The 280,289-nt window shown below is 34.5% G+C and overlaps 6 protein-coding genes across 35 annotated transcripts; 3 read left to right on the plus strand and 3 right to left on the minus strand.

Moving 5' to 3' along the window:
• The first annotated feature begins 2,562 nt into the window (after positions 1 to 2,562).
• On the plus strand, positions 2,563 to 152,390 carry LOC123706868 (voltage-dependent L-type calcium channel subunit beta-2). 21 transcript variants are annotated; one of them, XR_006753440.1, is made up of 15 exons: positions 2,652 to 2,705; positions 9,005 to 9,107; positions 35,859 to 35,981; positions 98,727 to 98,762; positions 135,941 to 136,057; positions 138,863 to 138,982; positions 139,997 to 140,192; positions 142,667 to 142,892; positions 143,353 to 143,476; positions 144,110 to 144,250; positions 145,693 to 145,860; positions 146,120 to 146,213; positions 147,003 to 147,044; positions 150,178 to 150,259; positions 150,783 to 150,914. XR_006753440.1 is itself a non-coding variant. In XM_045656420.1 (14 exons), exons 2-14 carry the CDS (start codon positions 9,039 to 9,041, stop codon positions 151,064 to 151,066), a joined length of 1,764 nt encoding a protein of 587 aa, XP_045512376.1. In that variant the 5' UTR covers positions 2,563 to 2,670; positions 9,005 to 9,038; the 3' UTR covers positions 151,067 to 152,390. The 21 variants fall into 21 exon arrangements, 18 of the variants coding, with proteins under 18 accessions (XP_045512376.1, XP_045512384.1, XP_045512391.1 ...); XR_006753441.1 differs by lacking the exon at positions 150,783 to 150,914 and adding an exon at positions 150,501 to 150,519; XM_045656420.1 differs by lacking the exons at positions 147,003 to 147,044; positions 150,178 to 150,259 and adding an exon at positions 149,631 to 149,696 and having other exon boundaries at positions 2,563 to 2,670; positions 150,783 to 152,390.
• Positions 152,391 to 152,725: 335 nt separating this feature from the next.
• On the minus strand, positions 152,726 to 210,781 carry LOC123707541. Of its 2 annotated transcripts, XM_045657662.1 has the most exons (5): positions 210,640 to 210,781; positions 185,684 to 185,826; positions 159,014 to 159,270; positions 154,171 to 154,348; positions 152,726 to 153,938 (listed from the first exon to the last, which is right to left on the minus strand). In XM_045657662.1, exons 2-5 carry the CDS (start codon positions 185,816 to 185,818, stop codon positions 153,648 to 153,650), a joined length of 861 nt encoding a protein of 286 aa, XP_045513618.1. In that variant the 5' UTR covers positions 185,819 to 185,826; positions 210,640 to 210,781; the 3' UTR covers positions 152,726 to 153,647. The 2 variants fall into 2 exon arrangements, with proteins under 2 accessions (XP_045513618.1, XP_045513619.1); XM_045657663.1 differs by lacking the exons at positions 185,684 to 185,826; positions 210,640 to 210,781 and adding an exon at positions 160,333 to 160,416.
• LOC123707542 lies at positions 169,066 to 171,827 on the plus strand. Its single transcript, XM_045657664.1, has 4 exons — positions 169,066 to 169,180; positions 169,487 to 169,688; positions 170,738 to 170,850; positions 171,337 to 171,827. The coding sequence occupies exons 1-4, from the start codon at positions 169,135 to 169,137 to the stop codon at positions 171,510 to 171,512; spliced, it is 537 nt and encodes a 178-aa protein (XP_045513620.1). The 5' UTR covers positions 169,066 to 169,134; the 3' UTR covers positions 171,513 to 171,827.
• Positions 210,782 to 250,636: 39,855 nt separating the features above from the next.
• On the minus strand, positions 250,637 to 252,201 carry LOC123707098 (dTTP/UTP pyrophosphatase). Of its 2 annotated transcripts, none has more exons than XM_045656889.1 (4): positions 251,915 to 252,201; positions 251,529 to 251,770; positions 251,223 to 251,369; positions 250,637 to 250,916 (listed from the first exon to the last, which is right to left on the minus strand). In XM_045656889.1, exons 1-4 carry the CDS (start codon positions 252,002 to 252,004, stop codon positions 250,775 to 250,777), a joined length of 621 nt encoding a protein of 206 aa, XP_045512845.1. In that variant the 5' UTR covers positions 252,005 to 252,201; the 3' UTR covers positions 250,637 to 250,774. The 2 variants fall into 2 exon arrangements, with proteins under 2 accessions (XP_045512845.1, XP_045512846.1); XM_045656890.1 differs by having other exon boundaries at positions 252,110 to 252,200.
• Positions 252,202 to 252,682: 481 nt separating this feature from the next.
• LOC123707650 (zinc finger protein 62 homolog) lies at positions 252,683 to 272,314 on the minus strand. 7 transcript variants are annotated; one of them, XM_045657905.1, is made up of 28 exons: positions 272,251 to 272,314; positions 271,210 to 271,324; positions 269,704 to 270,924; positions 269,462 to 269,571; positions 268,425 to 268,508; positions 267,171 to 267,254; positions 266,344 to 266,393; positions 265,794 to 265,925; positions 265,264 to 265,328; positions 264,704 to 264,821; positions 264,473 to 264,517; positions 263,876 to 263,976; positions 263,282 to 263,458; positions 262,738 to 262,858; positions 261,817 to 261,972; positions 260,830 to 260,947; positions 260,223 to 260,364; positions 258,901 to 259,008; positions 258,442 to 258,574; positions 256,904 to 257,019; positions 256,133 to 256,225; positions 255,203 to 255,303; positions 254,692 to 254,770; positions 254,516 to 254,584; positions 254,169 to 254,283; positions 253,158 to 253,262; positions 252,892 to 252,988; positions 252,683 to 252,801 (listed from the first exon to the last, which is right to left on the minus strand). In XM_045657905.1, exons 2-28 carry the CDS (start codon positions 271,317 to 271,319, stop codon positions 252,788 to 252,790), a joined length of 3,864 nt encoding a protein of 1,287 aa, XP_045513861.1. In that variant the 5' UTR covers positions 271,320 to 271,324; positions 272,251 to 272,314; the 3' UTR covers positions 252,683 to 252,787. The 7 variants fall into 7 exon arrangements, 6 of the variants coding, with proteins under 6 accessions (XP_045513861.1, XP_045513860.1, XP_045513862.1 ...); XM_045657904.1 differs by lacking the exon at positions 272,251 to 272,314 and adding an exon at positions 271,678 to 271,888; XM_045657906.1 differs by lacking the exon at positions 272,251 to 272,314 and adding an exon at positions 271,833 to 271,843.
• A 557-nt stretch (positions 272,315 to 272,871) lies between these two features.
• Positions 272,872 to 278,667, plus strand: LOC123707064 (sentrin-specific protease 1-like). Of its 2 annotated transcripts, none has more exons than XM_045656839.1 (7): positions 272,872 to 273,090; positions 273,324 to 273,415; positions 273,486 to 273,730; positions 273,989 to 275,037; positions 275,706 to 275,892; positions 276,562 to 276,786; positions 277,980 to 278,667. In XM_045656839.1, exons 1-7 carry the CDS (start codon positions 273,005 to 273,007, stop codon positions 278,139 to 278,141), a joined length of 2,046 nt encoding a protein of 681 aa, XP_045512795.1. In that variant the 5' UTR covers positions 272,872 to 273,004; the 3' UTR covers positions 278,142 to 278,667. The 2 variants fall into 2 exon arrangements, with proteins under 2 accessions (XP_045512795.1, XP_045512796.1); XM_045656840.1 differs by lacking the exon at positions 272,872 to 273,090 and adding an exon at positions 273,111 to 273,255.
• The last annotated feature ends 1,622 nt before the right edge of the window (positions 278,668 to 280,289 follow it).

Here is a 280,289-nt window from a genome sequence, read left to right on the forward strand (position 1 = left end):
TGAGGAAACCGGCTTGCCTTAAACCCAAAAAAGTCGACGGCGTGTCAAGCACAAAAGGCTGATCACCTATTAGAAATGATCATGAAACAGATACAGAAATCTGAGGCCCAGACCTAAAAGGTTGTAGCGCCACTAGATTTTTCTTGTTCTGTTTATATTATGATAGAAATATATGACTTTTTTGTGTACTACACATTATCGATCAGTATTGAAAGACAGAGTATGCGTTCCTACTCCGACTTTGCACGAAAGGTAGTGCTATTACACGATGACGATACGATGAACATTGAAGGAAGACCTTCGGGCCATAAACAGAACCGTACAGATGAACTTATCTGCCTTCAAGTTTAATTTTTTTTTTTTTTTTGGAAATCACGCAATCACAATATCCTTGCTTGAAGATTCGGATGTGATTTTTGCGTAACGCCGATTTGATGGACGCCCGCCCGCCCTAGGGAGTCGTACAGACATGTATACTTTATTTAAAAGTATGTGATGTTTTTTTATTTATTAAAGTATACCATACAAATATCTATTGTTCTAAAGTATATGATATTTATTGTGAACTGTGACCCCAGAGCTAGTGCTGTCCTCGCTCAACGAATAAGTATTGTAATACAGCGAGCAAATACTGTTAGCGTTAAAGGTACGCTGCCACAGGGACCAAACTGTTTAATTTTTTTAATTTTATATATATTCATTTTTATTTATTATTATTACTATGTAGGATACGAAAATTGTAAATACTGTATATTTTATTGTTAAAATATTTAAGAGAGATTTACAAATCATTATAAATCCTAAATTCTTTACAACAATTAAAAACAACTCTCAGCCACACTCTCAAATACACAGTGTATTTCACGCATCCCTTTACACACATTCACATACATAAGGTCTTATATGAATCTTGTTTGTAATAAGGGACACTTATTTCTTCTTATAAATAATTTTTCTTACATACATTTGCGTTTATACGAAATTATTATACACATTAAGTATTAAAATTAGTGGCAAACTAAGCACACGTACTTCAGCCCTCGTCGGACCCTTCGTCCGAATGAAAAATGGCACAATTAGCCGCGCAGACAGTGAAAAACAAGTGCACTCTATCTACCCTGGCGTAGTGACGTAGCCACTCATCAATAACACGCCACAGATAACATCATGCCTTTTCTAATCACAGTTTATTTACGCGTATTTAATCTGTAGGATTATGTATAGATAGGCCAATTGCTAGACCCTGAACTGGGACTGGTGTTTACATGTCTCATTCATATTTTTAAGAATTTTTTTGGCCGAGCATCGAATCTCTAAAACGAATGACTGTAACAAGTAAAATCATCAAATAAAGTGTTTTATCTACATTAAATAATCGAATTTAGAAACATACATGAAAATCTAAATGAAATTCCACAACTTAACCCAAATAATAGGTTAAATCAGCTAATAAATAAAAATAAAAAAGCCTTGCAGCTTATAAAACAAGAAGTTATATTAAGTTAGTTTACTTACATACAATTATTAGTTTTGTTAGTAATTAAGTGTCCTAGTTTGTGTCCTAAATTTACTTGTGTTAGTTTTTCCTATACAATTAAACTATTATTCTTCATTCAGTTAGAACTCTTCTGTATGTGAAGGCGAAAAATTCTCCAAAGATAGCCAATCCACTCTAGATTGGGCTACTTGAATTCACTTGGAACCAGCTGTTTTTAACATTGTATGTAACCTATATAAAATAATTCTTAGCTATGTTAAAATGTATATTTTTTATAAAACAGGCGACAAACGGGCAGGAGGCTCACCTGATGTTAAGGGACACTCTCAATACCAGAGGGCTCGCGAGTGCGTTGCCGGCCTTTTAAGAAATTGTAAGCTTTTTTCTTGAAGGACCCTAAGTCGAATTGGTCATTGGGCCTGCAATCTTTTTAGGTTTGGGCCTTAGATTTCCGTATCTGTTTCATTCTAATAGTACACGCCGTCAACTTTTTAAGTCTAAGGCAAGCCGGTTTCCTCACGATGTTTTCATTCACCGTTCGAGCGAATGTTAAATGCGCATATAGAAAGAAAGTCCATTGGTTCCGCCAGGGTTCGTACCTACGACCTCAAGGATAAGATCGAGCGGCGGTATCACTCAACATCAGATGAGCCTCCTGACCGTTTGCCACCTATTTTACAAAAAAAAAAGTATTTTATTGCTTAATATTGAAAATTATTTGTAACCATATTATCGTCATCCTGCAGAGCTGATTGATATGCATCGCGATAATTCGTGGAAATTATCTCGGAAACGGAACGCAAGCACATAAAAAATTCCAAAAAGGAAAAACTCTAATCAATCATTAAGTCTCTCGCTATAAATCAATAAAATGTCCATTAATTTTGCGAAGACTTGGCTAAATAATAGACTCCGTAGACTCTTATTAACACCGCTAGGGGGCGCCATGGGTGACCGGCGTCACGGCGCCGACCTCTACAATCAATACATTCGCGAGTGGAAACGGAAGCTCCCGAAGCTTTACGAAAATGGCCGATTGGCAGCACATGACAACTGTCAAATGGAGCCTGAAACTGCAGGTCCGGATGGAATTTAGTAAAAAAAGTGCATATATTGCAGTGTACTGCGGTGTCGTGAGTTATTTTTGTTTGTGACAACATTGTGTGTTTTGTGTGAGTATTTTCTGTTTAATGTATAACTCAGAGACGTAAGTAATCGTTCACCTTGATAAGCATGAAAGTGGGTTTAAAATGTTTTCGTTTAATAATGAGACAAATCGTTGTCTTTGGTGCAATGCAACATTTCTCTGGAGTTTAGTTTAATTAGGTCAAACATGTCATATTGTTAAAATCTTTGTTGTTGTTCACGCTTAACACAAAATTATATTTAATAATATTATTATTTTATTTAGTTATGTATCTAGTGCGCATGTCAATTTTTTTGTACATCAGGTTTATTGATATTTATAAAAGAATTGTTTATATATTTTTTTAAAGTTTTCACGATTATTAATAATGTTATAGATAAATTGTAAACAGGCAGCAGGCTCATCTGATATTTATTGATACCGCCGCCGATGGACAATCAATTCCATATCGCAAGTGCGTTGACGGCCTTTAAAATAAAATTTCTTCAGCTATTTCTAAAAACATGTTCTGTCGATTACATAGTATCTAAATATATAATAATGAATTTTGTTATTTTTTAATGAATACTTTAGTATTTTTTAATGAGAAGCTTGACCTTGACCTATATACAAGCACAGATGCAGCAAACCAATCCATTCTTACAAGACCCCTGCATCATGTAAAAAGCTGTAGAGTTTCAACTGAATAAACGGCGCGGTAGGGTTCACGTAACATTGGTCCAATGCGTACGGAGATCTCGAATATAATAGAAAAAATATGTATATAGTTATTTTATTTATTATATAAGCCAAGAGATTGGCTTGCCTCTGAAACCACAGAACACACGGGAACTTTTGCGACTTTGCTTTAGTATAGGACTTGACACCTTGGTCCCTGTGATTACGCGAATACCAGATGTGGATGGTCATAAACCCTCTTTTTTGGACTTTCTGCCAAGACTCATTTGCATTGCGTCGCTGACTCTGGCCGAGGTGGCCCTGTGGGGTATGGAACTTTTTGTTCCATTCTCTGCGGCGCCGGTCGGTGGCAATTCCCAGCCTTTAGGCGTTCATGCAAGGCGGCTTTACGCCGTAAGCGTCAATGCTTGAAAGCCTGGGCAGTAGTGGGGACATTATGTGATGTGACTATCGGCAAACTTAGCCTCCAGGTCAATCAAACGGGAAATTGCTAAGGAAAAGTCAACTCGTTCAACTCGACTCTGGATGACCAAGGTATGTCTCAACACCGACCATTTCGTGGTGTGATTCATTGATGCCGGAAATTATATTCTGGCAATCAAATTATATTTCAATTATAATACGTGCGGTCCGCAAGGTACTATCTTCCTTGAACATTCGTGAGCCTGATGGCATTCCCACAATTGTGCTGCGTACTTCTGCTCCTAAGTTGGCTCTCTCCAAAATAATTGATAGCTAGCTCCTGAGGTATCTAGAGGGTCACCAGCTGATTAGCGATTATCAGTACTGCTTTCTCTGTGGCCTCTCTGCTGGTAACCTCCTTGTATACCTTATACATAGGTAAGTGGTGGGTGGGTAGAAGCAATTAAGTCCAAAGGGGAGGCGCTGGCGGTAAGTTGTGGTGGTGGCTGGACATAGCGAAAGCCTTCGATCGAGTGGCAGTAGCACAGAGCACTGCTCTCGAAGCTTCCAGCCTCGGGTCTCAGGTCCCCGAGAAATTATGCGTCTGGATCTCCAGATGTCTGTCCAATCGAAATATCAAGGTCGTCATCAACGGAGCATGTTCATACCTTAACCCCATGAACGCTGGACAAGTCTGTATCATATCCCCGACCCTGTTTCTGCTGCATAATAATTATTTGTAGCAACACTGTTGTGCCCTTCGAAGCACAAATTTCCACGTGATCCCGGAAATTCAGATGGGATTCTACTCTTAGTCCTCTGTCAGTTATTGACGTTCCTTGTTTCAATATCATCACGTTGTATTTCATTCTTGGTTCAATAAAACATTTGTATTTTTATCTCCTAAATGTAATTTTAAAAAAGCTCTCCTCTGTGACTGTTGGAATTTTGCTATGGAATTAACTATTAAGCTTATTATAGAAGAGCTTGGAAGGCATTTTTTTCTTAAAAGAGTTCCCAAATCTTACACGATTGAATACATTGTTATAATGAATAAACATATTTATATTTATTTCTGGAGGTTTATAATTTTAAAATCACTTCATTATCAGTCCAGAAGTGTTGGCCTAGTGGCTTCAGCATGCGACTCTTCTCCCTGAGGTCGAAGGTTCGATCCCCGTATGTGCACCAGTAGATTTTCTTTTAACGTTTGCATCTAACATTTACTCGAACGGTGAAAACCTCGTGACGAAACCGGCTTGTTTCAGACCCATAAAAGTCGATGGCGTGTGAGGATCTCCTACTTGACTATTAGACAGCCAAATGATCATGAAAGAGATACAAAAACCTGAGGGACAGACCTAAAAAAGGTTATAGCGCCACTGATTTATTTTAACATTTCAGAAGCTCGCATTATGTGTTAAGCAGTTTAAAAAAATCTTACAATTTAATCCAACGTTTATAAAGTATCGATAATTAATAAAAATTGAATATTAATATTCCAAACACCTCGTTATTAAAGTTATTCATGTTATGGTAACTTGTGTAGCTGTCAATAATTTAATTGTTTGAATTAATAAAATTCTTGTAAATAATATGACCTGGCGTAAGTTGCCGTTGACTCGAACATCGATAAGCAACTTTCAAATATTGTGTTACAGTTACATTGGTTAATTCGTTGTTTAACTTAACACATGAGTAAGTTTATTTTAAAAGTCTACAATTTTTTTTGCCTTAGATGTATTGATATTAAGTTGATTAGGGCTACAACTAATATACCCTTATGAAATTCTCGCAATGGACATAGGATATAAACATAAATATAAGCACTTATAAGAAAAATGTGTATAATAAAGATTAATACATTCGTCGACTCGATCTTCAAAGTATTCCTGAGCAGTTTGATTATCTTTCTCTACACGGAGACAATGCGTCTCTATACGTATTCTACAAAGTGTTATATGGAGAGTGTTCTGCAGAGTTCTTTGGGTTGACCTCTGCCTCATTTTAACACCGCACGAGCCGTAATAATTTACAGTTTCCTCAGCATCACCTTGATGACTAGAAGTCTTTAACTTTCGCTTGAAAAGACACGTTCTTTTGCGAACTAGCGAACTGTGGAATCGACTGTTTTCCCTGGGACATACGACTTCCAATTGTTTAGAGACAGTATATTCCACCCTCAATAGCCGGCAACGAACCCACTCTGTATCCATTGGCAGCGGAGACTACCCTTTTTGGGCGTCCCGTAGGCTCATTTACCTATAAGAATAGTGATACAACTGCCATTACCATCACAAGCACTTCAAGTGCAGTAGTGGGTAGTCCACCAATGTCAAAACTAGACATTTCAAAAATACCCATTTCTCGCATATAATTTGAAATTAACCTCTGCTCTATGTCTAATCATTTTGTGAAATATTTATAAATTATTTTTAATGCCATAGAGTGGCTATCGTTGCGTGAAAGTTGGTATTAGCCTCTATGGTTAACGTGAAAGTGATATGTGACTAAATGTCACATTTGCACATTGCCTTTATCTATACAACATATATATGTAAATTCCGATCAACGAAGTCTTATCGGAAAGTAGCTATATTTAAATTATATGTTAAAATATTGAGAATAAGTTACGCATCTTAAATTAGTTTAATCTGTAGGCCGCAGAGTAGGTGGAAAATAATAAACAGCTTTTGAGTCTTCCCTCCTTGGTTATGTTCCCTTTGGTGTACTCTTGCCGTTGGGTTCAAGTGCACAGGCGCCAAAAGATTTAAGATGGCGCCTGGTAGATAGTACCGGTGAACGTAGAGCTGGTGCTTTACTCACTTAACACAATCGCAATAATAATATGATAAGCAATTTTTTTTTATAAAATAGGGGGGCAAACGGGCAGGAGGCTCACCTGATGTTAAGTGATACCGCCGCCCATGGACACTCTCAATGCCAGAGGGCTCGCGAGTGCGTTGCCGGCCTTTTAAGAATTTGTACGCTCTTTTCTTGAAGGACCCTAAGTCGAATTGGTTCGGAAATACCTCAGTGTGTGGCTGGTTCCACATAGCGGTGGTGCGCGGCAAAAATTGCCTTGAAAAACGCTCAGTCGTGGAACGGCGGACGTCGAGGTGATACAGGTGGTATTTTTGTATTCTGCCTCGACGTCCGATGATGAAACTCAGCTGCAGGTATTAATCCGAACAACTCCTCTGAACACTCTCCATGGTAAATGCGGTAGAAGATGCAGAGTGACCCCACATCTCTACGCAACGCCAAAGGATCGAGCCGCTCGGAGAGGGATTGGTCATCGACGATTCGAACCGCTGTTCGTTGGATACGGTCAAGTGGAAGGAGCTGGTACTGGGGAGCCCCCGCACAGAGGTGAGAACAGTATTCCATGTGGGGCCGTATTTGCGCTTTATAGAGTAGCAAGCGGTGGCCCGGAGTGAAGTACCGTCTCGCCTTGCTGAGCACACCAAGCTTTTTGGAGGCTAATTTAGCCTTTCCCTCCAAATGACCGCGAAACTGAACGTCGTTCGATATGTCAATGCCAAGTATTCCGATGCTGGCTGTGGCTTCAAGAAGAGTGTTTTCGAAAAGAGGAGTAGCGACAAAGGGTATTTTTTTCGCGGAAAACGCGCAAACTTGTGTCTTCTTGGGGTTAAATTGGACTAGGTTTAGTCTACCCCAGTCCGAGACTCCACGTAGTAGAGTTTCGACTTCAGACACATGTTTGTTCCGGTACTCATCGACAACTGCCCGAGAAATACCTGCCCGGCCAGTGTAAAGAGTATCCCCAGTGCTGTCATCCACATAGCAATGAATGTTGTTAAGTTGCAACATGTCATTGATATGCAAAAGAAACAGGGTCGGGGATAGAACACAGCCTTGTGGGACCCCAGCATTCACGGGTTTAAGGTCGGAACATGCTCCGTCGACGATGACCTTGATGCTCCGATCGGCCAGAAAGCTGGAGATCCAGTCGCATAATTTCTCGGGAAGCCCGTACGCTGGAAGCTTCGAGAGCAGTGCTTTGTGCCACACCCGATCGAAGGCTTTCGCTGTGTCCAAACTAACCGCTAGCGCCTCCCCCTTGGACTTAATTGCCTCTGCCCATCTATGTGTAAGGTATACTAGAAGGTCACCAGCCGAACGACCACGACGAAAGCCGTACTGATAATCGCTAATCAGCTGGTGGCCCTCTAGATACCTCAAGAGCTGGCCATTAATAATGGATTCCATTATTTTGGAGAACAAGGAGGTTATAGCTATTGGACGATAGTTGGACGGATCAGAGCGATCGCCTTTTTTAGGGATCGGATGTATCGAAGCGGTCTTCCAGCACTTCGGGACAGTGCCGAGCGAGTACAGGTACCGGAATAGGCGCGTCAGGACCGGAGCCAACTCAGGATCACAAGTACGCAGCACAATTGGAGGGATACCATCTGGCCCGCTCGACATATGAATGTCTAAGGAAGATAGTGCATTGCGAACAGCACGTTGCCGGAATGAAATTTTATTTCCTGTTTTACAATAGTTGGTAGTTGCTATATTACAGTAACCAAAAATATTGATTTTTGTTAGTAGGTTAGCTTAGATTATGTTAGTAATAAATATAAAAATAAATCAATGGCGCTACAACCTTTTAGGTCTGGGCCTCAGATTTCTGTATTTGTTTCATGATCGTTTGTGAATTGATTAGGCATCACCTAGATCACCTAGATCAGTCTTCTGTGCCTGACACACACCGTCGACTTTTAGGGTCTAAGGCAAGCCGATTCCCTCGCGATGTTTTCCTTCACCGTTCAGCCAGGGATCGAACCTACGACCTCAGGGATGAGAGTCGCACGCTGAATCCACTAGGCCAACACTGCTCTATATAATATATATATTATTTATTTATGAATTAACAGAAACCCCGGTTTCCGCTTCTTGCCTGGAGGTCCTTTACATTGGGTAACTCGTTGGCCACAACATGGCCAGCCCAATGCGATTTCAGTATTTGGGCAAACTGAATCTCAACCGTTAAGTCTTGACCATCACCGTTAAGATGCATACCTTTCAGTCTCCTATAGATTGCCCTCCGGAGGATGTTCCTTGGAACTACACAGCCCAATTCTTTCTTCCTCTTTCAAACAACTTCGTTGTTGACATACCTAGGTGCGGCCCTGCACGATATGGGCTTTAGATTTGGAACTCCTTGACCCCTTCCATCTTCCCTAGATATAAATATTTGCTTTCCTTAATATATTATTAATAATTATAGTAAAGAGGATATAAATTTTCAGCGCGTAATCGCGGCTCGGGCATGCGTCGCGTAGCATGAGCGGTGCGCGCGCGCACGAGCCTCGCGACGCGCCGCGCCTACACCGCTCGCATCCTCACCCACAGGTAACTTATAGATTTATATTATATTTATATGATTATATACTAAAAAGTTATTAAATAGGATTGTTTAACAGTTGTTTGGTTATTTAAGAGTTGTATTATAAGTAGAGACTCTTGGTTAAATTTGTAGAAAGAGTGTTTAGAGAACTTTAAAGATTTTACTTTTTTTCAAATTGTCGTTATACAAATACATAATTTAACATAACTAGCCGAACACTAATACGTAATTAAAAACTAACCTAATTTACTAAAAACTATATTCAATATAAAATCAAATCTGCAGAAACCAACTTCAGGCACTTTCACTTTCACTTAGATTAAATAGTACTTATCCGGAGCTGGATATATTCGGTAGTGGGCTGATCAATGTTAAAGAAAATATTGTTAAGTGCCTATCTCGTACCTAATTCGCTGTTTTGCTGGTAATTTTAATTGTTTTTTTGTAACCTTTATGTTTACCTAAATTGTTATATATTTTAGATAAAAGAGTTACTGATACGCCGCTGATATTGTATTTTCTATGATGTGGAAAAGTTGAATAAATAAATAAAGTGTCCAATAACACTATTCTATTAAGGAGTAGACACTCTGTTCGTTTGTACTATTTTCCACTACTTACTTATTTACAGTTACATTAGCACTTAAGACTAACGCGCTAACTAATTTACAAATATGAATAATTTACTAAGCTCGTGGTGTCAAGAAGTTGATTTGTAAAATTTTTAGTATGTTTACTTTTATTTACATAATTCTAAATCCTTTTATCTTGTCACGTGTTATTTATTGTACGCTAAGACGTACGTAGCTTTGACCATCTAAACATCATTGCGTCCACGCACTTGGATATCCTTTTGCCAGCTCCAAGTTGAATAGCCTCAACATTCACGTATTGATGGAGCATATGAATGACAAGATAACTGTACTAAGTATGTCTTGACCTGGGTAAAAATACTAAAATCAATTCAAACGTTTCGGCGGGTATTTTCGTCTGTAAAATATTTTGATTATACTTTTTAATAGATACGTTTAGAAAGCAGAATAAAAATCTTTATCTAAACTTTGCAATTTTATGATTTTTTTATTGTTTTATGTAAATATCATGCAATTTGCGTTAAATTAAATAAAATAAAGCAATCTATGTTTGCAACAATTAGAGATATCGCACAAATAACTTGATGGTAGTTTTGTGCCACCCACACTGTATTTAAGGCGAAGTTTAACTAAGTAACCATAACTTTAAATAAGAGTTACTTTTAATATACTTGTTACATAATCTATCTATATAATGTAACCTATCTAGATAAAGATTAATACGAATATCCAATCCAAAACACAGACGCCGCTGGTGCAGCAACCAGAAGTCCAGATAGCGCGCTAGACCCTGCCTATAGGAAATGTGGAGCTTGTGTCCTGCTTCGATATTTTTTTGAGAACACTGAGTTGCTTTGGTTTGGAAATACATATGTTGGCAGCTGGTTCCACATAGAGGTAGTGCTGCAACAACTGCGCTATTTATATCGATGTGTAACGCACACTTAACATGGAGTAGAGAGAGGTGAAAGCGTCTTGCTATACGGCTGCGGTTTATTTAAACCCGTGTGTTAGAGTGAGATAGGACAGCTGCCGTATGCGTGAGAGAAAGGGAAGCTAGACATACTGGCGCCGTAATGCGTTACGTAACGAAGCGGCTTACCCTCCCATAAAAAGTTATAAGTTAAAACAGCGGATAAGTTATCGGATAGGCACGTAACGATGATTTTTTTAAAGTTTATCAGCCCAATGATTACAACTATAAACAAAATGAATAAAGATTAATGTTCGCCTTAATAGTGGCGTTACTTACTTTGGCCAGCAATTAAAATGTTCTTCTCCATTTGCGAATTTTGCGCAATTACCACAAATTATAACGTAGGTAATCGACCTTTACATATTTGGCCATAGACAACTTCCATAGAGGTTTTGCACTACTCAACAAATATGTATGATGTCATCAATTTTTTCTTAAGTCAAAGCAATTAAACAGAAAACATTATATTATGATGCTGGCAATAAAATCGTTGAAAATAATATATACAATTATATTTATTGATTAAACAAATACATACGTATACATTATCCTTACATGCTTAGTACTGTACGATACGATATACGGTACAGTACGATACTGACGAAAGAAAAATATTTTAAAATACATATTTAAGGAAGAAAGTTCATTGCATAGCCTGGGATTGAAACTACGACCTCAGAGATGAGAGTCGCACGCTGAAGCCATTACCAACACTGCTCTGTTTATTTTTTTTACTTAGCCTGCCTTTTTAGTACATACTAACATATGAAAAAAAAAACCTGTTATGTAGGATAACATAGAGACTGTTTGGTAATCTGGAATAAAAACCTAAGTACCTAATAAATTTTTTTTAAATATTCCAATTTTTCTCTCCATCAAAAGCTTATATCAAGAATAAAAATTGCTCGAAATGGTCCAGACGTTTTGCGGTTAACATATATTGCGATTAATTTTTAATTACAGAGATACATATTTATAAATTATGATCAAAGTATTATTAATGGACACATTTTGCTGCAAAGTTAGAATTTCTTTAATTTTTACAAAAATTACTAATTTCACCCACTTTCAGTAGGTTATAGACGTATTGAATTATTCCAAGTAGATTCAAGGAGTCTAACAAAGATCGTAACTTAACTCGTAAAATATAGAATATTTAATAAAATCGCTTGTTACATCAAACCGAGTCTGTATAATACTCGCCATGATTAAACAACAATTAGAGGTGACATTGTGATTTTATTTTATAGAGGAATGCATATTATATTGTGTTTTTAATTAGAGTCAATAATTGCAAATATAGTAGATTATCAACACATATTTACTCTTTTTACCTACAAACACATATGTAATAAAATTGATTAGATTTATGCCCGCTGAAAACCTATTGCAATTGCTTTCTGTGTTTGCTTCATAAACAACGCTCATCCAGAAACACGCTCCAGCGTTATTATGTATGGGGTTAAACTCCAGTTTAACCCCATCCTTGTCGACATCCCCAGGTGCCACACTGTACGATTTGGTTCGTCACTCCTTATAAAAACGGCAAAGGAGTGATACTCCTTCCCCTTGCATTATTTTCTAGACAATAGGTTCATTTAAGCGACGGTTGAACACAGTTTAATATGGATTATTTAAGCTGGTGCTAAATGGACATCTCCTGGACAGACGTGCCCTCCAAAACGCTACAGGTGGAATTGTGGCCAAATATCTGTCCAGATCTGTATAAAAGAACTTGAAAAAAAATCAAAATACATTTAAATTAAGTAAAAACAAATGCATTTATCCTATTCACCATTCGGACTTGCAATCTTCATAGCACTGGGCGGAGATTTTGTGAAAAGTGTAACATCAATATTTACGTACTACGTTCAATGGGTACGTAGCGTGAATGTTTACGTGTCCCGCCCGGTGGGCGTGGTTTTCCGCGAAGCAGCCAAGGTCGCCTGCGCGTGCGCAGTGCTGTAAAGAACTGCGCAGTGACTTTCTTTATGGCTTTTTTTATGAAATGAGGAAAACAGTTAGAAATTTATTTTGTTAGTTTCTATTGAGGACTGTTACAGTAATGTCAGTGGAGTGCTAAAACTGGTAATGGTTCACAGCCGTACAGAACAAGTGGGCATAAGCTTGAACAATAAAATAAGTTACTCGAAGCATTTAACATATATAGGCTGGATCCAGAAGGTCTAACTCTCTCAATCAAGTTGGAATGTCGACAAACCATCTATTAAAACCACAAACCTCATCCAGACCATCAAGCAAGGAATGTTGCGTACCTGGGCTACGTGTTGCGCCATGACCACTACCACTCCTTCAAACTTATAATGGGTAAACCCAGGGTAAGCGGCGTGTCGGTAGAAGTAAAAATGACTTCGTAATGTTAGGGCGGAACGGGTATTGCGATTGCGGAATAGTAGCTTCACCTGGCACAGGACAGGACACACTACAAGAGATGGTGAAGTTCTAGTATTGGAGAGCTACCAAAAGAAAGAAAATTTAGTATTATTTACACTACAACTACAATCTACCTTGAGCCTGGGCCTCAGATTTCTGTAGGTGATCAGCCACCTGTGACTGACGCCGTTGACTTTTTGGGTCTAAGGCAAGCCGGTTTGCTCACGATGTTTTCCTTCACCGTTCGAGCAAATATTAAATGTGCACATAGAAAGAAGGTCCCAGTGCACAGCCGGACCGAACCTACGGCCTCAGGGCCAACACCAATCATTCTAGGTAGGTAGGGTGGATTCAATTTCCGCGCTTAGACTCGTAATTTGTCCGTTGTGCGTTAAGTCCTGGCTAATTTAGCCAGCCTTAGTCCTTCCAGAAGCACAGAAGTCTCCCAGGCACTTCACAGGCTTCCTGGAGCGATTTCACTGTTCCGAGGATTTTTGTACGTTGATTAGCCACACCAATCAGTCTTATACTAAATCCATATTTTAAATGAAAGTCAAATTATTGATAACGAAACAAATAATCAATTTACATTCATCAATTTCGCTAAACGGCTAGTTCGCATATATACCTCTTATATAACTCACATTAAAATAAGACCAGATTCGGCTTCGAATGAGTCCAAACATCCGTAAACAAACATTAAAAATCTAAATGATGTTTTAATTCGAATTTCTGTGAATACAAAAATAAAATCACTCCCGTTACCGATACAAAGTGGTTTTTGTACGTCTCTTACGTAAGAATAGCAAACATAACTGTGCATCACACGGGAACCAAACCCGCATACCGTCGGCGGATTATTCAGTAGTTTCCCAGAAAGATTTCGGGTGTATAATAAATTTGGAGGCTCATTATGCTATACAGCCTACATTCCACGTTTTCGTGGATACGAAACGAGCGGTGAATTCGATTTGCTGAAGCGAGAGCGTGGTAAAACACATCGAAAATAAATCAGCGTTTTGACTGCGTTACGCCAGTGTTCACGCGTATGTATATACATATATATGAGATTTTGTAAAAATATTACATTGGGAAACGTATTTTTCTTCACCGTTTAATATTAGAGAAATCTCATACTAGTTTTATCAAGCAACTTTTGAAGACTGCTGCCTTGCTGAGAAACCCCAATTAGTCAGTAGATCAAGTGACGCAAGTGGAAATGGATAGGCTACTCCGAAGAGTTTCTAATTTTATTCAAGGAAAGCGCAAGCGTCTCAAGCAAACCTGGCGTCGTACAGTTGCAGATGAGGCAAAGAGAGCCAAAAGGCTTGGAGGTGAAATATGCGGCTCAAGACGAAACGTGATGTAACACACTGAGAACCCCCTCTGCCCCATCTGGGGGTTATAGGACATTAAGTCAAGTTAAGTCCAGTCCTGGTAGTTTTCTGTTTTCAATTATAATTTACTGTATTAGTTTACAGTACTTTATGTATTTTACTATCAAAGTCCCGCTCACTCGCGCAGATACCGATCTCGTGGTAGTGAAAAGTCTACTAAGTCGGACTATATATATTACTGTTTACATTACAGTTTTAAAATACTTAGTTTCCTTAGTTTTTAATTACTTCCTTTCAGATTGTTAGATACACACTTTGATTCATAATTTTTACTTTACAACGATTTGTTTTAAAAAATTAAAAATGCAAAACTTTCTTCTATAATATTAGAGAAGAGATTTATTAGTAGAGCTTTGGTGTCTTATAAACTCTGTTCTGGAGTTCCAACTCGGGATAGGCGCTATGGGCAATTCATTATTTTTGTACATATTGATTCTAATGGTGGAATAATGTTTGAAAATCTTGTCAGTTTTTTAGTGTAAAAGATTACAAACATACAAACACAAACACAAATGATTCCTCTTTATAATATAAGTACAGATTTATTAACACTTAGCATATAGAAATGTAATGCAATTGAAATAAAGAAAAGGTGGGCTGGCAGCCTTAGCGGCTTCGAGCGATCCTTAGGCAACTTGTGGCATCCACTCTGGGAAAAAAATTATAATCTAAGCAAGAAATGCAAATATACATAAGACATTTAGTTATTTAGACAAAACAAATAAAACAAAACAATAAATTAAGGAAAAAAGAAAAAGTGCACATAAGTCACGATAATTTTAGATCAGTTTGACATTTAGTACGAAAGTTAGTAGATACGATGTGGACAGGTGATGTTTGTACAGTAGAGATAGAGAAGGCGCGTATTGAATAGGGACGGGAATTTATTTACTAATAACCCTGCAGTGATATAGTTTTCGTGGCCACCACTTGCAATTTAACAGAATAAAAAGCATTTGGTTTCGCTATTGTTTTAAAATTGAAGGAGTAAAGATATAGATGGCGTTTTTGTCGATTTTAAATTGAGGGTATCATTAATTTGTGAAGGAGTGGAATTTGTCATTAATGGCTGCGAAAAAATCTAATTTGATTTATACGAAGGACACTGTTCACGCTAAATCACAGCCGAACCAGGGCACATTATTTCACCGAGGGAAGGGAGCATCCTGGATATAGCTTCCGGTCACCCAGGTCCACACAGAGACATTGATATTTAAGGAGAGATTTTTATTACTTTTTAATCTAGTAAGTTTAAGATTAAAAATATCTAATAAAACGTGCGCGTCCTCCTGAACATTCTATTTGCATCTGTTCTTTGCATCCATCCATTTTTCCCCAGAAACTTTTATGATATCATCAGCCCATAGCGTTTGTGGTCTTTCCACGTTTCTTGTTCCTCGAGGACCCCTCCAGAATTTCATAACACCGTCCCGGCAAAAAAGGCTTGTGTGTATTTTAAGGTTTAGCCTAAATAACGAATAGCCGAGGTGAAAATAGACTTGCGCATGATTTGTGACACACGCCTCACACCAGAATCTCTGATATTCAGAGGTTGGGTCAGCAATAGGTACTAAAGTCACCTCGGGTTAGTTCACCTAAGGCCGTTTTAGAGAGGCTCCAGGGTAGCTCTCGAATTCTACTTTGTCATAAATACTATTGGCGGACCCATCAGACTTCTTTAATATTAGGTCTTTACATATGAAATTGGCGTTTTGTATGGGAGGAACAAAAAGTCGAATATTTTTATATATAATATATTTAATTAATCAAAGTATGAACCTGAAACTGTGTTTTCTTTTGCAACATGACCGCCATACACACCATTCACCCTTCGAGTCGTTTCCGCAGCACTAGTGCCACGGCGGAACTCGTACTCGTAAATAATGCGATACTTTAAGTTTTCCATTTTATAAAATGAGTGACGCAAACAGAAGAAAAAACAAATGAATGACGGTCATCGAAGCACAAATACATGAGTAAATAGCTGTACAAATTTGATTTTGAAATTCCTAACCAAAGAGGAGGTATTTGAGGTCAAAGTGGCCAGTACGACAAAACGCCAATTTCATATGTAAGGACCTAATATAAAGTATCAATGAGTTGTTTGCTGCGAGGAAGCTGCGAGGAAGCTGCGAGGAAGCTGCAAGGATCTGGTTTGAGCTGCGTCTTGTTAAGTTCTCTTGTCATTTTCACACGTCTATATCCTTCTTATAACATATTTTCATATCTGATTGTTCTAATTTTAACATGTATGACATAATGGCAAAAATGTAATTTGCGATTTTGTCAGTGAAAGAAATTAAATATGTACTTGTAAGTAGTGTACGAGTCAAGGCTATAGTTTTTGCTCTTTTAAGCTTTCTTAGTTTTATAAGCGTGCCAATTTCCTAAATCGTAGTAATTACGTAGATGTAGGACTCTCTACAACGGTTACATTGCGATCATTATTTACATAGCAATGAACAATTCAGTATTTCGCATTTATTCTATAGTTGTACGCGAATATTTTTTTTTCTATACATACATGTGTCTTTACTAAGCCATCATGGAACATTACAATCTAGCCTAACATAACATAAACCTAATTTACAATCTTGCCTAGTAACACTACTTACATCTCTATCAAAAGGAAGACACTCTGTTCTTGTGGTGTTTTTTTCACTCACTTTATACTAACATCCATTATCACTAATTCACTAGTTCAAATAGTTTTGTCATTTTAATGTAGAGTTAAAATAAAATCCTCTATTATTTAAAGCACTAGGAAGAAAGTACAATGACACAGGAACCTTGCAAGTAGTAGTATCTTTAAAATCTAAGTCTAAAATTCATTCAAAACTCCAACCGTATAAAATATTCAAGATGCGGATATGAATGGACTCTTTGTGAAAGCTATTGGGAACAAATGTAGGTAAACCATAAAGGTGCCCACACAAGGTAATGAAGCAACAAGATTTATTGACTATAAATGTCGCTTATTAGATGGGCAACACATATGACGAATTTTGGACAGAGTACCATTGAAATCTGTACAAAAAGGTTCTATATTCTGTTCACGACTCTTGTTAAAGAATTTATTTAGTAAACTAGATTCTGTGATTCTTTTTAAATGATTTTTTAATAGTGAAATTTAAAATATTTACCCACATAGTAAGATGATAAATAGTTTGCTTTAAATTAATCTTAAAAACGAAATCAGTGTAAATACACTCTTTTCTCTCTTTCTGTTAAATTGTGTTTCCACTATGATAAAAAGGGATAGATTAGAGCTATAGAGCCTTGTAAAACACCGATTTTATTAAAAAATCCATTGTTAATGTAGGTACTAGTACATATATATTAACCGACTAATTTACTTAGGACTGTCTATTAAAACTTTTGTATAGCAAAACTCCTCTTTTTCCAAATATAGCGAAACAACGGCTCAAATAGAAGAGTCTTTTCTCCAACTTCTATTCTTTCCCTTTAGAGTAGAGACTCTTGGGCCGTAAGGTTCAAGTGCACGGGGGCTAATGAAAGATTTTAGTTGGAACCTGGTAGATAGTACCAGTGACCCCAGAGCTGGTGCTTTCCTCGCTCAACGAATAAGTATTGCAATGCAGCGAGGAAATACTGCCAGAGTGAAATCACTGCCACAACGACCAAACTTTTTAAATTTGTTTGTTTTGATACTGTAGTTCATTGTTATGCTTTATTTAATCAATACAAAATAAATTCTTCAGTGAAACAATTATGTGGAAGCAATTAATTTGCGACTTAGCTTCTACTCGTATCAATTCATATACTAGTTATACGTCGCAAAATTTCCATGAAATGTCATTGACACTATTCCGTGCCGTATTCGTTCTAAAAGCTATTCACAAACGAATATATTATTGTGTAATGGATAAAATACGTGTCAGTGATCACACGGCTTCTATCAGTATAAGTTTTATTATATAAACAATTAGAGGTTTGATAAGTTTATTGTAATTATAAGCATCGTCAACCTTGGCGATTTAAAAGGGTGATTGAGAGTGCCAGTTCTTCTCGACCGTTCTACTCACTTGATTTGAGAACTGGATGTAAATTTAAATATAACCATTAATTGTTTTTACCAGTGTTCATACATGTATCTATACCTATATCATTAAATGATGTTTTGATGTCCAGAATATATGACATACTCTAAGGCCGGTTTTTTAGAATATTGGAGATTGACTTGAAATAATTATGCTTAGTATTGTCACTCTCTTTCTTGAAGTCATGTCTGAGCGTCGTGGTCAGCAAGGAAACATCTGGAGAAGACTATCTGTTTCTTTCCAATGCCACTCTTATTACATTATACAGTTTTGAGGTTAATGTCTATCCAGTTTCTGAATAGTCATGTGATCTTCTGCCTTCTGTGTTATCAGGCACGATCAGTTCCTCCAGGTTCTTATCCCCTCTGCACATTGTATTCTACGCCTTTTTATCTCGGGGATAGTGCTGCCATCGTAAGATACTTTGGATCTGAGATATACATAGCGTTCAACTAAATTGATACTAGGAATGTTGCAAATGGGAGCAATATTCACTGCTTAGTACAAATACTGGGTAATATCTAAATGAAAAGTAATCATAAAGTGTACAGTGTTTGGGTACAGTTGCATTCTTACCAAGAAAGAGGTGATGAGGTCGCGTGCAGCTCATAGGCTGATAGTTTTTAATAAAATGATAACTTATAAATACAATTTTCATGGTAATTAATTCTATTCGTATTTATTAACAACAAAACATTTTCTATCATTATAGATGCTGTTCATTAAGTTTATTTAAGTGCACTAGTAATGAACATCAAAGCGAGGGTTAATGTGTCGTGAGGGAGCATTTCCTTTTATAAATAGACAATCCTTTTATATGCGACATGACATATTATGTCTGGACTGAATGTGTTCTGTTAAATGAAGTTTTTAGCGTGTTGTGTGTTGCGGTAAGAGAATTTAGAAGATATCGTGAGGAAACCGACATGTATCAGACCAAAAATTCTATGGTATGTTTCAGGTACAATAGGCGGACCTATTTGTTTATATGCTAAACAAATTGTCAACAAATAGCTTCAGAAATCTGATATTATAACCAAGCTTTGTCTCTGGATTATTTCATACTTCTCTGTGTGATGCAGAGCAGTGTTGGCCTATTGGCTTGGGCGTGATGCTCTCATACTTGAGGTCGTAGGAGTGAACTCCAACTCTGTACCAATTTCTACAATGTGCGCATTTAACACTTACGGTAAATCGAAAAAGTCAATGTGTCAAGCACTGAAGGCTAATTACCTACATGCATGTAAAAACGTTACGAATGAGATTGAGAAAACTGGGGCCCAAAGGTCTGCCAGATTCCTGGTTATCGACTCCAGTTTTGTTTTTATAGTATAACCAGTGCCACTGCGTATTTTATTCTTAAATTTACCATGACTATATATAGATAAACATTAAAAACAAATTAGAATAGTTTTATACGCTCGTTAATTTTACGCAAAAGGAAATAGACATGATCATACTTGTAGCACATAATTTACCTTTCACCGCCTCCAGAACTAACTGGCTTCACAATTGCTTACATCTGTACAGCTGTCACGAAATTGGAATACGTGGTGCAATAAGACAAAATTGAAATGCTCTCGACAGTGTTAGCCTTCTGCCAAATTAGCAACTGGTTTCTATTTTTAGACAAGGGTTATAATCATAATGATTTATTTATTAAAAACAGTCAACAGTCCCTAATACCCGCAGCTGAGTTTCATTATCGGACGTCAAGGCAAAATACAAAATACCATCCGTATCACCTCGACGTCCGTCGTTCCACAACTGAGCGTTTCTTAAGGCAGTTTTTGCCGTGCAACACTACTACGTGGAACCAGCTGCCCACTGAAGTATTTCCGAAACAATTCGACAGGGTCGTTCAAGTAAACAGCATACCAATTATTAAAAGGGCCGGCCACGCACTTGCGAGCCATCTGGCAATGTAAGTGTCCATGGGTGGCGTAATCACTTAACATCAGATGAGCCTTCTGCCCGTTTGCTTTCAATTATATTAAAAAAAAGTCAATCTGTTCGTCACAACATTGACCTACATGCATTAGACGTGCACTCCATTGGAATAACTCATGAAATTCACACATTCACTTGCGCATCGTCATACCACACTTGCACATCCAACGATTGTAGACGCACTGCAATAACCCCAGCAAGATCCTGAACGCTTTATACAAAGTTCGGTAATAAAGCTGAATAGAGCTTCTTACAATTAAATCCAATAATAAGAGTAAAATAAATATAATTATATATGTATTACTAGTAAATATATTTACTTGGTTTTTGTTTAGTTTTTCAAAATCTAATTAATACACAGATTTTAAAAATGTATTAGATATATATCTGATACATTATTACTTTTAAATTCGTAACATCTTTTACGTAGAACGGCCGACATTAGTAAATTTGAAAATACTCTACAGGAATTGAAAAAATCTTTTGTTTTGTGGCAGCCAAATAATTAGATGTTCTTGAGTACAATTGCCCATGGGTAAAACATTTTTGTAGATATACTACGTTAAATTTTTTGTTCCAACATTTATAATTTCCACAGCGCATACGATGACAGATTTGTGGATAATTATTTAAAACACGTTAGGTTACCTTATTGAATTTTTATAAGTGACTTTTTTTAATATTAAGTAGCCTATGTCAATGTGTGAATCAATGGTGAAAGAATTTTTGAATAGTAGTTTTTGTATGAAAACATTACAAATATACATACAATAGTGTTTGGCATAGATACCAAATTGCGATATGCGTGATACACTTTACATATAATTTACAAATGGCATTGGCTCTCGCGACCAATTTCATTCTAAATCTTTTATTTACTTGTGTACTATAAGTCCTCACTGACGAACCTTCACGCAATGAGAATGTCCACACACTTAATATCAGCCTCCTGCCCGTTTGCCCCCTTTTCTGTAAAAAATAGATATATGAATTTAAGTACAGAATTTTTATCTCAGTGTATATGAAATGTGTATGTACTAACAATATTTAATATCGCAATACAGTTACCAAATTATTGAAGTGAAACTTTTTTATTGGCGTTGGAAAAAAAATTACCGTCACATTTTCCGGTTACGCGTCCTATTTTCCCGTTCTGTGCCATCTTTTTCTTGTCCCTACCATGGTTGATTCGAAGCTATTAATAACAAAAATATATTGTACCGATAACAATGATAGTAATAATTCTATTACAATTAATGAAATTCTGTAATAATCTTAGTAGTAATAAGGTAAAATTAAATAATTGTATTATTTGTATTCATGTCTATGATAAAAAAGCCTTTTGTTAATCTTTATCTAATTTCATTACATTTACTCATTTCTGTAAAGTTGCATATAGTACATCATTTTTCGAAAAATAAGGTCTTAAGGAAGTTTTACTTCTTACGTGTGGACACTAATACACGCACACATTGTTTTTTAAATCTATTTAAATTTTCTATGTATTCATTTTTAAATAAAAACCATTTTGATTTTTATTAGGCTATGTAAGACTATTTAATATGTATATTTGTGTGTTGAAAATAAATCTAATATCTCGCCATCTTTTATGTTTATGTACATCTAGGCGCGGCGTTACATAAATCCGTACGGAAATAAAATAAAAATAAATTCAACCGGGTGTCGTGTTGCTTTGTATGAATTATTCATGAACACTATTGAAATCGCTCGCCGATAATCAATTGTTTTTACAAACATTTCGGTTGATTCGTTGTTAAAAGCGGCATTATTTTTGGGTGCGTATAAAAAAGTTAGGCTTTGGGTATAATGTGTCGGTTTATTTGATGAATATAGTTATTTATTATTAATGTTACTAACACATATCTATATTATAAAAGGAACCACTGAGACAATACATAAATCCAAAACAGATTACGTTGATTAAGAAAATATATGCAACGGAAAACGAACGACAAAAAGGAAAATAAATTGTAATTAAAACTTAAGAAACGAAAACACATATTATAAAAAAAAACTAAAGCATTACTGATAAACAAAGTCAAAGTATTCTCGCCTCTTCAAATATTTCCTCACATCCAACATAATGTGGAAAATATCAACATTGTAATTAGTGTCATAGGCTAAATCCCGAATGGTTTAAACACGCAGATAAATTGTGTTTGAGACATGGAACAATTGCGAAAATCTTGTGCATACTCTGGAAGGATTCTTAGAGCATGTCGGCAATTAGTAGCTATCAATACGTCCATTAAGAATAATTTATTTCCCACATAATTATATTTTAATAAAAAAAACAATCAATAGCGTAAAACCTTTTTTTAGGTCTGAGCCTCAGATTTCTGTATCCGTTTCATGATCATTTTTTAATTGAATAGGCAAGTATCACCAGCCTTCTGTGCCTGACGCAAGCCGTAGACTTTATGGGTCTAAGGCAATCCGGTTTCCTCACGATGTTTTCCTTCACCGTTCCAGCTAATGTTAAATGCGCACATAAAAAGAAAACCCATTGGTGAACAGCCGGGGATCGAACCTACGACCTCAGGGATGAGAATCGCACGCTGAAGCCACTATGCAAACGCTGCTCAATTATATTTTAATAGTTCTGCTAATACCATAGAACTACACAATAACACTGATAACACTACAATTTAAAAAATATAGATATATACCTAGATCTTAAAACTAACATAACAAGCAGCTATTGTGAACCAATGTACAAACAAATGGGCCTACTAGGAAATTAAAGTTATGTTGTTCAGCGATGGATATGAAACTTATGTTATTCAGCCTGCAGCGCGATTTTTTAGTCAAAGGCACGACACTGTATGCGCGAGTCGACCAAATTCTCCATAAGTGCCACAGGATTCGAACGTTTGACAACTGGGTTGCGAATGGCTCGCCTAAGAGTCTAGTCTTATACATTATCTTCCTGTACAGGAATTTATACTATATTTTCGAAGCCCCATAATCACGATACGAGCCATCTCACTCACTTTTTAATTGATATTAATTATATCGCCGAGAATCGAATAAAAACATGCATGTTAAACGTAAACGTAAATAGTGAAGAGGCCGGCAACGCACTCGCGCGGCCTCTTGCATGGAGAGTGTCCTTGGGCGGCGGTTTCGTTTAAATCAAGGAAACCTTCTACCTGTTTGGCATCTGTTTAAAAAAAAAGTTAGCTGAATGCTATAATTTGATATTATAAAAAAACTAAATGACACGAAAACTATTTATTAGTAGAACTTATTAGAGAAATCGGTGTTACTAGTTTCGAAAAGAATTCCGAGCGGATGTAGTTCTATAGTACAATGGATAATTCTACATCTAGAGGTATCTAATATCTCTCAATAAGGATTAGACACGTTTTAATTTACAACGGTATTTTATTGGTATCATATATGTTATTTTTGGTTTACTCGAGTCGACCACTACCTTTAAGTAATTGAAATGTAAATTTGCGTATATCAAAATCGAATATCATTTATTCGTTTATTGTTAGGAAACCGGCTTGTCTTAGACCCAAAAATTCGAGCACCGAGAGCCGTGTGTCAAGCACAGGAGGCTGATCACCAACTTGCTTATTAGATTGACAAATGATCATGAAACAGATGCAGAAATCTGAGGCCCAGACCTACCAGACCTGATAACTAATTAACGAGAAAACATACGTTTAAAAAAGGCTCTTTAATCACAGATGTGATTAATTATTACACAAATTACGCGTGTTAGTTGATAACATGCTGTCAAGTCGCTGAGTAATAAATTATATGTATTGATTAGTCATCAAGGAAAGTGGAATCCCGTGGCACGTGTTGACTCGTCGAAGGCTCGTCGGGAAGTGACCCAGATCCGCGCTCGCGCATGCCCTTGGCATTGGAACTGTCTGCTAACCTTGGACTCGAATGTTGCAAAGCTCGTTATGTTGCCCTTTCCCTTTGAGCTTTAGGTATTTCTCATTGTAATGGCTTTTTGTTCGTTTAGATATTCGGGAGTCTTTCCTGCAAAATTAAAAAAAAATATATTTAGGGACTAAAATAAGGATAATAGGACTGTCTGGACGTATACGACGCTTTATAATAATTTTGAAGCTTAGAGAGCAGAATTTTATGCCACACCGGATCAAAGGCTTTACCAATGTCCAAACTAACTGCTAACGCCTCCCCATTAATCAAACACGGATCTAGTATTAATAATAAACAAACGTTGTTAAGATTAATATAGTTACGAAAAGTTGAAAGAAATGTATCTCGATTTATCTATAGGTTCGAGACAAGAAAGGCTCTGTCACATATAGACTTCATTTAAATAATAAAATAAACAAATTATGTGTATTGAACGTTTCTTAAAAAGTTTTTGCCGTGGACACCACCAATTCGACGTAGGGTCCTTCGAGAGAAGAGCGTACCAATTCTTAAGTGAAATTGAATTCCTCGTTAACACACTTAAACTAAACCTAGAGATTTAGGGCTTTCCGATCCCCTAGCTCGTAATATATATTGAAATCAAATGTACTAAAATAAGACATTAAGTTGAATCCTAGCAACATTAACGAAAGGTCACCTTCAAAGGCTGCGCAGGCGGCTATGATTGTTATTTTTATTAATGCCGACAAAGGCAGGTGCAGCGTTGCAATTTATTACAAAGTGTGACGTAAATATATGAATTTTATATAATAATCTGCCGCCTAATTTGCATCTGTTCTAATTGGGAGTGTTAGTAGTAGCAAGCATTAAACTCGTGGTTATCCGTTAGAATGACGGTTTGCATCAATTACAAGTATCTGGACAAGTAAGTGCTTGTACGATGGAAATAAAAATCACCAAATCAGCATTAGATCCAAAAAATGGTATGTTTAAACGATAATCTTTTGAAAATATATGTTAATTAGGGCTACGACCCTTTTATTTCTGGGCCTCAGATTTCTGTATTTGTTTCATGATTGTTGCTCAATTTGAAGCAAGTAGGTGATCAGCCTCCTGTGCTTGACACATGCCGTTGACTTCATGGGCATAAGGCAAGCCGGTTTCCTCACGATGTTTTCTTTCACTGTTCGAGCGAATGTTAAATGCGCACATAGAAAGAAAGTTAATTGGTGCACGGCCAGGATCGAACCTACGACCTCAGGGATGAGAGTCGCACGGTGAAAAAATAATAAAATATGGCCAATTAAGTGTATTGTTTATTCAGACTCGGGTTATGGGAACAGTTTAAAAACAGATTATAACGTGCAAATGTTTTGCGTGTTTTTAAGTATGCTTTAGTTATATAACGGATACTTTAACGTGACGCAAGCGTAAATAATTTTTAAGGCTTCTCGGCTTTCATAAATTTAAAATGCGTCATATAAGATAACTAATCAGAATCATTTTTGTATTAAAACAAAAAAATGGATGAGCTTCAATAAGTTAATTCAGCTCTAATGAAATATCACGCAGCGACAGCGCCGGTTTTGGAATTATTGTTTAGAAAGATGGCGCGATAAAATGTACCTGAGATTTGAGTAATATTTAGGGTTGCCAACAATAATAAAATATATTTATTTTATTCCATATTACACATTTACCACACAAGACAGTATTCGAATTTATGTTAACGGGTAAAAGCCTTTTCCAAAGAATACTAAAGATTTTTCTTTCTCCACCCATCTTTCGCCCGTCCAACTGGTCGAGCACACGGTTTTGTGTCTCATGGCTATGTCATTATTTTTTGTCTTGTCAACATTGTACCTGGACACGTGTCCAGCCCATTTTCTTTACAGGGAGAAAGTTCTGTGATGTGTATTCTTGTTTGGGATGCCTATTGATAAAGAGTTTAAACAAAATTTTGTCCAAAAACAAGAAAGATATATATATTATATATATGAATATACTTTTCATTAGTTTTTCCTGTTTATCAGTTCGTCGTTTTTATTTATACACATTATTGAATTATTAAAACATTAAACTATACCGTATCATATATATAATGGATTTTCTACAGTATATGTTATAATCTATGTGTTCTAAAATACATGACAATTGATGGACATATATTTGACAAATATATTACACTTCCAATTTTGAGTTTTTATTTAAATATATAAATTTATAAAATTTTATATTTTTTATAAGTGTCAACCCTAACCTAATGCAAAAAACCGAGGGTCGCAGTATTAACATTCTGTGCACTCGCGGCGACCCCACAGGAGTAGTTAATGTTTTCATTTACAGCATATTGTGTCTGTGTACCTTTTATGCTAATAAGGAATACGGATTTATTGACGTTTTCAAATATAGAACACTGTAGCAAGTAGTTTGAAGATCGTGTTTATCTATTTTAGATAATATTATTTTACTTCAAATAAAATATTGCTTATGAGAGACGTTTTTGTGTGTTCGAAGTTATTTCATGTTCATGCAAACCGCATTTACTGCATTTCGGATCAATGAGCCTGCAGCTGAGTTTCACCATCGGACGTCAAGGCATAATACCAAATTCCACCCGTTTCACGAATTGGACAGATCTCAAGAAAAGAGCGTACCAATTCTTAAAAGGCCGGCAACGCACTCGCAAGCCCTCTGGCATTGAGTGTCCATGGGTAGCGGTATCACTTAACATCAGACGAGTCACCAGCCGTTTGTTAATTAAAAAAAATCAAACACTACAAAAGATATCACATGTCGTAATTTTTCCTCGTGCTTTAAACCATTAAATGAATGCTTAGAGAAATTACTAAGAAATTTATAATTACTGAGTTTAATATACTGCATAATTATTTATTAGCAATGTTAATAATAGGCTTTTTAATTTTTATTAAGGGGAAAGAATTGTATTTTTAAAATCAACTCAAAAAGTACTGGACCAATTTGAAAAATTACATTACCATTACAATACTACATATAATATTACCTACTACATGCAAAATTATTATTACTGAGTTTACAATACTGGATAATTTCTAATTAGAAATAATAATAATGAATACGTTTTTATAATAATACGAATACTCTACCACCAAATGAGAAAATATTGTATTTTTATAATGAATAAACTAAAAACTCATGTCAACTCACTCACCGTCAGAATGCTACTGCATGAAAAATTATTATTGCTGAATCTACAATATTGGATAATTTTTTATTAGCAATATTAGTAATAAATAAGTTTTTTAAAGTTGTATAATGAAATGGTTAGGTATAATGAAAGATTTAAGATTTAACCATCCCCAAAAAGTTCTAGAATAATTTTATCATTTTTTTACAATGTATTATTCCTTAAAAATTATTTCAGGATTAAATCATTTCTTACCAAATTATTGAATAAAATTTTGTAATAAATATAAAGGTGGCTAAAATTGGCCATTATTGAGGCCTTGAAAAAAAGTAACAGAAACAAGAGAAATCGATGTTTTTAAGCGTTTATAATTCAACTTTAATCTTATGTGTGATTGATTGGTGACTTTAACTAATACATTTCAGTCACAAATCTTAATTTTAACATTTTATGATCAATAAATGATCGGTAAATTTATCGAATCACGGCTCCCCCTTACAACAGCTCCAATTTTTTTTCGACATATTTTCATCGCTAAGCAATGGTGTACTAACACCATAATCTGTGAAATTAATCAAGAACATTTTGGCTTTAACCTTTTCTAACTTAACCTGATCACAACCGCCACTTGAGAGCTAAATAAAAAAAACCATTATGAGAAACAAAGGGTATTTTTGTTCCCAAAATATTAAAAATAAAACCCCGTACGAAGAAGAAAACCGCTACTAATATTGCCTAAATAAGACCTTCAAACCAGACCATATTTTTTATTGGTTCCGCGTCTACGTAACATGACACTTGCACAACAAATTAACAATTATGAATACTATCTTCAAACTTGTTTTTTGCGGAATTACTTTATATAACATTTATAATATATTAACGACTCTACGCGCAAATTTCTCACGTTCAAGTGATAAATTATATTCATTTGCTGGGATTATGAAATTTGTGTTATTGAATTAAGGGTCGATTTCCTGGGCACCTGACTATACCTCGCGTTATTTTCAACAAAAAATAATATCATATCTCGCAAGTGCATCTTTTGTTATGGTTCTGTGTACAGAAAGTAGGATGTGGTATTTTTATTTGATGATAGATATGTTGGTAAATTTGTAGATTTACGGCTCCACCGAAACGGCTTGACTTTTTTTTATCGTTCTTTACGACTTGTAGTACCCCAAGTAATATTCAGGAGGCGCATGGCTTTGGACCCCTTAAAAAAATTAAAAAAAAAACTGATAATATTACAGATACCGGCAAACATCTTGAACAAAATGTCCTTGCTTGCGCAGAAGCGAAGCGGGAGGGGGGCGGCGGTGGGAGAGTGACGTGTCGATCGCGTGATTGGTAAATCAGTTGACGTTTGTGTCCCGCGCTGTGTATGATGCGCAAACATTCGGCCACTCCCTTGTTTAATGTTAAAGAAGTTTGCCGGTATCTGTACATGAATGATGTAAATGTCTCAGTACCCAGTGAATTACATAGGTTAGGTTTTTTTTTATTTAGCTCTCAAGTGGCGGTTGTGATCAGGTTAGGTTAGATAAGGTTAAAACCAAAATGTTCTTTCATTAATTTCACAGATTATGGTGTTAGTACACTATTGCTTAGCGATGAAAATATGTCGAAAAAAAATTGGAGCTGTTGTAAGGGGGAGCCGTGATTCGATAAATTTACCGATCATTTATTGATCATAAAATGTTAAAATTAAGATTTGTGACTGAAATGTATTAATTAAAGTCACCAATCAATCACACATAAGATTAAAGTTGAATTATAAACGCTTAAAGACATCGATTTCTCTTGTTTTTGTTGCTTTTTATCAAGGCCTCAATAATGGCCAATTTTAGCCACCTTTATCTTTATTACAAAATTTTATTCAATAATTTGATAAGAAATGTTTTAATGCATTATATACATCTACTATTATGCACAGCTCTAATCGTTCAGTATTTTATTTAACACCAATTTAAATCAACCGTAATAATAATAAAATAAAATCCTTTATTAACTAACCAAATACATACACACATTTACATAATTTTACCTAAGTGATAACATACATTTTACAAACGTACAGTTGTCTGCCAAAAACTGCATGTTGTTTCCACTCGTTTCCTTCACGAGTTCTCCATCCTTCCAGCAGATCGTCTTAGAACCGTAATTCATGCAAAAATACCTCATCCAAACCTTCAAACATACACGATAGTCCCAATGCACTTTCGTTTTTATGCGCCCGAGTCACAGATCGGCCAAGCGATCCTTTTTTATTCAATTTATCCGACGGTCAATGTTGGCATTGTGCACAAAAACATAAAAGGGATAACATCATTTTATTGTGCATTGTCTGGGATACCTTTTATGAGCACTAGGACGATTTTATGATTGTAAATATGTTTCATGTACATGTAATATTTATTTTGTTACCAGTTTTGACGAATTTCGTGACAATGTAAGACTTGTTAAGCAATAATCTAGTGGGCTGTAGCTGGGCGTGTTCTGTCATTGTTTACCAATGGAAATTTATGTGCGTATTTAACAATTGCACGATGGAGGAAGGAAGACATCGTAAGAAGACCACAATAAACCCCAAAAGCAACGCTGTTTATCCAATTTAACAAAAATGAAACCGTCGACAATTCACTCGTTGAATCTTAACTATTAAGTCTGGACTAAGATAGAATAGTAATACGACATGTTGACGTCTGTCGTTCCAAAACTGAGCGTTTCTTGAGGCAGTCTCTACGCACCACCACTATGTGGAACCGACTGCCTACTGAAATATTTCTGAAGCAATTCAACTTAGGATCCTTCAAGAAAAATGCGTACCAATTCTTAAACGGTAACGAGACTTCTAGCAATGTAAGTGTCCACGTTTGCCTCCTATTACATAAAAAAATCAAGGGAAATAAATACTTGCAACAACCTTCCCAGAAAAGATAATAAATTCAAGTGGTCAATCAAAAACCAACACGTCCTTCGTTATTCTATGGTATCTGAAAGAGTATCTAGTCTATGGTATCGTCGCAGTGATAAATCAACAACTATAAAATCCTAATTAACCTTTTAAAATTTCTAACAGATGAAATTGAGCACTAATAGACAAATAGGCCTATTAAAATGCAAAATTACGCATAATAAATTCCAAAAAGTTTATTAAGGTTTATTAGTGAAACGGAGTTAAGGCACTTTCTTTTTAAATGACGTGATGATCTTGATCGTTATAAATAATTAAAAAACTAGACACAATACAAGTAGACTATATGTAATATTATATAGAAAATAAATATAATATGATTGATATGGTGAGTTTCCGTGGGTATCATTTAACATCAGGTGAGCTAAAACTGGTAATGGTTCACAGCCGTACAGAACAAGTGGGCATAAGCTTGAACAATAAAATAAGTTACTCGAAGCATTTAACATATATAGGCTGGATCCAGAAGGTCTAACTCTCTCAATCAAGTTGGAATGTCGACAAACCATCTATTAAAACCACAAACCTCATCCAGACCATCAAGCAAGGAATGTTGCGTACCTGGGCTACGTGTTGCGCCATGACCACTACCACTCCTTCAAACTTATAATGGGTAAACCCAGGGTAAGCGGCGTGTCGGTAGAAGTAAAAATGACTTCGTAATGTTAGGGCGGAACGGGTATTGCGATTGCGGAATAGTAGCTTCACCTGGCACAGGACAGGACACGCTACAAGAGATGGTGAAGTTCTAGTATTGGAGAGCTACCAAAAGAAAGAAAATTTAGTATTATTTACTCTACAACTACAATCTACCTTGAGCCTGGGCCTCAGATTTCTGTAGGTGATCAGCCACCTGTGACTGATGCCGTTGACTTTTTGGGTCTAAGGCAAGCCGGTTTCCTCACTATGTTTTCCTTCAGCGTTCGAGCGAATGTTAAATGCGCACATAGAAGGTCCTTTGGTGAATGACGGTGATCAAACCTACGACCTCAGGGATGATAGTCGCACGCTGAAGCCACTATCCCAACACGGCTCACCTTAATAATATATAGTCCTAATTATTGTTATGACCTCGTTTGTAATGTATTCTCGATTATTCGGTATTTTGTTCAACAAGATGGAGTTACGATATCAATCTACTTGGTGACTCACAAGTAAGCTTCGAAAGCTGTGTTCATATTATAAAACACTATTACCAATAATTGAATCAGTCTTTTGTTCATTGGTGTACTCTGGATTATTGATGTAAAACTAAACGTGATAAGTGTTATTTTTATCGGGGTTGGAAAAAAATTACCGTCACATTTTTCGGTTACGGGTCACAGTTTCGGTTAGGCGTCACATTTTTCCGTAACGTGCCATCTTTTTCTTGTACCTACGACGGTTAATTCGAAGGGATTCGAAACAATTAATAACAAACATATATAATAACGATAACCATGATAGTAATAATTCTATTACAATTAATGAAATTCTGTAATAATCTTAGTAGTAATAAGGTAAAATGAAATAATTGTATTATTTGTATTCATGTCTATGATAATAAAAGTTTTTGTTAAACTTTATCTAATTTAACTTTATTTAACCAATTTCTGTGAAGTTGCATATGGATCATTTTTCGAACAATAAGGTCATAAAGAAATTTCACTTCTTACGTGTGTACACTAGTGATCGCACACATTTTTGTGTTAAAATTAATAAAGATATGTGTCGTTAGTCAAACACTGTCGTTTATTCTGTGTCTGTAGATTACTTCTGTGTATTGTAGATTTCTTTTAATATGCAGCATCACAACCAAAGATAAAGCCGACATTTTTAGCACACTTTATTACTTATAAATTAAATGTGTTTTAAGTTCCTTTAGTTAAGTCACCGATAAACTATTCTGACAAATTAATTTAGCAGATGATGATATTAATTTATCCCTAATGGGAAAGGCAAAAAGCTTTAGTCCATACAGCCAGGTCTTGTTCTTGGCTGCAATATGACATATGTCACAGATATGCCATTGTGACAATTAGCAGCCTGAAACCTCCCAGACTACGTAGTCGATACAAATAAGATAGAAGAATCCGGAAAAATTTACGAAATAAATTTAAAGCTATAAAAATCTAACTCATAATGTTCAAATACACACGCAGACGTTAATGTATGCGAACATTAACACAGATACAGTACAAAGATGATACCAGTATGTCGCACCATAAATTACAGATATTCAAATCGTTTCGATACCTATCCGTACCGCAATTAACGACGACTGGTTTGGGAATAGTGATGACCAATGTAATATCGATGAGTTTTAAGATATAATTGCGATAACTAGATTTTATTTGTAAGACACTTTTTATGAAGTTAAAAAAGAGATGTTGATGAAACTTTGTTAACAATTATAGTAGTAACATTTGTAGTAATTTAATAATTACACACAACATCATTATCATTTTAATGCCTTGGATTTATTATTTGATTTATTTGGACTTATTAATAATATCTTCCGCTATATAATTACGCTGTAAAATTCAAAATTATAAACCGCTTTTAAATCAATTTAGTACAAACACGTTTGTATTAAATCCAATTAATAATAAAAAAAACACCATATCACCTCGATGTCGGTCGTTCCAGCTGCCCACTGAAGTATTTTCGACTCGATTTGACTTAGATCCTTCAAGAAAAAAGCGTACCAATGCTTAAACGGTCAGCTAAGCTTCTCACGCGCCCTCTGGCATTGAGAGTGCATAATGTATATGTATCACATAACATCAGGTGTGCCTCCTGTTTGTTTTCTATATATATATATATATATATATATATTGCGTATGTATATATATATATATATATATATATATATATATATATATACATACGCAAACCATACTAAGCGCTACGCCTCGAACCTAATGTAATGACTAAACATAACATAACGGAATTTATCGACACCCATACATCACTAGTAGCAAACAAATATGGTTTTATTGGATATCTAGCCAATAATGTGTAATGAATCTCGTGAGTACCTATGGAATGAGATAACTGATTTGCTTAAGTGTGGGTATGGTCCGCTTTTTATTTTATATTACCGGTTTTGTTTCGTGTCACCGCACTCTTATACGATTGTTACAACTAATCTATACTTGTTTATGGAAATTTGTACAATATCGTTTATATTTAAGTCTCCTAGTAGCATATTTTAATTAAATATTTATCTATGGTACAAACATCGTGAACAAAATCTTTTCCGGGTCTGATTCTATGCAGCGTTATTATTGTCGTTTCGGAATCTAGATATTTTTAATATTTCGCTTATGTCTAAGTCAGGTTTCAATGCCTGCGACACTCAGCTTTGAGGTCGTAGGTTCCAACCCCCGCTGTGCACTGACCAATATAATATTAACAGTAACAAATTGAAATTCAAAACTAAAATTTTGCCCCTACATGGGATTAACCCTAAACTTTAAACCAGATACAAATCCAGCTTTAAAAGCATTTTTGTAATCGTCATTAAGTACATGTCTAGATTTTTGCCTTAAGTGAATATTATGTTAATTAATGATCAAAACAAAATTATTCGGTAATTTATTTTAATGAGAAACGTTTGTCTTAATGCGTCGTCATTATTTATATTTTGGTTGATTATTAGAACTGTACATATTTTTAATTTAATTAATCTTACTTACATTAAATGTTATTAATAATAGCGTCTGTAGACGGAAACTTGGGTGACACGTAATTCTGGGAAAACTTCATCCGACCTGTATATGGTAGAACCGGAAAGATAATAACTATGACAGATTTTGCCACTTTTTGACCGTTGATAATATATTTTAAAACTGTATATTTTTCACAACGGGTTTTTATGAAAGGGGCTGTAAAACAAAGACTTTTACGACTTACGTTTGTTTCTGATTGGACAGTATCTCAATAACAGATACGCGTTAAGTCAAAAGTAACAACAACAGTACAATATAAGTAAAACTGAGCAGTATTGACCAAATGGCTTCAGCATGGGAACACAACCTTGAGGTCGTAGGTTCGATCTCAAAAATTTTAACATTCGCTCGAACAGTAAAGGAAAACTTCGTGAAGAAACCGGCTGGTCATAGACCCAAAAGCTTAACAGTGTGTGTCAGCATACTGCATACATACCTATTATAATGAAACAGATATATAAATCTGAGGCCCAGGCCTAAAAAGATTGTAGCACCACAGATTTATTTTAAATAAAACTTATGAAAACAGAAAATAATTCAGACAGCCTCGGACGTTTGATTAATTTCCGCACTCCCATTTGGTCCGTTGTGCGTAAACGTAGGCTAATTGGTTCAGCCAAGCTCCTTCCAGAAGCTAAGCAGTTTCCTGGGCACTTCGCTAGCTCCACGGAGCCACTTCACTGCTGCTAGGAGGCTCAGTGGCTCGGGCGCTCATATGAATACTAATTAATAATCACTGCAAAGGTCGTGGCATTACTTAAACATAATTTATATTCGAATTATAGGTAATACAATATATCACTAACTGTAATAATCCAGTTATATTTTTGATTGCCACACCTAAAACCGGAAACAGTTGTGATCATTTGGCAATTTTGTGTAGATAAAATGGTCTAGTTTTTATGTGGATGCGACCTACGCAAATATATGTTTATTGAAATGTATTTAAGAATCATATGTTTCTAAGTTATGTAAAAAGTGTAAAATTCTGGAATGCTTCGGACCAGGCTTTTTAATAGAATAGGACAGCGAGCCTACGGGACTGATAGGATATAATGGACACCCATTATCGTGGGTTCCTTTCCTTGGAGGAGGAAGTATACTCTTACTTTAATTGGAGGTCGTATCTTCCAGGGAAGAGTTGTATGGAATAAAAAATAGCTTAATTATTTTTATTTCTAATTGATACAACATTTTAATTATTTGAGATTTAAATGTCATTAAATAGCGCTAAGTTTCGTGTAAATCATAACATTTACAAATGCTTTTAAGATATATTAGTGAAACATGCTCAAGCCTGTATGCAAGCTAGAATGTGTGTAACAGTACTTAGGCGAGCTACACACTTAAGCTTTATAGGCATGAAGTTAGCGGTTGATGATAGCAGCACTTACGTTACTGAATTTTGACATTTGTATGTGCGACTTTATTTGGTCTGTCTGGGATAGTATTTCCCTAGTACATGAAGACCTAATAAGTAACATTTAGTAATGATTTGTTAGTATTAGATCTTTTCATTTACGTATAAATTTAATTTAAAAGCACAGTTTTCACTGCACATAGTAAAGCCAAGTTTATAAGTAAAGTGCCTGCTATCACACCATTAACTTCGTCACCCTAGCAGTAGTGTATATACAGGGTGGCGAGAGGCGCGGGCGCAGCAAGCGGCCTTCCGGTAGTTCGGCGTCGTCGCTCGGGCGTGGCGCGCTCTCAGACCCCGACTTGCAGAGCAGATTGCAGCCTAACCTCACCGCATTCTGGGTTCGTAGCACTCTTATACCCTTAAACCAGGCACTTACCAAAATCCTCAATTTGTGTATTTTAAAATTATACAACGAATACGAAAATAAAAATGAGGCTTTTAGTAAACACCTGAAAGAACAACAAATTTGAATAAGGTTTTCTTCGAAACCATAAAAACAGGCTTAAGTATCAGCAATTCGTTTAGGACACATTCACTTAAAGAAACAATTCGTTTGCTTGTCATTGGTCAATATGTAGACCAATTACAGAGATAGGACGAACTATCAAATGATATATTCAAAGTGTTGTAGAAATCTTTAGTTAATTATAAAAGCAATTATTCTGGTCTAGAAGATGAATCGCTGATGCTGTAGGATGAAACATAGTTACACATCATTTTATACAAAACTGAAATGACTTTTTAGACATCTAAGAATGCTTTTATTTTACATTTATTCATTATCATGATTTGTCAGCTTTTTAGATTACTTATGTAGAAACTATAAATATACACTGAGCTCCCAAACTTAACATACATTATTGCGTACAAATAAATTTCAGTATATAGATAAAAAAAATATTTTGGAACACCTGTATATACCGAACGTAATTAGACTAATAAATTAATAGAAGCAAGTCAAGGATTCAAATAAAAAGGATGATTCTAAATATCATTGCATTAAAACGCGAAAACCTTCAAATGTTAAATTGGAACATAAATATAAATTATAACATCCAATTTAAGCAACATTGAACATTTATACACTTGACCTGTTTGATATGTAATTAACACTACATTTTTGCATCGCTTGTATATCTCTATTATTAATATTTATATTAAATGTGTATATATATATATATATGTTTGAGGAATGCCACTATCCACTATGAATCAGTTCAGTCTGCATCTGTTTTAAGGCGAGTCAGGAATCATCCAAAATAATCATAAATCGTTTAATTGTAAAGAATATTCAGATTAATTAATAAAGATCCATTCAATCAGCCATATATATTAGGCATGCAAATGTCATATTATCATGCTGTCATAATAATAAGAACAGTTAAGTTATTTGTAATTGTTGTACTATTATGATAATACTCTTCCATGCTATAAAGGCGAATGCATGCCTTGCATATAAAAGTTAAATCATCTTCCCCTTGATTACGGCAGCGATATATAACTTCTAGGAAGATGATTAAATAGTTTTATGGCGTAACAATTTTTTTATATACATCGTGGTGCAACGTATACGTAATACAGCCGTGTTAGATCCCTCGGTAGATATAGACAAGTTTCTTTCAATGTTTTGAATAATTTTGGATGCTTACACCTTCTGTGCCTATTAGAAGGAATTGTTATTTCGTAGAATTATCCCAAGACCTTTGTAGATCTAGTCTAGTAGTCTAGGCTAGTAGTCCACGCGTTGGAAATGGTAATATACAAATACTAATTAAAGTCTGTACAAAAAAGCTTTCTTGTGGTCTATCACTGAACGACGCCATTTAGCTATAAATAATAATTTGATAACTAAGTTATGTTTGCTAGAGGCCTAGGAAGACGACTTTCTCTTTCGTCGCATTTTTTTTGCTATTTGTAGACCGTTCATACGTTCAAAGCTTGAGCTTATTAATTATTTAGTTACCACGTGCTATATCTACAGTATATGTTACATGCTATGTTTTCTAAAATTTAAATATTACACTTTAAGTATAAAATTTTGGTAATACTCGTACAACAGCGAATTATGTATCAGATAGACATTTCACAATGCTTTTTTTAAATTGATCAGCCCAGTACCGATTATCGTCAAGCTCTGGTTTGGTAGTGTTTAGTCTGTTAAAATCGCGAAGAATCCGTGTCAGTTTCTGAGAAAAATGGTTTCAATGAAACATTCAAAAGTCAATATAATTTGAAACCAAAATGAAATTGGTACAGTCTAGTATTCCCTATCTTCCTGTATAGAGCATGAACGTGGATTCCTGGTTCGAGAAAGACAAAGGATTAGTGCCATTCAGATGTGGTGCTGGAGGTTAACGTTAAGAATAGTGTGAAGCGCACGCCATACTCAAACTGATCGTGGTTGGTTACACAGGGCAAAATATCACGTGGCCATTCACCAACCACATGGACCGATTCATTTATGGCCCTCAAAACTTTACACGGTAATAAGAGAGGCGCTGGACACAAACCAGTAGAAAGAGTCCGCACCAAATGTTTCCTTGCTGACCACGAGGCTCAGACATGAGTTACCAACTAAAAAGATAATAGAAGATTAATGCTTTCAAGTTCAAAAGAGGCTACGCCTAAAAACGGCAGTCATCGCAGCCCATGGGCACCCATTTTAGTGTAAGAGTTGAGTGAGGAGCACTTCTTCTTATCCGATACACTCTTGACAGAGCGGTCGTGATCGCTATGTAGTGGTGGTATTAGAAAGGGCTGATGTGATGCGCTTCACGTTTCGCCATCGTTGCCTATTAGAGGTCATCCTGCTGCACTCATTGAGGGAACCTTCTACGGCAGACTTGATCTGGTCAATCCGTAGGTGACCTTACGCGTGGTCTAGTGCCTTCCACCTTCCCCTGGACGGTGGTGAAGGTGTTCTATGGACTGAACACCTCTCTGAGATGCGAGATTGTACAGTTGAAAACAGACCCTGCTTAATACCGAGTTATTGAAGTATCGAGACATTTGTACGAAATTCGGTCAACGAAACCCCAAGCATTCTCCGTCAGCACCACATTTCTAAAACGTTTTAAAGCCTTTCCACATCTCCCAAGGTCGACGTATCAGCCGCGTACAGAAACAGAACAGTCTTTCTTTAAACAATTGGAGGTCGTATCTTCTAGGGAAGACGCCTACCGGGAGCCGATTCCCCAGTTTGCTAGTTCACAAAAGAATGTGTCTTGTGAAGCGGTACGTGGAAGACGTCAAGGTGGTTCATTTGAAATTTCGAATAAATACAGCTCTATACCCAAAAACCTTCTCAGAACGCTTTCCATAGTATACTTTGGTACGCATAGTGACGCAATCTGCGTAGAGAGAGACGCAATAGTTAAATATATATTACCAAAGCTTTAAAGCGTTGATAACTGGCCAATGTCATCTAACTAGTAAATGTCCTTAAACTTTAAACAAAGGCTTACATCAAAATAATATTTTTATTACGAATACTTACCAAATAGTTATGATAGGCTAAAATGACCTTAACGGCAATATAAATAAGAACGTAAAGCTCATTACCGTCCGCCCGATGTAATTTATTGCACATTGCGTAGAAACCGTTCCCAGACGATATTCTAATATTCGTATATCGAAATGCCGAATGGTTTTAATAGAAATCACTGACATTGTTTATGTCAGTGTACCGTCTTCGTGACGCTTCTCAAAGTTCTTTTAATTCCAACACACAAATATAAAGTATTTACAATATTCTTATCTGAATGTTACATAAGGCAGTTTTTGCTGCCACCACTTTGAAACCCTACCCACTAACCCACTAAAGCTGTGTGGGTGCTACCCACTAAAGTATTTTCGAACCAATTTGACTTAAGGTCCTTAATAAAAGAGCGTACCAATTATTAAAAGGCTTGCAAGCCTTCTGGCAATGTGAGTTTCCATGGGCGGTGGTATCGCTTAACCTCAGGTGAGCCTCCTGCCCGTTTGCCTCCTATTACTTTAAAAAAGAACCTAGTAATAATAATAATGACGGATAAATAGAAAACCTATATGAATAAAGTTATTTTGAGTTTATACAAATAACAGTCGCATTCTCTGTCTCAGATGTTGAAGCGTCTGTGATTCTATTAAAGTTCACAGTTTAAAGTTTTTTAAACCTTTTTACCTATGGTTATTCCATTAAGACCAATAATAGCAACCTTTCGGAGAGCCTATCTACGAAAGCGCGTAGGCGTGCTACGCCATTCATTAGCGATGCTACGTTTAACAACATTCACTTTGAGAAGCGCTGGCGTCACTCCAAGACCCGTGTTTTATGGCGTATTATGCTATAATAATATTTTTTACTTAGCACATTTGTTTATACCTGTGCTCGTGTGTGTGCGCCGTCTCGGTGTGTGATGCGCGGGCGCAGATTCTCGTAAAATATAAAATGTCGTTTGTTACAAACGGATCTAATAACCAAGTTGTTTTTATTCTGCTTCGTGGTATGGTTAGGTGAGCCATACATTATTATGATTTTAGAATATTTAAGATAAATAAAAAGTATTTTTAGATTTTAGATTAACAATAACTAATATTGATTAATTATTATGTGTGTCTAGATATAGATATTTAATAAATCTAAAGTGGCGATACAACCATTTTTAGGTCACGGCCTCAGATTTCGGTATCTATTTTATGACCATTAGTCAATCTAATAGGCAAGTAGGTGATCAGCCTCCTGTGCCTGACACAAGCCGTCGACTTTTTGGGTTTAGCAAGCCCGTTTCCTCGCGATGTTATCCTTTACCGTTCGAGCGAGTTAAAACCATCGGTGCACAGCCGGAAATTGAGCCTATAACCTCAAAGATGAGAGTCGCACGCTAAAGCCACTAGGCTGACACCGCTCTACAAATATTTATAAACAATAACTAATTTCTTTCCTGTGTGTCCAATATCTGATTGTATTTTGTACTTCCCAATGTCTTAAAGCTTAAAGTTTACGTACCCGTATTCCCAGTCCGTCAAGGTAAAAGCTTAGTCCTTCAATGGTACTTAATCAAGCTTTTAAATCCGAATTCTCACTCTTACGAAGTTATTATACAAATGTATGACCTCATGTTTTCCATAAGTTACAAAAAGCCGTGTCTAAACTACGAAAATAAAACAAATATGTCTTTATTTAAATTTTATATTACTCCTAGGAAAAGTATACTGTTACACGGCCGTTCGCCGAAATTGGATTCTGTATGGCGCTGTCCACATATAAAACTGTAGTTGGGTTTTGTAAATAATATATTTCGGTCAGTCAGCTTTATTTTCAGTGCGTTTGGACTTACATCTGGGTAAATAATTATTATAATAATAGATAACTATAGCGCTTGTTGGGGTACCACAAAAAATCCACCACGGGGACGATCAGCATTCGGTAGTTGACGCCTAAGCCGCCCTCCGTATACTACAGAGGCCAACACTCTATAACCACCAACTCGTAAGGTCCTTTAGGAAAAGAGCGTACCAGTTCTTCAAAAACCGGCAAAGCACTTGCGAACCCTCTGGCAATGTAAGTGTGTATGGGCGGCGGTATCACTTAATATTAGGTGCACCTCCTGCCCCTTTGTCCCATATATCATTAAAAAACACACGTTAGAAACATAGGAATTCGTTTTATATAAGGCTGATTTTAGATTGAAATGAGAAGGAGGTGTACAAATAGAAAGAGTTTCGGCTTCTGTAGAACCTTCAGGAAATTGATTTAAATAATGTTTCTTTATTAATTCATTTAACGTTTCTAAATCGTGTTTGTTGCCATGGCAAAGAGTTCTTCGTATATAAAATATATTCTTATAAAACTATAAAGTCATGAGGGTTTTGATTTGATGTTTTATTCATGTATAACTCGTTGTCATGGCAACAAACACAATTTAAGGTTCTACTGACAGACCCAAAATCTTCTCTTTTTCTCATTGTTATTCCACTTCTAACTCCTGTAATTAATTTTTATCATACTCACACAAATACATAAATTTAAATCATACTCATAATCAATATGCCTTAAAATATATGTACCACATGTCACAAACATAGTTTCTTATATATCTTAAATACGATACCGTATAACTTGTGTCATTGAACTCATTAACAATTATACCCTAATAATAACTATAAGGTTAAATTAACTGTACATAACTCTAAATCTAAGATATCAATTAAAACTGAACACTACCCATATAAATTAAGCGAGACCACACGCGTTGCTTCTTAAATTTACCAATACAGAGATTAAACTCATTAATTTAACTTTCTCTCAAAGTATTTTCACAACGGTGTCTACGTTATGTTATTCGCAGTTTATTGATTTTGGTAACACTATGTGATTAGTCGCTGGGATAAGGCATAAAGTAAAGGAAATAGGTTAGGCTATAGGGCTAGCTGAAGGCCGGCAACGCACTTGCGAACTCTCTGGCAAACTGAGTGTCTACAGGCGTCGGAATAACTTAACATCAAGAGAGCCTTCTTGCCCAATGTTATATAAAAGAAACAAAATTGAAATAAGACTTAGAAAGTCGTAAAGTAATGTTCTGACTCATTTGACCACGGTGAGTGAGAGACGCAACCGAAGAGTGCGTTGTCGTCCTTTGTAAGACAAAGTTGAAAGACGTTTGATATTTCATCAATTGCTGGCATGAAATAAGACTGATAAAGTTGTATGGTAATGATCTAGCTCATTCGCCCACGGCGGGAGAAACACAACAGAAAAATGCGTTTGTAAAACAAAGTTGATAGACAGTATTATATAATAAGGCATTTATTACGTCTTATTATATAATATGTAAGTCGTAAGTCTGCGTTTTGGACTTGAGCCGATGTCTGTTAAACAGTGAAATGGAACGCCCCGTTCATTCTTAAATAAAAAAAAAAACAAGTCTTCGTATTTCGTACCATAAAGTATAACGAACACAGGTAACATAAAAACTTTTCCAAATAAAATACACATAACTAGAAAAGTTTTTACTCGACTTGTAACGATTCGTTAATATTTAGTACCCGATTTATTTTACGGCTCCTTACCAGTTTTATAGAACAGTTAACGATGAATTTTACTATCAAAGGTTTATATCGTAGGTTAATTAGTCGGTAGATTAAATGCTTGTCTATCGGCTTGATATCTTGAATGAGATTTATAGTTAGGGTAGTAACTATATAATTCTTAATAGTATATTAAACAATACATACACTAAAATATAGACATATTACTCATCTTTGAAACTAAATAAATAATTTGTTATTATAATAATTGAATGTAACTTCAAATCCAACCCCTTTTCAAGGTTAGATTTCAAAAGCTTTTTCCTCCAAATCTAATAGAAAATGATGACTTTGTTTTAATGTAATAATTTATTTCAACATTGACAAAATCCCATAATTTTTGTATACAATTTATATGTTTATGACATAAATCTAATGATAATGATTAGAATTGTAGGTTCACTGTCTAACCCACTTAGAACTACGTAAGAAGCTAGGTGAAAAACCCTAGTTTTTGAATACATATATCTCCGCCTGATGATAGTGTGTTGTATAATCACTACAATATTATTATTGTAGTGATTTTTGAATTGAAACTTCTTAATCGACGCTGGAAAAAAAATGTGTACACGCACACATTCTTTGTTTTAAAATAATGCTTATTTACAAAGCTATTAATAGTAATCTTTACTCAAACAAGCAAATGATAACAAAACTGCTCAACATCATTTAAAATACTGTTATGCATGTATAGATTTAATATAATTTCCCTAAAAAATATTATCAAACGCGTACGAATTTCTGATTATGATAGTCAATTTTTTACGCGGGACACTAAAAAATAAGTAAATGCGTAACTGTTTGCGGAAGAGATTGACCAGCCCTAGACATTATTAGAAGCATTCGGTAAACAAATTTTATTTGAGAGTTACTATTATCTGATTGTCTTGTGGGATCTCGTAAACAGATGCCGATGTTTATTGCTATATAATAACATGGAGTGCGTTATTTGCCTCCTCAGACGAGCTATTAAATCAACAAATTTGTAAGATTTTAATGGTCCAACAGATAAAAAATATAATCTAATTTTACGATAGAAAAATTCACTAATAACATTTTATTCCTGAATGCATTTAATTAAGCAAATTGTATTTCATTGAATACAGGTTTCCATTTAATCGCTTCCGTGGTTTATTGTTGATTAGATTCGAGGTTGAAATTGTCTTAAAAATATATATTATGCTATATAGTTAAATATATCATTAATTAAATAATAAATGGCTGAAATATCCTCCTCAAACTTTGATTTTGTTCCCTTTGGAGTAGTGACTCTTAGTCGGTGGGGCTCCAGTGTACATGCGCTAATTAAAGATTTATGTTGGTGTCTGGTAGATGGTACATGTGACCTCAGAGCTGATGCTTTCCTCCTAAACAAATAAGTATCGCAATACAGCGAGGAAATGCTTCCAACGACAGTGTACCTTTAATACAAAGCCACAGGGACAACACTTTTAAATTTGTTTTAATTTACTATTAAATTTTTTTATTATCAAATAAGTTAAGATTGTTGTAAATACCGTATATTTGTGTGTTGATAATTGAAAATAAATAATGTATTTATTTATTCCATTGAGAATGGCAGTTGCTGTGATTTCGTCTAGGTTCGCCTTAAGTGTTATGTTTATCTTTTGATCGGGAATAGTTTTTATATCGCTATGAACTGAATTGTCTGTAATGTTATTTTTATTGTTGGCCTGTTTATAGGTGATTGCAATGATGTAATTTTGTTACCAATAAACGGCATACTTATCCCGACTAATTTCTTTTACACAATTTTCAATGTTTAACAAATAAACAAATATTCTTTATTTATAACTATTTTTATTTCATTATGCAAATAAAGATCTATTATCGATACACAGTATTTACAATATTCGTAACCTACATAGTAATAATAATTATTATAAATTAATAAATAGAAAATAAAAACAAAAGTAAAAATTGAGTGTGGCGGTGTACCTTAGACGCTTGCAGCATTTCCTCGATATTTTCTTTTTTTATTGCATTCCATATCCCATTACGAAGTTAAGAGTTCATACTAAGGCTAATAGAATTTCCTTCGAAAATATCCAATCATTATTCAACATTAAAATACTAAAGAAATATTCTCAGACGCTATAGAATTCCGTGAACACCACCAAAGTAGCGACAATAATCTAAAAATCTATTAAAAGAACGAAGCGACAATATCAATGACCCGACAATGTTTTGTAAAGTTTCGTTAGAACGTGTTCTATGTGCCTTATACGAAGATTCTCGTTTTAGTCTCAATCTCATTATTTCTGTTTTATTGTATGAATACATAATGTAATGGCCGAGATGGCATGTTGCGACATAGCCAATTGCCGAACGCTCTGTACGGTAAATTGTCAAAGATTAAACACCAGATACATTGGTTCCACGATTTTGGTTCCGGGTTGGCTCTTACTCCGACCTAGACGGAGGAACTTTTTTAACCACTGAGTACCCGATCTGATCCTTAGCGAAAGCCCAAATGCATTTGGAACAACTTTGTTACAGTTTTGGGTATGACGTCAAGGCAGTGATTGTAGCTGTACATTGTAGGTGTCGCTGCAAAAACCCACTCAAGTTCACCACGTTTTAACTACAACTGTAAAATTGGGGCTAAATCTTTATTATATACTAGCTGCGCTCGTGTACTTTGTTTCACCTTAATATGAAAAGTCATATTAAGGTGAAACAAACTTAGCCTACCTTTTTAGTACATATTGGGACATTTTGCTATGCTACCCTGTAGAGGTTGTTTTCTTTTCCAGAATAAAAACTATCCAGATATTTTTTAGGTTTTTCCAATTTTTCTCTCTCTTCTTAGAGTTCAAAGATTAAATTAAGATAACATACACGAATCGGTCCAGCCGTTTTCCAGATATTCGCTTAGGAACATATTTAGCGATTCATTTTTATTTCAAAATATCATCTATATACTTTATATATAACATCATCTATATATATATTTGCCGATTTTTTAAATGATCTTAATCCTTGGGATTGGATTGTATGAATCAACTTAGCGATCAAAAAGAGTGGCGGAGTGCGCTCTGTGCCCTTGGCTTGCGAGATGGTAGTAAATATAATTTAGAATCTTATAGTAATCTAGAAATTTAACATCTTTTCTGTTGACGTTCATAAGTGTACTATATGCATAAAGTTATTTTGAGTTTGAATTATGTATTACCTCGAAACTCGAATTTATACAAAAAGCAGTTTTTTATTGAGATGGTAAACAGTTTTCTAGGTTATAAAATATTGTCATCTTGTCTTTATCGTTAATATCATTTCAGGCCTTTAAATAAGGTGTGAAAATTGAATAATGCATAGTTGCACTTTGGGGCTTCAAAATATTTTCATTATACTTTCATAAGTCATTAAGCTCGCTAACAACACTAGAACTGAGGTCGGCTGTCAAGTGTGCATAGGTGCATATTAAATAGCGTATGCATTTTAGAAAATTTGCACTGTTTTTTCACTTGATTTCACACATGATGTAGGGATGGGATCGCTTTTCATATTTTTTACGTCAATTTCTTTGTTTGTATCACGTGTTTTTCCTGAATACATTTAATTAGGAAATATATAAAAATATTAAAAAGCTCGTAAAGCTTTGCACATAGAGCCGTTCTTATTAAAATAATCGGTTATGTTTCCTCACCTCTGGGCGGGAGCTCCACATTATTTCCACTTGACCGGAACAGAGATTCGAATCGTCGACGACCAGTCGTCGTCGACTTTCCGAGCGGCTTGATCCATTGCCGTTGCGTAGAGATGTGGGATCACTCTGCATCCTCTTCGGCATTTACCATGGCCAGCGTTCAGAGAAGTTGTTCTACTAATAGACTCAAACTGTAGTTGAGTTTCATTATTGCCTTAAGGCAGAATAAAAAATACCATTCGTATCACCTCGAGGTCCATCGTTCCATCACTGTGCGTTTCTTAAGACGTTTTTTTCTCCGCACCGCCACTATGTGAAACCAGCTGCCTACTGAAGTATTTCTGAACTAATTTGACTTAAGGTCCTTTAATTCTTAAAATGCCGGCAGCGCGCTTGCGAGCCTTCTGGCAGTGTGAGCGGTATCACTTAACATCAGGTGAGCCTAATTTAAAAAAAACGTAATGTTTCATGCTTGCGTATCGTAAATCAGAGATTTTTTTCACAGCCATATCTGTGTGTAAATAATCTTTGACGCCATTAGAGTTAAATTCGATAAGTAGGTGGCATATGCTTCTTGATTAGTTCATATCTATATTATTCAAATATCTTGGCTGACCGGTTGTAATTATGTTGGCTTACACACACGATTATGTTTACTATATGCTAGGTATTAATGTTTATAATTCCCACGTTAATTAGTTGTTAACAGCTCGCGTTGAGAAATTAAAGTTGTATTCATTTGTATAGGCCCAATTTTCTGTTTTTTGAAAATTGAATTTAGAATTAACACTAGTTCCGTGACAAAATCGTGATGATAGTCTTAGATCCGTTTATGGATGGCGTGTCAGTCATAGAATATTGAATATAATGTTGAAGTATTATACCTAAGTTTTCAGTACGAATACTGTTTTGAGCAGTGTTGGCCTAGTGGTTTCAGTCCGATTACCGGAGTCAACAATCGACTTTCTCTCTGGGTGCACATTTAAGATTCCAATAGTCGACGGCGTGTCAGGCATAGGTGGCTGATCGCCTACTGGCCTATTAGATTGACAAATGATCATGAAACCGATACAAAAATCTGGTGCCTAAAAAGGTAGCGCCACTGATTTATTATTATTGTTTTTTGGGTACAGAAATATATTCTTGTTTATATCTCAATGAAATAAAAATTATTTCTCAAGTTCATTATGTTTATTTAAGTTTATATCTCACGTTGATAAAGTTTATTTCTCAAGTTAATAAAGTTTATTTCTTAATTTAATGAATTTTATATCTCAATTTAATAAAGTTTATATCTCAAGTTGATAAAGTTTATTGCTCAAGTTGATAAAGTTTATTCCTCAAGTTGATAAAGTTTATTGCTCAAGTTGATATCTCAATTTAATAAAGTTTATTGCTCAAGTTGATAAAATTTATTGCTCAAGTTGATAAAGTTTATTGCTCAATTTAATAAAGTTTATTGCTCATGTTGAGGAAGTTTATGGCTCAAATTTAATAAAGTTTATTGCTCAAGTTGATAAAATGTATATCTCAATTTAATTGAGTTTATAGCTCAGGTTAATAAAGGTTATTGCTCACTTTAATAAAGTTTATTGCTCAGGTTTATAAAGTTTATATCTCAAGTTAGTAAAATTTATATCGCAAGTTAGTAAAGTTTATATCTGAATATAACAAAATTTATATCGCAAGTTAATAAAGTTTATATCTCAAATTAATAAAGTTTGTTTCTCAAGTTAACAAGCTAGGAATTGTATTGAATTAATACCAATTTTAACTGCAATTCAAATAAAAATAAATGTTGTAACTAATCTAATTACTATATGTTACCGCACCGTACAAAAACAAGAGGGCAATTATTTATTACGAGGTTTAGATCGTGCGAAATTAAACACATCTACTTCCTTCAACATAGATGGACAAAAACATACTTATTCGTGTCTAAATTGTAACGATTCTGTGAAATGTCGCTATTTTTAAAACATTTAATAGTTACCTATTAGCCGTACAGAAATCCTCGGAGCAGTGAGGTCGCGCCGTGATTCATATGAAGTGCCCAGGAGACTTCTGAGCTTTTGGAAGGAGCTAGGCTGGCTAAGTCAGCCAGAACCTAGTAAGTGTCTAAGTGTGGAAACTGAGTCCACCAACCTTCCAATGATATGGTATAAAGAGCGTACCGATTCTCAAAAGTCCTGCGACGCACTTGCGAGCCTTTTATTCTACTGTTATTCTTTCTCTGACACATTGTTACCTTGTTAACGTCGGGATTAGCCCTCCCCTATCTACGACCGTTTGAGTTTTCTTACCTACACAAAATGGATGCAACTCTCCATTTTCTCTATTCCTATATATTCATACAAAAATACGTGAATAAAACATGGTAGGAACTTCTCAGTACAGAATGATGAATATGGAAAATAAATAATCAGTGACGCTACAACCCTAATGGGGTCTGGCTGTCCATTGGTTGTGCCAGAGATCGAACCTACGATCTTTGGAATGAGACTCGCACGATGAAGCCACTAGGCCAATCTACAGTGTAGATTAAATCACTTTAGCCAATTGTAACCTACTGAGCTTTGAAGTCGTGTAACCCTGAGTTTTGCGTGAATAAGTAGATCTCCTTGAATTCTGTTCCGCAATTGTGATTAATAGTTTTGGTGCATCAAAAAATAATTTGCTATTCCGCGACTGTTTAAAACTGTTGAATTGATTTCTGAAAACAGTTTAGTAACTGCAATGCAATCCTTGATGCAGGAGTTAAATATGTTCAGGAAGTGCCTATTTATCCTTCCTTCCTGGCTTCCCTAGGCACTCATATATTTGGAAACGTGTCCCTATACGTGAAAATGGAGTCTTTAAATACTATTATGAATAATACTTAACAATTCATTGCTGCTATAAGCAATGAAGTCACCGCACCGAACGTCTACGGACGGTACGAAATGGTAACATTATCCGTTGTTATGTTTTAAACAAATTCTTTGAAACTAAAGTTATTTATTAGTTCATTTATTGCTTTACAATTTGCTTTTTTACAATAATTAGGAGGGCAAAGCAGCCTTTTTAAGCAGTCATTTTTCAAGGTAATCTCAGTAAACAAACAAATACTTTAAAGTTATCAGACAATTATTGCTTTTGGGCTGCTCGCATATCCCAAAAACTTATACAGGGTGTTTTTTCATTCCTGTTGTTACAAATATTTACTTTTTGCCAATTTTTTTTCTCTTACGTCATCCCGAATAGCGTTTTATATAACCTATGATCCTAAACTCTGTGCTGATCACTCCAACTTTTAGGAAAATGTCATTTTATACCGTACCAAATTTTCAAAATTAATTTTCGCACTACTTCAACTGATCGTCCTGAAAAAACAATGTACTACTCCAGTTTGGCAAGCTTTAAAAGTTAGCGCATTTAATAAGGATTCTACAGTGGTATAACACTGAGTCCATTATTTCTTAGATCGGCCATAAAAAAATTTTTTGTTAAACAAAGTCTGTTTTTAAAAATTTCTCTGGAATTACAAAACACGATTCTAGTGTACCCAAAGCATTCCTAATAACCACAGCGTGGTTTAAATAAGATGGCGTAAAGTGTGAGCGAGACAGATAGTGACGCTACTTATTGACACACGCACTACAGGTCAGTACGCAACGCTCCTTCGTTTACTACGCATCTTTTCGTATTCGCTGGTGTTATTTTGTGTTCTAACTACTTTGGCTTCGTTTACGGACTTGTTTGCTTGTGATTTGGATTTTACATTTGTGATCTACGACGACCTTTACTTTTCCCTGGACTTACGTGTTATTGTGTATTTACATTTACCTACAAGTTGGAGTGATCGGCACAGGGTTTAGGATCATAGGTTACATAAAGCACTATTCGGGATGACGTAAGAGAAAAAAAATTGGCAAAAAGTAAATATTTGTAACAACAGGAATGAAAAAACTGTCACATGGTGTACATTTTCTGGAACAAAAGGAAAATTTCCATAACTTCAAAAATACATGACTTAATTTTTTTTTTTAATTTTTCTGATAACTGGTGTGGCATTACCTATGAGAAAATTTCAACTTGACGTCGACTTTTGGGACACCCTGTATAGGTTAACCAGAAATAGACATATTTTTCTAATATACATTATCGTTAGTTGAAGGAAAAATTCATGGTTTTGTAACGTAAGTGGACAAGTATGGCGACCGTGGAAGAGTTCCTGCAACTGGTACAGGAGTAGCTGCTCCACGAGACTGACGGACAGGAAACCTCCTGGAGGCACCAAATAAAGAAGAAAAATAGGACTTAAATACTGCTAGTAATTTGGAAAATTAGAAGCGTAGATGGACAAATGGAAGAACTCGTGTAATAATATTTAATATAATAACATAAAGTAAATCTGATAATGTGGTACTCGAGTACATGCTATTTTTATTTTATTTTGTACTACATTTTGGTGATATGTTAAATGATATGGTAGAATCAAATTTATACCTTTCTTATAAATTCGTAATTAGAAGTTATTTTAATTATTGAACAGCTCGTAAACACTAAGTAATGTTTTTAGTTTACACACATTAACTTGAGTGACTTATTGGTACGAGTTTGATAATGTTTTAGAGTATTTTATTACTGTAATCAATCAGCTAAACGAATTTCCTAGTTATACCGCCTCAGTAGTTCAGGCAATATACAACACACTTAATTTAATTAACAAAAGAAACAATTAATAGTTTACATTCATAATCGCAAACTCTCATATCGAAAGAGACGATATTCCAGCTCTAAACCCGCTAGTAACACAGGGACTTAACTACTCTAAGCCTCAACAGAATTAATCTCAAAATACTAACGGGGACGAGCAGCGTTGGCCTGGCTACAGCGTGTGAGTCTGATCCCTAAGGTCGTAGGTTCGATCCCCGGCTGTGCACCAATGGATTTTCTTTCTATATGCGCATTTAAGATTAGCTCGAACGGTGAAGGGAAACATCGAGAGGAAACCGGCTTGTCTTAGACCCAAAAAGTCGACTTGCCTATTTCATTAACAAATGATCATGAAACAGATACAGAAATCTGAGGCCCAGACTTAAAAAAAGAAACCTTGTAGCGACATTGTTTTTTTTTTTTAATAATGGGGACAATTTCTTTTAGTCTCCTTAACATCACTTGGTACTTGGCCAGTGCACAGTGCCTTATGCAGGCTCAGGGCTGAGGAAACAGTCACTGATGTAGTAATGTAACGCGTGGCTGTGGCTTACTAACGAACGGAAATCCTCTGGAGGTTGCTCTTTGAAGCCAAGGAAACTTCTGAGCATCTGAGGCTGGCTTAACGGGCGTCTAAGTGTCGTAACTAGGTTCCCATATTACACGATACCAGCTCTATTATGTGTATTTTGTATTCTGTACTGCCTTGGTAGAATATATATAAATATTCAGTACACATACACATAACCGTGGGTTGATCCTACTGGGAAGTATTTGTCATATTTAGTTACGAAACATTTTTACTATGCATCAAATTAGATTGCCTTCTACTTCTACATAATCTAGATATAAATTAACAGATGTTTTTAATTGTCCGTTGTGTGAGTGAACTATACCACAGTGAACTATATCCTATACTGTAAAAGATTTTTGTAAATATTTTAATCAATTACTGGGTGTGATGTTTTTTATATGTGTATGTATTGTTTTGTGTGTTATATAAAAGTAAATAGTTATCGTATTGGAATAATATGTAATGGTAGTAAATTTGTACGAGATATATTAGAGTAAATGAAATCTGTATGTACATGATAAACAATGACTAAACAAATTTATACGGTTTTCACCAATTGCTCGTTGGCTAATAACTTATATTTTCTCGTTATTTGTTAAATCTCAAATAATGCCAACTTCACGAAAATGACGCCTGCGAAGCTCGGACGGAAAAGTTATTAAAGCAAGAAATTTTAATTTTATAAATCTTTATAGATATTTGGATATAGTGCTGTCTGCTGTCATGATTATTATTCATATGGCATTCATATTCAATTATTCTTTAAATAATGAAATTACTAAACTGATATCGCAATCCATATTATATATAAAAATTAATCCCTAGTTCCCTTGGTCACGGCATCACGCGTGAACGGCTGGACCGATTTGGCTAATTCTTTATTTGTTATTGTCAGGAGAAGGATCTTAAGAAAAGTGCGCGGAAAATTGGAAAATATAAGAATACTTAACCACCATATTAAGTAATCCTGGCTTTTGTTACGATAGCAAATTTGTTTTCAGTGCATAGCGCTTTTACTATTCAATTTTTTTTTGATGTAACCTTATTTCACTTAACATTGCCACAAGGTGGGCAGCAAACATCTGTGATGAGGACGTATGAAAAATGAATATAGTTTAAAAGAAGTTATTATATTGGTAACCAAATATCTCAAAGGCCTCCGGTAAATAAGGATAGCCAAACAAACTTCTACTTTTTTCAACTTTGCTGTCATGTCGTGGAGGAGTCGGATCGTCTGTATGGGTTCAATCCATGCAATCAATAGAAAAGCTAAAAAAAGCTGTATTAACCTTACTTTTGTGTCTGGTATTTTCCTATGTTAATTATGAGAATTGCCAAAAATAGCCATAGTATTTGGCATTTAAGATAAAATATATCAATTCAAGTCGGAACATGCTTTATAACTTTCTTTAATCGCACTTAAAGCTTTAATGGTGGTAGCACGATTTTACTATTTATGTAAATATAAACACGAACATTTATCATTGACGAATGGTTAATGCATTGTGATTGCAAGTGCCTCTAAAGTTATTCCACCGAGATCCGAACTCAGGGCTGCGTTTCTTGGTGCTTGAGAACAGCAGGCGTGTTCTATAAACGATATTTATATAAGGTGCATCGTTCTACTTGATAAAAAACTAATGAAAGCCTTCGTAAAAGAAGTTCTTCTTATTTGATAGAATCGCGTTCAAACATTCAACCATCAAAATATACATACACAAATGGACAGCTTATATACAGGTTAAGTTGTAGTTATAGTACAGAGTCTGTTACCACAGTTACGACGTTAACGAGGCGAGATTTATCCTGAAAATGGATTATTGGATTTTGACATACAGTCGTAATCAAATGGTGCTAAATCAGTCACTGTTGTAGGGCCGTGCATGTTATTGTAAAAAAATATAATAACCTGTACAATATAGTATCTTTTTCCCGAGATGAGTATGATGAGTAACGCATTATGTGGTCTGTACATGGAGACAACGCTGAGGTATTTGCTGCCGGGGCCACTAAATGGACTAAACAATCAGTTATTAGATAATCTAACGTTAACGAACATGAATAGTAATTTAAAAACTGTATTTATATACATTTGTCGTGCTCTTAAAGAAGACTTAACATTAATACAAACCACAGTTCGATGTACATATATACATATACATGTACATATATCATCATTAAATAATCTTCTAATACTTTTTGATATATCTCTTGACACTTTAACATAGCAAACGTTAAGAAATATCATTGATATTTCCCAATTATTTTCACGATGCAATAAACACTTAAGTGGAATTAAGCAAATTCGTGTAATAACTGTTTGAATGGTAGAATATTTAGAACTATTACTTATAATGGACAAATTGGAGGATTTGAGAATTGTAATGTCGATTAGGATATTTTATTGGCCATTTGATAATTGTTAAAGCATATTGTAAATTACATTTAAACACATTTTACAATACAAAATTTAGGTAATAATGTAGATATATACACTATCCCCAATCTATATAGTAATAATAATAATTAGAAATGGATACATTTAAACAAATTTAAAAAGCTTGGTCCCAGGGCAGTGTATCTTTAACGCTGGCAGCATTTCCTCGCTGTATTGCGATACTTATTCGTTGAGCGAGGAAAGCACCAGCTCTGGGGCACCGGTACTATCTATCTGTCTATATTTATTTGCCAACTTAAATCTTTTATTGACGCCTGTACGCTTGAACCCCATTGCCTAAGAGTCACTAAACCAAGGGCGGCTGAAAGAGGTAAAATGGGGCAAACGTGTCACAAGTAGCATCCCATACCAGGGAATCAAAGTCTTGCTTGCTTAATGATTGACAGAAGTAAGAGAGCGGCGTATGACGTTAAACTTAATAAATAGGTACCACCCGGCGTGGCGAGAAAAACGCAAACTTAACTTAAAAACGCAATAGAAGCCACGATGGTAACAACGCCTACTTATTGCACTGCCCTAGGGACACTTATGTCTACTGTACTCCTAAGCGAAGGTTGGGTAAAGGTAATTCGAAATGTTTCAGCATCCAAAAGGGTGCCAGTGTTAGACATAAGTTAAGGTAAGCGTTAGGCCAATGATCAGCTTCCTTAGTCACTACAGCTACTAACCTTGTGCCGTAGCAAGTTCTTAATTATCGAAATATTGTGATGATATTAATATAAATTAAAAAAAAGGGTTAATTAAAATTAGGGTGTTATGGCCCCTGGGGCCTTGATTAACTGTTAAATCAATGGATAATTAGCTAAGTCAACTTTTCTTTACCGTTAGAGCTGGGGATCGAATTAACGACGTCAGGGATGAAAATCGCACTAGGTCATAGAGAGCAGTCTCTATAATAATGTAAGTACACTAAAAAAGAATTCAAATACATGCCGAAGTAAGCTGCAATTGCCATTATGCGTCACAGAGCTCGCAAATTTATATATAGGTTATTTCAAACTCAAACTCAAAATATCTTTATTCATACAACAACATATAGTCATAAACAAGCACACTTATGAGTCAAAAAGAATTGTCTTTGGTTAACATAGCTTTGACACATTGAAAGAATACAATTTTTTAAGCGGATTAAAGCTATTATTATAAACTTATAATTGTTTGTTAATTGTTTTCATTCAGTCAAAAAGAAGTTAAATTAATTTTAAATTTACGTTTACTATCAGTTCAAAAGTCAAGGGCGTAGAGCGGGTAAGAAGAACTGGTAAGAAACTTTCCGCCATTCATTTTAATCGCTAAATTTTGAGTCACACAAATTGCTTGAACTGGAGCAAATCAATCCCAAGGATTATGATCATTTCAGTATTTGTCAAATCTATAAAAAGCTTTATTGATTTATTTACTTTGAATTTATTTAGTGATCATTCTCTAATTTCCCTTGGGAGTTTGTTGGAAAAACGTAGGATTTGCAGGTCTTGTCAATATACAGGCGTTTTTTCTGGTTCATTTTGTTCATTTGCGCTTCTCCGTAAAGGATTTGTCAATAGTCACTTTCTGTCTAACCTTTCACTCTGTGATACATAATAAATAAAAGTTCAACATTATTCTTGTGTTATTACACGAAATGTCGGGAAAAGTCAAGCATATTATTAAAGAGTCGGCAAAAACCTTAAATTTATTCGTTTGTTCACAAATATACTTTTAATTTTGTCATATTAAGTATCACGTCGAACCCTAGTCCCCATCAGTGTTGTCATCAAACAAGAGAATAAATTCCTTTAAAAATGTTACAATAATCTTCTTTTGTAATCTTTTAAAATAGAAGAATACGTATACTAGTTGTTGGAATCATAAGTGAGAATTGATAGCAAAACGTGTGGTCATTTTGACGGATTCTTTCCGCACAGACTTGTTCATGAACTCATGAACACAGCGAAGGTATAAAAATCAAAGTTCTCACATTCCATAAAACGAATTTTATTAATTTAGAATCTTAAACGATTGATGTACCGCGTATTTCGGTAGTACCGCCGCCATACTGTACTTTCCAATTTTATTACTAATCCTAAACTTACGTATTCATAACCATTGATGTATTATGACCTTTCGTTAAACGTAATAAGAACGAAAATAGCATACATAAGAAGAAATAGGAATTATGTTGAATAGTATACGTTTAATTTTAAAATTCTGATTTGGGCGATATCATTTCTCTTAGCGGAAACACTTGGTGATTATGAAAATATACGGGCTTTAAAGCGGTATGAAAACGTTGGATTCTTACTCGAATTTTGAATTGGTTTAGTTAGACAAATAATTATCAACGATATTTAAATATGTGTGTGAATGCAACTGCTGCAAATGCTGAAAAAAAATCGTGACGCGCAAATATCAACTCTGGAGTGGACTGTAATCCTTGGTAGCCAGATGTTGAACCGCTTAAAACAAGCGAAACAACAAAATGGATTAAGAAATCCATTTTAAGAAGGAAAACAACAGCGGGAGGTACTGACATCCCAAGGTCATGTGTTTAATACCTTTGGTAGTAAAAAATATTGGTACGCTCGCCTGTTAACGTAAATATCGAGATGACATCGCTATGATCTTTTTTTCAATACATGTGTCTTTGAGACATCAGGAAACATTACGTTCTAGCCTAACTTAGACTAATAAGTAATTTAAGCCCAATTTACTAAAATAGATATTTAACATAAGAGAGAAGGAAGTGTCCTGTAACACTACTTACAGTCTCTATTTAGGGGAAGACACTCTGTTCTCGTGTACTTAAAGACACTTACCAATGATTAACACTCAAGACTAACGTGCACTTACACCGAATCACTCATTCCGATGGTTATTACATCATAAGTCACGTTTGCAAAACCATGAATGAAAACTTTACGTTGCGATACGAAATTAAAATCCGTATGTTTTGATGAGCGTGGTTTATTGGCTTCGATAATGTATTCAGATTGCAGATCAAATGATTTTAATTAAGCAACTCTTATTTTACATAACATGTGACCTCTTGTAACGGGACTGTTTTTAATTTTGTTTTAAAGTGTTTCCTAGTATCTTTATAAGCAACGAATACAATCACGCTCATGGAGATGGCATATGTAAATGTATGTCAATAAGATGTGTTTCACAAAGGCTTATTATTATTAGGCTAACACACTCGTACGGGAAAGGAAACCATTGTGAGGAATAGGCATTAGACACAGTGTGTCAGGAGGTATATTGTTAGTGTGCCTTGTGAATAGATAAATACATTATTATTTTGCAAAGGACATACCCTCATATTAGCCGAAGTTATCTGGTACTAATATTTTTTTTAAATATGCACCATGTATACAATAATTGTAATCTTACCTACAACACAGAGACTTTAGATAGATTTTGTCAATCATATATATGACATGAATAATGTTTTATTATTTGTATTTGGTTTACGCGAGATATACACATTTAAATCAACCTCTAAAACGGATGTAAACGCAAATGTATTATATAATACGACGAAACTCGACACGAGCTATGTAAATAATGTCCTATAAATTATAATATTTAACACATTAATCTTAACCTGCATAGTAATAATAATTAAAAATTGATACATCGAAAACTAAAATCAAAAGTTTGTTCCCTTAAAGCTGGCAGCATTTCCTCGCTGTATTGCGATACTTATTCGTTTATCAATGAAAGTACCAGCTCTGGAGTCACCTGTACTATCTAAATAAAGATTTAAGTCAGCATTTGAACCTCACCAAGAGCCTCTACTCCAAAGGTGACAAAATGAAAGTTGGAGGAAAGACTCTTTCATTTTTGTTGTTCATTATTTTCCACAATATCCCCTTTTGGGTAAAAACCTCCTCTGAACTTTCCATTTGAATCTCTTGTTAGGTTCCTCTATCTATTTCGCCCCAGAGACCTTAACTATGTTGCTAGTACATCTTATGTGGTCCTCTTGTATTTGTTTCTCTTTGAGGTATTTACCCAAAAGGGGTCTATACTGCAGAACGTGACTATAATTTAAGTAACAATAACTTAGACTAAGGGTATAATAACAATCATTTTTTGAACAGTATGGAATAAAGCTTTATTATTATTGCTCTGTGGACGCGCAAGCTTTTGTTATATTCTGTTGAGGTGAGAATAATATTATTATTATTATATTTATGATGGTTAGATAACATTTTCAACGTTACCTTACGTTAACTTTTTTACAATAAACAAACTAACATCAAACGACCTGATTGTGAAATGCTTTGTTAATAACCAAATGTTAAATCGTATACCTTTAACGTTTAAAAAATATATTTTTATTTAATGAAATGCACATTATATTATATAATAGATTAAATAATGTTATAACGATAAATGATCTATATTGATTTAACTTTGAGTAAACTTTTTGCTGTAACAGATGTATGTCCGCGCCGGATGCAATGCCAAATGTCAACCACGTGCGCACTACAAGTGCACTTTGTATTATTTATAAAGTATTTAGGGTTCTGTCATTATACTATAATCAAATTATACATATTTAGTTTGTCTTGGAAGGGCTGGGAACCTTGACACAGGTGTTTTTCTATTTAAAAAGGTTCCCAAATCTTACACATTCTAATTAATTGTTGTCAAATAAATGAACACATTTTTATTTTCATTTATTTACTTTGGCTGTCGAAACGCTCGTTTGACCTTCAAACTAATAAAAAATACCTTGAATCCTTCAGGCGAAAATACTCTCGAGTCAACCGATGAATTGTTTAATAATACAGCTCTGTATGTCGGTCCAGCGAGTAGGATCAGCCTCGGGGTCTCGCGCCTTCCACTCTACCAGACAAGTTTCTCCATGTTATCGGCTCCCCTGAGTGCTATATGTTCAAAGACAAATTGTCACTTGTAGTTGTCTGAGAAGCTACAAATTCGTCCTTTTCGCCAACTAAACTTTCAGCGCCGTATAAGAGAATGGGAAACTAGTATCTCGACCAATTTTTTTTTTTTTGTTTTAACCGAAATATTGTAATAAGCTGGGTAGGATTTATTAAATTAGAAATATAACTTTACTTTTACGCTATTTCGCGTTAATATGATGCGGAACCAATGTGCCTCTAAGCAGTGGTATATGTTAAGGAATTAAGAACATAATGAGTATAATTTTTTGCGTCACTTTTCGGAAGTAGGATTGTACCATCTGGGCGTATTGGGTTACTTATGAATTCATACCACTGTCCCTCAGTTCACGATTACACTAACCCGGTTTTAATTTCCAGGTTATGATCGTAGGTATTTTTTATTATTATTATAATCTTTATTTCTGTCTTTTGTTAACATAGCTTTTACACATTAAGAAAACCACTTTTTGAACGGATTGAAGCTATGTATTATTATTAAAAAAATTATAATTTTTTACATAATTTTAAATTTAATTTTTTTTTTCAATAATTTTTTTTTTTAATTTTTAAAAAATTATGTAATTAATTGTAAGTTTTTAATAATAATACATAGCTTCAAAACGTTCAAAAAGTGTTTTTCTTAATCTTTATTTCTGTTTAATAAACTGAAAAATATTTTTGACAGATTATTGACAGTTATACAACACAAAAATACCAAATAATATATTACAACAATAAAATGCCATTTATTTTTAACTGGGCGTTTGGCCACAATCCCACCCGACTAGGAGATGCCTATTTCGCCGGTTAAATAAACCATTATTATACAGTTCAGGGAAGATGAAAAGGGACAAAAAGTTCCAGTCCGTTGCTGTTTTATAAGAAAAACCGATACAAATCGTGGAGACACCTGGGGATGTCAACAACGAAGGCGTCAAACTTCGGCGTGCTTCTAGTGCGTTTTTACGCGTGCTTCTAGTGCGTTTTTACGCGTGCTTCTAGTGCGTTTTTACGCGTGCTTCTAGTGCGTTTTTACGCGTGCTTCTCGTGCTATAGTGTAAGGGGATGACGGAATCAATCTGTATAGTTCCATGGAGCATTCTAATTCTAACTCTAGGTGCTGTTTTATCTTAGTCTTGCCTGTCTTGCAAAGCGCTAACAGATCTTGCTGCCTCCACATCCATTCTATCAGCTTGTCACGGTCATGTCTTAATTTGGTCAAACCCACGGGTAGGCGATCGATCTCCATTTCTCCTGACATCACTCCTCCCTACCATTATCAGTATGTCGCGACTCTTCAGTTCTCTCCTGGGAATATGGCCAAAGTAGCTAAGCACCAAATGTAAACGATAGCTGACAGTCTTGTGGTAATCTTTAGTTGACTGAGAATGGACTTGATTCTTTTAGCAGTCCATGGTATTCGCAAACTTCTCCTACATCCCCACATACGTATACCTCCATTTCGGCATGCAGTGCGAATTGACCAAGACTCTGATCTGTACAAACCAAAGTTCTGACTTTGTTTGAAGTTTCTGGCTCACCAAATGTTAAGTGATATGTCCATGGACACTCTCAATGCCAGAGGGCTCGCGAGTACGTTGCCGGCAAAGGCGCTGTTTACTAGTTATTAAGGAAAATCCTTTAATTAAGCATGATCAATAAATTATTATTACAAATTATACTACTACCAACTGGTGTCGTAAAAATTTACAATTCGTCTATTCGATTGTAAAATTTAACGCCAAGTATTATAATTAACATGTGTTCGTTATAAACGTACTTCGATATTTAATAGTGCTTTTTTAACATCGCGTTTATTACCTTTTTTGTAATTAGGCTGGTTAAATGCTAGCGACTAGGAACAGTTACCGCGTTATCAAATAGATGTCTTACTCTTCACTGACACGGCCATTACGATCCAGCCTAACTTAAGACTGATAAGTAATTTAAGTCTGATTTACTTTAAAGGACAGTTTCCAATAGATTATGGTCTCTATTAAGAGGATGACACTCTTCTGTGTGCTATTTCTTCATTTACCACTGTTTATCAATTAATGATAAGGAGAAATAACATTGATGGCCGTTACTTTTAAAAGAATCATATGTTTTATCAATAATAAGATATTTATTTATACTTTTAAATGACTTAGTTTTTACTAGTATTATAAATCTTAATGATAAGCAGTGTTGGCCTAGAAGCTTCAGCGTAGATTATGCCCTGAGTTTTGATCCCCGACTGTGCACCAATGGTCTTTATTTCTATGTGTGCTAAAATTCACTCGAACTGCAAAGGAAAACAAACTTGTAAAAGACATAAATTACAATTGAAAAGATCTAAAAGCTGGCCACGCACTTTCAAGATCTCTGGCAGTGTGTGTCCATAATCGGTATCAAGTCATCCTTCTGTTCTATAAAAAAACTATCTTTTTGAAAGAAAAAGATCAGCCCTTCTGACATTAACTAATATCTCATATAACCATTTCATTAACAAAATAAAAACTGGGGAGAAAACATGTTTTAAATTAAAAATCTGCAGACCAATCGCACATGTCCCACCAGCCTAAATCAGTATCGACAATTGTCGATATCCGTGATTGTATTCGTGTCTAATTGCGCTGAGCATATTGTTATTTTTTTAGCATTGTATACCAAACTAATTGATTTAACATCATAAAGAATTCTTCAAATATGAAATAATAATCTTAAGTTGAATCCCGGCTTCTAGAAGAACATTTATTTATTTCGTAACAAAATCAATGATTCTAAACATATTGCCAAATAATAATATATACAATTACAAAACTCAGAAGAAAATAAAGGCATTGTCCGATCAATTATCAAATTATAACAAATTGAAAATTTAAGGAGACCTTCAGGTACCTTGTACATCTGTGTGGGCTGCTATATCTTTGGATACCTGGTATATAAAATAAAAAATGTAAGGATAGCCATGGTCGAACCGCGAGAAATCAAAATAATTGAATAATATTTTTATCAGATGAATTCCCACGACAACAAAGATGTCGTATTAACAAAATGGAATGTTTTTAAAAAATCGCCACTTTGCCATGTACCTGGGCGAGGTTTGATTTGAACCTCCATTAATCATATTTTTTGTCGATCAGGTACTAGCAATGTTTTTAACTTGGCCAAATGGGTCGAAAAAACATAGGTTAAGTGAACAATGTTGAATTTAATTTTCACCTTAAATACAGGCTGTATAATTTTTTTTGAAGGACTTCAGAATAGTTTAATAAATCGATGTAAAATACAAAGTCCGTGAACCGAAATTGATGGTGTCTATAGATTCTGCTATATAATCCAATAGAAATCAGATATTAATTACAATTACTGTACATAGTAATAAAAATACGAAATAATATGGACAATTACGACTGTCAGTTTAGTGACAACATCTATTTGCCCTTGGCCATTGCCATTTCCTTGTGCAAACGCTGTTTCAGCGCAGAGGATCACTCACGTAGTCCTGGAATGCGTGGCTGTGGCTTCCCAACGAACAGAAATCCTTGGAGCAGTGAGGTGAAGCCTGTGAAATGCGTAGGAAACTTCTGAGCTTCTGGAAAGAACTAGGCTGGCTTAACTAGCCAGGACTTTACGCACACCGGACTATATCAGCGTCTAAACGCGGAAACCGAGTCCACTATACATACATAATTAAAAATAAATAAATACAACACTAAAATACTAAACTGTAGCAAATATTAAATGTAGAATTTCCTTGCTGTAATGCTTTATTGTAAGTTTTGTTGGGAGTGTTAATAAATCAATTACAAACTTTTTTCCTAACACGTTATTAGCTATGCGATTATTAGATTAATATTGTCTCTAGATAGAGTGGTTTTCAAAAGTCAGATTAAAGTCGGGAAGTAAATGTATGTAGGGACTTATTGAATTTAAGATAAATATAAGTTATTTGTTAAAGCTTGTATCATCAGTTAGGATTTGATAATGATTAAAATTATTTATTAATGATTAAAAATAATATTAACAGTAAATTTAAATGGCGCAGCAGCTTGGCTTGCGGTGGCTAAACAGTGAAAAAGAGTTCTGAAGATGTGCAAGTGTGAATCGTTATAAAACAAATAATAATAATTAACGTAATAACTTCCGACCTATTCGTCTTTCAATAACCTACCAATTCTTAAAAGGCCAGCAACGCTCTCGGAGTAGAAACTCTTGGGCAGGTTCAAATGCACAGACGCTAATTAAAGGTTTAAGTTGACGCCTGGTAGTTAGTACCAGTGACCCCAGAGCTGATGCTTTCATCATTTATCTAGGATCGCAATACAACGAGGAAGTGTGGGACCAGCTGCCCATTGAAGTATTTCTGATCCACTTAGGGGCCTTTAGCAAAAGAGCGTATTTATTCTTAAAAGGCCGGCAAAGCCCTCTGGCAATGAGAGTATCACTTATCATCAGTTAAGCCTCCTGCTAGTTTGTCCCCTGGTCTATAAAGATCTTTTAACTAAAACTGATACCTACATGACATCTCCACATCATATACATTCTTAATTCTAAATATAACATTGAAACCGATCCTCTCAATACTTTTAACCGTTAATATAAAAACAGGCAGGTATTATCTAACAGTTTTTTTATGGTGACGTGCGTACAATATCACATTACGAATACCTGTATCGTTTAGGTTTTTTTTGAGAAATGTAGGGATGCATTTTGATATAGAATTGTGTTAAAGATTCCTTCGACAATGTCATGATAATTGGCATTGGCAAGTGTTTTTTTTTTCATTAATTTATAAGTATTATGGCGTAATCCTGATTCCGTGAATTCCCCTTTCGAACGACACTCATCTAGAAGTACGCTGGAGTTTCACTCCTACGTTGTTGACTACTCCAGGTGCCGTACTGCACGATTTGGATGGTCGTTTCCCTACAGAGTTTAATATTCATTTAAACTGTTAAATAGGCATCTCCTGTACAAGCATGCCCAGATAGGCCGCATCTAACTTAACATCAGATGGGATTGAAGAATTAAATCCTTTTTAACTTTTGTTAAATATATACCTACTTCATAATATATAGAGTAATTAGTTAGTTTAATTTTATAATAACACAATTGAAACAGGCATTTACCCAAAATTTATTATGAGCTTGGCAAATCATCGAATCGCTTTATTGATGATTACTGTACTTTGAACGTTGATGTAAAGTGGAATGTGTATGAGAGCAACTACCAAATCAAGGAAGCGTGAAGACCTGGCAAAGAAATTCTTTTTTTTGTTTACAAGTTAATTGTAACACTACAACCATTGACAAAACAAAATATCATATACTAGCTTACTAGACATCTTGTGACAAAATACCAATCCTAGTTTTTAAAACGGTTTTTCTTTATAATTTTTTCAAAAACGTATTACACCTGTCATCACGGTGTGATACTTTAACACTCGCCATTAATGTATGTAAATTCCTTTTAAGACAAATTGCACGGTTTATGTGGCAGAGTATGCGATGTTTCGATTGTACCAACATGCAAATAAATTATTATTATTATTATAAAAATAACAGAGACGAACAATATATAATTGTGGATTTCCGTGTGTTTTTGCTGCCAAAATTGTTAAATTCGTGACTACAAAACATTGCACGGTAAAATTATACAAAATGCATTGAAATCGATTCTTTGAACTCACTTGTGAATTGTAATTTCAAACGTTGACGTACGTATAAAATGTTAATACTTTAACATTATGATAACATGATTTTTTCGTTGAAACAATTTACAATTTTACATTTTGTTTGTCGTATATATTGTTCTCTTAGCAGCTAAACGAGTATCACAAGTTAAATGATAAATAAACGTAACGTAAACCAAGGATTATATCATGAATAACATAACTTAGACCAATTTTTTTTATAGGTGGTAAACGGGCTTGTGGCTCATATGATGTTAAGTGACACACATTGCTAGAAGGCTCGCAAATGCGTTGCCGGCCTTTTAAGAATTGGTACGGTTCTTCAAGGACTGAGAGCTTATCCATGTCTATAAAAGAAAAAAGCTTTTGTTTGTTTGAGATCCAAGCCCACTGCTTTTAGAAGTAGGCAAACTTAGATAATTTGTCTTTTTTTCATTTTTATAGTTATCAATCAGAATGTAGGTACAATTGCAAATAAACAATTTAGGTATATTAAAATACTCCTACAACGCGATTTCCTAAAACGCGTTATAAGTGGGTTTAATGTATATAGTTACCAAGAATAATATTTTGATTTGAAGGTAACATGAACACATTAAAAAAAATCAGCTGTCCCACAACTTCCCGTGTGAAGAACTGACCTCCACGTTTTTACATCTTTTACAATTGTAGAAAAAAGTGCAAATGTTCCGCTAAATATTCTTAAGCTACGTAAATCTTTACCCAAAGTTTCATCCAATGAAATCGGGGATTTATATTCTATGTATTAAAGTCCAAAGTTCCGTGGAGTGGAAACCGTGAAGTCAATCGTGTAAAATGGATTACAATTGTATTGCTTTAAAAGAAAAATTGCGTACGTGCGGGTGGAGGACGTATTCCTTGTAAGGATTTAACGTTTGACATTATATCGATTTTAATACTTAAGGTATTTTTAAAGAAAACGTTGTAATAGCTTCTTTGCGAAGCGATATTAGTTCAATATTGCTATCTGAACTCCTTGATTTATTGGATGATTCTGTGTCAAGACTATCGGAATTCTACAGTTTTTTAAAGAGAATTTTCAGAATATTGTACAATTAAAGCTAGCAACAGATGTGAACAATGTATTATGTTTGAGGCCAAAAGATTAGGCCTACTTTAGAGAGCTCCATTATTACTGATAGCACAATTCCATTATTAATAATAGGTTCTTTTGGCATTAGACAACAGCTGTTAGAAAGGTTTGCACAACTCAACTATTTCAACATGTTTATTACACAATATAAAAGGATTTTTAGTCAAAAGATAAAGTGCCCACACAGGGTTCCCTGTGTCGTGGGCAGCTAGTATCTTCCATTCGACTTGTTAACGGTATTTGACGTAATTCCATATAACACTAACAATTTTATACTTTAACTATTGTTGCACAAATACTTTGCGTTTCAGCATAGAACAAAATGTTAATAGTTAGTGAGCATTAAATTTTTATTCTACGCTGAAACGTGTTTTTAAGAAAGTATCCACTTGGTTGGTACACCATCCACCACCATGGATTGAGCATTCTCATAGACAAGCTAGGTCTGGATATCGATATATTTCCACACTTTTAAATCTATTTTTGGTTAGTTTTATATTTTTTTTTTAATATTTTCGTGTTTTATTTTCCCCTATAACATCTTATGGCATTTTTATTTTATTCTTCTTGTAACAATTTATCAGTTTGCCGAGCGTTGGCAATCTTTTATAAATCAATGAAGGAGAAAAGCGTCTGGCTAAGAGAGTGCGTTTATAATATTGTATACAGTACATAATTAATGATCAATTGACACAAATACTTTGCACTTTTCCTTGAACTACATCGGTAGTGCTCTAGAGGCGAATGCGCAGTCCGCAATGACTCTAGATCGAAACGGCTCGCGGCGATAAATCACGTCTTTCTTTTGACGTGTCGTGTGCACACGTGTTAACTTTTTTTGCACACGCTGTATATGCATTGAAGTTTGCAAATAGGGAATAATATTCCTAATAAAATTATGGTATTTAGTTAAATTCTTATATAACTTCATCTTGTTTCTTCTGATTTTCTTTTAAGAGCTCTCAAAAAATAAAAAGAGCGTATTTGTCATAGCTTTGGAGTGCTAACTGGCCTTAAACCTTTATTATGGAAAGACCCGTTGAGGCCCTATATCAGTGTTTCTTACGCAGGTAGAAAATTTGGATGTTAATGCGGAAATTTACAAAAATTATTTGGGATAAACATTTCAGTTTTTCATTACCTATATGTTTTTGAAAATTTACTTACTGTGTTTCCTTAACAATTTCCTAGTAATTTCGTTTTAAAACCTATCTGACTTCTTAAGGGAAAATCGTATGTTACAATGAGATTTCCGTGAAAATGGAATGGCGGGATTTGGGAGAGGCCTTCTCCAAAAGACGCACACAGATAGAATATTTTTCTTATTTTATTTAATTTACATTTATATATCAGGAATATTACAGCTAACATACATATTATAAAACAAAACACTTAGACGATACAGAAAGCCAAAAACGAATAATAAATGTGTTTAAGTGGAAAAGTATCTGAAATGAAAGGCAATTTTATTATGTTGAGTAAAATGCCTTTTAAAAACGTCTCTTAGTAAAACAATGTACATTGTACATACAGCTTATAATAATCAATCACATTTGAATCAACTGATCACCAACCACTTATGAACATAGAATTCTATATATTTTTTATCACTATTAAATACCTTCCGCTGAATACCTGATATATCCGAATATCACAAGGAATATTTATTTGGGTTTAATAAAAACAAGTGCGACATCTACCTGCCATGATCTTAATAAATGTAACATCCACTCGCTATGCGCTTGCGTCGATTTTACTTAGACTATAGCAAAGTTAGTGTATCAACCATGATAGTTCTGTATACATTTTACTTTTTCTGCTAAAACTATTGTATTTAATTACCGGAACAACAACTTTTACAATAACGGATGAGTTTTTCATATAAAGGTAATGTGTATAACTCATTAGTTCCTAGGTTTGATTCCCGGGAATAATAAAATACTAATAAATACCACATGCTTATTACGTTCTAGTCAATAAAAAAATATAAGTTCCTTAACTTATTAAGGACGTTAGGAAATTTGACTCTGAGTGATATTTTCGGGAAAATAAAAACAAAAATAATATTTGTTTTGCAAATACAGAAGGTTGATTTAAAACTTTAAGAAATACACAATAGTATACATAATTATTATTCATAAAAACTTATAAAGTTGTGACCTTATATCCCTGTTCTATAAAGAGACGAAAGAGTTGTGTCTTTCTATATTTTTTTAAAATTATATTTGTATAGAATGATAGCCCGTGAACACTCTCAACGCCAGAGGGTTTGCGAGTGCGTTGCCGGTCTATTAAGAATTGGTACTCTCTTTCTTGAAGGAAGTTGAATTGGTTCGCTAATACTTCAGTGGGCTGGCAGCTGGTTCCACATAGTGGTGGCGCGCGGCAAAAACTTCCTCAAGAAACGCACAGTTGTAGATGAACGTACCTTCATTAGTTAAAACCTGGGTACTCTTTATTTTGATTGGTAAATCTATTTACACACTCCACGCCGAGACTAGTTAGTCCGCGAGATGAAATATTTATCAATTTTTTTATATATATACAGTATTTATTTATTTATTAATCTACTGCATATTTTATATAACCTTTCATCTAAAATCTATGACAATTGAAGTAAACATAAGTGTTTCAAAAAACGAAATTCAAAATTAAATCATATAATACAAAAAAAAATCTTCAGTAAAACAGCTAATAACTTTCGAGATAGTCTACCTAACAACGCTTTCTCTAAAACAGATCAGCCCACTACTGAATAAATCCAGCTCCGGATAAGCACTATTCAATCCGTTAAAGTCCCGAAGAATTCGAAATAGAGGTGCTTGTAGTATCCACTAAAACCCAACAGCATATGCTCGCATTGGACGATAGGCAACAGTTTCCCTGCCCCCGTTAAGAGCGTCTGCTCTAGTGATCCACCGTTCTAAGGACCCCTAAATCAACCCCAATATTGCAGTTCACATAATTAGGGTAGATACGAGATTGGCACCATCCTAAATAAACATCCAACGATCTTTTTGTTCATTGTGCACTGCTAAATGATAAATGCAGCCTAAATAAATAATATGCAGTGGTACGATCGAAAGCCAAATTTAAGACATTATTTTACAATATCAGTAATTAAAATGTCCGAGTTCATGCTTTTTTTTATAGAATAGAGGGCAAACGGGCAGTAAGCTCATCTGATGTTTAGTGATACCACCGTTCTTGGATACTCTTGGATTTCTTCTTGAAGTTCCTATGTCAAATTGGATAGGAAATACTTCAGTGGGCAGCTGGTTTCATATAATAGTGCGCGACATAAACTATCTTAAAAACTCTCAGTTGCCGAACGACGGATGTCGAGGTGATACGGTGATGAAACTCAGCTACACGTATCCAAACAACTCCTCTGAACACTCTCTGCCGGTTTAGGTTTCTAAATGTTCCCGTAGGGCTCCGTCTGTTACCCTGGGGTATCTTGTGCAGACATCGCGTCCTCAAAATATGTTCACTATATATGTAGGACTTAGGGCTCATATATATACGTATTGAGTTATCTTGTAGCTTTGTCATAAATACACTACGTTATACAGATACTCCTGACATTTATTACATATAAATTTTAACACACTTTTCACAGTCGTTTCGTTGGCAAGCTGTACAGAGTCTTACGTATTTGACTTAATGTCCTATGTCAATATAGTAAGTCTCCATCGAGTTCGGTCACCTCGTATCACCTCGCACCAAGTCTTTCTGCCTCTCTTTGCCTCATCTACAACGGTACCAGGTTTCCTAGGGGTTTCGCATCCGCTTTCCTTGCGAGATCAAGTGGGATATGATTAGAATCTCTTCGAGATGTATGGTCTATCATTTCCTTGCTTAGCTTGATTTGCTGGCTAATTGGAGCTCCGTTCTCTTGAAGTAGCTCACATAAAACGTAACCTAAATAATTATTCGGTCTTAGCGATTCTGTTTGTTTCTGTCACGGTCCCCAATACCCAGTTTCCCGTCGTTGTATAATATTATATAATTTTTCAACCTGGGATTTTTATAGACAGTTTGCGCTAGGATAAAACTGACCACAGTTCATTGTTCGTGGGAGAGAGAGCAAACAAAATGTATGAACTAACAATTCGTAATTTGGAACGCAAAACAAATTAAAACACAGGTGGTTTTGTAAATGTTACCATGCATATTTTGTAATATCTCGAGTTGCATTATACAAATAACAATAAATCTCAAAGACATGACAATTTAAACTTCAAGTTAAGCAAAAAACTTTCTAACCATATCAACGGCTTCTTCTCCGTTGCCTGATGCTATATGGTTTAGCTGATGCTATTAACCAAACAAGACTTAAAAGGCAGTGGCTATTACCTCAGGGATGCGACAATGAACACAGGTCGTGTATTCAAATCACGGCTGTGCACCAATGGCCTTTCTGTATCCGCAATTAACCGAAACCGACATGTTGTAGATAATAAGCAGATAGATACGAATAGATCCAAGGCGTATGTCAGGTACAGAAGGCAGAGAACCTTCTTTTTAAGTAAAAAAACCCTCGAAAAACATACAGAAATGAAGGCCAAGACGCGCCACAGGTTTTTTTGTCTAAAATTCCAAACAAAAGTTTTCTCTTTGTTTAATTATTTTCAAATGATGTAATGTCAGGCTGACATTACTATTTATCCAAGAGCTCTAAGCGTAAAAGTACCTAATCCCCAGATTTCTCACGAGACTAAATACGCCTAAGGTAAATAGAAGTGGCATATGAAAGAATCAGTACGCCTCTAGTGGAGTGACCTAGTTCCGAAGAGCACTGTACAATGCTCAAATGGAAATGAACATGTCTTTGTGTGTCGCACTACATGTCACGCTTTTTAAGGTTCTCATTTATTTCTATTTATACAGTGCCTATGAGTTTCTTGAAGTTGTATTACGATTTTCAGACACGTCAATTTTTTTTAATGTAATATGAGGCAAACGGGCAGGAGGCTCACCTGATGTTAAGTGATACCGCTGCTCATGGACACTCACATTGCCAGAAAGCTCACAAGCGTTGCCGGCCTTCAAGAATTCGTACGCTCTTTGAGTCTAACGTTTTTACCGCACGAGCTAGTGTTACTATAGACAGAAAATCCATCGGTACACAGCCGGGTTTCGAACCTACGACCTCAGGTAAGAGTTGCACTCTGATACCATTAGGCCACCACTGACTATGACATCATAGTGCGAAATATAATTTTAATGTACTTTAATACTTATTAGAAATTATTGCCTCAGAAAATTATACATTGTCATTATCTTTATTCAGTTCAAATAGACTTTATAGTTCCCTAAATACATGTGTTGAATAATCATGAACGGAAACATTGTACTCGATACATAGTGAGGAAACAAAATTTAAGGCAACATTTAAAAAAAATCACCTGGTAACCAGTTTCTAGAAGTATTTAAATCGATCTGTTTTGAAATACAAATGTTCCGTGGGGTAAATGTCCGTACATAATCTTCAAACTTCATTTGCAAAGATTAATATTTACACTACTTTTAAATATCAGGACTTTACCTGTATCGTAAAACAGATTATATTCTGTAACACACATTTCTGCCTCTGTTTTATTGATTCACAAGACAAATTTCTATCACATGCGTCACCCATTTTTGGTTTAAACACGAGTTTTGAAAATAGTTTTTTTCACATCCAGAGTTCTACGTGTGACCTGTGTGAGGATCTTTCCTTTAGTGTCTACATACAGTTTACTCATTACTTCAATTGTTATATTGAAGATATTGTCTAAAAACTACTTTAAGCGACAAAGATTAAAGGCACCTATTTCGAGACACTATAGAAAACCCTTCTTCCGGAAAGGGACAAGGTTGCTACAGTACTAGCCTAGCCTTTTTAGCTGACCTGTATGCTCGTTCCCTCCTATTCTATACAAAAAAAAAACATTAAAATTAGTAAACGCTTTGATTAGTAGAATAAATAAAAAAAGCCTTTTATTTCTCGCAAAATCAAAGTATTAAACAATTTTTTATCTATTTTCTAATTCATTTGCAACTACCTGGAGCGGTCTTCTTCTGTATCGTTTCCCAATTGGGCTTTTTGTCGCCCTCATAGTACATAGCTCGTCTGACAGCCCATATCTATTTAGCTTAGAGCAAAGTTTAGGTAGTGATTGTTAGAATATAAAAAGTATAATATTTTTGTGTATAAATGAAATGGCGTTTATAAATATTTCACGCCTTTCAAAGGCTTTTTTATGCTAATGCTCAGAGGGCTAGTACTTTTCAAGCATTGTTTCGTTGTTGAAGGACCCTCAGAAAGTCAAATTGGTTCGCTAATACTTCAGTGGGTAGCTGGTTCCACATAGTGGTGGAGGCAAAAACTGCTTTAAAAACGCGGTTGTGGAAGACTAACTTAAATTCAGATAGCTATACATTTACAAGTTTTTGGTCACTTTGTACCGCAATCCTGTTTAATCTCCACGATCAAAGTAGTATCTGTTGCACCCCTGTGCAATCTCAATGCAAATAATCACTGAAGTGGAATCGCTCAGCCATCTTTGCTATTCAGTTCAGTGGGTTCGCCTGTCTGTGTTTGCTGTTTTTATAGAATTATCTACAGGGCTATGCACTGTCTAAGAAAATTAACTAAATAAATAACTATTTAGAGACTGTTGAACACTTGGAATTAATAAACGGGCGGCTGGAAATTTTAATTATAAAATATATCTTCCTTCGATACTTATACCCGGAGTATCCAGAGTTCCAATAGTACCGGTGACACCAGAGCTGGTGCTTAACTTCAATGAATAAGTATGGCAATACAGCTAGGAAAAACTCCCAATGTTAAAGGTACACTACACTGCCACAGGGACCAAACTTTTTAAATTTGTTTTAATTTTTAAATATTATAATTATTACTAGGTTAAGAATAATACAAAAAAAATTAAATACTGTTAGGGATAATTTATTTTCTTGAGTACGAGCCACAGCTGTACATTTTGTTCAGACAGGTTCTAGATTATCTAAATAGTCAGAGCTAGGCCCCGAGACTATAACCGGACAAACATTTTCTTCAGCATTATAAGCATATTTTAACTGACCTGGACAGATTTGGCCACAATCCCACCTGATGTAAAGTAAAATGTGGAATGTTGGGCACACTTTTTTTGTAAAGGATTAGGACGCTTTTGGCGTTAACGGCTTTTACAGCTCAGCTGGAGTAGTTTGGGTGAGCGAAGTTCGGCCTGAAAGGGCGTTTTCCCCGGACTAGCTCAAGGGTGTCTCCTGTGAGACTCGAACCTCGACTTCGGCTGTCGCGGGGTGGTTAATCGTCTGAAAAGCATGACGGAAAGGGCAGAGCACGCATGTCCAGGAGATGCCTATGCACCAACCGCTTAAATAGCAAGGGGGGCCAGGTGGGGGTGAGATGAAGGGGATGACGTCACCTGGGGATATCGACAACGAAGGGATGAAACAGCCTGCTTCTTGATGAGCTTTAGAATAGCATAACTTAGCATTTGATTTAGAGTCACTTACTATTTATTCTTTTGTTGCGCAAGAGTGATTATTATAGAGTGAAAATAATATCCTTGAAAGTATCCCATTGACCGTCCAGATTTTATTCGTTACAAACATAAAAAAGTATCCTTTAAATCAATTAAAAAGACAAAAGTAATTTTTCAGACTCTTGACCAAACCTTGCCAGCCAAGACATCTTTCCATCATTTGTACTCTCCGCCTCTTTCCTTTTCCCAAATTTTGGGGTAATTTATTTTTCTCTACTTGTCGGCTCTTCGAAAGATTTGTCCAGCACTTGACCTTTGAAATGCTACTTGTAATGTCGTCGATCCTTGTCATGTTCCTAATTTCTAGTTCATAGGTTTCGTGTTGCCAGATAGGGTTTATATTTAGTAAACTTCTCTCCATTGCTCAAAATCAATCTCTGTGAGGAACTTACACGTCATTTCTATATTTCGTGAGCTTTGAGGATAAATCTTGTAAATGGATCTACAATTATTCCATGAATAATGATTCTTATAAAATTGCGAATGTATGAATCACGTTAAAGTTTTTACCGAAATATAACTTTCCTTACACGAATCAGTCTTGTAAGCGTAAGCGAATACCAACTATATGTCGTATGAAATAAAATATATTTTCACATTCACAAATTTAATTGAGTAACTTTTTAATGAATGAAGTCATTTACATATGTAAAGGCCACTTAATTTGGTATCTTACATAATTCTAGTGTATCATAGTTGGTTTGGGAAGATATATATATGTGTTTTTGCCTTTATGGAACATAAAACAAATGAGCAACTCACGAATATATGGTTAAAGTACCCTTTAGATCAATGTACATCCTAAGACATTTTCTTATATTTGTGTAAGAAACCAAGTAGCAAGCATCACTCCACTAAATTCCTCTAAATCCCTCCAAATTCCTATTGTTTATAAATAAGGTAGAATTTTAATATATAATTATTAATGATAAATAAATCTACGTAAATATACCATATTAATTCCATCGACATTGAACACACCCTTTGGCGAGCCCGAATCCCGTACGGGAATCTCAAAACGTAATTACAACTTAAAACGAAAACCGATCGTTCACAATCATGTTAAAACCCGGTTTATTTAGTTTTAAAATGACCGTCGGTACCCTCTTCAAACACTATTGCTCTTAATCGCTCGATTTAGTTTATACTTAGACAAGCAACGCCATATGTAAATGCATGGTCCTTCCGAGAAGACGCCATCTTGTTCCCTAATTATTTTTAATTGCCGCGAGCGGCCTTCGAAATTTAAACTTTTAATTTTTTTCGCGTCTAGTCTGTGTTGCCAGTAATGAGATATTAGATGCGAGTACTTTTTTTAATTTTGCGTGTTTATAATGTGTAATTGTAGATAAAGCAAACAGGCTAACATATTTCTTTTCACCTGGCTACTTGCAGTACGCACCTCGATTTCATTCATTCTACAACTGAGCGTTTTTTTCTCAAATAACCAATTCTTAAAAGCCAGCAACGCACATGCGAGGGTATCACTTATCAGCTGCCTTCTGTCTTTTTGCGTTTGAGTTTCCGCTAGACTACTTCAAAACCTATGGACACTATTAAATGTATGAGAGAAAAGTAAAAATAAAGATTTCAGTCCCAGCCCCAGATTATATGGATTGTTAAGTATTAAGCAATATTAATATTAAAAACAAATTGCAGAATTTTGCTTCAACTATTTTCGCACAATTTGTCGTAAACGAGTTATAAATAGCTATTTATTGATATATAACTAAAACGAAGGTTGAATTGATGATTATTTGTAAAAAACGATACCACACTACTCAATTACATGAGTCAAGCGGCCTTTCAAAGGCAAAGTTAAAACAACTAAGTTTTGTTCGTAGAAATCGTAAATCAGCAATGGCGCCTATTATTGTCGGGTTCGCATAAATTTTGGGTTGGTAATTGCAATTTTGGAGCATCGCCGCGGGTGGTAAGTGGTAACACTATTAAAATTACTCCACGGTTTGGGCTACGGTAGTTGTGATGCGTTTTGAATGTATGTATGATTATGTGTCTGCTCTTTACGCAGCGAAAAAAAGCTGGCAAGATGGCACATTACTTCTAATCATTTTAATTAAATTCAAGTAAATTAAAAGCATTGGTAAGAGTCTATGAAAAATTCATGTACTTAATAAAAGATAGCTGGTAACATATATATACTTTAGATATAACTTTATATGATGGAACATTAATAAATAAATAATTACGAACAAGTCAAGGACGTGCCACGTTCTGGCTTTTTAGATATTAGGCTAAGACAAGACACAAGAATGAGCGCGAACTGTGACTTCCGTATGTCAAAATCTATGCTTTTTTGACATACGGGAGTTACTGAATATCACCCAAAGACATCCAAAGACAAAATTATCCAATGCCGCACGAGTAAGCTATGCTGCGTCAACTAGTCATTTGTGCCTGATTACTAACTCACAAGCTATACTAAGCTATAAAATGAGTTATATTTAGTTAATGTAAGTGCGTGCCTATTGCTGATAGGTAAAACCTTTGTTTGTTTTTAAATAAATTAGAGATTTTTTACAGTACAGTAATGGAAGGAATGGGGTCAAGCAAGGTTTCATGTTAAGTGATACCACCCATAGACACTCACACTGCCGAAAGTAAAACCTTGGCAATTTAAAAGACTATCGGCCAGTTTATTACCAGTTCTTCTCGTCCGTTCCACTCTTGATTTCAGAACTGGCTTTAAATGTAAAGTAATTTTCTTTTTGACGTCCATAAGTGTACATTGTGTTAGATGAATAAATTCTATTTTAATTTAAGTTTAACACGTACTATTTATTATACAAATTTCAAGTAATTTGATATTGATATATTGCAATATTTTTTGTATATTTTTTACATACAAATTAACTTGTAGTTCACCCACGTTCAAATTGAGCTAGGTGCATAATCTTAACTGACGTTTTGTGATGCCCTTAAAAGGTTGAATTAATTATATGTTATCAAGGACAACGTTTTTTATTTGAATTACATAAATTTATTGTTAATGCATAGTCTGATAAATAATTAGTTTAATAAAATATTATATTTTCGTAAATATAGTTTTCGTAAACATGCAAAGTAGTGAGAAAACTGGCATTTTCCAGTTCTTCTCGTCCCTTCTACGCCCTTTGATTTGAAAAGTGACAGAAAATTTAAATTTAGAACCATTTTTTTCCGTCGTTCATGAGTGAATTAACGTGAAACAATTATATTTAGACTTGATTCGATATAAAAAATATAACAACAAGGTATTGTAAACGGATTTATTATCTATAATTTTTAAATTCATTTCAATTACTTGTCTGCCGCATTTGCAAGTGTCAGCGCATGACCATGCAATAATTACGTTACGCATTTACACCTATGACTATGCAAGCTTAACTTTCGTATAGTAGCTATAAGTTTAAAAGCTGTTCCTCCTTCAGCGGCCCTTTAATTTTTAACCACTTTATTTAAAAAAAAACACTAATGGTTCAAAACTTTTGCATTCACTAACATCTGAAACTGTCCTATGCTGAAACGGAAAGTATTATTTTTGTGTATCAGTAGTTTTATTATAGAATTATTAGTGTTATATAGAATTTATTACTACTTATGACCAGCTGCGCACAACACAGGGAATCCTAGTGTGAGGGCCAGTGCTAACGTTGCGCACGATGTCGTTTGGAGTAACGTGTTCTAATACGCATGCGCTAATCTCTAAACGCATTAAACATATAAAAAAATCAAATAAATGGCATTATGTTATTAGCACGTAAAAAATGTATTAGATCCTGAGCATAAATTCTAAAAGTCCATTAAAAGAAAACGATTTATCACCGCGACCCATACTACCCTTGCGTTTGCGCAAGTGTTCATTTAAGCCATAGAAATATGATGTTTGATATCCATTGATGGTTTGAATAATGATATTTTAACCGACTTTAAAAAGGAGGTTTAACATTTAACTGAGATGGTTTAGGCTTCATAGAACAGGTAATTAATGTTCACTAATTATATAGGTTTCTATCTATGTGAAACCGGCTTGGCTTTGACCCAAAAATTCGACAACTTGTGTCAGATCTCTTACTTCTCTTATCATGAAACGTACACAACGGTCAGGTATAGAAAGTTATGCTCACAAAATATCTGCCGCCCAGATTAGTATTTTTTTATTTCCAATTTTGTTCTTACTAAAACTGAAACAAAAAAAAAATGTGTGTGTGTGTCAGCTACGACGCACGATTGGAGTTTACTCCTTACGAACGATAATTATGATATATATCGAATAGAAAAAAAGGGTAAATGAACGCATCTGCTACAATGATAAGAGAAACAAACATATATCTGTAATTATTCGGATTATTTATATTACTTCAATAAAGCATATTACATAAAGTATGTTACAAAACATTATAAATAATAATAATAACAGTAAAAATTTGTTTTCAATTTATACAAATCTAATTTTAGAGAGAGAATGAGATGGAATCATTCTTTTACACGTTTAATCCTACATATATATGTTTGTCTCTTTCTACGTAACGCCTCAACTTTTCGTGTTACACTTGATTTTACTCCTCATAAAATTTCCGTACCGGGCCTTATAACTCAAATCGTTTCTTAAGGTGTAAACTACAAAAACTTATTTAGATATACCTATTTTAAAGAAAATAACGTTGAAGGAAATAGTAATAATAGCGAACCCACCAGAGAAATTTATTTAAATTTATAATACAATAAAATTACTGTAATTGTTATTGTAGTAGTCAAATACATGCTAGTTTATTTAATATTTCTTTTTTAGCTATGCAAATGATATGCGAGGACTTATAGATCGTATACGACTTCAATACAAAGAGTCCTCTCGGGACTTATGCTGTGATATTGTGGGCTACAATCACTGTAAGAAATTTGCATACGTCTAGCGGTTTCATAAGTTCTCGTGTCATGTTCACAAGTGTATATTTTCTAAGATATTATCATATATATTTTATTGCCGTCGTTTTAAATTGTTTTTATTTCAAAATTTTAAATGTAACACATTTATACTTCTATCTAATACATTTTAGGTACCTGTGTGCCCATCTTTGGCCTCTTCCTAATCCCGCCATTTCTGGCTGCACTGGGCCTTTCTCAGCCATAAACCTGCAGTTTTAATAATGTTTATCCAGTTTCTTAATTGTCTTCCACTTATACGTTTATTGTACCTTCTTGCTGCACTCCTCGGTTCCTCTTGCCATGTGCCCCGAGAGAACATAAATAAATAATTAATATAACCAGCAATGGACACAAAACATATCGTAGAGTAGTGTGATGTATTGTGATATGATCGTATGTATGTGTGCGTACGCAGGTACCAAAAGTTAATTGCTCTCGTATGTTCAATGTTTATGAAGTTTCTACCTGTGAACTTAAGTGTGGACAGGTTATTTTTTTTAAATTTGTAATAAAAGATATTGATGCGGTAATTCGAAGAGCAATTGTTTAAAAATGATTTTGGATTCGTTTATATGTTATATTCGGAGTTGGGGACCGTTTATTAAGGTTTATGTACAATTCACAATACACACAAAATGTTTAGTTCTCCAAAATAATGAGAACCTTTGAACGGCCAGCTCCTGAAGTATCTAGATGACCACCAGCTGATTAGAGATTATCAGTATGGCTTTTGTCGTGGTCGTTCAGCTCAGCTGGGGCAAACGATTCCAAGGTGGAGGCGCTAGCAATTGACGTGGATAAAGCGAAAACCTTTGATTGGGTATGACAATGAGCGCTTCACTCGAAGCCTCCAAGCCCTGAGTAATGCGAATGAATCTGGGTCTGAATGATGGGTCCCACAAGGCAGTGTCTTATCCCCGATCCTGTTTCTTCTGCATATCAATGATTAGCAATATTCATTGCTATGCGGACAACAGCGGAGAGAATGGCTAAATTAATCTGCAAGAAGCTTTCTGTGCTCATCAAGGCGAGACGATACTTCACTCCGAGCCATCGCTTTCTATTGTATAAAGCGCAAATTCGGCTCCACATGAAGTATTGTTCTCACCTATGGTCGGGACCTCCCCAGTACTAGTACCACCTGACTATTATCAACGAAGAGCGGTTCGAATCGTCGTCGACCGATACCTATCCAAGCCGCTTGAACCCTTGGCGTTGCATAGAGATGTGGTGTCACTCTGCATCTTCTACCGCATATACCATGGTTTTGGCGCCAAGGCAAGCCAAAATACAAAATTGCACCCGTATCACCTCGACGTCCATCGTTCCACAACACAGTGATTCTTAAGACAGTTTTGCTGCGCACCACCACTATGTGGAACCAGCTGCCCTCTGAAGTATTTTCAAACCAATTCGACATAGGGTCCTTCAAGAAAATAACGTACCGATTTAAAGGTCCGTTGCCGAGCAAAGGCACATCTTACATACACATATATCTTTAAAAATTTATCTTCCATACCCGGTTGGTGAATAATGCAAACCCTTTTGCAAAGCTCTTTACAAATAATAAAATGTAACAAATATAAATCCAAATTCCGGTATGTTACAATTTAAATTCCATCCGTTATCTCAGATATGAGACAAAAAAGAGTTAATCGTATTTGACTTACGGGTACCTGAGGTCCCTCGGTAAATTTTAATTGACAAAAAAACAACCCGGCTTGAATATACGGAATTTTATTAGGAGTGTTGTGTGGGTATAGTTTTAGTGTATTTATTTGAAATGTTCTCTACTCTTTTCCACAATTATTTCCTCTTCTTTCAGGTTTCAACGAAGACGAGACTTAGTGTAAACGGAATCTTATTCCAATAATCAAATTAGTGATAATCTTCTTCTAAAGGAAATATCAAGTGAATTATAAAATATTCTTCAAATAAGCTATTGATCTTTAAAACGTAAGCGTTGGCCTAGTGGCTTCAGAGTGCGTCTCACATCCTTGATTTTCAGGTTCGATCTCCGGCTGTGCTCCAATGGACTTTCAAGAAAAACATCGTGAATAACCGGCTTGCCTTAGACCCAAAAAGTGGATGGCGTGTGTCAGGCACAGGCTGATCATCTAGTTGCCTATTAGATTGATTATGATACAGGTACAGAAATCCAAGGCATAGACCTAAAAAGTTTGTAGCACCGCTGATTTTTTTTAATAAACAATGAATTACTAATTCTTAAACACCTGTCTTAACCTAGCAGTAACATTTGAACCAGAAGTGTTTTAACGACTGTTTCAATTTCCCTTAAAGTTGCTAGATCTAAAAGGTGCTAGTTCCTTTGAGTCTACTCACTTATAGTAAAGGTTATGTGCCAAATAATTCTTACATAAACCAAAACTAGACGACGATTTGTCTTTGAATGCACATCGCTACTGTGAACTCACTCAGCAAATATATAAAGATGTCGATAGTCGGAGGCAGCAGTCATTAGGCAACATCTTTGTTAACGGGACTCTGCAACAGACTGGTTCTGGACCTTGGTATCGCAAACTTGGCCTTCGCACATATCCACTAGGTACAAACCCGAGTTATTGAACCCTTCGATTGCCCAGCCCCAAGTTCGGTGGCAATTCAATTATTTTAAAGCGATTTTGGCATGGCTTACAGTTGTTAATTATGAAGCCATTTTAAAATTTCTCCGTGAACCATATCTCGAATAGAGATGAAATAACAAAGTGTACCTATCATCTATATAAAATAAACTATATATGCCTATATAAACAACCCTAAAATTACTTTTAAATTCGATTTCTATTCATATATTTTTGAGTTACTTCAAAATGTCAAATGACTTGCACAATTTTTTATCCATTAGAAATTGTCGGCAAAATTGTAAGTAAAAATAGATGTGCTTGTAAACGAGGCGTTTTAGATGGTGTGTTTAAAGATACAAATACAAATCAGTGGCGATACAACCTTTTTAGACTGGGCCTCAGATTTTTACTTCTGTTTCATGATTATTTGTCTAATAGGCAAGTAGGTCATCAGCCTCCTTCGCCTAATATACGCCATCGACTTTTTGATCTAAGGCAAACCAGTTTATTTACAATTTTTTCTTTCGCCGTTCGAGGTAATGTTAAATGCGTAAATAGACAGAACGTCCATTGATGCACAGCCGGAGATTGAAACTACGACTTCAGAGATGAGAGTCGCACGCTGAAACCACTAGGACAACTCTGCTCTAAAAAAAGATAGCTCTCGTACTATAAAGACTATTTTTAAGTCTATAATTAGCTATTCGCTGTTTTCAAAACCAAAATAGAAACGTTCCTTGCAACAGATCGTGTACATAATATGTCAAATAAACAACTAATCACCAATCCATAACAAAAACAAAATGGCGTTTTCTTAGAACAAAACTCAACTGAATTGAAAGTCTCTTTATTCTTATAAATAACTTGGTATCAATAATTATTAGTACAGCAATTTACATTAGTGTTATCAACATATTACTTTTGTTAATTAATAGAATGTAATCTCTTTGTATATTTTCTGTCCGCGATAAAAGGCTGGTGAACACAGGACTTCTAAGGTCCTATAGGCACCAGCATGCAATATTGTCAAGGGGCAAAAAAACTTTATTTCTTTTTGCCTCGTCTTCGGTCTTCCGTCCAAATATTCCCATTTCCAATTTCTTAACAGTAGTATACAGGTGTCATGTTAATCAGCTGAAATGGAAATGGGTAGGCACTATTGAAAAGCGCACAGATAAAGGATGTACCACCGGAGCCAACCCCCTGGCTCACCCCTTGGAAAAGTAATGTGTTAAGACCACAAAACTGATGGGCTGACAGTAAGTTAAGGTTTCTACGGAGAAATGGAAGGAGGAAGCTAAATTAAGATTCAAATGCAAAGTGCAGAAAGACTTTACTCAAAAGAGGTCTATACTGCAGAACACAAATAAATAACAATAACTAAGGTGTAATAACAAAACTAACAACCATTTGTTTTTTTAACTGTATAGAATTAAAGTTGCCTTTATAACGTTCAATTAAATCTTAACCACCATGACTGCTAACAGGCACTCGAAACGTCAAATTATGTAAATAATATGAATTTTTATTTATTTATTTATTAGTAATCTTATAGCTAATACTTAGACAATATACAAAACTAAAACAGATTACATTTATAAACAATATATATGAAACAGGAAACATAAGTAAGTGAGTACAATATAGACAAAAGAAACTGAAATTTAATATTATACAAACGACAATAAATAAATTAACGACAAAGAAAATCTAGATTGTTACTGACAAACATAGTCAAAGTCTTCCTGCCTCTTCAAATATTTCCGCTGGTCCTCTTTGGTGAGGTGGAAAATAATGATTGATAAATTGTTTAAGAAGGTTGTAGCCGCATAAATCAAAAACAACTTTATGTAATCACAAACGCGTGTTCGGCTTCGGTAACTAAACGCTCGTCTATAAAGCCGGTAAGGGATGGAATAACAATAAGTGAGATTCCAAACTCAATCTCGATATGGCACAGGTAGACGCGCCCGAACAATACCAGACGCAAAAACGCGGTAATGAGCGCACTGTCAGGGATAATGGATGTCATTGTCTATGCGGCATGTGGTAGCATCTGTAAAAAAATGTTGCCATTTTACAAATAATTATTACCTTGCAATGGAGATTTCGATTGTGTTTTGTTTCAGTAAGTGTCCTCACGTATTGTCACTCATTAATTAAACACAGAAACTGTTTAATTATTAGCCTCTGTCAACAAATGAAATTAAAGAGTAAAAACACAATCAATACTTTTTATCTTTAGTTTATAAGGAATTTAATTTATACCTACTGTGCCCTTGAGACCAAAGTAGTGGTTTGGTGTTGGTCTGGACTTTTAGTTTATTTATAATTTAATAAAAAATAATAAAAAAAGGGAAAATTTCTCGCTTTTTGATGTCTTGTGGTAATGTTAATTCTGACATCCCAAAAACAGACGACCATTTTTTCGTCAATCTAGGAAAAACAAGTGTTGAATAAACCTTAAAAACTAATTTTTGGTCTCAGTACCTTGAAATCGGTGATTGTAAAGTACACTTATGAACGTCATCAGAAAAGATGTTAAATCGATTCTAAATTACATTTATTACCAGTTCCCAAGGCAAGGGCGTAGAACTGACAAGAAACTCTCGATACTCTTTTTAATCGCTAAGTTTTGAGTCACACAAATGATTTGAACTGGAGCAAATCAATCCCAAGGATTAGGATCGTTTAAATATTTGACAAATTTATAAAAAGCTTCAGTGATTAATTTAAGTTTAACGAGAGCTTTAAATTTATTCAGTTATAATTCATTAATTTGGTTTGGGAGTTTGTTGTAAAAACGATTACAATTTCCATATAAGGAGTGGTTTATCTTCTGGAGCCTTGTTGGTCGTACGCTTAGATTTGTTCTGTTTCGAGTATTATACTGGTGAAATTCACCATTTGTTTTAAGATGGTTATTTTTTTTTGTTCATACAATAAGGCTTTAAGAATATATTACGTCTAAAATTCGAAATTTCTCCCTTCATGGTGTCTTGTGGTGTTAATACTAATAATGTATGAAACGAATGTAAATAATAATAATAAATAAAAATTCCTATGTGTTGCTGAAATATTCTCACTAATTGACTTATTCTCAGTTAAGTTTTTAAAAAATAATCAAAAACTAAATATACGTGAAGTCAGAGTTAGACAAAGTACTGCTTGTCCAGCAAAACAGCTGAAGAGGCGGTAATACATGTCTTGACTGACTGTCCAATGTATGGCTACACACCACCTCAGTTTTTGGGTTTTTGTTTTTGTTTGGGTTGTTGGTTTTCTCACAATGTTTTCCTTCACCGTTCGAGCGAATGTTACATGCTCACATAGAAAGTAAGTCCATTGATACACAGCCGGAGATCGAACCTACGAAATTTGCGATGAGAGTCGCTGAACTTACTAGGCCAACACGGCTCTAAGCTTAAAAGACATCTTTCTTAAACTTACTAAAAATATTATACAAAAAGCGTTATTAGCGTAGTTATTTAATACTTCCGAAGAAAGTAACGCACAACTAATCAATTACCTGAGAAAAAACATTTAGAACTTTTTTTATTATTATTATGGCAATATTTTTAACTTTTAGCCAGTTTCAAGTAAAACATTTAAAGTTTGTTACTTTATTGAACATATTTTACGAATAAAAACTTCTTGTAAAAATTTAAATGACTCGCGTCATTTTCCACAGATTAACACACTCTTAATATTACGATTCCCCGTTCCCGTCCCACCACTATCTGGAATCAGCTGCCCACTGAAGTATTTCGGAACCAATTCGACATAGGATCATTCAAGAAAACAGCGTACCAATTCTGAACATGGCCTTCTGGCAGTGTGAGTTTCCATGGCATCACTTAACATCAGATGAGCCGCCTCTATGTTTGCCTCCTGTAACATATGAAAAAACAATTAAATAAAACATACACAAAAATAAGTGTTTATTTACATATACTGGCTCGTAACATTACTCTTATAATGACACGAATCTCCAATATCCATTTTATTGTTTTATTTTAATTCATTAACATGTCAAAATAATAGATTTACAGTAAACGCGTTTCGCTCTGTTGGGGGTACTCTAGAAATAATCTATATGGTTTAAAGTCAACGTAAAGATAATAATTGAAATCACATCGTATAAGAAACTGCCTTAAACTGAAATCAAAATACCTGAAGAAGTTTCACTTTGTTCAAAAGTGCATCATAACTTCACAAACATTATTTTATTAATATATCTTGTCGTGACCAAGTTAAATATATAAGGAAAATCAAACGGATTGATTGATTAACCATATACCTTCTCTGGCTAACTGCTTTCATTATTTTGAAGTATTTTAAAAAAATCCTGTAGATTATATTTACTGTTATATATACCTTTTTATTAATCTACATAATAATGCTTTTGACCTGACATCGTCTAAAAAAAGCTCACCGTCCCGTTACGCTCATTGTCCATTTACGCTTATTGAACGCTTGCGCCGCATCTGTCTCTCCTTCGCTCGATTAGCTTATGCGTCTGAAAATACACTCCTTCTTTGTATCCATACAAAAAAGTGATAATTGAATCAAAATTATTCAATTTTAATCAGAAAAAGTATGCAATCATTTCATCAATGTTTTGCTATGACGTTGTCACGTTAAACTATCATCCGTAACCCGACAACAATTTTTTTACGGTAGAAGTAATCACGACGGAGCCTCCCCAAATCATTATTTTCCATACATCCCTCTATATGTCCAGATATAGCCCAATGTATCACGTGATGTATGAAGATGACATAATAGCGACACCTACCTACGCGCCAAAAAGCTGTTCCGAGCGCTGATAACTTTTCGACCTTACCCACTAGGGCCTTCCAGTCAGTGGTGTCTTTCCATTATTCGATCTCTTTAATTTGAAGGAACAGATACCAACCTTCCTCTATATATTACATTCGCTAACACTGCTCGTGTGAAATAAATATTAATAAATCCAGTAAATGTACTCCAATTAATACTATAGTTAATATCGCACCGGAAGTGTGAGATTAATGAATCTCCATATTTATTGCGGAATATTTGAGAGGCTATCAAATTATTATTTATTGCAATGATCTCTTTAATATTTGACCTCTGTTTGAACTGTTTCAAGGAAAAGTTTATTGTTTAGTTTTATATGACCTATTTATTATCCTGGCTTTGGCTTCGTGAATGATAATTTCCATGGAATAATGGAAAAACTAATTACACAAATGACCACGATGTTATTTGATGTTAATGCCTATTGAAGAATATTAATAGGTGCTTATTTATTAGTTAATTAACTTTGATTTTGTTCCTTTGGAGTAGAGACTCTTGGCCCGTGGGGTTCAAGTGCGCAGGCGCTAGTTAAAGATTTAAGTTGGCCTCTGGTAGGTAGTACCGGTGACCTCAGAGCTGGTGCTTTCCTTACTCAACCAATAAGCATGCCTTGCCACACAACTCTTCAAATTTGTTTTAATTTTGAATTATTATTATTACTATGTAGGCTAAGAATATTGTAAATACTGTATGTTGCAGATTCAACGCGATTAATAATTGCAAAATTGGTGTTACTACCGTCGTCCGACATTATAACACAGTCAGTGCGCACGTCCGGCGCAGGCGACGTTCGAAACTCAAGTGACTAAAGAATTCACGTACTGCCACGAAACAGTCGCGCCACTGACATTTGGTAGATCACACAGACTAGGCATTGTCAATTGTCAACGTTGACAGTCTACCTTACCATACCACACCGCATTCTACGACTAACTTCATAGTGGCGGGAATTTTAAAATATTCATTCTCCGACATGTATATATGTGTGTTGGAAACAAAGATCTTACTATAAATAAATAGAATAGATAGTTCAAATGAACACAATCTTGTTTGATGTTAATGCCTATTGAAGAATTCATATAAGTGCCTATTTATAAACGTAGATGTATGTAGGTCACCATGGTTATCATTTCATATGCATAAAAGCTTTTAATCTAACAGTTTTTTTACGGACTTGACACGTGACATCATAGTCGAGACCTCGAGAGATTTTTATCCTGCTAATTATGTTATTCAAAATCTTATTAGCTATGTCGCCACAACGACATTAAAAGCAGACACATAAAGATTATTGTTCCAAATATTCAAAATAAGTAGAATGTGTAAGATGCTCTTAGATTTAGGCAGATATACACTAACGACTTTTGTAGAACAATAGTTTTCGCTACAGTGCCCGCCCAAGACCTGGTGCAGTAAGTAGTCAGGTGGATCTGATAATAAAATAGATTAATTTATTGTCAGTAAAAAAAGCCGTACCTCGGACAAAGACTTAGTCTAGCAATTCAAAGGGGGAACGTTATCAGTATCCTCGGGACTCCTTTTAACAATATATTTTATTTATTATATTTTATAGTTAGTTATTGTTTTTTGTTATATTAATTTAGGTTAAAATATTGTAAATACTGTATAGTGTGTTGGATTGTTTTTAATTAGTGTCTATTTATTTATTCAAATTGGCTACTTATGAACGTCAATATGAAATAAGGAAAATCTAAATTAATATTGAGTAACAGTTACCAAATCAAGGGCATAACTATACAGCATTTTTTAATCTTCATGTTTTTGGTTTATAAGGAAATTGTAAGGAACTGCCAATATTACGACATGTTTTACCTTGACATAAGTAAATTTTTTGATCAGCTCTTACCCCAGTAGGTACACTCACAAATTACCATTCTTAATAGAGGTTTCCAAACTCCTTGTAATTGGTACCTATCATCAAAGAGATATGTGCGAAGCGGACATCGTTCTTGACCAAACGGCATACGGACTCGCTCAACCTAAATTTCACGGACTTTGGAATATATATTTATTTATATTGAAGAATAAATAAATATATTTAACCAATCGGTAATAAAAAGGAATCGTTGGATTTATAAAAGCTAAATTTTACGTCGCTCGCCTATATCGGGCCTACTGCAATTCTATTTATTTACGTAACGAAATAAAAAAATTAATTTACAAGTATATGTATTCGTTCCCACGATGGCGGATGCAGCCTTATTGAACATACTGGTACTTTAATGTCAAATTTAGATATATGCTTTTTAAATCAAATTTGCATGTGAAACGAACATAATAATAATTATTATTCAAACAGACCTTTAAGATGCCTTAATCATAAGACAAAATATCTTACTTATAAACTGTCTTTAGCGTTGAAGTGTTTTGACAAAAAGCTTTAGAAGCAGCTTTTAAATCAACAATTAATTCAAATTAATTCTAGTAATCTGTTTGCAACATTAATTGCTCGTAATTTGACAGCAAATCACGGTTTGATCTTGAAACATGTTGCGTCTGTGGTATTAATAAATACATTTAAACAGATAAAAGATGAGAAAATTCAATCTAGTTCGGATATTTGAAGCGACGCAATTGCAATATTATCGTTTTATGCTAATTTGTGGTCATTAGGTGAACGGCGAGATAAATTATATGATGCGCCCGCGCATAAGTTTCTAAAGTTTTGGGTTCACTGTTCGAAAATAGAAAACGGCTGGGCCAAGCAGATATTTTTGAGAAATGTCACTGTACTCGCAAAATTATCCAAAGGTTAACTTTAATAGTTGACAAAAGAATTGACACCTTAATAAACTTTTTTTTTTCACAAAACAACACAAATTTAGACAAAAATAATGAACCCCCTATGACTATGTGTATCGGCTGAAAAGGGCGGAACTTGCTGCAGTCTAATAGTTTATGAATTACGGTGGGAAGTTAAAAATTCTTGGATTTTCGTTCCCTAATTGCCATCATTTTATAAAATCTGATAAAAGCCAAGAGGCGGATTGCAGATGGACAAACGTTAAAAAAAACAACACTTAGTATAGTATATCTTTTTGCATTAAATGGTCGTTCCTAATTTAAAACTCGCGGCGAAGACCACAGCGTCATCTGTCAAAATCGCGTCTAAAAAGTTCGACCCAACTTATTGTTACTGGTCGAATTACCAGTCCCTTGAATAAAAAAGTATTTGATACGTATCCTTTGAATGTAGGTAGAATTTTGATTAATATTTGTATAAAATTGTGGAATTACAAGTAAATGTATACTGGAACACTTTTTCTAGCGTTATTGAGTGGTTTGGATATTTTTAATACATGTTTATTATTCATTATTTTCCGAGTACCGAAACATTTTTTCTTCTGTTCGTTATAAATTGCTCTTAAGACAGAAAACATCAGGAAGGAAGGAAATTGTATCATAGAAAAAAAACTCGTGGAAATGATTATGAAACTGACACATAAATGTCCTTTTTTTACGTCAACTTTATTCACATCACAGACATTGACACAAAGCCGTTTTTGTGTTTTTAAAAAGTTTCCACATGTAAAATATGTGATATTCTGCATATATAGACTTATTTTTAATGCCATTAAAGTATCCTCTCATTCTATCAAATTGTGCTTACACTGTGGTAAAAGAGGGGGTTTTGTTATTGATATAGGCGGAATATCATATTAGAATATTTACATTTGATTCGAGACTCCAATTGGTTTTTGACATAGTATGGGAATCACATTTAGCGCTGTCTCGCTGACAAGCATAATATACTAAAAGCCTAAAGGTCTTTAGGCTTTACTATATCGAAGGAATTCTATTAAGCTTGGGGTTATAACAATTAACAATATGTATTTTCACATAAGTGATTTTCTAACTAGATTTAAGCATTCGTTTTTGAGGGGGTCAAATTGTTCTCGTAAGACCTTTTAATATAAATATATTGGTTAAACAAATACAAATAATGATTCTATACACAAGTCTGTTATACATAGTTTCTGAATATAAAATTATCTACTTAAAATCATTAAAGTAGTCTGTGGAATTCATATAAGACTATTATTAACGAAATCCAGACGCAATAATAAAAACTTTTTTACCTCTGACCACACTATATCGAAAATTTAAAAAAAGAACACAAAGTTAACGGCACTTCTGGGAATAACAATTGCAATTTGGCGCGCTAATCCAGACCAGAGCAGGGATGTAGTGCATTGGGTCACTTTCAAAGCGGGCGTCCTTGAGCGCAGACATGGCCAGAGATAGCCCAAGAGTTTTGTTTATACATTTTTGTGTTTGATTTATTTATGAATGTTATATAATCTGTATTGTATTTTTCTCTTACAATTAACAAATACATGGAAACATAAATTATTGTTTTATTATTATATATAACTAAATTAATTCTACTTAATTAAGCGAGTTAACAATTATAGTCTGACATATAGAAGAATGTTAGTTACTTCATAAAAACAAGAACAGTTTTCTAAACGATATTTAGTTAACATTACAAAAAAAAGTTTCGTCTTAATCTCTGTTTGTAACAAAAGTTCCGATGTTTTTTCATCGTGGCGTGTGAAGAATTAATCAGATATAGTGTTCTTAAGTATTTACCTAAACAGATTATATAAATATTGTCACTAAAGTTGAAATGTTAGGGCCGACATCTCCTATACTATTATGTACGGCTAATGAAAACAAAAAATGTAGGAACAGTTTTGCCTGTAAAGGTTTTTGGACCATGGTTTTGACCATTAAGTATAATAATATTTTATATCGTTACATATATTTAGACAATAGCGGATTTAAGTAGGCGCCTTGTAGATAGCTGGTGATTCCAGAGCTTGGCAAACCTCGCTCAACGAGTAAATATAGTATAGTAGTACGAAAAGTATAGTATCAAATAACTACACTGCCAAAAGTGACAATTTTTTAAATTTGTTTTAATTTTCTATTTGTCCGTTATTATTATTAATATTGTAAATATGTGTGTTGGATATACTATTATTGTTATAGATAAAACGATAATTAAAAATCAATAGACAAATATAGAATGAAATAAACACAGACTACTTTTTGCTAACATCTATGGGAGGTAGATGTAACATAATATTTTCGATGAGGTTAAACCAGACAATTGACCTTAGACAAAAAGCAACTTATAATTACATATGACCTTAAGTTTTTCGCAATATAGTAGGTGCGGTCATACACGCCTAACCACTCTTGCTCGTTCGGTGTATTAAGCAATTTTATAGTCGGTTTCAAATAGAAATTACGACGATTCTGCCTGGTTAATAGTAGAAATGACTTCGAATATTAATGAATTAAAAAGAGAGGACCAGAAACCTGGGAAGATGAAATAAAAGAGATATCTGGGAAAGATAGGAAAGTAGTAGGAAAAGGAAGAATTTGGAGGAAGCCTTCAGCTGAAGGTCGTGTTCTCCAATAAAATACAATTATGACATAAACTTAATGGTCTTTCAATTATCATTAAAGAAAAGTGCTTGTTACCGTCTATCGTTATCTAAATATACATATATGATAAATAATAAACGTGTATGTATTTATGTACGTATTAGAAGTTATACTTTATTGCCGTAACAAGATTTAAAAAAAATCTAAATTTTTATTCTACGTTTTTAGAAAAAGCGACACTAACAATAGAAAAAATGTATTTTATATGATAAAAGTTTTATTTATTATCTAGTGAAATAAAGTTAATATATCACAAAAAAAACAAAATGTTGGCTATAGCTAACTTCAGCGTGTCGGTTTTTTTGTGACTTCATTTTTCCCTAACCTGCCAAAAGAAGTATACTTCAATAAAATAAAAATAAAAGTAAACTGTGTATTGAAATTTAAAAAAAAAACTACACTATTTTATTTATAACTGTCATGGGTATACTTCACGTTCAGCCGTATAGATAATGTCATATGCCCATCTCGTAAGCGACATCCTCTGTATCGTTTCCCAATAGGACCTCCCCACACAGTCGCCCTTTTGGTCCTTCGCTCGTCTGACAGTCTCACTACATGCCGTGCCCATGACCTGGGCATGCCCCCTTAGGACATCGGTACCTTTAGTAATACATCTTATCTTTCTGTTTTTATAAACTTTTTAACACATATAATACATGTTACACACGCCGATGTAACAGATAGCTCGGCTGTGACACAAAACTATAATGGTTAGTCGGAATATCTACTTTCACTACGTGAGAGATTAATAATTATTTTTAAGTGCCATCTAAAATAGTGAAGTGTGGTCTCAAGTGTTAAAAACTTGCCAGGTAAATAAATTTGTATAAATTTTCTATTTATCCATTTTTATTGTTTACTTTAAGCGCAGGATTGAATGCATCAATCACAGCACAATGCTTCGCGGGTTTAAGTGAACATTTGCGGGATATTCTTGCCATATTGATTATAACTGCTGTTTGAAAGCTGATAAATGGATTTCAGTAGGTCTAACAATTCGATTCGTGTTACCTTTTTGACATTATTCCGGTGGTGGACATAATTATAGGGACAATTACTTTGTTAAGGGTTCACATCGTTGTTTATTGTAAGTTGTGGGTGTTGGATATGGTTAATACATTTTTTTTTATTATCCTTATTACTATTGTTAGCGGTAGTTGATTTAGTTCTTAGGGTAGGAAATTAAACACTTCAATGATGACTTAATTCACTATAATTTACTTCACTGATTTTACGTGAACTGTATAACTTCAAACTTGTACGAAGAAAAGGCCCGTGCGCATGTGTCACAACCTCTTTTATAATCACAACTCCCTCCTCCGACTCGACCATCCCACTTCGGGAAGATGGTCGAGTCAATTCGTAACAACTCGTAAACAACCGAACGAGTCAAATGAATAACTATTGCACATGCGCACTTGTAGCAAGATTCTTAAGAATATGTTTCATAAAAATGTTTAGAATTTAATTAAATTAATATTAGAAGCTAGCACTATGTAGGTTAAGATTAGTGTTAGTGTATTAGCTTTAGCGATTCTTGAGGACGAAGGTTCCATCCATGGCTGTGAAAAGGACTTTCTTTGGACATTTAACATTCGCTCGTACGACGAAGGAAAATATCTTAAGGCAACCAGCTCGCTTTATACTCGTGAACGGGTGCTACTTGTGGTGACTAGTCATACTTGAATTCGTGTATGCCGTGATGTTAGTTACATTTGACTATGTATTTGCGTGTTGTTCCCACGAGAATGTAAGTGCTGCTCCTATTTCACCATGCCTCCTGCTGATGTCATGTGGATCATGGTGTAATGGTTGCAGCTCCTTAGAAACGTTATTTAATTTTTTTTAAAGACTTGGTTATTAAAAAGAGTGGCGGATGATTTTTGACTTTCACTTTGACTTTAGACCCTAAGAGTTGGCGTGTGTTAGGCTGATCCTACCTAGGCTACCTACGTGCTTAGATTGTCGTGTCGTCGTACATAGACAGAATCTGAGGCACAGAACTAAAAAGTTTGTTGTGCAACTGATGTAAAAAGTAGTAAAAAATTTGCTTTTGCACAGTCTCTATAGTAATGAACCCCGAAGTATATGTTCTTTAAATTAGACGATGCTATGAACTGATAGATTTATATATAATATGTATTATTAATCTGTCATTTGTTACTGAATGAACTGTCCTTATATAGTTGATGAAGTATGCAAAAACGACCTTACTTTATCAAAATTTATCCTTTTAGGATATTAAGTAAAAATAATATAAAAATTGTGCTAAATCTGCACATGTCGAGCGACAGGTGCATGCGCTCGCGCCGAAAAACATCCTTTTTATTCGCAATTCAACAAGAATCGCTTTTATTGTGTTAATTTATATTTTCATCTAGCGTTTTCATGGTTAATCGCTTGATAACCTGGGTGTGATTCCCGAAGAATTTGTCTAGAGCTGGCAGGCACGTCTGCTTCCTATATACTAATAATATAATATACAACGCATATCCGCTGTTTGTTTTTTATTGGACAAAACGAGCATACGGTACGCCCAAAAAGGACAGTCATCGTAGCCCAAAGACACCCATGTGGTGCGTTCATATCTCTTTCACCCAAAAATCATCCAAAGACACACCAAGTCCAAAAGTGGTACTCTGTTTGCCACTAAAATTATATATACCTAATCAAATTTCATTGTTTATAGAGAAAACAGAAAAATCAGACTCATTTAGTTTTTAGAAGCGGTTTAACCTTTAGAATTAAGCGAGATAAACACTATAAAACTCTTAATTGGTGTAAGTTTGAAAAGGGTTGCCAGTTGCAAAGAATTCCAATTAAAAATCCGTAAATAGTTTTGTAATTGTGAAGTAAATCGGGGCTAAATGAAGCCTGATCTAATTAAACTTGGTGACACCGTTAGGTGACCTACTTGCCTCATCGTCATTCATTTCAAGCAAAATATTCACTATTAACATACTTATGTTACTGAGGGATTTAACATTGTTACGGTGAAAGAATTTTGGAAATCTGTCTAGTATTTTTTACATTCATTTATATATTTCAAATTAGAAATATACAAATCTTTCCTAAACTTTGTTTATATCTTCACTCTCTGGGATTTGAGAACTATCAGTACATGTAAATTTTGAAGCATTTATTTAATTGACGTTCATAAGTGTAGGTACATTGACCTACTTTAATGAATAAGTGATTTTGAATTTGGAATTTGACATTTCATACCTTTTTCCCGAAGAGAGCAGAGAATACGGATTCACATCCGTTTCTGACATACCTCTCTCGTGTGGGTACTTTTAACTTGTCCCTTATATAGTATGTTCTGATGATAGGACACTGTATTTGTATTCAGTAACTAGATGTTTTTTTTTACTTGCCGTCTCCAACAGCAACGAATAAATCTATATAAATACATATGAATCGCAGAATATGTTCCCAAGCGCAAAACTTGAAGACGGCTGGATCAATTAAAGTATTTTTTTTAAGTTCATTCATGTTTTTGAAATAAAACAAAGTTTATCCCGTCTCTATAGGGTAGCATAACAAAAGTCAACATATGCCTGACCTGACTATTTATTGTTTTTAATGAAAAGTCTGAACCTTTTATGGATTAATTATTATAAATGTAAATATTGGCAGGTATATACCTAGTATTGTCTTTTGTTAAAATAGCTTTTACACATTAAGAAAAACACTTTTTGAACGGATTAAAGCTATGTATTATTATTAAAACTTATAGTTATTTACATAATACATAGCTTTAATCCGTTCAAAAAGTGTTTTTCTTAATGTATATACCTAATCTCGTTTTGTTTGCCGGCTTGACCGATTTTTATGATTTTTTTTCTGAGAAAACTTTTCTTTATACTAAGTGATGAACTCAGACTCCAGATTATATTGGAAGCCCAACATTTGTTAATTTAATATCATTAGCTGTAATAATTAAGAATTAAAACTTGTATTATAACAATTTAAAATGCAAGGTAAAGGAACTTCTTCATTTGTCTTTAACCTTCCGTGTAACGTTGTTTAGCTTATAAGCATCCAAACACAAACGCCACTTAAAATCAATATTTTTATGGCATTAATACAATAATTATAGAACACTTTAATTTTAGCCCATCTTTCTCCATTTTAATAGCTATAGTACTGCTATAATATTCATACAATCTTTTGCCGACAGCTAGCGTTTTTGTAAGTTTTTTTTTATCTATTTATAAAGAATAATATACCCAATGTTATCTAAACAATTGCTCCATCTGTTAACATTAAACAATTTGAATTAGAACCTTATTTCTTGCAGACGAACATTGAAAACTAAATTAAATAAATATTTCGCAAATCGCGTTATGATTCAGCCGGTTTTTTGCCGTAATTGTACGATTACTCATTTACATACGGTCATTATCGTATCAAACGTACAGCATAATTGGGTTTTGAGCAATTTCGATACAAGGTCTATTATCACAAACGGGGATTAGCGCATTGTCTCATATTTTAAACATGAACTCATACAGAGATCGTTCAGTGTGAATATTACCTAATGTAGCACCTGTCCTTGTACACATTGTTGTCTGAGGTGATTTTTGGCTTAAGGCAAATAGTGTTTGTCTGTTTTGTCGATATCGATAATTCGTTTATCATACTTCAAATGGATGAGATTCTATTCATTGAAATTTCAGTTAACATAGAAATCTTTTTGTTTAAAGAAAACTTTGCGAGAAGGGTGATTATATAAATGTATTCCGGAAGGAAATATTCGAGGTAACTCTTTAAATTAGATTTGCAGTTTTTAAAATTTAGATTCACACAGTTTTGTGACATACAAATGGTGTTTTATATATTTAAGAACAGATTTTTATAGATATTTATTAATCACCAAAGCTTACATAGCTTAGCATACATAGATAACTTAATGTAAGTTTGCGACATCAGCACTGCGTTTATTAAAATAATCCTAAGTAATTCAAAATTATCAATAAACTGTTCAATAACATACGTTAATAATAACAAAAACCTTCTATATTAGATACTTTACGTTTATATTTCTATCATTAATTCCTAGATGTGACATTTTTGGCAAAGGCCTCTTCCAAATCCCGGCATTTCTGTCAGCACTGTGCCAGTCTTTGCCATGTACCTGCTGTTTCCTTAATTAAATATATTATATATTCCATTCAACTTCTTAATTGTCTTCTTCATTTGCGATTATTCTTCCTTGACACAATAAACGCATAAAAAGGAAAAGAAGTTGTACTGCCGCCTCCTAAATAAAATAAAACATATGAAATTTATTCCCAACACACAAATATACAGCATTACAAATTATAACTGTCCCTCGCTCAACGAATAGGTATCGAAATACAGCGAGAAATTCTGCCAGCGTTAAAAGTATACTGCCGCAGGGACCAAACTTTTTAAATTTGTCTTAATTTTTAATTATTATTACTGTGTAGAATAAATTAAAACGAAATCAGAAATGGTTTTACATATATTTTATCGACATACCCACAAGCCTAGTCTCAAAGCTGGTCATTTTAGTGAACAATGCACGCGAATCCGAGCAAGTGAGACAGATAGGGGATAGGGTGCGCAAGGGCAGCCTCGTGCCCTTCCCCGGTCACCTTGTGCAGGTACATGCGTCTATTGTTCAAACGTACTACATACAAATCCAAACCCTAATCCCTGGAAATAAAATCGCTTTTTCTATTGTGTGATTATTTTAAGATCCAATTGCATTATAGTTCACCATGACAGCATAATTTAAGAAAGGCAGATTTGGCGCATGCGATTTATCTTTTTTTGTCGAGCGCTTTTCTGTAATCAACGTTTGTAACGCGATAGAAGAACATGTTTTGTTTATGTACAAGGAAATGTTTTTATCAAATTAGCGATTTATTTACGCACCTCCAATTGCTATGGTCCTGATGTATCTCGCTTCATCCACATGACATTCTCCATACATCCTCGTCGGTTGTGGGTAATTTTAATTGGCCCTTCTTTAATACGTCCTATTATTATCGCGCCTTTATGGCTTGGCAGAGACCACGCACCTCCAATTGCTATGGTCCTGATGTCTCTCGCTTCATCCACATGACATTCTCCATACATCCTCGTCGGTTGTGGGTAATTTTAATTGGCCCTTCTTTAATACTTCCTATTATTATCACGCCTTTATGGCTTGGCAGAGACCACGCACCTCCAATTGCTATGGTCCTGATGTCTCTCGCTTTATCCACATGACATTCTCCATGCATCCTCGTCGTCCTATTATCCTCCATCCTTTAGGACGTCCTATTATCATCACGCCTTTATGTCGCAACCAACGGTAGCAACTCCACTTGCTACTGTCATAACATACCTCTTTCTCATAATCGTGACATTAACCATGCATGATCATCGGTATGGGTAGTTTTAGCTTGTTCCTTCCCTAGTACCTCCTAGATTTAAGGATAAGCCAGCTATCACGGATACGGTTCATACGGTATATGAATGAAACGCATTTATTACTCGACTTTTCGAGAGCTTAGGTAAATTAGAAAACAAATCTTTTATTAATTTTCCCATTAAGGATATAAGTTTAAAACTGCTAAAATGTATATAATATACCGTATTATTTATCATGTCATCCCTAAGGTTTCCTTTGAGACACTCATAACATTCCTTTTTAAGCTAAGTTGATACATCAAACTTCAGATATGCCAATAAAATCATTTGTAAGATATATCAGAATTAAGACTTTTACGCAAGTATTTTCCTGTTGCTTCGCGCGATACCTGGAATTTTCACATGACCATGACTCACCCAGCAATGTGACTGAAAGCATGTACACGGTCTCCGTTGCCTAACCAGTTTTTAGCGAAACGATCTTAAATGGCCTATGTTTATATTACGGAAGAACATTGTGTGTTCGTTGCAGTGTATACGTGAATTAAACCTAACTTATATTAAGAGAGTGTTGGCCCAGTGGATTCAGTGACTCTGTGACTCTCTGTGACTCGGATTTATTAATTTTTACTTATATTAAAGATTATATCGTTACGAACTTAGTGACCTTGCTTCATTATGTAATTTAAAATCCAAGTCCAGTTTATAAAATAATTTAGTTACACCTATGTTTGTTTGTTTTGTCAAATCTCTTGTCAAGTCTCAATTTTGTCAAATAATAATTAAATCAGTGTTTGTACCTTATACTATCGTATTTATGAACTTATTTATATTCGTTGTTATATCAATATAAATAGCCTTCATTCAGACACAAGATATCTACAAAATAATAATCTTAACAACCAAATCTGCTAAGTCTCCTCCGTTCCATTCCTCTGTTTTAACCGTTTGTCTCTTTCTAACCCATTAAAAAAAACCCGAAGGCAGCTTACATATAAATACATTTAAATAATTAACAATCTGATCTGATCTGATAAAACACATCAATATACAATCTTGTCTATTGCGTACTTAAAATTGGCATTTCAAAATACTAGCGATTACTAATGTAAAAAAAATTAAGCAGGTGTTTCTGTCTTTGTTTCACAGGAATCCTCGCCCACATTGACGCTTTTATCTTCCAAGGTAAGTAAGAAAAAAAATCGCGATTTAAAATTATGAAAAATTGCCAATTTGAGCTATTCAATCACCAATTATGAAAACTCTTTCTTCTAAATAAAAGACAGAAAAAGAACGAAAGAAGAAGACAGTATGAGTCATTTTGTATCTTTAAAAACCCCTACTCATTAATTGTCTTGTCTTTTTAGATATAAATGAACACGTTAAAACAGTGTTAAATATTTAGATTTTTAAGAGAGATGTTTGTTTTAGTTCAAACTGGCAATATAATACGAAACATCAACCCCTCATTGGCATGTATTCATTGCTTCTCCTGTGAAACAAAGGCTACTTTTGTGTTTAAAATTTCAAATTATATTTAAAATACTAAGCTTATGAGACGTTTTAGTTAGGCGTATATAATAAGAACGTTTTCCAGGCAACAATAAACTTAATACACAAAATTTATTTCATGAGAATTTAAATAAAACCAATAACTAAACTTAAAATAAAGACTAAAAAAAACACTTTAAAAAGTTTGAACGGTTAATGCAGCATTTCCTCGCTGTCTTCTTATCTTACTCTTGACAGAGCGGTCGTGATCGCTATGTAGTATTAAAAGGGGCCTGTGATCGTTGCCTATTAGAGGTCATCCTGCTGCACTCATTGAGTGTACCTCCTACTTGATCTGGTCAGTCCAACGCGTAGGTACGAAGTTCCTCGCTGTAGTGCATACCAAATAGCACCAGCTCGAGTCACAGGTACTGTCTAGGTGCCAGCATACATCTTTGATTAGCCGCAGGACACTTGACCGTATGACCCAAGTATACAAAAACTTGATACGTACTTAATATATCTGCACGATGCATTAAATGTAGTTTCTTTATCTTTAAATAAACAAATTCATAGAATTACGCCTTGGTATGACGCGAATTTTATCAAACAAAACTGATGGCAACACTATATCACAGTGACCGAGCCACTTTCTAAGGCTTCATTTAAATAATTAGGCTTAAAATATTTTAGGGAGAGGCATTTGAGAAGTTGGTTTTGCATATGTATGCGTAATTATTTTTTATGTATGTGTTTGTGATCTAAGACTTTAATAATCTAGCTTAGTTCATACGAAAGATTATATTTTGCCGTAACGATAACGTATACGACAACCTTTATAAAAAACATTTTTTGTAACTATGAACACTGATTTGGAATAAACAAAAGTTTTAATATAAGTTCTTTATAAATATTTATTTAATAATGAAACAAATAATAAAAATATTTTTATTCATTATAATGTGTAAGATTTGGGAACCCTTTCAAGTAAAAAATGCGTGTGTTACATAACAAACTTAATAGTGAATTCCAAAACATATGTATTAATTTTTCATTATATATTATATCTAAAAATGTTCATTATTTACATGAGTATCGATAAAAATTAAAAAAATTTAGTACATACGATAATATTACAGATGTTTACCGACTAAAAGACGTAACGACAAATGTCAAACGCACAATTCGGGCTCGAATAATTAATTTTAATTAAACAGGTCGGTAAGGCTCTGCCGCTGCGCGTGGGTGGTGTCTTATGGCACCACTGATATATTGCACTGAGATTTAATTAGATAGAATAATTGTTTTATTATTTCTAACGGTTCGACTAGTTGATTAGCGTTAATGAGAATCCGTTACATTCGTTATATTTCTTAATGTCTACTAATGTGATCAATAATACATATAGAAAAGGTTTCATACTTTTATTTACAGTTACGGGAATAATGTTATGTATACGTAAGGAGTGTTCAGAGTTCGTAATCCTATCCCCAGCTTTGCACCAATGGACTTTCCTTCTATGTGCGTGATTAGCATTCGGTCGAACGGTGAAGGAAAACATTGTGAGGAACCCGGGTTCCCTTAAACCCAAAAGTCGACGGCGTGTGTCAGACACAAGAGGCTGAGCCTATAAGATTGACAAATGATTATGAAACAGCCAGGATTTGGCCGCGCAACATCACTATGTGGACCCGGCTGCCCACTGAAGTATTTCCGAACCAATTCGACTTAGGGTCCTTCAAGAAAAGAGCGTACCAATTCTTGAAAGGCCGGCAACGCACTTGCGAGCCTTCTGGCAATGTGAGTGTTTATGTATAACTTAACATCAGGTGAGCCTCCTGCCCGCTTGGTGTCATATTAGCAACATAATAAAAATTAATATAATGTATTGATTTGAATATAATAACTCCATTAAAGAACTTCCTGTACAGTGCTAGTACTCCGTAACCGTTTTGTATGCAATTTAAAATAAAGGAAATTCCCAACCTAAGAATCGCGCGGTACAACATTAAAGTTGGTTAATGGAGTTACAAAGTCCATATGGTGTTCAAACCTCCCTATAAATGATCTCACTTAAATAAATTAAAAACCCCAAATTTCCAGTACATTTGATATGACTCATTACGTACACAACGTTACTGGTCTGTGACTCTTAACATAAGCTATGTATATCTTTATCTCTATATTACAAATAATAATTATTATTGTTTTATATATAAGAGGTTTATAAATACATTTGATTGTTTAAATTAAATGTAGGCGTGTTGCAAGTATTTTAAAAAATTAAGCAAACACGTTATGACAACTTGTTCTTTTTAAAAATAACACACAATTAGGCAAATCTATCTTTAAATTATTCAAAAACTTTGATAAAATTTATTTACTACCAACACACAAATATACATACGTAATTTACAATATACCAGCATAGTAATGATAATAATTAAAAAATTACCAATGGAGAATTAAAACAAATTTAAAAAGTTTGGTCCCTGTGGTACCAGTGTACCTTTTCCAGCATTTCCTCGCTGTATTGTGATACTTATTCCTTAAGCGAAGAAGCACCAGCTCTGGAGTCGCTGGAACTTTCTACCAGGCGCCAACTTAAAGTTGTAGTGCAGTTCAACTCCACGGCCCAGTCTCTACTGAACCGTTTATTAACTTTGATTATATTTTTCTTCGCCTAAGACATGGCAGGGCGTTTTTCTGATAAATCTGAATTAAAGTTGACTTGTGGTAGAACGATATCGCATCAGTTTCGTTCTCCGTTGTGCCTGACACACGTACATTATGGTGTTGGATCTTCCTAAGTCCTCTTTTCTTGTGGTGCTCCTACTATGGATAGGCTAGCATGTCAATTGCGTATTCGGAAATAAAATTTGTACACAAGTAAATGCCAGCCTTATAATTTTTTATTAAAAACATTTATTCTTTCATAGCTTATTGCGCAAACAAAGTCCGAAGAGCTAATTTATAAAATTTTATCGTTTTATTGATCGCGTCATTATCTGTCAAATGTATAAAATTAAAAACAAAGTATGTTACGACACTCGCACAACCGGTAATGAGAAGACGAGTAATGTCTTCGACGGTTTGACCTTACCCAGATTTTGACAGATTCATTTAAACAGTTGGAATGTAATGGGTAATCGCATGTGTATTAAGTTGTAGAAATATAGAGTATTATATATAGTACTAAGCGGAACCTGTGTAAGCGAGCAGTGTTGGCCTAGTGGCTTCAGCGTGCGACTCTCATCCCTAAGGTCGTAGGTTCGATCTCTGGCTGTGCACCAATGGATTTTCTTTCTATGTGCGCATCTAACATTCGCTCGAACGGTGAAGGAAAACATCGTTAGGAAACCGGCTTGCCTTAGACCCAAAAAGTCGACGGTATGTGAGAGGCACAGAACTCTGATCACCTACTTGCCTATTCAATTCATACACGATCATGAATCAGATACAGAAATCTGAGGCCCAGACCTAAAAAGGTTGTAGCGCTATTGATTATTATTATTATTATTAAGCGTAACTATAACTGTGTTGGCCAAGTGGTTTCAGCGTGCGACTCTCATCCCTGAACTTACATTAGCACCAATAGGCTCTTTTTCTATGTGTGCATTAAACATTCGCTCGAACGGTGAAGGAAAATATTATGAGGAAACCGGCTTGACTTAGACCTAAAAAGTCGACGGCATGTATCAGGCACAAGAGGCTGGTCACCGCCTATTAGATTGACCAATGGTACATAGAACAGATACAGCAATCTGAGGTCCAGAACTATAAAGGTTGTAGCGTCACTTTTGATATAGTAACTTATCAATGACATAGTTTTTACATAAAAAAAATCTATCCTTCAATAAAAACTTTAACAGTTCTTAAATGGATTTAAATGGATCAGTTTTTCAGAGGGTTCAGTTCAGAAAAATATTTTGTATTAGCTGATTAGGAGCAGTTGTCTGCAGTGAGACTATGGAATTCATCCCTTTCTTATTCGCTAAGCATGAGAGAATGATCTCTATCTTCCTTTAAATCTCTACTGTACAAGCCTTACACATCGTATCACTAACTTTCGTACTAACTAATCTAAAATTATCGTGATTCATGTGTCCTTTTTATTATTGTTAACATATGTCTTAAATTGCTTTGCTTTGTTCCATTTGTGTTGGCTAAATAACTTTATGCCTTTTGTAATTTTTGACTTGTTGCACTTACCTTATTTAATTAAAAAATAATTCTCACAGAAAGGTCCCCCCCCTCCAGCTTTTTCCAAAAATTCTTTATCCATGTTTTCTTTCTCCATTACTGCTAATATTTCTCTTCTCCTTTTAAATAAAAATCAAGGGTCATAGACCTACTCAAGCTCTCATGTGTTTAATCCCCATTCTCTCCATTAATGAGAGAACCTTATCATTGAACCACAATTATCTTGGTGCCTATACAGCCTGGAAGTGTATTTGATCATAAGTTTCGACGACAATTATTATGAACCGTTCTTATATCATGATAATTCATATGACATTTGCATGCCTATTTTTATATGGCTGATTGTGCGGATCTTTATTATTAATCAATCTGAACGTACCACTTTTTTTGTAACTGTACACATTTTATTTGCTAAAATATGGTACAAAAATGTTTTGGTGGTACAATCTAAAATTCGCATATTCTGCCACAAGTAATGGCGTGTAAATTTGTCTGAAAAGGTAGAATATAAGTTACAATTACACTGTATTATTATTATTAAAAACCATTGTTGTTTCTATAAAATTTAGGTTTCGTGTATATCAATACAATTACTCCACGATTCAATTTTAAATTAGCGTTTGTTTCTCAGCGTTTTTTTTAAAATTCAAACTGTCATGTACAGTCTGCATATATAAATTCCGATAGTTCTGCCGTTATATGAGATACCACCGCAATGAGATTAGAAGTATTATTTTCTGTGTGTCGTCTGTGTCCCGTTATTTAGTTATTTATTGTCTGTGGGTAACCTTTACTATCGTTTTATGTGCGTTTTTACACAATTCCACATGTCAACTAAATTATGTATACTTAAAATATTTTATTGCAAGGCGTGGAAAATAAATTTCAAATTGGAAAATATTTTTATAACTTTCGTTAATTTATTTGTAAGTACAGCTACACTATATATTAGACAATATACAAAGCCAAAACAGATTACATTTATAACGAAATATATGAAACACAAAACAAAAGAACATTAATAGATAAAAAATTAAACTGAAATTAAATATGAAACAAACGACAACTTAATATTTTAAAAAAATGTGTGCGTTTAAACATTAATAGTGTACACACGTAAGAAGTGAAACTTCTTTATGACCTTATTTTTCAATAAATGATCTACTAAAGTTGGATATAACTTGGTTAAATAAGATAAAGTTTAACAAAAAACTTTTATTATCATAGACATGAATACAAATAATACAATTATTTCATTTTACATTATTACTACTAAGACTATTACAGAATTTCATTAATTGTACTAGAACTATTACGATCATTGTTATCGTTATTATATATTTTTGTTATTAATGGCCGCGTTTTGGAAAAATGTGACGGTAATTTTTTTACAAAGCCGATAAAGAAGTTTAATTTCAAAATAATTTTACAACTGCTAAATAGAGTCAAAGTCCTCCAGCTTCCTAAAATATTTCCACACGCCCTCTTTTATAAAGTGAAAATTGTATACTTAAAGCCGCACATAATTCGTTTTCGTACGAGACACATGGAAAATATTTTCATCAGGTTTATGACCATATATATTTGTACAATTATATTTTACGTTACACCCACGACACGTGGACCTCGAGTCGCTCCAAGCGCTCTCCTACTCCTCTCATGACTACTGCTACTCTCTTGCTACGGGTAAGCTATACCCAATTTTAATTAAGGTTGGCGGAAGAATGTTATACTCCCAAACTTAGTTACTGGTTACATATTGGTACACCAAAGGTGGTGGTACACCAATACAATAAAGCATAATTTCAGTTTCAATACTAATCTACTAATCTTGAATAAAACACTCAAAATTTGTGGCATCCTTTATTTTCTTCTTCTGGTGCAATTTAATAGCTAAAGGTTGACTGTCAACAACTTTAATTGCCGAGTATCTTGCGCTTGTCTAAAAGGGTCCTCGGCGGTTGTGATTCTGGGCCTTCTTCCTTCTACCAGCCTCTTACTACTTCTACCCATCATTATAAGTTGCAAAAGCTCGTAACGCTGATGACGCAAAACGTGTCGGAGATCCGCGACTTTTGCTATTTTAACAGTCGGCATAAACTTTTGTGTCATCCAGCTGATGCGAAGTTTGCCACCACATCTCAGAAGCTTCGAGGTGTCTTCTTTAATAGTTCCTGTCTCACAGCTGTATAGTGCTTTATTATCTAACTACACTGTAGTGTGTAAGAAAGAGATAAACAATGTTTGTCGTCAGTTTTCTTTCATTCTAAAATAATAAATAAATTTCGTAAAGTTAAAAACATACAGCCTACATGACTCATACTTCCATGAATTCCGCATTATTCATTAAATGTACTAGATATAATTATTTTGAAAGAGTAATTATAATGACTCAGATGTCTGAAGCGGCTTTACGCCGGATGCGCGGTGACTCTCGCGCATGCCATGCTATAGATCTAAGAAAATATAGACATGAATATATATTTTTAATTTGACCCAAATTTTACATCAATTAGACTTTACTTGTACGTAGCTGTACCGAATTTTCATGGTCTACTTAAATCACACAACAGATTTTTTTATTACTTAGTTAAATGTATTTACGTAAATGTTTGAACCTTTTTTGTATATGTCGCAACCAAGTAGATATATTAGCCGTTTAAATATCTTTCCGGCCGTTAGTTAAACGACGCAGTTTAGCTAAAAGTCTAGGCTGTTAATTGAACGGCTAATTAAGCTAGTTGACAGGGACATACATATCATGTATAACATCTGTGGATGTATATTTTGTATATAATTGTTAAATATAATTTAAGCTATAGGAGTACGAAATATATGAATAAATAAAGGTGCGTAATGCGTTAAAGAATTTTTTATGTGTAGCACTGCACCTAAAAAAACTAAGGGCAATATTTAGAAAAGAGGCATCTTTTTCAATAACTTAAAATTGACAAATCCAGGTTAATCGGTCGATGGTAAAAATTATAACTTCGTAACATTTGGGCGGGGCGAGTATTGAGAGTTGCACTGGAAAAGACACGCTTCAAGAGACAGCCAACCTCAAGAAGACTTCAAAAGAAGTATAAGTCTTAAGTCTCGTTTCTGAATCTCACCCTTAACCAGTTAATTAGGTGCTCAAAAACAATACATGATTAATATGATTTTTGACATGAATACGTCTTTAGATTTGCTATATGGGGGTAAACCAAACAAAACCTAATGATTATAATGGGGGGGAATCAATTTGGCGTTGTAGCTTCGAGTTCTTCCTCTACCTTCAAAATTAAATTATAACACTGGATAGCTAATGGACCAAAGAATTTATTACGATAAGAGAGAAGAATGACGCATAGCTTTGGTTGTAGGGGGTAGCGCCGCCGTTTTGAGGTTATTTTGCTGCGGATCTTTAACTTTTGGCTCGGGCCTAAGCTACGGGCTTCGTTTAAGTTTTAATTATGATGCGCTCGTCAAAATCTATCGATTGTAACACGTTACATTAACGTATTCACGTACAACATAAGTAACATAAATGGCTTATAATATTTTTTGTTTTGCCAATAAATTAGTTACAATAAATCTTTTGATACTCATTAACAGCAAGATATATTTATTTACAACATACAAATATATAGTATTTACAATATTGCTAACCTACATAGTAATACAAAAATAATAACAAATTAATAAAAATAAAGTTTGGTCCCTGCGGCAGTGTAAATTTAAGAACATTTAGGTTTGAAGAAACTCGACGAAATATTATTCAAAATAAAAATGTGTTCAAATAAATTAATTTTCACTTTACCAGGCATGTTTTATCTTCAACATTTGGCTTAGCAATCGCGAACATAATCGTAAAGTTTTACAATAATTCCTATTATAATTAAAATTCTTGTCTATTATCATTTTGTCTACATTTAGTTGAAGCAAGTCACAGTCAAGTAGTGTCTCCGATATAGAAATAGCCGAAGCACTAAGATGAAGGGGGAGAGGGGGGGAAGGGCATTGCACGCTTCCGTCGCGGCACGTGGATGCACTCTGGCAATTGATAAACTCCAATATGTCCTGTCCATTAGCGATTTCACCAATATCTTCAGTATTATTTCAGGGTTTTACTCTCATTAAAAAGGAGCAGTCACCAACATGAGAACAAAAATATTTAATACATGAAAGTCAAATATTATATCACGCTACCATGGTACGCGGTTCTGGGATTAGAGTCCAAAAAATCCGCTTAATTTAATACATTTAATTTATTGGTAATATTTCAAAAATAGGAGTAAGACGTTTTGTTATTTAATACCATTTAGTAATTTTCATGTAGGTTATTGAACCTACAAAACAATTGTGTTTTGAAGGAGTTTATGAACTGATTCGAATTAAGTGACAATATTGACAATGTACACATCATTGGGAACGAGTTAAAATATCAACAATACGTTCTAAATTATAAACTGTCTTCGGGGATGGCTTAAAAAGTTACTGCAAAACTTTTATAATTTAACAGCTAAATGTAATTCTGAACTAAATAAAGACAATTAAATTATGAGACTTCAACTAAAATGTTTCTCTAAAAATATGTTGTATTCTGTATTTATTTCAGTTCAAAAATACTTAATTTCTCAAAGAATAACATTCACTTAGTGACAAAATTTACGCTAGATTAGTGGTACACATCTTGCTACCAAATTATTAGAAAATAAGCTATGTAAACTAAAACATAATTAGGTCCTCTGCCAATAATCAAATAAATATGGGATTTCGTGTTAAATTAATTCGATAATATAAAGAAACAAAAATAAGAATAGGTTATAGTTTATTACAACAGTGCAAGCAGATCGGATCGATTGTTTGAATATTCCTAATTCACTAATTTATAATGTATATTTAAAAAAAAACTACAACCGTTTTAGGTCTGGGACTCAGATTTCTGATTCTGTTTCATAATCATTTGTCAATCAGCAAGTAGGTGAACGGCCTCCTAACACACGCCGTCGACTTTTTGGGTCTAAGGCAAGACGGTTTCCGCGCGATGTTCACCGTTCGAGCGAATATTAAATGCACTGATAGACAGAGTCCTTTGGTACACAGCCAGCGATCGTACCTACGACTCCTGAGATGTCGCACACCTAACGCCACTAGTGTAAAACTGTTTTATGCGTAAACTAAATGGGTATACAAAATATGATTAAACCTATTTTAACAGAGTAGTAGTTACTTGCCAATTCTTCCACGCGAAACTACCTTCTACTAGAATCATCTTTATAATTTATTTAACGTTCAAAAGTGTTATTTTAGGTGTAATTGGAATGAATGATTTGACTTTTGAGACTTTAATGTACGACTCGTTCGTGTATTGTAATATAAACTCTATAAGAAATTATATAAGCAAGTTTGTAATCTCAATAAATAGTTGATATCTGAGTACGTGGATAGCGGGGCATATTTCACCGTGTGGCAATGGTGTCGCCAACGAAAATAATACTAAATGAGTGTGGGTGGGATGCACTTGCAGACACGATTCCTAATTAACGGAGGTGGCATCACGCCTTCGTGAACAAGATTACAATTCTTACTTTTCGTCGGGTTGGTCAATATGTGTGTTAATGATATTACTACAAACATATTTGATACGCACCCTGAATCTCACTCGTGAGACCTGATAATTCAATAATAATAAAGGGTTGTGTTTGGTTTAATTTTAATATAAATAAGTTTTCTATTGTATTAGTATTAATTCTATTGTAGTTTATTAATTTATTAAGTTACTGTAAGAATATGGAGATAAATCAATATTTGATACGTATAAATATCGCAAGACAGACAATACAGCATTAAAGGTACATGGGGATCAAATTAAATTTGTTTTTATTTTCTATTTATCAATTTTTGTTTGGTTTAACTGTTCAACACGGGCCTAAGCCAATTGAACATTTGCGTGTTATTCTTGCCATATATAATATAACTCCCTTTTAAAGGATTAAGATATTACTAGTATGTAGGTTAAGATAATTTTGTTAGTTATTGATATTATATATGATAAGATGTTAGAGGTAGCTTTGCTTTTGAATGGTAAGTATGTCTCCTATATGTCAGAAATCTTAACTATGTCATGTTCATTTTTTATTTGTTATAACACTTCGTTGCATTACAATATAAATCTTTAACAAAATTAAATGAAAAGGACGACAACTGGCGGCCTTGCTCTCGAGCGATCACTTTCAGGCAACCGCTGTAAGAAGAGAAAAAATATGTATTAAATTAGTTAAGGTAGGCAAGGAGTGCAGAAATACATATAACACATAGTTATTGAGACAAAACTAAACAGGAACAAAAAAAACAATGCTAAAAAAAGGATACTAAAAAAAAGTATTTATCTGTAGAAACATACATTAACACAATTTATATATGTATTATAACTTTGATTATTTTGTTTAAATTGGTATGGTGGAGTGTCCATGGGTGGCGGTGTAACTTAACATCAGGTGCGCGTGAATGATTACCCCCTGCCAATTACTGGTATAGCAGACGGAAACCTGTCTGCTTCTTCTTTGTAGTATTCATTGCTGAAGGTCATGCTTGTCTTGAAATGACGCATCACTACGTCGACTACATCTACACTGCTCTATATTCGCGTCTTAGGGGTGTTATATATCTGTGGGCAACGGGGACTATTGCCGACCACCTCAGCATTACCATTTTGTTTGTTCCAGTCCAGTTTGTTGAGACTATGTAGTTCTCTTCAGGAAATTTGGCCAAACTCAGCACCTGCTTAAAAGAGTCTGATAAGTTCACAAGAGATTTGTTTTTTCTTCTGCATACCATCGTATTCGTTACTTTTTGTTCATCTTTAAGCCAGATATTATGCTAAAAAGGTATATTTCTATCCGAAATCCAACCTTTTTTGATATTGTTTTAGCCAGTTTCTCTCTTGGTAAAGGTTTTACAATTAAATTCTCAATATCATAATACTATGGTATGCTGTTAGCTGTTATCTTTTAATACACAACAGATACCTCGTCCAAAAAAATGTTGCCCTACGTCTTCGTACTCCCCGAGCTTAGTTTTATGTCTCAGTGAAGTTTATCTCTAAGATTATTCACGAGTCCGTTGAACGATATATTTAAACACTTTTTACTCTATTTCTCTATTCTGGAATAACACGTATTGCGTATTTAATATATTTTTAGTGTAACGTTCGCCGTGGCGCCATGAAATGTCGCTAGACGTAATTTCACACGGGTATGAGGCAAATTTTTATTGATCTAATAGTGTGAGGAAGCGAATTTATACCTAATTTAAAAGTAAAGGCCTACAAGTACTTATTTATTACTAGTTAGGTATAGCGAAATTTTAAAAAAGTTAGCCGACAACCTTTTGATATCCATTAGATCTTTAAATCACAATACCCTTCACATACACTCAGGTCTCTCCGGCGGAGAGACGAAACAAATTATTAAGCTGCAGTAGTAAGCGGGAAATGGGAGCTCATGTTTCTGGCAGCGGTGATAATGGTCCGGAACGTAATCATAATCTCGCCCAGCAAGTATGCGCTTTCTGTTTCGTAAAATCAAATTTGATCAAAGGTCTACGACGATCTAGAGAGTTACTGTTAAATTCGGTAAGAAAAGAAGTTGTTTTAATTTATGTTTCAAAACGAACGTTCAAAATACAGAAATAGAACTGAATAATTCCATAGGGAAACAGCGAATGAGGTAGCATTTACCACTTCGACTCAGGGTCGTTCAAGAAGTGTACCGAAGTTTAAAAGCCCAGCAATGCAATGGCGAAAGTGTCCATAGGCTTGTCACTTAACATCTGATGTACCTCCGGCCCGCTTGGCCTCTATTCTAAAAAAAAATGTAAAATGTATTGCGTCACTTGACACCATGGCCTAGTGAGAAGATTGAAATGGACGAAATCATTCGAATTAGTGAATTACTGTGCTAAACATTAGCGAACAAAATAGTACACAAGACCAGAGCGTCCAGAATAGAGACTGTAAGACCAAGAAAGAGTTAAGGCGCCATGCCAACATTACTATTATGAAATTTCAAATGATTTAATTGTGATTTTTTTTAAATTAAATATGTGAAATGTCTGACCATGTTTATTACATCAGTGAGCAGTGACCCAGAGGCTTCAATATGCGACTCATCCTAGATGTTGTAGGTTCGATCCCAGGCTGTGTACCAATGGAATTTCTGTGTGTGTGCGCATTTAACTTTCGCTCGACCCTAAAAATCGATGGCGTGTGTCAGAACTGGCTGATAACAAATTATCATAAAACAGAAACAAAAATCTGAGGCCGTGACCTAAAAAGGTTGTAGCTTTGGACCTAAACTAGATTTTGTTTTTTGTTTAATTACTTCATTAGTTTTTTGAAGAACTATTGTTTACTAAATAAACAATTGACAATTCAAAAGTGATTTCAGAGATTCTTTGTATAAAGTTAACTGGTATATGACTTCATACAAACATCTTGAATTTTTGAATTACCACTTGAATTTACCACGGGGAGTATTCAGAAGAGTTGTTCGTTCTAATACCTGCAGCTGAGTTTTATTATGGGATGTCAAGGCAAAATACAAAATACCATCCGCATCACCTCGACGTCCGTCGTTCCACAACTGAGCGTTTTCTAAGGCAATTTTTGCCGCGCACCACCACTATGTGGAACCAGCTGCCCACTGAAGTATTTCCGAACCAATTCGACTTAGGGGCCTTCAAGAAAAGAGCTTACCAATTCTTGAAAGGCCGGCAACGCACTTGTCAACACTTGCCTCACTTTCAGGGCAAGATTAATAAAGCCTTCAAGAAGCCTTCTATTTATACAGGGGCATAGTTCGCGCTGTTTCCTAAATCTCATTCTTAAGGAAAATAAGGATATATGTACATACAATATTTCTCCTAATCAATAGCTTAACAGTTGGCACTTAGTGCGTGGCACAAGGGTCGCGATGTCGACACCTCGCGTGTTACACTTTAATTGCTCAACTTTTCCGCTTTTCGCCGTGCTCCGTTTACACGAGCTTACTCTGATCTAACAATAATGTCTATGCTCGAAATAGTTACTAAAATCAATAACGATAAAGCCTTCCAAGCTGTTCTTTAAACACAGAAATTAATAAATTGAAAAGAAAACAAGACAAATTCGTAAAGTTTGTTCCCTGTGGTATACCTATAATGCTGGCAGCACCAGTTGAGGTCACCGATAGTATCTAACAGGCGCCAACTTAAATCTTTAATTAGCGCCTGTGCACTTAAAAACAAAAGTTCGAGGAAAGATTCGCTGAGCTGTTTATTATTTTCCGTCAAAATTATTGTTGATTTTTTTATTTTCTTTCTTGTTAAATGAATTAGTATTTTATATTATCGGATACCTCATGTGAACATATGATATACTTTGAACATACCAGTTACATAAACACTATAATGCCGAATGGTAAGGAAGAACTACTTGCGCCAGTAACTATCATCTCTAAAGATACCGCACGCGTGTCAGACTTATACAACTTCATGAAGTGCGTGGAATAGATAGAACAGATATCTGGTCTCACCTACGACGCTTTTACTGCTTTAACACCCCTCATTTATCCATTGTTCTTCAAATATAAATAACAAGTCATTAATGTTGCATGTTAAACCGTTTATTTGGGTGTGAGCAAAATATTGTTATCATTGACTAATGTGTTCTGTGCGTCATATTTGTTATCTGTGGTTTTCAACATCCAAATCTGTGATAGCTTCTAAATTAAAAACTGACCTCCACATTCATATCTCTTATCATCATAGCATAAAAACAATTTGACAGAAAGAGACAAAGTACCTACTGTAGAATAGAAGGCAATTAGATTAGTTTGATGAATAAGGGGGTAAAATTGTTCTATGATTTGAGTTTCGCGCCCCTCAAGAACAGTGGAATGAATGGAACTTACATATATATAATTGTCACCTCATTGAATAGCTCCTATAGCTGGTAATTAGAGATTTTAGGGAAAGAATATTCCAAGGAATTGACAAAGGATGATTTCACGGAGTTACGGAGAATAAATACATTGATAAATATAGTTAATATATACTATTCCACCTGCGTATACGAGAATATATTGTCATTTAATATATATATTTTTTTATGTAATAGCAGGCAAACGGGCAAGAGGCTCACCTGATGTGAAGCGATACCGCCGCCCATGGACACTCACATTGCCAGAAGGCTCGCAAGTGCGTTGCCGGCCTTTCAAGAATTGGTACGCTCTTTTCTTGAAGGACCCTAAGTCGAATTGGTTCGGAAATACTTCAGTGGGCAGCTGGTTCCACATAGTGGTGGTGCGGGGCAAAAACTGCCTTAGAAAACGCTCAGTTGTGGAACGACGGACGTCCAGGTGATACGGATGGTATTTTGTATTTTGCCTTGACGTCCTATAATGAAACTCAGCTGCGGGTATTAGACCGAACAACTCTTCTGAACACTCCCCATGGTAAATGCGGTAGAAGATGCAGAGGGACCCAACATCTCTACGCAACGCCAAGGGATCAAGCCGCACGGAATATGATTGGTCGTCGACGATTCGAACAGCTCATTTAATATAAAAACAAAAGTGTTACATGTATAGTATACTTATACAAATATCAATAACCTTTAATAACCATAGTTACACCACGACGTCCGACTGAGTGAGCCTCTTCGAAACTCTTCCTCTTCTCTGTCATATTAGCTCGTATCTTCCAATTCCCCTAACATATATACATACCATATAACATTTGCAACAAACAATAGGATTACAGTTGGTATTGATACTAGTTTCCAAACTAAGCTGTGTTATGGATGAACAAGCAATTTCACAGCAAAGTTGTATTGGTAACAAATGTAAAGTTTTAATTTATTTATTTATTGTATAAATGTTCTTAATATAAAGGAAGTTGGTGTGGTGGAAACACAAACTGTACACAGTTTTTCTATCCACTAGGACGTCGAACATAATTAAATCATTAACACACATATATATATATATATATATATATATGTGTGTTAATGATTTAATTCCTATATATATATACTAAGGCCAGTGACATATAAACTGTAAATTTATAACAATCAAACCATTCAAACGATTTAAAATTGCACGTAAAACGTCATAAACAAATCTAGACACTGACGCGCCATAGATAGCCGATGCAAGAAAACTGTTCTTGTCGAGAATTCTCATTCACATACAGGTTGAGTTCCTATATTCGAATATATATATATATATATATATATATATATATATATATATATATATTTTAATGACGTATATGGCATAATTTTTGCTATGCATAATTTATAATTGTTTGACTTATGTAGTATTTTTTTAATTTAAGTTTAATATTGTTTCTTGTTATATTAGTAAGAAGTAATAAAAAAAATAAAGCAAAATAATAGAGTCCACTATTTAGAAGTTAGTATACACAATAAAAATCCCCTTTCAAAGATAATATGGACGCACCAACGTACTTTTTCTCCTTGGCTATCCACAAAAGAATATATTCCGGAAATCAAGATACGCATAAAAGCTCTGACCACTGAATCATGTACGAAAAATGTTATTCACAAATTTTACCACCTTCAATGTATCAAAGTCGAGCCTTTCAGAGGGTGGGAAAGTTTTGACAGCAGGTGTTATATTTATGCCCGGGTATTGCGTGTACAGCCTTCTTAAGCATCTTTAAATTTGGAACACATTCAAAAAGTTCATATTGTATTCGTATTCATATACTTAAAATATAAAAGACAAATTTGATTGTCTTTGGTGAACCTATTCACGGGTCTTGGGTCCCCATGATCGCTTTTCACGCTACGTTTCATGCTGTTGACGTCCTCCAACTTTGGTTTTGTTCCTTATGGAGTAGAGACTCTTCGGCCGTGGAGTCCACAGGTACTAATTTAGTTCCAGTGACCATAGAGCTGGTGCTTTCCTCGCTCAACGAATGAGTATCGTAATACATAATATTGAAAGGTACGCTGCCACAGGGAGCAAACTTTTAAAAAATGTTTTAATTTTCTTTTTATTAATTTTTAATTATTTTTACTATTGCTACATAGGTTAAGAAAATTGTAAATACTGTATACTTGATTCTTATGTTTTATTTAAATATCTATTGATTTGATTTTATATAATTAATTTTTCAATGAATAAAATCATGTAGTTAAAATAATACGGGCTTAGTTTCAAAGGTAAGAGAAGATTCACCGTACGTCAAAAATGTATTGAATATTGACATACGGGAGTGAAAGTTCGCGTTAAGTCGACTCTAAATCCTGCTTTAGTATAATCCTTCAGTGACACTCGAAAGTAAACTAATTAGCTTCCGAATCTCAAAATACTCAATACCCTTTTACGAAGTGTCTGAGAACACGGAAACGTCCCATGTCCCTATTTCCCGAAACGTACTTATTTAAATATTCCCAGAGTTGAATGCACTCTCATTAAAAACAAAACTAAGTTCTATTTCTTTTGATGTACATCGATGCTCGTGTGAGAGAGATATTCAGTCCTCGCGCGCTAAAGGAGCGATAGTTGTGACAGGTTACAAGTGCCTATGGAGGAAGGGATGTACCAACAAATTATCGATAAACAATTAAACAAGAAAGCCAAAACAGTGTTAAACAAAATAACATGAAACAGAAAACATAAGTCAATTGAATACATTAATAGATTAAAAAACCTGATATCAAACATAAATCTACAACTTATAAAAACACTTTTTACCGGATTGAAGCTATGTATAAACTTATAATTATTTTAAATTTTATATTTATACATAGCTTCAATCCGGTAAAAAAGTGTTTTCTTTAAATGTGTAAAAGTTATGTTGATAAAAGACAATACTATGTACAACTTATAATTTAAAAAAAAATATTACTGCTATATAAAAACCACCCGCTTCCTAAAATATTTCCTATATGGTAAGGTGAAAAATGCCTACATCTTCTTAAATTGTATTGTATTAAGCTAAAGCCAGACACATTGGCGAAATACGCAGATAATTAATTGGTGATCGTACGAAAAACAATTGTATATATATATTTGGGATATAGAATATCTTGCCACATAAGAGTGAGGGATTCTTCCTCTTCTTTTCTCTTTATTACTGGAGGTTGGCCTTCAGTATCTTGATGCGTGTCTTGTCCTGTGCCTGTATGTCCGCAAATTAACAATAGCGTGGAAAATTTATAATAATATTACCACATTTTGGCACAAATCGTGCGTTTGTTTTAAGAAACTATATATTTATTTATTATATTAGGTAACCAAGTAAAAATCTTAAATTGATTCTAAATTTAAGAAGAACTGGCAAGCAACTCTCCGCCACTCTTTTAATAAGAAAACATGAGTTTGTATAAGGAAGCATGATAAACACACATACAAGATAAAGAAAAAATACATATATACACAACATATAATTATAGAAGTGTTATTTAATTGCTTTACAGATAAGATGTTATTGTCTTTTGTTAACATAGCTTTTACACATTAAGAAAACACTTTATAAACGGATTGAAGCTATGTATTATTATTACAAACTTATAATTATTTACATAGCTTCAATCCGTTTAAAAAGTGTTTTCTAGATAAGATGTTTTTATACAACTAAATTACAATAACAGGCACGAAAATGTAAACACAGCAGACATCCATAAAAAAAACAAAGAACAGTGATTTTAAAAGCCGCTTGAACTCGACAAAACCACCGCACAACACTAGAATAGTGTCACATTACGGGCACGCGGCCCTTATTTTTATTTTGTCAAATTGTAACTGAAATAAAGCGGTCGCTCGTAATAAAAATACCGTGGTACTGTTATTGCAACGGAAATAGCGACGGCTGTCGCCTCTCTTCGCTCACTCCGCGTGTACTATAGGCACTTATTATTTGATTCTTCATTAATATAGACATCTACCTAATAATAATAATAATAATAATTAAGCCTCATTTATTCCTTGAAAATTTACAAAATAAACACACACATAAAAATATATATGTATATAAATATTTTACATTTTTTTTTCAAGGACCTCTTATTGAGTATAGGCCTCCTCCAATTGGCTCCATCTCTGTCTGTTTTGAGCATCGAGACATCTACCTAAATAAACATTAAATTCATATGTCGTATTCGAATTTCTCATCCACAAGACTTAAAAATCTTTATCGAAGTTCACATTACGGTCTGACCCATTGCAACAACTTAAATAGATTCTACCCTCATTTAGTTTAATAAACAATAAAATTACTAAACATCTAATAACAAACAACTTATCCAATTTCTTATTGACACTGGAAGGAAGATACAGGAGGTTTAAGATACAGGCTAGGCCTAGTTTAAACGCTAGTGCTTATAGAAGTATATTATGTATAAGGCTAACCAAAATGAATTTTGTATCTCAACGATTCGTTGCCTATTGTATGTTTACAACCTTTAGAATGTATGTACAAAATGTAATGTTTTTTGAGTCAAATAAAGTTTTTTTTTTATTCATAAGTGAATACGAACTGGAACAGAAAACAAACATGGCTCTGGCAAAAGCTTCATTGCTTCTCTGGAGAAACGAACTGATAGTTCAGCAACTTCATTTCAAATATAGAAATGATACAGTTTTTCAGTCTGCAAGGTGGTTCGGCATCCCTTGGAATATGATCATCATCAACGAATCCCCCTTAAGTATATTTCGCCACCGCAATCTATTTAGTGCTTTTTGCGTCCTAACTTCGAACCCCTATTGTTTCGAGGTCCTTGAATGGAGTTGCCATTCCACCAATGCAGCCTCGGTCTACCGGGTTTTATCTTGCCACCAGGTTGTGAGTTTTATGCCATGGAATACATTTCCATCAAATTAAAGTACATATATGTATATAGTACCTTCTTTTCCGTGTTAGGGAAGAGTTAAAGTAAATTGATTTAGACATTTGAAGATAGCTGAATATTAGTTGCATACATCTGATGAGATTTTAAAAATTGACATGCAGGCCAAGAACCAGTTGCTGCAGCGTTGGATGTCCTCCCACTAGCTGGACAGATGATCTGAAAGGTGTTCGATACAAAGCGTAAAACGAGCTAATCTCAGTAGCTACTAAAAATTGATAAATTGTTTGTTGTCCTTCTCTATCTAAGTTTCTTTCTAATTAATAATTCAGAGATTAGACTGAGTGATTTAACAATAGTGAAATAAACAGAAGACATTATAATAACTAAGTGACTTAGAGTACAAGTTTCAGCCGCCCACCACCACAACATGGAACCAGCTGCCCACAGAAGTATTTCCGAAACAATCCGACTTAGAGTCTTTCTTAGATCCTAGCAATTCTTACGCAACGCACTTGCTAGCCTTCTGGCAATGTGAGTTTCCATTGGCGGCGTCATCGCTTAACATTAGCTGAGCATCCTGCTCCTGCTCAGTACGATGATTTATTCGAATCTTTTTAGTACGGGGCAAATGGGCTGGAAGATCAACTGATGTTACGTTATACCTAAGGACGATTAGATTCCAGAACATGCTAAGAGAATTTAACAATGGAAAAAGCCGGACATAATTACGATTTATAAATGTAATATATGATTTGGTCGTCCTCTTTCCGTCGTGGATTGCATATTACTGAAATAGATGCAGTGTCGTTCACCCGTCTAACTTTGTAAAAACACATACATGAGGCCATTGACAATATAAAATGTCGCACATGTATTGAGAATTGTTAGGTTTTGATTATACGTACAGTGCCAATTAACTTTGCCGGTCAATAATACAAGTGGCTTGAGCGTGCGTCTGTCATCTCCGAGGTCTTTGGTTCGACAACCAGCTGTGCATCAATGGGGATTGCTATGGATACATTTAATACTCTCTCGGGTGGATGTGGGATCCACTAAAACCCCAAATCGCCACCAGCAATCACCCGAGGCAGGACACGGGTAACAGCCTTGTCAGAAGAAAACATGGCTATTTCGTCCGGATTTGTAACCCCGGGGGGGGGGGGGGGGGGAGGTCACATACCGTACGTGCCGTAAAAATAACACAAGTTACAAATCCACGCGACAGTAATGAATGAAATATCATTGGTATAACAAGGTATCCGCCTGGCTTGTATCCAATTCCACTATTTACAAATCGAAATTCTTACAAAATTACAAACTTTATTGGGATATTGAAATATAGAGCCGATATCCAGATTGAGAATTCTGATAATTTATCTGGATAACCGTTATTGGTCAGCTCACACTTTGGAAACGATTCGAGCTTTCATTGATTTTTTTTATTTATTTCCGTCACATAAGTCTACAGCATTTACAATACTCTACATCTCAGTAATAATAATAATGAACCGAATATTAAAACAAATTTAAAAAGTTGGTACCTTTAATTAACTTTTTTACCAGATGTATGTATTATTATAATTTTACACGGGATTATTATAAACTTAACGTCGGGAGAAATTTAAAATTACATAAAATAGTTATAAGTTTATAATAAAATAATTATAATAATACATAGCTTCAGTCCGCTAAAAAAGTGTTTTCTTTAAATGTGTAAAAGCTATGTTAACAAAAGACAATACTAAGTTGGTACCTGTGGATATTTGTACGTACCTTTAATACTGGCAGCATTTACGCACTGTATTGTGCGTATACGTTGAGCAAGGAAAGCACCAGCTCTGGGATCAGTGGTACTATCAACCAGGCGCCAACTTAAATATTTAATTAGCGCCTGCGCACTTGAACCCAACAGCCCAAGAGTCTCTACTCCAAAGGGAATAAAATCAACAATTTTTTATAATCAATTTTATTTTAATCTCTTCGTGTTTGTTGTTTGGCTATAAGTGCTTGTCACATTGAATATTGTTTTTTTATTTTTCTTGTACCAATGTATCAATGTGCCGAGCGTTGGCAAGCTTTTATAAATAAGTATATAGAGCCGAGGAATTTAGTTTTTTTAGGATTCAATTGTTTTTTTCATTAAATATCATACTTATATATAAAGGCAGATTTCTGCCTCAATCATATACTTAACAATACATATTTACTTTGACAATGTTGGCTTAGTGGATTCAGCATGCGTGATCATCCCTGAGGTCGTAGGTTCGATCCCCGCCTGTGTACCAATGGACTTTCTTTCTTTTTGCCAATTTAAGATTCACTCGAACCGTGAAGGAAAACATTGTGGGATATCCGGCTTGCCTTAGATAGATTGACAATGATCATGAAACAGATACAGAAAACTCAGGCCCAGACCCAAAAAGGTTGTAGCGCCAATGATTTATTTATTTTAGGAATGTCACCAAAATTTATTATTTCAATTGTAGTTCCGCCGAAATTAAACACGCTGCAACAAATGTAAATATTTGAATTCTAAATTTATTTTTACTAGGTTGTCGAAGTATTGGCTATTTGTTTTTTTTTTTAATATTTGGAATACAATTATGTACAGTATAGCCTCGGGTTAGGGACAACGTAGTAAATAAAGAAACAGTTTATGTTATCGGTTCACTTGTTTAATCAGAACATATAGAAATACTTCCCTTCATAATAATCAAATACGATTCTTTTATATTAATTCTCAAACACAATTATCTACAGTTTAAACACAATATAGCGAACAGATAATCTAACTTCCGTGAACATAATATACTTATTTGTATAAAAAACTACTTTAGAAGATGTCTAAGAAGTCATTTATTATTATAATGTATCGAAACATTACAAGGTTATACGCCTACGTAATTAATTTACCTTTAATGCAAACAATTTATTTTTATTAAGGTACAATAAGTCCAACTGTCGCCACGCTTACAAAATAAAGTAATAACTAAAACCTTAATTTCATGTTATTTTTAACGTAATTAGTACCAAAGATAAATTACGTAAATTGTAATATCCATGTTTATGCTTATACATTTAAAACGTATTAAAAATAAAAACGCTTTAACAGAAAGACACAATTGAGCAACTGTCAACGAAAACGTAAAATGCCAATTTAGTCCATATTAGTTTAAGTGTTAGTACTGACATCTAGGAATTTGTTTGTGTAACTTCAATATTAAAGAGCGCCATCTAGTGGAGTAAATATGTACTATTAGCTGGAGTAACCAAAGCTTCATTCATTTCTAGTTTGATAACATGTTATTACTTTACTGCGGCTTTTGTAGATGGCGTTAGTGATCGAGGTAATTTTAAAACAAAGAGGACACTACTACAACGTTATATACAGTTTAGGCGTTTGTCGACTTATTTTTATTAGTAATATTTAGTTTTTTACCACAAATTCCATACTGTTGAAACAATTGTATATTAAATCGGTGTTAGTTATTATACTCTTAGTCTATGTTAGTTATTGTTATTATGGGTACTCCTCCTGAACATTCCATTTGGATCTGCTGTTGGCTCATCATCTATTTCTTCCCTGATGTCTTCAGCCATTTCATCTGTTTTTCTGGAAGGTCCCCTCCAGCGGTCCCCTTCGTCGGTCCATCTTTTATCTGTGCACCTTGCAATATGCCCATGTTAAGTTATGCCAACACAAATATACAGTATTAACAATATTTTTAATCTCTTAAATCACTTGCTTAATCCCAGGAACAAGGTTCTGCAGCTGATTATATAGGCTTATAAATTAGTAAATATTAAAAAAAACTAATTTATGTAATGTTTAAGGGTGTGATGTAGATTATAGGTGTACATTAACCCTTTTAGTGCCATGGAGCGCCGACGCGCTGCTTTCGCTAGTTATGAAAAATGCCAGCGCTGGTGAATATTTCTCTCTTGTTCATATAAATTGTCTATAGAATATTTTACCAATATATTGAAATTTTACCATTATACTTGTATGGCACTAAAAAGGTTAAAATTAAATCTTTATGAAAAATCAACTCCTTTTTCCAGAACTGCATTAATGTGACTAGATACCAAAGTTCTATTTAAAAGTGAATTTTTTTTGATTAAATAAGATTCCTTAAAAAATTCTTGCTCTCGATATGACGTATTCATATATACAAAAAATATCCAAATTTAACATTGGCACATATACAACTAGTGGAACGTGGTCTCCAAAACACTGAAGCGCAAAGAAAAATGCATTCAGAATTGGAGTATAAGCATATTATATGCATTTTAGTTGTAAAAAAGGAGGCAAACGGGCAAGAGAGTCACCTGATCTTCAACGCCCAATGCCCATGGACACAATCAATGCCAGAGGGGTAATAGGTGCGTCACCGGCCTTTGATAAATTAGTACTTTTCTTGAAGGACCCAATGTCGAATTAGTTCGGAAATACTTCAGTGGTGGCGGGGCAAAACTGCCTTTTAAAACGCTTAGTTGAGAGACGGACGTCGAGGTGATACGGATGGTATTTCGTATTCTGCCTCGACGTCCGGTGATGAAACACAGCTCCGAACTCCTCTAAACATTTTCCATGGGCCAAGAGATCATTCCGTTTGGAAAGAGAATCAGAACGATGAACATGATTACTATAAAAATAATGTACTGATCAGAAAAAACCAATGTAAGCCGGAAACCAGTGATTTGGCAAGTGTGTGTAACCAAGTATGGTTTAAAAGTAGGCCGTATTGTGTGTGCGTTATGGGTGAAAATAGCACAATTTTTAAACATACTAACGGGTGTTATTGGGACTATAAAGAAGGCAATTGATATGTTGGATATACATTGAAGCATATATTCATTCATCTAACTAACCTAACCTAACCTCACTTAGGTTGGGTAACCTGGACCTCTGAAAGAAGAGAAGACATGATCTGGGTGGTTCAAATCACTTCGATACAAGGCAAAAAGATTATTTCATGTAAATTAAAGTTATAATGAAACACTCTTAACAACAACCAAACTTAAAGTGAGAGTGGCAGAAAGTTTCTTGACAGTTCTTCTTGCCCGTTCTACGCCCTTGACTTGCGAACTTGTAAATGTAAATTTTCAATTAATTTAACTTCTTTTTTTGACGTTCATAAGTGTACTTGTTAAACTTTATGAATAAAGTAACCAGCCTATACTACACAAGGTGTACAGGATTCGACTCCGTGTAGGTATAATTCAGTCTAAGTGCATGCATGCTTGAAGTATTTCCGAACCAATTCAACTTAGGGTCCTTCAAGAAAAGAGCGTACCAATTCTTAAAATACAATGCACTCGCAAGCCCTCTGGCATTGAAAGTGTCCATGGGCGGCGGTATCACTTAACATCTGGTGCGCCTCTTGTCCGTTGGTCTCGTATTACATAAAATATATATATATATATATATATGCTTCATGTAATTCCATCATACCGTTTCAAACAACGTTGTTGACATCAGTTGCCGCACTACACGATTTGGATTTTCTTTATGAAATCAGCAATGGAGTGGAACTCCTTGCCCGCTTCCATAATAATATGGGTTCATTCATGGCGGTTAAACAGGTATCTCCTGGAAACGTAGGCCACATCTCACTTAATATCAGGTAGGATTGAGGCCAAACGTCTATCCAACTTTGTATAAAAAAAATTTTTGTTACGATAGCGAGCAATGTAAACATACATCAATAAATTCACGCGAAAGCGATGCGCCCGATCTATTTCGGGATTTAGCGAGTGGCCGCCAACCTGCGCGCGCGCTGGTCGTGTAACAGATTTCTGATAGTATAGTGTTAGTGATATGTTAACATCATGACGAAGGCTTTAAGGATGGATCACTTTAAACGGCAGCGTTACGGTCTGCGCAAGAGACGGGTAGGTTCAATTTATTCTGATAAAAACTCAAATCTACTTTCAAAAACTGTCAAGTCGTCAAATCAGCTGTACATTTTTGACAGTTCTTACTAAGGTATGACTACATAAGTGTGTCATATTTTCTAATTAATAGGTGTTCGGAAGTAAATCGAATCAGAGAATTTAAACACTCCGGCACACCCGAGGATAAAATAATATTAATATGTTACACCTGTCAGAGTCTTACAATTATATCTAATGGTAGATATGCCCACTGCGTACCGATTCTTAAGATTCGAGATAATTTATCTCGCTTTTAAGTGTTTTTATTTTATATTATTAAAAAACCCAGCACCGAACTTGCGAGCCTTCTGGCAACGTCGGTGTCCATGGGCGACGATACCACTTAACATCAGATGAGCCTCCTGCCAGTATTCCTCCGGGACTGAAAAAAAATTTAGAACTATAGACATATATGTTACGCATACAATTTGTCTTTGTATTACAATAATAATTTGCCCTATGGATTGAAGAAGCACGTTTAACCGCTCTTGGCAGGCCGATGCATGTTTAAAGCACCCATAGCAATGTCATAATAATGATAATAATTTAATTATAATTGTTCTCAAAACGTATAGTGTAAACACTCTCCCACTATAAAGGCACTTTGCCTTTAATAATTCAATCACTTCCCCCTGAAAGCATTACACGGCAGTGATCTATAACTTCTAGGAAGGTGATTAATAGTTTGTAATTTTTTTAATACGTGATGCACAATACAGCCTTGTTAGATCCCTCGGTAGATAAATAAGTTTCTTTAAACATTATGAATAAGTATGGATACCTTTTAAATAATAATTTAATTTAAATTTAAAAATATTATTATAGTGGTAAAATCTAAAGTTCGCATATTCTTCCACGCATAGGTGTGTGTATATGTGTGTTAACTAAGATTATGAGTCATATACTTACTATATATATTATATACTATATACTTAATTCTTATATTATTTTGCCACTACATCATTGCATTATTTAAATATATTAGGACGTTATCAAATTAATACTAAATATAATGTTTCACTCAAATATTCATTAAAGACCGAGAAGGGAAAATGGTCAATGGTGGTATATTATTCATCGATTATCTTAAAAAGGGAAAACCATCAACAGCGACTATTACGTGGCGTGGTTGGAGTGTTTAAAGGACAAAATAGAGGAAAAACGGCCTCATTTGAAGAAGAAGAAAAAAGATGGCAAAATTCCACGAATTGAGCATCGAAATGCTTCCGCACCCACCGTTTCGTGTTCCCAAATCTCAAGGGAAAGCTCGCTGGACAGAAGATTTGCGCTGATGAATAAGTTATCGCCGAAACTGTACCCTTTGAGGCTAATCACAATTGGTATCGAAAAATTGTGTGACCGTTATAATCGTCGAATCGCTCTTGAAGGCAACTAACTATATTGTATAATCAAATCAAAATATATAAGAATAGAAACTTTACATCAAAATGTATTTAGAATCGTCCATATCTAAACAATAACTTGCTAAATTAAAACCAATGAAAATTGCTGTCATATAAATTTTGCAATTCATATTGCATTTGGATGTTCGCCATTGGATAGAAATACTTCGATGTCAAGATCAAGGTTCCTTCTAGAAGTCTACTAGGCATCAAATAAATCTTAAAGTAGAGATGCTAACATTGGCAATGCTATTGTGGTAAATTACCTCAGTGCTCGGGAGCAGTATCAATTTGTTGCACTCCAAGTTTTTGATCCGGCTCAAAGGACCAAAATGTACGGTTCAGGAGGATGCTGAAGAGCAGGGCCAGATAATTTCAGACCTCTGAAGGCCTCGGTGTAACAAAGGAGAAGAAGCCCAAATTATTTTTTAAAATTAAAAAAAATCCAGTCGAGCTTTTCAATAAATATTTTAATTATTTATTGTGAAACCAAGTAGATTCTTTTAGTATTTAACACACATATAAAAAAATATCAAAAAAAAAGTTGTTTACTAGTTGGAATTTAAAACATTTTTTTGTTCCGAAGTATCTGTGTCTTCCACATTCAATTATGTCACCTATACTCTCGTATGTCGCAACTCTGATAAATTAGTTGTCACCGGGCTTATAAAAGTCAGAAAGCTTAAACACAAAATATACACCCAATGTGCCTCTTCATAGCAAGCATAACTTTAACATTTTTTTTCGTATGGAAATAATGAGTTTCCTTAAGTTAAGAATCTGTCTAAATAAATTAATATTGGCATAATTCAAGTGTCAGCTGTCAAGTATCAACTGTCTACAACAATACTGATGTCAATGTTTGAAGTGTCGCAATGGAGCCGCGCTCGATTTTTCTACTTTATTTATTAACACTTCATTGTATTATAATATAAATATTGAACATAATTAAATGAAAAGGAGGCCAACTGGAGGCCTTATCGCTTTCGAGTGATCTTTACCAGGCAACTACTTTAGTTAGATATCAGAACAAAACATTTGTTATTGTTAAGCTCCCTCGCATTTATATCGTTCTGATTATGAATGGGTGACTCATACATGTTTCATCAGTATTTAGCTATTCTGGGAGAAATTGTACTGCGGCGAGTTGAGTTGAAAGTGAAAAATATGTACAAAAATAAAAAAAAACGCGCCATTGGCAGTACAACCTTAGGTCTCAGATTATGTATCTGTTTCATGACCATTTGTCAATTAGAAAGGCAAGAAGATGCTCTGCGACCTGTGCCTGACACACGCCGTCGACTTGGGTCTAGGGGAAGCGGGTTTCCTCACGATGTTTTCCATCACAGTTCGCGCGAATGTTAAATGCGCATATAGAAATAAAGTCTGTTGGTGCACAGGACACCCAGTGCCGGAGATCGAACCTACGACGTCAGTGATGAGAGGCGCATGCTGAAGCCACTAGGCCAACACTTGACTTTAAATATATATATATGTACATATATAGAAAGAAAAAATCACGGTTCTGTTTGTAACTATAGCTGAGGTTTGAAGCGTCTTCAGTGTTGTGAAGAGGCTTAACCACTGGGATAGCTCTGGAGTATTCATATTCATTCATAATAAAATCGCACGAGTTTCAAGGTCGTTCTGAGGTTTCCAGGATTAACACCAACAAAGAATTTCATTATCTACTTTATCGCTAGAACAATATGTCCTGTAGTCTGTCTAGACACGGCGTACACATGACGCTAAGTGTGTCGTCACAATTAGGTCACAGTGCCGTCAACTCCCGACGGCAAAAGTGCGCTGAAGATTTGCTGGGAGAGTGCTACATTTCAGCGCTTTTCCATGGTTTTGCGGTAAACATAGCCAGAACGTGATCTCCTTTTGGTGGCAAAAAAATCCCAAGCGGTAAGAAAATTGCTAGATACCGCCCAATTTTTATTGAGCGCTGACAGATCCAAGATTCCGCTAGCTGTCCCGCTGTAGCGGTCAAAGCGCTAAATTGGCATCGGTGTTGGGTCAACGTTCCATCGATCGGTGGTGTGCGCATGCGTCGCCAACTCAAACGAATATTTATTTTATTTCTTAAACAATAAGAATCAAACTTCCGTCATTCTCGAGCCACTGCAGTTTTGGTTACTTAGGGACTTCAGAAGGAAAGTTAATAATTTTAGGTTGATTTTTACTGTTAAATCCATTTTATTTCGTAATATTTATAGGACTAGTTTACGTTAAACTGAGGTCTTAATTTCGGATCCCATAATATAACCTTTTTCTTTGGGCTAGTGCAGTCCAATTGGTCCTAAGCACGGACAGTTAAATAGACACAGATTTCGTATACGTGTGGACAGTTCATACTGTACGAGGCAAGCTATTTTGCTCTCAGGCTTTCTTAGTATTATAAGCGTGGCGATTTCCTATATCGTCGGTGTTACGCCCCGAGGGTATAGCCAGACGAAGGCACTCTCTTCAACATTTACATTACATTCGTTCCATAGCAATTAGTATTTAATTATTTTGCTTATATTCTATTGTTGTATGCAAACGGTTAAGAAAGAGTGAAAAAGAATCCAAATTTAAATAAACCCCGATGACACAGGGACCGTAAAGACTCATAGTGATTTACCTAAGCAAAATACTTTAAATAATATACATGTACAAATAACTATAAATCTGATTAAAAAATCCGTTCAATGGGCGCCGTTCGCAGGTTCGAATCATTCAGACACCTAGGTATATAAACTTGATATATAAACAATTTGACGTCGAATTGATTAGCAGATTGGAATTTTTTGAGGTCGGTTAATAATTAACTTAAAATTAAATAAAACAAATAATGACGAAAGGTGTTAAGATCTGATAAAAGTTTATTTCGAAGGTAGAATAAGTTTTATCCAAACATATTTTTTTTTAAATTTAATAACAGAAGGCAAACGGGCGGGAGGCTCACCTGATGTTAAGCGATACTGCTGCCCATAGACACTGACATTGTCAGAGAGCTCGCTCGTGCCCTCTTGTCTTGAACGACCCTAAGTCGAATTGGTTCGAAAATACTCCAGTAGGCAGATAGATTCACATAATGGATACTTGTTACGAATTTAACAATGTGCTCTTCATTAAGTTCTAATTTAACTACATTAACATAATAATATACCTGATACTAACAACTATACTACTAAAACTTACCAAGGTTAGTGAATATGCAGAAAAAAATAATGTATACATCAAAAGTTCGGTAATGTTTGGCCAGTTGTCAGAACCGGACTGGGGTCTAAATCCAGTTCAATTTAACCCCAAGAAGAAAATTTTCTAAATTTTCTAAATTAGGCTTCTGCCCGTTGTGAGTCTCTGCAAAGCTAATCATGTCATCAATATAATAAGTGGTAGCCCTTATCTGTTTGCTTATCTGCGGGTATGAGACCGAACAACTCTTCTGAGCACTCTCCATGGTAAATGTGGTAGAAGATGCAGAGAGACCCAACATCTTTACGCAACGCCAAGGGATCAAGCTGCACGGAATGTGATTGGTCGTTGATGATTCGAATCGCTCTTCGTTGAATACGGTCAAGTGGAAGGAGCTGGTACTGGGGAGTCCCCACCCAGAGGTGAGAACAATATTCCATGTGGGGCCGTATTTGCGCTTTATAGAGTTGCAAGCGGTGGCCCGGAGTGAAGTACGGTCTCGCCTTACTGAGCACACCAAGCTTTTTGGAAGCTAATTTAGCCTTCCCTTCTAACCGCGAAACTGAACGTCATTCGATATGTCAGCTGAGGCTTTAAGGAGAGAGCCTTCAAAGAGGCCGACAAAAAAATTGTCACACTAGAAAAATCTGTGTAAATACAGTCAATTTGGTTTCCCAAATCAATTGCATTTGCCAAAAAATTTCATACTCAAAGAGATAAGTATCAGTAGATCTTTTGGCACAGAAACCATGCTGACAAAAACTTGACAGTGTGATTTGATTATTGGGATTAGAAGCGATTCAAAAATCTTAGAAAAAGCATTTAAAATATAAATTGGTCTGTAGTTTGTAACAATATTTGTCTCACCCTTTTTATATATCGGTATGATTCTAGCTTACTTCCACACTGTAGGAAACGTGCCTAGTTCTAGTGATTTATTGAAAATAAAGTTTAAGGGTAACGTTAAAGAAGATAAACAACTTTTAATAAAAACTGGTGGAATGCCATCTGATCCACACCCTAAAGAGTTACAGGGTTTTACCGCAGTAGTTGAAAGTATATTAGACTTAGGGATGTAATGTAAATACAATAGGATTACCTACAACTCTTGGTAGTTAAACCATCTCGATTAAGCTACAATTTAAACATACAAAGCAAGAATTTTCCGCCCTATAATTGTTATATATCTTGTTATGCAAACGCACGTTCGACTTTCTTTAACTATTTACATTTAAAAACACATGTTTATTGAACCCTAATATTTACCCTGTTGCGAAAGCAAGCGATGCGCGCGCACATCATTCACCCGCCCGGGACGCGGGGTGCGGGGAATAGCATTTGCGGGGGAGGGGTGCGGTTACCGTTAGTTTCCGTGTGTTCGCGCGGCCGTCGGGGTTACCGCGCGGCCGATGCGTGGCCACAACGGCCGACCACGACGGAATCCCTTTGGTGGTCCAAGGTGGCCACCATCTCCAGCCACCATGTCGTAACATGATGGGTTACAACAGTCAAGGCCACGGTTACAACAAATTATTCGCTCAGGTGCGTGCGCAGTGCGTTTTATAAGCGATGGAAGATGGGCTTCAGCCGTGTATGGAGATTCTTGTTAAATCTCGGTAATGTCGGAATACGCTAGGATCCAGGCGGAAGTGGCTTCGAGTATACTTACCAGCTAAATGGCGTACAGTTTGTTTTATAAGACTTGTTTGTGTTTATCTATCGTTTGTAACATTTGCTTTATCAACTCTTATAATTGTAGTCCTGCTATATTTAGTTGTACATACTAAATCATAATCTAGTTGGAGCCATCGTGTAATAGAATTAAGTGGAAGTAGTAATTCCCCATAAATTTAGCAACTCATTGTCCATTCGATGTGGATTGAAGCGATGACGCTATTAAGCCTGGTTTTTATCAGTCTATTATCGTGTCAGTAACGAGATTGTAATGACACTGGTGATTGACGTTGCTTCAGTCAAGTACTGCAATAAAAAATCTAAGAAAATAATTTGCTCCAACGTTAATATAGGAATCAATTTTTGAATCACTTTCGCTTCTACGGTTAAGATTTTACCATTAGTAGTATAATTTGAAATCAAACAGTTGGTCCTTGGTTAGTTATAGGGAATATTACACAATTATTGTAATAGCAGTTAAAATACCAACAGATGCTAGTTTAACCAAGTCCATTCATGTCAAACTAAACATTTAATTGACGTCAAAACAATAAAGGACTATGATAATAATTACTAACAGTTCTATTAATAAGAGTTAACCGCCCGTGCTACAAAGTTAGGATTTGAGTAGCATACCAACAATAATATTTAGCTCAAACATTGTTAATCCAAACTACGTCAAAGCCAGATATTCTATTTCTAGAGAATATACACTTTCATCCATAAGTGTATCTTCTTCTTTGGAAGATTATTGTTGTTATTGAGAAATTTACATTGGTCAATTGTTAATGTCTCTATGAAACTTTCGTCATTTTGTAATTAGCGATTATAGAATCGAGTTCCTTAGCTGTACAAAAATGCGTGTGTGAATGTGGGGGTTGAACATTTACATGACGTCATTGGTATCGCCGCCTGTCTGCCGCCAACCAAACCCTGACCAACAAACCCCTGAGATAATCGATAATACTGGCCGAATAGCAAACTTTTAACAAATGCAAAATAATATTTTATAATAATACACGGAGCTTGTTGGTAAAGATGTTAAAATGTTTTTAATTTCTAGAGTTATTAGCTTCATTATTCACACGTCTTTAGTATTTCGTATTAGTAATGTAGTGTTAATTTGTAGTCAATTTAGTAATGTTATTTCGCACACACTTACACTAATTAAAAATAGATGTATGTTGCTTTTTTTTATTGTCGCTTCATTTATAACACGTCATTAATTCATAATTTCCGCCCTCTTTTAAGGCTCTCCATGTTTGAATTCTGCATGTTGTATGTACATTGTCACAAACGCGGACCCAGCTCTAAGGTTGTTACTGCCACTCAAAGATTAACCGATTGGAACTTTTTCAAGAAATACAGAGGATTCTCGATAATTTGAGATATATATGGAAAAACCATCGAAAAATACTATAAACTCGATACTCGATGAATTGAATAAAATCGATGCAATTGGTCCCCTCGGTAATTCGAAGTTAAAAAGGATCTTGCTCAACATGTTATCATTTGAAGTACAAGCTCCCTTACTCTCTATAATTTTAACTGTTTACTATGCACAGACCTGTCGTTTGTTTGACTGAAGTTGCTCGCTCAAAAAAGATTACGAACTTTTCGAAATTAAAATTTGTCAAATCTCTCAAATTATTGAGAGTCAACTGTATGACATTCCTACGGAAAGAATTTAAAAAAATGTTGCGGGTACGCCCATGCTGGTTAAGCGTTATTGTCACCTCAATATTTCCTTTTTCAACGAGAAATTCTCTTTAAATTGCCTTTTAATATTTGCATGTATGTAATTATTTTATGCGAATCTATTTGCAGATTAATTTGTGCATTATAAATATGGTGGGCATGTGTGTCTGATTTTTCTTGTGCGTTGCATGCAGTGGGCGCTCGCGCACGTCAAATGAAAAACTACAAGCCGCTGGTAAGAATTTCCTTTTGCTTTTTTGTGAAAATGCGTTTTTCGTTTCACGTATTTATCACCGGTTCAGTGTTCCGAAATAGAACTTTATTACATATGAGAGCGTGAAACGAAAAACGTAGTATTTTTATCACACTATACACTTCCTATATATGTTATATATGTTATTGTGTTAATATACTTAAGTCAGTAACACAAAAACGTCTTTGATATGTAAAATTGTTAAGTTGGGACAAGTTTAGGACTGTCTCTTAAAACTGTATTATTGTTATAAATAAAATATACTTACAATGAGACGGCGAATGCGAAAACAGTTTTGTCGGCCCATAAAATTAATACATACTAACAAACCCTCCCGGTTTCCCGCGATCAACTGTGAGCCATAAACCCAACAAATTATAAATCTTCATGAATCATTCTAGATCTTTGATCTATGTATCTATTTATCACCAATATGATAACTGCAATAAATTCCGTGCAGACGTTTTTGAGTTTATCGCAAAAGAGAGATAGTTAGGTGCTCTCGATATTATACGTATTATCAAGCACCGTCAAGTGCCATCTTGTACTCCACTCCGAACCATCGTTTGCAGCTGTATAAAGCGTAAACTCAGCCCCACATGGAGCACTGTTCTTACCTCTGGGCGGCAGCTCCCCAGTACCCGCTACACCCACTTGACCGTATTCAAAGAATAACAGTTAAAATCGTCGACCAATCCCTTTCCAAGCGGCTTGATCCCATGGCGTTCCGTAGAGATGTGGATGACTCTGCATTTATCACGGAGAGTGTTCAGAGGAGTTGTTCGGATTAATACCTGCAGCTGAGTTTCATCATCGAACGCTGGCTATTGAAGTATTTCCGAACCAATTCGACTAAGGGTCCATGGGTATCAGTATCACTAAACATCAGATGAGCCTCCTGCCGGTTTATCCCCTGTTCTATAAAGAAAAATCTGCTTTTCTCTCATCGTTAAGGCAACGTTTTTATAAGTTCCCGTTCGACATCCACAAATGGTTTTCTATTGGTAAAAGTATTTTCACCATGGGCTAGGTAGATCCAGATTACTATTACCTTTAAAAAAACTACATTCTTCCATAGTTCACTTCGTTATAATATTTATTACTAAGAAAAAATATAATATAACCTAATTGTGAACATTTTCTTTAAATCTTAATAAATTATGCCACAAATAGCAGAGGCATTTTTCATATATACATTTCCCAATATCTACTCGGTTGTCGAACTGAAACTTAAACGCTGCATTTAGAATGAGAGATAAGACTGAGTACCAGAGAAGAAATAGAGATTGATAATACCTACAAAAAGTGGCAGAATCTATCTGCCTGTTCGCGATAAACCCATTTTTCATTTGCAGTTTGCAAGTGAAAGTCAAATTTGCAGTTTTCAGGTTGGTGTTAGATAGATCAGAGAACTAGGATGATTCATAAAGAAGATTTAACAATTAAAAATCATTTATTGATTTAGGAAACACAATGTACACTTCTGAACGTCAATAAAGAAATATATATTAAATGCGTCTAGTTTTACATTTACTGCCAATTGCCATCAAGGGCGCAGAACGGACGGGAAAGACTGGCCATAAACTCTCCCCCATATTTTTTTTAATCGCCAAGTGTTTTGTTTTACAAAATGTTTGTAAGGAGCTGCAACCATTACACCATGTTCCACATGTGTAAGTGATCAACTATAATAATAAAAAATAGAAAAAACAAAGATTTATCCTCTATCAGCTGTAGGCATGGTGAAATAGGAGCACGCTCTTACATTATCATGGGAAACAACACGCAAATACATAGTCAATCAATGCTTTCCTGAGGACACCACGTTGGAAAACACTGTTTACAATTTAAGCAATATAATCATTTGAGTAGAACTCGTATCAGAGAGAATTTAGTAATACTTCGTTCGTAAAGACATAAAAAACATACATTTTTGATGAGTTATTTAATAATAATATTTTTTTTCAAGAATTTTATACAAAAATGGGACAATCATGCTGACACAAATACGACTGGGTCGGTGGCGTTGTCTGGCGTGTCGCTTAAGTCCCTCAAATATGGTTGAGTAAAACGTTGGCTGGCTCACACGTCATGCCTGTGGCGTTTTCGTAAACTGGACTGAGAGGTTTCCGTTCAATTTTATAATTTGAAACAAATAAAAAGCAGACCATATATCCCTCCTTTCTGGTATCTTCTATGTTTACCATAGTCATTCTGTATGATGCTTTGACATTTTTAAAGAGTACCAAGAGTTTTTACGTCGATCTTTTCCCTCGGCTTACACAATCTGTCTTCTTTCCCGATGAGTAAGGATGCCTACTAATACAAATTTAATGACGCGGAATAAATGATACATGTATATTATATTCCATAATAAACATATATTTTTTTTATCGAAAGTTCGCATATCATATTTAAATTTATTTTTACGTTATCCATTAATATTAATCAAAACTAAAACATAACTCGTTTCATTCTTAATCGTAAGAATGCCATACCATAAGAGCGAATTCCATATTAACACCATCTTTTGGCATGTATTGCAAATTGTATTATTCGGCATGTTTTATATTTTTTTATGAGCAGTATTGGTTAGTGGCTTCATCGTGGCGACTTTGGTTCGATCCTGCTGTGCACCAATGGCTGTCTTTCTATGTACCTTTCATTACCCTTATTACATTTAACATTCGCTCGAACGGTGAAGGAAAACATCAAGAGGAAACCGGCTTGCCTTAGACCCAAAAATTCGACGTCCTGTCAGGCACAGGCTTATCGCCTAACAAATGCTATATTAGCTTGACAAATGATCATGCAGTAGATACAGACATCTAAGTCCCAGACCTAAAAAGGTTGTAGCGCCACTAAAATGTTTTATTCATGAAAACCAACAGAATTGTGGGCCGCACGTTGAGAAACACTAGTGTGGACTGTACGTTAGTGTGCGATTCCTCCTCCTCGTATCTCAAATCTTGCTTTCATCTAAAAGCAAAATATCAATCACTAGGCTGCTCGTATCTGAAAACACTCAGTATATCAGGGCACTCGTATGTCAAGACACCACCACACCATGTTTGTGATCATGTGCTAAGATTTCTTCTGTTTCGTTTACGATTGAATCCCACGAAAATTCATGAATCATGTTGCCGCGTAACGACCGTGAGAATACCTATGTTTCAAGTGTTTACTCTGGCTTCAGAATTATGAATGTGTCTTGAGAGAGTTATATTTAATTTTAGTATATGTCTGCTAGATGTCGCCGTAAATCTAGTAAAAGCAAAGTTCCTCTATATACATTTAAGAATTTCATCATAGGTCCAACGTTGGTGAAAATAAAATGTTAGTTATTCTGTAAATTGACTTTAACTTTATAGTGAATTATAATTATTAAAGTAGACAACGCGGAAGGAAATCAATAAATTATCGGAATCCAGCAGTTTTTTGTTTTAAGTACAAAGCTAATGATAAAGTTTGAAGGTCAAATTAACTTTTGTTTTACGTGGAATATTTGCGTATCACATCATCATCGAAATTAGCCAGGTAATTAATTAAAAAAGGCCGGCATCGCAGTTGCGAGCCTTCTGGCAATGTTGATCCTCCTACCCTTCACTGTTACATAAAATAAAGCATCAATCAATATATGATTAAGGCTATGTAGAAGGGCTTACCATTTCAGGGCTCAGCGGATTCAAACTATTCACAACCCTCTTCAGAGCTGTCGCTGGACGAGGATCGGGAGGCCCAGAGACGGGAGAAGGAGGCCCAGGCCCTGCTGCAGCTGGATAAGGCGAGGGTAGGCATTTGAAAAATTAAAAGTATTAGGTCCTTACATATGAAATTGGCGAGGAACAAAAAGTCGAATATTTTTAAATATAATATATTTAATTAATCAAAGTATGAACCATTGTTTTCTATGCACTTTTGCCATCTCATAGGTAGTTCATTGATCCCTTTACTAAAAAAACCAGTCGGACGGGAATCAATACAATTTGTGAAGGCGATTTGGACTGCCCCATCAGAGTTAAATTTTTTCCCTTGCAAGAAGTTGTCCAAATTTCGAAAAAAATTGTAATCTTTTGGAGCAACATCCGGGGAGTACGGAGGATGTCTTGTCCGTCTGTTGTGCAGAGTGTGGTCTAGCGTTGTCGTGAAGTAGCAGTGGCTTGGAGCGATTGACCAGCCGAGGTTGTTTAGCCGCTAGCTTTTCCATCATGGTTTGCAATTGCTGACAATAGACATCAGCCGTAATAGTCTGGCCAGATTTGAGAAAACTGCAATGAACAATACCGGCACTAGTCCACCAAACGTTTACAAGTAACTTTTTTGTGGTTAATTTTCGCTTGGGGCCGGATTTGGCTGGCTGGCCAGGATCCAACCATTGCGCTGAGCGCTTCCGATTATCGTAAAGAATCCATTTTTCATCACAGGTAATGATTCGGTTTAAAATACCTTCATTATTGTGCCGGTTCAGTAATGTAACGTAGCAGTCGACGCGCGTTTGCCGGTTTGCTTCAGTCAATTCGTGAGTTACCCACCTTTCAAGCTTTTTAATCTTCCCAATTTGCTTCAAGTGAATTAAAACAGTTTTATCACTAATAACGCAGCCTGCGGCTTCCACAATAGCCTTCAATACTTCATTATCAAGCCGTTCACGGGGCTCGTTCTGCAGTTCGAAATTTCCAGAACGAAAACGTTGGAACCAAAAACGAACTGTGTTTTCTTTTGCAACATGACCGCCATACATCATTCACCCTTCGGAGTCGTTTCCGCAGCACTAGTGCCACGGCGGAACTCGTACTCGTAAATAATGCGATACTTTAAGTTTTCCATTTTGTAAAATGAGTGACGCAAACAAAAAAAAAACGGAAGAAAAAAACAAATGAATGACGGTCATCTAAGCACAAATACGCCAATTTCATATGTAAGGACCTAATATTTTAATGTTTCGTGACATTTATGTGTACAAAAATTGTCATATATTTTAGAAAAGGTAGTTTGTAACATATACTGGAAAAATCATTGCGTATTTAATAAATAAATAAATAGCCTAGTTTACTTAATAGGTTAAAACTAAGATACAACTCGAACATTTTTGTATTAAATCTTTGTTCTATTTTTGTATCGGACGACCTTTATGTTTTAAGGTTTCATGGCTTGGAAGCCTTCGTTGTCTCCACCTACGTAATTAAATGTCAAGATTAAATTACACAATTTCAAGGATGCGTAAGCCTCAATCGCCTTGCAGGATTACTGGCAATTCTTTCTCTCTGGGTCGGTAACTCAGAGTATCGTGGTGTATAAGTAAGACCTGGAGCGAATTCCCCTACCTCTTTTTGCAAGGGTGTATAATTTTGAGGTCGACGAGTCTTTGACTGGACCAGTCCATCTCGTTGGCGACCGTCCACGCGATCTTTTGAGTTCGGTGTTGCCAATAATTCAGTGGCGGATTTACCGGCAGGCTGACAAGACTGGAGCTTATGTCGGCAAATTTGGGATGTTTTAGTTACCTCATAGAAATCAAAAAGATTTCTGCATGACGGTTTTCTGTTGTTTTTAGCTACCTCATAGATTAAATGTAAATGTCTCTTTTTTATGTAATAGCAGGCAAACGGGCAGGAGGCTCACCTGATGTGAAGCGATACCGCCGCCCATGGACATTGCCAGAAGGCTCGCAAGTGGGGCCTTTCAAGAATTGGTACGCTCTTTTCTTGAAGGACCCTAAGTCGAATTAGTTCGGAAATACTTCAGTGGGCAGCCGGGTCCACATAGTGGTGGTGCGCGGCAAAAACTGCCTTAGAAAACGCTCAGTTGTGGAACGACGGACGTCCAGGTGATACGGATGGTATTTTGTATTTTGCCTTGACGTCCGATAATGAAACTCAGCTGTGGGTATTAGACCGAACAACTCTTCTGAACACTCCCCCTGGTAAATGCGGTAGAAGATGCAGAGAGACCCAACATCTCTACGCAACGCCAAGGGATCAAGCCGCACGGAAAGTGATTGATCGTCGACGATTCGAACCGCTCTTCGTTGAATACGGTCAAGTGGAAGTCTCTGAATTAAAAGCTATTATTGTTATTATTTAGATTAAGATATATATTATTTGTATTATATAAATACATAACGTTACGATTATTTAATCACCTTACTGTAATAAACTTGCCTCGCGTTCCTCACATTAACACCTACTATGCACAAATAAGTTTTGTATTGTGCAATCTGGTCTTACAATAACCAATATTTAAGCCTTGACTTGTTTAAGCTCCCGGAATATGCTTACACAGAGTATTAAGAATATCCATTGCGCTAAATCACCTGCATCATGAGCGTACACATACACACTTTTACATCACACAACACAGTCGAAGTCGTTATTACTTAGTTAAATGTCTTGAATATTTTTTTTATTGTTTAAATGTTCGCATCTTTTTGTATATCAAATATGTGTTTTATGTTAAGTAGAATCATTTTTGTTTTATATAATTTGTTAGCTGTAGCATTATGAAATAAATCTTACTTGATAAGAAATAATATTTGTTGCCAATCACTACACTCCAGTTTGAGGAAAACAAACTTATGATTCTCTGTTCCTTTCAGTCGAAGCCGGTGGCCTTCGCAGTGCGCACCAACGTAGCCTACGATGGCACCATTGACGATGATTCACCCGTGCACGGCAGCGCGATATCCTTCAAGGAGAGGGACTTCCTGCACATTAAGGTTCTATTTCTTTCTTGCCTTTTTATATAACAGGGGGTAAACGGGCAGGAGGCTCATCTAATGGTATCACCATACCGACAGTCATTGACACCCACATTGCCTCAATTGCGATGCCGGCCTTTTAAGAATTTGTACGCTCTTCAAATCGAATTGTTTCGGAAATACTTCAGTGTGCAGCTGGTTCCACATAGTGGTGGTGCACGGCAAAAACTGCCTTAGAAAACGCTCAGTTATGAAATGACGGACTTCCAGGTGATGGGTGGTATTTCGTATTCTGCCTCGACGTCTGATGAAAGTCAGCTTTTTTTTTTAATGTAATAGCAGGCAAACTTGCAAGAGGCTCACCTGATGTGAAGCGATACCGCCGCCCATGGACACTCACATTGCCAGAAGGCTCGCAAGTGCGTTGCCGGCCTTTCAAGAATTGGTACGCTCTTTTCTTGAAGGACCCTAAGTCGAATTGGTTCGGAAATACTTCAGTGGGCAGCTGGTTCCACATAGTGGTGGTGCGCGGCAAAAACTGCCTTAGAAAACGCTCAGTTGTGGAACGACTTAGCTGCAGGTTAAGTCGAAAAATTCCTCTGAATACCAGAGAGAGAATCCATATGCTCTAGTACCATAGTATTTCAATATGTATTGTTTTACGTCATACTAATAGAATAATTTACTAATGTGCCCAGTGTAATGAATATATTAATTAATTTGAATGTACGAAAATTGTTTGTTTCGTACACATGTATTTACAGTGTTTCTTTCCGGATGCTTGGTGGACCCAGATGACTTCTTCAATACTATGTTTTTTTGCATGAGTCTACAAACTAAAAGCTGAACTTGCAGAAAAAAATGTCGTCTTTTCTTTGTTTTTTTTCCCTGCACGGCTTGTGCGTCAGCCATGCAAAAAAGTTAGGAAAAGTGTGTTATTAGATTTATTTTATTGGTTTGGAATTTGGATCAGATAAATTAGATATATAATATGTAAATTTTCTTTGTTTAACAAGCTACGATCGTTTTCAGGAGAAGTACGATAACAATTGGTGGATCGGTCGCAAGGTGGAAGTGGATGCAGACGTGGGCTTCATTCCGTCCCCGGTGAAGTTGGAAGCGGTCCGTTCCGGGCTGGGCAGGGGCCGGTACCCGCGACCAACTTCCGGCTTGGCCCCGAACCCCTCGCAGACCCTCCCCAGCCGAGGTAGCACTCCCCCCACGCCCGGTACGTCACGCGCAGACCATCACACGCAATCGTGTAGGTGCTCTTCACGACTCTTTTCTGGTATTCCAACTTCTTAATATAAAATTATTTTGATTAAAACTTTTTTTTTTCATTTAAATAGTACAGCTAATCGTTTAGAAGAACGTAGTTTATGTGCTAAAATCAAAGGTGACTGAAGTCTATTATTGTATTATGTACTTAATAACGTCATTTTGACTGTATCAATTTCAATATTACATACGTGATACCTAAGTACCTTACCATTTAATGGATTATTCGATGAATTTAACAAGATCATTATTTAAAAAAAAATACCGGAGTCGTGAGGGGTATAAATTTTTGTAGATTAATCAAATCCTATGGACAATGTGAATTCCATTGTGTAATGATATAAAATAATAAATTTAACTTTAAAATTTTGAAATTTTCTCGTCCATAGGAACCATACAATAAGGCTTTTGAGCGCGGCTTGAAACTTTTTGTAAAAAAAAAAAGGTTTCACTTCGTTCGTTTTTGTACAACGCAGTTAATGTTTTGAAATTGTGGCTTTTTATGTAAAACCAAAATGTATTTTCTTAAATTGATGTCGTGGCAAAGATGACAAGTGACGTTTATTACACCTGTATATTATGTAGTCGAGCACTATTTTCGAATTGTCTTAAAAAATGAGTTGAGTAGCCGTACATACCCAAATTGTAAAGCAAATTCAGCGTATATGGAGGGCAAACAACGTCTGGATGTCCTGGTCAGTACCTGATAGCCTAACGTTTAGCAATATAAAAATGTGTGCGTGTTCTTACGTGTGTACGTACGTACACTAGACACGAAATTGTACGTACACTATACACGAAATTGTACGTACACTAGACACGAAATTGTACGTACACTAGACACGAAATTGTACGTACACTAGACACGAAATTGTACGTACACTAGACACGAAATTGTACGTACACTAGACACGAAATTGATTAAAGTTAAATTAGATAAAGTTTAACAAAAGGCTTTTATTATCAAAGACATGTATACAAATAAAACAATTATTTAATTTTACCTTAATACTACACAGATTATTACAGAATTTCATTAATTGTAATAGAATTATTACTATCAAAAAAATCTTCGAAAAATTTGATTTTTATACCAACGCCGATAAAGATTCTTCAAACAATTGAGAAACTACATTTAACTCACACAGTCATTTTTCGTTGAATGATTTAATATATCAAGCTGCGAAATCAATAAATAAAAATTACAAAATTATCTGTAAAAATTTCCCCTTTATGTACTTAATAAATAATTAATTATACGATATAGACTATATAGTAACATAAGGGAGAATACTATATGTACAGGTTGAACTGATTTTAAAATATGTTGAGTGAATGGTAATAGTTCTTTAAGAGCGAATGAGTAAAAGATCTGTGGTCTGTTTTAATGCCCAAAAAATTGAGTAATCCATGCAATGATTATGCTTCCAATTTAAGATGTTATAATATAAGGAAACGATTGGAATTTGGAACCAAAAATCTTAGTCTAGTTGCATTCTTAACTAAAGTATTTGTCTCTTTCTGTCAAATTGTGTTTACGCTGCGGTAAAAAGTGACAGATTCTTAGAGACTCATGCTAGTTCAGACTGCAATTGAACTAATTAATTTTTTATGAGTTTAGTCAAACGTCACTTGTCAAAGTATGTTAAGCTGCTTTGTACCACCATTGTCACTCATTTCAGCAATAACCTTTCCTGGTTCACTGAAAAGTTTCATATTTTCAGATACGCCACATGACAGAGGTAAGACCATTCTTTAACCAGGAAATAAAAGGCTTGTTTTCACTTACTTCATTCCACCTTCCATTGCTCCTGTAGTTTAAGTTTCCACAGGTTATCTACGATTTTCTTTGCTGATTGATGTCTGGTTTCTTTTGGGTACTTGTCATCGATAGTAATGAGGTCTTATACAGTTTTACTGAATTCAAAAAAAATATGCTGTACAACGAAACTTATCCAAAAGTAACCTTATTTCCTATTGTACGGTTTAAATTGATATATGTCTGTGATTATGTAGATAGGTCCCGCAATATATCTCAAAGCATGAATAATTTTTGTACGAAATCTTTAACTTTAAAGTACCAAATCCCGTAAAGCCTACTTGCCTGTTTGTATAGACTTGTAATTGCCACACGTTTTGTTTATAATATATAGTCTGTGCCAATTATATAACTGTATGTAGTCTGTGTAGGCAAAAGTAAGCTTAGAAAGATGGCGCCGAAATTTTCTTATTACCGAAATGTTGTATGTTGTATACTATAACCATAACTATATCCTATAACCACATTAACGTTTAGATGTAAAATTCTCTCGAGTATAGAGAGAGACTCTAAGAGGGAATTTGATGAACTACTGATTTTATAGCCTTTTTTTGGATTAAATACCTAATTTGGCCAACAGCGAGAAATTTATAATCTGTTCCCAGGAGAAGACTCGGATACAGCCGGGCGAGGGCGTGGCGCAGGGGCGTTACCTGCGGGTAAAGAAAAACGAAAGCCTTTCTTCAAGAAGCAGGAGGCTTGCACGCCATACGACGTAGTGCCTTCAATGAGGCCTGTGGTTCTCGTGGGACCTTCGCTGAAGGGTTACGAGGTCACAGACATGATGCAAAAGGCTCTATTTGACTTTCTCAAACGGAGGTTTGAGGGGAGGTAATAAGTTTAAATTGTGCTTCCGTTTGACAGGATCCGAATTTTAGAATTATCAGTAATATTTTAAATTTTAACTAAACACAGGCGCTCGTGTCTCCTAACATGATTCCAAGCATCAAACTCAAAGGCAAAAGTCAACATTTTATTCATTTATGTATTTTTGGGTAACACAATGTACACTTATGAACGTCAATTAAAAATACACATTAAATGCTTCTAATTTCACATTTACTGCCAGTTCTCAAATCAAGGGTTTAGAACGGAAGAGAAGAACTGGCAATAAATTCTCCGCCACTGTTTTCAATTGCCAAGGTTTTTTTTAAACAACGTTTGTAAAGAGTTGCTGCCATCACACCATGTAACAAATGTCATCTTAAGTAATTAATAGTTAAATAATAATAATACTAATCGAACCCACCCCACATAACCCGTAACTCAGCTTAACCACTAACAATTTCAGGATAATAATAACGCGCGTAATGGCGGATATTTCGCTCGCAAAACGATCGTTACTGAACAACCCGTCGAAGCGAGCGATCATGGAGCGGTCCAACTCTCGTTCGACGTGTCTCGCCGAAGTGCAGGTATTAATCGATTGGCATTTTACAGAATTATCATCACCAGGGTGACAGCTGACATATCTTTGGCGAAGAGGTCGTTGCTAAACAACCCGCCAAAGAAACCGTTGATGGACCGAGCCAATTCGAGAACGAATTGCTTGGCTGAAGTTCAGGTTCTGGCATGATTGTACAGGCTTGCCGACACTAACCTAATGAGTGGTGTAATTGCACTAAACACCCCTAGAAAACCCATTAAATTTGATACTAACACTGGATGCATAAGATATTTCGTATAATCTCTTTTCCATGATACGTGAAGTACGTACACGTACTACGTAAACGTACGTAGGAGAATGTGTGTGTCCGTAATATGTATATAAGAGTCCTCCCTCTTACGTCCGTCCGTCCCCCCCCCCGCCGCTACAGGAGCCGCCGCCCGCCGCCCATCGACACTCAATTTGGTCTCGCGAATGCGTTTCCGGTCTTTTAAAAACAGGTTAAATTGTAGAAAAATGTTAGCGGTGTTTTCGTTGTGACACGACCAATTAAATCTCCGAAATATGTGGTGGTGTTGTGTGTGTGTGTATTAATTGAGCTTTCGTGCTCTTAATTTAACAATCTTCCGTCAGATTTTAGGTAATTTTCTAATGTTTTCAGACGGAGATCGAACGGATATTCGACCTGGCCCGGACGTTGCAGTTGGTAGTTTTAGACTGCGATACGATTAACCATCCCTCACAGCTCGCTAAGACCTCGCTGGCCCCAACCATTGTGTACCTGAAGATATCTAGTCCTAAGGTGATATGAAGAAAAATCTTCTAAAATTATGTCACTTTTGAGTTTCAGGCACGGTTTAAAACTTTTAATATAATTTATTTTATAATTTGACTACGTAATATACACGCTAGAGTCATGTCCCATGCCTTCTTTTAACGTCAGGAAATGCTTATCCCTGTGGTATTTTACTCCAGCAGGGATTATGTGAAGCTCAAACTTAATAACATCAGCTCGCCAAAGGGCGGAGGCAGGTAACAGCTGAGCCCTGACCCTTATATGGATACTGACCCCCTTTGGACCCCCGCCAAACGCGAATGCCACAACACAACCATGACTCCTCTCACGCACAAATCTTCAAAATGCCATACCGTACCTTAGTTCTTGTAAAAATTTTATTATTAAAAAATCGAATTGTTCAATTAAGAAACTTAAATAGGTTTTTGAAGAAATTACTAGGAAATTATAAGAAAAATTTCAAAACATAATGAAAAACTGAAATTCAATTTCCATATAATTTAAATAAATATTTTTCTATATTAGGGAGCGTTCACGTATTACGTAACGAATTTTAGGGGGGGTATTTTAATCCTGTTGTGGATTTCGGGCGGGGATTAAATTACGCGTTATTGTTAATATTGTTACGAAGACGGGTCGACTGCAATGTTTCTAGATTTTTCCACTAATTAGAGAACTTTTCAGCAGGCTGTAATATGATTTCTGACCGTTTCAGGAGAGGGTCAATCACATATTAGAAAATTGTAATTTCCATAATGTTCCCCTAGTTTTCAGGAAGCTGAAACCTTTTTTCAGTCAGTTTCAGAATATGTGTAGTTGAGTGATGCTGTTTTCAGGAGACACGTTTTCAGGCGTTTTCAGGCCTAGGTATTCCCCTTTGATGAAGGAATATTCTAGACCAAACTTTCTAGGTGTGAGACAAGGACGAAATGATACGAGAGAGAGAGAGAGAGAGAGAAGATCAGAACTTTCTCGAAACTAGACAGAGCACTCTAGAACGCCGTATGACAAGGACGGAGCAACGTGCGTGTTAATTTGTGCCCATAAATTCCTCGTTGATTATTCAATAAATAAACCCTTGAATAAATCTACGGCATTTTCTATCCGATCCCCTAGCTCGTAACAATATTATTATCCACTTTCCAGTACTTTACACCACATAATGGTAAGTTTTAGGTAGGAAGAGTCACTGGGGCTGGTAACGAAACGATCCAGAATCTCCAAAAATTGCGTGACGTAATTCTTGAACGCTCCCTTACTTAAATGAGAGTGAGAGAGATTTTATGTTAAGTACCAATTTGCTTAGATTAGGTTATCAAATTGCACTGCGCTAGACTACGGAACTTGTATTAAAATGAGTTTTTTTTATACATTTCTTTAATACTATCTAGCTAAATTAAACAGAAATCATATCTGAACTGCTTCAAAGGTATAATAAAATATTTCAGGTTTTACAAAGATTAATAAAATCCCGCGGGAAGGGGCAAAGTAAGAACCTGTCCGTGCAAATGGTTGCCGCCGAGAAACTGGCTCAGTGTCCGAATGAGATGTTCGATCTCATCTTGGACGATAACCAGCTTGAGGATGCGTGTCAACGCATCGCGGATCATTTGGAAGTATGTATACGTGCAAAATTGTATTGGAAGTTAAAATAAGTGTTTGATCTTTATAATTTCTATTTAAGTATTTTGTAACGTGCCAAAGGACCGGAGCTAAATTCTCACCGGAGAGAACGTAATCGTTATGATTATAATACGACAAACGAACGTTCTAATAACGTCTTTATTATACATATTAAACATCTCACAATGATCCCAGAAGGCTTCAGTCATGTGATGTCTTTTAGGATTGATACGATTTGGGAATGTATTTCAGAATTATTGGAATGCAACGCATCCGCCCGTAGCGGCCGCCGCCCCCCGCCCCGCACCTCACCCCTCGCACGCCGCAACCCCACACGCCCAGCCTGGTGAGTGCGAAACGAAACAAAGACTGCCCTTTAAAACTGTGATAGTTCCACCAGCTTAATTATAAAAACTTTAAAAAGTTAGTTTTTTAAGTAAGTTCGCCTCTTTCTATGGAATTGCGTTTACGCTGTAATGAAAGAGACAAATGAAAGCTTTAGTTAAAAGGGTGATATAAACCCCTTTTTCGTTTCAAGCAATTAGAATAAAATTGAATAGGTCGTAAAAATAATCAGACTACATAATTTTTATGCTGAAGTAATAATATATAGTAATAAGATTGTTCATAAAATTTTAATTATGTCAAATGTCTAAGCTGCCTAATAATTTTAGGTTATTTTGACAAAATCACTGTCTCTCTCTTTCAACCGTCCAACTACAACTTTTATTTAGTGTAAAAATACTAATTTAGTCTTTACGAACCAATTGATAATATTTTTTATTTACGACTGGTGTTACTGTCAACTGCCACTGTCATTATATGACACAGAGCTTATAAATTACAAAGTCAAATCAAAGTAACGGTTATTTTACTGATTTGACTTTGACGTTGACAGCTGACAGTTACGTCATTACATTACAGTTGCCTGTATGTTAATTGAAAGAATTTGTTCAACATACGTATCTGCGGTTACAATCTTGTCTTGAGCACTGTCATACGTCAAACTTCAACAACTCTTAGATTTAAGTGAGAACGTTGGACCTTAAGACCACAGTTGCACAGAAACATGCGCCAATTAGGCCACAGAATATATCTTAATGACAATAGATAATATACATACTGATTTGGCCAGGTTACACCGGTCGTGGTCAAAGGCACAATCAAGTGTACTCAGGTACTAAGATTAGTGTTGTAGATGTCGTCTCGTGGTCGTCGTACTCCCGGAATACTTAAATAAGTTTGGAAGAGGCCAAAATTTGTACCAGCGAGTCTGTTTGACAAATTATTAATTGTATAGAGAACCGGTGTTATGCAAACTAATCAAATCAGTCATTTATTCAATGATTACCATGACTAACTATGGTCGACGTCTTATGAACTAAGTTTTCGGGTCATAAATCATATTTATCTGTTTGTCTCGCTCACACTCAGAGATCTTATGGAGAGCTGTAGTGATGTGCGTAAAAATTGTAGAAGTGTTATAGTTTTTCTAGATTCTAGTTTTGACCCAAGTCTCGTCAAGATAAATTCGTGGCCGTTGATCCTGGGTTTTCCTGAGAACGTCCAGTTTTCGCAAAAAGTCCATTTTGGCACAGACTATATCCGCTCTTTTCATTAAATACTTTCGTCCGCTAAATATTGCGTTTCGCGCCACCAGCGGTTTTGAGGCTGATTTTTTTTACAGTCGTTTTTTTTTCAGTTTTATATCGAATAGATCCGAAGCTTTGAAGAGGTATTGAGGTACCAAACCAAAGAATATTAATAATAGGTTTTTTAACAGCACCGGCGTTGCGGGAATTGCGGCCCCTCCACCCTTGTGTACCAAAGCACAGGTATTTTAATCAGACCTCCGCGCCACCGATTATTTATATACACTCTAGGGGTAAGGGAGACAAGACCACGTGGATAGTGGGGTGCTCTGATTCGGTTTTGGATACTTTTTTTCAGCAACAACGGTCATGCGCCATCATAACAACACTAGTTATGGTGCTGAGAACTCAAGACGAAGTCAAAAAAAATCAGCCTCAAAATCGCTGGTGGCGCGATACGGAATCCTTTCGTCCATAGGCATTTTTTTAATATTCCTCAAAATTTTTGCATTGATCCACTTTTAAAATTAGGCATATGTTCTTGTATTATATATTTTTCTAGAATTCTCCGATGATGCATTCATTAACGCCGCGTGCGCAGGTAGCTAAGTATTGTGTAGCTTTGCGTGTACATTCCTACTGTCAGTGACGTTTATAGCTCGACGACTCAGTTGAAAATGCGTCGACAATATTAATGGCTTTCACTGCCCAAAACCACGCAACTGTTCTCTTTATGATTTACGCACAGACTATATATAATCGCGCGTACACGGGGCTTAGACAAGATGCCGTAACAGTAGTGTATGTAGAAAAACTTAATTTGTATGAAACTTTGTCATTGTCATTTGTGACACGAACTGTCATTTTCATACAATGTCCGTTCCACGACTGAGCGTTTTTCAAGGCAATTTTTGCCGCGCACCACCGCTATGTGGAACCACCACCACCAATTCGACTTAGGGTCCTTCAAGAAAAGAGCGTACAAATTCTTAAAAGGCCGGCAACGCACTCGCGAGCCCTCTGGCATTGAGAGTGTCCATGGGCGGCGGTATCACTTAACATCAGGTGAGCCTCGAACTCGAACGAGCCTGCCCGTTTGCCCCCTATTTTATAAAAAAAAAATACAAATTAAGTTTTCGACTTTCTACATACGCTACTGTTAAGGCATCTTTTCTAAGCCCCCAGTACAGTCACGATAACGATTGGCGGCATTCCATCCTTATTGATTTATTCCGTACTAATGGTTATAAAAATATAATTGCTTTCAAAGGGGATAAATATAAATGTTGGAAGATGGAAATTATCAAGAAATTACTAACAAAATGTCTAACTTAACTTCTGTAAATTAATAGTCTTGTGAGTATGGCAAGCATGATTTTATAATTAATATAAAATTTATAAAACTGATATTGATCTGATGCCTGGTGTTATAAAATTTAAATTCTATTTACATATATATTTCGGTTTAAATTAATAAACGTGTAAAGGTTTAAGTTTAAGGGTTTTATTGTTATTTTTTTGATGTTAAACCAGTGTTTCCCATGGGCGATGCCCCACCTTAGGACTTCTAAAATACACAATTTATATATTAAAACAAAATATTCACTTTAAAATTTAAATGATATGTTTTAGGAAGAAATTAGTAGGAAATTGTTATCGAAACAATTAGTAAACGTGTTTTCTATATTAATTTAGTGAGATCTTTGCGCTTGATGCTTACTTCACAGAGATTTTATAGTGGGTTCCAATTTGGTTAACTTCAGTCTCAAGATGGACACAACGTTGTGTCCATTCAGCTGATTTCGATTGGTTTTATCAATGTAATTGCCCCCTACGGGGCGAGGGCCTCCCGTTGGGAAACACTGCCTTAAACATATGTGAGAAAAAATTATAAATCCGTATTTTTTAAAATATACTAAAAAAATAAAAGCCTCAACTTACACGATTGAAACTCATGCGTGACATTTCATATTGACACGATTATCAATTCAAGAATGTTAAACGAAAGTGCGTTAGTCAAAAGTCTCTACTCTATTAACAGACAAGGTCCATTGACTAATACTTTTGACCAATCAGAGACAAGCGAAAGACGTCGTTTCGTCTTTCATTTACTTCCTCAATTGTCTTGAACATCACTCATACTCTGTAACTAACAATATTTGTTAATATTGAACCCCCTGCTCACTCTGGAGGACACCGGGAGAGATCCGACTCCTATAATTACGAGAGGGAGAGAGGTAACTAACAATTGTATGATATTAACTGTAAATCGTTTCTATAACCTTTAAAGCAGAATATGCAGAAATTTGTCTGTCATATTCACTGGAGTTTCACGATTTTAGAGTTAATTTTTTCCATATTAAAATTATAAGAGATTATAAGAGAAATAACATATATTTATTAACTACGGCAAATAACGGCTTTATCAAAATTCTCATCTCAGTGTTGTGAAAACGTCTTCCCAAAATTGTATTCTGACTTATATTCAGACATTGTTTTTTGAAGTCTCTCAAATTCAACCATTAGAAAAGGTCCAATTCAGTTGCATCCGGACCATAAACTCGGCTGAATATAAATCAATCATAGGTAATGATTTCACTCTGCACTGATCGTCTCCCATATCACGAGCTGGATGTTGTGTCGCTTAGGGAGTTACGCTTTTAGATTAGTTCTCATACATTATTATAGTTTCATTTCACGAGTTCCTGTTCATTTCAGTACAAGCATCTGGACAAGCGCATTAGCATCGCGGAAGACCATTTTATCCTGTTGTCATTTAGCAGACCGGCGAACCGTCCAGGTCGAGCCACTTCGGATCCCAAGTATTGCTTTCACTAACCGTGGTGTCGCTTCTACTAATTCTCACCTTGGATTTGCACACGAAATCGAAATGTCTTTTATTTTTAAAGCAAATCTTTGCACACGACTTTCAAATTATTCAACCGAGCCGCGAGGCACGCCGAAGTGGACACGGTCGAGTCAAAAGATGATGCAGTCGGTGTTGTCAAAGGTTACATTAGGTATCGATTTGCATTTTGCAGCGACACCGCTGCCGACGCCGGTCGCTGGCGTGGTCCCCTGTCCGGGCAAAGTGCGAAATGTCGGGGAGGTGAAGCAGCCTGTCTCTTAACCGGGCTCGTAAGTGCGTGCCAGTGTGACCGCCGCGACCCCTTCCAGCCCTCGTGTGCCCTAACCATAAATTAAATTATCCGGGGGCGAGAATGCTTCTTAACATTGAGTTTACTCGTATTGGCAAATCGTGTTTCTCACTAACCCAAGACGACAGTTTTGTTCCTTCGCTAATGTCGATTTTGATAATCCAGGTGCCAGATCGCGGGCTGCCCGACCGGAGCGACTCGAAGAGGAGTACTACCCCCGCGAGCAATACCATCGTTATCCGCGGGAATATCCGCGAGACCGCGACTACCACGATGGATATTCCCACGACTACCGAGGAGACGAGGCCTACGGCCACGATTACACGAGGGAGTACGGCCGCGACTACGCCAGAGAGAGCTATCCCCGCGAAGAGCGAAGCGCCAGGCCGCGCGAACGCGATCCGCCAGAGGACTACGGGCCTTCGAGACGCGCTCTCAACGCCCTCTAGCCCCTGCCTCGTGTCTCCGCACCGTATCCGTACCGTTCGGCGATGAAGCCATCGGTGGAAGATGTCGTCTCCCGCGTCGCGAAGCACGCGAGGCGCGGGTGTGTCGCGCCGGTCGTTCGAAGGATCGTTGTTTTGGACCGCTTGGCCACTCTCATCTCTTAGTACCCGCCTTAATAGCACCGATAACCTTGCAACTCATCGAGCTACGAGATTTTACGTCGATACACTTATGCACTTTCATCGATGATATTATTAATTAATTGTAAATATAGATAGGCCCGCCGGTCGAGGGGCGTTCGAGCTTCCTATCGAGGCGATAGACGTTCGGGGAATCCCAGAGGTTTCGGTGGGATACGGTGCGGAGGACGCACGCGGTGCTTACGGACCGGTTGTTTTGCCATTTTGTGTAATTTTCAGAGATTTTGAGTATCCGTTGTCGCGCATAAAGACGCTGTCTCGATTTACTGAGCTTCGGTGGCTTTGAGACCGGAACGAGCGGATCTCGGCAGATTGTATTTCCCGGCTCGTTGGATCTATATATGTTGTGATTATTTATGCTATTGCTAGCTAGTAATTTTCGTTCGGCGAAGTAGATGTTGATTTTAAGTATTTATATTTAAAAATAATTCTAAATAGTAGATTTGTAAAAAAATACGTTGCGTTTAATAGTAATTTATTCAAAATATTGCAAGTTAAATGTCCTTGTAAAAATATGGACCAATTCCCTGTTCCATAATTTGTTCTGTTTTCCTAATAATGTAAATTAATTAATTGACTTTGCTAGGAGGCCAACAGACGGCTTTCTGGGCTTCAGTTTTTGGTGTAAATGATTGTGTCGTGAAGAGGTGGAGAAAGGTGCCGTCATAGATAATATGCCTGTTAAAACACTAGAGGGCGGGCATCACAACTGAACCATCTATGAAAGTCTTTCATCTAAAACAAAATACTTTACGATTTAGGTACTTAAAATTAAAAAAGCCCCTTCTTAAATGGTTTGACCGACTGTTTAAAAAAAATAGAATTTCCGATTATAAACATTAATACGTCAATATTTAGACTAAGATAAACTTCATGAGTTATTTACAATACCTGCAAAATGAAATCGTTGTCGAATTCTGAATATTCAAGAAAAATTTTGTCCCATGATTGTATACATTCAGAATCCTATGGCGGCACCGTACGGTACGTCTGTATAAATACTGAATTATATCTAGTGCCGTCAGATATTATCTAATACCCATTTTTTGGACATACTCTTGTAATTATAATGCATCGTCTGTACTTCATTGTTGCAATCATTTGTAAATAAAATACTTTATATCGACTTGGCATTTTATGTTCCTTTGATAATGTTTTTATAAAATACTGTGCGTACTTAGGGATTTCGAATTTCGACTCTAACATGCGATTGGCTGAATGCGACCAATCACAGTGCTGTTTACAGTGAGTTCCATATTCAAATTAAGAATTGTATTTGAAGTGTACAGTGATTTACACTACGCTATGATACCGAACCGAAATAGTCTGATAAGCATTTTGTTTCTTTGATAGGATGGTCTATTACTGGGTCAGTGGCGCTGCAAGAGCTAAGTAGGTAGTGTTTGTGACTTGGGGTCATCTAAGTGGCGGTAGTTTAATGATAATAATAAAAAAAAACAATTTAAAACATATTCATATTTATTACATCGTTAAATTCAGTGGACATAGTCCAAAAATAAATAAAACATCACATAACAATATACATCTCGCCTCTTTGGTGTCTACTAGCTACATTATATTAATTTTATTTACAATTTACACCAATTCTAAGATGTCAGTACAATACTATTTTACTTCTTTCCGTCTAACGAAATGTTTTTACAGATTAAAAGTTAATTTTAGGTTATAAAGTATACGAAATAATCATTATTACAGTTACCGGCAAACTTTTTGAGCAATAAACAAGGGAGCGGGGGAAAGTTTGCGCATCGTACACAGCGCGGGACACGTCAATGTCAATGTCAACGCGATCGACACGTCTGCGCAGGCAAGGACATTTGTTCAAGATGTTTGCCGGTATCTATACTTCTATTCAAATATGCGTAATGCGTCTGCGCAATAGTACGTGGTCAACATGAATTTAATATCATCTTTACATTGGTATCAAAATTAATTGAATGATTGATAATGCCAATTTCAAATATAAGATTACATCATTTTAATTTAATTATTACGAATATTACATAACAATTAAAGGAAAACATTAATTAACTGAAAAGTTATATCGGGTTTGTTTAAAACATGAATCAGTTGATTATTGTATTTGCTAATGAAAATTTGATTAAGCCATTGTGCAATTCCTGTAGCACTCTAAAAGACAGATCTTTTGTTACAAGCCTTACAATTACTTCCTTATAAAAAGTAAACCAGTTTAGTTGCGCTCTTAAGTACTCGTTCGTCTCCGGCTAAATGTTTACTGTGTGGAATAAGAATACTTTCTTTAAACTTTATTTTGCCGATTTATTTTTTACAAATAACTATTTGAATTTCCTACAACATCCATCTTTGGTTCTTTCCATATGTACATATTTACGTCGCGTTGTCATATATACAAATAATCATTTTTTGTCTCCCTACAATAACTTATACTTGGAAACTTGTATACTGGGCTGTACCTTCGGTTATCGCTGTCCGACTCGAGGGATAGAGCTGATAATGCTCTAGAAGGTTCTTCTGGTTCCGGGAGGGGGATAGTCCGTGGGGGCAAAGGGGGCGCTCGAGGATTCCTTCGGACCCTGAAGTGGCAGTCACTGTCTGAAGGCCACGCGCGTTGGACCAGAAGTGGAAGGTCATCTGGGTGTAGTTTCCTCTCGTACTCTTGTGCTGGGCAAACCTGAAATTTTAAGGTTATATATTTTATTAAATTAATAAAGTTAAAATGTCGTTAGATGTTATTCTTTGATGCTTTGATCGAAACCTTGTCCAGAAAATGCCATCAAGTGAACTTGAATCCATTGAAATGTATTAGGTTCGATCAGGTTACATTCTATAAATAACTTTTCAATTCTTATGTACTGGTAAACTTTGCCTTATCAAATGAATTTATCAAAACGCAAGCGCCTTACCTCATACAATGAGAACCTCTCAACGCCTTCCGTTGAGTCATAGCAATGCAAGAGGATAGCCAGGAGCTCGTCAGCAGTGGTCCTCTCACTTGTAAGCAGGCACTTATACTGTGATGAGGACATGAGAGCGGAGTCGTAGATCTTCACCAAGCCACCAGGACGCATTTGAAGAGAAAATCTGAAAACAGTAATTAGTAAATTATATGTAATGTGGAGATAAAGTAAATTGTATAGTTTTCGAATTATAATAGATATGAATTAAATACTACTACAGCTTTGTGATTTTATCACACTTCTGTGATATAAATAAAATCAATAATAATAAAAATAAATCAATAATCAAGAATAATTTTTATACAAAGCTGAACTGTTGTGTTGTGAAAATGTTTCTTCGCTACAATTAATCAGGCGATTCAAGGTTCCCGCTATTTTATTTAACCGTATGTATAGCTTATGTTGTATATGTACCACTAATCCTCGAAGTTTGTCATTCAAAAAGTTTTAATATTATATTATATACCGCATACAGTCTTAACACTAATATCCGACTTATCGTTAACATACACCTGGTTGTTTCAAAGATTAATTAATAGATTGAGTTAAATCATAAATAGTGAACTTATTGCTAGTTCCACTTAAACCAATTTAGAACCAGCAATGTGCCTGTGAAATATGGGATTTTTAACATCGTTATTTTTTATTAGACCGAGCTTCATAAATACTTTTTAAATTTGTAAATTTTTCTATTTATCAACTCTATTTATTATTATTACTATGTAGGTTAAGACTGTATATTTGTGGAAATAGTAAATATGCTTTGACTTGTAAAGTTCGGAGCCTTAAGGATAATTGATTGCATGACGGAAAATTACAATACAATCGCTTAAGTTTACTCGAAAAACTGGCTAAATGCACGCTGAGCAATAATGTTTGTATATTTATAATATAAAAAGGCTGTTTAAATAATAAATAGAATCCTCTAGAAGATGTCTAGGGACTCGGCGTCGTCCATTATTGAAAAATAATTACAATTAAATGATAACATTTTCACGATGTAGACGAAGTTATATGTAAAACCCTTTTAACGTTTTTTTTTTTTTATATAAAATAGGGGGCAAACGGGCAGGAGGCTCACCTGATGTTAAGTGATACCGCCGCCCATGGACACTCTCAATGCCAGAGGGCTCGCGAGTGCGATGCCGGCCTTTTAAGAATTTGTACGCTCTTTTCTTGAAGGACCCTAAGTCGAATTGGTTCGGAAATACTTCAGTGGGCAGCTGGTTATTATTATTATTACGTGACTTATGCATTGAAATCTGTTTAAGTAAACTTCTGAATTCTGATTGGTAGCAACACCAATGTCAATTGTCTTTAATTTGCCTGTTATAAAACACAACTAAACATTGCAATGAACCCCAACTTTAGTAGAACGTAGTTTTCCTAAATTAGCCATGAGTGCTGCAAAAGGGAGAAATAGATGGACATAGTTAACAACATGCAAAAGAGGGCTTTAAACTGCCGAACACAAAGCAACGAAAAAAACTATCGTAGATTAAGTATATAGAAAAATGATACTTTTTTATTATTATTTATGAATGTTATATTATCCCTGAGTTACACTGGTACTGCTCTAACTATTATGCATACTTATATTTTGCATGCTACTACTAATTATTTGTTATTATTATGATATTTTATTTCAAATATGTCAAGAAAAATGGCGTAATGGTGGCAGTTCCTAGCAAAACACTAGGCGATTTAAGAGTGGCGAAGTTTCTTGCCAGTTCTTGCCTTCTATGCCTTTGAGCTGGTAGTATATGCTAGTTAAGTTATTGAAGTTATACTTCTTTTGGGGCGTTACGGAAAAATTATGAGAGTATATTTTTACGATACGCGCCCACAAGGTCACAAAAAACCGAAACCCTGAAGTTAGCATAGTCAAAATTCTAAAATAAACTTTATTTAACCACATAATGCATTATAATAAAACTTTAAATGTATTAAATACCTTATTTTCTATTGTTAGTCGTTTTCTATAAACGTAGAATAAGACAAAAGGTTAAGTACACACACATGTTTTTTTTTAATTCTTACATTATGAAGTATGCATCAATATTATTCAATTAATTTTTATTTGATTTCCAAAATTAACACATATCACGACACTCTTAAATGTGTTTTTATATCTGTAACAGACAAGTTTTTTTTCAGCCGCCGAAAAATCTTTAGTCAAAATTTCAATTATAAAAACTTTTGTAATAAAAATGTAGACAAAACCTTCCACACTCCCGTTTACTCAATTAAATTGTTAATACGTTCCAGACTTAGTAATTAAATCGAAATGAAACACGTCAACAAAACACAATCCATATGGTCAAAGGGCTCTCGAAGAATTAAAAACTCGTGTGTAAGCCAAGAATAGCACCGGAAAGAGGACAAAGCGTTTCTTTTTTGAGCGGTGGTCTATGTTACTATTTCGAAGCGCGAGTTTTGTGTGTGTGTGTTTTGACATTTTACAGAAAAAACAAACGTATCGTTAATTTTTTACTTTTAGTTCATAATAAAAAGCTAAGCTAAGTGTCGGGACAGTGAATTAAAGTCATAACGTTTATTCAGGTGATGTTAGGCTTCCTGTACTTAATTAATAAATAATACTCGATTATAAGGAATACAAAAAATAAACCAGAGGTATATCAGGACAGTGTAACACGTGGACAGTGCTAACTAAATATTTATAATGGGTCAAATGTCAGCCATGACTTATGTAAATTTTAAGTTGTTGTTTACAAATACCAGCAAACTTTTTGAGCATTAAACAAGGGAGTGGGGGAAAGTTTGCGCAGCTAAAAATCGCTTCTGCGCAGGCAAGGACATTTTGTTCAAGATGTTTGCCGGTATCAGTACCTCGCAATGTTTATTTGTTTTTAATTTCCGATGTTTCTAAACTTATCTTGTAATCAATTAGTTTAATCATTTTGAAAGCGATTAAACATTAGTTAATGGAGTTGGATTTGTTTTGTATAGCTAAATAAAATACAGGTGGCAGATGGTCAAAATAATCGAATGGCTCAAAAGGATAAAGAAACACCAAAAGACCAAAGAGGGATAGGCTGACGAGATTGAAAAGGTAGGCAAAAACTGGATGATGATTGCAAAAAATATAATAGGGTGGAGTGGGAATCCTCCCGGACTATGACCGCATCTAAGCGTGATAAATTGTATACATACTGTCTAATACTAATGGCTGTTACACACATGGGTTTTTACGACTAAGTAGTCTCTTCGATGACATTATAATAGATTTTCACTGTATATATATTTTTGTATATATGTAAACTCGATGTGGACAAATGTAGGCTGAAGAATTTATTCCTAATTAGCAGTTTAATATAATTGCTGACTCAATGTTATTATCATCGTATCATATTCATTATTGTCTGATATCTGCAATTAATATTGCATAGTTTGATAAGGCACAAAGGTTGCGATCTAATTAATAAATTTGTCCCAATATGAGATTTAATTGTAACCTAGATATGACGAGACAAACAATATGTCGTGAATAAATCATTAATTTGCCAAGATATATATAATTATATATATGTATGCTTGTGTTTAATGGGTCCTTGCGATTGTATTTTATGTAGTTATTGAGTAGTATTCGGGATTTCGGAATTCGGGAAAAGAAAACAATATAGTTTAGTTTTTTCGTCCTAGAAGGAAATTAGAGCCACTGATGGCTATGTCTAATACCTTTTTATAATCCCTATTTAATGTGCCAATGATAATAGAGTCAGTTTTCGGTAGAGTATTTTTTTTTAACGGTGTGGTCCGAAGTAAGCAATAAGTTATGATTTGAGAAATTTTCATTTCGTAAAACTTCGCTCAGCTTATCTCTATAATAGTTTAAATAAAACCCTTAGCTTTCATAATCTTACATACCATAAATGTAAAACAATTTTAAACCATTGGCTCGGTACACTCAACTACAAAAAAACAGAAGCATTGTTAAATCATCTAATATAATTTTTTCCTTAATCCATCTTTTCATGCAACACGCGCACACATTTGTTTCGTCTTTCACAAACGCATTACATAGTCATCATAATATATTCATATATATTTTTTTTTAAACCAATTGTGTTGATGAAACTTTGTAAATTTAAAGAAAAGCGAAGCTTCCCTGTCACAGGTCTCCGACTTACTAGGGAGGCCTCAATCTGAATTCTATTGTACATACATCTGAACAAATAAAGAATTTTTAATTTTTTACTTAATATTATCTTCAATAGACACAATAAACAACCATAAATAGTATGTCTAACGCAAGGTCTCATCAGTACCAATCTAGTGGATAGTATAAAAAGATACAGGGTGTAAAGTTTTACGAATATTAATGAGTATTAGAAAAAGAAGTCGATTAATTTGATTTGATTGAATATCGATTTTTAATTAACTGTCTAGAGATTCAATTAACTCTCTGATTTAACTACTTTACGACATAAATAAATTATGCTAGCCGAATTGGATTTCGAATCTACAGAGACTACGTATTTTGACATGACTCTGAGGTTCCAAAAACTTATAACAACTCTCCGCCACACTCAAATACAGAGTGTGCGTATAATAACGCACATACACATACATTCACACATACTTAAGCTCTTATACGACTTGTTTGATTAGTTGTAACATCGACTACTTTTTCTTAATTGGTTGAAACATACACCATGTACTACAGAATAATTGTAATCCCATTTAAGACAGGGTGTAAAATGTCACAACAACATTTCTGTCATGAAAAAAGGTTTATTATAATTAAGTATTAACAAGTTACACTTACTTGGAGTATCCTTTAGGATGACAGGCCTGTAGCGCTGCCGGTCTTGCATCATCATCGAGCACCAGGGTGGTTCGAAGACCAGCAGCTCGTACCCTGACTTCCATGCTGAGGTAAAACAGCCGAGGGTCTCTGTGCCTCATGCGGAATTTCCCCAGCAGCGTCGAGACCACTTCCTTGGCTGTGGTACCCCAGGTGACAGAAAGTGTCTTATACTCGATGTCTGGGCGAAGACAACGCGCGTAGACTTTGATTGTGGTCTGAAATAGAGAAAATCATAAAAATAACTGAATTTTGTGACATCTTTAGTAGATTTTTTATATAAAATAAAAATGACTAAGCCGGGAACTTTGCTTACTTATGTGCATTGCGACAGTTGTCTCAACTCTACTAACTTCCTGGAGAGACGGACCGGAGAAACCACTAACCACAAGATATCAATACAGCTTTAAAACACACATATACTAAAATTTATTGAAAACAAAAGCTCTGGTCGTCAGCCCATGTTTGCTTTGAGTATATTTTTATAAATTCTAGTTTGTCATGACTGGTAAATGTCAAAACAAAATGAGTACGAGTCGAAAATAGACACTATGCTACGGAAGAATTTTGGAAACGCTAAGTTTTAAGTGGAGATATATAATAATATGCTGGAAGCAATCGCTTATATGTATATAAATAATCTTAGGTAATTTATAAAATCCATTCTTGTAATATTTCAGTAGTATATTGGGAAAAATTTAAAAATCCAAATATTTAAGGGTAAAACAATTTTAAAGAATAATAAACGCGGAAATACGCAAACAGCTACGATTTTATATAATTAAATAATTATTAAGGTTAAAATGTAATATTTAATTTAAATACATTTAAGCAATAATTTATAATAACTTTAAGTAGTAGCAGTAGTAATTAGTACTAATAAATAAATAATTGTTGATTAGACGATTCAGTAAAAATAATAAAGAATTGTTTATAGAAGACGAAAAACAGTGGCAACAACATAATTATTACTCAACACAACATAATGCAAAGATTGCAGAAAATCAGGTTCCCACGCGCGAAGGTCTGCGCTTGTGCACGTAACGCAAAACATTAAAAATTACGCATTTATGTAAATACTACGTCCTCGATATGTCAAAACCGTTCCGAATTCCGAACACGACGGCCACAGATTAAAAGTTTTTTAAGAACAATTCATTTCCAACTTCACAGATAGCGTAAAAACAAAACATTCTAAATTCAAAATTTGACATTCAGGACCACCATAAACAATGCTTGAACTATTTTTATTGGACTGAGGAGGTCGTATATGAACTTACATGTATATTGTTAGGATGAAAAGCCAAACGCGTTCTAGGCGCTGGCACCGGCGCGGCCATGTTACGTGCGCGCTACGCGGAGTCTATTTCGAAACTGCAGGATTTACGGTAAGGGCCTATACGGAAATGGTAAGGGCTGGGGTATGGGGGCAACACCTGCCGTTTCCTATTACAGGAAACCCTACGCACTTGATAATTGCACGATAATATGCGTAATAAAAATTGATGACTAAATTTAAGACGCGATTTTTAATTGTATATAAACTATACGTACTAAATCAATTTACGATCTGAAAATTTAAGTGAGATTGATGCAGGAGTCACCGAAGTAGGTTCTTTTAAAGCTCGCGTTCGCGCAGTACTCTTTGTACTGACGTATAATCGTGATACAACTTTTTAAAATTTATAATTTGATAAAATTATTCGGTATATTTTACGTTGGGATTAAACCTCCTAATTATTTCAATGCCTAAACAATTGAGTTATGAGTACATATAATAAAGATATGAATATTATGAATAGGAATAAATTTTAAAAATATATATATTAATAAATATAGATATAGAAACATTTTTTCGATATTCTCTTCCTTTCGTCATATTAATGATTTTATGTGGATATCAATTAATTTTCAAATACCTAATTCGGAAATTGCGTATAAACTAAAATTTCTCACAGTTCCAAATCTAATAATATTTTATAGGTTCGAAGGATGGTTATTACCCAATATCCGATATGAAATGGAGCTTCGATTTGTCATAGTCGATTAAGATACAAGGATTTTGTTTATTATTTTTGCGTTATTGGGAAATAGCGGCACCAAATAAATTATGACGGCCATCGAATATAAACGTTTTCTACATTTAGCGTTATAAAAACGTTTATTATCTATGTAGAAAAGTTTGCCACACTCGGCGCACTGACGTCTGATACATTGGTACAAGAAAAAACAAATACAAGACATTGCAAGCTCTCATAGGCAAACATAAACACGAAAAGAAAAAAATCGATTCATAGATTATTAAAAACTTGCTGAAAATTGATTTCTAAGTGTGAGGAGAACTTTTAACCATTAATTATTTGTATGAATGAAAAAAAAATTATTAAGAAATCCGACTTTTTCTAAATTATACATTTAAAAACCGCTTTGCTGTGTTTTGTTTGTTATAATGTAACAATAGCAGTTTTGTCGCGCCATAAGCTTATAAAAATAATTCTTCTAGTTTTATAAGTCAAAAATCATATATTAATGGAGGTACACATTAAATGCTTTTAACTTTATATTACGTTGCCTCAAGTTCAGCTAAGTCACCGGATAATCCATTTATTAGCCGTGGTCAACTCTACCTCGCGCTTTAAAATCAAATATTGAGTTTAATTTACACCTTCTTCCTTTATTTTTTAAGATAATAACAAAAAAACTAATTTTTGGAAGCTAGGAATTACATTACACGATTCATTTATATGACTTGAATGCCTAGGCAATATAAGAAGATCAAGCAGATTGGCCACATTGACGGATAATTCCTACGAAGCAAAAAAGCAAACATCCGATAATCAAACTTAGTATGGTAATGAAGAAAGCGCCGGTAAAAGTGGTCATCATTCGTGAACTCGGTAGGAAATTGAAAAACACCGGACGGAGGTGGAATGCCGACAAAAACACGGCCCTTCAAGGTCTTTAGAGATTTCCATACAATAACTAGAATGCAATGATTGTAATTATAATATATTTTAAGGAAAATATACTGTTTGCAGACAATTTTATGACTACTAAGCCGACTTAATAATGCTTGAAGGCATCTGAAACATTTTTTTTTGCGTGAAGTACAATGTTTTTTTATTTATCATTTCAAACGTATCTCTGATTAATAAAATGATTTGAAGCTAACTTAAAAGTTTCAATTATAAAACAGTTAATCAACGCCATCTAGTGATCTATTACGTAACTAGCGATACTATATTTCTTTGCACGCCAGGTAACGTTTGTAATATTTCTGATTTAAAACATTTTTATTGCATATAATGTAAATAAATAAGAATTATATGCAATTGAACAAGACCGGTTACGTCTAACAAAACATACCTTATCATAGTAAGCGTAAGTGCAGATAGATGGCGCTTTACTAAGTTAAACTTTAATTTCTATTCTAAATCATAGAATTGTTATAGATTATACAATCACAGCTTAAATAATTTGTTTGTTACGTTAAAATTGACGCACGAATAACGATTTCTATGGATCACTGATAATTAAGAAAATCGGCCAAAGATCCGATTTATTAGTTAAGCATTTTTTTAAGGTAAACCCATTTGCATAATATTCTGTAATAAAAGTATGTTCATTTTTCTTAATATAGAGATTTTTATAGTGTTATGGGAGAAACTGGAAACCGGTATTTTTGATTTTCGCAAATTTTCAAAGGAAATACGCAAATCTAATGGATTGAGAATAGATGGAGTACACAAAAAACCGCACACTTGCAAACACCAAAAGTAAATTATGAATACATTATCTTTGTTAGTACATAATGGTCGTATAGAAATCGTAATTGTCTATTTTTTAAGCTATTGTTTAAATGGTCTAACAATTATAATGAAAAAAAGAACGTTTTCATTTTATATATGATGATTAGTGAAATGTGTAAGTGAAAAAGTAACATTTTTTTTGATAATTTCAATTTCACACTATTTCACACAATTTATTGATACTATTTTCATATATATAGACAGGTACCGGTATGTGTTCCTCCACTGGAGAGTTAATTTTAAAATAACATCGTAACGTACCTACGTTACTTAGGTCAGTGTTTCTCAACGTGAGGTCTATGCCCCACAGGGGGCCAACTTTATTGTTCAACTGAAGTCAAGGGGCAGTCAAAACCACCTAAACCAAAACAACGTGAACACTTGAGACTGAAGCTTTTTTTTAAAAGTATTGGTACCTAATATAAAATCTCTGTGCAGCAAGCATCAAGCGCAAGTATCCTACAAAATTAATATAGAAAAATCTTAATTAAAATGATTTGTAATATGAATTTCAGTTTTTTATTATGTTTTGTAAATGTATTAATTGTGTTCTGTTAACAACTTCCTAGTAATTTCTTCATAAAAACTTTTTATTTCTTTAGTAAACAATTTTTTTTTTCAATTATGAATGTTACTTAGGGGGCAGATAAGAATTTAAGATAGTCTAAGGTCTATGGAACAAGAGGTTGGGAAACACTGATAGACATATTTATTTCGAGTTTGTCAGCGCACATAGGCTCAAATACGAATGAATAATAATACCTGCAAAGTATCACAGTAATTACGTATATTTTTACTAAATAACAGGACGCCCTAAATTGGATGAATGAGGTGTGACGAGGAAGTTAGGAAACGGGACATTATATCGACCTTTAGCAATCTTTTTATAGAAAAGAGTTAATTTGTGCATCCGGGAGAGCTATCTGTTCCCAATCATTTGATACATTTCCTATCTTTTCATCTTAATCGGAAATGACTTATTGAATATATGTGTTAATTATAAAATTTCGAAAGCGGAAGCGTGCCAAGCAAACCTGGTCGAACAGCAGATGAGGCAAAGAGAGCCGGAAAGACGAGGCTGTTGACGCCCTCCGCCCTATCTAGGGGTTATATACATTAAGTCAATTAGCTAAAAGGTTTAAAACATTCAGTTCAATTGTTAGTTTAGAACATGAAGGAAACAGTCTTGCAGTATCATTAATCTACAATAAAACTGTTATAAAAACTTACTCGGTAGACATTTTCATCAACTCCATGGACACCTTTCGCCAAGTCGTTTTAGAAACCTTGATGTGTAATTTTTTACTTTATTCCTACACAATTATGTATATTGTATATTCGCGATTGTATGGCGGACCCACGCGACATTTTCAATACAAAGATTCCTCTCGTGAGTTGTGTACTGCGATATTACGGGCTACGCCATTGTGAGAAAGTTGCATGGATCTGGTTAGCGCAGCGCCTTTTAAGTTCTCATGTCATTTCACTAATGTATATCATTCCAATAACATATATTCATATGTCCTCCTTGTTAATGTTTGTATTAGTAATATGGATTTCATAATAATTACTGGCGACAACATTTGGTAATTGTCTTTAATATATTTTTGGTTTTATTACCACCCGTCCTTGAAAAACCAAATGCTTTAACACTTAACATCAAACACAACCACTTGTTATTACAGATGTTACAAAACTATAAAAAAGTAAATGTTATTCGTTCTAATGTCCTATGTACAGCGTTACAGCCAGTAAATTTAGGATAAAACCGTTGATGATAATTCATGTTACATGCATATATTATGACTAAAAAAACGTAAAATCCAATTAGTTTTCACTAAGTGCATTCATATTTATCGAATTGCATTTTGAACCTAACTCTCAGCCACAGTTAACTACAAAATTATACGTAAGGTTTTATACGACATTTGTTTGATTAGTTGTAACGTTATGACTACTTTTTCTTAATTGTTTTAAACACTGTAGTCAACAACACAATATAGAGAAGTGAGGAATATTGTCACAATCATATTTATTATAATTTTCATCATTTAGTTTATATTTTATGTAAAAACAGGTATTGTCTTGCTCCTTTTTAAGAAAACAATCTAATTATACACTGTCTTTATTCATCTTATTGTAAACTGTAATTTGGCAGAAAGAGACAAAAGTCTATTACTACAATATATGTACTAGAAATGTTGACGCAGCCAACTAGACTATTCATTGTATAAATGACAACCTAGATGAAAAAGACTATTATAGTAATGGTATATGAAAGGTGGTTTGATGTTCAGCTGTTGCCGCACCTGGCTTCTATTTTTACCCAGATGTGTGACCCTTTCTCGTTGGTATTCCAGTGCGATATATATTTCATCAAAATCAAATCAACAGATGAGTTGATTAAATATTAAGATTCCTGAAAATGTATTGGGACAGCGTTGTCTAACGTAAACTATAACTATAAATAAACAATAACTTTAACAATAACGTAGAAAAATAAATACATTCATCTTCAGTAGTTTTTAAACCTTACAGTTTAATCTACTACAGATTATAGACAAGCATTTAAAAATAAAACTAGAAAAACGCGGCAAAAAACTCAAACAGACGCGCACGTGCTCAAGTTGCCAGGTGGACAGGATACAGGGACGTTTCAAGAGATTGTCTATGATTATCTTTTATGCCAGTAGTAAAAAGTTATGGGTTGCTAGTAATAATAAACAACAGGTTTTGAGTCTACGTCACGTTTTGTTCTTAGAAAACTACCGCCCGGGTTTAGTCAAATCCAAAGGGTGTGAGAACAAAAACAACGAAATTATCATCTGTTTGTTGGACGTCATAAAACGGGTCATTTTTCTGTGATTACGATATGTGATTGAACAATCACAATCAAACGAATTCCATTATTTATTAATTAACGATTTTTCTTTAAGAGGCCCTTTCTCCAACAAAAACTCTAACGTCTTAAAAACAAAATTTTCACTATCGATTAATAACTTCATACATCCACTAAAAAAGTATGTTGTGTTGTGGATAATAAAGTTTTTTCTTTCTTTATTACATCTTTGCAGAACTGAAAGAATATTTTTGATAAAACGTGTACTAAAAATTTATTTTTAAACGCCTTAATTAATAGAAAAGAGGTTTATTAATAACTAATAAATTTCCAATGCAAAGACAATTAACGCTTTCATAATCATACTACTATATATTACTTAACTAGCTGCTGAGGTCTCTGGCAGAATGACCAGCGCTGTGGAACAGCTCTGCTCCTCAGCATAATGCTGAGGCAGGAGCAATTACAACCATAGCACACACGCATTACACAATTGAAGCTTTTTTTAAATTGTTATCTCTCTATTATTATTATTTTTTTATTAATTTTTTGATTATTGTTATTTTATTTGTTTCTGTGTGTGTTTTGTTAGTAATAAATGTTATGTCTAGGTCTATTATATTATACTAGAGGATTCGATAGTCCTTGTCCTGAACACACGTCATTCATACAAAAATAAACGAATAATGTAAATCATTCTTGACTTCACAAGAGCACACAAAAAAATCATTAAAATCAGTCCAGCCGTTTAGGAGTTTAATGCACACATGACACAGAAGATACCAGCTTTTTATTTGCTGTAGAGGTATACCGACTTCGGTGTCATCTGCCGGGCTAGTTTGTGACTCGAAACCATCCAGGGCACCTCCCAAACACATACACAAAAATTCATCCAAATCGTCCAGCCGTTTAACATACACACGTACAGTAGAACTCAATCAATGTTGTCATGTCAATGTTTATGTTGTTGACACATTATGTAAGATTAATAAATATAATTATGGTTTCGCCACTGCCCTAACTAAGGCGGTGTCCGGTAATTTATTAACTTTTAACTGGATTTATGAAACGACAATCGTAACAAGTTGTAGAAATAAATAGCTTTATTTCTATAAATAATACCTGATACGGCATCGTATCGCTGGGACTGTCGTTAAACATTAAAAATGTAGGCTATTTTTTTTTTGCAGCAGTTTTTGAACTTGTACACTTGTATTGCAAGGTTGGGACTTCAGCGCTACAAAGAACTTTATCTCGCATACAAAAACGTCGGGAATGGGCCTTAATAATTAAAACGATACATTTATATTAACTGGTTAGTCTCAAATTCATTATGGGATCAAAAAATTAAGCGCTTTTTTTATGGAAGTCCTCAGTTTTGAAGCGGAGATGTCCTGGTCGCAACGGAATCTGTTATTTAATACAGAGTGGGTTTATCAGCGCAGACTGAGACAAATTCCATTTAATTTAATTGGAGACGATTCTCATTTTTTTATGGACTCATTTGATGTTAAGAGGCTATTGCCAATGTGATGGAAACTCACATTGGCAATAGCCTCGCCGTGTTGCCGGCATGTTCTTACTTAATTCAACACAAACAGTGCGTCCTTATATACGTACACATTCCGTGTGTATTTAAATCTGGCCAATTAACAGAAATTCCCATGTGGTCTGTCTTGACCTGAAAGGCAAAACATATGCACGCATTTCGCACGTGTAGTTATTAACTTTGCGTCTTGGAGCTCGTTAAATGGAGTGAAAACTAAAGAGAAACACAGTGAATGCTGTACCCTTTCGACCGCTTTGTTTAAATAATATTCATTCTCTTTTGTTGAACATTCTTTGAAGTTTGTCTCTGGTATGTTCAATCCTATAATTTGTTCGGTACTTATCGTAACCATTGGACCGTCAAGACATGTATACCCTTCAGCTGCGTTGTTTGCTTAACTCTTAATCTGTAAAGATCAGAAAGAGAATCCACCGTGTCAACGTTATTGTGAACCGTTCTTTTTTTTAATTTAGCTATAGGTCGAATTATCACCGTTTTTCATTTTTCTATCGTGTTGCGCTAGATTTCTTATGGGATATGGGCAATCTATTGTATGAATGTCTGTTTGATGTTTTAGTTATTTTTAACGTATTTCGATCAGGGCAAGCGCTACCTGTCACAGAACAGTTTGGAATTTTTGATTCCTAATGTTAAAAGCACGTTCATTGGCGCTTCTTAAAAGATTTGTACTTTCTGTTTTCTATTACAACAGGAAACTATCTTGCATAACCACGGTCAATTGTTAATTTTAAATATTAGGTAATATTACCCCTATTTGGGGTAAAGGGCAGTAGATTTGGTATTTTAAAGCGTTTTAAATTCGCCTTTGTGTTTTTAATTTATATTTTGTAAATTTATTTATTTTTTGAGAATTTAGTCATTTTCGACGCGGGCTGTATGAGTACCTTTAAAAGACGTAATGAATAATAATAATTCAGCACAATAGGCATTCAATGTCATATTAATTATCATAATAATTACAATTAAGTTATTTATAATAGTTATCAAAACTTATTGTATAAATACTGTCCAACTATAAAGGCATCTTGAATTTAAAAATAGCATAACACTGAAGCGAGACAAAGCCGTTATACCAAACTTTTTTAATTCCTACTGATAATTGGTACACAAAGAATTTTTGTTAAAATTAACAACGTTGAAGGCGCCTTGGATATCTTTTCCAGGAATATCGATTGTAGTATCAACGAGGCCGCTTGTGACATGTCTTTTCTATGAACTTGACTTTAGATAAAACATATTTTAGAGTATATGTATATATATTTTTAAATAAATACCGTAAATGTAAAATACCTGGACTGGACTGGAATATATGAACCTGGTAATGCTATTATGGTACTAGGGCCGGCGGAGTGGATCTGTGGCAGGACAGAGAGCGCTGGAAGCTTCTAGTTTTGAAGGCCATGGTGTGCTGTCTCTACTCTGCACTTAAACGTAACGACACCACCAGCATTCGTAAACACGGCAATGTGATTGCCCATCCCACGCAGTCGGGCAATCAAGCCATGAGCCCAAATAGCTATTTATGAAGTACGATGGATCTTGGCACAGCAAAGACATCATCGGTTTCTTGACCAGGGGGAAACTGGGTCCAGCTTGCCAGTATGGGTCAGTATCCCTATGTATTTGTAGCGTATTAACTTCACGATAGATGCTGCTGGCCCGGCATCGTCCTTCATACTTTCTTACCCCCCACAACCACCGTTACTATAAATCTGTGATTACCTTTGAATAAAAACAAAACTGTGTTTGAAATGTAGTTCCTTTTCAAGACACTAAAACACTTGTCCGTTTAATGATATGGCTTATCAGTTAATTGCATTTGTCTTGTTTCAATTAAATCTTCGCATTCAATATCGCTTCTAAGATGGCTGAAAACGTATTGATAATTTCAATATATATACTTTTATTCTGTAAGTCACTTTTATTCTTCGAATGAATGGAGTTTAGTAGTTAGTTAAAGCAGTGTTGGCCTAGTGGCTCCAGCATGCGACTTTCATCCTTGAGGTCGTAAGTTCGATCCCCGACTGGTCACCAATGGACTTTCTACGTGCGCTTTTAACATTTGCTCGAATTTTGAAGGAAAACATCTTGATGAAACTGGATTAGACCCAAAAAGTCTACGACTAGTCTTAGGCACGGGAGTTGGTCACCTTCTTGCCTATTAGATTGACAAAAGTAGTAGAGGCTGGAAGGTGACAAATGATTAAATGTTCCAGTATCCTCCATACACGGTCAAGGTAAGAAGACAGAAACAACCACCAAAAAGTCAGCAAACTTCCCACGCCTCACAAACAGTTCTCATGAGGCGGACAAGCCTGCGTTCATCTTCGAAGGTGTCAACTATGATGAGCTGCCTCCGCACTTGAAAAGCATTCACAAAGACTGCTATGCTGATTACATACGATGCTCAAGATCTATGTAAGTGCCAATCAAGTCATGAAGAAGCAATCGACACTAAGTTTAGTGTCATGGTATCTTAACACTTTTAAAGGCCGGCAGCGCGCTCGCTAGCCTTCTGGCAGTGCAAGTGTCCATGGGCGGCGGTATCACTTAACATCAGATGAGCCTCCTGCCCGTGCCTCCTATATCATATAAAAGATTGTGTCGGATTTACAATAACACTGTGACGTTAACTCGGTAGACAATTTCAGCAACTCCATTATTTATTTGCTTCCTTAAATAATTATGTATTTACAATGTATATAATTCTTGGCGGACCCATGCGACTTCTTCAAACACTACCCTTGTCAGTTATATGCTGCGATATTGCGGGTTACTTGTAGGGAATTTGCCTGGATCTATTATGGCGCCTTCTTAAGTTCTCATGTGATTTTTTATCTAATTGTCATTCAAATTAGATTAATGCTTTTATATTGCTTGATTTTTAATCTTGGAAAGGAAAACGACTCTTTTATGATTGTAACAAATGCAGATGGCTAGAAAGGATTGTGTCACTTTTCTTCTCTTTAACTCTAAAGCATCACTGGTACAATCTGTCCTTATGTTTTTGCTAGACTATGCTGATTCCTGCTCTTCTGATCTGAGCAATTGCCTTGTTAACTGGATCGTGTCCAAAATTTCTGCATCCGTTTTATATTTGGTCCAAGTAGGACCACATCTGCGTTCCATAAGCGGCCTGGCTGGTTACCTATTCGTCAGCGACGTGATGCTCACGTTCTCTATCTCTTATATTCCTTATTAGTTCTAAAACTCCTTCCTATTATCATTGCGATCCTATCTCAAAAATGATTTTAATTCTTGTGAGCTATAGACTACGGTCTACCGAAAACTATATCCTTTTTATGTAATAGCAAGCAAACGGGTAGGAGGCTCACCGCCCATGGAGACTCACATTGTCAAAAGTCTCGCAAGTGCGTTGCTGGCTTTTCAAGAATTGGTACGCTCTTAACTTGAAGTACCCTTGAAATCGTTAATACATAATACTGTAAAAGTTTTGTTGTTCACAGGACTCAACACCATCAGGTTTGCGCGTACAACCTTGGGACTTATTACTTTGAATCATTTCATAGCATTTGTGAGATGATGTATAATAACTGTCAGCGGAAGAATAAAGAACACAGTAAGTTATTTACAGTGGACGTCCAGTTGGACTCAGACCACCCAGAACCCTATCCTTCGTCTGCCTTCTGCGTCTTCTTTCTGGGTAGTCTGTGTGTACATGAGCTTATCACTTATCAGGTAAGGCTTCTGCCCGTTTGCCCTTCTATATGAAAACTTCCGTAACTTCGTATGCCCTATATTATAAAAATATATACAAATTTCATAAAGTGTTTGGTTTTGGTTGAACGCGCTCAAATATTCGTAACATTCTACTAAAACCCACTGCCCACTGAAGTATTTATTTTCTTCTATATAAGACCGTAAAATACTTAAAAGGCTGGGAACGCACTCCCGAGTCCTCTAGCATTGATTGTCCGTGGCCATATCACTATCATGTCGTGGTGGTATCACTTAACATAAGGCCTGTTCATTTGTTTTTGTTCTGTGAAAAAAATCTTTATTCTCAAGTCAAGATTGGATTAAAAATTAAAAATGTCTTTTTCAGCCCAATTTTATTACATAGCTGATGGGTATAAGTGTGAACATTGGACACGGCGTATGAAGCGACGCAAAACTGTTTTTTCAAAACTTGCCTCAAAAGTCAAACAATTGGCGACGAAAACTCATACGTTAACAAAGAACATTTTGAAAAAGATTTTCAAACTATTTAAAGGAAAATAAATATTCAATTTGAATTCATTTTTTTTTACAATAAATTATATCGTCTATATAGTAAGTAGTGGCTTCAGCGTGCGACTCTCATCATTCGAGCCCCGGCTGTGCACAAATGGACTTTCTTTTACGTTATTTCGGTGAAGGCAAAACATCGTGAGGAAACCGGAGTTAGACCCAAAAGGTCGACGGTGTCGGTTAGGCACAGAAGGTTCACTTGCCTTAGAAGTGATTACGGAACAGATACAGAGAGCTGAAGCACATAGCTTAAAGACTAGGCCGCTACACTGTTATTATAACAATAATTATAATTAAAATAACGTTTATTTGTAATCATACATTAAAAATATTAAATTTTCAATTGCTTTTTTTTCTTTTCATTGGTTAATTTTAATCAGACTAAAACATGTATTTAGTTCCTACTATTGTACATAAAAATGTATTTTATATCAATCTACTTATTTTGTTTTGAAAAATCAAAACAATTCGTAAGGAATTTTATACGCTAGCGCCATTGCAGAAGGCGGATTTGAAAGGTAGGCAAGGTCGTAGGTGACGTGAATTTCTGGTAAATATACAAGGAAATCCGTTATAATATCCTAATTTCGTCCTGAATATGGAAACCACATAAACATACATTAAACGTAAATCACGATTATGTATGGACCATTAGAATGTTATATTATGTCTGAGTACAAGGAAATGTTCAGGTATACATATTAAACGTAACTTTTAAAAATGGAACGCGGCAACCACTTCAAATCAAGACACGATCTTGTTCGAGTTCATGGAACTAGGTTGCCTCTACATATGTTAGCACAATCGAAAAAATGCATTCTTGGAACCTTCTTGGACTAGTAGTCATTAACTTTCAATACCGATTCGGACATATGCAATTTCGATCAATTTCTCTAAATATCCGAAGCACTGATTTGAGATGCTACATAATTGTTTTTTATAAGAAATAAATTATGTTTTATTTATTTTAAAAACGCACACGTAACACATACAAACGCTTCTAGAGAAGACGACATACCATAACATAACATTTAATCAAAATAAATGACAATAAACTTATTTATTATATTTTTGTTTGACTTTTTGTTTCTAGGCAATTCGTAGTTTTGAAAAATATATTTTCTACCTTTTTTGTAAATTTAGTGTATTAAAATACTGACAGAAACTTTTTCCTCGCGATACTTATTCGTTGAGCAAAGAAAACACAAGGTCTTGGGTTATTTAAAATTATAGTATTGATAACCAATAAACAAAAAATATTTAATACTGTTTTGTACTTAAAATTCATCATACATAATATTGCAAAAAGTAAATAGAAATAATGAAATTTACAGAAGAAGCATTTATTAAACTCAATTTAGATATTTACTTAAACATAATAGTAGTGAAAGGTTAGGAATACTTTTTTAAATATTTACAAAGAAAAAAATATATGATTAAGAAATATTTTTCTACTTTGCAATTTATGATAGATCAATAGTGGCTGCAGCATCTTACGCCTGAAGAGATGGAGACTGTCATTAAATAGATCTGCTTCCATTTTATATCGTAATGTATGTTTAACTACGTTAGTAACCTTTATGAATTATACTTCCTACATAGCTGACTTTACTGTAAATACCTATTGAATAGCATTGTATTGACTAGACAATGGTTAGAGTGGAAAAAATATTTTATTCCTGTAGAAATATTATTATGGACCTTTAAGCGGGCCAAGGTTGTTTGCGATACCTAGGGCACGTTGAATGTTGACCCTGAATGTTGTCTCCAAGACTATCGACATCTTTATATGTTCACAGAGTTCGATAGCGATATTGTGTATTTCAAGTTATATTTATCACGACATTATCGTTTTGGTTTAGTACTGTAAGGATAATGTATGATTTTTTGTGAATAAATATATAAAAATCTCCTAGATATAGTATATTATCTCCAAGTCGGAATCTCTTCAAGGTCAAACTTAATATTGAAACAGCTCTTGAAACTAGATTTTACAGATATCAGATATTACAACAGCTGTAGTCAAAATCGGAACAAAACAATTTAAAAATAAATAGTGAGACCGAAAACAATGACATGTGGATATCCGGGCGCCACATTGTGACTTCCTGCTCTGATGGAAACACTCATTGATCTAAATTGACCACAGAATATAGGGCCCATGCCCTTTGGTTGGGTACATACTGTGACCAATGATGGTGACCAAGGATGCGTAAACTTTATCGATAAACATTTTTGTTTTAAATAATAATATCGATATTTCCAAATTTGAATTATGTAAAACATCCTTTTATTATTAATTGATATTACATTATACATTACAGTATTTTACAAAAAAATATTGTTTTAAGTTTGTTATGGAAGAGCTGGGAACCAAGATACAGGTATTTTTTACCCAAATCTTATATAATATATAGAAGGGACTACCTATATTTGGTCAGAAAAACCGATAGTCGTAACCGCCGATGACGTTGTTATTAAGTAATACATAGATTTCAGTCTAATACATAAATTTTTGACCGGTGGTCTAAACGAACTGTATAAAATTTAAATTTCATTTATATTCGATTTATTCGTTCTTATATTTGTACTTAATAACATTCGTACTGTAACACTATCACTTACGTATTCATTGCCATTTTAAATAGGACCTTAAATCAATAGAACAAAGTTCATTTTTACATCTTTATAACTAAACTACGCATAGGTTACAATTCAAGCGCGTACAAAAAGTATTACCGTGGTACTACTTTTCTCCAGTGGCATCTTGAAAAAAAAGTTTAAGCCACTTTAAGAGCTTGTCATTGGAGAATTGCAGTAAATAATATATATAATACATATATCGTTTGCAATTAAGATACTTAACATGCAAGTTGATTGCACAACCTTTTAAAAAAATTATATTTCGTGTACTACCCCAGACATCAGTGCCGGAAAGACTTGGACCGAGGTGAAACACGAGGCTAAAGACCGAACGCGATGGAGACTTACTGTGGACGCCCTCTGCCCCATCTAGGGGTTATAGGACATTAAGTCAAAGTAAGTCACCCCAGACATCACATCATTCCATTTGTCCCTCCTCTCCGAAGAAAGCGTTTTGGCCAAAAGTCACCGATGTCCAGATTGAGCATTCTAATAAACGAGCTGGCTCTGAATATATAGTTTGCTCCCTTCACACTTGAAAATCGATTTTCGTTTAGCTTTTTAATTTTCTTCGTGTGTGTTATGTTTGCCTATAAGTGCACACGTTTGTACTTGTCACATAAAAAAATGTTTTTATTTTTTTTGTACCATACCAGTGAGCCAAATATTGGCAAGCTTTTATAAATTTTTTTAAACTTAATTATAAATGCGATAGTTTTTTTTTTGTGTATCGAAAATCTATACATACCAATACCAGACAAACAGTATTGAACAGAGCATAGCTAAAACAATCATGTTTAGTGAAATTAAACTTAATTGTAGTGAAAGTTACACAGGAAGGTATTCATCAAGAGAAAAATTAACTGGATCAGGATAATGAGAACAGAATTGTAAGCTGTTAAATCACCTTTTACTTTTTGTCTCATTACGCCGGATGTCGTGATTAAATTGATAATTCCACACTTGTATTAATGTTATTTGATTATCAAATTGTATGTCTTGTTTACCACGTGATGAAATTATATATACCAAATATCAATTACCAATTTTGTACGGCAGCGAGACAAATATTTATTAAATATAAAATATATTTATCGTAAAACATATGGACCTCTCCCATCCCTAGTTTTACTTTCACAGTCAAACGAAGCCGAGGGTCGAAGTTTATCAATATTGCGTAGATGCGACCATGAGTGACACAAGTGTCATAATTACAGATAGATTGTATTTATAGAGTTATTACCCAGAAACAGTACAAATAGACCCATTAAATTGCGTACGTACGTACTCAGAGTCGTTCATTATTCTTAAAAATCTATAGAAAGATTTATATTCAAATGTTACCAATAGTAGAATCAGATTTGAAGGTATTTGCTATGATATTAAAGTGAAACATCTTTATCGGCGTTGGAAAAATAAATTTAATTTTTCCATTACGCCCCATCTTTTTCTAGTCCCTACAACGTTTGATTCGAAGCCATTAATTAATAAAGATAGTAATAATTCTATTACAATTAATGAAAATCTGTAATAATCTTAGTAGTAATAAGGTGAAATGAAATAATTGTATTATTTGTATTCATGTCTATGATAATAAAGGCGTTTTGTTAAACTTTATCTAATTTAACTTTAACAATATTCTGTAAAGTTGCATACAGTAGAACGTTAGAAGTTTCACTTCTTACGTGTGTACAATAGTACACGCAAACATTTTATTTTGATATGGTTATGATATGATATTGGCATAAAAATTAAGAATTTACGATTAATCTGCAACTTCACATAGCAACAGTGATACCCATCACAACATTTAGGTATGAAAATTCGAAGTAGTTCTCTGAATATAGGCAGAGCTGATGACCTTGACTCAATATTGGGATCGGGAATCTCATTATTAGAAGTTCTTTAAAGAAAAATTATTTTCTAGACCAACATAAGTGTCCTATTTATATATAAATGTATTTACAATATTCTTAACCTACACAGTAATAGTAAAAACTAAAAATTTATAAATAAAAAATTTAAACAAATTTTTAAAAGATCCTTGTTCAATGCTGGCGCTCCTCGCTATATTCGGATACTTATTCGTCGAGCTATGAAAGCACCAGCTCTAGTGTCACCGGTGCTATCCAGCTTAAAGCTTAATAAGAGAGACATAGAGAGAATAAGCCCAAGATACTCTATGTGCCATGTATATTTTCATTTTAAGTGTATTTAGTACACGTCATCTTGGATGCACTTAAGTTCATTTAGGTTAACTATCGCCTACGTGATAATATAAACACTTATTAGCTGTTTAAAGAAGAAATTGTTACATAATCTTGTTACCTGATATTGCTTAACAAGCAGCAATGATAGAGGAAGGTTAGGTTGGCAAAATAATATATATATATATATATATCTTATATATAACCGCGTATATAGGGACCAATACGAATGCAATATAAATTATTTTTATTTCGGTTTGGCTGGCACGAACTACCTTATATATGATGTATAATAGAGGAGAGTATTCAGAGAAGTTGTTCGAACCTGCAGCTGAGTTTCATCAGGATTTTTTTCTCATCGGACGTCAAAATACAAAATACCATACTCTTTTTAATCGCCAGGTTTTGAGTGGTACAAATTGTTTGAACTGGAGCAAATCAATTTAGCATTAGTATCATTTTAATAATCGTCAAATTTTAACGAAATCTTTATTGATTAATTTTAAATTTATTCAGTTATAATACTCTTCGTTAGTTTTATTGTAAAACAATTTCCATATAAGAAGTGGTTTATTTTCTGGAGGCTGGTTGGTCGTACGCTTAGATTAGTTCCGTTTCGATTATTATACGGTTTAGTCAGCGCTTTTACCCACCGCGTACATTAAGCTTGCAGCGCTTAATGCGTTGAATTAAACTCCATTGTAATTAAAATATACACGTTCTATACCCCTGACAATGCATCGTGCATCGTTACAAAAACAATACTAATAGATAAGTTATCTATTCTTACGAAATGTTTCTTGAACTGTAATTAGACCATTGATTAACGTTTATTTTTGCCTTTCATTTGTTTTTAAAAGCGTATATAAAGGATGTCTAAGGTTTCGTTTTTCAAAGAGTTATTAAATCTGTTACTAAGAAGGTTAAGAATATTGTAAAAAATACATAATATCGTATTCAAGATTAATAACAGAGCAATTGCATATTTTGTCTAGCTACTAGTCGCCCATAATAAGTCCATCCGCATAACCGTTGTTGACGTATTGCGTCACGCAGTGTGATGTCATGTTGCGCCGGCGCATCATTGTCAGATAGTTCATAAATCAGGTTTGTATACTAGACGTTGGTGCCTTCATAAATATATCAACCACTTAAATTAAATATTGTATATTTATTCGTGTCTTTTATTCCCGAACTTTAACACATGACGCTTACTAAGCCTGTTAATAACGATGTCAATATCGAAGGAGATATTTCTCCGGCATATATAAAAAAAAACTCGTTACTATAAACTCGAGCTTGTGGACTATTTCATGCGATAGAGATAAAAAATGATAGATTCAGCTGCTTTCGAGTAAAGAGTACATCAATACACTCAAATCACGCGCAAAGAGGGAAGCACTTCCGTCATTGTATACGGACACCTGCCTCTCAGACTATTATTTTTGGGAATAACTACATTATTTTAGGTTAGGTTAAATATAACAAAATTAATTATACAAAAAAATATGTCAGAAGTCTTAAAGCACGTTCCAAACAGAACAAATATAATAAAAAAAATGTACAACCTTTTTAGATCTTTGCCTCAGTTTCCTGTATCTGTTTCGTGATCGTAAATTGAATAGGCAAGGAGGTGATCAGCCTTCTGTGCCTGACGCACGCCGTCGACTTTTTTTTGGGTCTAAGGCAAGTCGGTCTCCTAACGATGTTTTCCTTCACCAAGAAAGGAAATCCATTGGTGCACAACCGGGGATCGAAACTACGACCTCAGGGATGAGCTCGGCACGCTGAAGCCACTAGACCAACACTGCTCTGAACAAATATAATACAGGAAGAAAATTTACTGCAAATGTAATATATTGCACTAAACATCTAAAATATATAAGGGAGTGTTAGTACAAAAATCAAGGCTCGCCATGTAATACGGGACGAGTATTGCAACTGCAGAAGACACAGGGACTCAGGACCGTCAGTAATGGAGAGGCACCAAAAAAGATTATGAAGTGCGCTTGGCACATGGCAAAGTAGCACAGTGCTGACAGGATTGTCTGGCCTTTGCCAAAAAAGCACACAGATACATAAAATAATGAATTATAGAAATATAAATGTATTGAAGTGTAAGTGTCTGCAAAAAAATTGTTATGAAGTGTTAATTAGATTTTACAAAGGGTTCCGATGAAGTCAAGAAAATTCCTTCCAAAGTCTTGTTTTCTTTTGAATTTTTGCCATAGTTAGATATTTATTATAACCAAGAGAAATGCAAAGGTCAGAGTGTACGCGTTATGGGAATTAAACTCTCTCCAAGCATTATAACTATCTTAGAACAATGATCATATCGTGAGAACTACTGTACGTTTTAAACTCATTGATTCTTATTTTGAAATTATTATAAAGACTACTTGCTAATAACAAAATAAGCTACAGCTAGTGTGTACGCGATATTTTCAAAACCTTCTAATCAACTTATTTACAAAGTAATATAAATGGATTTTTAGATAAAATTAATAATTATGACTTAAGCAAAAATTAGCAGTGTTTGCCTAGTGGCTTCGGCTGAGGTCGTAGGTTCGATCCCCGGCTGTGCACCAATAGACTTGATTTTCTGCGCATTTAACATTCGCTCGAAAGGTGAACGAAAACATCGTGAGTAAACCGACTTGTCTTACACCCAATATGTGAACAGCGTGTATCAAGCTGATCGCTGATCACCTACTTGTGTAATAAATTGAGAAATTATCATAATACACATACAACGCACGGTCTAAGTGTTATCATGGCATAGGCCAACGCCTAGTAACGTAGTACTACGAATGGAAATATGGTTTATGTGAACAATGAATAACCGTTAATATTTTACGTGAGGTAACTTTAAAAACATTTCATTGAAAAGTGCCAGCGTTAAAAACATTGCTAGAGGGACCAAAATTTTTAAGTTATTAATATTTTGTTATAACTAATTATATATATTTTTCTATAGCTTTGTATAAAGCATTCTTGGGAATCCTTAAGTCTCTGCAGTTAGGCTTTGGAATTCACTTCCCGTCCCTATTCGCTTAGCTCCTTCTCTATCTTCCTTTAGTTTTCTTCTGTACAAACATTACCTGTCCACATCGTATCCCTTTAACTAACTTTTGTACTACTGACTGACGTGAGACTGATCTTAGATCATCGTGATACATGTGCGCCTTTATTTTTCATGTATCCTTTTTTAATGTAGTTTGTTTTTTTGTTCCTGTTTAGTTTTGTCTTAATAAATAAATAAGTATATGTGTAATTTTGCATTTATTGCCTACCTTATCTAATTCAACATACTTTTTTCTCACAGTGGTTGCCTGGAAAATATCGCTCGAAAGCGACAAGCCCTCCTTTCATTTAATTATGTTCAATTTTTATATTGTAATGCAATGAAGTGGTAATAAATACATAAATAAATATTTTAATTATTATTATACTATATAGGTTAAACAAATTTGACGATTATATTTTTTACACTTTCAAATGTACTCTAGAATTCATTAATCAATACACTATAAATCTTGCTTCTACACTACTATATGTTTACAAGTTCATATTCTAACATATAAAGCATTAGATGCGAGTACGAACTTATTTTTCGACGTAAGTAATTGATAATTATTGCGGCACGATTCAAAATTGATTGAACCACTCTGTAACTAGTATTGTCTTTTGTTAACATAGCTTAAAGCACGCGAAACGTCGGAAAATTTTAAATTTTAAATTATGTAAATAATTATAAGTTTATAATAATAATACATAGCTTCAATCCGTTTACAAAGTGTTTTCTTAACTCTGTAACTTCCAATAGAAGTATTCTACTAGTACTAGCGACTTGTAGAATCGACTCCCAGTGTTTCTCCTTGGGAGATACGCTTAAAAAAGAGCATAAAACTCCTTCAAATGCCACATAAACTGGGTGTTCATGGGCTGCGACAACTGCCCTTTTTAAGGTATGTTAAAAAGCGATCTCGATGATGACGTTTTGTATGGTGCGATATCTATTGGAAGGTACAAAGTACGGGCCCAGTTCGCTGACTAACCTCTATAAAATGTTCCAGGAAGGTAATAGTCTAAAACAAGGGTAAACATTTCAATTAATATATATCAATACAACCTTCTGGGGCTCAGATTTCTGTATCTGTTCCGTGATAATTAATAGGCAAGTAGGTTCTATAAGTCAAATATCAACCTTCTGTGACTGACACCATCGATTTGGGTAGGCCAGTTTCCTCCCAATGTCTTTATAAGTGTAATATATACGTTGAAGCCGTGGCTCATGAAATATTACGTGGGTTTTATATCAACTTCCATATTTTTACATATTTTACCAGCGAAACTTTATGGAGGTCATGTGCAGTATGACCTTATTAATTAATGTAGATAGTATGTAGCCGTGCTGTAATAATATATATTTTCTTTCTCTGGTAATATAGTAGGCCACGTAGCCCTAATACAGATGACAGACTAAAACAGTAGACGAATGGAGTAGTCCAAAAAGAAAATGGAACAAGGGCTGACCAATACATGGGGGCCGACGGTATCGAAAGAGTTACTGGAAGAAATTGGATTTATATCTATTTTTGTTAAATGATACTAAGATGTGAATGAAATGCATATTTTAATTATTATAATAGTGCGTAAGTTTTCCGTACACAGTCCTATTTTGTTGTCCCACTAAGTTAACATTCTAGTTTGATATACGAAGTGCTAAACGCTCATACCAAATATCTTTTGATAGATTGTCTATTTACTATATATAAACGAATTAATGCGATTCTGCATTTCAAGTAATGCAAACATTTCATGTAATACAATAATAAGAATACACATTATTTATTTTATTTATTTATATAACTACATGACAATTATGTTAAACATAAATTGTATAAAAGCTGTTAGAGAGACACTTGACAATGCATTTTTAATCTATCAGCACACTACGGACTATATCATGTTCTATATAAGTAGATAATACTGTATTGTATAGATGATAAACGTGTAAGTTAGCAATATGTTTTGTCAAATATTCCTTCACACACAAGTGTTTACTGAAAAATACAAACACAAATGGAGTACCAACAGTCGCACGCCTAAACCTAGCCCAACACCGTTTGACGTAACACATTGTAAAAATATTAATTACCTGTAATTTGGACTTATCCATGAATTTATGATTTCGATAAATTGTCGAGATAGCATTGTTTTATAGAACTGTATGGACTCTGAAAGCTGAACGTGGGATGATATTGAGAAACAAGTGCAAAACAAAAATGTATTCGATTTTTTTTTTATTTCAATACGAGCACGGTTGATGGTTCCTCCAATAAAATACGTAAAACAAATAATTTACTATTATTATATAGCGGCGTAAAGTTTATTAGCAGACCTTCGCACAAATCAATTAATTTCTGTATTGATTAACTATTGTTTAACCTATATAAATAAATAACTTGTTTAATTTCCAAGCGAGATTTTTTAGAAATAAATTCAATCAGAACTTCTGGTTGGTTTAAACATAGTCCACAAATAAGACACTTAAGACAGTATACTTGTTTTTTTTTAAATATTATATTATAATATAATATTATATTGTATATATACAAAACAGGACAAACGGGCTGGAGGTTCTGATGTCAAGTGATACCGTGGACACTCGATGCCAGAGAATTGGCACGTTCTTTTCTTGAAGGACACTAAGTCGAATTGGTTCAGAAAAACATTAGTGGCTAGCTGGTTCCTCATAGTGGTGCCTTAAATAACGCTTAGTTGGCGGACGTCGAGGTGACGGGTGGAATTTCATATTCTGCCTCGACGTCTGATGAAACTCAGCTGCAGGTATTACCGAACACTATCCGTGATATTTATCATATGATAAAAGATGGGTGGGAGTAAACCTCTTGTAATTCAATAATTTGAAAAACTATTTAAACTATATAAAAAGCGGAAGGAACAACAATGTTATTTTAACAAATGTACAACTAATTCGTGGGAATATCATTTGACAAGATTATGATATTTATCGTAAATATGAATTGCTTAACACTCAATAACTGATAGCGGGAACAAATATTTGTCAATGATAACAACAGCTTCCTGTAGTCATTACCTTAGGGAGCTGTCAAGGACAAAAATGGGAGTGTTTTAACTAAAATATATTTTTTATATAAGTTTTTGTATTCATATGTTTCTAATAATAATTATCACAATAAATAATAAAATTTATTGGAATATTATATATATATATATATTAGTACACGACTGAAGAAATAAAAGACTAATTCTACTGGTCTCTCATCTATTAAATTCCTAATAAAAGTCTCTTCTACTTCATTGGCTCTCTCCTTTTTATGCCAAGTAATGGACTGTTTAAATATGTATTTAATTTTAACCATACAATAGAACGCGCCTTTAAGGCATATTTGTTAAAGCCATTATTTGGAAAAAAAAACACATCACTCTACAGTTTTTTTTATTATTTATGGACTTGACACAATATCCGTGAGACATATGGATCATATATGTCAAGAATAGTTATGCATAGTAGTCTGTGAAGTTTCTTTTTCGTTTATACCAGCAATATTGCCAGAGTACCCATTTATATTGTTTACAGCGTTATTTGTAATTAATATCACATTTAAGCTTTAAAAGGAAGTTCACAAAGATTATTTCCCAAGCATTAAGATTAAGTTCCCGCGATTACTGCGAAAGTGAACAGAGAAAGGTGAGTAATTAAAAGTTTCGCAAGGTTAATGTTACAATAATAACTCGAAATTTTATTAAATATGATTAAGATACGCGAATATACATTTAATCAAACAATTGACGATCAATTTCAATCGATAACGCGAACATTTTAGTTATATTTAAAACTTTACAACTGTTCATTCGTTTAATTTATTCTAGAAGTTATAGATCACTGCCGTGTAATGCCTTCAAGGAGGTGATTAAATTTTAAAATGTGCCTTTATTTAATTTCTTCCCTGCTATTTTGACATTTGTTGATATAATTTATGTGTATGTGTGTAAATTTTCTTGTATCATTTAGATTAGATAAATCACATTATCATAATTTATTTGACATGCATACCTGATTATGCTTATACTTTTTTACGAATAAACAATTTATATAATAATTCATTAAATAAATTAGCTTATTAAAGGCAATCATTTAAATTACCGCCTATAATTCGAAATATTAGCGTGTATAATCCAATTAAAGGACATTAGATTCACATCAGAATTAGCCTAGAAATTCAATATTAATTTATTAATTTTGTGAGTGATAAAGTTCTTTAAACGTTTATAAATAAAACATATTCTAACTTTACATCAACTGCCTGAAAACTAGTGCATCGACAAAAACTGTCGAGAACAAGAAGGTGAAATTTGTTAAAAAAAATAGTTTTTAGGACGTATTATACATTGATAAACTTATAAATATATATATATATATATATATATATATATAATTGTGTAAACTAGCTGCTGTGGTCTCTGGCAGAATGACCAGCGCTCTGGAACAACTCTACTCCTCAGCATAATGCTGAGCCAGGGCAAATTACAACCACAGCAAACACGCGTAACACAATTAAACCTTTTTCTTTAAACAAATTGTTATCTCTCATTCTTTTTTATTTATTTCTATTTTTGATTATTGTTATTTTATGTGCTTATGTGTGTGTGTGTGTATATATATATATACATATTGTATTTTACTAAAACATCATTGAGTGTAATGTTGTTATCATGTTCTGTGACTCAAAACAAAATTTTGTCTCGATTCACAACAGAAGCAGAACTAAGACTATTATTTAATATCAACATATTGAAAACGCACTCTCTTTTCAATTTACAGAACGGAAACGATTTCTAGTATATTAAAAAAACATTAGTACTAAAAGCAAGGAAACCATAATAGCTTAGTATTTTGCAAGAGCGGTGAGCGTATTTGCAGAACCACACGCAGTTCAACCACAGATAATATTTACTAAACCATAGATACTAGAATGTTTTGAAATATGTTTGTCTGCAACACAAAAATTTAAATTTTACTAACAGAAAATTACCATTAGTTTTGAAGGATATTTATTTTTTGTTTCAGTATTTTTTTATTATTGCTATGTAGTATGTACGTTTGGAAAACTGTTTATATTGTATATTCGATTATTAAAATTATTCTTTAGTTGTATACCTATTTACTATGGTACCTACGAAATACCAGTTCACAGCTATGAACTCGATACAAACACAGGTATAACTTTTAATTTAAACTCAGAGTGCTCAAGAGTTTGCGCTTACCATGTATGATATATATAATTTTATTAACGAACTGCACAGATTAACAAACGTTTTAACTGTCCGTAGACTGAACTGACAATTCAATAGTATTTTTTTAAATATTTTAATCTATTACTGTTATGTTTCTGTATATTGTGTTGTTTTTGTGTATGTATTGTATGTTATATAAATGTTAAAAACAAACAAAAAATAAAGAATGTCAAACTAAATGTTGTGGGTCCTGTCGTTGGTACATAAAATTAATAATTCTCGTTAAATATGATTATTTACATTAAAGGTGGCAATTTGTTGGTTGAATGCGTTCTTGGCAATAGATAAGTGCTATATTTCTCTTTGTTACTAGCAGGTCAACCTTTCACCAAGGTCAAACTAAAATTATTATGAATGTTTTGTCCTTTTCACTCTCGTGACTATTGGTACAATCTTTAACTAAATATTTACTTAGTGAGGATTTCAATTGGTTCGCCCATATACAATTTTTACCACGTCATTATGTTTTACACAAGAGCTCGACCACCGACTGAGAGAATACCTCCTCAAATTCTTTCAGTTGTCTGTATTGCTCGCGACAATTTTCCAATTCTGCACCGTTATTCCATCTACCCAAGTTTTTGGTGGGCGTCCTCTCTTTCTTCTTCTCATTGTCCCATTCCAAGTAAGGGTCTTCTTGACCCACCTGCCATCACAAATGCGGGCAATGTAACTCTTTTGTATGTGTTCGCCCATATAACCTTAAAATTTGTGTTTCTACATTCTATGCATCCTTCATTATTTAACTTCGACTTCCTAGGGTTCCATCGTTCTTAATAATGCTAATTAATAATTAACTATTCGTAAAATGCGAGTACGATGGTCAGTGATTGCTTTATAACAGTAAGTGTAGTTAAGTAACATATGATATACGACATCCAGAGGTTACGGAATGTATATAGTAATAGATGTATATATAGCAATGGACACAAAGTTATGCTGTTCGTGGTTCGGGGTGGTACTTACCGTGCGATTAGACAAGTCCCCGACGGAGTCGTGGCGATGATCAAGGCTGCCGAGGCTGCAGCAGGACGCGGACGATGAGAGACTGACGGAGTCTGCGCGCGCGCGATGCGGTGAGACCGCTACGTGCTTCAGCATGCCGTCACCTGTGGGCATATTATTTTCGTTATAAGTATACAAAAACACGTCATAAATGATATATAACAAAAAACAATTATAGCAAAGATAAGCCAAACATGGAAGACACAAAAAGGTTCAAACATTTACGAAAGGAAAAAAATATTAAATGCATTTAACACATTAAAGCCTAATTCGTGTGTGCTGTGTGATGGTAAGAATGGCTGAATGAATAATGTGCGTACGTATGTATTAGCGCTATAGATAGTCATAATTCATTTGTATCTCTCATTAGCAAGATGTTTTCTGTTTTCGTATGTAACATAATTCAATTTTTCATACAAAAATATCACAGCTGAGAGCGGAAATGCAGTTAAATGCATTTTATTATAACTATGTAGATTAAGAAAATTGTAAATACAAATTATAGCAGTTTTTAATTTAAAGAAAAGACCGTTATAAAGTAATTTTAAGTTACGTTGCTCTTAATTTTTCCTTTATGACATTATGATGATAATAAAAAAGCCTTTATACTCCGAAACCCTGTGATCTTTCACTACAGTATCAAAATAAAAATCAAAAGTTTTTATTTCAAATAGGCCTTTGCAGGCTCTTATGAAACGTCTAGTTGCACGGTTCCAAAAAGTGGGTCTCATGGAGAAGAACCGGCAAGAAACTCCATGAACACTCTTTTCAACAATGGTTTAGCTTATATCTCGGAGTTCAGTGTGCCTCTTGGCGAAGGCCTCTTTTATCCCAATGTTATATATATATAGATGGTTATGTTAAGGATAGCCTTTGCGAGCCTTCTTCAGTTGTAGCCTACTGTTAATTTGAGTGCATTGATCTTTTGTGTAGTCGGCCTCTTTGTCGTTTTCTGTCTCTAGAGTACCATTTCAATATTTTCCTCGCGTTTTCATATGACCTGTCGTTTATGACATTATGACATATTAATATATATACAAGTTAAGTCTAAATATATCATTATAAATAAGGGGTTTATATAAAAGATTTAGTTAAGGCGACTAAGATATGTATGTTGTATGGATATTCTATGTACGATACATTAAATTACAGTGTCATAAACCAAAAATTATGTATGGCATTTTTGTAACCTTTAAGTCCATATTCAAAGTCAATATTAGCACACGTGCGCTGGCCTTTGTTTGATTACGGTCTCTTCTAGGAAGGGCTTGATCGTATCTCACTGCATAACTCGAAGTTACAATTCATTTATTTAAATATATAACGCTAATAAGAAAGAAATTTATTATTTATACATATATACATATATACTAATTTTTTCTTCGGGTTTAGAAGCCCCGAAAACCTTCATGGCTTGATAGACGTGCATGATTCGTTATAAAGCAAGATTTGTTGTTGAGGAATCAACAACAATCGACGACATTCATGTGCATGCCTAGGGTTTTCAATTCGGAAAATGAAGACATCAATTTCACGTTAATTGCATCGAAACAAATATAATGTTGATAATAACACAGGCGTATTCGGTCGCATCTGCTGAACAATTGGTTGAATCTTTGTTCTACGTCATTAACATGTGCAAAGATGCTGTGAAGATAGTCTTAGATGATTCACATCGACCCATTGATATACATATATTTCTTTTATGTTTCGTTGAATTGTTATGGCGTTTAATGTAGGTAACATTAAAGATTATTGAAGTAGCCACAAGAAACAAAAAGACTTTAAAAGCTTTAAAATGCTTACATTTGTCTAATGTAATTACTATTTCGTTGTACCATATATATAATGGATATCTGTACGGTTCCTGATTGCTTAAAATAATAGAGGATTTTATTTATACTCTATATTAACCACTCATACCACAATAGAATATATGTGAACTATTAATTGTTATGTAAAGAATGAATGCAATGTAACCGATGAAAGCAGCGCCTACGTTTGGCTATACTCTCGGGGCGTAACTCTTGACGATTTAGGAAATCGCCAAAGAATGCTCGTACAAAATCTACTGTAATTTATAATGAATAAAAATTTGTTCATAACCGATTTATATTTTAGTGTATAAAATAAATATATAATGCTTGTATTGTCTTGTTTATAAGTTTGTGATTAAACTCTATCTGGACCACGAGCGCTACCACCTACTTCAATTAATTATGATAAAATCATGCCTTCGTAACGTTAAGGCGGGATAGGTATTGCAACTGCGGAAGAGATGCACCTGGCACAAGATAAGACACACTTTACGAGACTGACGGCCAACAGTATTGGAAAGACATTCACCAAAAGAAGAAAAATTACCTCTGGATTCCGTCAGCACTTGAAGGGTACGAGCTACATTCAGATCCGTATTCCATCTAAAGTCAGTTTCTGATTGAGCACTGTCATCAACTTCAATCAGTAAAAATGTTTTAGCCAGTTAATGCATTAACGTTTTTAATTGTTGAGTGTACTGACAAAAGATTGGCTTCATGTCAGTTTCTACCTGTAATAGTTGTGTTGTTGTTTTGCTATGTGTGTGTATTGTTTTGTATGTGATGTAAATGTATATAGATACCGCATTGTAGTAAACTGGAATGGTAGCTTATTTTATTAAAAATAAGAGATAATACATCTTGATTAGATTGTTTCAGAGTATTATAGGTCAAACGATGTCGCGATAGTGTACAAATTGTTAATAAAAAAAACAGACTTGAAAATTACGCACATACCAAGTTTCCATTTATGCCAGCTGTGTGCCATATTTGACTACATTTATTTGGACAAATGCCGTAATATAAACAACCAAGAGTTTGTTTGTATGACCTAATTTGGATTTGCTTAAATGTTAATATTTATTACGAGCTACAAATGTTATAGACTGTTCATTCAGATTAATATATTATTAAGAACTAAACGTTGCTTCCATTTTCATCGCATGTAAACTTTGTAACCATGGTAACGACGGTAACCATGGTTACGGTAAATACGGTTCTATCCTGAAATCAATTATTAACTAATCAGACCATACAATTTACTGGCTTGTTTATGTATTTAATATCTAATATTGGAGACAATTTAAACCACCATCCGTTTCACCTCGACGTCCGTCGTTCCACAACTGAGCGTACCACACTATGGAACCAACTGCCCACTGAACTTATTCGACTTAGGGTCCTTCTAGGGTCCTTTGAAGAGACTATCAATTCTTAACCGACAACGCACTTGCGAGCCCTTTGGCATTGTGAGTGTCCAGGTGCGGTATCACTTCATCAGGTGAGCCTCCTGCCCGTTTACACAAAAAAACAACTCTGCGAACTATATTTCTCTAGAATATGTTCCTATCGCGATTGCGATTTTAATATCGATAAAAAAACGTTTGTACACACACGTTCTTAGTATGATGTACTTCTTTGGCGTAACAAGAGAAAAATCTTATCAAAATAATTATTTTTCGCCTTATACTACGTTTGTAGAAAAAACGACAATAACAATAGAAAAAAATATACCCTCATAATTTTTACCTAACGCACCAAAAGAAGTATAACTTCAAAAATTTTGTCTTTTGGTGAAGGAAAACACCGCTTGCTGGCTTGTCTTAGACCCAAAAAGTCGAAGGCGCGTCTCAGGCACAGAAGGCTGATCACCTACTTGCCTATTCGATTAACAAATGATGATGATACAGTCTCTTGATGACGCCTAGGCCTCAGATTTCTCATCGCGACATCGATTTATTTATTTTATGTCTAAACAAATAAATATTCTTAACCTACATAGTATTAATAATATATAAAATTTGATAAATAGTAGATTAAAACAGATTAAAAAAGTTTTGTCCCTGTGGTAGAGTATAGTACATATTATAGAAATAAATATAGTTATCTTTATAACATTCTCGGTTGCACGTTTAGCTATATAAAGCATAAGCCAGAATACGTCAAATTAATCTCAACGTGTTTCCAAACACAGGAATGGAATGCAAATTGATTGCAAATAAACCATAAACCGTATGTCAATTGTATTTACAGGAAATGGCTGGGATTAATTTTACCACAGATTATAAAAACTTACGTACAGTGTGAATTTTAGTGTTACCAGATTTTTGTACTATAAAATGGTAGGAATTAAGTAAGAATATATTTTTATTGCTTTTAAAATCGTTTAGTATTTAAGTTTACTTACGGTTGAAAAAAAAACTTAAAATATATGTTGAATAACTTAGCTATAAAAATATATTGAATAATATATAATAATTATAATATTGAATAATTAAATGTGTTTCATGATCATTTGACAATCTAATAGGCAAGTAGATGTTCAGCCTCCTGTGCCTGACAAAGATCGTCGTTTCTTTGAGTCTAATATATGCCAGTTTTCTCGCGATGTTTTACGCACATATAGTTTGGTGCACAGCCAATGATCGAACGTACGACATCAGGGACGAGAGTCGCACGCTGAAGGTACTAGGCACACATCCTGTATACGTTAAAGAATTCAAAAATCGCTTAATTCAATCAAGATTTCGAACGGGAAATCGTAAATGGCCGAACATGTTTACGAAACAGTAAAATGTTGAATTAATGGAAAATAATATGAAATTTGGTGCGGCTAGTTACCAACTCATTAGTTTTAAACTTGTAGTTAGTAAAGTGAGTTTCTGATGCACCGGCTGTAACGATGGTTCTATGTTTATCTGTATGCATTTTACTAAGATTTAATACAAATGTAAAATTTAATTTTGCTGAAGATATTTGTCTCGACGTTACTATTAGAAAGAGGTGATACGGTCAAAGTAAAAGCCCGGCAATGCACTCGCGACACCAATCCCACCGGACAGTTTTTGGCAAGGAAAGATTTGACTCTCCCCTGCACACTCACACCAGAAGCGCCAGTCCAAACCAAGAAATAAATAAATCAAATAGAATTTAATCAATTTTCATCACCTATTTGCTGGACAGTTTATAAATATTTAACAATAACGACTCGTACAATATAGAAACAGGGCCTAGGACAATATGTACTAGGAGTGGATGATTCAGTGCTCAATTGCAGACATTAATCAATTGTAAGAAGCGACCCAAATTGTTTAATCGACTGCATAGCTTGTTGTATAATAGTGATTTCCTAGTTTCCTAAAGGATGTTAATATCCTGGTATATTCTTACGATAAACTTCCACCCAATACCGCTTAGTATACAATTTATAGGCAAAAACATGCAAAGAAATGGGCGGGCCACACAGCCCAAATGAACAATGGCAGATGGACAAAGAAGGTGAATGGAAAAGGCCATCAGGGAAAACAGAGGTCACCCGCTTGCCCAGTGGGCAGACGATGTTAGAGAAGTTGTTAAAGTTTAGGAGAAAAAAACTCAAGATAGAGATGAAGCCAATTGAGAAGACCTATCTATCCCTATATGGTCCCTGAAAAAATTATATATACAATTTATTTATAATTATTTCTGTATAAAATTTTGTAAATCGTTTGGATGCTGGAGGCTTAATTATTGTTTAAGATGTCCATGTGATGTCCATGTGTTTCATTTAGAAAAGAAATAAGTCCACTAGGGTTGAAGACAGACTACTACATTTATAGATTTAAAATTTAATATACAATGTCTCTCTATAAAGTATTGCCTTATTCAGGTCAGACAGACATAACGCATACATCTTTAATATCAGATTACCTACCCAGAGCGTAAGTATCAATCAATGGACTTTCACTTATGATGAAATTTCAGCTTAAAATATGACGCTAATTTACTAAGTATTTTTTTAATAATTATTTTGTATACATTATAGAAAACCTGAACATAAACAAATATACAGTATTTACAATTTTCTTCACCTACATAGTAATAATAAAAATGTAATAAAAAGAAAATTAAACATATCTAAAAAGTTTGGTGCCTGTTGCAGGTTCCGGAAAATTGGGCCACAATCGTTTTTTTTTCCTTTTAAAACTACATGCGAACACCTTCACGTCATCTTAAGTTTTTTACCATCCCAATGACGCAGTGGCCTAACGGGTAACGGTTTTCAAAATGACATGATAATAATGAGATCAAATTTAACTAATGGTATATCTCAGTACAACGGAAGTGTATAATGTACGCAAAAAACTGCTGCTAACGAAACGAGACTTGAATAATAATTCCACGAATAATATGATAATATTGTGGAATGAAGAAGCATCTTATTTAATCACTGAAGAAAAAAGTTAATACCGCCGCCCATGGACACACTGAATGACAGAGGGCTCATGAGGTACGCTCTTTTTTTGACGGACTATGTCGAATTGGTTCCGAAATACTTCAGTGTGCAGTGGATGCTTAGTGGTGTAGCACGGCAGAAAGCGCCTTAAAAACTCTTAGGGCTCATTCAGACGAACGGCACGTGTCAACTGCAAACGTCGAGGTCGTCGAATGCCGTCAACGGCAGTCGTTAGCGCGTCGACGGCAGACGTCAACGTTTGTCGACGCTTGCAGTTGTGGCGTGCCACGACCGCCATTTTGTCAGTCGACTGCAAATAGCCCAAGAGTGCGCAAGCGTCGCGCATCCACACAATGAGCTCCAGTGAAGAGATTGATATTGAATTGCTGATAGTTGCAGTAAAAGAAGAGCTTGTATTTGGAATTATAAATTACGAGACTATAGTAACAAAACAATAAAAAAACGCCATGGGCGGCTGTGTGTTGTTGACATTCGAAAATAATTGAAAAATTTATTTTCGTTTCTTGGCAAACATGGGTAGAGTGTAAAAAACTTTCCATCTTGTTCTCTGTACATCAATATTTCTTCAACCCATAATGAACGTGTTCTTCGCTTTTGTCGGCGACGACGGCGAAGTAGAAGCAATAACAGTGTTTCTTCATCGGAAGCCATTTTGCAACTGGCTCCCTATCTATATTAGTTACGTAGCACGCACCAACTGCAAGCGTAAAAACCCATCGACGCTTGCAGTTGGCGCGTGCTGTTCGTCTGAATGAGCCCTTAGTGGTAGAACGACGGTGTCGATGTGATACGATAATGAAACTGCAGGTATTATCGGTACTCCTCTGAACACACTCCATGGTAGTATTAGAAGACTCAAAATATTTTTAACATCACCCGCCTACAACCAATAACAATAGTACTTTACTAGATAAACTAAGTACTTTGGATTTGAACATAAAAATCAATCAATCGTATTTCTTTAATAGGAGCAGTGTTGGTGTAGTGGCTTCACCGTGCGACTCTAATCAGTGAGGTCGTAGGTTCGATGCGGCTGTGTACCAATAGACTTTCTTTCTATGTACGTTTGAAACCGGCTTGCCTCAGACCTAGTCGACGACGTGTTTCAAGCTTGAGAGGCTAAGCACTTACTAGCCTATTAGATTGACACAAATGTTCATGAAACACAAATCTGGCCCAGACCTAAAAATGTTTTTTTTCCTCAACAGTGTAAATGTAAATTTTAGAGTCACACTTAGCACCTTAAAAATCGTTGAAAGTAACATTCGTAAAAGGATAGAAAGTACTATCGAAAGGACAGACAATTGACTACACAGATAAATTATCTTTTAAATTCTGAACACGTGCTGTGAGACTGTGGACGTGAGTGGATTGTTGTCATCCTGCTATAATTATCTATGGCAAAAAATATTTGTCAGCTAAGGGCAATTTTGTTTAAATTAAATACATCTTGAATTAGATATAAAATACGGAAAACTACGCATTAAATATTTTAGTTACTCCAGTAGTACGTGATTTAAAAATCACTCTTTATAGCATGTGTAAAATGGAATGATAGATGTCAAAATTAACACATATTAAGTTCGTACAAAGGGAACGATGAACTGAACTATATTATCTGTGGCTGCAGTATTAGATTCTACTTGAAAAGCCGTTTAGATTAAAAATTCTCTAAAAAAATAAAAACAAAATTCCTGAACGTAATGAGATGCGCACGCTCTGTTGGTTGCGCGGTATTTATCTGAATATTAACACCGTCATGCACGACCATTTTCTACTTATAAATCATCATTCGAAACACTGACATATAAAAGTGAAATTCGAAAGATTGTCTAGAAAATGGATAACGCATGATTTAGAATAAAAGGCTATATTATCATTTTATTTATAGAAACTTAAGGAATAAACTTGCGTATACGAAGTTTATTAAGATACGGTATGTTTTATGTAAATGGCCAGTCTCAATAGCGATTACCGAGGCCTAACCATATCGCATAACACATCGTTAAATTTAAAATTTGTCTTCTATTTCTGTTGTGGTCTGTATTTATTTATACCCGCTGTTGAAACATCCTACAGGGTCATTATTGGAGAGATTTAATACAAATTCACTGTAGATAATAATACGAATTCAACAAAGTTTTGCAAGTCCCTATTTCCATATGAATAAACAGCACAATAGCTTAAAACTACCTCATTAAAACCATAGAGTACAGAGAAGTAAGATCTGTGGTGTAGACATCGATCATCTTCATTTAGCACAGATAATAAGCCCATTGTTTCACAGATTATGAAAGATATTATTATTCGTATCTCGTGTTAAACGATCTCGCATTGGTAAAACCATGTTTGTCATGGGAATATCAACTTTATGTTTATACACAGAAGGTCATTGTCGTGGATTTAAAATGCTATTGTCCTCGCGTACAGGGATAAAATATTTATGAATTAGCAATACCAAGAAGAGAATGAACTCGAGGGCCTTGAAGGGTTGTGTCTGTTTTATTTAATGTTAAAAAAATTCATTAAACTTAGCTAGAAATTTAATTTGTACTCAGTTTAAAGAACATAACGTTTTAAGTGTATAGTATTTACAATATTACACAGCATCTTAATATTAAAATATATAATATTTAATTTAATATATGCAATTTAAAAAGTTTGGTGTTGCAGTGTATCTTTAAAGCTGGCAGCATTTCCTCGCTGTATTGCGATACTTGTGGACTAGTGATGAGGTCCACAGAAGGTGGACCAAACGAGTTACCCAATGGCAAGGACCACCAGGCAAGAGGCGGAACGGGAGACCATTAGACTGCTGTGAAAATGATCTGACAAGATCGGCAACTGATGCACCATAGCACAAGACCGACAAAAATGGGCATCTTTGGAGGAATTCTTTACCCAAACCAGGGTTCCTGTAAATTCATAAATAAACAATATATATATATTCGTACCAGCTCTGGGGTGGGGTCACTTTGTACTTAAAATTATGATCTCAAACTTTAAAAATATCCAAATTGTGCACTAATTTGAAGATATCCCCCCATTCTTGGTGTTGGGAAATATACATATAATAAATGGAAGCATACTCCAATAAAATTATTTATTTTCCTTTAAAGACGATCAAAATCTATACGTTAATGAAACCCATAATACAGCGGTGATGGAGAAGACCCTGGCTGCACAACATATTATAATATATTGATCTGGCTGGTGCACATTGGATGCCATGAGTGTGAATAGAATATATAAGTCCTTACGTAAGTCACTATATGTTCCAGGATTCGAGGTTATTATATTTAGACATACAAATATACACAATAAAAACAGATGTGCAAGGCACTAGTTTGACACTAGGGTCCCCTGTCTTGGGCAGCTAGTCTCTTTCATTCGACATATTAACGTATTGTATGTAAGCTTTACAAAGTGGAAAGGGCTATCAGGAAAAAGAAAGAGAGGTTACCCTCGTGCATGGTGGGCTGACGAGCTTAAGAAGAAGAGTGGAAGAAAAATCATCAGTGAGACGACAAAAATGATTTTAAGTATATGTTTATTTTGTTTTTGTTTCAAGGAATAATTGTGGTTTAGTTATTATTATTATTATTATGTACACTTTAATTAGTGTCGACATTTACTTAGCAAATCTGCAGAATATGCAGTAAAAAAAATCCGACAGTTTACTGATAAGGACACTGCTAAAATTGTTAATCATAGCTACTTTCACAGCGTTATGTATGGTATTCTACTGTGGGGTGCTGCTGCAGAGCTTCAATCCATATTTGTGCTGCAGAAGCGGGTATTTGTTGTGATTCCCCGAGGGAGTCGGTACGGTATAAGTTAAAGGGATTAAATACTATGACAATATCTGGTCAAAATATTCTTGAGGTAATAAAGTTTTTTATAAATTTGACGAATATTGAAATCATCTTAATCCTTAGGATTGATTTACTCCTTGAGTTCAAACAATTTGTATGACTCGAAACTTAGAGAATAAAAAGAGTGGCGGAGACTTTCTTGCTAGTTCTCCTTGCCCACTCTTCTTTTTTTATATAAAATAGGGGGCAAACTGGCAGGAGGCTCACCTGATGTTAAGTGATACCGCCGCCCATGGACACTCTCAATGCCAGAGGGCTTGCGAGTGCGTTACTAGCGAACTGGTGGTAAATGTAAATTTAGAATAAATTTTACATATTTTCTATTGACATTCATAAGTGTACCTATATGTATAAAGTTATTTTTTATTTATATAAGATTGAATTTGATATATATAATCGACTCTCAACCCCTCGGACGTACAAACCATACCATACCATACCAACCCAAGAAGTAAAATGATAAATCAAACGGACTGAATCTGAGATCCATAAAAGGATTGTAGGTCTATATATCTCTAAATCTTAGTAAATTTACACAAAAAAGGAATAATACGAAATCATTACGGCGAGAAATCAACACATTTCTGCTTGTTAGTGTTTTTATGTGTACTGATTGTCCAAGTCCTTTTCTCACGATGTTTTTATTAGGAATCCCGTTTTGCCTGTATTGTATGGAACTAGTATTACACAAAAGGTAATGAAAGTAACAATTATATATGAGAACACTTTCGATTTATAGAATTGTTTATACATACATAAAATAATATAATATATAAATAATAATATTGCCCACGGTAATATATAATGTTTTCATAATTAAATTCTATCGTTTTTTTGTGTATCGCTTTTATAAAGTTAATAGCAAGCTCTTGGACATAATTATTCGTGCAATAATACATTTGTTTCTAGAAGTTATGTTATTGTATTACCAATATATGTGTGTGTTAGTGCATTAGAATCGCGATGCTTGGTACGATACAATGTTCCTTTCACATATGAAATATAGATAATTCTTGTCATCATTGTTCAACTTTCATTTTTGTCATTACGCGACATTGCTTTGAGACATATTGTGAGCTTTTTGGACAGTTTTTTCTAATTTCCCGTTTGCAAAAAACAATAATTTATAAACATGATAAAGAAGTTTAGCTTTGATGCGTATCTAATATGTTCTTTGATTGTTTTTGTATTTTTTTTTTAATATTGTGTTGCACGCATATGTTGGCTACGACCCACACCAGAATCTGTGCTATTCAGAGACTGGATGAACAAAGCCCATTAAAACTACTTTGGGTTACACTACCGGAGGAGGTGGGCATACCTTCTGCTATATACTCCTCGTCTTCTAACCAACCTTCGTCCGTTAATGTTTAGTACTGTAACTAATGAAAATATCTTACATTACATATAAACAATATCGCGTGATAGATTTGTCAATGCTAGAAATACCTATGTATTATATAACGTCGTTAGGTACTATAATAACATGTTTTACGACAAATTATGGTAACTGTCACGCAGGTTGCAAATAATAGTAAATTACTTTATTTTGCCTCTGATTGCTTGCCTTTCCGCTGACGTATCAAGTTTTTATTTCGAATTACATTAAACACAATTATTTTACAACTTTAACCATTCTTAAAAGGCGACCACACCTATGAAACACGTAAAACTGGACAATCATAAAAATAAATAAAAGGCACTGCTAGTCACAACAATTAAAATTATGCACTTTCAACGTAAGATTCCTATCATCCAAAACAAGGAAATTAGATCCGAACATTTAAAAAAATCAGAGAAAGAAAAAAAAGAATTGGAAAAATATGGAGGAGGCTTTTAGCCCAAAAAGGCCCATACAGTACTGGACCACTAAAAAAAATCAACTTTTACAACTTATACACAACTAATATTAAGAAATGTTTATTGTACGAGCCAAGGCTCATAGGCGTGACGATTTCCTTAATCGTCGGAGTTACGCTCTAAGAGTATAGCCACACGAAGGCATTATGTTCTACTGTTACATTGCACAAAGTATTGTCTTTGGTTAACATAGATTTTACAAATTGAAAGAAAACATTTTTTTAACCGGATTAAAGCTATTTGTATTATTATAATATATTATAGTCGATACCAACTCCGGGGAAATAAATACAGATAACACAACTTTCTCTACAGCTGTGATACTTTTGACATTCAACACCTTTTGTCTTCAGTCACCGTGACCACGCGACAAAGCACAAAAAAATATAAGTTTATAATAATAATAAGCTTTAATCCGGTTAAAAAATTGTTTTCTTTCAATGTTACATTGCATTCATTCGTTACATAGCAATTAACATTTAATTATTTCGTTTATATTCTATTGTTGTACTGGTGAATATAGAGTAAAACTAAAATATGCTATTATTTAAATCATCTCGACGACCCAGGAACCGGACTTTTTGGTCCTTCGAGCCGGATCTAAACCGATTACCCAGGAACCTAATAATAATAACTTCAAACAGTATTTATTTCAGTGTCACTACAATCAATGAAAATCGTAAGATTTCACATAGTATTAAAATTGATGTGGAAATACTGGACATATCAGCGAGGCGATCGAGTTAGTGTCGAGCTTCAATTAGCCAATTAACCAAGTCCTTGTACGCTTCCCACGGTTTCTGTCTTTTTTATTTAATTGCTATGAGTTTTATAGACTGCCTCACTTATTTCTATTCTCTTTGATTAATTCGATATCATTGTTACGTATTCATACAACAATATTTTAAGGAGTGTCGTTAACAAAGTTGTAGGTTGTCCGTCAAGAAAAAAGCGTACTAATTCTTTAAAAGGCGGCAACGCACTTACGAGCCTTCTGGCAATGTTTGGTAATGAGTTTTGGTTTGGCAATGAGTGCCCATGGGCGGTGTTATAACTTAACATCAGATGAGCTCCTGCCCGTTTGCCCCTTATTACATAACAATGACTAAATATTACTTACTTTTTAAAGTGAATAGTAAATCTATATAAAAATAATAACAATTAGTTATGTAAATCATTAAATTAATGTAATTTTATCCATTTTTTTTCTGAAGTGGATTACTTGGCTTGCGATAAAATATATCGTGTAAATTTCAAAATCATGTGCTATATACATTTTCGTCATAAGATGAATTCAGTGTCAAAAATTGGCTATGCTTGGATTTTTTTCTATCGAGCGAAGTTATTTAAATCGTGTATCGATCTTTCAAAATGGATACATAAACTAATCAACTCTACCATATATTTATTCCATTCGCCATACTTCAAGAAATGATGACAAAAAATGAAAAAAAAAACACAATGTACTTATTTGGAGTTTGGCGACCGCATAGGCCCTTAAGTGATAACGCCCATTGACACTAACTTTGCGAGAAGGCGTTGTAAGATTACCAAAGAAATTTTTATAACTCTGGTATTTAGAGCAAGTTTAAGATGAATATTCAGAGCGGAACATTTGATCTTTGATAAATGAACAATGACTGTTCGTTTTTCGTTCAGTGTTTTGCATCCGTTATTGCGATTTAAAATGTATAAGAAATAAAATATTAAGAAATCCTTTATTGAGATTTAAAGATGAGACTAAGATCCAATAAGATTTTTACATTCGACAATAATGCTTAGCGGTAGCCTGGACCTTGTTTTAGCATAAGATTATTGCAGTATTCAATTGTTATAGGTATATAATAATAATAAGAGGGCTTAAAAATAAGAATACTACCTGAAACTTTAATTTTGTTCCCATTGGAGTAGATCTGTGGGGTTCAAGTGCACAGACGCTACTAAAGGTTTAAATTAGTAGATAATACATGACCCCAGAGCTGGTGCTCTTCTGGCTTCAATAAGTATTGCAAGACAGCGAGGAAATGGCGCATTAAAGGTACTTCCACAGGGACCAAACTTTTTAAATTTGTTTAAATTATGTTTAATTATTATTACTATGGAGGTTTGTGTTACCTTAACAAATATAATGTAATAACTAAAATATATTATTAAAAGGAGTTCCTTTAGGCAAAGTTTCGAAGATACTGGCAGCGTTCTCCCTTTGAATAGCTAGACTAAGTCTTTGTCCGAAGTATCTTCCAGCTCTTCGGTCTCCTGTGATGTCGACTAACGGACGGGTTATAGTTCGATTGTAATCTTTCAATTGCATATTTATCACACTTACAGAAACCTTATTCGTTACGCAAATTCTTTATAATTACTTAATACAGAACATAATCTTTTTATCAAGTTGAACTTTTTAAGGAAATCAAAAGAAACTCTCATATTTTGATAACATCGAAGTGGTATGAAATATATTTAATTTTGACCATATACCTATTCATATATTATATAATAGTACTACATAAGATAATTTATTACAATAATGTACCCCAACCTGTCAGAACAAAACTTTGAAATCTTATCTGCTATACTGCTGACGTAATCACCATCTAGATCACCCCCATGTCATAAAAAATAAGAAAATCAAAGACCCCCCTTTAGTGTTAACGTAACACTTGATCGGCCTTATACGAATAACTATTGAAACATTAAAGTTAACATCAGTTAAAATTAAACTCATAAATGTCAATGATCGCGCCTAAATTTCTATTTAAAGTCATAGATAAACCATAAATTACAAAACCACGAGCTGATAAAGATTTATAGCCTGTGGGTTCGCTGATAAACCATAGAGAATAGATAAAACATAGATTATTTACCACGTTCGGTAAACATTACAAATTTTAATATCGGACGTTAAATATTTTGAACCATTTTAGATTAAAATTTCTTAAAATATGTATTAAAAATTTGATCAATATTAAAGATGACGATACAATAATATCTAATAGACATGAGTAAAATCGTTTGACGAATATAAACGCGAATTTATAGAACAGAAGGCAAACGCTCGTTCTGGAACTGAGTCCTGCTAGTGGGTGTCAAGCCGACCTTTCAGGTACGCTCTATGAAAAGTCTAAGCTCTATATTATTCTACCCTGCAATTCCTGAATTTAAGACACAAAAACAGATTGTCTAGCTTCATATTGTTTAGTAAAAATTTGCCTTTCGTTCGTTTAAAAAAAACCAGTGGCGCCTTTACAGATTGCCCTGATAAACATTTGTCAATCAAATAGGCAAGTATGTTATCAGGATCGTATGCTTCACACACCATCGACTTTTTGGGTCTAAGGCAAGCCGGTTTCCTCACGATGTTTTTCTTTAATTACATTACAATTTGACACGAAATAATACTTAAGTTAAAGGATTCATACTGTTGTATGAATAATATAATATGTACTAGTCTTATATAGACATCTATGAAGATTACTTAAGGATGAGTAATACCGGCAGCTGTTTGCAATTGAAACAGTTGTCGGCGCCATGCTACCGGCTTCAAGCAATCTTACGAATTAAACAATCAACAATCACGTCTGTATTCAACATCTCGACATAAATATGACAGAAATATTTCTTTAATATTTCCAACACAAATATACAGTATTTACATTATTCTTAACGTACGTTTTCAAGTACAAAGGCAGTCTTTCTTCCGACTTTGATTTTGTTCCCTTTGAAGTAGAGACTCTTGGGCCATGGATTATAGATTTAAGTAGGTGGTAGATAGTACCTGTGACTCCAAAGCGGCTTTCCTCGCTCAACGAATAAGTAACGCAACACAGCGAGAAAATGCTGCCAGCATTAAAGGTAGGGGACCTAACTAGGACCTAACTTTTTCAATTTATTCTTTCTTTTAAATAAATTCATCTTTAAAATACTCACAGCTCTTTTCATCATAGCGCACAAACAATTTGAGAAAAAGACAAAACAATCGCTTTTCAGTTAGTTTTTATGAAGGAAGTTTCTTTTGATTATTGCAGCCGTGTTGATGAAATATTGTTTCTGATAAAGTCGGAAGTTATTTCAGAATTTTAGGCCCCGTTCACTCTATATAGCCTCAAGTGGCTATCGGTTTGTGTTCTACAGTTGATGTCTCCTGTTCACGTTCACTGTGTCTTCGAAAATTATTGCGATTTTTTTCATGTTTTAATAGTAGCCCTAAGTTAGGATGTTTATTTTGACCGTTTTATCTGTTGGCAGGAGGCTGACCTGATGTAAAGTGATACCACCATGGACACTTATCTTCAAGGACCCGAACAGTTTTTGAAAGACTTCAGTGGGCAGCTGGTTCCTCGTTGTGACACGGCAAAAGCTTAGCTCAGTGTGTAACGACGAACGCGAGGTGAAACGTATGGAATTTCGTAAACTGCCTCGACGTCTATTATTGAAACTCATCCGAACACTCTCCGTTGTAAATGCGGTAGAAGATGCAGAGTGACTACACGTCTACGCAGAGCCAAGAGATCAAACCGCTCAGAGTGATTGTTCTTCGGCCATTATTATTTCTAACGGACTTTAAAGTTGCTTTATAAGCAAGTAAAGCCTAGGTAATACGGGTAATACTGGCGGGAATTATTACAATTTGTGGATTGATAGCGTAAATTTCAACACAGACTGCAAATTGCAAACACGTTTTCCGTGTTGATTATTTAAATTGACAAGGACGTCACAATATGATGGGTTATTGCGACATAATAATAGGCTGTGGAAAGACAAAAATCTTACACAAGCCGAGTATAACATGGCTCGAATTTTTTATTTAAGTAAAAAAAACCTACAACCTTTTCAGGTCGGGACCTCAGAATTCTGGTTCACGATAATTTGTCATTCTATTAGGCAAGTAGGTGATCAGGTTTTTTTGGGTTTAAGGTTAGCCGGTTTCCTCACGAAGTTTTAGAAAGAAAGTCCTTTAGTGCACAGCCGGGGATCGAACCAACGACCTCAGGGACGAGAGTCAAACGCTAAAGTTTATAGGGCAACTTTGGTCTTAGTCTCGGAGTTTTTATTTACTATTTCATATTATGTAATTTGTTTTTATTTTATTTAACAATAAAACTGATAGTTTACAGTTATATTGTAATCTAATCCCTTTATAAATTAAATTAGTTGAATTGCACTCTTAACCATTCTCCATTTCGTATCTTTCTATCAAATTGTGATGATGATGATAAATAGAGATCCTTCAAGAGCGTACTGCTTATTAAATGACCTCTGCAACTGTGGGTGTCCATGGGCGGCGGTATCACTTAACATCAGGTGATTCCCCGTCTGCTCCGTAATATAAAGAGAGTTTTAATTTAAACACCCCTAATTGATTTATATTTTATGTTTTTTTTTTAAATATAAAAGCCACTTTAACCAAACAAATATACCGTAGTTATTATTATCTTAACCTACATAGTAATAATAATAATAAAAATAGTATAATAAAACACATTTATAATATTTGGTCCCTGTAGCAGTACCTTGTAGCGTATCCTTGTTGTATTTATGAATTTAGATTTAATGCCATGCAAATACCAAATAGCCCTTATCAAGCATATCAGTTCAAATACAAACGGGTTAAATTTAACCTAGTTATATGTTTGGTTAGTTATCTTAGTAAAATACGGGTTTTGGATCAAACTGTTATTGAAACGTTTCCAATGCTATGCTATTGTAATAACTTATTAAAATAACAAATTAAATAAATGTCTTCTAGTTGAGCACTTTTTCGTGATGACATAAAAAGAACGAGTTGAGCATGATTCACAGATCCGAGTAGCACAAGTTGGTCATTGTACTTCGAGAGCAATCAACCTCCATGGTGAAAAATTCGAGATATTTACCGCTGTATATTTATTTTTAAAAATCTAGTCTATATTGTCAATGAAAACTTCTCTTTTATTTAACAGTTGACAGATCCCTGTCATTCTTTGCTGCATTGTAGTTTTTACCGCCAAGACCGTGTGTTTTCGTGTTTTATTTTGATTTAGCTGATAGTTCACGATGTCACGAATTAAGAGTGTGGAATCACTGGCAATCCCAAAGAGAGACCGAAAACTATTCGTTAAAATGGTCATAGTCAAGTCATTACATCAGTCTTTGATCTTTGTATAACAAAGGGAATTTAATCAAAGATACATTTTTTTACTTTGTAATAAATAAAAAAATAACATTGTGTTTTATAATATGAATCAGTGGCCCATATGCCATTGCCAAAAGGTAGTACTTCAGTTATAGTTTAATAAATCGATTGTAAGAGTTGTTATTATCTCAAAAATATATTTTCTTGATAGTGATCCTTTTTACACCTACCCTACACATGTAATAAAAAAAATATTGTAAAACCCAAATAAAGAAAAGATGCGCACGCGACATCGCGTGAGGCGTGTAACCGATTTCTAAAACGTACTTTCACGTTGTTTTAGTTAATTTCCTTTAATTACTCGCTAATCAACGGTTTCGGGAGGTCAACCGGCCGTAATTGGACAATCTTTGGTTTTTTTTGCAACACTTTTGTCCGGTTAACTGGATTTTCTTGATGTACCTTTTAATTATAAGAGCAATGTTGGCTTTAGCGTGCGATCTCATCCCTGAAGTCGTAGGTTCGAGCAACACCAATGAACTTTCCTAAGCGCATTTAACATTCGCTCGAACGATGACGGAAAGGATCGTGTGTAAACTGCCTTACTTTAGATCCAATTCGACGGCGGAATATTTTTATTATAACTATGTAGGTTAAGAAAATTGTAAATTCTTTCATTGTTATGAATGAGTAGGAACTGAATGTTAAATACAAGTCATTTAACGATTCCCATTGTAAATTTAAAGTTCTATGGAAAACTAATAACGATTAAGCCCGTACTGTCAATATTAATCACAACCGCATGAGTCATCACGACTAGGAACGTGATTTTCCGGGAATTTTGACGTCAATGAGTATCGTCACAGTAACTTAAGACTTCGTAGTATATTATGTAACAAAAATTGTCACACGAACATGTAAATCTTCGTTCGAAACATAATTCCTTCAATGGAACAATGTTTCAACACAGCGCTTTCTGCCGCGCACCACCTCTGAAGAACCAGCTGCCAAAGGTATTTCCGAACACCGATAAGACGAGCAAGAGATTCCCTGATAGCACTTGCAGGCCACCGGCGTTGGTTAACACTTTATTCGAAGTGACATGCTCGATTGCCTCCTGTCCCATAAAAAAAATCTCTAACGATAACACTTGCTTCATTACACGGGAAGCAATGTTTCAATTATGTAAGGATTTTGTTACGAAATATTAGTTACATAAATCCTTAAGAATAATGTAGTGGAAAATGGCGAAACGCTGCAATATCTAACGAGAAATTCTACTAAGTAATAAAGTTATATAAAGTTCGGTAAACCTTTTTCTTGTTAAAGCGGATATGTCCCCTAAGACATTGGGGCTATGTGGGACTTGAGGCTCCAGGCGTTCTGCTACTGGTGAGCTGCAACCACTTAATCACTTCAGGTTCCTACCACCACCGAACTCTCAGCTATGGTGACACATAGTTGTCATGAGACGAGCGTAGTCCTGCAAACTCATAGTTGAACCGGAGACATAGTTTAACCATAGAGAACCGGTACCTACTGAAGGACGCTAGGATATTAGGAAATTATACAGGATGATTATTTATGTGAACAAAACACCCGTTTATTATATATATTTATCTCTTGTGCAAAAGCGCTCGCCATTTCTGCTACACATTGCATTTTTGTGAGAAATTAAACACAATGCACCCAAGTCACACGCTCTGGGTGGCTCTTTCGACACCTTGTGTCAAACTTACAAGTTTCAACTCTCAAGATAAACATTACGATACACAACAGCGTTAATAATACGATATGGAAAAAGCACAAGTCGAAACCAAACATTTGTATATGACTAATAAATATATGCAAACAAAATATTTTGAATATTTTATGTCCAGCCAGGTCAAACGTTGGCTATGTACAATATTTTATTTTACCGTACTAATAAAAAAAAATCAATGGCGCTGCATCTTTTGTAGCCGCAAATTTATATATCTATTTCATTTATATATCGTTCGTATCGCATATTTTAATTTATGTGTTTGTACATACAACAAGGCTTCAAGAACATATTGACCATATAGTGTCATAATATTTAATTCCTTAAACTTAGGAATAGTAAATAATATTGTATATCTATGAAAACTATGTTTAATAGTACATTTAGCGTATAAATCAATGACGCTACAACCTACTTAGGTCTTGGCCTCAGATTTCTGTATCTGTTTCATCATCATTTGTTAATTGAATAGGAAAGTAGGTGATCAGCCTTCTGTGCCTGACATACGCCGTCGACTTTTTGGGTCTAAGGCAAGCCGGTTTCCTCACGACGTTTTCCTACACCGTTCGAGCTAATGTTAAATTCGCACATAGAAAGAAAATCAATTGGTGCACAGCCGGGGATCGAACCTACGACCTCAGGGATGAGAGTCGCACGCTGAAGCCGCTAGGCCTACACCTGCTCACTACCGTACTAGCGAGTGTTATATGCGACCATAGACAGTACATAGTCCATTGGTGCACAGCCGGAGTACGAACCTCATGGATGAGAGTTGCACGCTGAAGCCACTATAGGAATTTTTATCAATGTAGTGGGTGTTAAAATGCCAATCAACGTGAATAAGGGGCGGTTGTTTGATAAGTCCGGAATGTCGGTTCTAATCCTAAATAAACACATCGTTATCGCATACATAAAGTTTTAAATAAATTGTAATAAAAACATATTTTTAATTTAAAAAGCAATTGAAAATGTATTTTTATTATTATATTGTATTATTAGTATTATATCTTAATATATATAAATCTCCTCTCACGATGTTTGTCCGCGATGGACTCCTAAACTACTTAACCGATTTTAAATTAAATTGGCACACCGTGAGCAGTCTGGTCCAACTTAAGAGATAGGACAGCTTAGATCTTTAATTATAGTCGCAATTTTATTTTATTGCAAATTATTTGTCTATAATTAATTGACAGTCACAATTATCTTATCTAATATTCTAACAGATGTCGATACTTTTCGACTGGATTGAGTAAGTAATCAATAGATGGCACTGCTATGGTAAACCGACAAACGTGTCATATAAACTACAATTCAATATCATGATTACCACGTGTTATTGAGTATAAATTAAATTTATTTTGTAGTAAACGAAATACCGTGAAATTCAATTATTTCTACTTTTTTAATTTTTAGTGTTAGCATAGCCAACCACGTGTTACTTAGACCGAAGTGTAAATCAAATTCAAATTATAGTGACGATACAGTAAAATTATTCTTTCGTGTCACGGTATTAAGGCTAACTAAAACTACATTAAGGAGAAACGAAGTTCGCGGGGGCAGCTAGTATGTATATATACATATGTATATATACAGGTGTTTGACTTGTTTCGTAAGTTATAATTAGTTTTCTCTTATATATAATTAAGACCTTACTTCAAGTCTAGACGATGAAAGAACAAAACATGCAATTTTTCTGAATAACTGTATTGAAAAACAATAGTTTTCCCATAAGAGAAAATAGATCAATGTACGCCAACAATCATGAGACATTTTACACAAGGGCCTATAACTGCTGTATTTAATAAATTGTTTTTTATGCTAATAATTAGTTATTAACTTAACTGACGCAAATGGGACACAAGCAACCGACGCCAATGTATATATAGGTATGGAAGATATACAGCCAGGTCCAACATTACAATTCGATGGAGAGAAAATGTACGCAACATTTTCTAACCTGAATCCTAATCCTACTACTGACCCGAAGGTCCCGGTCTAAATTTATAGTATAATTATTTGTTACGGCGATAGATGGCGTTGTGTATGTGAAGAAACGCGATGGCATAACAACATCTTGGAATTGTATAGCATTTAGGGTTTGATGTTTTTTTAAGAATTCTTTGTAAAACAATAAAGTGTCGCTCTTTTAAATAATAAATACTTTAAAAGTGTAATATGGGGGGGGTATCATTCCGTGATAGGATGTTTTGTTCAGTCCCAGTAACTGTGAATCTCGCTGTTGGGCGTTAGGGCCTTGGCAACCCAGCTATGACTGTTGGCGAGAGTAGCTAGGACGGAGTAGGATTTTTGCCGCAACTACCGCAAGGGCGTCTCCTGCGGATTGGGCCGTCTCGGTGACGTCAATCGCCTGAAAGGCAGAACGAAGGCTAACTAGAGTGAGTGAAGTACGCAGTGAAGGCAGTTTTTTCCCCTAGTCTTGATTTTGCGACTATTGATTGTCATTGCCTTCGATTGGATCATCCGGATTCCAGTCGGGCGTTCCTACGGAGCGTTTATGTCAGTCCCCGTAGATGATGTTGAGGGGTTGCATATATCCTTAAAAGTCCGAATTATTTTATTAGCGCTCTTAAATGTGGCGTTATCGTTACCTCGTATTGAAATATAATGTATTAGAAATCGGGCAGTTTTCCGAGTTTCTTTGACTTAATGACGCGAAACAAAGTATCCTACAACACGAGATTAATAGCAGATCGAATCATAATAATTCATTAATTATATAAAATTAAAATTATTAATCACGCATTTGACGCCATCAACTGTTTAGTTAGAATAACGTTCACGGAGCAATCATGTTTTACTACCCTAATTTAATGTTGTTCCAAAATAATTTAAAATTCATATTTTATTGAACTTTCTGTCACATTATTATTATAAATGCCTAGGCCAAAACTTCGCGTTAAAAGTATATATCTAAAAACTAAACTGATCTTTATGAAATTTGGACCGTGTCTGGTGCTACATTCGATAAAACTGTTCCCGATAAATTTCTAGACATAGATTTATGAACAACACATGTTCTGAGAAACTCGAATATTAACCGCGATATCTGGAGATCCACAACACAGGGATGTCCCTAAAAACAATACAAGGAGTTGGTTAAAACTAGGCTTTAAACGACGGCTTGTCAATGTAAGTATAATTGAAGACACGTTGAACAGTAACTATAAAATTAATTCAATTACCAAGGCGGCATAAAGCAATACAACAATCATTGTTCGTCGAATTGAAACAAGTGAAGTCCGATTTTACGACAAAACAAAACGTCCATCAAGTAATTGTATCAATATTCAATTAGTAAATTGAAATGGAAACAGCTCGAATGGTACAGCAGAAACGCAGCTAAAAGTCAGCAATTGGAGGTGGCAGAGAACAGGGAGCGCTGGAAGTTTCTCATTTCGGAGACCAAGACCCTTTTCGGGTAACAGAGCCAGCGATAAATGGAAATAGTATATATGTTAAAGATATTATTACTACTTTGAATTTTTTATGTATTCTTTTTTTAGTTTAGTTTGTTTATCTGTTAATGTTTAGTTTTGTCTTAATAACTATGTGTTATATGTATTTTTGCACTTCTTGCCTACCGTATCTAATTTAATACATTTTTACTCTTTTCACAGTGGTTGTCTGGAAGACATTGCTCGAAATCGATAGGGCCGTCATTCGACCTCCTTTTAATTTAATTATGTTCAATTTTTATATTGTAATGCAACGAAGTTTTAATAAATAAATAATTAAAGCGATCGCGAATATTATTAGGTTATTAAAGGATACACTGAGTTTTACTTCGAACTATTTTTACCCTCAAATCTTATATGTAAAACACGTTACGTATATATAAAACACTAAAGGAAACCAACTGTAGATTTGTGTATAAATACCATAGATAAGTATTTCTATTTTTAGTATGGTAACTCTCTTTAAAATTACACGTTTCAAAGCACACAAATTGCATGAATCACCTCCATGATTGTTTTACATCCTAGTTGAATACTAGCAAATAACACAAGGACAAAACATTGTTGTTAAATCACCTGATATAAATATATAAACATAACGTAACTTGTTCTTAAGTATAATTAGCATCAAAATAAAAAGGTCTTCAAACCCGCACACGCTTCTCGAAGAGGCTCTTTGAGATGTGATGTACTCAAGGGGCACCCCTGGCACATGTCTGACTCCAAGACTTCTACGGTTATTTTCATGGTTTCACATATTACATACATACGGTGGTTCACATATTACATAGTGTCGTAGATTTTTAACAATAAAACAGTTTACCTTTTTTTATACATAAAAGTAATTCTCTAAAGGTTGTCTAACAATTCGACACAATATTTGGCTGGCTCGAACCCACAACGCTATGCTTTCCGCTATTAACAACTACGATGATAGTGTACATGATATTTATAAAAATCTAAAGCAAAGCGCGAACCTTTGTGAAACTTCCCCACATACCTAAATCTAAAACAAAAATATAGACGTATAGGTAATATTTAGTAGTCCAAAAACCCAAGTGATTGGATTAAGAAAGTAGTTTAAATGACTCAGAAGACCTTTATAAAATACCTTATGTTGACGCGGATTTTTGTGATTCATGCTTGCAGTTTCTTAGGTGTAGTCATACTATGCAATACAAATTATTTTAACTATGCCAAAAGACGATGTCCAAAATAATACAATGTTTAAAGACACCAAAATGTTTAATTGGAATGTTATATATTTATTTTTAAATGATACAAAGTAATCTTATGAAAAATAATTTACAAAATAATCAACTTTGTCAATGGCAAAGTAATCAATATGCTATTTTAAGTATAAAGTAAACACAGACACACATATATTTAACTTCAAATTTATAAGACCCGTCTCCTGCATAAGGGTTTTAAGAAAGTCATTAATTTACTTTAAGTGGTCACTACAAGGTCAAATTGAACTGTCAATTAAACAGCAATTAAAATTAGTAGCTTAGCCCTTTATGTGGCTAACCGACAATGCTAAAGGCCAGACTTACCAAATAAAAGAATTCCGAATACAATAAGCACAAATCAGCCCTCCAGGGCGTCACTCAATCAACAGAGCACATGTCACAGAAACACGCACGTAATCAGGCGCACGATACGACAAACGGCGCGACACAACTATCGCGCACGACGGTTCGGCGCGGATTGCGGAATGAGCTTCGCTTAATCTCTACAACTCTAGAAAAACAATCAGCGCTTTATGCGCAAACGTTTAGTTCAGACTAAATATAATATAATCTAGGACTTTATAAGGGAAGGAAAACTTAATTATAATATAACAATGATAAGAAAATATATTATTATCGAGTAGGTAATTTAGGATTAGCCGTGAGTGACCTTAAAGTGTAATGAATATTTAATATAATGTACTTTTGCAAACATTTTATCAATAATGATTGGACAGGAAAATTTCTAGTTAAGTAAAATATAGGTGTGAATTAAACAAAAGCGCACTTTAAAATAAACGACAAATGGAACATGGGTTTGTATTGATATATTCACATTTAAGTATCCGTATATAAACTTACGAAATTCAAAATGTCTTAGTCTCTCAGATACAGCTTTAGCTTAAATATACTTACTTCCAGCGCTGCGGCGCTTAATGCATTATACACAGATCGCTTGCGCCTCACCCCGCGCGCATGCGTTGATGCGTTCCATGAAGTTTGTTTTCAATTCAATACTAATGGCGCGTAAATTCTAATCAGATTAGTTATGAACGGAAGCCTCTTTATTTTAAGCATTTATGGTGTGTGGCCCACTTGAGATCAAAGAAATATTGTTACTATTCAAATCGTCGTAATGCATCAAGGATTTTACATACGTCAGTCAATATCTAATAACAATAGATGTTTTCGTCGGTTCATTATAACACATACATATGTGTATAAGAAACATTAAAAACTTAATTATTATTTTAGGATTAAGTCATATCTTGCGGGAACAAATAAAATGCATACAACACATTGGACAAGAACCAAAAGAAGAATACAACTTTTTCATTAGCCTTCCTCCAATTAATTCTCATACGAAATAAGATTTAATTTATTCGTTGTTTTTATACGCATTCCTTGATGCGGTTTTGTCATGTTCTCACAGGTGAAACCTGTACGCACACCGCAAGTATGGTATTATATTATATTCGATTAGTTATGTCACTTATAAAGCTATTTTACTCCAATTCAAAATGTAGGCTAAATTATTATTAACTAGGCTGGTTACTACGTTTTTTGCGTTGATAAAATTTCCCTTCCAAGAGCAGTGTTGGCCTAGTGGCCTCCGAGGTCGTAGGTTCGATCCCAGGCTGTCTACTAGACTTTCTGTCTATGTGCACATTAAATATTCGCTCGAACGGTGGAGACTTAGACCCAAAAAATCTACGGCGTGTGTCAGGCATAGGAGGCTCATCACCTACTTGCCTATTAGATTGGCAAATGATCATGAAACACAATCAAAAATTTGAAAGTTTTCCCCTATTTTTTACTATGGTTATAATAAATACTATATACGAATTCCCAGTACAGTGTGCGTAGACACAGCCAATTTTTTTTTGTATAAAACAAAACAAAACACAATGCCACTAACGAAATGTTTATTTTTTATTAACTAGCGGACCCGACAGACGTCCTGTATACTGTTTACAGATCTTAAATAAAAAATTGTAAATCTATGCCATTTCTGAACACACAAATCATCGACTTAGGAATTTACAAATTAAAGATATACTCATACAGTCAATAAAAACCACAAAGATATACAAAAACAATCTTCTACCTATACTATATACCAAAAACGTATTTTATAATATTATGTTATACATGTTTGTGGTTTAAACCTTCCTTGAACTTCGAATTGCCTAAGAAGGATGAGCTGTGAGTTGGAATTTCATTTATACCTAGGTAACACTGAAAATGTTTAGAAAATGAAAAACGGCTTAATGCAGATAGTTGCCAATACTTTTATTGTTTTCCGAAGTGATCTCCGTTCCTCTCTTCGCATTCGACGGATTCTTCTTCTTCTGTGTTCTTCATTCTTCCTGAGGGATCTCTTTTATGACAATTTCGTACGCTTTCACCGCATCTTCAGGGCTCGTCAAGCAAATAGCGCGGCGCCAGGTCATGACTGTATGGTGGATGACTCATTATCTCGACACCTGCCAAAATCAAATATTCACCAGTCCATATGAAGGTGTTTCTGGTCGTCGGTTAAGGTATGGGAAATCCATCAGATACAAAGCTTCCTGACGCCTAAATGCTCGTGTAATATTTTTTGAACTTGACTCATACCGATGAGTAGGCTTGCCCGTATCTGCTGATAGGTCACTCTTATCTTCCTCTAGCATGCGTCGCACAGCACTGATATTATATTCAGTAGTAGCTGTTGAAGGACGTCCCTCACGCGGATCATCATTAAGATTGCTACGTCTACGCTTAAAATCGTTAAACCAACTGTAAATAGTGGCACGAGTTGGGGCTTCATTAAGAATGCTAATCGCAGCCTATCATAGCTTTGTTGTTGAGTAAGCATACAACGAAAGTTATAATAAATCATTGACCGTAAATTTTCACGTGTAACATGAGTTTTAGATTTGCCGCCAATTCACAAAAACAAATGACAAATGAATGACAATATACTACATTAGGTTACCAAAGAGTTCAAAAATTGAAATTCAAAAAAGTTTTCATTAGAAATGTTTCTAGCTGGCCCGTTCTAAACATTTTCAGTGTTACCCACGTATATACATAGGTTGAAGATTAGAAAGACTAAGTACTGACATTATTTGACACAATATATGTCTATATTATACAAAACACATTGAAACTCCTCTTTTGTGTACGATCGAGGAAGTAGTCACAATATGTATGTAAATATAATAACCGCTTTGTTACGGTCATTACTCAGGCGATGACGTGCGCGATAGGAGTGGCTGAACTACTGTAACAATACTATTTTACCAACACATAATTGGATGGGTATACTGCTCACCAGGTAGATTCGGCATCGGTTGTCTGTTGAGAATGGCCAAACTGAAGATTATTATTCTTAGAGATTCATTAACATACAAAAACTGGTTAGTTAAGAAGTCTTAATATAATTATTAGTTGTGTTAGTATAAGTTCTAAAAAATGAAGTTATATCTGTTTTGTTTTAGAGGTTTAGTACTTGTATGGTCTCTTCGTGTCCCCGGCTGTGCACCAATGGATTTTCTTTCTATGTGCGCATTTAACATTAGCTCAAACGGTGAAGGAAAACATCGTGAGGAAACCGGCTTGCCTTAGACCCAAAAAGTCGACGGCGTATGTCAGGCACAGAAGGCTGATCACCTACTTGCCTATTAGATTAACAAAGGATCATAAAGCAGACATCTGAGGCCCAGACCTAAGTAGGTTGTAGCGTCATTAATTTATACGCTAAATGTACTATTAAACATAGTTTTCATAGATATACAATATTATTTACTATGCATTAGTTTAAGGAATTAAATATTATGACACTATCTGGTCAATATATTCTTGAAGCCTTGTTGTATGTACAAACACATAAACGATTTTAAAACAAATGATGACATTCGTGGTGACGACACACAGTATTTGTTTTTACAACAATTATAACTGAATTTATTATAATCTTAAACGTAAATTAACCAAAAAAGCTTTTAATACATTTGACGGTTATTTATATTTTTCTTGGGATTGATTTACTTCAGTTAAAACAATTTCTATGACTCAAAACTTGGGGATTTAATGCGAACAGTTTATTGCCATTTTTTTTCGCACCCTTGATGCTTGACTTGCGAACTGCTTGCTGCTGACTTTCATAAGTATACTTGGTTACCTAGATGAATAAAGTCATTATGAGTTTGCCTATCTCTCGGGTCTGAAATTCCAAATATATCTTAAATCGTAAATTTAAATACAAAGCCTTTGAAAAGATTCGTTCTAAATTTCGCCCGTTTTTTAATGAATTAAAAATCATTTAGACCAAAATGTATTCCTTTGCTATATCCAAACCCCCTCGGACACGGTATGTTAACAAATGCAAATTTTTCCAGGCTTAACGCCTCACTAACCTATTGCCGTAACATCACAACAGTTATATGGTCTGTTTACGTTTTTTAGACATAGATGCTTAGTTAAAAATATCAAATTATTTATAATGATGAAAGACTTAAGATAACATATTGTATACACGTTTGTTTTGTACGCTTGCAAGTTGAGTTTCGAGCTGTAGCAGCATGAGCAAATCTTGGATATCAAAATCCAAAAAGTGAGGTCAAGTAATTCAGAAGATACAAACAATTATTATAATGTAATACAAATAATCTTAGTCATTAAACTTATATACTATTTAAAATGTTTAAATTGTCTGAAGAGACGAATTCCTTTTAAAATAATATCAACAATTATTATATTTCTTCATAGGCTTTATTAAACACTATTAGTAGATAAGAAATAACGAATATACAAGAAATAAAAAAAGGATGTATAGTTCCACCACTGAGTGTTTTTAAAGCAGTTTTTGCCGTGCACTATGTGGAATCAGTTGCCCACTGAAGTATTTCCGAACCATTTCGACTTACTGTCCTTTAAGAAAAGATCTGCCAATTCGTTAAAATCAACGCACTTGGGAGCCTTCTGGCAATGTGGGTGTCCATGCATCAGGTGAGTCTTCTGCACTATTTTATAAAAAAGACAAAGCACGCTCACAGGATTCCCAGTGTCGAGAGCAACCTAGTCTCTTCCGTTTGACATGTCAATGATTTTAGGATAATAAACTCCACTTACAATTTTATAAGTAAACTATGCACACGAAGAATACTTTCCGTGTCATCGTATGTTGAGAAAATGCTGCTTGAGTTTGTTAGTAAATGTAAAATCGTTAGTGGAAAATTTGTTTTCAAGAAAGTGGTTAAAGATGAAATGGCCTCTGAAGGTGAAAAAGCGTTTTGCGAAGAACCTGTGTTTTGGGTTGCTGATATGTAGGTTTGCGTTGTGATGCGGTATTTGTGTCCAAAAGAGTATTGTAGAGAGACCGTAGAAGATATCATACCCGATAAATTTATTCCATATATATCGTGACTCCCACGGTGACGAGGAAATGCAACTAGATTCCTTCCTTTTACATAATTACTTTCCGATACTATATCCTGTTAATATTAGATAATTTTATGTTGAGTAACTTTTACTTATGTGAGCCTTGAGTAATTAATTGAAGCGAATTTACGTAAGGGGCATTCTATAGGCCACGATAAATAGTTTCAGGAATGTATACCCGCCCTTTTTTTACTGTTACATGGCAAATGTTTAAGACTCACACAAGTCAAGCAGAATGAGAGAATTCCATATACCATACAAAACATTTTATATGGAAATTTCGATCAACGAAACGATCATTTTTCACAATAAATGTATGAGAAATGTACAGAAATTTTTACCTGGTGTTCAAATGTTTAATTTGATATTTTTATAATATTTTTGGTCGAATTTTTGACTGCACGCACGAAAAAGCCTGACTCATGTCCCGTTACGCGCATTGTACGCATGCGCCGCATCTATCTCTTTCACTCGATTGGATTAGATTGGTATTCCAAGGATTCACTCATTCTTTGTATCCATTCAAAATAGCAATAATTCAATAAAAATGATTCATTTTGATCCATTGCCAGTTCTTTTGTAAAACGTTACGATGCGGGGCGGGGATTGAATTACGCGTTAATGTTAATATTATTTTCTACTTTCCAATACTTTACACATAATGCTAAGTTTTAGATTTAAAGATACACTGGGGTTGGTCACGAAGCGTTTTACTATAGGAAACAGAAACGTTACGGCGCGTGTCAGTCCCCCCATGACCGTCCCCATGACCCCATGGGGGTCAAGAATCTCCAAAAATTGCGTGACGTACTACTTGAACGCTCCCCTACAACGCAAGGCAGGCCTGTGGCATTGAGAGTGTCCCACTGCGTAATGTGTCACTCACTTAACATCAGGTGAGCCCTCTGCCCGTTGGACCTTTGTTCTATGTGGAAAATAGTGTAGAAAACGATCTCCATGCATATCACAGTAGTTACAAAACTCCACAATATAAAACAGAACTTAATGAGGTAAGTCACGGGTATAAATTCTTGTGCGATACGAAGCGTGACTGGTGACTAAGGCTCACGTTGACCGTGAACATGTACTATTCTTTGTTCTACACGTGAAATATTGTATTTTATCGGAGAGGTTGTTAAATCATAATCACCACGTTTCTAGGCATTTCAGCGATCTCACTAATAGAATGTCCAAACGTCTAAACTAAAACACTGCGTGCGTACAAAGTACACAGTCAGATGTAAAACTTCTTGTCAATTAATTATTATAATAATTAAATGTGTAACACAAAAAAAAACTTAGCTATTAAAAATAATGGCGGAAAGTTTATTGCCAGTTCTTGTCTTTCGTTCTACGCCCTTGATTTGAGAACTGGCAGTAAATGTAAAATTAGAAGCATTTAATGTATACGTATTCTTGACGTTCATAAGTGTAAATTAACCTATATGAATAAATGATTTTCGACTTTTGTAAAAGCACCAGTATATGATCATTCCATGTATTTTTATATCTATATTCACACTGTAAACGTGCTAATGATAATATTAGGTCCTTACATATGAAATTGGCGTTTTGTATGGGAGGAACAAAAAGTCGAATATTTTTAAATATAAATATATTTAATAAATCAAAGTATGAACCATTGTTTTCTATGCACTTTTGCCATCTCATAGGTAGTTCATTGATCCCTTTACTAAAAAAAACCAGTCGGACGGGAATCAATAAAATCTGTGAAGGCGATTTCGACTGCCCCATCAGAGTTAAATTTATTCCCTTGCAAGAAGTTGTCCAAAATTCGAAAAAAATGGTCATCTGTTGGAACAAGGTCCGGGGAGTACGGAGGATGTCTTAGACATTCCAATTGAAGCTCTTCTAATTTGGTAGCCGTCTGTTGTGCAGTGTGTGGTGCGTTGTCGTGAATTAGCAGTGGCGTGGAGCGATTGACCAGCCTAGGTTTAGCCGTTAGCTTTTCCATCATGGTTTGCAATTGCTGACAATAGACATCAGCCGTAATAGTCTGGCCAGATTTGAGAAAACTGCAATGACCGGCACTAGTCCACCAAACCATTACAAGTAACTTTTTTGGGGTTAATTTTCGCTTGGGGCAGGATTTGGCTGGCTGGCCAGGATCCAACCATTGCGCTGAGCGCTTCCGATTATCGTAAAGAATCAATTTTTCATCACAGGTTTTAAATACCTTCATTCGGTTTAAAATACCTCCATTATTGTGCCGGTTCAGTAATGTAACGCAGCAGTCGACGCGCGTTTGCCGGTTTGCTTCAGTCAATTCGTGAGGTACCTTTCAAGCTTTTTAATCTTCCAAATTTGCTTCAAGTGAATTAAAACAGTTTTATCACTAACACTGCAGCCTGCAGCTAATTCGGACGTGGTTTGCGATGGATCCGCCTCCACAATAGCCTTCAATACTTCATTATCAACTTGGGTCTCAAGCCGTCCACGGGGCTTGTTCTACATGTCGAAATTTCCAGAACGAAAACGTTGGAACCAAAAACGAACTGTGTTTTCTTTTGCAACATGACCGCCATACACATCATTCACCCTTCGAGTCGTTTCCGCAGCACTAGTGCCACGGCGGAACTCGTACTCGTAAATAATGCGATACTTTAAGTTTTCCATTTTATAACATAAGTGACGCAAACAGAAAAAAAACAGAAGAAAAAAACAAATGAATGACGGTCATCGAAGCACAAATACATGAGTAAATAGCTGTACAAATTTGAATTTGAAATTCCTAACCAAAGAGGAGGAATTTGAGGACAAAGTGGCCAGTACGACAAAACGCTAATTTCATATGTAAGGACCTAATATAAATGAAACGAATACATTAACCAATAGCGTGTATTTTTTCTCGGTCTCCCTTTCTCCCTCTCTCAATCGCTCTGTCCCCTTTCTTCGACTAAAACGCTGCACATCTTCGTGACGTTTGATCCGTAAAAAAATTACCCTCATGCGCCTATTGAAGCTTCACTTCAGAAAGCGTGGCCTCCCTGAAAAACTGACACCCGAATAACATGGGTGTCCATGAGCTGAGGTAATATTTATGGTTGTGTCGTAGGTGTAAAAAATATTCGTCATGCCTTGGCCTCGGCGGCTTCACCCATACGGGAGAGATTTGCTTCTCAGTATCACTTCGATGGGATATCCAGCGCCGGGGTTTACGACCTCATTCAGACGTTGTTGAAATCCCATTGCAACGAATTGAGTTGAATTACTGTGAAGGAAATATAAGCTAAGAAAATCTTGATGATAATACTAGGCTGTACTACTTTTGAAAGTCTACTACCAGTTCATTAATCACGGGCGTAACAACAAGAGTGGCTATTAACTCTCTGAGACTCTTTTCTGTAGTTACCAAGTATACGGCTGTTTGCAGTTACCCAAACAATGCAGGAGCTAAGCCCGTATATTTTGTTAAGGCCGTTTATGGAGCTGACCACCTCTATGTGGAACCAGCTAACAACTGAAGTATTTCAGAAGGCTAGAGTCCAAGAAAAGAGCGTTGATCCGGTTAGTCCAGTAGGTGATCTTCCACGCGGTCAAGTGCCTTCCACCTTCCATTGGACGACAAGGCGTTCTATGGTCTGATCACCACGCTGAGATACGTGTCCGAACTACCGCCTATGGATACACATTGCTAGAGGGCTCACAAGTGTGTTGCCGGCCTTTTAAGAATTGGTAATGATTAACTTTTCCTAAAAGGAAAGGAACTCCCTGAGACCTAACAGTTACACATCCTGAAACCTAACAGTGACATCAAAAACAAAAAACAGTTGCTATGAAATTTACTATTAAGCCTGTTATAACTTTTTACCCTATTCTGGACAGTTTGTGTTTAACGCGTGTAAACTTGCAAAAAGAAAAAGTTGTAAGCTATGAAAAACTTTTCTTTCCGGAACCGGAAGCATAAATAAAATGTAATTATTTTCAAAGATCGAACTTCAAAGAAATCGAATTTTGTATCACGTAACGTTACATAATTCACTCGGTTTCACAAGTTCAAGTTTCAATGAAATACCGGACGCGTGCGCATATGTTATACTATCCGAATGTAACATTTAACACAAGCTCAATTTTAACTTAAGTATACTTACTAAACGAGTTAATAAATAATATGATATAGTCATTTTAAATCAACTGGCCCAAGATCGAATTGATTTCTTCATATATATTGTTTTTCTTTAAACAGGAAGATATTTTATCTCTCCCATAAGGGCTAGTTACACGCACCTGTACCAGTAGCAGCAGGGCGAACCTTCACACCACTCGTAGAGGACATAGACAATGGGCCTAAGCACAACAACAACAAGTATAACGAGCAGTAAAGGAATCCACGTCAATATTGACCAAAGCAATCTAACGAGTCATAAAAATCTAGTATTGTCTTTTATTAACATAACTCTTACACATTTAAAAAAAACACTTTTTTAACGGATTGGAGCTATTATAAACTTAGTATTTTACATAAATTTAATGTAAGCCGACGTTTCGCGTGCTTAACACGATAAAAGTATAATTTAATTTGTTTTTACTTAGGGAAATGAATTACGTATACTCCACGGCGTGTCTAATCGGTGCGATTGTCCATTACTATACTCCAAAGCGCTACCTACAATCGCCTTAGGCGGGATGCGATAACAGTAGAACCTAATTCGCTTCCCGACATCTCTCTACACAGTGGTGTAACAAAAGGGTGGCAGGCTCTTAAAAGGCCATGGGGCCCCGACCCAAGAAGGTCCCAAGGGACCGCGAGCTCAAAAAAATGTTATTTTTATTTCATTGTAAATGTATGCAGGTAGGAAACCTGCACGTTTCCTTCACCGAAAAGCTAGCGATGATGATGATAAGATGATGAATGCGTTGAGATATCATGTTCTATGGATTAATGCAAACGCATTGGGCTAGCGTGGGGACTACAGACCATTCTTAGTTAACCAGAGTTATTGTGACATTAGAGGGACATATACAACGTGTAATTGAGTACGCTGCAAATCACGAAGTCTATTAAAATTAAACTGAGTACAACGTGACGATTTTTACTGATAGGGCCCCATCAAAATAAATTGCCACGGGCCCCAGATGGTATAGTTACGCCACTGTCCCCGCCCATTGTTAGTTTGTGAAGATCCTTAACAGTACGGGGCATTCGCCTTTGAAAATGGCTAGGAGAGATCCCATCAATTATACTTATCTATGTACGAACAAAACACTTGTCTACTATATCTGTCACGATAATATGACAGTCTCCCGATTGCAGAGAAGCCCTTGGAAAATCTTATCATGTAACTAATATTCCGTAAGTCGAACAAAAAGCAAAAAGGTTATAATTTAGGTAATTATTTTCTCGAAACAGTTCAGGCCATTATAGACTATTTAACGTCGATAAAAATGGGAGGCAAGTCAAGTAGGCACTGTATAAAAACAAGGTATTTCAAATTCATTATATTTGAACCGGTAGTTTACAAGTCAAAGTTCTTAATTTGGTTCTCACTGACCGATCATCACAGCTCAAAGCCACTTACAGACATAGAAACTTTCAACTAACAATTAGTGTCAATTAATTAAATACCTATTAAATGTATTCAATTGTTTAGTGCGATTGCTAAGTCAATATATTCAAAATTCATTTAAAACAAAATATTTTTGAAGTGAAATTTTATCGCCGTTGGAAAAAAAAATACCGTCACATTTTTTTTAGCTGATTTCGTAACTTAACACAGAAATTACTTTACTTACTATACTCATGGTACGGAATAAATTGACAGCAAGTCTGTCATATCACAACTCTTACGGTAGGAGAACTGCGTCGCGATACTTGGTATTTTTACATGTTTTGTACAAAATGAAATGATAATTCACAACTATGAAACAGTAAACTTCCAAGTGACCTTTTCAAGTGTCACTTGAAAGGTCATTGCCCCATCTTAATAGTATTTCTCCCATAACATCCGCATATTTGTTATTTGTTATCCAAGCACGTGGCAAAAGGAGCCATTTCCTTTCGGCAGAGCCTCATCACAGGATGCCAAGCCGTTTATGGTCAAATTATCTATTTGTATTGAAGGACGCGGTGTTGATGTGTTTTGAATACTGAGATTGTATTTTTTTTATCTCTACTGCTTGGAGGATGGAGGCTTACTTGATGTTCAGCGATACCGACACGGCTAGAAGGCCGGCCTTTAAAATTAAATTCAAAACTAGCTACATGAATGTTTTGTCGTAATATAGAGATTCTAATAAAAAATACAAAACATATTCAAACAGATTAGGGAGTAAAAACTATTATATCTAAAAGCATTTACAATACAATTAAAAACATTAATTTAAATAGCATACAACATGATCTAAGTATTAACTTAGTAAAATATTTTTTTTTATTACTAATAAGAAATTTAAAATTTTGTTTTACTGACAGACAATAGGTTAAATTATATTATAACATTTCTTACACTGTATCGAACTAAAATGTTCCTCAAGCCGGCTGGTCACCGTGGGGTCCGGCGACCACCGCCTCCAACAATAGTTCAGGTGAAAACACGTAAAAATAAAAATAACTAATGTAAACTAAGTGTGTAATAACAAAACTTACACTTATATGTAATATACAGTACTGACATAATCTACATAACAATAATAATGAATAATTGATAAATAGAGAACATATTGAAAAAGTTTCGTCCATATTGCAGTGTATCTTTAACGCTGTATGGCGATACTTACGATCTTTGAGGGGGGCCAGCGCCTCTGGGATCACCGGTACTATCTACCACAGACCGACTGAAATCTTTGAACCCCACTGCGCAAGAGTCTCTACTCCATAGGGAACAAAATCGAAGTCGGAGGAATTACTGAGCCGTTTATTATCTCTGCGGTCTAACCAGCTTTTACGCTTGTCTGAGTTCCTATGAAATTTAATATTATATAAACTCCTGAGTAATGAATACAGTAAACAATTGCTATTGAGAATGTCATCTTTTTTAATGACAAACATAATCGTGACAATACATTGTACACTTAAAATCATAATATATTTCAAAGAAGCCATTGACATATATATAACTTCTGCCTTCCATTGTCAAGTTTATGCCCTTAAATTAAGATTGGGATTCACAAGTTAGTCATAAATCCACATAGTATAACGGCGCCCTGCGGCCGTGAGCTGATGTTCCATTGTCTTCTTGTAAACACGTCTTTGATGAACGGTATATAATAAATCTTTCACCTATTTTTCTCATTTCTCTGACATTGTGTTATTAAAGTATTCTATATATATTTTTATATATACATACCTATTTCTTCACTAGCAATCGGCTTGCCTTAAACCCAAAATGTGGACGGCGTGTGTCAGGCACACGAGGCTGATCACCTACTTGCTTATTAGATTTATCATGAAACAAATACAGAAATCTGAGCTCCAGACCCAATTAGGCTTGAAGCGCCACTGATTAATATTTATTTAAATATTGCTTATAAATAATCTTATCGTAATCTTTTTTGACTTTGTATATTGTCAAGTGTTTTGTTTTATAATATGTATGTTAGCTTTAAGATTACTTATAAATAAATATACTTCTTTAGTACAGAAATACTATTAGAAGCTTATCGATCGTACCACATAGTATAAATTGTCATTTATACTATGTGGTACTTACTCGCTTAAATCATAAACTACATTGGTCGATTATACTTTTAAAACTTGCAGTTATACGTTATAAATTCGCTGCCAAGTCATATTAGTTAGACAATATTTACGCGTTAATAAAGCTAGTACAAACAATACAAACCGGATTGTTTTTTTTACAGAACAGGGGTCACACAGGCCAGAGGTGCGACGAAGTGGTACGCTCTTTTCTTGAAGGACCCTAAGTCGAGTTGGTTGGTTATCGAATTTATTATATATTAATATACTAACCGCATTATTTATTCTTTATTTATAACATAATGTTTAAATTCTGCATTGTGAAGGTCACAAACGAGTTTATTTATGTAATTTTTTCTGCCTAATTAGAATAATTATTCTCGATTTAACGGTGATAAGTCTGACATTGATATTTCAGCGACTTCGTGAGGTTTTATTAAAAATAGTTGTTCCATGTGGTTTCACCTAGACAAAGTGTGAAGTTTTCCAGGCAGGTGCTCCCAAATACCAGTTGATCTAATTCAGCAAAGGCCTTGTCGAATTGTCAGTTTCATCCTTCTGCCCGCTTCAGTAGGCATTTTGGTTTGGTTTGGTTTTCAAACTAGCCATCTGTGGAATCAACTCCCCCCGGTGGGAGTCTTCCCTGGGAAATGTACCCTCAAACTGTTGAAAAAAAGAATATACGCTTCCCACAAAAGCCGGTAACGCACCAGCTAAATGGGTGGCCCTTTTTGGGCGTCCCGCAGGCTCGTTAGCCTATCTAAGCCATACAATGTTCTATAGCCTTATAGATCAAACGCACAAGATTTTTGTCAATTCGAACGAACCAATGACGGGCAGGTCACAATTATTCCCGTTTTTGACACATCATTTATTCTTGTTATATAGGTATATGTATGAATGTTTTATAAGTACATATGTATAATAGGTTTGTATTGGTGAAAAGTTTAAAGATTTTTTTATATTGCTTAAGTAGTTCCTTATATAAACAAAACATATTATATCTTTAGTTCCACCTCTCTGTAACTTGCAATAGGTATAGCATTACCGGACTCGACATTTTGTATGCAATTTCGATGTAGTTTCCTCTAAATCGGACAAAAACACATAATGGACTCAAAATATCATGCCATTCCATTTTACAGTGTAAAAAAAATCTGGCCCGTGATTAGCGCCTTCAAACAATCCTTGGCTTTGCTTTAAGTGTAAATTTATCGTATGTTACATATACTCTTGTGTAAAGGTTAAGCAAAAAAGTCTGGAGTGACAAACCATTTATTTCTTCCAACTTCGTTCCTTTTGGGGTAGAGCATCTTAGCGCTAATTAAATTATGATATATAAATTCGTGCACAAGACGGGGTTCTAACGCACGAAAGGCTTTACACAGTTCTCCTATATAAAACCACTGATATAACTAGATCAACGTCGAAAGGGCTTGAAATAACACCTGCATAATGTAAAGGAAATGGAACAAGGAAGTTTTGCTCTTAGCGTTCCACTTCGCAATATTTCGTTGTTGCATTGTTTTAGAAACATTTTCCTGTTTTCGTTACAGAACTTTGATCCCGGATCAATGACTTCCATTTGTGAAATGTATTTAAATTGATGTTAAATAAATGTTTTTAAAATAAGCTGTTTTATTAAATGATAGTGTTCTTCAGGCTGAGTCGTGTCTGTGTGAGACAAATGTAGGACAAGACCACATGATCAGGAGAAGCGTTACGTGCTCAGAGACAATGTTCAAGCAATCCAAGCGAGCAATATCTGAACTCGGTGGATAAATATTCAATTAATAAAGAATTTTAAAGGATTTCTATCAAAATCTGTCATAATTTGTAAGAGAAACGGTACGTATATATAACAACTCTCAGCTACACTCTCAAATATAAACGCACACACACTCATTCAAATTCTCATAAATTCACGCATACGCACACACATTTATGTTTTGTTGACTTGAGTTTTTATTAGTTGTAGCACTAATACATTTTTTCTAAAAAATAATGTTTTTAACATGCACCATGTACCACTGAATAACTATTATCTAGTTACCCAGTGTGTGTGTGACTCCCTAGTGTGGAGACTGGCAATAGATGAGTGACCCACATTACTGTTCTATGTTTTTGTTTATTATAAAGTTGTTATATTAGCCTTTTAGCTTTTAGTTTGTTATTAATATTGTTTGTACTACTTTAGATAAAGGTTCTATATATTATTTTTATGTAATATTTGGTTCTGCACTTCTTGCAGTCATCATTTTTCTTTTTTTAGTTTTTCTCTTACTAGCGTTGCCTGGAAGAGATCGCTTACTAGCTTTTTTGCTTCCCACTTTCCTTTTAGATTATTTTCCAATCAGGTTTGAACCCTTAATTCGCCTCTTAGTTTGAGGCCCTCTAGCAGACATCCCAGTCGGGTTTTTTTAGTGGGTCACAGAAGAGTGGCCAAAGTTCGTGGTCACCCGAGCTGAACCTCACACATCGGCCAACCATCATGCTTCTGCCATCACCCTCATGAGAATTTTTTGCGCCGACTATCAAATTGGTATGAACAAAAAACTGCCACATTTCAAATCTTTTTGACAGAACGAAGTCTGTGGGGTCCGTTAGTAAATAAATAAAAATAAGTTCATCTAGATGCCGCAAACGTCATGCAAGACGATTGTAATAGCCGTTGATCTTAAACGTGTTTAATTATTACTTCAAACCCGATATATTTTTAGTTAATAATCCAAAAAACAGTGGCGCTACACCCTAAGCTAAGGTCAATTCTACGTAATTCAAGGTTTGCATTGTTTACAAAGATGACAATCGCTTCAAACACAAAAGCGATGATGTTCTTGACTATTCTTTGCAAAACAATTGAATTGACGAAACAAAACTATAACTTCAGCTGAGACTGTATTTCGTTTGAACTGAAAAATCGTTTATCAGCAGTTTAAGTACAAATGACACTTGTTAATATACAAAATAATGTAACGAGTTTATATGTTTGCCTAAATGAACTGTTTAGCGTGCAACTCGCATCCCTGAGATCATAGTTTCGATCCCTGGTTGTGAACCAATAGAGTTTCTATGTGCGCCTTTAACATTCGCTCGAACAGTGACGTAAAACATCGTAAGGATACCGGCCTTAGAGCCAAATAAGTCGACGGGCTAAGGCACAGATAGCTGATCACCTTCTTGCCTATTAGATGGTCTGTAAAAATAAATACTATTTTGAAAGTCCCAATGAATGCTTATAAGCTAATAAAAAAATAAAACTCGCCTTTAACCGAGTACTACATAATCAGGATTACATTAAGTCCATGTTATGTTTAGCACACGACGAAGTTAAAAAATAAAATAATACAACCTTTTTTTTAGGTCTGGGCCTCAGATTTCTGTAGCTGTTCCATGATCGTTTGTGAATTGAATAGGCAAGTAGGTGATCAGCATTCTGTGTCGACACACCGTCGACTTTTTGGGTCTAAGGCAAGCCGGTTTCCTGACGATGTTTTCCTTCACCGTTCGAGCCAATGTTAAATGCGCATATAGAAAGAAAATCCATTGGTGCACAGCCGGCGATCGAACCTACGACCTCAGTGATGAGAGTCGGAGTTAAGGCCTCCAAATACTCCCACTTGTCACATCTTCGCCACCATTTCCAATCCATCTCCGCTTATAAGCTGCGGCATAGAAAATTAACCAACGCCAGTTATGAAGCAAGAGCTAAACCATTCGGGCTTCCTACGCTACATTGATCACTATATTGACTTCTTGTTTACAAAAGCGGCAATTTAGATGTTTAGGGTCAAACCTACGCAGCAACGGTATCGAAGTGGTACTACTCTAAGCCTTGGGCTATTTAGTATATTGGATTAGTTTGTTTTGGCTTCATCGTCCAATAGGTAACTGCACGGTTAAAAGACCTGAAAATACTAAAAGTTACTATCTTATTTTATGTGATTTTCTTAACGGTTTGATTCCTTAGCGTTGCGTTGTTGGGTCTCTGTATCTACCGAATTTTCCACTTGCACTTACGAGTCCACCGTCAATGTGAGTTTTTTATATCTGATGAGCCTCCTGTTATGTAAAAATAAATAACATAACATATACGATGACAAAAATACTTATATGATACATTCCTTCATTAGTACCGTAATTTTTCAGTAAATAAAAATGTCAGTTATACTACGCGTATGAGATTTGGCAGACGAAACTTGAGCCATTGTATTAATTGCTCCGAAAATAGATGCGCGTGCGCTCATAAACGTAGCCACCTGGAATAGGGTTGAGATAATGATTATTATTATATAATAAACTACTAGACAACCACTATGTGGAACCAGCTGCTTACTGAAGTATTTCCGAACCAATTCAATAAAATTAATACCAAATTCTTAAAAGGCTGACAACGCACACGAGATGAGCCTCCTGTTTGCCTCTAGTTATATAACAAAAATATTTATTTTAGGCATTTCAGTGTCTTTAACGTAGATTTTAAAGTAAATCTTCTAAGCCTATCCACTCCACCCATTGTTGGTTGCGTCAGGAATCGAACTACGGACAGCTTTTACGTCATATACCAACTAAGCTACGAAGGATGGTCCTAAAATATCGATTGTAATTCTAACTTCTTCGATAGAGTTTTTCAAAGAAAGACACTGAACGCATCAATACTGATTAAATATCTCCGGCAAGGTATAGCGCCCGTCAAGACGAGCAAATTAGCGGCACGGCCATCCCTTACTCGCAGTTCCTCCTCGAGCCCCTTCGTTGTGGATAAAATTAAACGCCTGAATTTTAGATTTATTTATTTATTTGATATTTGACTTCGTTACATTACAATATAAAATATTGAACATAATTAAATCAAAAGGAGGGCAACTGGCGGCCTTATCGCTTTCGAGCGATATCTTCCAGGCAACCACTGTGAGTAAAGAAAAAAAATGTATTAAATTACATAAGATAGGCAAGAAGTGCAAAAATACATGTTATACACAGTTATTAGGACAAAACTAAACAGGAACAAAAAAAACAAACTAATCTAAAAAGATGATACATTAATAATTGAAAGTAAAAAGACACATAAATCATGATAATTTAAGATAAGTTTCACGTCAGTTAGTAGTTAGTAAGAAAGCTAGGGATATGATGTGGACAGGTAATGTTTGTACAGAAGAAATTTAAAGAAATTAAATTTAGTCAATGTTTTTAATTAAAACAGTCAGTCAGTATCGTATTAGGTTAGCTAATTACGTAATAACTTAAGACAGAACATCAAAATTAGACTCTGGATAGTTCATCCAGAGTGTGTCGCGAGACTTAGTATTTTGACAAGTTATGTTTTCGATGGCATTATTACTACTTACAAGGACGCCTTAATTTATATATAGTCCCAACAGATATAGTCTTGCATAATATTTCAAGCGATTAAGATTTTAAACAAAGTATGAAAGTACCGATCGCACCGTCATCCGCCAGGCTAATTTGTGAATCTAAACCATGGAGGGCGTAAACAAACATACAAAAAAATTTAGGAGAAGTTTAGTGACATGTACACATACAGTAGAATTATTTGTATACAGATAGTATTGTCTTTGGTTAACATAGCTTTTACACATTGAAAGAAAACCATTTTAACCCGATTAAAGCTATTTGTATTATTATAAACTTATAATTATTTGACATAATTTAAAATTTTCCGACGTTTCGCGTGCTTTACAGCGTGCTTGGTCACGGTGACTTTAATAGCTTTAATCCGGTTAAAAAATAATTAATTAAATTAGCCGTTCCTTGTTAATTACAACAAGGTTTAAAATTGGAACCCATACTTTAGATATGGGTTTAAACACTCAAACTACAATACACACGGATTAGGTATAAAAGAGTTTTCCGATGTGAAACAGGGACACGATACGCGATACTTCCGAGTATATCCGGCAATGGTCACACTCCCATTAACGCGATATCGATGAGCAGGCGCCGATAGCCTCCCACAGGTGTCTGTCACTAACGGTGACTTCCCGTTTGACCAAAGTATTACGAATAATTGGAATTGTTTTAAAGACACTTTTTTATTTTAAAGATATATATATGATTTTGATTTGACTTTTGAAATACCCTTAATATATCTAAAATCATCTCAAAGCAAAATATCGCTTGCTCGGCTGCTCGTATCACAAAACACTCTATCTAACTACCACAGTATATATATACATATATGTGCTGCTATAACCACGATCGTACACTCCTAAATCTTTCGACTTGACAAAGACAACTACATATTTATATCGTCATATTGTCTTTATAAACTTAGAAGAGAAGCAAAGTGTATGTCAAATCAAAATTGCTTAAAGATTTTCTTATAAAAGATTTTAATAGAAATAACATAGGTTTACTTAGGTACATTGATCCAAGTGGAGGTATTTGGAGAACGGTTCCTCTGAAGCATAACTGCGGTTCCCGGCTCCCACGAACATACTAACCCTTTGCACCACAAAGCTATGTGGGAAAAATTGGTACAAATTACGTTTTTTTTACGAAATATGAAATTTATTATCAATCCGAAAGACGTTGACGTTGTATTGTTGTATATAATATGTCAAGCGATTAGGATAATAACCAAATTATGTAAATACCGACTGCAGCACCATATGCCGAGCTGATTCGTCAATCTAAAACATATAGGACTGCACCCAAACGCATACAAAAAAACATTCAAATCGGTCCAGCCGGTTAAGATGAGTTCACTGACGTACACACGGACAGTAGAATTAGTAAGTTAGATCAAATTGCACACAGTGTGCAGATTTGATTGAAATCGGTTAAGTAGTTTAGGAGTCCATAGCGGACAAATAACGTGACGCGTAATTTGTATATATTAAGATGATACACAACTTAGAGAAGCTCATCATGAATATCAAGGGATTTATGACCTCTCCCCGGCCTTCGTCCTTCATTTTGAACTTCTAGAATCGCAGCTGCAACCTCATACAGTGGCTCAACAATCCTGTCTGAAACTGGCTTCATCATTGTTAAAGACGGTGTTGGCCTCGTGACTTCAGCGTACCTACGACATGTTTGCGAGTGCGTTTTGCAAGAATTCCTTGAACCAGAGATTTAGTGAAGATGTTTTGTAATTGAGAAATGAAATGTCATATAATTATTTAAATGATTTTCATAGAAATAATACGTTCAAATCCCTATAATGTATAATATTAAGAAAAACAGAAGGTTTTTAATAATAATACATAGCTTTAATCCGTTCAAAAAGTGTTTTTCTTAATGTGTAAAAGCTATTTTAACAAAAGGCAATACTATGTATAATATTGACAACATTCTTATAATTGTAAAATCTAATTTATCTTATATCGGATGTTGACGGCTGAACCAGTCGGAGTGTTGTAAAATTATTAGGCCATAGTATTACATAATGTAATAAATACTGTTACAATATTACCAGGTAAGTTCTAGGCGCGCCGTGCTGTCTGTACCGCCTACATTCGCCATCCGCCTACTAACATAAACATAATCGGCATTATTATTATTATTCGTGGGCTAAAGACACTGCTACCGCGTTTTTTGCCGAACAAGAGTCTTTGTTTTTAACATTTTTGATGAATTTGGTAACCATGGTAACAGAGACTCTGTTAATAAATTGTAAGCCCATGTTTTATTTACTTATTTATCCATTGCAATATGTGTCTGACTATTATATATATATAGTACTAACAAATTTCATTCAATAGGTCCATAATCAACTTTATTGCATTCCTTATTTTAATAATTTACAGATGAAATGTTATAATTTTGTTAAAATATGTATACAGTAAGTACACAGCAATGTTGTGAGAGGTTATGCTTTATTATACTTAATCCAATTCTTATACATTTTTAATTATATTTGCTTAGGCGTTGCGACAACAGAGTATCAACATTATTAATAAACTTAACTTATGTAAAGAAATTAAAATTTATCAATCAGATACTCTGTAACGGTGTAATAAAATTTCCACTAACTAGGTTTATCAAATTGTATATTTTTATTGAGCTGATGCTCAACGAATAAGTATCGAATAACAGCGAAGAATACCAGTGTTAATGGTACATTGGCACAGGGACTTTTAAAATTTGTTTTGATTTTCTTTTTATTAATTTTAATTAATACTTTGTAGGTTAAGAAAATTGTAAATATTGTTTAATTGTATAACATTTTTAAGTAGAAAAAAAATTGTGCGTATACTAGTTTACACACGTAAGAAGAGAAACTTCTTTATGACCCTATTTTAATAATAAAGTTTAACAAAAGGCTTTTAATATCATAGACATCAATACAAATAATACAATTATTTCATTTTACCTTATTACTACTAAGATTATTACAGAATGTCATTAACTGTAATAGATTTATTACTAACATTGTTATCGTTATTATATATTTTTATAATAATTTCTTCAAATCAACCGTGGTCAACAACAAAAAGATGTAGCGTAACGGAAAAATATGACACGTAACCGAAAAATGTGACGGTAAATATTTTTCCAACGCCGATAAAGAAGTTTCACCGCAATATTACTTTATTTGTAACCATCAAAACGTGTATTTAGCTTGTAATAAATGAAAAAAGCAAACTGTTATTACGACACTTTAAGATATAAATTATTCTTTAAAAAACACATATCATAATAAACTTAAGTATTGTAAGAGAAAATGAAATAATTTTTATAAATCCTATATATCTCAAAAACATATTATCATCTATTTATGCTACGACTTTGATTAATATAGAAGGTTAAATTCACATGAATTCCCATTGTGCCATTGCACTTCCCAACGGACAGACGCACAATGCAAGTGATTAGAGACAAGGCAGACGAGGTAATGAGACAAGGTTAGGTGATAAATTAACAATGTCAACACAGACATGGGGTTTTTTGTAATATCAACTCATGGGTCGAGTAAATATTACACTGGTAATCCGAAATGACTGCAGGCTGAGTAGGTTGGAGCTTAGATCGGCAAATTTGGGATGTTTTTTGCTACAGATACCGGCAAACTTCTTGAGTATCAAACAAACAGTGGGGGAAAGTTACACATCGTACACAGCGCGGGAAACGAATGTCAACTGCACCACCGAACGAACCCCCCCAAACCCCTCCCAGTGATACCTTAAATCGCTTATGCGCAGGCAAGGACATTTGTTCAAGATGTTTGCCGGTATCTATACCTCATAGAAATCAAAAAGATTTCTGCATGTCGGTTTTCTAATGTTTTAAAGATAGAAGTCTGCAACAATTTTTTCCCAACCCCCCATCCAGTGACTAACCTCTGCGCCCTCAACTCACACTTTGCATGAGTGAAAAGAGTGAAAGTGCAGAAAGTGTATTTCCCTCTTTACACTATCAACCTACACGTCACAACAAACCTGTCAATCCTACTCGTGGAAGATTGTGAACTGGATGGTTTTAGTATAATTTTGTGCTCATAAATCAAACCCAAAAATTATTTTACGCGCATTTAAAAAAAAAATAATAAAAATTGCCACCCGCCACCCGCCACCCTCTTTTAAAAACAAGCTGGATAATTTCTCCAAATTCACAAACACGCGCACAGCTTGTTAAGCTTCAAGAGTGCCTAATAATAATAAGAATCAATAAAATTGTAAGACCATGTGCAACTGTGTAGCAGGACCATGAATCAATTTCGAGCTAATATACACTCAATAATAATAATTCAAAGATAAATGGAATGAGTAAAGCAAATGTACATAAAAAAAAACCTAAAACAATCTTAAATATAACACATTATATAATATTACACGTTTTCGTTACTAAATAATAAAATATAATAATAAATAAGGTGAAAGTATCGAAATGAACTTTGAATACAATTAGAATTCTATGTACTAAATTATCATAAAATAAACGTGTAAAGGAAAATGGTCGAACTAGTTCCTATAATTCACTCTGTAATTCATTTCTACTTGTGAAGCAATTTCACATCGAGCCTTCATTAATCTGACCGTATTACACAAGTCCCGCAAGCCCTATGGAATGTTCTTTATAAAAAAGTGGTTAAAAATGCAATGACATTGTAATTGCAGCCTTCTTCGGTCGACGGATACGGCCTTGTGAGGTCGGAAAGGGAATCATTTACACCGTACTGTACCAGCCAATACACTGAAGAAATTCCTCAATTAGTGCATTAGTTAGTATTAGTATCTCTCAAGATATTATTATCATATATGAAAAAAATATTATCTTTTTTTATTGTCGTCTGTTTTAATGTTTTAATTCATTTGCTTTGTCCAATTAGTTTTGTCTAAGTCATTTTATGTTTGGCATTTCTTACGCTCACCTCATCTAATTTACTATTTTTCTATCGGAGCCTGGAAGAGATCGCTCGAAAGCGACAAGGCCGCCAGTTGCCCTCCTTTTTATTTAATTATTTTAATTCTACGGTATTTCTGTCTTACTGCATCGAAATGTTAATAAAGTCAAGTGTTTATTAATTAAATTTTGTGATTACACTCCTGTGTAACCAATTCCAAATGAACCGGTTCTTTTTGCCATTTTATCATCGTGATAACTTCTGTTACGCAACGTGGAAATATTTACACATATGTGTGTAACGGTTATCAATAACAAATATTACATTTCCTGTCAATGTCGTTGATTATATATGCATCAAAAAATTTGCAAATATATATAATTGCCATATTTAAAAAAAATGTTTATTGTCTACCAGAAATTGGTAACGCACATTATGACATTTTGATTTAAATATTGTTCTCTTTAAATATAATAAAGATTTCATTCGCCTCGATAGCTAAGCGGTTTACGCACTTGTTTATTCAATATAATCCGAAAGTATGATTTCCAGATGAATAACGTTTATTCCTTAAAAAATATTTCTTTCATAACAACATATCGAGACAGAATATCAGCACCATGTATCTACATTTTGTACTAGGTATATGTCTTCACATCAATACATAATATTGTAAAAACTATTTTAAAAGAGTTATTTTGAAGTTTTTTTACCCATTCTTCTACATATAAAACTATATTTAGAAAGTGGCAACTAGTACATCTTTCTAAATATTAAAATTGTAATTTTGACTTGTAAAAGTGCTTTTAGACTTAATTAAAATAAATGATTTGTCTTGGACTTGACATAAACTTAATGAAATAGAAAAGAAAATATCATGATTAATTAATAATTAATGACAGAAACGTCCCTTGCTACTTTCGGAGACTAGAAATTTAAAAGCACACGGTTTTTAATCCTAAAAAGGAAAAGCACAGCTAAGAGCGACATTTGAAAATATTTTCTCACGAAACAAGTTGCTAAAATATTCACGGATGGCGCTTGGCAATTAACGCGGACATACATTTTTAATAGGTCGTTAACATTGAACATATAAACATAAATTGACATGTCTGGTCCAGTACTACCAGACATTGAAAGAAAACACCTTTTAACCGGATTGAAGCTATGCATTATTATTAAACTTATAATTATTTACATAATGTTAAATTTAATTTTTTTTCCGATGTTTCGCGTGCTTCACAGCGTGCGTGGTCACGGTGACTAGAAAATATGTAAATAATTATAAGTTTATAATAATAATACATAGCTTCAATCCGGTTAAAAGGTGTTTTCTTTCAATGTGTAAAAGCTATGTTAACAAAAGACAATACTACCAGAGGATTCCGATATTAAAGTTCGACTGCCACTATTAAGTGTAATACAGTATTAAGAATCAATATATATATATATATATTGGCTCCAATATTCAAGTCTTTGGTAAACTCTTGGGCCGTGGGTTCAATGCGCTAATTAAATATTTGGTAGATAGTACCGGTGACTCCAGAGCTGGTGTTTTCCTTACTCAACGAATAAGTATTAGTCCAGTCATTTCGTCCGAAAAAAAAGGCAAATAAAAGAAAATGAATTTGCGCATCTAATTTTTTAATATGTTGTAGGGGATACCTAGAAAAGCTTAACTTGAGATTTTCGACCAAGCTTTCCTAGGAGCTTTCGCCGCCATCTTGGAAAACGCTTAAAATTTGTTTTTCGGCAATAACTCGGCTATCCGATGAGATTCGAAAATTTTTGTAGGACACTTTTTGTAGCTTTCTTTGTGCTCTACAATAACGCCTCAACCATTTTTAGCGTATCATGCATGGTTATCGAGATATCGATCGATAAAGTCAAAAATTTAAGACACAATTTTTGTTTTTTGCTTTTTTTTTCTTTGGGTCTAAATAAATATGAAAAATTGTGGAATTCAAACTTGTAGAGCATATTCAGACCTACAATTTCCTTCTTGGATTGTTTTATGTTGGACAAAAATTACGATCTCCAGCGCGCCGGAAAGTCGCAATACAGTGAGGAAATGCTTGCGTTAAAGGTACACTGCCACAGAGAAAAATCTTTTTACTTAAATAAATAAATATCCGTACAATCAGCCAAATATAAATAGGCATGCAAATGTTATATAAATGTTTACAATGTCGTATTAAAAGTATATAATAATGTCAACGTTAAATGATTTACAATCGGTATCAAATCTATGGTCCAAACATTCGCCTACGCTATAAAGGCTTTGCCTTTAAAAATTTGATTACCTTCCCCATGGAAATGATATATAACTTATAGGAAGGTGATTAAACAGTATTATAGGCCATAGCGTAACAATTTTTTATATACATTGTAGTGGAGCATACAGGGACAGCCGTGTTGGTTAAATTTCTTTTAATTTTAAATGTATGTACTTCATTTATTACAAATTAAGGTGTATAAAGGGGGTTGTTATTTGAGTACAGATTTAAAGGTTGGGAAAAGAGACATTTTTATTTTCTATAGTAATGATTTCAAAGCAGAGCAGTGTTAGCCGGTAGTAGGCTTCAGTGTGCGTTACTCATACCTGATGTCGTATTCGATTCCTAGCTGTGCACCAAAAGCTTTCTATGTGCCCATTTAGCATTCAGTTGAATGGTGAAGGAAAATAATATCTGGATGTTTTAACTCGAAGGCGTTTGTCAGGCACAGAGGACTTACATCTAGTTGATTATTAGAAAAAAACAGATAATCATGAAATAGATAGAGTTTTTCCCCCATTTTTCTTTTACTAAATTAATAATTGATTCAAAAGCTATGTAATCATTTTTCTTGATCTCTTTCTCTCTCCAATATTGGGTTATTGAGCATATTGGGAGCTGATAATATTCTTTTTCAGATAATTAAAATAAGATAGATAAATGGCGCTACAACCTTTTTAGGTCTGGGCCTCAGATTTCTGTATCTGCTTCATGAGCATTTTTGAATCGAGTAGGCAAGTAGGTGATCAGCCTTCTTTGCCTGACACACACCGTCGACTTTTTGGGTCTAAGGCAAGCCGGTTTCCTCACGATGTTTTCCTTCACCGTTCGAACTTATGTTAAATAGTAGAAAGAAAATCCATTGGTACACAGCCGGGGCTCGAACCTTGGACCTCAGGGATGAGAGTCGCACGCTGAAGCCACTAGACCAACACTGCTCTTTATTAAAATTAGACAATTACTTAAGTAAAAATCTTTCTGTAGTTATGTGGTAACCGTTAAATATTTTAATAACTGTTTTTGTAAAACATTCACAAATCCGTTTCTACGCTAAACGCTGTGCCAATAAAAAATTGCGATCTCTTACTGACAAAAACTGAATAAGGCATATAACATAAATTATAGTGGTACCTACTTTGAATATAGCAAATACAGTTACAGTCAATTCATCTAAAATTATGGCAGCGCTTGGAGGTTCCGTGGAAAATATTAACTATATTATTTAAATATCCAATATAATGCGAAAATCCGAGTTCCAGGTGTATAATGTTTATTTTTAAAAATAATATTTCTTTCATATCGACATGTGAATACATGTGTATCTATATAATAATCTGCTGCATTGTTTTTTCATATATATAATTATAATAGTTATATTAAACATTTGATAGTATTTCCCGAAGACTTTTGAGCTGTATCATGTCTGTGCACGCTGTCCTAAGGATCATCAAAGATTTGTTGCTAACTTTATAACTTCTTATATCCTAATGTTCATATTTGGCGCGGCTATTTATAAATAATAATAATAAACTAAAACCACATTTTTGCACAATTTATCTTTGGGATGCGATGATTTAACAAAATGAAAAACTCTTTGAGTCCCAAACTACTTTGTAAAGATGAATGCTTTAAGATAAAAATATCTATGATTTTTATTAAGTTGAAGTAAGACTTAGAGTAGAAATATAACCGTAAAATTGTTTACATTCTTTAGAAAAGTTTCCTTACCTCAAACTCAAAATAAATTTATTCATATAGATAAACAAGTTCACTTATGAACGTTAGAAAAGAAGTTAAATTAGTTGTAAATTAACATTAACTACCAGTTCGCAAGTCAAGGATGTAGAACGGGCAAGAACTGGCAATGAACTCTCCGCCACTGTTTAATCGCTTACCTTACATTACGTGTTTGACAGACAGTAAGTACTTTTTACGGTTGGTTTACGGAACCCCATATAAAATATTACCTAATTTATGTAAATATAAATCTTATTTCTGATAAATAAAATCTATATTAGAATATAAAGAAATTAAGACGTAACTTCCGTTCTAGTTTCACGATTACAAATGGTGTTTGGATATGACGATTAGATTACGATAGTTCAAGGACGTTTCACACTTAGTCAATAAACTGTAAATTAATACAACTCATGTATATATTTTAGTAGAATCATTACATGTATATGTAATGATTATATGTTACATGTATATATTTTAGTAGAATCGTAAACAAAATGTAAATAATAATCGTATATTTAAAGTCAAAATGAGCCCACACACTCATTTATTGTAATACAACATTGTCTTAAAGTGTCGACTGTACTTATGTCACATAGATTTATTATACAAGCCTTAGATAAGGCAAGTTAAGTTTTGTTAGCGACACAACCCCACAACCTTATTAGTTATAAGCTCAATTTTAAAATATTAATAAAATAAAATGTTAATTATGATAAGATACAGGTATCACTTATTCCACGTCATTAGATCATACTTCAGTAGATATCCCAACTCATCGGTAAAGAAGACAGAGGATGTAGGCCGAGAGAAAAAGCCGGCGTAAAAAACTCTCGGTACTATTTAAAATACAAAATGATTATGGCAAACAACACTTATTTTAAAACAAATATCACTAATTAATTAATATTGTCCATGCAACAATCGCGACCCGTCTTAACTCGTGTAGTTTACAAAGTATTTCTACACTAAAATTATAGTTTTTTTGGTCTTCATTGAATAGAATATAAATTATTTCTCCATTATATTCCTACTATATTCTCGAAATATAGGGAGCCGTATGAAAACATGGATAATGTTATCCAAAGTTTGAAAAAATACCAATAAAAATCCCTATATCATGTATTACGCTACGAGGAGCTTCATGTCTTAAATCGATACCAAATATTCAACTAGTATTTAAACAATAAATATTCAGCGAGAACAAGGCCCCGAAGGCAGGACTGGCCCTCGCCTGGGAGCCCAGTTCGTGGTGTTTGAAATTCTGCAAAAAAGTTCAATAAACTTTTTGCTCGACGCAATAAATGAACGTAAATACTCAATGTAAAATGATGTCACAACACAAATTCGATGTTTTAGCCTAATTTACAGACAATTTGACATCCATTATATTTAAAATCCCATTATTTCGAGTCACTGAATACGCAGACAAATTGTACATACTTAGAACCTGACCGAATAAGTCTTGCAAAGGTGGAATGTTCCTGTCTTAAGAGGACAGAATATTTAAAATTTCGTAAAACTAATTGGCCCATATCAAAAATCACTTACTAACAATATTTATTTCTATTCATCGGGCTTGTAACTATAGAATTATATGTAATACTAATAAATAATAATCAATAGATCTATGAATGTTAGTTGTCTTGATGGTGACAATGTACAGCAAGAGACAAAATGGCGGATTTCGTTTGATTGTGATTGGTCAAACGGAAACTTGAATGTAATGCTTATTAAACAACAATTAAATTATTCCTATATATCATACAGAAAACAATGCTTCGAGAAATTGTTAATGATATTAAAAATGTACAAGTTAATAATCCTGATCAAACTCAGTCCACTATCTAGTTATGCTGTGCTGATAAGTATTCCTCTAAAATAACGCCTTAGAAGTTCATATTTAGTTGGTGGGTTATGTCCGTATTGGTAACCGTACCCATTATCCCAAATTATATGTCTAACTCTTTTGATCTAGGCATGACGTTGCTCCGCCACACCACAAGGAATAAAAATACATACATTCTAGATTTTTAGTTGCCTACAAGAAATTACAGAAAATAAACAATGTCAGTCTGACATTTCAAAATGGCGACGGTAGTACCAATTTCAGCCGCCGGCCATGAAAAGTATTTGGCACTGTATACGTATAATATTTGACTTTTGACTTTGATTAGCATTTGTTTAGGCTGTGAAAAACCTTAACACTTTCACACTAATTACAATTTCGTCTAAACAATGTTTTAATGTGACCTTCGAGGCAATTTTCATTGTTGTTTAATAAGATGGCACCCAGATATACATTGTTAGATCGTAGGAAGGTTGAAGCGTGGGAGATGTGAAACTATAAAGTATAGAGTATAAAACATAAACAGAGATTAATTTATGTTAAATAGAATATATAAATCTTACAAGGTGTAGGGGGTCTACTATGTTTGTTCAGGCCAAGTTCCGGGCAGTACTAATACGGTCAAATTGTTTGGTTAATGGGTATTTCATTTAAATAATCGTATCTTCATAACGATATATCTGTCCCGTTTAACTTAGGGAAGCTTCAGATTTGGGACTTATAGCTAAGTTTGACTCCCGAATCTCAAAATAAAAAGTGTGTTTGAAGTTCCAAACGAGGTTAGTAATTAGTTTGATCAGACTTCCATGCCTACCAATCTAAAACAATTTTCGTTCCATCCGCAATCGAAGCCAAGGCCTCCAGATTAAACGACTCGTGCCTTAAATTCTTAATCACGAAGGTAGGTAAACATGTTCCAACAGAAATAGGGCTCTTGTTATTTTAAATCATCACCTGTCAACAGTCCATTCACCCAATATATAAACAAAGCGGACACCTGTATCCAGTTGCGCAATTAAGATTGTCGCGTTCTTAGTACTTCGGCAATGAGCGCCGGGAAATGAACCTGACACCTCTCCCACGCTAGAACATTACTCTGTTTTATTGAGCTGATTTAGTGGCCCAATCATAAAGTTATAAATCGCCTAAAAGTTTTTTAGACACGAAACAAATATTTACAAGACATAGATACGCTAAAAATTGTGTTATTTGGATACTTCATATATTATGTATTTTTCTCTCTAGGTAAAATTAAAACAACAATGAAAATTGCCTCGAAGGTCACATTAAAACATTGTTTAGACGAAATTGTAAATAGTGAGAACATGTTAAGGTTTTTCACAGCCTAAACAAATGCTAATCAAAGTCAAAAGTCAAATATTATACGTATACAGTGCCAAATACTTTTAATGGCCGGCGGCTGAAATTGGTACTACCGTCGCCATTTTGAAATGTCAGACTGACATTGTTTATTATTACCAATATAACAAAATAATAGACTGACAATCAATGTCCAGACTCTATATTGGTCAAAGACAGACTTTGTACTGTTTTTGTCAATACATTATTATAATTAATCTTACACCTTCGAAATTACGCTGACCTATACTCAAAATATGACACAATCTTTCAATCACCCGTGGGCGCCGCCCACAGCCGCCCTACAAGGCAATATAACCTTATGAAGTGGCAATATTATAGATAAATATTAAGTTTATTGCTGGCGAACACGAATTTATAGCCATGTAAACTATTTTTTATCTTCCCATATATAGACAACCCGTTTATCTTTAGTCGATGTTCTATGCAAAACGCAATTATTATTTTTATAAATAAATAAACACAATAATTGTTTACTTTAAATATCTTAGTATCAGTTGTGTAAGACGCGAGGAGCATTCCGTTGCGCTGTCGCTGAGCCCGTATGCAGTCATATTCTCCTGAGTTATCCTGGGTTGAATGCCTGGTGCGAGCCCCGGGGGACTCAATGCGGTGCCGGACGTCATTCATGCAGAATGAATGTGTCCGGCATAGCAGGCGATATGGAGGGCTGAGGAGGAACTTTTTAGTGGGTCGGGTTTCTCCCCTCTGATTAGCAGAGGGATAAGGGTTAACCATCCCCACAGTCCCCGCGATAGCGCCTGCATGCGCTCGCGGGCCTGCAGTTGTGCATTTTTACCTCCTTCATAAAAAACGTTGTTTAGCATTTCTATTTGTATGGGCCCTTTTAGGGTAAAAGCCTACAACATATTAATACATTTCTCTTTTTCTTGAGCAAATTTATCCTTTATTTTGCTGTTTCAATTGTCCATCTTTTATCCCACAATCTCGATATATGACGCGCCCATTAGCATTCATGCCTTAGAGCGTGTACAAGTGCATCTGTAAGTTTTGTTTTGTTACGATTACGTTAATTACTAGCAGCTTACTATCTGCATACGACGACATTTATTAACGATCACATTATTATCTAAATAATTGGGTAGTAATGAAACCAAGGTAAAGGGTGAATGAAGGTTATTCAAACTTGATTGGGGGCGGTTAAGGGCAACAGCCACCAAATATGGCCGGTTGTTAGCGTTGATATATTACGTTCAACACACTTTCAACATAACAAATTAATGTGTCAATATTATCAAAAAATTGGGAATTAAAAATCTGCCTTGTGGTTTATTTTTTTATAAATTGATAATTATTGTGCATGACTGTATAAGGAGAATTTCAATTAACTTCAAAAGTCAAAAATGAAACGCGGTTGAATTCTTTTTGAAAAACTTTTTTGACGTAATATTCGAATCTGAATTTAAGACTCGAACTGCATATTTCATAATTAACAACTAGACATAGTCTCTATTTAAAATATGATAATTTATTTGTTTTTACACTTCGTTACATAGAAAATAATTTATTCATATAGATAACACAATGTACGCTTATGAACGTCAAAATAAGAAATATACATTAAATGCTTCTAATTTTATATTTACTCCAGTTCTCAAATCAGGGGCGTAGAACAGAAGAGAAGAACTGGCAATAAACTCTCCGCGACTCTTTTTAATCGCCATGTTCTGGAGAGAGGGGAGAGGGATGCAACAGGCGGACTTATCGCAAACAATCGATCTCTTCCAGGCAACCCTAGCCAGGAAAAAAAAACTAAAAAAAGAAATGTGATGAGAAACTGCAAGAATTGCATCAACCAAATCTTATAAAACAATATTTAGTATCACCTACCGTAATATAAAAAATAAAATAAACTAAAACGAAAAAGCTAATCTCACGGAGTCATGAATTGCAATGCAATACAAAAGAATAACAAATACAAGAATTACAAAAGATCGAAGAGCATAGGAATTTACAATAGATATAATATACAAATTTACTCATTGCGATATAAATTTAAGTTATTATTTTATTACAAGGAAAAATGAGATTGAATGTTTTTGCAATTCGTTGCTATAATAAAAAGGACGTAATTTGTTTTTGTACGCTACAAGATTGAGAAAAACCAGTTATAATGTAAGCGAACTTGAAATTATTATAATTTGTTATAACTGCATTGTTTTATTTTTAAATGTTATTCCCATGCCAAGTATTAAAAAGATTTTAAAATCCTGTAAACAATAAATTTTTAAGCAACTTTATTGTATAAAAACGTTACAAAACTCACATTAGGTATACTAAAAATCTTAAACGAGATCTTCTCAACCTGTGCTGTGATACAAAAGTTAGAATAGTTTTAATTATAAAGAAGAAATAGTTCAGATGGCAGCTGGTTCCACCTGGTACCTCTGCGGCAAAAACTGCCTTAAGGAACACTCCGTTGCGGAACGACGGACGTCGAAGTGATTCGGATGGCATTTTGTATTCTGCCTTGACGTATAATGAAACTCAGCTGCAGGTATTTGTCCGAGCAAGTCTTCTGAACACTCTCCATGGTAAATGCGGTAGAAGATGCAGAGTGACCCCACATCTCTATGCAACGGCGATCAAGCCGCTCGGATAGTGACTGGTCGGCGACCATGCGGTCCGAATAGGGTTAAGCGGAAGGAGATGGCACTGGGGAGCCAGCTCAGCCAGCCCAGCTGTTACGTCCTTGTTTTTGTCTTTTATGTAATAAATTGGCGATTCCTTTAAGGTCTCCGCAGTTAGGCTATGGAATTCACTTCCCGTCCCTATTCGCTTCGCTCCTTCTTTATCTTCCTTTAAATTTCTCCTGTACAAACATTACCTGTCCACATCGTATCCCTAACTTTCTTACTAACTACTAACTGACCTGAGACTTATCTTAAATTATCGTGATTTATGTGTCTTTTTACTTTCTATCTTTAATATTTTATTCCTGTTTAGTTTTTGTTTTAATAACTGTGTATTACATGTATTTTGCACTACTTGCCTATCTTATTTGATACATTTCTATTTTCTTTACTCACAGTGGTTGCCTGGAAGAGATCGCTCGTAGGCGTTAAGGCCGCCAGTTGCCCTCCTTTTGATTTAATTATGTTAATTTTTATTTTGTAGTGTAACGAAGTGTAAATAAATTAGATACACCTCTAAAAACAATGACGGTTGCTGACAAATTATATGGAAAATATAATATAATTTAAGATGCGAACATAAAAACCTTTGTTTATATATTCATAATTTTAAACATATAATTTTCCCACAGTTCCTAATTTCATTGTTTACGATATATCAACGGATCTTAAGAAGATATTCTGTACATAACTGAACTCTTTGATAAGATAGTGTAAAATGTTTCATATTCTTCATACACTAGATATATTGATCACAGGATATACCCCATCAGCAAAATCCGGGCACTGGCTAAAAGGACGCTGTTTATAGCTTAGAACAGCCACACGTAATGTCAGACAAGATGTTTTTACAGTATTTACAAAGTAGTGAATACAAAATTAGACTAACGCGTGTGTCGTTTGTGCTTCGTTTACAGTGATGACGGAGAAATCTTAAACAAGAATTTAGCTAAGAAATAAGTTTAATACATAAATCTTACCTTCAATTGTTCTTAGAGAGCTTTAAGCCTTATGTTAGGGCTTAATTTTCACTTATATACGGCTACGCTCCTGAGATACGGGAGGAAGCAGCAGATCCGTTTCGCCTGGAAATTTGCTTGGTAGATGGACTAATGCAGTAACAGGGTACGATGGTGGCATGTTATTTTATATACTGTTTAAGCTGTAAACATTCCTTCATTCTTATGAAAGCGACATACTAATAAACTTCTTTAAACCTAACTAGCGCCAGTTAGCAAACGCAGCACTGGTTCCGTGAAACAAACATAGTAAACCCTTCATATCCGGTTCCTGCCAATGTCAAGTTCGCCACGTGTGCGTGTACACTTAAGTTTTCCTATGACTAAATTCATCAATTACAATCGCAAATGTTTAAAACAAATGTACTCTAGTCATTAAGATGAATAACACGAGATATCATACGAGATGGACGTGTTTTTGATTCCCTACATCGAACCTTATATGGCAACCCTGCCAGGAAGCTTACGGTGATGGACCATGTCCATGTCTGGCATTCCCTTTTAACTTTCTAGTCATCATTTTGGAGGTGGCTTCCGTCAAGAATTTACAACCGTTGAAAAGTACGTCTTAGTAATATCAATCGTTTTGACATACAAACGTTGTTTCCCGTCGTACTGTTATATTGCTCAATTTTTGGAGATACATAAAGTCTTTCTTACTCTAGGATAATACAGAAATGTTATGGTGAAATAACTTTGTTAAACGTTTTTCAGTTTACTCGATGACACATACAAATCTTCCCTCTTTATATAAACTCTATATATATATCTATTTTACAGAAATACTTGGTAACAAAAAAGGTCCCCAAGCTTTAACTTCAAGCTTAATCAAAATAGATTTGTTAAGAAAACATCACAGCCTTTTAGAAGTATAAGATGGCGCAAAGTGAATAAATATGTAGTTCAAAGGTTATGTAAAAGTTTTATAGGAATTAAACTTTACAATAGTGCTGACCTAGTGGCTTCAGCGTGCGACTCTCATTCCTGAGGTCGTAGGTTCGATCCCCTGCTGTGCACCAATGGACTTTATTTCTATGTCATTTAACATTCGCTTGAACGATAAAGGAAAACATGGTATCCTCACGCTTGCCTTAGACCCAAAAATTCGACAGCGTGCATCACGCACAGAACAATGCCTATTATATTAACAAATGATCATGAAAGAAATCTGAGGCACAGACCTAAAAAGTATCGCCATTGACTTATTGCTATTTTTTAAACTTTACAAAACCACTTGATCAGGTAGATCCATTATTTTCATAGTGCAGTATGCTTTCATTTCATTTAATTCATAATATACGATCTCATCTTATTCCCGTTCGTCTTATTCCTTGACAACAGATGTACGAAGATCCGGCGCATAGCTTTGCATCTGTTCGCGATTCCCACACCCACGGGATAATCATTATTTAGGTTTTTTATACGGAAGTTACTTCCTAAATATATTAAAATCTTCATTACTAAAAGCTTTATTACGTAGTTGTACGTAGTTGTATTGCATTTGCAAGTAGATAAACGTAGAAAGTTCTTCTGTCCAAAGCTTGAAATATTGTGTCCAGTGAATTCAACTTAAGACCTCATAAAAAGCCAATCTATGAACCAAATACTTAGAAATAGGCCACAAACGTGATTCCAACTTTAAGTATATATATTTTGTAAATTTTGAATGATTTTACAGTACTTTTACTAAAGCAATAGAATTCCTAAAAAAATTATAAGACGTACATTTTCTAATACATATATATGTTGTTTATACGAAACGCTATTAAGTGTGAGATGGTTCAAAATATAGACAAGAAATGTGTATTGTTATAATTTGTATGAAACCGCAAGAAGCTACTTTAAAAAATCAAAGATATACAAGCAAAAATAATACTTATGCAATTGTCATAGAAGTTAAAATACAATGTCAATTGTCAAATTATAGAGGCACTGCGAAATGATGCAGCGCAGGTGGTAAATCTAGTTCCCACAGAGTACAATAGGTTTTTTTTAATTTCACAAGTGGCAACACACTCTCACATGATGCCACTATAAAAATTAATAAGACCAGTGATGGGTGCACGAGTCGATAAATAAAATTTAAAATAAAGTTACAAATAATAATTTAACAGTCTTATTAGTTAATTACTTATATCCTATATGATTTATAAAATAGATATTTTGATTAACTTAATTGTTTTATCATTTAGCTATTCCAACAAAATATTCTTTACTAGAAATTAATTAAGAATATAGTTGTTAATGTTTTAATAAATCTTTACATGATAGATTTTTGCTTAACTTTTAATATTTTTTAACAGGAAACATTCAATTACTTCATGATCATTCGTCAATCTAATAGGTAATCAGCCGTCTGTGCATGACACACGGCGTCAACATTTTGGATCTAAGGCAAGCCGTATCCTCACGATGTTTTCATTCACCGTTCGAGCAAATGTGACCTTCTATGACCTCATATATGAGAGTCACATCCTGAAGCCACTACGCCACCACTGCTCAAACGTATATACTCCATAAATACGCACTTATTTCAGCCACGCTAAAACATTGGGTGCCGTTACCAATGCACCTTAAATTACGTCATTATCCTTTCATCGATATTCTGTATTTTATCGTTAGAATCTCAACACTGTCGTGTATACCTTCCGTACTCCCACGCATTATGGCAGCAACCGTACATCATGTAGAAACCAGAACACGCGACAATACGCGGAAAATAGAAAACAATATCTAATAGTCTGATAGACAGAGAAAATTACGGGAAATTTTACTTATGTAACTGGAACATAGTACCGAGTCTTATATTGAAATGAGAGCCCACAACACCATAAATTGTAGATATGAAAACTCAAATGACACTTACAATTTACGTTATCAATATTAAAATTAATGTATCGCCGTAGCTATATGTATTTAATATATAGATTCACATGGAAATCGCAATAAACAATCTAATTTAATAAAACATGTATTACTTGTGAGATACGTCGTGTTAGAAGATTTTAAATATTGATATAGTCAGTATAAGATGTTAGGTTATCTAATAATGTGATAACTTAAGAAAAAAGGTCCCTTAAGTAGGGACTGAATATGTGAAACGACTTGGTTCTCAAAAGTTTTACGATCGAAGAACTGCATTGCGAGAGTTATGTTCAGTGGCGGTTGTTAGAGATATGTTCTAACATATCTGAAATGAGACAGTTTGTTTGAAGCTGCGTGTCAACTGGCTTTAATTGATTAAAACATGAGCTTATAACAAACATAAAATTAGGGATTGCGACACTCGCATAACAAAACTAATGTTATTGGACATTACCGGAAACGAGAATTTTAAATTACAATGTATGAGTGTGGTAAAAACTGAAGGACTCAATATTGGCTTCAAGTGTGCGATGATTGTGGCGGCGTTCATGCGTCGGTATGTCTGTCTCCCTGAAATATGGCGGGGGGCCGAAGGCTGGCCATGCGTCATACTCGTGAACGGGTGCTACTTGTGGTGAATGGTGGTACTTAAATTCGTGTATGCGGTGATATTAGTTATTTCGACTACGTATTGTTCTACAAGAAAAGACAAATATTTGTTTTTTTTAATTTATTTTATTGTTATTAATTACTTAAGATGTCACGTGGAACACGGTGTGATAGTTGCAGCTTCTTACAAACTTTGTATAAAACAAAAATATGGCGATTAAAAAGATTGGCGGAGAGTTTCTTGCCAGTTCTTCTCTTCTGTTCTACGCCCTTGATTAAATGTAAAAGAGAGCATTTTATATACATGATTTTGACGTTCATAAGTGTACATTGTGTTACCTATATGAATAAATGATTTTGAATTTTGCATTTTTATTGATCGTTTACAGTTCAGTTCAACATTCTGTGCCTTACACAAGATCTAGGGCTAAGAACGATTCTTCACCGTATGTACAAGCGCTAATTGCACTTTACACAAATGTATGCCGCAAAACTAGAGTTAAATTGTAAATCGTAAATATAAATAATTGACAATCGCGCGGAAGACCACTCAAATTGTAAAATCATATAAATTTGTTATATTGTCATTTAACTGTAATTAGCTAGGTTCATAGGAATTCAGTATTCTAATTCCACGGAATCGCTGGTTAATAACTAGAGAAGGTTTTTCATTTGTTTATATTTGTAGGATATTCGTCATTGGACGATGGATATTGGAATATTAATGGTTTACACTATTTTGAGGAAGACAAATTAGTTTTAGTCTCTACTCACAACGTTAACCTTTTTTATATGATTTTTTATTATCACAAATCATTTTTCTCTCTTTCAAAGAAGTAGGCAGAGACCAGACACCATCACTGCGCTGTAAGACATACCGTGCTTCATCCACTTTCATGACATTTATCACGCATAATCATCAATTATGGGTACTTTTTACTTGTCCTACTCTACCTCCTGGGTTTGGACCACTATATCTACGTGTACAGGTATCTACGACAAGGCCGACCCAACCCAGTTTCACCATCCACAGTATATCCTACTTGTTAACCGCTTCGCATTCATCTATTCTACATGGTCAGACCACCACAGCATTCCCTTTCGTATCCTTGTCATTACGTCCTGTTTTAACCCACTGCTCACATATCTTACTATTAATAATAATAATAGTAGCCTTTTAATACTTCTACTTTAACATTTAAACGCGATTAATTCCTCTCTGCAATGTGCCACTCTTTGCCGTGGACCGTGGTCTGATGTTGCTTTAATTAGGTTTGTACGCTTTCTAAGTTGTCTTTCTCTTTTTGGAATTTTAGGCGCCACTTTAGTAATTTGTTATCTTTTTTCTTATTTATAAATAAACTTAAAAACTTATAGGTATGTATACCTATGTAGCTTTTATTGTATCTATAATTTATTCTGATAATATTATATATTTGCCACAATCGATAAAAGGATTGTACCCAAGTAAGAAAAAAATACTATAATTATATGATGCACAGTGCAAATTAACTGCGCCGTGGTTGCAAGACCTTAATAAGAGTCGTGACCTCAGGTCCAACGCTCAATCTAGATTCAAACAATAGCTTGATTCATGCAAGTTAATCTTGATTTATTAGAACTAATTACACTAACCTCAATTAAAACCTAAGATGGCGTTTAAAAGGGTAAAAAGTACTATTGATATTGCCTTAATTTTTATTTTCGTTATTTGTTTTGTAAAATGGTTATTGTATTGTATAATAATAAATTAATTTATTGGTCTGACAATAAGTGTAAGTGTAATAATCAGATAATAATATTAAAAAAGGTTTATATATAGATAAAAGGTTCGAATTGGTATCAAAAGTTTTATGGCAGTTATGTTAGATATTGGTAGGGTGGACTAGCGGGTATAATTAAATAAAACGTAAATAATACTTGAAAACATTGTGTTTACTTGTATAAGAGAAAATATAATGAATCTATAAATGACACCGCATATCAAAAGTAAAGAAAAACCAAATTCAAATGCAGTGCATAGACAAGTATAAGAGGACAGACAGTATCACGACCTTTCAACAGATACCTTCAACTACAAATCATGATATAATATATATATCTGTTAAATTATATTTAAAATGTTTGCTAAAGATGGTACTCTATTATTATTGTTACTTCTTTCTTTAAACAGCAGAAATTACGAAAAACTGTGTGCCTTAAGATTCTGTCGTAGCAAAGATGTGTTGACTAAAATTGCGCCTTCAATAATCATATACTAATAATATCCTTAATTGCCGTTTTCTTGGCTGGTACAATTTTTACCCTTTCACCATAATGCACATCATACAATTTGTAAAATCTTATATCAGTTACGATTACTAATTTTACGTGTTCATTGATTACTGCGACCAAAATTGTTTTATTCATAGACTATAATTTCTTTACAGGTTAACAATTTGGTAGCAAATTCACACGGCTGCTTACCGACACCTATACGATATAAGGTTAATATAAGTATACAGTCTATGTCAATAAGACGTTTCATGCATTTTTGTAAAGAAACAAACGCTGGATAAACTTTATTTACAAAAAAAACAACATTTACAGGAACAAATTAATAAATTGTCTAACACATTCTTTAGTGGTAACATTTTTGGTATATAGTTCATTATATAAAAATAAAGACTTGCACCTATTTAACCTCTTTAAACATGTCATAGAGTATAGAGCAAAGTCTGTAAAGGGGCAAGCCGACAACAGTAAAGTAATCACCTTCCACCCGCTCTACAAAAGTACCACCAACTCCTTGGATACCATAACCACCGGCTTTGTCCCTGAAATATTGGTATTATATTAGAAATAAATACCGTGTTATTAAATAAGGGAAAAACGATTAATCTGGTTTAAATATGAGCTGTGACAATACATATACATTAGTTAATCTACTTAATGATAGCTTTAATAAAAAAAAATTGTTGGGGTTAATACATTATTACTATTTATCGACTTAATGGAGATGTGTCAATTATGAGTCTAGACTTAAGCAAATATCATAAAAATATAACTTGCTTGTCCCTTGCCACGAAGCCCAGCCCTAAATAAAGATTTAACAATTCAAATGTATTAATAATAAAGCTCACATTGGTTCACCAGTTGCAATATAACCTCGGATTTGTTCATCATCTAATTTACCAAAGTAGACATCAGTTTTTTCAGTAAATTTAACTGTTTTCTCTAATGATTTGACAACCACGCCTGTGTATACTGTGTGACCTCGTCCAGAGAGCCTGCAAGTGTATTTTAGGATTCTTTTAACAGTAATGACTAAGTAAGAATAGAGTAAGTCTCCTCTATATAATTTATAATCACATTCATGTTTTTCATGCTTATAAGTAGTGGAATATGAATATTGGGATACCAACTTTCGACAAAAATACTGATCTTACTTTGATAACATATCAAAAGCTTCTTCTGGGGAAGCTGGCTTGCCAAACATTTTACCATCAAGTGTCACCATGGTATCTGCACCAATAATAACATCAGGTGCTGCACCCTCTATTTGGAGCCGATTATCAACCTCTAAGACTTTTTGTAAAGCCGTCTCTTCAACAAACTTTGAGAAATTTTCAAAATTTGCAGGATCCAAATCCTCTTTAAATAAAGATGGGCACAACTTCACTTTTAAACCCTATAAATTAAAATACTATGTAACTATATGCATATATTTTTAAAAATTCAAAATTTTATATAAACATATTACAACAAATGTCTATAACCTTAGATAAATTGTTAAGCTTTATTATAAATAATACATAGTTGAATAAGGACTTACAATATTTTCTATTAGCTCTTTTCGTCTTGGAGAGCCACTAGCTAAGATAATATGTTTTTGTTTTAGTACGTGCATTACTGGTTGAAGCATGTTAGAAGAAATTAGTTGTTATTGAATATTATACTATTTCAATTGAAAAACGAACAGATGTAGTAGTTCAAACTACTAGGTACAACTTTAAGTTAAGATGAATACCTTTAACATATGGTACTAACAAGTAAAGTGTAAATACTAAATAGTAATGTTTACTTATGGTATGATCGTAGCCCGCGCTTTTGTTCATAAATCATAGACTGCTCTCAACAGTCTAGCTGTTAAAATTGGACAGATACCTGACAGACGTGCTGCTTGACCCAGTTACGCCAAAATTTGGTATGGTTAAAAAAATTAAATTTAAATAGTTCATTAAACTTGTTCAGATTTTATACATTGGATGAGGTGTATATATATATATATATTACTATCGACATATTTATATGTTCGCAGAGTGAATTCACAGTAGCGATATTGTGTAAATTATGTGTATAATATTATATATGTACTTTATTATATTTTATTTAATGTTTCTCGACATTATCATATTGTCATAGTCTGTAGGGATAATGTATGTATTTCTGTAATGAATAAATAATTTTAGGTTAGAAATTGGTTCCATAAATTTTACAATTATTAAGCGTGCATATAACAAATTTGTATGAACTTTAATAACCACAAATAAGGTAATGTGATAAAATGAAACATCATTTACTTAGAACAAATTTTTATTTTAGCTTGGTAAGTTTATTAAGTTAAGCGTAGTTAATTAAGAACTTGAGAAATGTTAACTGACGTAGTTACTTCCAAAATCGCCATCCTTTCAGCAGCTTCTGAACCTCAGTTAGCTAGACCTAAATGAATCATACTTCATAGTCAGATTTTTTCATACCATGGTTAGCGACGAAAATAATTTTAAAAAAATCAATCTGTATTTTATATACCTTCATTAGGGTTATCAAGAATGACATCAGTCCTTGGAAATGAATTGCTTAGCATTTCCAATGCCTGCGGTGAATTTGGAATTATGTGTGGGATACCCTAAAACAAAACATTTATAGTTTCTGCAACCAGTGTTACTTGTTAATTAACATAAAAACATTTGTTTCTGATAACAAACAGATATAATTATATTGAAGTGATTATGAATTGTTGCTTTGAGCTGTTGAATTATTTAAATTGTAAAATTCATTTGTAAGGCAACAAATACCATAGGAACCGATATGTAGTACGCTTCGGAGACGCTTTCTCGTGGTATGTTATGTAGAGATAATTGCTTCAGAACGTCTTCTCGTGTTAGGCTTGTGTTTTCTAACTGAAATTATTTCGTAAAAATTATGATTTTATCACCCTTGGGACAAATAATAAACTTTAACATTTATTAATATAAGGCATTTCCTTTCTCAAATGAGAATAAAAAGATATACCTCCATAAGCTACCCTCCTTCCCAATATTAAATTATTCCATATTAAAAAGTGTTTAATTAATAATTATAATAAATATAAATCAAATGGTATATATAGAAAATGATATCTGACGGGGCCATTTAATTTTTTGAATTTCTTTATCGGCGTTGGAAAAAAATTACCGTCACATTTTTCGGTTACGCGCCACAATTTTCTTGTCCCTACCACGGTTGATTCGAAGAGTACTTTCTTAATCGGAATTACTCCTACCGTTAACGACTCAACCGTTTTTCTATTGCACCCTATATATGTATATATATTAAAATGATCAGCAAAATCAAAGGCTTTATTTTAATTGTAATTCCAGTGAATTTCCTTATAAAGTAAGTAAATATTTTTTTTTTCTAATACTTGGGTGTGATTGTGGTAATTTTTCTAAGTTTTCTGTAAAGTTGCATAAAGTAGATAATTTTTCGATAAATTAAGTCATAAAGAAGTTTCATTTCTTACGCGTGTACACTAGTACACTCACACATTTTTTTTTTCGTATCAAGGGCAACCGGGCTCATCTGATTTAAAGTGACCCATGGACACTCATTACCATAAAGCTTGCAAGTGGGTTGCCGGCCTTTTAAGAACTGTTACGATCTTTACTTAGTTGAATTAGTTCGGAAATACTTCAATAGGCAGCTGTTATGAAACGCTCAATTGTGAAATGACGAACGTAAAAATAGCAGTAGATATAAATATATCGGAATTGTTATATAGGAACCAATTAAAAACTGTCAACTAAATTGCATGTGAAATCAATTACCTCAATAACAATAGTAAAAGAGGGATGCTTGAGTCGTAAGTGCGTTTGTAATTCGGTCACTTGGCGGAACCTTCCAGAGCACCGTGGACAGTTAAAAGTACGACGCATTGGCGGGCTACAATACATAATAAAGAAAGGTACAAACGTAAAAGGGAAATGAATATTCAACGACTAAAAATTATTTCACTCTTGAGGCCCTAGACAAAAATATTTAGCATCGTATGCATGAAGATAGTTAAGTCACAAGTTATCAAAACATTCATATGGGTCACGCCTGTCGCAATAAACATTTGTCTAGCGTCCGGTATCAAGCGTGCGTGATTCGCTAGTTGTATAAAATTAATTACCGTCTAAGAACGTTAAGAGAACGAATGGGTTCGTTTCGAACCGAATCATTTTGTACACCGTGTACTTCTCTGAAAAAAACAATAATTAATATGAAATAATCTTCTATATTTGAATTAATTTTTATAAGCTTCAAGTGCTTTAATTATTTCTCCATAAATTAAAACAATGAGCTCACTTTAAATGTTTCTGGAGCGCATTCACATTGTGTAAATTGTGTCCACATTTTGGACATATTGTTGAATCCTTGTTCATTTCTGAAAGATTATAATATAATTAACAATTCCAAATATTAAAAATAAAAAAATCTATTTCTAGATGTTATATGTATATCTATACTACTTTTTACACAGATTACACACAGTTTATAATTTATGCTTTAACTGACAACGTGGCGGGAAAATTTAGAACCAGTGATAGATTTTAAGTATGTGTCAATTGTCAAAGTAGTGAAACCGACTTGTACAAGCTGTCAATTTTTTCCGTTCTGTTTTTTTGTTTGTTTGACAGACGGTGACAACTGTTGGCTTAAGGGAGGTTTTGTTTTATGATATTAGCCCTATGAGCGAATACTATTTGTCGTATAAAAATCTATTGTATCCCGCTCAGTCTTTATTCGGACGTGAAATCCCATGGTAAGCCCGTCAAATAACATATAACATAACATGACAGTTACATATTAAGAGTACCTTCATAATCATCCAACGCCTCATCACAATGTTCCTTCTGCCTATGTTTGTAAAGTTCAAATTTATTTGGCAAAACTTGGTCACAATCTCGACATGGTATTCTAAAATAAATATAATATCTCAAAAATTATGTGAATACCAATTAAAATTATTACGAAAAGAAAGGATTAGAAGAAAGAAATGATTCCATCTTTAGTTTCAGCCTTTTTTATCTGTAAGAACCTTTGACATTTTTTGCTCTGGTTTTGAAGTTTATTTGAGAAAGTTTGGAAAAGTATGTATAATGTTTTAATAGGTAAAATTTTAATATTGAAATACTATAGCCATTGTTTATTTAGACTACATGAACATGTCTACAAACTGTATTAGGGATGCATCGAACAACACAAGGCGTACCTATGCCTTGTTGCCGTTACGATACCGATACTCTTATAAAAATATCTTGTTACCCATAATAAACCAACGTTTATTAAATTAAATTTAAATTAAGGGAAAATATATCAAGTTGGGTTAAAGATTTTAATATTTATTAAAAAATATATAGTCAGAAACTCTGAATAAGATTAAAGATTTAGTAATTGAAATTAAAGATTAAGAGTAATAATTAAATTAAAACTAATTGTAGTAATTGATTTAAAAAAATGTGTTTTATTTAAATTGGTATCGAAAAATTACTACGCACGATAGCAGATAAAATCCAACGAATTGGAATACTCAGAGACAAACATAGAGATAGAGACAACAAACAGAGAGACAACTGAATTAAACGCGGGGATTCCCCGGACATAGATAGCCCGTGTTTCGTTTGCAACGTACTAGATCAAACAAGGTTTATGTTACTTTTTAAAGCGCGAAATTTGAAAAGTATTGTATCGGCAATTAAAATCCAAATCTGTATTTAAAAACTACCCAGATATACAAAGCATGTACCTATAATAATCTTGTCTGGCTATTTTCGTAGTACCGCCATCTTCATGTGCGGTTTTCCCGTGTATTTTCTTTCTATGATATGCAACGCTCCAGCTGAACATATAGGTAACAATAAGTTTTGGTTTTAATAAAGAAATTACTTTGATAAATTTATAAAGATGAAAGGTCAATTCTTACGAAGTTATATTAAACTCCATCACACTACCTGCGTAAATCAAGGACGGAGAGGATTATCGAATTTATAGAGGATGGGGATCTGGACCCCTTTGGAACGTGAACTGGATTTGGTCGTATGACAGTATTATTTGATATTATTGAAGAACTACCACTGCGATGAATGAATTTCATACTTTCATTTAAGCTTGTTTATAACCCGCTTTCAAAGACTATGTCAGTATCAGAAAACTGTGACGTATTTCTAGAAACCTTAAAAGACGGCAACGCACAAAAGAAGTATTTCCGAACCAATTCGACTAAGGGTCCTTCAAGAAGAGCGTACCAATTCTTCAATTCAAAACGCAGGTAACGCATTCGCGAGCCCTCTGGCATTGAGAGTGTCCATGGGCGGCGGTATCACTTAACATCAGGTGAGCCTTCTGCCCGTTTATCCCCTTCTATATTTAAAAAAAAACTTGCAAGCCGGTATTACAGGTGTCCATGGGTGGAGGTAAACACTTAACTCAAAGTATAACTCCTGTTCGTTTGCCTCCTGTTCCATAAAAAAAAGTTGAACTATTAAATTGTACGTATAGTATCAAATGACTGAACTACCTGTTAGGAAAGGTCAATTCACACTGGTTACACTTAAATAAAAAGTTTTCGTTGGCATGCTTCAAGCGGCGATGTACTTGTAAATAAGTCCAGTGCAAGTAGGAACGACCACAGTCCTATAACGTATCTGATATTGTAATATATCTGTCTCAGCCAACTAGATTCATAAGCCGTTCAATTAACAGCCTAGCCTTTTAACAAAACGGCACCGTTTAACGAACGGCCTGAAAGATTCAGCCGTTGCGTTTGTTACAACATTTAATAAACTGGCTTGTATGCTCGTGCTCGCTATAATGTCATTACTTGTGGCGTCGTCCATGCATTGGGTTTTTTCTCTCCCTAAAATATGGCGAGGGGGCCGATGGATGTCCATGCGTCATACTCGTGAACGGGTGCTACTTGTGGTGACTGGTCGTACTAGAATTCGTGTATGCGGTGATGTTAGTTATTTCGACTATGTATTTGCGTGTTGTTCCCACGAGAATGTAAGTGCTGCTCCTATTTCACCATGCCTCCTAATGATGTCATGTGGAACATGGTGTGATGGTTGCAGCTCCTTACAAACGTTGTGTAATACATAAAAAAATTGGCGATTAAAAAGAGTGGCGTAGAGCTTATTGCCAGTTCTTCTCTTCCGTTCTACGCCCTTGATTTGAGAACTGGCAGTAAATGTTAAATTAGAAGCATTTAATGTATATTTCTTTTTAATTGACGTTCATAAGTGTACATTGTGTTACCTATATGGATAAATTTAAGATAAATATATAAAAAGATTTTTTGACTTTGACTTTGCCATTTGTATAATAGAGTGATCATCAAAATTAAATTGCTCGAGTCAGTCACTTCAGTCACAGTCCACAGTCCAACAACATCAAAGTTGTGGTTTGCTGTTGCCATATTGACAGTTCGAAGATTTTCGTCTCGAGTTTGAGACTGGCAGAAAATGGAACTAAATTTAAAGTAACAGTTAATAAAGTTAGGTGAGTAATGAAACGTTATCAATTCAAGTCATTTATCTAGCTATTTGATTAAATGGCTGAATATCTTTCAGGCCGCTAGTTAAACGGTGCCGTTTAGTAAAGTGGCTGAGCTATTGAACGTCTAATTAAGCTAGTTGGCTGCGACATATATATATACGCACATACATATAGAAATAGCATACATACTAGGATGCATAAATATACTAAAATATTATTCATCATACAGGTCAAGTTAGACTTTAAGGATGAAAAAAAATACCATTTATAAATCCTTTTTAGATTAGATACATTATTGCTAAGTAGAATTTCCAAAATATTTCAAAATAGTCCAGAATTCCAATACCATGATGGCAAAACCGATTTTGAGTTTGACTGTGTCTTTATTTGGAAGTCTGCGTACATATAGAAATTTCGAACATTTTTTATATAAGGTAATTATGTAATTTTTGAAGAAAAAAATGCAATTTAAAATTTATTTCAATTAACCTGAGTAATATGTTTCAATGACAATGACAAATGGCATATGACGATTATGACAGAAATGAACTCCTGACATACCTCACACAAAAAGTGTTTGACAACAGGAAAACCACCATATCCCAAAACCCCAGCACTGCTTGCGCTTTCCTCTTTTTTACCATCACTTAAATTCCTTTTGTAAAACCCATGTGTTGTCTTATGGGTTGTACACCTATATTCAAAAATATGTTAATTAAAATGTTACAAAATTTTAGTTCTAGAACGAGAACATACCAAGTTGCTATTCAGTATCAAGCAAATATTCTGTATCAAGACAATGACTGCTTAATCAGGAAATAACTCCAGGCCAGGGCACCAATTCCTTTGGGACACTGTATTATTGTGGCACTTAAAACTGTCAAGACTTTCTCTGTCAATTCTTAAAAGACATCAAACTCGCGAGGTGTCTGGCATTGAGTGTCCATGCGTATGACAACATCAGATGAGCTTCCTCGGGTAGGGCAGGAATGGACCTGTGCTAATAGTTAAAATACAAACCTGGAATATGTAGCAAAGCTGACTTTGCAGACGTGACAAACGAATGGATTTTTAACACCCTTGTGCTGGATTCTGTGCGAGTTTAGAGCGCCCTCCAAATAGAACACGCTGTAAATAAATTATATTGTTTAATTTGGAACATTATTTTAACAAAAAAAACCAACATTAATAATGTTAACCTAAGTTCGGTTGCGAGAAATACATCAAAACATTCCAGCAAAACAAAGCAGAGGTTCAGCTACTACAGCTCGGTAAATGTATTCGGATTAATATCTGCAGCTGAGTTTCATTATCGGATGTCGAGGCAGGATACAAAACACCATCCGTATCACCTCAACGTCCGTCGTTCCACAACTGAGCATTTTCTAAGGCAGTTTTTGCCGCGCACCACCACTATGTGGAACCAGCTGCCCACTGAAGTATTTCCGAACCAATTTGACGTAGAGTCCTTAGTCTTAAAAGACTGGCACTCGCGAGCCCTCTGGCATTGAGTGTCCATGGGCGGCGGTATCACTTAACATTAGTGTTCTATAAAAAAACGAGCTTTATCTAAGCTAACACAGTTGTATGTCAAAGCTCACATTCAATTTAGGCTTTAAATGAATTACACAAAAAAAGTTTTTCAATTTTTTATTTATTTATACGTTCGATACCAGACAATCCCCAAAACCCAATCGCTTGAAAGCGATAAGGCCTTATAATTTTAATTGTTTATTTATAAATATTATCAACGCTCGGCACACTGATACATTGTCACAAGATTTTAATGTGACAAGCACTTATGGGCAAACATGACATACGCGAAGAGATTCGTTCAAACCGGATGCAACGGAAAAAATGACAGTAAAAAGAGACAGACACATAAATTCATTAATAAAATTAAATAAGTAGTTCAATTATAAAATTAGATGAAATTTATCAATTTCATTTACATATCATTAATTATAGAAACTTTTTTAAGGGTAACCTTCTTGCTACACTTAATTTCAAGTTTATACTCTGCTTCCTATCTCATTTTCTCCCACGTTCAATATTATGAATATATGTGTCTGTCTCTTTTTACTGAGGCTTTTTTATTTTATCGAATTTCAAACTATTATTTGATATTAATCTTATAAATTAATATTTAATATTAATTTTTTTTTTTAAAGAAAAGTTTTATCCTACATTTAAATAGTGAAAAAAGTTTTTGAATACTTGCACCACGTATGAATTACATTTTTTTTAAACTAAACGAAAATTGACTTCACAGCGCTTGAACTATGGATAAATTTTATATAAATAAATAATTCTGAAAGTCCAAAAAGACAGTGTAAACTCACTCTTCACAATATTCACACCGAAAAGCCTTTTCAATCCTGACAACGCGTACGATAGCTTTGCTCGACTCATCCAACTCTTTGATTAGGTCCTGACTCTCTTCTTGACTCACTTCCCTTGGTATTGGCTTGCTAAAAGTGGATTCTGTAATTTTTTTTAATTAATCATTTTCGCCTGCTTCATATGAGCCGGGAGGGGGGGCGTATTTAGGGACATCTACCCCCCCCCCCATATATAAACACCTTTTTATTTACTATTAACGGGCAAGACGCTCGGCTGATGTAAAGTGATACCGCCGCACACATCAACAGAAGGCTCTCAAGGCCGTTTCCGGCCTTTTGAGAACCTTAAGTAGAATTGATAAATACTTCAGTGGGCAGCTGGTTCCACATAGTGGTGGTGTGGTCGAGGTGATATTTCGCGTATTTTACGACGACATCCGATGATGAAACTCAGGTCAGCAACTGACCGACCAGAGTTCTCAGAGGAGTTGCACGTATTTATTACATATCGAAATACATAAACATGAAGAATAAGAATGTATGTTGGAGCCATTATTTAAGATGTTTAAGCAACTTAATTAACGAACAGTTAACATAATACAATTACCAGTTTTGGCAGCCTGTGTCACAAGTCCGCTGGTGGGAGATAGTCGTTCGGTGGGTTCATCCTGCTTTATTTCGTTGGCAAATGTCTCAATACATTCACTTGACTTTGTTATGTGCTCCTAAAATTTTCATTATACTTATTTAGGCCTCCTTCCTTACAGAAGTACAGAACAATTAAAAAAAAAAGGAGGCCAACTGGCGGCCTTTGAGCGATATCTTCTAGACAACCACTGTGATAAATATTAAATTTAAGGTGAGCGCAAGTGCAAACCCACATATACAATTACTTAGTAATATGAATGGAATAAAATAATAAAAACTGAGCATATTTAAAAGAAAAGGGCACACGTCAAAGAAAGGAGCACATGTAAAAGAAAAAGGGCACATGTAAAAGAAAAGGGCACACGTCAAACAAAGGAGCACATGTAAAAGAAAAAGGGCACACGTCAAAGAAAAGAGCACATGTAAAAGAAAAAGGGCACATGTAAAAGAAAACGGCACATGAATCACGATAATTTCAATTCGATAAGTTAGTGCAAAAGTTAGGGATACGAGGACAGATAATACGAATGATGTAATATTTTAAACCGACTCCAGGCCCTAGTTAGTAATTGTTTCATTGGTAGTGTTATATTCGGCTATATGAAATCTCAGGTTCAAACTAGAGTAGTAATAGTAGTAGTAAGTTGCGGTATGAACTCCTGCATTGACTGGGCATCCATCTCATCAAGGTATGTGTTACAGATAGCGCACAATTGTGAACACAAACATTTAACATTTAGTAGACTGTGGGAGATGTCAGAAAAAAATATATACATGGGCCGACGATCAAAACTTCATAATTTTAAACAAATTTATTTTAATTAAAAACTAAATTTCTTTTGATAACTGTATAGTGGTAGCGGAATGGACCTATTGAGCGTCTAAGTGCGGAAACAGAGTCCACACATACATACATACATACAGTGGTAGCGGATAATAGAAATACCTGTGCATCTGTATGGTCCCTAAAAGCACGAGAACAAATGCCACAGACCAAGACAAGTTTTGGGCATAACTCCTCCTCGTGCGCTCGTAAATGCATACGTAACCGAGATCTTCGAGTCAACTGTTTCAAACATATGTGGCATTGGAATGGTTTTATCTGGAAAACCATTTATTAATTACCGTTTTATAATAAAATATTAAAGACCAGTGTTGGCCTAGTGCCTTCAGCGTGAGATTCTCATCCCTGAGATTGTACGTTCAATTCCCGGCTGTGCACCGATGCAGTTTCTTTCTACATATGTGCACATTTTAAGTTCGCTCGAAGAGTGAAGGAAAACATCGTGAGGAAAACGGCTTGCCTTAGGCCCGGCGTGTGTCAGACGCCGGCGGCTGTTCACTTACTTTTCTATTCGATTGACAAATGATCATGAAGCAGATACAGAAATGTGAGTATCAGACCTAATAACGTTGTGGCGCCCGTCAGATTTTTTGTACCATGAAAGTTACATTAGTAAAGTACTTATAAAGATGCAGTTTTCATTAATTTAATGTATGATAAATAATTGTACGACCCGCACACTACTTTGTACGACCACGTCCAAAATGTCTATGGAGTGTAAAGAAAGAATGCTTATAATAAAATTACACTTCAAATACATGCGGGTTCTAACACTACACATCCGCAAGAATATGCAAAGAAAAATTATCAGGGTTCTATCTGTAAAAAAGACAATAGGGGATATATAAGGCATGATGTCGAAAAGACTCGTATCTGTAATAAGCTCTGCAATACTTTCTGTCGAAAAGACTTGTATCCGTAATAAGCTCTGCAGTACTTTCTGTCGAAAAGCCCCGTATCTGTACTAAGGTCTGTAAGATTTCGTGGCGAAAAGAAATGCAAAACCATGGAGATTATCAATACCTGTAAATGTGTGACACCGTGCTCATCTAATGTCTGCTTATCAAGGAATCGCTTTCCACACGTCACACATACGTAACGGCGTGTGTCTGTGTGCGTGCGACTGTGTTTTGTTAATGTCGCTCTAAAATAGATAATTTTTAATACTATAAACGAAATCCTTAAAGAATACAATTTCATATAAACGACCATACAAGGTTTTCAACTGAAATTATTTTTAATCGCGCTAACTCTTTTTATCACGGAGTAAACATAATTTTATTAAAAGAGACCAATGAGTACTTAGAGTTCTACTACTGTTATAGTTTTTTATTAATAAGTTTTTATTTCTCATGAAAATGCATGTTCAAAAAACAATCTTTAGTAACTTTTTTTTAAAAAGTTTGATTGACGAAGTCCTTAGAGGGCACGCAAAAAACAGGATCTATAGGAGATTCTCTTTCTCCCTCTCTTTATATATTTTATTAAACAGATACAATAATTCATTGGGCATTTTAGTTATTCGAATAGGTTTGGTTCTATTTATTAGGTTCTGTATTATACTAACCTCAAAAAGAAGGTCTTTCCACAGTCTTTAACAGGGCACTGCCACCTTTTTTGTTTACTATGTTGAAAATGTATATGATCAAATAATTCGGTTTCTGTTAAAAACGTCGTCTCCTTACATTCGTTACATTTGTACAGACCATCTTCGGTTTGGAGAGCGCTTTTTTCATGAAATTGCCTTGAAAAAAAAACCGTAAATTAATTCAATCAATTAAAAGTAAGGAATACTTTTAAAAAGTAAGTTAATTTGTATATTATTATTTATTTTATCGTTAATTATGCTGAATATATAAATAAATCATATGCATTTTAAACAGTACTGTATATAAGGTAATCAAATCAAGCAACACTTGATATGATGACAAAATTTCAAACTAAAATATAACAAAACATATGAGTGAGCAAGACAAAACAATGTCTCTGTTTACTTTGTTTGCCACCAGTCTATGGTGGCAAGCAACGACTATAGATACTACAATCTGTAGAAACTTTTTGTATCAAAATATAGATCGTATTATTTTATTTTTGAGTATGGGATTATATTTATATAATATTTTATTGTGTGTATATGAATCTTATCACAAATATTACGTACATATGAAACTTGAGCCTGACTTTTGATGAAAAGGACTCATTACAATTGTGACAAGTGACAATTTGCGGACTACCTGACCGACTTCGTTTTTTACGTATTTTCTGAAAAAGAATATATAAAAATAGTTAATTGAAATAGATTTCTTTGCTAAAAATTTGATAACAATGATACATATTTGTATCTGTCTGAGGGACGTTGTGTTGTGTTGTACAAGCATTTTACGACATAATGTCTTGTCGTTTAATGATATTTCCATTAAATTTTGGCTAGATCATTAAAAATTTTAATTGTGTAATTTATAAACAAGTGTTTTAGAAAACTTAGTTTCTTTGGTATCAAAAAATAACCATTTCATACGATTGGCCTCAATTCAAAGCGATCACTTCTACGTGTGCGACAAATGTAGTCTTAAAATATTTTTATAAGAGCGTATCCATTCTCAAATGCTGACAAACCACTTGCGAGCCTTTTGGCTATGGAAGTGTCCATGGGCGACGGCATCACTTAACAGCAAATGCTTTTGCATATTTGCCTCCTATTACTTAAAAAAAATATACATATTTTGACTAATCCTTACTAAAGTACATAAAACCTTACCAATAAACTATCATCATTTGTTTGTTTTGGCCGTCCCTGCGCCCGCTGTGTATAAAATATTACAAATATCACAAAAAACTGTTATTTAAAAAAATAAATATACACGATATTTATTTAAAAAATTAGTTGACTTTCGCATTAAAAGTTTTGTTGTCCGTCCCTCTATTGTATTCATGGATTTCCGTACCTCGATTTGAACCAAGAAACCAGATGCTTTATTTATATACTCACTTTAAAAAAGTCCTCTTTAGAGGGCACGCAAAGTACAGTATCAGTTGGAGATTTTCTCTTTCTCCCTCTCTTTCTACATTTATGTGTGTTTAGGGTTTCTGCATTCGGGAATATACGGCTGAAAATATAGTTTAATTTAAATGCAATCCAAAGCCGTAAATTAGCAATACTACATTACATGAAATTACTGACGATTTTAGCGATGTCGCATTTCATATAAAAAGATGACGATAAACGATGTATAATATTTCATGTATTATGACAGCGTAGAATAAATAAAGATTTAAGAGAATAAATTTTTTTTTTTGAGAGAGCAGACGGACTGGAGGTTCACATGATGTTAAGTGAGACTGCGGCCCATGAACACTCTCAATGCCTGAGGGCTCGCGATAGCGTGGCCAGCCTAGTTTTTTTTTTTTAAATTCTCGTATTTCCTTTTTCTTCCTAGCACTAGTTAATCTTCTGTCTCTTTCTGTGCAATTGCGTCGCTGTCATGAAAAGAGACAAATACTTTTTTTAAAAGAGGAATAACTTAATTTACATAAAAAAAAAGTACCCACCTACAATTAAAACACTTATGCTTAATCAACTCATTGACTTTCTGTGACAGCTGAACTTTTTCATTCTGAAAAGGTTTACAAAACTGAAATTTAATATATAAAAATTCTTGTGTCTTGTTTTAGAATGTATGAAACTTCACCTCGAAATTGCTTGACAGATTTTGGTGATTTTTTTTGGTTAGGTCTGCGAATCGGACAACATTTATTTTTCAATTATTTTTAAATTTTTAAAGAAATATTTTTTTTATGATACCATTTGTATTAGATTCGACCTCTAACTCAGGGATGTCCACCGGGAGTCGATTCCACAGTTCACTTGTTCGCAGAAGAAAAATACCTTGTGAAAATGGGACTGTGGAAGACTGAAGCCGTACGTTATTTCTAAGTATTTTCCTATACCATATATTAGCTTGAAACAATTTTATTTTTTATTATTTACTCTGTGATAACAAACACAATTTCGAAAGCACAACACAAATCAACCTATTAAATCGACATACAAAAATTAATTAGAATTTATTAAAAATTACCTTAACTTCATTAAATTTCAACAGACTCTGCAACTGTTCATCAACGTCATCACCAGTGTGGACGATCCATATGTCTTCATCATCACTATCTAAGGTCTCTTGTTTTACTATTGTCTCTAATTGCATTGGGGCCTGAATTAAGGATTTTTTAAATTAATCTTCAGAATGTAAAAAAAATGGGCGTGTCTCGCTTCATTGCGATTGGTCAGAACGGCGGACCGTGTCGAGTGAATAGACGACAGTGGCCTTCGAAAACTACTAAATACGATATCGTTAGGATCGAATTGTTTTTTTCGAAACATATTATGGAAGCTTTTGCCGCACAGCTCCACCATGTGGAACCAGCTACCCGCTTAAGTATTTTCGAGCCTATCAATTTTGAATAGGCTACTGGCATTGGCGAGCCCTCTGGTATTGAATGTACATGGCGGCGGCCTCCTGCCCGTATAAAAATAATAACAACAACAAAATACCATTACAGATTTGTAACAGTACTTTACAGTGAAAAAGAGGGTAGAGTCAAAAAAATTTAACAGATTTTTTTATTTACCATGTTTCCTTCTATAACCGACTTGTTTTCCTCGTTTTCGTCTTGTTCCACTGAAACAATTTTAAGAAACTTTTGGATTAGAGGTTCAGGAAGAAAAAAGCTTTCATAAAATTCAGTTCAGTCGGCACAGGAGTAATTCATACTAGCTACATTTGTAATTCCTACAATATTTATTTATTGAAACCGATGAATAAACAAAACCCTACAAAATTTCGCCGTTAGGTAAACCATTGATTTAATATACACGATCGAATCCCACAGACGTTGTCCTGTCTTAACTCAATAGTAAACCAATATTCATTTCCAATTGGTACAATTAACTAAACAAAGTGTTTATTATTGCAAAAAGTCTGTATTGTAAAAGCGCTATGTACTGAAAAAAAAATAGCTTACTTAATATGGTGGTTAAGTATTCTCAAACATTCTCATTTTCCGGGCAATTTTCTTATGTTTTTTCTTTCATAACAATAACAAACACAACAACAATAATAATTTGCAAAATTGGTCCATCCGTTCACGCGTGAGTAAGGGAAATGGGGATTCGTTTATATATAAAGATTATTGCCCTAAATATATATTCGGTACTTAATAAAGTTTACTGTTATCAACTAAGTAACTAAATACAAAAGTTACATTTGTGAACGCTGACACAAAACTAAAAAATTCTTCCATTCGGAACACTGATATTGTCAAGATACATATCAATCTTATCTGATATTGCATCATGATCAGCCTCTTTATTAGGTCCATTTCTGGAGGCCTCCTCCATTTAGAACAGATAATAACTAATATATACAAATAAAGGAATTAATTAAAAAAAAATCTACCGTCATCGATCTTTTTCGCAGCACTTCTGGTCCGTGTTGCAACAGGTGAAGACGTTTTTGATGTAACATCATTACTCACCTTATCTATACAAAGTACATTACAATTTACTGAGGTATTTCCGAACCAATTCCACTTTGGGTCCTTCAAGAAAAGAATGTACTAATTCTTATAGGCAACGCACTTTCGAGTCCTCTCGAATTGAGTGTCCATGGGTGGCGGTATCACTTAACATCAGGTGAGCAGTTGGTTGATTTGGTTGTTCCCTGTACTTAATAAGAAATGTTTACGAAAAAGTTCACGATCTTCCATGTAATCCAATAAGTTAATGTAACTAGCTAAAATTGGCAATTTAAAGACTTTCATATGCTAATCATTGAATTACCTATAAATAAATTCGCAAAATATATTGCTAAACGCAAATCTCTCGACCAATTGGAGTGTTTTTATTTGTTTAATGAGAGAAAATTTTTATACAGAGAAAAATTAGAATTTTCCCAATTTATTTAGAACTTATAGGCCCTTATTGATATGCCCATTGCTCTCGGCCTTTAGATTTATAACCGTGTTTTATGAATTGTATGCCAAAGTGAAAATAAATAAAATACTCGACACTTTTACTGACCGTTTGTCGTCATTGAAAATCATCTAATCATTGAAAGAAAACAATTTTTTAACCGGATTAAAGCTATTTGTATTATTATAAACATATAATTATTTTACATAATTTTAAACCGGTCACCGTGACCACGCACGCTGTAAAGCACGCGAAACGTCGGAAAATTTTAAATATAAAATGATGTAAAATAATTATAAGTTTATAATAATACAAATAGCTTTAATCCAGTTAAAAAATTGTTTTCTTTCAATGTGTAAAAGGTATGTTAACAAAAGACAATTATCTAGTCTGAGGAGTTTCTTGCCTATTTTTCATATAAAACTACCTTTTGGAAGGGGCCTACTTGCTTTTTTCATTATTTTTAACTTGAAAGGCATTCAAAAGTTCCTTTTTAATAGACCTAATTGAAATAAATGATTTGATTTGATCGTGGAAGAGTGTTTTTTATCGTTTCTAACAGCTTTCTGCTATTAAATTCAAAACTCTCTCCGAATCGTACCTAGCATCTACCTATACGCCATTTTCAAACGTTTCACACACTGAATGTTTGGTAACAATAATATTTACAAGTGCTTTATTAGAATTAAGGCTTCCAGGCAGACATTTATTTAAAATGTCTGTCACTAAAGATATTTACCCTCATTTTGTGCATTTTTGCTTCCTTTAGGTGGTTCATGCGCAGTCTTTAGATGCCCCTTTAACCACTTTAAATTCGCGTAACCTAAAAAAAATTAGCATAAATTTGCAATTATTTATTCAAGTATTATTTGCATTAGATTAATAATTTACAATACTATATACTAAAATCTAGATCTTATGTGTATGTCGCAGCCAACTTTATTTGCGACATGTAGACTAACCTACCCTATTATAATGTAACACGATTAGAACAAAACATTAAGCAGATTTGAGGTTACCTGTTCGAATTATGGAATAAACTAATACAACGCTAATACTACTCTCTTCGAAGGAACCGTTGACATATCGTTCAGTATCGCGGTCATTGGCTCGGCTTGGTCATTGTCAATGGCTGAATTAGCCTCAGAAGCTTGGTGAGCAGTAAGGCGAGACAAGAATTCACTCAGTGCCACCGCTTACAACTCTATATACCGCAAATTCGACCCCACTACTGTCCTGAGACCTCACCAATACCAGCGCTTTTCACTTTCCGTATTCAACGAAGAGCGATTCGAATCGCCGTCAACCAGTCACTTTCTAAGCGGCTTGATCCCTTGGCGTTGCGTAGAGATGTGGAGTCGCTCAGCATCTTCCACCGCATTTACCATGGAGAGTTTTCGGAGGGGTTGTCCTAATTAATACTTGCAGCCGATGCTTATTATCGGCTGTCGAGGTAGAATAACAAATCCCACCCGTATCACCTCGGCGTCCGTCATTCTACAGCTGAGCTTTTTTTATGGGAGTATTACTGCGCACCACCACTATATGGAACTAGTTGCAGTAACAATTCTTCAAGCCGGCATCGTACTTCTATAACAATACCTTATACAAATCTACTTACTCTATTTAATATCAAAAAAACTACTTGTCGAAGAAATATTCCAATAACCACGACACTACAACTAAAATGACTCTTTTCACACAAATCAACTTATATACCAATCTCTACCCTCAGAAAATGTTTTCTATCTACCCCCACAAAAACTGCATAAATACCATAATCACACAATGGACAAGGAAATACGGCTTCCTCGTCTAAATCGTGCTTATGCTCTTCACAGTGATCCATCACTTCTGGTAAATCCACAAAAATTTTGTCACAAAAACTATAAACAAATGTTCCAAATCATTAACAAACGGTTATAATACAAATAAAACTATTGTAGCTTTTATTATTTTGAAATTTAATTTCATATTTATTTTATTTAAAATTTAATTTAATTGCTAATATATATTACCGGCACTTTAATTCCGCTAAATGCTTAGTTTGGTATTTTCCCAAGAATTCTTTAACTTCTTCATCTGCTTCGTCTACATTATCTATCGCTTTATCGAGCTCTGTTTGCGGTTCTATAATCTCTACGTCACTAGAACTTTCCTTGCCACCATTTATTTCTGCCTTTAGTGGTCTGTCTTTGTTTTGATCCGAGAACTTCTTTTTCAGATCAATGTCTGTTATATTTTGAAATATGTACTGTTGGTTATTTTTTATCACCAAATATTCGTCGCTATTAAGAGATTCGTTCGGACTTTTAACCAGACACAATTTGAAATGATCTTCTAGACACTGTTCACAGATAATTTTAAGCTGTACCGAAGTTCTTTTTTGAGGTGAACATCTGTGAATCCTTTGATCTTCATTATCGAATAAATACATTTTCTCATAATTATTACGGATTATCTTTCCACAGATACAACAGTCCTGATTCGGGCCCGAATCTAAATTGGATTTATACCAGTTTTTATGCACGATTCTGGATGGATCAGATTTTCTTGAATGCTTTCGTTTGTCATAATTAATTGATTTATCATAGGGTAGATGAGTCACAGGCGAATCTTTAAACATGTTTAAGATATCCTCTCTAGTAAAAACATCTTTTTGATTATCATCATATTTTTTGTAGTTGTCTTTAATAATCGTTGTCGGTGATGCGGCTCTATTAACTGTATTTAATACGGCATACGTTTTAGTATTGGATTCTAAATATTTTCTAAACTGCAGTTCATAATTAGATGTATTATTGCATATAGATTTAAAAGGTAGGCTATTAATAAAGCTTTTGGCTCTTGTCGGGCTGGAATTTCTACTAGACCAACGCGATACTGGGCTATCAATGTGAAAGTCTTTGATACTGATATTTTCATTTAAATCATTTTCTTCAACTGGATCATCTGTGTACTTAACGAACGGGATTTTTTCAGCCGTTAAATCAATTAAGGGGTCTTCATTGTCGAATTGAATTTGAGTTGCGTTTATTTGAGTACCATCATCTAGAACGTACACTAAATCGTCGTTTTCTTTATCTATATCACTATATCCTGATTGAATATAAGTGTCAGAAATGTGTCTACTTACATTTTGCTGATTATTAATAAAGAATTGATATATATTATCATCTAGAGATACTGGTTGATTGCCGGTGATTGAATTTAAATCAATATCAAAACCTAATTGTGATCTGAAATGATTACTTTAATATAATCTGAGATAAAGTAATGTACAAAATATAAATGTATAATTACATCTTTATTAGGTATTTGAATCTTTAAACATTATCTTTGATATGTTTATTATATATTTAACATTAAAAGGTACCAATTATATCTGATCAATCACCTACAAATATGATTAAAAAAATATATATGTAGTACTGTTGTATGTACCCATATATATAAACTAATGTCTACATTGTAGGAATAATAATTCCATTGATAAGAAGACAACCTTACAAACAAGTACTTACTTGGCTTTGTCAAAAAATAGCCGAAAGTCATCATGTGGATCAATTTTTAAAGTTACTTCATCACCATTAATATTATCCATGCACAGAACCAAGGGTGGCGGATCTGCCATTTTAGCTTAAAAAAAATATATATATAATGGATACTGGCCTATTATGGCCATATATGTTAATTTTTACTTTAAAATATTGTTAAGTATAATATATAACCTAAATTTGAGCAATTGTAGTTTAATAATTCTTTTATCTCAAAGTAGTGAATAGATGTTAATGCAATACTGCCAATAAGTTGTATAAAGATAAAATAGAATGTAGCTTTGTATCAATGTTTTTGCTATGGGATACTAGGAAATAACGTTTAATATCATTAAGAGAAAGAGATACTATAAGTAAAGATATTATGTATATAAAATACAAAACTCATTCATTGAAGTAGATAATATGAAAGCACAAGCCCAACTGGGCTACAACCTCAGTTTTCTATTTAGTTAATTTTTGATCCTTAGCAACACACACTATTGATACTTTAAATATGCAATTAAAATATTATTTATTCATATGAGTAACATTATGTACATGTATGAAGTGAATAGCAAGGCTTAAAATTTTATAAAGGTACTCATTACACAGAGAGAGAGAGAAAATTATGTTAATTTAGTTTTTAATGTTCTCTTAAAATCACATTCACATTATGACAAAAGTAAATTTAAGATATAATTGATGAAATTGTATAGATAAACTTATATGAAATAATAAAACAAAAAATTTGGCTTCTGCACATTGATTAACTGTTTTTTTTAATAATCAATAACAATATAATAAAACAGAGTCTAAGCTAAAATAAAAACTAAATGAACACTGAATATTGGATGTTTTATGCCTTTTATTTCCAGCCAAGAAATAATGTTGAAATTGAAGACGAAATAGAAAAAAAACGGGTTGTGTGTGGCCAGTGAATACATTCTTAAGTAGTATATGAAACATTGAGACCACAATTTAGGTGAAAGGACATTACGATAAAATAAAAACTAAAATTTTACTAACCAGTTCCAGGTTTTCATCAAGAAAATTCTAGTTGATCATAAAACTGGCAGAGAAAACAAATGACGATTCTGACTGTTTGGTTGAGAATTTTTTCATTCAAATTTTGTAAGTCGCGCCTCAAACTACAAAACACAATTGTGACAATTGATGATATCATTTGACATTCCGTATTCAGCGGGAAATGTCTAGCACTTTTGTCATTTTCAGACAGTTCTTGTTAACACCGCAAATTGGTAATACGCTGGCAACTAGTTTCTATGAAATTACATTATAAAAAACTCTATTTAGAAAAATCGATTATTTTATTCACTTTATTTAGATCGTTAAAAATATATTTCAATTATTGTTATTACTCTGGTACTGATTACGACTAGTAAGGCTAAGGAATGAATCGTTTGACATATAAATTATTTGAATAATAATTTTTTGTACGATTTATTAAATTCCAAAATTATTTTCCTTTTAATCAATAAGCAAGACTTAATGTGCTTAAGCAATGACTTTATTTAGTAACTCACAATTTTATTGATATATCGTATTATATGGACTCTGTGGATGCTAAATTTGTTTGACATAACACGAACTTGCAACACAATTTCTAGTCTGTGATTGTGAAAGCATTAAGCAATTATTGGCATGGTGAGTTAATGGCAATTCTTGTCATTTTGTTCGGCTTCTAGACTTTATATTTTATTGTTTTTTTATAAACCCGCCTAAGTAATAATCGGTGTGATGGGAAAGTTTTTGTTCTAAAATGCAGTCTGTCGTATCATACGTCCGTTCTTTGCTGGGCTGGGCTGAAGAAGACGAAATTAAAAAGACTATTATAAAACGACACAGGTATGGCTTTGACACTTGTTTACAACACTAATCTATCTAGTTATGGCGGTAAAGTCGTTGTATGAAAACATATTTACTATGTTCGATTAATGTGAGCTGCAATTGAGATTAAAAAGGCAGCAACATGTATAAAATACCATTAAATGTTGCATCAAAGTTTTGGAAGTAAGTTTTGGTTTACTATGGAACAAATAGTTAGTTCCGTTTTTATATTAAACTTTGTCGTGTTTTAGATATGATGATGACTATTCTGGTGATGGTCGTCCGAAGAAACTAAAACATAGTATTGAAAACACAATTTTTCCTGGAGTTATGACTTCAAAAGGTATTATTTATTTCTTAACGTTAGTGTGCCAATGAATAGAATTCAAATTAAAAAAAATATATTTTTTTAGATTTGTTTGAAGATGAGTCATATAAAAATGTGCGAATGGTACCAATAGAAATTGAGGATAGACGTCCAAGCACCTCAACCCCATACGAAAACTTAAATAAGGAGAATCGCATCAGGACAGTGCCAGTTAAAATAATTAGTAGGCAGAATGGATCACTTACTCCTATTAGAAAAGAAAAACCACCAGCAAACCGTGTAGTTCGGGCTGTACTTATTGATGATGATGATGCTGCTGATGAACAAGAGGTACTTACTTTAACTTGTACATGTGTTTTATTTATTATTGACTACACTAAATTAATATTTATAATTAAACTGTACTGAAAAAAGCAAAACACATCACAGATGCTGCTTGTGTGTGCTGTTCACAATCTTATCAATAAGAAGTTTTTTAGAGCATATAATTAATACATCTAGACTCTATTGCTTGAAAGCAATATCTGACTAAGAATATTTATGACAGTAATGAGCTGTGTTAATAATAATCTGATATTCTTGTTCTAGGTTACATTAGTGGAAACTCAACCACCTAAAGAAAACCCAAAACTTTACATTAATTTAGATGATGATGAAGACAATGATAGAGATGTTGTGTTTGTGAAAAAAGTTTCTTCACCAGCTTCAAGTAAACCTTTCAAACTGGTCATTGACGATAATGATACTACAGATTTTGCTGAACCTACAAAATATAGACAATATCGCAAAATAGTTGACAGAGGCACAAATGTTTCACCAAGATCATATAGTATTCTAAGAAATAATGGTGGTATTCAAAAATCATATAAAAAAGCTCCAACACCATCATTACCTAACTGGCTCTCAGCAAAGTCCACAATGAATGCGAGAACAAGAAACAACCTTAATGGCACAAAGTCAACACTACTAAAACTTTTTAATATAGAAGAAAAGAATAACTTTAGGGAACTTATTAAAAAAGTCTGTAATGCAAATCAAACCCCACAAACACAGAAACCAATTGACATCATAAATTTAGCAGAGGAATCAGCATCATTTCGGCTGACAAGGAAATCGCAAAGGAGTTCTCTGAATGAAATCAAAAGGTTTGAAAAAGACCTGAAAGGTAAAGATAGTGAATCTACAACAGAATACGATCCAATAACAGTAGCATCAATTACCTCTTCAGATTCAGAAATAGAAGTTATACCATCAGATTCTTCAGTCTCATCAACAAGAATAGAGCCTTTAAATACATTGAGAGACTCATTCAGAGACAGAGATGTAGTATCTAGTGATTGGTTAAGAAAATTAGATACAAAATATAAGAACAAAAAGAAAGAGACACAAGTGAAGTTAAATGATGCCCGACGAGAGTCTGATATTATATCAAAAGTTAACCATGAGCAATGTTTGGCACATTTAAGGAATAAGCTAAAGTATGAGCTGTGTATACCCGAAAGTTTAATTGAGGAGGACCAGCCAGCTGTGGAGTTACCCCCTCTAACTGCGGAACAAGAGAAACTAGTCAGTAGAGCATTGGGGCCGGGACCTCAAGGACAAGTGCTTATTGAGAAATTTAATTTAAGGATAACTAGGTAAGTTGTCTTTTATCCATAGGGCTAATCCCAGTTCTGGATTTTAATATGAATATGATCTATGAATTTGTAACAATTTAACTTAGCCTAACGAAATAATTTCACAACTATATTGCCATTAAATTTTAAAGGAAAAAGGTTTATCTTAGTATCTTATATTGTTTAATTCCAAACTTTTAAAGGTATGTTATCTAACCATATAAATTTCATTTATCTATAAAAAGGGTATTGAGTTACATTTAAACTATGTAATTAAATTATTTTAACAACCATTTGAAATTGTAATGAATTATTATACTTACATATTATCTTTTTGTCCAAATAAAGTATTGATTCATTTTTCAATAGATTGCTTTGAACCAAATTTATATTCTAGGGCAATAGTAGTTTCTGTGCTCGTATGATTTTAATAAAGTTAAATAGGAGATATTTATCTATCTTCAGATTAAGTATAATGAAAATTTATACCAGATTTATATTTGGTTGAATCTTCGAGAAGACTGAGAATGATTTAATGTTCTACTAAATTATTTTAAATTTTATGTGCTCAGCATTTTACCCTCAGCTTCATATTAGAACATGTCTAAACAAACAAACACACCCATCTCAAACCATTCCAGACTTTTTACAAACTATAAATTTATTAAAAAATTAAAAATGTTTTCCAGACGAGACCTCCAAACATTATCAGGTCTAAATTGGCTCAATGATGAAGTTATAAATTTCTACATGAATTTACTAATGCAAAGATGTGGAGAACGAAAGGATTTGCCCCAAGTGTATGCTGCTAACACTTTCTTCTATCCCAAATTGATGCAAAGTGGACAAGCTGGATTGCGACGATGGACTAGAAAGGTATCTTTTTTGTTTTAATAATTAAAATTCAAAAATTTATTTAAGCCAGTGAGGGATTTAACCTCCTTGCTTATTTTTTCTTTCTTTCTTTTTTTATAACAAACTACTGGTTGTCAATAATGCTTACATTACCAAAATATTGTGTATAGACATTTGCACCTGTTGGTTTATACTTTTAAAACTTTTTGTGACTAATCTGCCTCTAAAGAAGTATCCTTTCGTCTGTAAAACTTTTCTTATATATATAAATTTGTTTACTTCTAAAATTCATTGATTGGTTTGTATATTGTGCAGTGTATGGGCTGATAACTTCTGTCATTTCCAAAAAATCAGTTTAAATAAAAAACCATAAATTATACAACCTAGAAGAGAGTCAGCACTTTGCTAAATTTTAAATCAAGAGAATTCCAATGTGTAAAATTAGCTTCATAATTACCATAAAACTAAAGATATAACATTAATTTTCATTTATTTTCTGTTGTGTTTTCTCTTTGTTGTCATATATCAAATAAATATTTTTTTCTTAAAGAACCTCTTTTTGAAAGCAAAGATAAAAAAGTAAACAAATGCTGAAGAACTTTTTCTGAGAACAAAATTCAAAAATAGAATAATTTCTTTGTATCACAGAAGCTTCCAGAAATTTAATACAATTATTTATTTATTGTTTAGGTAGACATATTCGCACATCAGCTGATGGTGGTTCCTGTTCACTTGGGAGTCCATTGGTGTATGAGTATCATTGACTTCCGGGAGAAGAAGATATCTTACATGGATAGCATGGGAGGGAAGAACCAGGCGGCCCTGGTTGCGCTACTGCAATATCTCCGAGATGAACATAAAGACAAGAAGGGACAACCCTTTGATGATAGTGGCTGGAAGACTGAGTGCTTACGAGTGAGTATCTGACAAAGCCCAGTTTATATTTCCAACTAATGATGCGTTAAGAAAAACACTTTGAACGGATTAAAGCTATGTATTATTATTAAAAACATATAATTATTTAGACGACACACAAAATCAGCAGTCTGTGAACACACACTAGATAGGCCTAATCATTACATACGCTTTGACTAACCGAAAGTACTTGCGAAAGAAAAAAGATTCTTCCCAAGATTGGTACGCGAAGCCATTGAAATAGAAAAACACCCCAATTTCAATAGATAAGACGGCCTAAAATTATCAAACACCTGGGATCCAATAATATCCATATTAAAACCCCAAGACAAACAATCCGCGAAAATAGAGGACACCGTGAGTCATTTCTGCAAAAACCCTTCATCTGTTAGTCGATACCAACTCCGGGGAAATAAATACAGATAACACAACTTTCTCTGCAGCTGTGATACTGTTTGACATTCAACACCTTTTGTCTTCAGTCACCGTGACCACGCACGCTGAAAAGGACGCGAAACGTCGGATAAAAATTAAAATTTAGAATTATGTAAATAATTATAAGTTTTTAATAATAATACATAGCTTTAATATGTTCAAAAAGTGTTTTTCTTAATGTGTAAAAGCTATTTTAACAAAAGACAATACTAATCGTTATTGTAACGAGTCGTTGATATTGCCATATTGCGTTTGGTAGAAGCTTTTTACAGTGATTATATAAATTAAAAGTGTGTATGGATTTTCTTGCATCCGCAAAAAAATCGGGTTAAAAGGCATATCTAGAATTAGATAGAGTAGATGTCATTGCATACAAACTGTCAGAAACTGACATTAGCGTGTCAACATATACGAAGTGTTTTCATCTAACTAGACTATGAAAATTATGCATCATCTAGGAAAATTATTAATATTGTTTTTTTTTTAATTTAAAATACTTTTTTGTCGACAATTATTATACAATTTATTCTATTATTGATTTTCTTAATTCAAATTTTATTCGAAAAATATATTCATGGAAATGTGCTTTGAAATTCATAATGATATACTCTATAGCAGTTGTTTATATTTTTTTCCATTTTCGACATTCGATATTTAAATTGAAAGTTTTTTTTTCTTTCGTTCTGGCCAAAGTCGACAGAATTTATAGTACGTCAAGTGATTTTACGTTCGCGATTTAAATATATATAAAATTTCAGGATATCCCCCAACAAATGAACGGCAGTGATTGCGGTATGTTTGCTTGTACGTTCGCGGAATTCTCATCGCGGAATGCGCGATACACATTCACACAGGCTGACATGCCCTATCTGAGAAGAAAAGCGGCCTTCGAGATTTTACAAGGGAAGTTGTTACTATAAGAAATAGTCCATAAGTAATGAACAATCCACACTTACAGTCCTAAAAACCAATAAAAAGAAATTGTTTTTGTATAGTAATATTTTCTTTCTATCCAGTGTAATTTACTGAATCTCTATTAAATGATTTTAAACGGGGTTTGTGGTTCAATACGCAAAAATGTATGAATTTCGTCATTTAACAGAAATAACTCAAGAGTAAGAGTTTCACTAAAATGTTTAAACCTAATTTCTACGAGGCGTTGGTGTTAACTAGACTAAAAACGTTCGTTGCTATGGTGTTAAGGGACCTGGCGATGGTCTTGGTTTTGATTCTTGGCGAACCAATAACACTCGTAAGAATAGTAGAAGTCTAGTCTATGCCCCGTTATTACGGTAACTTAAACAAAAACTAAAACTCAGAGTCGTAGTATAGCATACGACTGGTTTTTCATTTGGCAACCCTTTGTATATTACAGATGTTAATGTATGTTTATAAAGACTTTATTTGGACTATTCCTTAAGAAATAATATATTAAAGAACTTCTAATATGTTTTTCATTAAATTTCCTGAAAATATCTTCCGAAAACGTATGTCTTTTGTGTTATTACTGGAATTTTGATAATGTTAATTTTTAATCTGTATTAATGTCTTACAAAAATCTAATTTCTCTATCATCTATGGCCCCGAAATAGTCTGGATATTTGACATCATATAAACTAAAATAAATGAACAAATAAGGCCTCTTATGTTCAAGTGAATCAACCGATTGTCAGTTAAATTAGACTCAATTCAAGGCATTCGAACTGTAAGATATTTTTGATATATCAATTTTTAATTCTAAAGTTTCTCACCACCTGTTCCAGGAATTGTATTTGAGACTCATCTATTCGACTTGTCAACCCTATGCAAATGTCAATTTAAAAGTATAATCATACAAACGAACATATATCACATAAGGCAACCAATACAAATAACGTATATACGTAAAAAGATATGGTCGAAAAGACTCGGCTGTCCACGACTTGGGCGAATTAAAAAAACACATTAACTGTCACATTGACAGACGCAAATGTGAAATGGCGGGCTGAATCACGAATTACTATTTTGTACCACGAGATTGTGGATTTTTTTAGAGGAAAAAAAATATACAAGGTATGGACTTAAGACATCAGCCTAAATATTTTTTTTTAATGATTTTGACTAAAACTACAAATTAGATATGTAATTGAATAAGTTGTATATAAATCTGAACAAAATATGTTCGTTTAGCTGTAGGTTAGAATTGTTCCAGATACTAACCCCCTTGTTAATAAAATGGTCTGATTGTTACTTATCTGTCTTCGTCACAGCGTAAACACAATTTCCAGAAGTGTCCTTTGGCATTTTAGTGAAATATTTTCGCTAGCAACTTTGTCTTATCTTCGAATTATTTCCGACAGCTCAACCTTATATTTTCAAAATAACCTCATACCTGTTAATGAGGCAGATATGTCTGTGTTAAATTTTCAAGCAATTGATAAACCTTAACTGTCTACGACATAAAAATTTACCATCTTTAAATTAAAAACCAAAGATAGGCATAGAGTGATTTTTTTCTACTTTATTCAAATAAATAGCAGGTAGCAGTCGTCGAAACCCCCGAAAAAAAAGAAATTGTTTAGTTTTATACATGTATTACATATATTATCCAACTCAAAACCCCCTTTATATACGTCAGCGAATAGTATAGACACGTAACACATTTTCCCTCCTAATTTGGTTTCAATGCAGTCTTTTGTCTCTTTCTGTCAAATTGTGTTTACGCTGTGATGAAAGGAGACAGATGAGTTCTTTAGTTTAAACTGCAATAGGAGTGATTTTAAGAGGGTCAGTGTTGGCAAACAGTACGTGATCTGTATTTAATAATTTATTTTAAGGTTAACGTTAAGATGAACAGTATTTTTCATTAAAATCTGAATCGTATTTACTTTTATTTAGAATATTTTTGCATTTCAGTCTTGTTGGTGTAAAATTGTAAGGTATTTAAAAAAATTCCAATAAAATAATTTAAGACTTGTTTTGAGTTTTATTTTCCAATTTACTGTTAATAAGTGTTTGTTACGAAAGTCACATTTTTTATATTGGGTATATGTTGTTATATTATATTATATATCTGCATCTTGATTACC

Source organism: Pieris brassicae, chromosome 3, assembly GCF_905147105.1.
Source record: "Pieris brassicae chromosome 3, ilPieBrab1.1, whole genome shotgun sequence".
In the NCBI taxonomy this organism is placed as follows: domain Eukaryota; kingdom Metazoa; phylum Arthropoda; class Insecta; order Lepidoptera; family Pieridae; genus Pieris; species Pieris brassicae.

Coding starts and splice junctions, on each gene's coding strand:
- LOC123706868 (XM_045656420.1), top strand. CDS start 9,039: ATGAGCGGTGCGCGCGCGCACGAGCCTCGCGACGCGCCGCGCCTACAC. Junction 9,108..35,858: donor GCTCGCATCCTCACCCACAG/GTAACTTATAGA, acceptor GTGTATATACAG/GGTGGCGAGAGGCGCGGGCG. Junction 138,983..139,996: donor GGGACTTCCTGCACATTAAG/GTTCTATTTCTT, acceptor GATCGTTTTCAG/GAGAAGTACGATAACAATTG.
- LOC123707542 (XM_045657664.1), top strand. CDS start 169,135: ATGGCTGAAAACGTATTGATAATTTCAATATATATACTTTTATTCT. Junction 169,181..169,486: donor AATATATATACTTTTATTCT/GTAAGTCACTTT, acceptor TAAATGTTCCAG/TATCCTCCATACACGGTCAA. Junction 169,689..170,737: donor ATACGATGCTCAAGATCTAT/GTAAGTGCCAAT, acceptor TGTTGTTCACAG/GACTCAACACCATCAGGTTT.
- LOC123707541 (XM_045657662.1), bottom strand. CDS start 185,818: ATGCTGAAGCACGTAGCGGTCTCACCGCATCGCGCGCGCGCAGACTCC. Junction 159,271..185,683: donor GGGACTTGTCTAATCGCACG/GTAAGTACCACC, acceptor TCTCTATTTCAG/ACCACAATCAAAGTCTACGC. Junction 153,939..154,170: donor AGAGGTTCTCATTGTATGAG/GTAAGGCGCTTG, acceptor TTAAAATTTCAG/GTTTGCCCAGCACAAGAGTA.
- LOC123707098 (XM_045656889.1), bottom strand. CDS start 252,004: ATGCTTCAACCAGTAATGCACGTACTAAAACAAAAACATATTATCTTA. Junction 251,771..251,914: donor AAGAGCTAATAGAAAATATT/GTAAGTCCTTAT, acceptor TTTAATTTATAG/GGTTTAAAAGTGAAGTTGTG. Junction 250,917..251,222: donor ATTGCAACTGGTGAACCAAT/GTGAGCTTTATT, acceptor CCAATATTTCAG/GGACAAAGCCGGTGGTTATG.
- LOC123707650 (XM_045657905.1), bottom strand. CDS start 271,319: ATGGCAGATCCGCCACCCTTGGTTCTGTGCATGGATAATATTAATGGT. Junction 265,329..265,793: donor TGAAATTTAATGAAGTTAAG/GTAATTTTTAAT, acceptor AAACCTTTTCAG/AATGAAAAAGTTCAGCTGTC. Junction 254,284..254,515: donor TCTCTTAACGTTCTTAGACG/GTAATTAATTTT, acceptor TATGTATTGTAG/CCCGCCAATGCGTCGTACTT.
- LOC123707064 (XM_045656839.1), top strand. CDS start 273,005: ATGCAGTCTGTCGTATCATACGTCCGTTCTTTGCTGGGCTGGGCTGAA. Junction 275,893..276,561: donor TGCGACGATGGACTAGAAAG/GTATCTTTTTTG, acceptor TTTATTGTTTAG/GTAGACATATTCGCACATCA. Junction 276,787..277,979: donor GGAAGACTGAGTGCTTACGA/GTGAGTATCTGA, acceptor ATAAAATTTCAG/GATATCCCCCAACAAATGAA.